This window comes from Aotus nancymaae, unplaced genomic scaffold (genome assembly GCF_030222135.1).
Source record: "Aotus nancymaae isolate 86718 unplaced genomic scaffold, 86718_ANA_hifiasm-v0.15.2.pri h1tg000019l, whole genome shotgun sequence".
Classification (NCBI taxonomy): Eukaryota; Metazoa; Chordata; class Mammalia; order Primates; family Aotidae; genus Aotus; species Aotus nancymaae.
The window spans coordinates 60,498,311-60,786,668 of NW_026988431.1; the positions used below are offsets into that span (position 1 = coordinate 60,498,311).

Here is a 288,358-nt window from a genome sequence, read left to right on the forward strand (position 1 = left end):
TAAAATAATATAAGCTATTAATTGGCTATACATTGTTCTTTGTATCACAAATTTCAGGAACATGAAGATAATGAGCGAGGCAGCTAATCAGGACCAAAATAACTTTAAACAACGGCCCCCACGCATGGGCATGTATGGTGGGAGCGTGACAAAGCCCCATACTCACATCGGTCTGGGCCTGCATACTTCACACAGCTCAGATTGCTCTGAACTATTTTTCTTTTATCAAGAGTTTATTTGAGTAAAGAACAATTCATGAATCAGGCAACACTCAAAACCGGAAGGGGCTGAAGGAGCTCTGCTGTGAGAGCGTGGGCAGAGAGCTTCGGTAGGCTGAATGTGGGAGTAAGATAAGGAAGTCTATTTGATCACAGTGGGAAGACCCTAGCTAGAGCTAGAGTGGTAGTTTCTGATTGATAATGTTTCTAGTTTTGTTTTACTGTTACATCGAGCTTCGGTTTACTTATATAGGAACTTAACCTGCTTGGAGCCCCTCCAGCCTAATGGTCTCCCAATTTAAAATTGTTTAACATGATATTAATATCTAAACCTCAATAGTACCCCCTCCTACTTGCTCAACTGTATGTAAGAGATCCATTGTTTTTTAATTATAATGAACAGAAATTTATTGGCTCACAGTTCAGGAGGCCGGAAAGTCCAAGGCCAAAGGCTGTCATCTGGCAAGGGCCTTTTTTCTGAGAGATCCAATGTTGAATAGTGTCCCTATTTCTATAAATTTGCTAGAAACTTCAGGATATTACCTGTGCCTATAAGCCAGTCATTGTCATACTTCCCATTCTGATGAGCTGGACGAGGACTCCGGAGCCTCTGCAGCAGATGGTCCCACAGAAGCATTGCTCGGAACTGAAACGACTCCTGAGTGCATGGCTATCCCCTGGCTAATGGTGGAGTGGGGACTCCGCAATGCCTAGAGTGAGCTACAGTCCTGCAGCTGTGCTGGAAAAGCTGGAGCTGAAACGTCCTTGAGGCTAGAAATGCAAACCGTTGACCTTACGAGGTGAAAAGGACAATGCCCCATCTGGGTCACCCTCAGGTGCAGCAGTACAAGGTCCCGCAGTAAGGTCGTGTGGACCTAATGTACCAGACCATTCACTCTCACAGTTCCTTTAATTAATGCGCTAAACAGCTTTTGCCAAGGGTCATACTTGCTGCTAGAAGTCTGTGTTGAGGAAAATTCTACAGCAACAGTCTTAAACCTCCCCCACTCTGAAGCCCACGCTCTAGTTCTGGGTCTACCTTGCCAGGCTGGGCTCTTGCTTTTCTTATAGGGTGCTCCTTGCTCTTATGTCCTGCACTGTTCTTTCCAAAACTCTTGTCCCTGTGAGGACTACGCCAGTCCATCAGCCATGTGACATGTGGTCTCACAGAGTTCCAAGTCTCTTCCAAGCTGTTCACCCCGGTATAAATCAGTGAATGCAAACGGCTCCACTGTAGATGGATGTTCCGTATGTCCTCTCCACAACACTACACAAGCTCTTTTCCAGACACTGCACCCCCCATCCCACCACCTGCAAAAAAAATCATCTAGCTGCACAGTTACCACAAAAGGGAGCAGGTTTCATGAGGTAGGCCGGAAAGTTGAAAACCCTCCCATGACTCCCCATTGTGTACAGCAGCATGAATGATGGCTTATGTTCACACATACAACCTCAGATTTTTGGGACACGAGAATCTAAAATCACACTGAATTACACAGAAAAAGCAAATAAATTAGCTACTTTTGTTTAACCCTGAACTTATTTGTTTGTATCAAACATTTCTCCCTAATGTGCAAACTACAATTAAAGATCACTGAATCTATTAAACATAAACATCTTTCTAAACATAAAACATCAAGTAACCAATGACAGAAACTCAGCTGGTATTACAGACCTTTTGCCTAAAAAATTCTACAACAGGATCATTTTTGTAATTTTGGAATTGAGAACAATTAGGAGGCCACTGCAATACTAGTTCACACAGGTGATGATAAAGACTTGAACAAGGCAATGGCACCGGGAATGATGAGGGAGGGAAGAATTCCAAACATCTCAGCTGTAGAATCAACAGGATTGGTAACCGATTGGCAAAAGGCATAGTTGGGATACATCCAAGGTTTCTAGCGTGAGTAACTGAGTAAACAAAAATGCAGTTGATAGAGTTTTACAGTAAAAGGATCAAGTTTTGCTGGGGAAATGGTGATTTTTAGTTGGACATCCAGTGGAAGTATCCAGAAGAAATCTGTAAATAAACATGAATGCAGTATTTTGGAATTAATCTGTAAACAGAATGCACAAATAGACAAGAGGAAGGTGAACATATAAACACAATGGCCAGGAACACGTGAGAATTGGATAAAAGGAGAGAAACCAATGAGAAATCAGAAAGAAGTTGATATACATGCCAAAGAAGAAAAATAAGTCAAGAAGAACAGTCAGAATTGTCAAATACTGAGTAAGATGCTAGCTAAAAGAAGGTATTGGGTTTAACAAAATCATTCTTACCGGATGGAGGAGGCAGAAACCAAATTGTTGTAGTCTAAACAAGGAGTGAATGACAGTGAGAAAAGGGGACACTAAATTAAAGCTCTGCTGATGAAGAAAATAGTAGGGCAGTAATTTGAGGGTGAGCCATCGTCCATAAAGGATTTTTATTCCCCACCATAGTCCTAACCTGACATTTGACATCTATCTAGTAAGGCACTCAATACCCACTGAATGCAACAATATTTTCATTTATAGACCAGGTCTCCTATAAAATGGTCCGGTGTTCTCCAAGTAAAACAGCACAATACAGACTCATCGTTATGGGTGGGTAGATGGATTGAAGGAAATAAAGACATTTCATATTCTATATTATGTTTTGGGTTAATTGGTAAGAATAATTACTTATTTCCCACCCCATCTCTGACTATACACACACCCAAATTATAGATTATAGAGGAGAAAGGAATTAAATGAATCCCAAGACCAGAACTGCATAGTCCAAAAAAAAAAAAACAACAAACTTCAGCAATCTTACTTTATTAAAAAATTAGGCATCAAGATGCTGCAGTATGTCTTACTGACACACTTAATTGCTCTTCGGTTAGATATATAATACGGGAAACCTGGAAAGATTGTAATGGTATAATAAACGCTCATAACCCAGCATTAAGTGAAAAAAGCAGCTGCTATATTGCATATGATCTCAATTTGGGAAACAGGAAAAATATAAATACATACACACACACAAAGTCGGAATAAATACTATAAGAAAATAAACTGAACAGTCACAGTGGCTCACGCCTGTAGTTCCAGTTACTCAGGAGGCAGAGACAGGTGGATCGTTTGAGCCCAGGAGTTCAAGACCAGTCTGGGCAACATAAGGAAATTCCGTCTCCACACACAAAAAAATAAAAATTAGTCAGGTGTGTTGGTGCATGCCTGTAGTCCCAGCTACTCAGGAGGCTGAGGAGGGAGATCAGTTGAGACCAGGAGTTGGATGACTCAGTGAGCCGAGATGGTGCCACTGCACTCCAGCTTGGGCAATACAGAGCGAGACTCAGTCAAAAGAAAGAAAAAAGAAAGAAAAAAAAGAGAGAGAGAGAAAGAGAGGAAAAGAAAAAGAAAAGAAAGAAAAGAAAACACATCTTTCTTTTCTGAATCTTCCCAATTTTCTTCAATTAAAAACTCTTTAAAGATCTCCATAAAGTCAGTCATGGGGATTTGTATCTAAGCACTTAACCAGCAATTTAAGCCCCTTCTCTGTGGTCTAGGTGGCTCTAAAATAACGACAAAGGCTACAGTAATTTACAGCCGCCAGACTTGACATAGACTGCAGCCTTCTTCCTTCCCACCTTCTTAGAATCTTTGTCCTATTCATCTTCCTTACACTTCCCTGGGTTCTCTGACATCTGGATTCTAACGGAAAATGGAATGGTGACTCCAGCTTGTTTAAAACGAGCTGTATTACCCCGCACACTGCGTGGGAAAAGAGAATTGGCTCAGGTCTCGGCTCCGCCATCTACCACCTGTGGAGCCTTAGATACGTCAGTTCGTATCTCCGGCCCTCCACGCTCTCGGTCTTGTCATCTTTTACGTGGAATGTCATGAAATGTACAGTACGCTGCAGGGTCTGCCTCAGGTAAAGGCTTCTAGGATTCGGTAGGTCTCAGTCGATCCCTCGAGGAAGGCCGCACCCTAAACGCACAGAATGTGACTCTGCGGGGTGGGGTCGGGGAACCTGCATTTTAGTAGCTTCTCAGGTGATTCAGATGCTCAGTCAGGTTTGAGACACCAGGACGCTTCCCAGCCCTCCTGTCCTCTGATCCACTTCTCTGCTTCCTCCTGGTCCTAACGATTCTCCAGTTTCCGCACAACACAAGCGAAGACCACGGGCGAGAGCAGGCACCGCCAACGACCGCAGGTCCAGCCCGGCGGCCGACCACCCACCGCCCCGGGCGCCAGCCGGCGGGTTACATAACGGGTCTCGAGGCGCGCTCTCGCGAGGTTTCCACCGCCCCCTCCTCGCTCCACGTCAGAGGGAATCGGGCGGAGCGGCCAACATGGCGGAACGCAGGAGACACAAGAAACGGATCCAGGTAGCAAAGCCGAGCTCTGGGGCAGGGGGCTTCAGCGCGCTGGAAAGTGGAAGGAGCGGGGAAAGCTCCCTAAAAGGGCGCGCGAAAGCAAGGGCGAGGTGGGGAGAGATTCCGCCGCGAGGCAGCTGGCGGTAGGCTGGGCTGTTGTGAGGGGCCTGAGGGGGGGCGGTGTTGGTGACGGCGGAGACAGAGACGGAGGTGGCGGTGGAGCGGCAGGGGAAGGAAGGGGGCGCCGCGCTCCGAATCCGGCTGCGGAGGCGCGGCTGCGGGCCCCGAGTTCCTGCGGTCGCGCCGTCCCGGGCCTGAGCGGGGAGGTCAGCCTCCTCTGGGGCGCAGACCCTGACCCTTCCCCAGGCACCTCCGCTCCCTTCACCCCATCTTCTGGCCTTAGCTGTCTTGAAATTAAGGCCACGGTAACTGGGGTAGCAGGAGGCGAGGACTGACCTAAAGCAGCTGGTTCTTTGTGCGCATAGACTGTACGGGAGAATGGTCTGGACTTGGTCAGCTGCCCCGGAGCCCAGGTGGCGATCTGCTTATCCAGATGTTCAGTTGCGTGGCCCATCTTTCCCCTCAATATTATTAACTTAATAGTCCATTTGAAGCTTGCCGGCTTTTTTCCAGGCGACGTGGTGTAAACCACCACGACCTCGGTGCTGCAAGGAGCTGGTGGCTCCCTGAAACCTTTCGCATGCCAGTGTGTCATCCTCGTAACCTACATAACATCCCTCCCTCATTCCACATGCATGTCATTTGTGAATTTCCTCCTTGCGATTTTCCCCCGTTCTTGTTCTTTCCCAAGAGGATTATGTAGAACATCTTGGACTCGATATTTATTAGTCGTCTCATCAGCTGATGTGCTGAGGAACCTTCAGAAGGCCTCATAAATTGATCACATGTGGTAAATTGTTACTATACTCACCATAAATTGTTATACTCATCATCGTCTTTTTGTTCCTTACCATTGCTTAGAATGATTTTTTCTGTCTTCCATTTTATCCCTTCATTTTTTTTAAGTTTATCAGTTTATTGGCCTACACTACAGGTGTTTTGAGCTATGCAAGTTAAAATTCTTCTGGAAAGTTTTTAAGTGCTATGAAAAAGACACACATGATCATCAAATTTGAAATTTTGCAATTTGGCAGAAATAAAGTAGTTCCGAACAGGGTACAGAAGGGAATTAGAAAGAGGCAGATTTCAAGTTCAGATAGATCAGACTAGGTCTTAAGATCAGTAGAAGTTTCTAATTATACTGTTCTTAATCTTTCAGGACTTAGTGTGACTCCTCTGACATGGGTATACAATATTTTATTAGATTGTATGTTGAAATTGTACTTACTGAACTCCTTAGGTTTGCACTTGACAGTACGATTTTATGCCCTTTAATACACATTGTTTTACAATTCCAGTTGCTCTTTAATATTGTTGTAAGGGTTACATAATTCACCTTTTGAATAGCTGCTCTTATTTTCGTTGTGATCTTGTATTAAACAGAGGCAGTGGAGTAATACAGTGACAGCGGCAGAGAGCCAAAACTTGAGCCAGATTGCCTGTTTGTACCCTGCCTCCACCAATTATTGGCTCAGGAACTTTGAGCAAGTTAATTTTTACCTCAATTTCTGCATCTGTAAGAAGGGATATTTACCTCAAAAAAAAAGAAAGAAAAACTCATAAGGTTGCTGTGAAAATAATAGGTGAGTCAGCTTATTTTTTAGAAGTTATTAAAAAGTGTTTGGCATGTAACCCCTCCCCTCCAGTCTACTCCTTACCCAGGATGAAGGATTTAGGTTGGATTGTTATTTTGGTTTTTGTTAGGCACTCTTTGATATGCAGAAGAAAGATTAACAGCTGTCTATTCAGGAAATAATCTATTAGGTTGAGAGTTAGGGAGAGTATAGCGATTTACTTTGTATTATTTGAGGATTGATTATTAAAAATCTACTTGGCATACTGCAAAATTAAGTGACATTTATTTTCCTGTCCTTGAAATTTTCTGCATGGCTGCGTAAAATGTTTGTGGGAGATCTTAGAGTACTACTTGTATGCAGCCTAACACATTTATGAAAATATACTAACCTAGAAAGTACCTCAGGTTTATCATTCCAGATAATCAGAAACTCTATAATACATCACTTGTGATAAAAAGATCAAATGTAATGAAAAGTTTAGAGTTTAACTTACAAAAATGATCCTGTTGTAGAATTTTTTAGGCAAAAGGTCTGTAATACCAGCTGAGTTTCTGTCATTGGTTACTTGATGTTTTATGTTTAGAAAGATGTTTATGTTTAATAGATTCAGTGATCTTTAATTGTAGTTTGCACATTAGGGAGAAATGTTTGATACAAACAAATAAGTTCAGGGTTAAACAAAAGTAGCTAATTTATTTGCTTTTTCTGTGTAATTCAGTGTGATTTTAGATTCTCGTGTCCCATCAAAGTTTCAAGTAAGAGAACTGTTGTCACATTTCTTTCTTGGACTCACATCACTGGTCACTGAAAACCAGAGGTGAGCTACCTGTACTCATGCGGTAGCTACAAATAGGTTAATGATGTGCTGCGCATGCTAGAAGCTCATTTACAGTCCTGGGATCAAGAAATGTTAGAGTTAAAAAGGATCTAGTAGGGTTTGTTTGGAACCCCTTTTCACAGATTCAGCCTTACATGAAAGCAGAGTGGCGATTCTGCAGCTTACTCATCTCACCTAACACCCTCGTTTTTCAGGTAAACTGAGGTCCAGTGAGGTTTTGTGACTTACAGGATCATCAGTCAAGACAGTAAAGCCAGATTTAGACCAGGTCTTCTCATTCCCAATTGAATACTCTTTCCATCTCACAATAGATAAAAAATAAGTTGCTCTGAAATACCTTAATCCTGACGTCTTTATATTGAATTGTACAACATAAAGACTTAGTGTGACTTCTCCCTGCTAAAGAGAATCATCCCATTCAGTATTCTGCTTATATGTAAAATATCCAGTTGAGTTTTGAGACATTTAAATGGCTAATTCTTAGAACTTCCATAACCCTCCATTAGTTATTTTTGTTGCACCCATCTGTCTTCCTGGCAAGCAATAAAACCTTGACATATCATGGGCTTATGTGCTTAATTTCAGGAAAGGGAGGAAAAGAGAAAATTTAGAACTATATAGCCAGACTATACAGGTCTGAGGTCTCACTCAGAATATTCTGAAGAGAAAGAACCCAGGAAGCCAGTCCTAAATCAGAAAACTCCCCCAGTGGCTTAATGGAGGGCTTTGCAGTTTAGCAAACCCATTGCTAAGGAAAGAGTACAGAAGGAGGGAGTTGGAGGTATTACAGAAGGGCACTGCTGTTGTCTAGATACTCCTGTAAAGCTTTATTTGTAGCACACTGTGTTACTAATGATTGAGGTCCCCTCCAGCTTTCGGGTTTTATTGTTAACCTACTATTTGCATTTTCACAAATATATATATTTTTTTGCTCAGTTCATCGTTGACAGGCCACCTAAGCTCATTTTTATTGGCTGTAGCAATTTTTAAAAGTTCCTCTCTATCATAAATTCTGTAAGATTGATGCCCATGGCATACTTACTCTTGATGTAGTATTTTTTTCTCAAAAAGGTGAAATATTAGCTAAAATAACTTAGAAGTGGCAACTTCTATTTTATTAGAGTATTTGAGTGTTGATGTATGCTAAAGTAAAAACCGTATTTGTTAAATAATTTTATAAGAGTGTTCTAACCAAACTTCCAATTTAAACAATTTTGAATTGTACGGTACAGTGCCCAGTGTATTGGTAATTGGGTGCAAAGAAAGGAAAAGCAGTCCAGCCTAAATTTATTGGCTCTTAGCATCCTTATTTTAAGAAAGTTGTGCTCATTCATTGAACTAAGAAGTTCTCTCCATTTGTTTGAAGATTGATGGGTTGGTTTCTCTTTATTAGTGGGTGCTACTATTCCCAAAAGGCCTTTACGTCGTTAGAAGTCTTCTAGAAAAGTTATAAAAAATATTCTGTTCACATCAAAAGAGAACAGAGAGGGGAGGTACTGTAGTCCAATGTGTAAACAAAAAGAAGAGGAGCAGTGAAAGTGAAAACTCCGTGCACGTTGGATGTGATGGCTTATGCTTGTAACTCCAGCTATCTGTTCATGTTCTCATGGTACCCTTTTTTTTTTTTTTTTTTTTTTTTTTTTTAAGTGACAAGGTCTCACTCTGGTGCCCAGGCTGGAATACAGTGATGGCATCATAGCTCACTATAGCCTCAAACTCCTGGGCTCAAGTGATCCTCTGGCCTCAACCTCCCAACTAGCTGGGACTACAGGTGTGCACCACCTCATCTAGCTAATTTAAAAAAATTTTTTGTAGGGGTGGAGTCTCACTTTGTTACCCAGGCTGGTCTTTAACTCCTGGTCTCAGGTGATCCACCTTGGCCTCCCAAAGTGGTGGGGATTACAGGCATGAGCCACTGAACCCTGCCTCTCATGGTACTCTTCTACAGCAATCTATCTTTCTGGCTTCAAAGCCCAAGCAATAGCACAAATTATCTTGTTGCATTAAAGGGAGTCTACAATATGGTAACTTATTATAAGTTAATAAATTGCAATACTTTAAGAAAGTGTCAGTAAACAAGTTCATCCTGTGTCTAGTTGGGAGAGATTATCCAGGTCCATGTTTTCTGGATCTCTTCCTTTCATTGCCACTTGGTAGTGCCTTTACAAAGGAAAGGATGCAGTTTTGGAAAAGTTTGGTGACCTTGAAATTAATTGTTGATTTTTAAATTTTGTGCATACATACCATATCAGATTCTCTATTGCATAATATATATAACTTCCCAATTTTTTATGTATCCTAATATTTAATCAGGGTTTACGTGTAATCCCTCTGTCAGCAGTCAGTAGATTAGTATATTTATGTCTGTGTTCAGGAATGGTATAATTGAGTAATAGTATATGTATATATGTATCATGCCTAAATTTGATATGGTCATTTCTACAATCACCTTCCTCCCAAATTCCTTTCTGCTGATAAAGTTAGAAATCTGACATCTTCACCTAGCCACTTCATTCATCCTTTATCATTGCGTTCTATCTGTTCTACATTTGAAAGCTTTCAAATATCTAAATTTTTTTCCCATTTATAGTCCGGTATCACACCACAACTTACTTGAATATTACAGCAGTCTTCCATCCATTTCACTGCCTTATGCATTTTTTTCCAATTCCTCCTACTCACAGCCACCAAAATCATGTCTAAATTATTTTTCTAATTAGCCCTATTCAAAATCTACTAGTGGTTTTTCTGCTGCTTGCAGGATAAAGTAGAAATTTCCCAGCCTACCTTGATGGCTCTGTATTCTACTTTTACACACTTAACCTCCCAATAGTTCCTAACTTGCTTCTATACTGAAGCCAAATTTGTGTCATTCTCAGCCACAATATTTATGGCTTTTCAATCAGTTTACCCAAAACTTGTTCATCTTTCAAAATTCAGCTTCCTCTTCCAATGTTCCCATCCACATTGATAATCTCACTTCTACTTTGTGTGCTTTCACTTTGTTGCCCAGGCTAGAGTGCACTGTCGTGATCTCGGTTTACTGCAGCCTCAACCTCCCAGGGCTCAGGTGGTCCTCTCGCCTCAGCCTCCTGAGCAGCTGGAACTACAGATGTACATCACCACACCCAGCTAATTTTTCTTTTTCTTTTTTTTTTTTTTTTTTTTTTTTTTGTAGAGAAGGAATTTCACCATGTTGACCAGACTGGTCTTGAACTCCTGGGCTCAAACAGTCTGCCTGCCTCAGCCTCCCAAAATACTGGGATTACAGGCATGAGCCACTCGACCCGTCCTACTTTGCGTATTTCAAGAATATTTTTTCCGCCATTCTTATTGGGAAATTATTACTGCTTTTAATAGTTATGTAACAGTATACATATCATGCCTTACAAATCTTTGCTGTTAACTGTAGCACCCAAAGGTGATAGGGTAAGCACTCTGTAAGTCTGAATGAACAGGTCATGTTTATTCTGACTTCTCCCCCACAATTTTTAATCAAGCACCTCCCAGTAACAAGTTATCAGTTAATTAGATAAACTTTAAATTGACAACAGATGTATCAGATGAGGAAAAAATTGAGCATGTATGATGTGATTATATAATAGAATTGGTTTCTTTAAACCATTTATAGTATTATTTTCAACTTGTATAGTATTTTTCAGATGTTTGGATACATAGAATATTATTTACTGATTGAGGCTCTGAGAAATGTAGTATATTTTACAAACATAATTAAATACTATTATTTAATATACCTGATACCAACATATATTAATATATTTTAGCATGGTTGCAAAAATTTTAATAAGGAATTTTTGCCTTTTATTATGTCAAAGTATATTTTGTAGTCAGGCCTCAAATAAATCATTATGAATCTTGTAACTGTTCCTGAAGTTGGAGTGTTAAATTTTGAATTTGACATTTTTTAAGATTCTACTTTTTGGCCAGACATGATGGCTCACGTCTGTAATCCCAGCACTTTGGGAGGCCAAGGCTGGTAGATTACCTGAGGTCAGGAGTTTGAGACCAGCCTGGCCAACATGGTGAAACCCTGTCTCTACAAAAAATTAGCCGGGCATGGTGGCGGGCGCCTGTAATCCCAGCTATTCGGGAGGCTAAGGCATGAGAATCACTTGAACCTGGGAGGCAGAGGTTGCAGTGAGCTGAGATTGCACCATTGCACTCCAGCCTGGGCAACAGAGCAAGATTCCATCTCAAAAAAAAAAAAATTCTACTTTTTGTGATACGTATTTTTATATATAAAAGTTTTAATTTCATAAATACTTGCTTTTTACAGTAGTCTTCTTTTGGGTTGTGTGGTTTGGGCTTTTAATTTTTATTGCCACAAATAGCCCACAGCTGGTAGTTGCAGGCTGTAGTGTACACTGTATGATCTCGCGCTGGTAATTGGGCTGCCGGAAGTAGAAGACTTGGGAAATACAAAGGAAAAAATGAAAGATGTAGCTGCCAGGAGACTCAGGCAAAACACAAGCTTTCACTTCATCTAACAGATTACTCCTTTTCGGGATAAAGTTAAAGCTGAAACCTAGGTTTGTTGGTTCTTTATTTTCTTGAAACATAACTGAATTCAGGCTTATCTGAACTTTGGGAAAATCTGACATAAAAATAGATAGGTAGATTTTTTTTTTTTTTCTGTTTTGCTTCATTAGAATTTTTTTACTTGAAACAACTGTCTTTAGCATTAATTCTTAGCATCTTAGATTCTTGGCAGATTGTTTTGTACTATTATTTGGCATTTTGTTCTTTAAAGAAACAGACCTTCCTAAAATCATTCACATTTTTATTTGTTCCTGGAAATATTGAATGTTCTGTGTATTGTGCTTCAGCATGTCATTAAAGACAGTAATTAAGTTCAGTGCATTTGTTTCAGTAGCTTACAGCAATAAGACAGCTTTTGAAGGTTTATACATAAGATGAATACAAACATAGACTGCCTTCATTTTCTTCAGTACGTGGGTAGGGAAAATAAGTACACAGGAGGAGTTGTCAAATTAAAGGAGTTCCAAATGAAAGGGTATAAAGGGAAGATGGGGAATGAGAAACAGTGAAGAAAGTAATAGAAACTTTGAGAAAAAGTATAGAAGAAAGAAAGCAGAGAAAGATTAAAACAGCCTTTCCAAAACGACTCTGTCAGTGCACTTCTGTTAATCACCTCTTCAAATGAGATAGTAATATCTCTTTCTACATTTTTTATTTTTGCCTCACCCTTACTGGAGAAGAGAAGATGTGAAAGACAGTCCCAGGAGTGTCTGGTATCTGCAACCACAAGAGGAAAGGAAAGAAAATAGATTGTCAGTGTCTCAGTAGCTCTTATGACTATTACATTGGGGCAACTATCGTTGATTAATTTGAGAACTCCTCCTGTGATCTATTGTCCATTGTTCAGGATACATACCTTTGGCTGTTATTTTAACATTTATTTTTGACACTGTTTCTACTTACATGTGGGTACACACTGTTGGCAACATCTTATCTTTTTAATTACTGGTTTGTGGCTTATAAAAAGAGACTATAGGCTAGCCGAGGCGGCTCATGCCCATAATCCCAGCACTTTGGGAGGCCAAAGCCGACAGTGAGCAGAGATGCCACCATTGTCCTCTAGCCTGGGTGACAGAGCGAGACTCCATCTCAAAAAAAAAAAAAAAAAAAAAAACTGGTACGAAATAGTTTATAGTAGAAAAAAATAACTCAAATGGCTCATAGTTGAAGCCAAGAAACAGATAAGCTTTGCCTCTACCAACTTATATTTGAAAAACATAGGTTTTTAAGTCTCCATTTATCTTTTTTTTTTTTTAAGACGGAGTTTCGCTCGTTACCCAGGCTGGAGTGCAATGGCACGATCTCGGCTCACCGCGACCTCTGCCTCCTGGGTTCAGGCAATTCTCCTGCCTCAGCCTCCTGGGTAGCTGGGATTACAGGCACACGCCACCATGCCCAGCTAATTTTTTGTATTAGTAGAGACGGGGTTTCACCATGTTGACCGGGATGGTCTCGATCTCTTGACCTCGTGATCCACCCGCCTCGGCCTCCCAAAGTGCTGGGATTGCATCCATTTATCTTTTGAATACATTACCAGGTCTGCTCCAGAGAAAGCTTGAAAGTAAGGCCTGTACTTCACTTGAAAAGATTTATAAAATAGATTTGTAAATTATTCTTCAGTGCATGAATTTCTAAAGTAGATGATTATACTAAATTAATATTCATATGTTGCAGGAAGTTGGTGAACCATCTAAAGAAGAGAAGGCTGTAGCCAAGTATCTTCGATTCAACTGTCCAACAAAATCCACCAATATGATGGGTCACCGGGTTGATTATTTTATTGGTAGGATTATATCAATAAAATCATATTAGTGTACATATCTTATAAAGTTAACCTACATTTGGGATATGTAGAAGTTTAAAAAATGCTTTCCAAATGTGATTGTTCTGGTGATGGGCGTATGGCAGTTGATTATTCTGTTCTTTCCTATTGTGATTGAAAATGTCTATAATAAGATAAAGGATTTTCTAATAACAATTGTTGGAAACTTTTTAAAATAGGATTTATTTTCAGTGTTTTAAATTACTACCTTTTGTTCAGATAGTACACATATGTGGAACTAAGAACTTTGGCTTCCTTTTTCCAAACAATGTCATTATAAGCTGATGTCATTTATAATGTATCACCAGAGCTTATAAATAGAGGTTGAGTTTGCCTTTCTCATCAATTAAAAGTGAATTGCAGCTGGGTGCTGTGGCTCACACCTATAGTCCCAACACTTTGGGAAGCCAAGGCAGGAATATTGCTTGAGGTGAAAAGTTCAAGACCAGTCTGTGCAACACGAAGAGACCCCATCTCTACATAAATTGAGATGAGTATGTTGGCATGCGCCTCTGAAGTGAGAGGGTGGCTTGAGCCCAGGAGTTAGAGGCTGTGGTTAGCTATGATCCCACCACTGTACTCCAGCCTGGGTGACAGAGCAAGAACCAGCCTCTTCGAAAAAACAAAACTAAACTAAGCTAAATTGCCAGTAAAGAAGAAAATTCCTTTATCTTGTCTTCCTTTAGTGTTATTAATGATTTTGACATTCATTACAAATTTAAAAAAATAGATATGCTAATCTCTTCAGATATAATATATTTAGCTGTTTCTTTTGACAGCAGTAGATTGCTCACAGACCTTATTTCTCAGTTTATTAACATGGAAGTTGATGAGAAGTTTCATTACTTGCAGGGAGGGGCAAACATTTTGGTTTTTATCTACATATGCTTGTGATTAGTAAGAGTGATAGTTATCTACAGATATTTAAAATTTTTGAGTATTTTCCTATTAATTCATCTTGCTTTACTTGGTATTTCTGAATGCCATTATTTCCCAACATGACTTTTGAAAGATACTTAATATGTTTCACAAGTTGAGGTTTTGGAGAACTATTAATCATGATCATGTTAGATGTAATTTTCTGTTGAGTTTGGTTTTCTTTTTTGTTGGCAGAATGTTGAAATTTCACTTTATAAAATTAAATTCCCATGTATACTAAATTTAAAATAATTGATTTCTTCTTTAGCTTCAAAAGCAGTGGATTGTCTTTTGGATTCAAAGTGGGCAAAGGCCAAGAAAGGAGAGGAAGCTTTATTTACAACCAGAGAGTCCGTGGTTGACTACTGCAACAGGTGGGTGCTGTTTATTTCTTAGTGAGGAATAACATAATAATTTTAAATTTTCTCCATAGTCCTAAAACTCCTTACATCATTACATGTAGTGATGCTACAACATAACCCAAATACAGTTTTCACATGTAACCTGTACTTCTTTGGTACCTCTGGAAATGTGTTTGGTATTAGACTATTATACTTTTAACTGTATATAATTTTTATTTATGTTCCATTACTTTTATATATTTGTCAGGCCTACTGAAGGGTCAGCAATAAAAATTATATACCAGTGCCTACAGTAGAAAAGAAAGTTCTTTCTTTTGTAGAGCAAATTGGTTGGGGAGTGTTTTTTTCAAAACTTTTGCAGGGATTCTTATTAGCTGGGTTACCGCTGTGTTTTTAGTGCCTACACTCTGAGCCACAAGCCACATACCCTTTCCTATTTGGTTTAGTGTTTGCTAATGTATTTCTTCTAAAATCAAGGCAGCTACAACATCTACCTTGTCTTTGTCTGAGAATTTCAAGATGAAATACAGCTAATTCAGTAATATACGTATTTTTTCATAATACATACTTTTTCTGTTTTGAAAAAACTTTTGATGGTGAGTGGTTTACCTAAAAGACAAAATCATCTTCCTTTTGGAAAGAAGTATGCTAGTTTTTCTTTCCTTTTTCTTTTTTTTCTTGGTTTTCTTAATATTAAGCATTTTCTTAGTATATGTTAACTAAATTTTGTTTTCATAATGCTAAAGCTTATCTTTGGGGATTTTTAGATTATTTTATGTGTAATAATATTTTATCTAATGGCACTTAAAGTATCAGCTACCTAAGAACCCTCTTAAAAACCAGTATTTCACAACCTGGTTTCTTCAACTGTCAAGTTAAAGAATTATTAAATATTTCTTAAAATTTTTGGTTGCCAAAGACTAGAGGTTACTGACAGACCTCTTAGAAAAAATAGGTTTTATTGTTGGGGCAAGGATGAGCTAACACTGGTGCAGTTGATATTTACTTCTCTTTTATAGCTATTTGTCTAGTTAGAATTAGCTCCAGGGAGCATCTATCCAGGGCAACTTGAATCTGTGCTCCTGGGGAAAAAATAAAAAGCTAATAGAATTAGCTCCAAAGTACAAACTTCCAGGCTGGGCACAGTGGCTCACGCCTGTAATCCTGGCACTTTGGGAGGCCAAGGTGGGCAGATGACTTGAGGCCAGGAGTTCAAGACCAGCCTGGCCAACGTAGCGAAACATACCTCTACTAAAAATACAAAAATTAGCCAGGCATGGTGGCATGCGCCTGTAGTTCCAGCTGCTTGGGTGGCTGAGGTGTGAGAAGAGCTTCAACCTGGGAGGCAGAGGTTGCAGTGAGCCAAGATGCACCACTGCACTCTAGCCTGGGTGATGAAGCAAGACTCTGTCTTAAAAACAAAACTAATTGAGAGGCCGAGGCAGGTGGATCATGAAGTCAGGAGTTCAAGACCAGTCTGGCTAACATAGTGAAACTCATCTCTACTAAAAATACAAACATTAGCTGAGCATGGTGGCACGTTCCTATAATCCCAGCACTCGGGAGAATGAGGGAAGACAGTTGCTTGAACCGGGACTTGGGATGTGGAGGTTTTAGTGAGCCAGGATCTCGCCACTGCACTCCAGCCTAGGCTACAGAGCAAGACTCTGTCTCCAAAAAAAAAAAAAAACAAACTTCCTTACCTGCCACAAAACAGATAGATGTTTTACATGTGGTGTAAAAATTAAGAGATGCTGCAAATGCAGAAACTGGGCATAGAACACTTAAGTACTTTGTCTAAGGCTACACGGCTAGTAAGTGGCAGATCTGGGGTTCTAAAGTTAGCAGCCTGTCTCCACGATCTGTGTTCTCAAATACTGCTGTATACTGTCTCCTCCGTCAAAATGTTAATGCAGTTAATGGAGCTATTTTTTGGGATATTAAATCTGTGAGCCCAAATTTCTGAGGAGAGCAACCAGTATGAATCCACATTTCTTGGCCTTTGAGGAGCCTTGGTACCTTGTTACTTGAAAAGCTCAGAAGACCTGAGTACAGAGAGTGTTCAAAGACACACTCAGTTTTCATTGTAGATGTTCTTCCCATAGATGTCAGATTGTTTGAGTCCTTTCTGCACTAAAATAAATGAGAGTAGCATAACTTTAAGGTCTTCAGAGCCACTTCCAGTACAACCATAGACTCTTGTTGGCCGGTCCTCATGAGTTCCTGCCCAGTAGCAGACAAAATCACAAAGGGACCCTTGTCCAGTTTCTTTTTTTGGCATCCTCTAATACTGTCAATCAGTTTGTTTCTGAAGCAGCTAAGTGGCATGAGGATGTGGTCTGTACCTTTTTATGGCCTATATCATGAATGAACTCATACATACTAGGTTAAGTCTCCACAAGGCTTTGTATCACTGACCCCCCAGTCCAGTTCCGTCGTCCTCGGTCTTGTGCACATGCCACACTCATTTTCTCTTCTGGTCTTTTCTTCTGTCATAACTTGCCACTTTCCCTAAATGGTTCTCTTCCCTCTGTCCCACCTGCCTCTCAACATCACAAATCCCTCAAGTCCTTCCCCTACCAGGTACTATTCCCCAGGCCCTCCAGCCTTCATCAGCCTTTGTATCTAAAGTTCTACTGAGTTTATCAAGTTAGCATCTCCCAGTTTGGCCTTTAATTATTTTAGAATTGCTGCATACGTGTTAGTTTTTAAAAAATCTCTTGCCAGCTAAATCTGAAAACAATGGTAAGACTGTTTTATAGTTTATTGTAATTCCATAACAGTTACCACAGTGTGAGCACTTCATAAAAACTCACCTTTGCCACATTGGTGAAAGTCCCCAACATGTCTGGGATTTAATACGTGTTTGTTAAATCTGAAAAATGATGGAGGTGAGGGGAAAAAATGCAGAAGCAATTTTTAAAACTTTTTACAAGCTGTTTTAAAAGCACTTATTCAACAGATATGCCGGGCTTCAGGAACAGCAGTGACTATGACTTGGTCTCTACATCAAAACACATATTCTGATCTTTTATGGAAGACTTATAACTAATTACAAAGCAGTGTGTTCTATAAGGAAGAGAGAGGTGGTGAAACTAAGAAGAATGACTTCACACAGAAAAATGTTTTAAGTAAATTTTGAAACCTAAATAAGTCATTACCCAACAAACGACAAGAAAGGAGATTCATTCCCAGCGAAGGGCATAGAGCACACTGACAGAGGAAAGTGTGAGTGGTTCTGCAAAAATGCCAGAGCTTTATGTTAGTACTGTGTTCTATGTCATGTGTTTAAAGCCAGGCAAATGGAGGCTCTGATATTATACACTTTTTTTTTTTTTTTTTGAGACGGAGTTTCGCTCTTGTTACCCAGGCTGGAGTGCAATGGCGCAATCTCGGCTCACCGCAACCTCCGCTTCCTGGGTTCAGGCAATTCTCCTGCCTCGGCCTCCTGAGTAGCTGGGATTACAGGCACGCGCCGCTGTCCCAGCTAATTTTTTGTATTTTTAGTAGAGACGGCGTTTCACCATGTTGACCAGGATGGTCTCGATCTCTTGACCTTGTGATCCACCCACCTCGGCCTCCCAAAGTGCTGGGATTACAGGCGTGAGCCACCGCGCCCGGCCCTATACACATTTTAAATAATGTCAGTCTCATCTTTCTACCTAACTGTGAAATTATTTTCAACACCAATTTGATTGAAAGTTAATAGTCTACTTTTCTTTCATGGGGGTGGGCAGCTGTGTAGGAAAGTTGACAGAAGCAGATGATCCTGCTGGTTCTATTCCTTTCTTTGTATCTACTCATCAGGGAAAAGGCTTTTTTTCTACTAAAGTTTCATGGTTTGTTTTAAAATTATTTCTTTATTAAGAATAATTTTTTCCATTAAAGTAAATTTGAGAAAATGGAAAATATTGCAAATGATTTAGAAGAAAATCCAAATTAGTAATACTGTTGCTTCATAGATAGCCACATTATCATGAGACTATATACTTCAAGTTTCTGTATGTGTACACATGTACTCTTAATATATGGACATGTATATGTACTGCATTATAAAATGCTGGTTTTTCAATTAACATAACGAACAGGGTGTATTTTTATTTTCATTTTGAGTGGTAATGTTTCTGATAGAAAATCGGGAAATTACATAAGTGCACAAAGCAAATTAGAATGTTATTTTCATTATAGATTTTTTTTTGTAAGACATTCTGAAGAAGAGTAAAAACTATAAGATTGTACTTCATATTCAAATATCCCACTGCTATTCTTAAATCTCCCTTTGTACTCATAAGTAGTTAATCATTAAGCTCTCATTTCAGATTTTTGTTTGTTTATATATGTATATGTATTTATAGCAGATGTGATGGTAGTATTTTGGGGGGCAGTTTGAATATTATATGCACAGTCATATTTGCATAATTTTAAACTAGGTCTTACACATAGGTAGTGTGGGCCAAATGAGCAAACCTAGAAATCAGCTTTGTGGAAGTGCTCGTAAGGTGGACCTAACTGGGCAGCAGATGGAAGCCCAGCCAGGCAGGTAAAACACAGGCGCTGCAAGGGACTGAACACAGTGACAAAAAGAAGTGGTTATCTGAGCAGGAAGAAAGTATCTAGTTAACAAGTGGTGTGATGTGCTGGAGCAGGCACCAGTGAGCTGTGAGTAGAAAGGTAGCCAGATAGGCACCAGTGGTAGCAGTGAGACCCAGCTTCTAGATTGTATTGTGGTAGTTGTACATTATCAAGGCAGGAATGAAGAAACCAATCAGGAATTCTGAAAAAGTGCCTTTTAGATGACGAAAACAAGGACAATCCAATTTCTTAAATAAGATAATAAGGTTAAAGAGAAACTGCCGAGCAAGGTTGACTTAATTTGGGGTCAGATAAAAAATGAATAAACCAAGGATCTCTCTCTCTTAAGTTTAGTCTAATAAGGAGCAAACAACTGTAACAAATTATATAGTGAGTTAGAAGATAAGTGCTGTGGATAGGATAACAGGAAACGAGAGAATGGGAAGATGGGCTTAGATTTTAAACAGTAGGTTGTGGTTGAGGGAAAACTTGATGAAGGAAGTGAGGGAGTGAAACAGAAGGACATGCTTATTTGGGGAAAGAGCATGTCTAAAGTAAAGACAGCCAATGTGTAGGCCCTAAGATGAGAATATAAAATAGAATAATAACTGCTAAAAAGAGGGAAAAACAATATATTTAGAGAGAAATTAGTGAAACTAGGAATACGTCATGTTTTGCCAAATATATTGTACATTTTTCAGTTTGATGTTGTGCAAGTCCTTTTCAGAGTCCAAAAATCTCACCTTAGTATATTTAATTATTCATTACTTAATTGAAGATATTCGATTACAGTGGCAGACTGAATTGTGCAGTACTTAGAGAAAAAATAACACCAAGAAAGCTGAAAAGACATTATTTGGATCAATCAAATCATTACTTTTGATCTGTTAATATTTCTTAAACTGTTTATTTTCTTCTTTCTTTATTATGTCAGCTCTTACATTTCACTTTATGAACATAAAGTGAAGCTGAGTCTTGATTACTCTAAATGAATCCAGAAAGAGTCTTTATATGGATAATCTCAAACCTATAATCTCTTTTATACTTAAGTTACATCATTAAAAGTGAAAATTATGTTGAATATCACTGAGTTTTGATAACTTTTATATAACTGACTATAAAGTTTTTTGATTTAGTGGTAGAGTTGACTACTTTTCCATGGGCATACTAGTTGTAATTTCTCTTGTGAGTTGCCAATATATCTCTTCCTTTGCTTATTTTTTTCAGGTCTTGATATTTTTCCTTTTTAGTCTATATCTATATGGGGAGTGTAATGCCATATCTGTTTTTCCCTAAGGCTTTTAAAGAAGCAGTTTTTTCATCGGGCACTAAAAGTAATGAAAATGAAATACGATAAAGACATAAAGAAAGAAAAAGATAAAGGAAAAGCTGAAAGTGGAAAAGAAGAAGATAAAAAGGGCAAGAAAGAAAATATAAAGGATGAGAAGACAAAAAAAGAAAAAGAGAAAAAAAAAGATGGTGAAAAGGAAGAATCCAAAAAGGTGAGTTAATCTAAAATTAAGTAAAAATTAAAAAACATTATGTGCACATGATCACGACTGGCTTATGAGCACATGAAATATTATGCAGCACCCACCTGAGATACCTATATTAGGATTATTACAAATAACATGGTTGAGAATTTTTATTTTGTGTTACAAATAGTGCAAATTTTTTGACTGTATAAATGTCCTATTTTTTGCTTGCTTGCATTATTTCTTCTATTCAAATTATGTTTTCATAGGAGGAAACTCCAGGAACTCCCAAAAAGAAGGAAACTAAGAAAAAATTCAAACTTGAGCCACATGATGATCAAGTTTTTCTGGATGGAAATGAGGTGAGAGTAAGCCTATAACTAGAAGTTCAGTTTTCTATAGCAGTTCTCAGAAATGTGTTTGATGCCTTCACTAATAAAAGGAAAAATTTTGAGAAATCTAATCATGCACTTAAATATATAAAAGCAACTCTATTTTTAAAAATCAATAGTTTCTCTGATTCAGATTTTTAAAAGTCAGAGTTGGCTGTGATGGGAAACCTGAAATAAAAGCATCTTAATACAAAATAGATGTTTATTTCTTCCTTATCAGTGAAATCTATAGGTAAGCTGTACAGACATGTCAGCTCCATGGTGTATCCAGCCTCTTCTTTTCTCCTCTGTCTGAGGCTTCTACCTAAGGTTACCTCATGGTCCAAAATGACTGCCAACCTTGTATGTGCGTCGAAAAGAGGAAAGGAGAGTGAAGAATATATCTCCTCTTTAAGGAGACCACTTTGAGGAAACTGTCCAGAAAGCTGGCAAGTTCATTTCTGCTTGAGTTCCATTGGCCAGAACGTAGTCACATGGTCAGGCATACAAGAACTAAAATCTTGGAAATGCACTTTTTAGACAGGGTGATCTCTATTTGTCCAACTAAAATGTAGGGTTTCCATTATTATCAAAGAAAAAAAGAATAAAATAGGAGATGTTTTTATTTTATAGGAGAACTACAGGTCTCTGTCTCTTACAGAATGTAAGTCAGATATATCACTTGAGGGGCTTAACATTTTCAACATTACTTGATGCTTTGCACTTATCATTTGTAATGGAAGATTTGTCTGGTGGTAGCCTTCCATAAAGACTGCTTAATTTTAGTCCCTTCATCAGTACATAAACACTAGTTATATACCGGCCTTTGAACTGTTGTGGATTTCAAGATACATCCTTTCATGCCTCACTTATACAAAAGTAACATCTATAAAGTAGTGGCTCGTAGGGGTATGTGTTTTACATTTTGGGAGAGCTTTTCAAAAACATGTGCTCTAGGCTCATCCCAAACATACTTGCATGATAATAGCTAGAGTGGGATTGTGGAGGAGGATTATATATCTATAATAAAGTGTCCTCAGATGACTCTGATGTGAACCCCTGGTTAAGAACCACTGTAATAGGAAACCGTAAGTCTTAATGTGAAGGCTCAAATGCCCTCAGTTAAACCTTGAGCATCAGCTGCGTGCCAGACACTTTTATAGGTGTCGGGAATAGCTTGATAAATAGGGTAAAATCTCTAGTACAAGCACTTAAACATGTTAGTATAGTACAGTGTGGTAAGCATTAATGGTGTGAGAGCACCAATTAGGAATAGTTAATTTAGTCAGGAAGGATAAGAAGGGTCAAAAGGACACTTGGGGTTCACCTTGAAGGACGACTGGCAGCTTGCCAGGTGTACCAGAAAGGAGTTTAGGTCTATTAGGGAAGGAAGCACCTGAGCAAAAGTATGGTGCTTGCTATCCTGAAAAACCGAGATTTTATTCTGTAGAAAGCAGCATGCACTCCAAAACTTTTAAAGTTGTGAAATATATTTTTTAAAAAACATGTTTTTTTAGAATGGAAACTGGCAGAAGTAATGTCTGTGGCTCTGATTCCCAAGGAAATGAGCAGAATAAAAAATAAGAGGTTAAAGTGGAAACCTCTGGTGTTAGAAATAGAAGAACCAAGTTGGAAAGACAAAGAGTTCTGGTCAATAGAGAAATGGAAGAGTACTGTTATTTATAGAAACTATAAAACTGAGTTTTGTGGATGAATAATCAAACAGAGTTCTGATCTGAATGAAGCAAATTTCTGTTGTGCAAAATAATAGCCTGATAAAAGTAAATTAAGCTTTCAAGTAGTGGTTCCCAGCTTATAGGCTACAGGCCCTCCATGGAGTAGTGGACAATGAAATTATTACAGTCATAGAAACTTTATGTTCGACGAAGCATGATCTTTAATAATGATTCTTTGTGTCTTATCAGGAGAGAAAAGGGTGGAGTTGAGAGATACTAGATCTGTAATAGGGCCTGGCTGGAATCTACCTTAACTGTGCTTTTATCCCAAACTGCTTCATCATTACATTAGAGACAGAAAGGTTGACAGTTGCTGGTGTTTTGGTTGAATAAATAATGATTTGCACACATGAACAATTCTTACCCCCCCACACACACCAAGACAGAGTCTTGCTCTGTCGCCCAGGCTGGAGTGCAGTGCCATGATCTCAGCTCACTGCAACCTCCACCTCCTGGGTTCAAGCAATTCTCCTGCCTCAGCCTCCTGAGTAGCTGGGATTACAGGTGTCTACTACCATGCCCAGCTAATTTTTGTTATTTTTAGTAGAGACAGTGTTTCATCATGTTGGCCAGGCAAATCTCAAACTCCTGACCTCAAGTGATCTGTCTGCCTCGGCCTCCCAAAGTGCTGGGATTACAGGCATGAGCCTCCGAGCCTGGCCAAACAAATTTTTAAATGCATGTTAAGAACAGGCCAGGCGCGGTGGCTCATGCCTGTAATCCCAGCATTTTGGGAGGCCAAGGCGAGCGGATCACGAGGTCAGGAGATCAAGACCATCCTGGCCAACATGGTGAAACCCCATCTCTACTAAAAATACAAAAATTAGCCGGGCGTGGTGGCATGTGCCTGTATTCCCAGCTATTCGGGAGGCTGAGGCAGGAGAATTGCTCGAACCCAGGAGGCAGAGGCTGCAGTAAGCCATGATCACACCACTGTACTCCAGCCGGGGCAACAGAGAAAGACTATATCTCCAAAAAAAAAAAAAAAAAAATATATATATATATATATATGTATGTATGAACATACAAATTTATTTAAGTGCTTTATAGAATTTAGTTTTCTTATAATCATTTTCTAGTGCCAGAAAAACCACTACTACTAAAAGAAAGATCTTTGGAATTTTTTTTACCTTAGAAGATACTTCCATATGTTAAGAGGTTGATGATTGCTTTAAGGGACCTAAAATACAGAATTAAGCATTACTTTCTAATGTGACATTAGAACTTTTAAGCACTGAGGCTTCTTGATTCTTCTAGGTATATGTATGGATCTATGACCCAGTTCACTTTAAAACATTTGTCATGGGATTAATTCTTGGTAAGTAATGAGATGTTAGTAGTTTTAAAGTGCAATCTAAGATTTAAAAAGCAACATGCAAATACTATAAAAGAAAGTGTTCCTAAATTTAACATAAAATAGTTGTCATTTTAAATATACTTTATTTAAAGTCAGAAGATAAATGATAAAATAAGGAAAATATTTGCAACACATTAAAACAAAGATCTTTTAAGAGATTAACAAACTGATAGAAAAATGGTCAAGGTAGTTAACAGATAAAGAAATTCAGTGACCAATCATTCTGAGTGATACTTAATCGTACTCATAATATATACAAATTAAAGCTGTAATGATTAAGAGGCTTGCAAAGCTTGACATAAAGGTCTTAGAAAAAAATCAACACTCTATAACAATTGACAGGTTATGTCCATTGTTTTAGTTTTTGTGATGGACGGTTTGTCAGTATCTTTGAAATTTTATATGTGTTAACAATGACCCAGTAATTTTAGGAAATAATTCCATGGCTGTTCCCGTACAGTTTCACAAAGTGTGTGCATTGACACATTATCTGTCTTTATCCAAATCCCTTTAGACAGTACTTGAGTATAATCTAGCAGATACCTTTCAAATTTGAAATGCTTATTATACCATTTGACCTAATAAATTCTACTTTAAGGCATTTATACTGTAATCACAGTTGCACAAATGTACCTGTGCAAGGGTATTATAGCTAGAATAGGTAAAAATAAAGTTAGAGAATATTAAGAATAGTATAAGCACATTTATTTAGTAAAAAAGTTCCTGTAGCTAGTTAATTACACGTAGGCAGTCTCTGAGAATACAGGTAAGTCTAATAGTACTTAACCTCTGGGAGGTGGAATAAGAATTAGGTGAAGACTTAATTTTCTCTATACATTTTGATTTGTTTGTTTGTGACAGGATCTTATTCCCGTCACCCAGGCTGGAATGCAATGGCACAGTCATGGCTCACTGCAGCCTCGAAATGCTGGGGTCAGGTGATCCTCCCACGTCAGCCTACTGCATAGCTGTAACTATAGGCACACTCCACCACACCCAGCTAATTTTTGTATTTTTTTTGTAGAGACGGCATTTCACCATGTTGCCCAGGCTGGTCTTGAACTCCTGGGCTTTTGTCTGATTGTCTCAAAGTGCTGGGATTACAGTTGATTTGTTTTTTTGTTTGTTTTTTTAATGATGTATATTCCAGGAGTTTTGTGGGGAAATAATTATTTAACAAATTGAAAAAAAAAAAAAGATAGTAGTTAAAAAGAGCCTGGTCAAAATGATATCATAGGATCTCATTCAAAATAACTCTTTTAGGCTGGGCTCAGTGGCTTACACCTGTAATCCTAACACTTTAGGAGTCCAAGGCAGGGAGATGGCTTGAGTCCAAGAGTTTGAAACCAGCCTGGGCAACATGGGCTAAACCTCGTCTCTACAAAAAATAAAAAAAATTAGCCAGGCTTGATGGTTCCCACACAGGTTCTGTAGTCCCCACTACTTAGAATGCTGAGGTGGGAGGATCACCTAAGTTCAGGAGGTTGAGGCTGTGGTGAGCCTAGATCATGCCACCGCACTCCAGCCTGGGTGACAGAGTGAAACCCTGTTTCAAAAAACAAACAAAAACCAAAATAACTCTTCTATAATAGAGTACTAGTGGCTTTGCTAGATATTTTGCATACAGTGTATCATTTCATCCTCACAACAACCTTTTAAAAATAGGAACAGACACTTATAAGGTAACTTAGCCTCAGAGTTAAGTAACTTGCCTAGGGTTACTTAGCTTATAAGTCATAGAGCTAGAATTTTAACCCTGGTCTTACTCTAAAGAACTAATAACCAGGCTTCTAATTTCTTGTGATTCTTTCTTGTGTCCTCACTTTACTTGTAAAAAAACTGGAGATACTTGTAAACAGTTTCCCTAAGTACCAGAAAAACATCTGTAGTGGAATCACCTGGGAATCTTTTTCAGTTTGTGGATGTCAGAGCTCCACCCAAAAAGAAGAATCTCCAGAGAGGGGTCTTGGGAATCAGTTTTTGTTAGGTTTGTTGTTCTGCTATTTCTTTTAGCTCCCTTAGTAGTCGGCATTTATCTTAATATTTTTAAAATAAGGTAGATATAGCTTGAAAATGGGAGCAGTTGATAAATTAAGAAGGCAGCAGTTTTGAATTTCTGCACAGCTTATTTTTCTAATATGTAATTTACACTAGGAAAAAAGCTAGTTTAAGAACAGTATAAAATGTTAGGTTTTATACTGTTCTCATATATAAATTGAGAAATTTATATATGAGAAATTGCTCGTAATTGACCATTTTTTACCTATAAAAATGACAATTTTATATTTTAATCTGTTTATGTTTTTCAGTTTTTCCCTCAGGGATATGTTTAGTGTAATTGCAGCCATGCCATTTACGTTTTTATTCTAAAAGTTTAACTTTGTCATTTCTTGTTCCAGTGATTGCAGTAATAGCGGCCACCCTCTTCCCCCTTTGGCCAGCAGAAATGAGAGTAGGTGTTTATTACCTCAGTGTGGGTGCAGGCTGTTTTGTAGCCAGCATTCTTCTCCTTGCTGTTGGTAAGTATTGTTATTTTAAAACTGACCTCATGGGCTGTTGGTAAGTATTATTATAAAACTGACCTCAAGAAGGTTGGTATTGAGCAGTTGGACTGGAGCTTCAGTAAAGCTTAAGAAAAATTAATGGAGATAAATCAAGAGGTATATGGTCCTACTATCTGAGTCAAATCTCAAAACTCAGGCTTGATTAGATCTGTTTTGTCTGCAGAAAAAGGATTTAATACATCTTTTTTAGATGTTTTTGAATTATTAAGATTATTTTTTATTGACAAATTGTAATTGTATACATTTATGGAGTACAGTGTGATATTTTGGTGTATGTGTACAATGTGGAATGATTAAATCAAGCTAATCACTTTTCTTGCCTATCATTTATTGTGAGACATTTGAAATTTACTTAGCTGTTTTGAAATATACCATACATTATTAAATCTTAATCTGCAAATAGGCACACTTTAAAAATTAGTTACAGCAAAGGCTTTTAATATTTTTGAAATGGTCATTTACTGAACATAGTACTTTGAGTAAAACATGTTTTAATTTTGACTTAGAACAAATGAAACATCTAAATAATCTATACATGTATTTAATAAATGGTTCTAAACAATTGATTTACCATTTGGGGGAAAATCAGTAACTTTCACCCAGGTACCAAAATACTAGATGGAATAAAGAGTTAATGTTTTAAAAATCAAGTAGGAAAACATAAGTAAATGAATTTTCCACATTTCTGGATGATTGGAGTCTTTCATAGTTTATTTGTTTAGAGGAAGGGTCTTGCTCTGTCACACAGGCTGAAGTGTAGTGGCGAGATCATAGCTCATTGCAGCGTTGAACTCTTGGGCTTAAGCAATCCTCCTGCCTCAGCCTCCCAAGTGGCTAGGACTGCTGGTGCATGCTATCATGCCTGGCTTTTTAGGGGGGTGTGAGGGAGATAGGGTATCATTCTGCCCAGGCTTCAAGCGATCCTCCAGAATTGGCCCCCAGAGTGCTGAGATTATAAGAATGTCCCCACACCTGGCCATCTTTCATAGATAAAAAGCAGTGTAGGCCAGGCATGGTGACTCACACCTATAATCCCAATACTTTGAGAGACAGAGGTGGGTGGATCACCTGAGGTCAGGAGTTCAAGACCAGCCTGGCAAACATGGTGAAACCCCATCTCTACTAAAAATACAAAAATTAGTTGGGCGTGATGGCATACGCCTGTAATTCCAGCTGCTTGAGAGGCTGAGGCAGGAGAATCACTTGAACCCGGGAGGCAAAGCTTGCAGTGAGCTGAGATCACGCCACTGCATTCCAGCCCGGGTGACAGAGTGAGACTCTGTCTCCAAAAAAAAAGCAATATAAAAATAACAAAAAAGGCTAGTAAATTTGCATCACATAAGAATAAAAGAGACCCTGTCATATCAAACAGGAAAAATTAAAAACAAGCAACAAACTGAGAGACTGGCAAAAGGTTACAATTCTCATTTACTCATACCAGTTGATAAGAGGACTGGAATATTAAATGACAAAGGATACCAACACCCTTTCATTCTTTAGGAGAGGGAATAAAAAACAAATATAAATATGTAAAAATGCTCATCACAGCCGGGCGCGGTGGCTCACGCCCTTAATCCCAGCACTTTGGGAGGCCGAGGCGGGTGGATCACGAGGTCAAGAGATCGAGACCATCCTGGTCAACATGGTGAAACTCCATCTCTACTAAAAATACAAAAAATTAGCTGGGCATGGTGGCGCGTGCCTGTAATCCCAGCTACTCGGGAGGCTGAGGCAGGAGAATTGCCTGAACCCAGGAGGCGGAGGTTGCGGTGAGCCGAGATTGCGCCATTGCACTCCAGCCTGGGTAACAAGAGCGAAACTCCGTCTTAAAAAAAAAAAAAAAAAAAAAAAGCTCATCACTAGTAATTAAACAATGAAATTAAGATAATGAGATATTTTTCCCTTCTTTAAGGAAATTTTTTTAAATGGTAATAATCAAAGGCCAGAGAGGGTTGATTGGAAGGAAATGCATCCAAATGTGAATAATGGTGACAATTATTATTTTAACTTTTTAATTTACATTTGTCTGTTTTCCTACAGTGAACATGTTACTTTATCCAGGAAAAAATCAACAAATATCTTACTTAAAATCCTAGTCCTTGAAAATTTGCCATAGAGACTGGGAAGTTGTAACTTTTCATCTTGGGAAAAATACATGAATTTTTCTCAGCTTATCTAAGGCCATCTAGTAATGTAGCATATGATTTACTTACATTAAATTTTAATTATATTGAATTATGTTAGCATATGCTATGAAGTTGTGATTATTTTCTCCAAATGGCAAATCAACTTTTTTGCCAAGACACAGGAATACTTCTTTATAAAAGAAAAAAAAAAACACCCACATTATTGACCTATATGTGTTGTTAGTGGATACAATCGGATCATCTGAACTGGGTGCATTATAAAGCATTACTCCTATGGCCCCAAGGAATTTCCCTTTGTACATCCTTCACACTGCCCATCAAGGTATCCTGGATTGGTGCCACCAAGAGCTTATCCAATATCTTTCTTCAGTCCGTCACTGTTGTGGACCTTTACTTCTCTATGATTCCTGACAGAGTGAAGCCTTCTCCACCCTCCTATCATTATTTCCTTCCTCTATCTTACTTAGTTATTTAGTTTATTTATTTATTTTGAGATGGAGTCTCACTGTTGTGGCCCAGGCTGGAGTGCAATGGTGCAATCTTGGCTCACTGCAACCTCCGCCTCCTGAATTCAAGCAATTCTTCTGCCTCAGCTTCCCCAGTAGCTGGGATTATAGGTGCCTACCACCACACTCAGCTAATTTTTGTACTTTTTTCACCTTATTTTTTTTTAATTTTTTATTATTTATTATTTTTATTTATTTATTTTTATTATTTTATTATTATTATACTTTAAGTTCTGGGGTACATGTGCAGAACGTGCATAGTTATACACGTGCCATGGTGGTTTGCTGCATCTATCATCCCGTCGTTTACATTTGGTATATCTCCTAATGCTGTCCCTCCCCTAGCCCCCTACCACCCAACAGACCCCGGTGTGTGATGTTACTCTCCCCGTGTCCATGTGTTGTCATTGTTCAGTTCCCACTTAGGAGTGAGAACATGCGGTGTTTGGTTTTCTGTTCTTGTGTTAGTTTGCTGAGAATGATGGTTTCTGGGTTCATCCATGTCCCTGCAAAGTACATGAACTCTTACTTTTTTATGGCTACATAGTATTCCATGGTGTATATGTGCCACATTTTCCTTATCCAGTCTGTCATTGATGGGCATTTGGGTTTGTTCCAAGTCTTTGCTGTTGTGAACAGTGCTGCAATAAACGTATGGTGCGTGTGTCTTTATAATCCTTTTGGTATATACCCAGTAATGGGATTGCTGGGTCAAATGTATTTCTAGTTCTAGAGCCTTGAGGAATCACCACACTGTCTTCCACAATGGTTGAACTAACTTACACTCCCACCAACAGTGTAAAAGCATTCCTGTTTCTCCACATCCTCTACAAATATTCGTTGTCTCCAGATTTTTTAATGATGGCCATTCTAACTGGCACGAGGTGGTATCTCATTGTGGTTTTGATTTGCATTTCTCTAGTGACTGGTAATAATGAGCTTTTCTTTTCATGTTTGTTGGCTGCATAAATGTCTCCTTTAGAGAAGTGTCTGTTCATATCCTTTGCCCACTTTCTGATGGGGTTGTTATTTTTGTCTTGTAAATTTGTTTAAGTTCTTTGTAGATTCTGGATATTAGCCCTTTGTCAGATATGTAGATTGCAAAATTTTTCTCCCGTTCTGTAGGTTGGCTGTTCACTCTCATGTTAGTTTCTTTTGCTGTAGAGAAGCTCTTTAGTTTAATTAGATTCCATTTGACAATTTTGGCTTTGGTTACCATTCTCTTTTTATCCATTGTTTGGAATAGTTTCAGAAGGAACGCTACTAACTCCTCTTTGTACCTCTGGTAGAATTCAGCTGTGAACTCGTCAATTTTTGTATTTTTAGTAGAGACAGGGTTTCACCATGTTGGCCAGGCTAGTTTCAAACTCCTGACCTTAGGTGATCCGTCCACCACAGTCTCCATAAGTGCTGAGATTACAGGCGTGAGCCATCATGCCCAGCCTCCTTCCTTTGGCTTAGTAACCTCTAGCAGCAGAAGAATCCCCTGCTGCTTTTGACATGGAACACAGGCAAATTTGCAGGCCAAGAAATAAAATCTAAGCCTGCTTGAATTTAGTGTCAGTGTAATACCTGTATCAAGAAGGAAAAAAACTTTGATCTGACATTAGGCATAATAAAATTGGTGCTTTTAGCCTTTCAACTCCCTGAAATTTAGAAACTCCTTGGAAATTTTTAGCAAAGTTTTAGCTCCACTGAATAGAATTATTCTACTTGCTTATTTTTAAATTAAAACAGTGTTCACAATAGTTTATGGTTATTACATGGTTTTGCTGTTTAAAATAATTTCTTCAGTAGTCCTTTTAAATAAATTTTTGTTGTAAATATGCTGTGGATTTAAATATGCGTTATGAACCAAATAGACTTTTGAATTATACTGGGAAACAAACCCAACATTTTATGTTGCTTCTCTTAGAAAATTTAATTCCAAATATACCTTCAAATAATTAGATATTTCTTATATATTATGCTTTGACTCTATCTCTCTCTCTCTCTATATATATATATATATATACTCTATATATATACTCTCTTCATATATATATATACACAGAGAGAGAGCGAGACTTCATTGTATGCATATATATATATATAGGAGACAGGGTAAAGTAAAGTATCCAAGGTAAAGTACCTGGCAGAATCGTAGCTCATTGTACCCTCAAACTCCTGGGCTCAAGCAATCCTCCCACCTCAGCCTCCTGAGTAGCTGGGACTGACTATAGGAGCATGCTGCCATGCCTAGCTAATTTATTTTTAAGAGTCAGAGTCTTGAAATATTATATATTGGTTATAATTATATTTGACATTTCTTTGAATATGCATTGTTAATGTTGCCATTTAAAATAAGACCTTTGGCAGTTTTCTAATATCTCACTTTTAGTATAGGAATGGTATTATAGTACACGTCACAGCTTCCCCAGAATTCTTCCCTTTTCACTCTCGGTAATCTAGTGCCACATAGCGAAAACTGCAAGACAGGAGCATTCTGCCATATCGTTTGTATGTGCTAAGAATTTAGACTTTACTTGTGCCATTTCTATATCGCCTTTTCTTTGGTTTAATACAAGATTTCATATTATGAACCATCTGCCTTACAATCCTGTAAAACCTATCATAGCCTCATAATTGGAGGAAAAAAAGGTACAACCTCCTTAAATTCATTATCTCTATCAGTGGATTATTCTTAAATTATAATTTTAAGCATATTTACCTTTTCTGTTTATACCACAAAAGATTCTAATGTATACAGGAGTCTTTCAGAATATTTACATTCTTGTGAAAATAAAAAGAGCTATTTTAAAAAGTCAAGACAGCTATAACTGCTTTCTTCCATTCATACAAAGCAAAATAATTGAAGATACACAGATGAGCTTTTTTCAGGTTTTCTATGAAAACAATGATAGAATTGTCTAAAAAAAAAAAAGTAAAAATCCTGTCATAATTGGTTAGTCTGTAACATTCACATAATCACCATGACCTTTTAAAAAACAGGAGAAATCACTCAGGTCTGCATAATTGGTAAATTTAGAGAAAACTAAATATTGGTGTTTGTGATAACTCATTACTACAATTTTTTTTAATTGCATTTTACGTTCTGGGGTACATGTAAAGAACATGCAGGATTGTTGCATAGGTACATACATGGCAATGTAGTTTGCTGCCTCCATCCCCATCACCTGTATCTGGCATTTCTCCCCACGTTATCCCTCCCCAAACTCCATACCCCCCCAATGTCCCTCCCCTGGTACCCCCCAACAGACCTCAGTGTGTGATGCTCCCCTCCCTGTGTCCATGTGTTCTCATTGTTCAACACCTGCCTGTGAGTGAGAACATGCGGTGCTTGATTCTGTTCCTGTGTCAGTTTGCTGAGAATGATGGTTTCCAGGTTCATCCGTGTCCCTACAGAGGACACGAACTCATTGTTTGTTATGGCTGTGTAGTATTCCATGGTGTATATGTGCCACATTTTCCCTGTCCAGTCTATCATTGATGGGCATTTGGGTTGGTTCCAAGTCATTGCTATTGTAAACGGTGCTGCAGTGAATATACGTGTACATGTGTCCTTATAATACAACGAATTTATACTCCTTTGGATATATGCCCAGTAATGGGATTGCTGGGTCAAATGGAATTTCTATTTCTAGGTACTTGAGGAATTGCCACACTGTTTTCCACAATGGTTGAACTAATTTACACTCCCACCAACAGTGTAAAAGTGTTCCTGTTTCTCCACATCCTCTCCAGCATCTACATTGTCTCCAGATTTTGTAATGATCGCCATTCTAACTGGTGTGAGATGGTATCTCAATGTAGTTTTGATTTGCATTTCTCTAATGACCAGTGATGATGAGCATTTTTTCATGTTTTTTGGCCTCATATGTCTTCTTTGGAAAAGTGTCTGTTCATATCCTTTGCCCACTTTTGAATGGATTTGTTTGTTTTCTTATAAATCTGTTTTAGTTCTTTGTAGATTTTGGATATAAGTCCTTTGTCAGATGGGTGGATTGCAAAGATTTTTTACCATTCTGTTGGTTGCCGGTTCACTCTAATGACAGTTTCTTTTGCTGTGCAGAAGCTGTGGAGTTTAATTAGATCCCATTTGTCTATTTTGGCTTTTGTTGCCAATGCTTTTGGCGTTTTAGTTATGAAGTCCTTGCCTACACCTATGTCCTGAATGGTTTTGCCTAGGTTTTCTTCTAAGGGTTTGATGGTGTTAGGTCTTATGTTTAGGTCTTTAATCCATCTGGAGTTAATTTTAGTGTAAGGTGTCAGGAAGGGGTCTAGTTTCTGCTTTCTGCACATGGCTAGCCAGTTTTCCCAACACCATTTATTAAACAGGGAATCCTTTCCCCATTGCTTGTTTTTGTCAGGTTTGTCAAAGATCAGATGGTTGTAGATGTGTGGCATTGCCTCCGAGGCCTCTGTTCTGTTCCATTGGTCTATATCTCTGTTTTGGTACCAGTACCATGCTGTTTTGATTACTGTAGCCTGGTAGTATAGTTTAAAGTCAGGTAGCGTGATGCCTCCAGCTTTGTTCTTTTTGCTTAGGATTGTCACAGCTCTGCAGGCTCTCTTTTGGTTCCATATGAAGTTTAAGGTGTTTTTTTCCAGTTCTGTGAAGAGGGTCATAGGTAGCTTGATGGGTATAGTGTTCAATCTATAAATTACTTTGGGCATTATGGCTGTTTTCACAATATTGATTCTTCCTAACCATGAGCATGGAATGTTTTTCCATCTGTCCGTGTCCTCTCTTATTTCCTTGAGCAGTGGTTTGTAGTTCTCCTTGAAGAGGTCCTTTACGTTCCTTTGTTAGTTGTATTCCTAGGTATTTTATTCTCTTGTGAATGGCAGTTCGTTCTTGATTTGGCTCTCTTTAAGTCTGTTATTGGTGTATAGGAATGCTTGTGATTTTTGCACATTGATTTTGTATCCTGAGACTTTTTTGCTTATCAGTTTCAGGAGATTTGGGGCTGAGATGATGGGGTCTTCTAGATATACAATCATGTCATCTGCAAATAGAGACAATTTGACTTCCTCCTTTCCTATTTGAATAACCTTTATTTCTTTTTCTTGCCTAAGTGCTCTGACTAGAACTTCCAATACTGTATTGAATAGGACTGGTGAGAGAGGGCGTCCGTGTCTAGTGCCGGGTTTCCAAGGGAGTGCTTCCATTTTTTGCCCATTCAGTATGATATTGGCTATGGGTTTTTCATAAATAGCTTTTATTATTTTGAGATATGTTCCGTCAATACCTAGTTTATTGAGAGTTTTTAGCATAAAGGGCTGTTGAATTTGTCGAAGGCCTTCTCTACATCTATTGAGATAGTCTTGTGATTTTTGTCTTTGGTTCTGTTTATGTGGTAACTTATGTTTACAGACTTGCATATGTTGAACCAGCCTTGCATTCCCAGGATGAAGCCTCCTTGATCGTGGTGGATAAGCTTTTTGATGTGCTGTTGTAATCGGTTTGCCAGTATTTTATTGAAGATTTTTGCATCTATGTTCATCATGGATATTGGCCTGAAGTTTTCTTTTTTTGTTGAGTCTCTGCCAGGTTTTAGTATCAGGATGATACTGGTCTCATAAAATGATTTGGGGAGGATTCCCTCTTTTTGGATTGTTTGGAATAGTTTCAGAAGGAGTGGTACCAGCTCCTCTTTGTATGTCTGGCAGAATTCGGCTGTGAACCCATCTGGACCTGGGCTTTTTTTGGTTGGTAGGCTATTAATTGCTGCCTCAACTTTAGCCCTTGTTATTGGTCTATTCAGGGTTTCAACTTCTTCCTGATTTAGGCTTGGGAGGGTGCAAGTGTCCAGGAATTTATCCATTTCTTCCAGGTTTACTGGTTTGTGTGCATAGAGTTGTTTGTAGTAATCTCTGATGGTGGTTTGTATTTCTGTGGAATCAGTGGTGATATCCCCTTTATCGTTTTTTATTGCATCTATTTGATTCTTCTCTCTTTTCTTTTTTATTAATCTGGCTAGTGGTCTGTCTATTTTGTTGATCTTTTCAAAAAACCAGCTCCTGGATTTACTGATTTTTTGAAGGTTTTTTTGTGTCTCTATCTCCTTCTGTTGTGCTCTGATCTTAGTTATTTCTTGTCTTCTGCTAGCTTTTGAGGTTTTTTGATCTTGCTTCGCTAGCTCTTTCAATTTGGACGATAGGGTGTCAATTTTAGATCTTCCCTTACTTCTTACGTGGGCATTTATTGGTATAAATTTTCCTCTAGACACTGCTTTAAATGTGTCCCAGAGATTCTGGTATGTTGTGTCTTCATTCTCATTGGTTTCGAAGAACATCTTTATTTCTGCCTTCATTTCATTGTTTATCCAGTCAACATTCCAGAGCCAGTTATTCAGTTTCCATGAAGTTGTGCGGTTCTGAGTTAGTTTCTGAATTCTGAGTTCTAATTTGATTGTACTGTGGTCTGAGAGACTGTTATGATTTCTGTTCTTTAGCATTTGCTGAGGATTGATTTACTTCCAATTATGTGGTCAATTTTAGAGTAGGTGTGATGTGGTGCTGAGAAGAATATATATTCTGTGGGTTTGGGGTGGAGAGTTCTGTAAATGTCTATCAGGTTTGCTTGGTCCAGGTCTTGAGTTCAAGTCCTGGATATCCTTGTTAATTTTCTGTCTCATTGATCTGCTAATATTGACAGTGGAGTGTTAAAGTCTCCCACTATTATTGTGTGGGAGTCTAAATCTCTGTGTAGGTCATTAAGTACTTGCTTTATATATCTGGGTGCTCCTGTATTGGATGCGTATATATTTGGGATCGTTAGCTCTTCTTGTTGCATTGATCCTTTTACCATTATATAATGCCCTTCTTTGTCTCTTTTGATCTTTGTTGGTTTAAAGTCTATTTTATCAGAGACTAGGATTGCAACTCCTGCTCTTTTTTGCTCTCTATTTGCTTGGTAAATGTTCCTCCATCCCTTTATTTTGAGCCTGTGTGTATCCTTGCATGTAAGATGGGTTTCCTGGATACAGCACACCAATGAGTTTTGACTTTTTATCCAATTTGCCAGTCTGTGTCTTTTGATTGGGGCATTTAGCCCATTTACATTTAAGGTTAATATGTTATGTGTGAATTTGATCCTGTCATTTTGATGCTAGCTGGTTGTTTTGCCCATTAGTTGATGCAGTTTCTTCATTGTGTCGACGCTCTTTACCATTTGGTACGTTTTTGGAGTGGCTGGTACTTGTTGTTCCTTTCTATGTTTAGTGCTTCTTTCAGGAGCTCTTGTAAAGCAGGCCTGGTGGTGATGAAATCTCTGAGCAATTGCTTGTTCATAAAGGACTTTATTTCTCCTTCACTTATGAAGCTTAGTTTGGCTGGATATGAAATTCTAGATTGAAAGTTCTTTTCTTTAAGGATGTTGAATATCGGCCCCCACTCTCTTCTGGCTTTTGTAGGGTTTCTGCCGAGAGATCTGCTGCGAGTCTGATAAGCGTCCTTTTGTGGGTAACCCAACCTTTCTCTCTGGCTGCCCTTAGCATTTTTTCCTTCATTTCAGCCCTGGTGAATCTGACGATTATGTGCCTTGGGGGTTGCTCTTCTTGAGGAATATCTTTGTGGTGTTTTCTGTATTTCCTGGATTTGAATGTTGGCCTGACTTGCTAGGTTGGGGAAGTTCTCCTGGATAATATCCTGAAGAGTGTTTTCCAGCTTGGATTCATTGCCTCCGTCACGTTCAGGTACACCTATCAAACGTAGATTAGGTCTTTTCACATAATCCCATATTTCTTGGAGGCTTTGTTCATTTCTTTTCAGTCTTTTTTCTCTAATCTTGCCTTCTCATTTTATTTCATTGAGTTGATCTTCAGTCTCTGATATCCTTTCTTCTGCTTGGTCGATTCGGCTATTGAAACTTGTATATGCCTCGCAAAGTTCTCGTGTTGTGTTTTTCAGCTACATGAATTCATTTGTATTCCTCTCTAAGCTGTCTATTCTCGTTAGCATTTCGTCAAACCTTTTTTCAAGGTTCTTAGTTTCTTTGCATTGGGTTAGAACATGTTCTTTTAGCTAAGAGAAGTTTCTTATTTCCTTCTGAAGCCTGTTTCTGTCAATTCATCACACTCATTCTCCATCCAGCCTTGTTCCCTTGCTGGTGAGGTGTTGTGATCCCTTGGAGGAGGAGAGGCGTTCTGGTTTGGGGTGTTTTCATCCTTTTTGCGCTGGTTTCTTCCCATCTTTGTGGATTTATCTGCCTGTGGTCTTTGTGGTTGGTGACTTTCAGATGGGGTCTCTGAGTGGACATCCTTTTTGTTACTGCTGAAGTTATTTCTTTCTCTTTCTTAGTTTTCCTTCTAACAGTCAGGCCCCCCTGCTGTAGGACTGCTGGAGTCCACTCCAGACCCTGCTTGCCTGGGGATCACCTGCAGGGGCTGCAGAACTGTAAGGGTTGCTGCCAGTTTCTTCTTCTGTTATCTTTGTCCCAGAAGGATACCCACCAGATGTCAGCCTGAGCTCTCCTTTATGAGGTGTCTCTTTGGTTATACGGGGATTGAGGAGCTGCTTGAGGAGACAGTCTGTCCCTTATAGGAACTGAAGTGCTGAGTTGTGAGATCCATTATTCTGTTCAGAGCTGCTGGGCATGTACTTTTAAATCTGCTGCAGCGGATCTGATAGCTGTCTTTTTTTCCCAGGTGCTCTGTCCTGGGAAGGTGGGGCTTTATTTATAAGTTCCTGTCATTCTGCTGCCTTTTTTTCAGAGATGCCCTGCCCAGCAAGGAGGTAGCCTGGTCACAGTCTGCCAGCAGAGGCGTTGCTGAGCTGCCGTGGGCTCTGTCCAGCTGCTGTATAAACTTCCTTCCAGTTTTGTTTATAGGGTTATAGGCAGAACTGCTTTGGTAATGGCAGTCTGCCTCTGTAACGGCGGACTGCCTCTGTAACAGCAGACTGCCTCGGTAGTGGCGGACTGCCTCGAGTAACGGCAGACCCCCTTCCCCTCCACAGAGCTGGACTGTCCCGGGTCCAGCTGTGCTTTCTGTGAAACTCTCAATCCAGACCGTTTCTGATTGCTGGTCTTTGTGGGGGTGGGACCAGCCAATCCACATCACCTGGCTCCCTGTTTCAGCCCCCTTTTTTTCAGTTGAACGGGCGACTGTCTCTCAGGCGTTTCAGTCGCCAGTTGAAATGGCGCCCAGATTTGTGTGAGTTTTTGTGTGGAGACTCACTGCGCCAGCTGAAACAGCTGTGTTGGAGACTCATGGTGCTTTTCCGCCCAGGAATCTCCTGGTCTGTAGGCAGTAAAAATTTGTTTGGAAATGCAGTGATCACTCACCCTCTGCGTTTTTGCTGGGAACTGCAATCCAGAGCTGTTCCTATTCGGCCATCTTGGATCCTCTCCCTGCATATCTCTTTTAATCAGGCTTTTCAGTGTGTCTGAGTTTGAGAACCAATAAGAGTCAATAGTGGAAGTCATTACTACAAATTTTAAAATTCAAATTCCATTTTTCTATCATAATATAGTGTTATCAAAGAATAAACCTTATGTGTTTAAGTGTTCTTGCTTTCATTAACATTGTATTTTTCCCAATGTTGAGAGGATTGGTCTTTAAAAAGTAAAAATTATGTAATTTACCTAATTAATTAAACAGAAAGATCAGGTTCAGTGGCTCACAACTGTGATCCCAGCTACTTGAGAGGCTGAGGTGAGAGGATCGCCTAAAGCCAGGAGTTCAAGACTGGCCTGGACAACATAGCAAGAACGTGTCTCTAAAAGTAGGGAGAGAGAAAGAGGCAGAGGGGAGAAAAGAGAGGGAAAGAGAAAGAGAGAGAGAGAGAGATTAGATAGATAGATGATAGATACATACCTGTAATCCTAGCACTTTGGGAATTTGAGCCCAGGAATTCAAAACCAGACTGGGCAACGTGGCAAGACCCTATCCCTACAAAAAATACAAAAATTAGCCAAGCATGGTTGGTGTGTACCTGCTACTTAGAGGCTGAGGTGGGAGGATCACTTGAGCCCAGGAGGTTGAGGCAGCAGCAGGTCATGATTGTGCCACTGCACTCCAGCCTGGGCAACAGAACAAGACGTTGTCCTCAACAAATAATTAAGACAAGAAGGATTAAAAGATGGAAACTTTCTAATACTAGGATTCTTTATCCAGGGATGATTTATCCTTTAGACAGAGTAAGCATGTGCCTTGGACCAAGATACATATAGGGGTCCACAGAAATATTTTGATTTTTATTTCTTTTAAATCAGAAGTAGTAATGTATATACATGTATGTAAGAGTAAACCTTTGCAGTATATTATTTTATTTTTTGAGATGGAGTCTCGCTTTGTCGCCCAGGCTGGAGTACAGTGGTGAGATCTCAGCTCACTGCAGCCTCTGCCTTCCAGGTTCAAGGGATTCTCCTGCCTCAGCCTCCTGAGTAGCTGGGATTACAGGCACACACCACCATGCCCAGCTAATTTTGTATTTTTTTTTTAGTAGAGATGGGGTTTCACCATGTTGGTCAGGCTGGTCTCAAACTCCTGACCTCATGATGTGCCCACCTCGGCTTCCCATAGTGCTGAGATTGCAGATGTGAGCCACCGTGCCTGGCCTATGCAGTATTTTTTTCATGTTTATACAAATGTATAGAAAATATAGTCATAAATGTGGTCATTAATATATAGAAAACATAATTTTTAGTTTTTGTGGAGGAAGTCCCTTACAAAGGCAAAATGGTTTAGGGCCTTGGAAAGTCATGATGCAGCCCTTCTTTTTCCTTCTTAAAAGCTTCCTTCCTAAGCATCTTTTTTTTTTTTTTTTTTTTTTGAGATGGAGTTTCGCTCGTTACCCAGGCTGGAGTGCAATGGCGCGATCTCGGCTCACCGCATTCAGGCAATTCTCCTGCCTCAGCCTCCTGAGTAGCTGGGATTACAGGCACGCGCCACCATGCCCAGCTAATTTTTTGTATTTTTAGTAGAGACGGGGTTTCACCATGTTGACCAGGATGGTCTCGATCTCTTGACCTCGTGATCCACCACCTCGGCCTCCCAAAGTGCTGGGATTACAGGCTTGAGCCACCGCGCCCGGCCTCCTAAGCATCTTTTATAATTTAATTTTATTATTTTCCTACACCATGATCTTATGTATACTTAAATTTCCAACTGATTGCTATGTGTATTGAAGCGTAGTATCACAAGTGCATAAATCAGAGGTGCATATCCATGAAACAACACCCAGGTGGAAAAAATAAGTAATTTTTCTCAGAGTGACATTGCATTGTATCCTCAAGTTCAGAGCAAAGTGTTCTGCCCCTAGAATACCGTGATAGCTGCTACACTAGTCAGGAAATTTTTTGTTGCTTTCAAGCATGCAGTGGTGTAATTATAGCTCACTGTAGCTCACTGCAGCCTTGAGCTCCTGGGCTTAAGTGATCCTCCCAAGTAGCTGGGATTAGCACTCCCAGTCAGGATTTAAATATTCATATTTAAAGTATATGAAATATGCAAATAATAACACTGTTTTCCCAGCTTTTCATTAACAAATATTCTCTCTGAGGCAATGTTTGAATTACTCAATCAGAGAAATGTTTCTCCCCTCAGCTCGATGCATTCTATTTCTCATCATTTGGCTCATAACTGGAGGAAGGCACCACTTTTGGTTCTTGCCAAATCTGACTGCTGATGTGGGCTTCATTGACTCCTTCAGGCCCCTGTACACACATGAATACAAAGGACCAAAAGCAGACTTAAAGAAAGATGAGAAGTCTGAAACCAAAAAGCAACAGAAGTCCGACAGTGAGGAAAAGTCAGACAGTGAGAAAAAGGAAGATGAGGAGGGGAAAGCAGGACCAGGAAATCACGGAACAGAAGGCTCGGGAGGAGAGCGGCATTCAGACACGGACAGTGACAGGAGGGAAGATGATCGGTCCCAGCACAGCAGTGGAAATGGAAATGATTTTGAAATGATAACAAAAGAGGAACTGGAACAGCAAACAGATGGAGATTGTGAAGAGGAGGAGGAAGAAGACAGTGATGGGGAAACACCTAAATCTTCACATGAAAAATCATAATCTGACTAATTTGGGGACTGAATGAATAAGTACAGGAGGTTGGATTTTCTATGTTGGCTGATTATTATATTAAACACATGGCATTTGTAGCATTCTTTAAATTCTGTTTACCGAAATGTATTCGACATTCAAGCAGTTATATTCAGTCCTTAATTTTATAGAATATTGGCACTATTATTGGTACAGTTTAAAGCCATTAATACATTTTATCCATTTGATAATTTTACAGTAAGTAGGTCTCATTCATTTTGACAGTTATCAAATATGTACTTTCCACAGTTAAATTTACATTAATGGCATTTTTGATAGTTGTACGGCTTTTTACTGTTAGACTAATCAAAAATAACTTTAAAAGGAACAAAGAAACTCCAGCATTTCAGATTATGCATAGTTATGTAGCCATTTCACAGTTTCTTTAAGATGCGTAAATTCATTGTTCTTGATAGTTAAGCTTTTATTTTTCATTATAAAATTATACCAGGAAATTTCTTAAGACTCCGAGTTAGCAGAGTTCAAAACTGTTTTTTGGAAACAAGCCAACTAGTAACAATCCAGCAACACTTCTGGTTTAGCTAAATTCTTTTTCCAATGTAGGAAATCCACACTGATTTGTACGTCTGATTCAGAGAAAGATGGTCATCTCCAACAGGGAAAGTGAACAGCACTGGTTGGCAGGTGATGGCTCTCCCTCCTCCCTCCCTCCCCAATTCATTGTCGTAACGTAAAGTGTATTCTGTACATAATTTACAAATAAAACATTTTATTTTAATTGTTACTTATTATTTAGATATTTCTCAACCCTTAAATTCGTAAAATTAAGACCATGTAAGGGTATGTTTTTAGAGAAATGGAAGTTTCAGTAACCCACGACATCTATGATCTTTCTACAGCAGCTTCAGTTTTGTGCCAACATTCCATGTATTTTGAATATGAGCAAAAACTGATCTTTATTAAATAAGAGCAGACTTAAAGTAGCTTTGTACGCCTTAATGTTTATTTTGATTTATTTTAAATCTTTACATTCAGAAATGAGATACTGTATTATCAGACCAGGAGGCATTGCTGTGAAAGATAATTTCCTATTCTAAAATACCAAATTTAAAATAAAGATAATAAAATAAAACAGAGAACTATTGGACTCTAATTGCTTTGAACTAGTTTTGCAGTTTGATTTTATGTCTTGTACATCTTAGTTACAAGTCTTTTGGAAAACTCTTGTTTACTTATGAGCGTAATCATTCCTTGGAGTTAAACTTTTATAAACTAATAATGAATATTAAATGATTTTCCTTCAGTCACAGTGAGAGCATTTGCTTTGTGGTTTAAGTAGGTAGTGTATGTAAGTCTTTAGGCTGGTTCTCATCTAAGTGTTTGAATTAAAGATGTTAATTTTTCTAATTGTGAAAAATACATTTTTTGTATCATTGACATTTTATTAAACATGGCTTGATTGCTTCTTTATAGTGGTCCCTGTAAGTGGACAGAATTATGGCTATTTGATGTCAATGCAACTGTGTCAAGGCTGCGATCACGTTGCGAGTTTCTTTTTAGCAAATGTTCATTGATTAAGTGCCTGGGTATTTTCCCCTCCCACTCGCAGAGCTCTGCTACTTTATTTCCACAGTAAGCATATAGATAATGATCGCTTCTGAGTTTCTTTATCACCAGTAACATTGATACCTATTTTGGGGTATAAAAGTGGTGTTTTTTCAGAAATGAAAATGATTTTATTCACCTTTACTTTGATAATACCCAGGCACTCAATATTTATCCTGAAATTTTTTATAATATATGTACTTTGTTCTAGTCTTAAAGACATTTGGAGCATGGCCAACAGGAAAAGTCAGCTTCTTACTGATGTGTGTGGATTCTTACAGAATGTTAGGACAAATTTTTATAAATATTTGGTGATCCCTCGGGGGAAATATCATTCTTATTATGATTAGAACGTGAATTAGAAATTTCAGCTCAGTTTCTATTTTACTATTCAAGTTGTGTACTTTAAACAAATATAAAAATCAAAGGCTGCCTCTATTACAATCCTCAGTGGACTAGATGGCTATCTTTCTTGGCTAACATTAAATATTCTTGTACCAGAGCATGGAAAATTATTTATAATTGTTAATAGAATGGTGATTTTTTTTTAAAAGAACTTCAGATTTGCTATGCAGCTGTAAGTAGAAGCACGAAGCTTTTGATCATGTAGGGTTTATTGTAGCGGGTGTCAATTGGCCTAACTAAGCAGGATTGAATTTACCAGAGGCTAAATTCAGATAGTAAGAATAATGCGTATGTGATTGTGCTTGAAGTCAATGTGTTAAACAAGGTATTTTTCCCTTTTCCCCCTTACTGGATTCTTTAACTTTCAAACCATATGTCCTAGATAGCTTTAATGAAATAATATAGATTTAGTTGAATACTATTCAGGAAGTAATAAATTTTAATATATCACATTGAAATTATGCAGTGGTGATGGATTTTGGTGTTTCCTCCCTCTTTCTGGTTTTACATCACGAGTATCAATTAGCTGCTGACAAAAAAAATCTTGTGTCTTTTGTAAATTGAATTTTTTTTAATCTTTATTAGCAACTGGAAAACAGCAAGTATGGTTGATTCTCATTTTCAAGATAGTTCTGTTCTATTAAGGCACTGCAAACACTGAATTAGCAGATACGGAACTAGGGGAAATCCAGGGCAAGGCTTCTGCAAGCCACTGGTCACACTTTCATCAAGCAGTCAGCGTGTAAGTTTCTGTTATGAAGATACCTTATTTAATGCAGTTGATTCATTAACACTGAAGTCATGACCGACAGCTGTAACTCATGCCTGAATGAAGCTTATCTAACACGTGAGCTTCGTAAGGCACATAACAGCCTTTTTGCCCTTAGGAACACTATGCTTGGGGGCCATTTTAAACAGTGAAATGAAAAAAAAACAAATGCAAAAACCATGGCATTCAAGTAAAAAGGACACATTTACAGTATGAGAGCTGGAACGTGGCCTCGTTCAAGCTCAGCAAGTTTTCTGCTGCACTGCAAAATTTAGGTTAGGCAGATTCACAGATACGGAGTCCGCGAATAACGAGGATCAACTGTACCGACTGTACTTAACTATATTTTAAAGCTGTGACATCTGTCTACCTGGTTTATGGAATAGAATTTATTGCTGAATCATGCTCCAGTATTTGAGTGACATTTTCAATATCTTATGTCTGAAAGTAATTCCTAATTGCATAGTAGATAATTTGCTTTTACTGTTTCAGCAGTGTTTTAGGTCTGTGTTTATTCACTCAGCAATACTGAGCAGTTAACCATGTACCAGAATTTTACTAGGCACAACAATGAATAAAAATACAATTCTTCCCTCTCACACCATCAAATAGCGTGTTAAGTGCAACGGCAGCAGTTTGCCACATACGCTGGATCTCTCGTTTTCCCCTCCAGCTCCACTCTGCTCTCTGCCCACAAAGCTGACCTGAATGGACCACTCCTGTGCCTCCGATGCCTCCTGGCTTCTGAGTGGGTTTGGCCAAGGAAGATGGTAGGGTGCCTATTTCTTGGCTCTTCTCCCCGGGTTGGGGGGCTGCCTCAGCACTCAGAGGTCACTTCTCCCAAACTCCTCCCCCGGCTTCCAGGTTGCCAGTCCCTGCACTCTTCCTTTCTGGCTAAGGATGATGTCAGTTCTGCTGCTACTATCCTGGAATTGCTGAAGCTACTGTGTTTCTTCTGTGGGTAGCCTATACCTATACTTCTGTATAATATCTCCTCATAACATCATAATGAAAGAACCATCTGTTTCTTATTGGAACCCAGACCAATACCAAGGAGAAATTCCTAGGGAACAAAAATTCCAATGAGGAATTTACCTCTGTCATATCCTTATCACCAAAGATTAGAAAAGATCCCATAACTTTATACAGGATGTCGTAAGAATTTTAATAACTAAGATCCTGTTCTAGTGGATGTCATGTAGATAACTACACAGGAGATGAATTTAAATTTGTCTTCTTTGGCAAGCCCTTAAACCAATAGCGAAAGCATTTAGTTGTGAATTTCTGAGTAGGTCCCAATGCATTTATTTCTTTTGTCCAACCTAGCACAGAGACCCTTTGAGACTTTAATTACATGGCTGTTCAATTCAAATGAAATGTCAGTCTGAGAGAGGACATCTTTCCTGAGGTTTATAGTTTTAGGATTGTCCAAAAGGCCTGTGATCTCTTCTTAGCCGGACAGAAAGAGGGAAAGATAAGTTAAATTTCAAGGGGGTCAGATCATCACACTTTGGACTCATGTCATTTTCAGTGATTTCCTAGATCACTTTAATTTTTTGTGTCATGTACTCCTCAGGGTAATGCTTTTTTGTTTGTTTTGAGATGGAGTTTCACTCTGTCTTCCAGGCTGAAGTACAGTGGCGAAACCTCAGCTCACTGCAACCTCCGCCTCCTGAGGGTCAAGTGATCCTTCTACCTCAGTCTTCTGAGTAGCTGAGATTACAGGTACATGCCACCACACCCGGCTAATTTTTGTGTTTTCAGTAGAGACAGGGTTTCGCCATGTTGGAAGGCTGATCTTGAACTCCTGACCTCAGGTGATCCACCCGCCTCGGCCTCCCAAAGTGCTGGGATTTCAGACGTGAGCCACCACACCCAGCCAGAATAATGTTTTTAAATGCAGAAAAGGAAATCCATGGGGTTACAAAGGAAACCAATTACACTGAAGTGTAAGCTACCAAAATATGTTAATTTGTGATGTGGTAGTTACAGGTGTACATTTAATAGCCAGATCTATGAGTGGATGTAATAACCGCTATGGTGTTGAAGTAGCATAAAACATACATTAGATCTCTGCAGCCACCGTGATGTAACATGAAAAGACCCGATTTCTGTTGACAAAGTCAGTTACCAGCTAGTCCAACTGTGGATTGTTGTCTGCACTCATCATTGAAGGAAATACTAAGTTTAAGTTTTAGGCTAGTGAAATTAAAGTTAGTTTTTCCCATCCAAGTTCATGTGTGTTCTGGATTCTATCCTTGAATCCCTTAGAGGTCTGTGAATTCTAGATTAAGAACCCTTGCCCTAGCTAATCAGATCCACCAGTGTTTCAAATAGGACTATAACATATTCAAAGGCCAATGATACTTAGCATAATTCAATTTTAACATTACTCACATTTCATGTCAAATTTCATAAGTTACATGTGTTAATGTGACGTTTTGTTTTGATAGATTATATCTTACTCCTAAATAAAAAAGTCAAGATTTTTATAGCAACTTCTATTTATTTTATGTATTTATTTTGAGATGGGGGTCTCTTCATTCTGTCACTCGTTCTGGAGTGCAGTGGCACAATCACAACTCACTGCAGCCCTGACCTCCTGGGCTCGAGCAATCCTCCCACCTCAGCCGCCCAAGTAGCTTGGAGTACAATTGCATGCTACCACACCCAGATAATTTCTATCCTTTCATAGAGATGGGGTCTCCCTATGTTGCCCATGTTGGTTTTGAACTCCTGGACTCAAGTGATCCTCTTGCCTTGGCCTCCATGTGAGCTGCCACGTCCAGCCTGAAGCATCTTTTAAATGGGAGAAGCAGAACAGGATCTTACCAACACTAAGATGATCTTCCAGTCATTTGACAAACATTTGTGGAGTGATTACTATGTGCAAAGCATTGTGCAATCACAAAACTCAAAAAGCAGATGTGGTAAGAGAGATGAGTATTCATGCAAACAGTGGCACCCGTGTTGTAGAATGTCAAGAGTATCTCTGATATGCTTATAGGATCACATAAACGAATGCCCAGCCCAGATCAGGAAGGTCAGGAAAGGCATCCAATAGAAGTATCATGAACTAGATCTTGGAGGATGAGTTGGTATTAGCCAGGTAAAGAATAGAGCAGTTCTGGGCCAGTGCAGCAAGATGTGCAAAATAAGACAACAGGGTGAGCATGGCACCTCCTGACACTGAAACTAGTCAAGGTGCATCTAGAAGAGAGATGAGCTTAGAGAGGGACACAGGTGGCAGGTCATTCCCAGAATCCCTTCCTTTAGGAAATTACTCCTTTCCCTTCTGTGGTGCTCCTCATTCCATTCCAGGGTGACTGGCCTCAAGGAAGAGCACCCAGTTCACACCAGGTCAATTGAAGTCTTATTTCCTCAGGGATCTGGAATTCTAAGGATGATGTGGACCTGAAGAAACTGATGGCTATGTTGCCTTCACATGAATGGAGCCTGTCTAGAAATAGAGCCAGCACGAAAAAAAAAAACAGAACCAAGGGATGGATCGGGGAGACAAGGCCTTAATGCCATCTCTGAATTCCTAAATCTAGCCTGTCCTAAAGCCATTCCTGGGCTTTTTAGTTGTATGAGCCAACAGATTCCTTATTTTTTCTTATTTTGAATGAGATTTCTGTCACTGGGAACTGAGAGATGACTGAGTTGCACACAATCAGTATGAACAGTGACACTAAAATACCTTTGGAGGAAATTGACTCGAAGCAGGAAAGTGACACATCCAGATTTGCATCTGAGACTCTACACTGATCACATAGAAAATGGCCTGGCAAGGGGCAAGCTTGGACATTCTCTGGATACTACCAGTATTTCTCAGATTTATATATTCTAACCACAACTCCCCTCTTGTTGTTAAAACAATTTGTTTTCTTATTACAGAAAAATCAGAAACTTAGAAGCAAAAATAACTAGAAAACTCTCAAACCTACTATCCTAGTCCATTTTGTGTGGCTATTACAGAATCAGACTGTAATGTATAAAGAAAAGAAGCTGACCGGGCACAGCGGCTCACACCTTAACCCCAGCACTTTGGGAGGCCGAGGTGGGTGGATCACCTGAGGTCAGGAGTTTGAGACCAGCCTGGCCAACATGGTGAAACCCCGTCTCTACTAAAAATAAAAAAAAAAACTAGCTGGGTGTGGTGGTATGCACTTGTAGTCCCAGCTATTCGGGAGGCTGAGGCAGGAGAATCACTTTAACCCAGGAGGCAGAGGTTGCACTGAGCTGAAATTGTGCCATTGCACTCCAGCCTGGGCAACAGAGTGAGACTCTGTCTCAAGGAGAAGAAAAAAAAAAAGCTTATTTGACTCATGAGTTCGGAGGCTGAGAAGTCACAGAGCGTGGCACTGGGATCTAGTGAGGGCTTTCGTGCTGCACCCCATGGTGGACGGCAGAAGGCAAGAGAAGGTGAGAGCCAGTGAGCAAGAGGGGGCCGAACTGGCTTTTATAACAAGCCCGCTTTCATAATAACATTAATGCATCTGTGAAGGCAGAGCCCTCATAGCCTAATCTCTTAAAGGTCCCACCTCTTAATACCATCACAATGGCAATTAAATTTCAGCATGAGTTTTGAGGCGGACATTCAAACCATAGCACCTACCTCCAGAGACAACTACTGTTAAAATTCATATATTTCCTCCTATAGCTCCTAGGTGTGTAACATGTATGTCTATGTTCACTGAGGTGAGAAGATACTAGATGGGATCATACCATGCATACTTTATACTAAGAGTATTCAGAAATTGATGATCTGGAAAAGGAACATGTTTGTGAAACCAAAGACAACATTTTTTCAGAAGAACAAATCATCGGCCAGCTTATGATTTTAAACTATATTTCTGCTCACCAACTTCAGGCTTCAGAATGTGAAGTCATCCTTAGACTAAATGTGTAGTAAATGCATGTTACGAAGTATTTCACATTCCAGTGTTCTTAATGATCAACATTCAAGGGAATTGGAAGAATTTATGATTACCTTGTCATAGCCTCAAATACATACACCTTTTACAGTTATGGCCTTTGTACTGCAAAGAAAAATATAAAGGGCAGTAACAATTAGTACGCAAGAGTAATTGGTAAATTAGCAAACTGCAAACGAGCAATGACTGCAGAAATGGTCTGTGCTTCCAGAGTCTGCACAGCTCTAAAGAGTGGCTGGATACTGTCCAAAGCACAGTGACTTGCATCTGTTCCTCCTCCCTAGCTGCACATACTCCACAAGGTTTACAAAAGGGAAACCTACTCTTTATAACTTCTTTTCTCATTGTCCTTTAATACAAGAACCATCAGAATTCTCTACTTTTCAATCGCATATGCTGTTTTCTATGTCACCTTCCATCCCACCCCCAACTTAGTCTCCTTCCAAAGGACTGATTGCAAATTTCATCACTTAAAACGCAACATATGCAGGATTCAGATGTCTCGTGCTTCCCTCTGCCTCCATGCAAAGTTTCTTATTAACAGTATTGGTGGGAGCCTGAAATGTTTGTTTTAAAGGTTCCCTCAATGCCAAGCCACAATTATACGTGGATAATGTCCCTATAGAAGGGAACCGGCTCCTGGAAAATGAGCTCGAATGTTCAGCCCCATCGCCACCTCACACACAGGTTGAGAGGGGTGTGGTGATCAGAGAGAGGAATGCCATTTAGACTCCCAGCGCAGGCCATAGACTGCTTCTCTCAGGAGGCAATGGCAGTTCGCTGCACACTCAGATGGCAAGTCATCTGAAGAATCTTAAAACTGGGAGACCTGCTTCACTATCCATTCCTTTCTTCATTCAACCAACAGTTATTCAGCCTCTACTATGTGCTGAACAATGAAAATATATAAACATGAGGAACACATAGTCCCGGCTCAGAATCCGGGGAAGGAGCCAGGAAGCCAGGGGCTGCCTGCAAATGCACACGTTGCCAGAGGAGATCCATCTTCTGCCCTAAAAGCCACAATCTCCGCCATCTGAAGCTTCCAGCCTGCTAGCGTTATGATAAGACATGAAGAGATACACACAAAGAGATATAAACGAAGTGCTGCAGAAAGAGGGAGATGGTGAAGGAGAGATTGTGGAGGCAAAAAGAGGTGAGCGATTAGAAAGCGCTCACCCAACAAGGGAGGGTTTTACAGCTGCCATCGCTCCTTAGTTCCTGCTTCCTTTATCACCAACACAAACGCTTCCCAGAACTGGGAATATTGCCCACCAGGAGTTTACAAATCCAAGTGAAAACTAACCACTAACTGATAGAATAGAAAGGGAAGGAACAGGCCGGGTTCGCTGGCTCACACCTGTAATCCCAGCACTTTGGGAGGCCGAGGTGAGCCGATCAACTGCGGTCAGGAGTTCCAGACTAGCCTGACTAACATGGTGAAACCCCGTCTCTACAAAAAATACAAAAAATTAGCCGGGCATGGTGGCGGGTGCCTGCAAGCCCAGCTATTTGGGAGGCTGAGGCAGGAGAATCACTTGGACCTGAGAGGTGGAGGTTGCAGTGAGCCAAGATCTCAGCCACTGCAATCCATCCTGGGCAATGGAGCTAGCGACTCCATCTCAGAAAAAAAAAAAGAAAGGAACAAAAGAATAACTCCTTGGGCCTCTGCTCTAGAGGCTTCCAGCACAGAGCCATAATATGTGAGGCAATATCAAATAAGCTTTTCCATTTATCACTAAAATACCTTGTGTTTAACCATAGCTAAAGTGAAACCTGCTTAAAATAAAATCCATCAGGATGCTCATTTGTTCCCCTGCCCCCACTTGCCATATTACAGAGGAAGCGACAGGGCGTTGTTCTGTGCTGCTGAGCAATTTCAGTTCCTTCCCGTTCACTGTCCGTTCTTGATACAACATGTAACTATAAGAGTTTTTAAGAACGGTCAACAAATGTGTTCTGTAAAGCTTAGTCCCTCCTGTAGCGCGATCAAGGCAGCTAGGGGTCATGCGGCGAAAGGGTGGTTTGTTTTAATGTTGCGTGCAGCCAACTTCCCGTTGCCTTTCAATGTTCTGCGCTAGTAGCGCATAATCGGATAACCAGTAACAAATGCACATGGTGCTGATTTCGTTTCATTAAAACATTTACAGAAGTTCAAAGTTAAGCATGTGAAACCCCTGATCGATTTTTGTTTTTCACTACAATCTTCATGGCATCACATGTGTGCAGCTAATTTTTAAAAAATAAAATGTAATATACCTAAAGAAAAGTGCACAAATCCTAAGTATATGGTTCAATGAATTATCACAAAGTGATACATGTAACCGTTGGTACAGGTATCTGATGGATACCCGTGTAACCATTAGACCAAGCAGCGGAGTGTCAGTGCCTAGAACCGCCCCCCACCCACCCGGACCCGGGGGCCCTCTCAGCCACCTGACTCCTCGCCTCCCCACGCCTCACCACGATGTCCACTTCTAACACCGTGGGTCCGTTTTGCCTGTGATTGAACTTCACGTAAACGGAATCATGTTACGGAGTCTTTTGTGTTTGACTTTCCACGTTGTGAGACCCATATTGTATAGAGGAGCAGTCCCTTCATGATCCTTCTACAGATTATTAATCACCTCCCAGATCGGAGAATCACCCACGGCTGATGATTATGAGGTTTCCCACGGACTGGGACTCCAGGTACACCTCGACTTTTCTTCTTCTCCGCATTCTAACACTGATGAACAGAGCCTCCGTTGTCTGCTGAGGGCATGCTCCTGGTTAGAAGAATCATTTCCAGAGAATTCTTCTAACCGTTGTAGCTTAAGCCCTACTGAGAAGGTTGCTGTTCCCTCCACTGTGAATCCGCTAGTGAAATGCCAGCACCTCGGGTGAATGCCGTGGGGAAAACAGTCCCAGTCAGGAAGCAGCTCATGTAATTCAAGGACGTGATCTGAATAAGATGGTAAGAGAGATACAAATTGCTTTGGGTATTTTAAAGTCAGAGGAAATCGCTTCATTCAAGGGATTAGAAATGGGCCTTGAGGCCGGGCGCGGTGGCTCACGCCTGTAATCCCAGCACTTTGGGAGGCTGAGGTGGGCGGATCACAAGGTCAAGAGATCGAGACCATCCTGGCCATGATGAAACCCCATCTCTACTAAAAATACAAAAATTAGCCGGGTGTGGTGGCGCGCGCCTGTGGTCCCAGGTACTCGGGAGGCTGAGGCGGAAGAATTGTTTGAACCCAGGAGGCGGAGGTTGCAGTGAGCCATGATTGCGCCACTGCACTCCAGCCTGGTGACAGAGCGAGACTCTGTCTCAAAAAAAGAAATGGGCCTTGAGGGCCAGTGGGACCGGCAGGGTCATCTGTGGACGCACGCCAGGCCACATCCTGCATAAAAACCAACAAGCAAGCCAGAAGAGACAATGGGCATTTTGTGGGAAATACGAAGTCCTGGGTGCTTAATCATAGGGAATATTGGGGGTTGAGTCTGGAAACCCAGGTAAGGGTCATATTGTGGGAGACCTTAAACGTCAAGGCGAGGAAGAAATTCACTCCAGGGGCTTCTTTCACTGGTCTGCCCTGCTGACCTCCCTTTCCAACAACTAACTTTTGTCCACCTTGCTTCTCTCTTAGGCGCCTTTCTCTCTCCCTTCGCTCCTTGTTTTTTTAAGAATTCTTATTTTCCACTTCAATTTAACCCACTGCAAGCTGGTTCCTCTACCCAACTTCTGAAATGACTCCTGCTGACATCTCTGTACATCTCAGAGTTCTTGGTTGCAAAGAACTGAACCGGCTCTGCTAGAGGAACCAGAAATGCGACTTTCTAGGGAAGGGTGCCAAATGGCTACCAAGATCGAAAGGAAGTCTGGAAAAGCAAGCTTGGAAAACAGGAAGGAATCAAGAAATATCCGGCAGCCCAGGACCAGCCACCGGCGCGGGCTACTCAGGTCTTCACCACTGTCGCATTCTCTCGCTGCACCTCTGCCTTGACCGATCTGACTGCCCCGACTCTGCATCACTCAAGAGTCAAAGTCCTCAGTGGGAACATCCTTCTGGCTAAGCTTGGATCGGGGGTCTGGCTTCTCACTCAGAAAAAAGAAATACTTACCCTCACCTCTCAGATTCTTAATGAGAAACAGAGTTCCCCAAATAGTAAAATATTTGAATGAGTACGAACCACCCAACTGCTGAGCCGAATAACCTCTTGTCAGCCTTCATCCCACTTTATCTCCTCATCACTCCTCACCGTCAACATCCAAGCCTTCACCTCTCGGCTTCTTAAAATTCTCTCTTCCAAGCTGGGTGCAGTGGATCCCGCCTGTAATCCCAACACTTTGAGAGGCTGAGGCAAGAGGACATAGTGAGACCCCCATGTCTGCCAAAAATAATTTGAAAATTAGCCTGGCATGGTGGCATACTCCTGGAGTCTCAGCTACTTTGGGAGGCTGAAGCAGAGGATAGCTTGAGCTCAGGTCAAGGCTGCAGTGAGCCATGATCCCACCACTGCACTCCAGTCTGAGTGACAAAGGGAGACCCTGTCTCTAAAGAATAAAATTCTTTCTTCCTCCAGCATCCAGGACACGACTTTTTTCCTGTCTCCGGCCACTCCTTCTCCTCTATTTGCTCCTGAAACATTGAGCCTCCAAAACTCCTCCCTTGGTCCATGCTCATTTGATGCCTTCCCTCGGTTAGTTACATTCATTTCTTTGGCTTCAAATGTGACCCTCAATCTTTTGCTCTAGCCTTGACTTTCACTATGAGTCTCAGTCCCATGGGCACCTAAATGTCAACATGTCCAAATGGAAATTTAATCTCCATCCCTACAGGGCTGCCCCCCTTTCTGACCTCAAGTCACAGCTGACCCGACTAGAAACTCAGTCATCCTGAGTCCCCACGTATGTTAGTCACTAAATTCTCTTCACTCTATCTCAGAATTATCCTTTACTTATTAAAGTATGTTGAAAAGTCTCTTGACTCTACCATTTTGCTTCCCAATTAGCTTAGACCTTTCTGATCTCAGACTGACAGTGAGTAAGAGGGACTGAGGTGGGGTGGGCGGGGGGATAACTGAGAAGATAAAGATGTAAAGGCAGGCGGTAGAGAGGGAGAGGACAGAGTTTAGGGGGATCCTAGGTTTCTGGTCCTCGCAACTAGCTACCAGTGAGACTTTAGAAGAGCGTTTAGTTTGGTAGTTCCGTTTTGAACATGTTATGTTGAAATGGGACAATGAGATGGAAATGTCCAGCAGGCCACTGATATATATAATAACGTGAAGGTGGGGAGAAGAACAGAATGCAGCCTCCAGTTTTGGAGTCATCAGATCAATCATCAGATGGTGGATAAAATCATGAAAATGGTTGATACTAACAAGAGGACCAAATAGAGAGGGAAGACTCTTGAGTCAAGGTTGGATCACGGCGACATCATCATTTCAGAGCAGACGAGCTGGAGGAGCCCATCGGGAGGCTAAAGGAAAAACTCCAAGAGATAAAAGCTAAACAGGGAAAGCAGCAACACCAGCCAATGGAGAAAGAGTCAGGGATGAAGCTCCTAACGGTAAAGTCAAGTGCAGCAGGGATTGCACTGGGCTTTGCAAATGGAGGTCAGTATAGCGTTTGCAAGAGCAGTTTCATCAGAGGCTGGGGAAGAGCCAGAGAGCAGCAAGGTCAACAGTGAATGAACAGGAAGTGTGAGCTGTGAGTGCAATCTTTCAGAATGCCCGGCTGAGAAGGGAAAGCGTAACAGCAGAAGTAATGAACTAACTAGGCGGACAGCAGGATTAAAAGAGCCCCTTTCCTCAAGGATAGGAAAGACTTGAACTTGTTCACAGCTAGACTGACAGCCTGAATGCACACAGGAAAGAGAAGCTTGGGAGAGAAACTGAGGACACATGGAAGAAATGACTGTGTTTGACTGATGGAACTGAGGCCACCTGAGAAAATCAAGAGTCCTGTGTGAGAACGCACCAGCATCTGCATTTCAGAGATCTTCAAGAGCTTCTTCCTTTTCTATTTTAAAAGTTAATGTTTTTTATTATACTCACATGATTCAAAAATAAGAAATTATAAAAGGTGAAACATTTCTTCTTACCCTCCACCTTCCCAGTTTCCCCTCTCGCTTCACCCCCTTCCAGAGTTTTTTGTTTGTTTCTTTTTTGTGGTTTTTTTGAGACGGAGTCTCACTCTGTCACCGAGGCTGGAGTGCAATGGTGCAATCTCGGCTCACTGCAACCTTTACCTCCTGGGTTCAAGTGATTCTCATGCCTCAGCCTCCCTAGTAGCTGGAATTACAGGTGCCCACCACCATGCCTGGCTAACTTTTTTATTTTTAGTAGAGAAGGGGTTTTGCCATGTTGGCCAGGCTGGTCTCAAACTCCTGACCTCAGATGATCCGCCCACCCTGGCGACCCAAAGTGCTGAGATTACAGGCATGAGCCACTGTGTCCAGCGTTTCTTTATGCACATATATTAAAGTATCAATATAGGTTCTTATTTTTACTCCCTCCCTTTCCCACTCCTCCTTTTTTAATCCAAAGACATATATTATATCCCCTTTTGGTAATTTACTTTTTGTCACTTTACGGCATGTCTTGGAGAATCTTCCCACATCGTTACATGGAGAGCTACATGCTTACGAGCATTTTTCTAATGCTGGGGTCATAAACGCCTGAAGTTTATTATATATGTCTTCTTTTTTTTTCCCCCTGAAACAGAGTCTTGCTCTGTCACCAGGCTGGAGCGCAGTGGTGCCGTCTCAGCTCGCTGCAATCTCGGTCTCCCAGGTTCAAGTGATCCTTCCGCCTCAGCCTCCCGAATAGCTGGGACTACAGACACACGCCACCACGCCCGGCTAATTTTTGTATTTTTAGTAGAGACGGGGGTTTCACCATGTTGGCCAGGATGGTCTCGATCTCTTGACCTCACGATCCTCCCACCTCGACCTCCCAAAGTGCTGGGATTACAGGCGTGAGCCACCGCGCCCGGCTGTATACGTCTTCTCATTTTACCTGCTTGAACTGAGTGCTATTTAACACCACAGTATTCAGGCATTTATGTATTTACTCATTTATTTGAGACAGGGTCTTGTTCTGTCGCCCAGACTGGCACACAGTGGCGCCGTCATGGATCACTGCAGCCTCGACCTCCCAGGCTCAAGTGAGCCCCCCACCTCAGGCACCTGAGTAGCTGGGACTACAGGCACACAACACCATGCCCAGCTAATTTTGTTTATTTTTTGTAGAGACAGGGTCTCACTGTGTTGCCCAGGCTTGAACTCCTGGCTTCAAGAGATCCTCCCACCTCAGCCTCCCAAAATGCTTAGATCATAGGGATAAGCCACCAAGCCAGGGCTGGGCAATCCATTTTTTGAGTGCAGCAGGTTTGACAATAATTGTTTGGAAATATCGACCAGTTCATGTCTTGTCTGTATTTCAGATTAGCTATAAGAATAACAAAGATGTAAACAAACATCCAGGTTAATCACTCCACGTGAGAAGGCAGGTGCTGTCACATCTCAGGACAAATGCCCTGTTTGGGGGTAGAATGGAGAAACTGGAAAGCGATCTGTGTTTGGGTTAACAGCAGGAAATCAGCGGAACTTCAAAGCTGGTAATAATCAGAAGCTTGGAAACTTGGGGGACTGTTTTCAAGATGGAACAGCAGATTCAGGTTCAGGCAACAGGAAAATGTCACTATCAGCTAAAAGCAACTGCAGAAGTACAGTGGTGCGATCATGGCTCACTGCAGCCTCAACCTCCAAGGCTCAAGCAGTCCTCCCACCTCAGCCTCCTGAGAGGCTGGAACCACAGGTGCGCACCATCACACCTGGCTAATTTATTTTTTTGAGATGGAGTCTCTGTTGTCTAAGCTGGAGTGCAGTGGCACGATCTAGGCTCACTGGAACCTCCACCTCCCGGGTTCAAGCTATTCTCCTGCCTCAGCCTCCCACGTAGCTGGAATTGCAGGCGTGCACCACCATGCCTGACTAATTTTTGTATTTTTAGTAGAGACAGGGTTTCACCATGTTGGCCAGGCTGGTTTCAAATTCCTGACCTCAGGTGATCAGCCCACCTCAGCCTCCCAAAGTGCTGGGATTACATGAGTTAGCCACCGCTCCCGGACACACCTGGCTAATTTTTAAAATTTTTTTTGTGGAGAGGATGTCTCCCTATGTTGCCCAGGTTGGTCTTAAACTCCTGGGTTCAAGCAGTCCTCCCACCTTTGCCTCACAAAGTGATAGGATTACAGGAATGAGCCACCGCGCCTGGCCACAGTTTCTTAACAGATGGAAAAATGGATCCACACACACAAAAAAAGAACATCAAAAATGGCATGAGGGCAGGCACAGTGGCTCACACCTGTAATCCCAGCACTCTGGGAGGCTGAGGTGACCTCGGAGTCTCAGAGTGTTGGGATTACAGGTGTGAGCCACCATGGTTCGGTCTCAAACCTCAGGAGTTCGAGACCAGCCTGGCCAACATGGCGAAACCCTGTCTCTACCAAAAATACAAAAAATTAGCTGGGTGTGGTGGTATGTGCCTGTAATACCAGCTACTCAGGAGGCTGAGGCAGGAGGATTGCTTGAACCAGGGAGGCAGAGGTTGCAGCGAGCTGAGATCACGCCATTGCACTCCAGCCTGGGTAACAAAACAAGACTCTATCTCAAAAAACAAACAAACAAACAAAAAAAACATGGCATCAATTTTCAACTTGCAGTAGGGCTTTCCCGGTTTTCCTTTCCAGAATCTCTTTAAGGTCAAAACGTTTTTGTAATAACGCTGATGTTGTCGCCTTTTCACTCTCACTCTCACAAGCACAGGTGGGGCTTCCCAGTGTGATGTGAGAACAGATTGAACGCAGAGGCAGACATGAGAATCTCGCTTTCTCCGTTCATCCAGATATTCAACAGACTTGTTAAAAATGTACAACAGTGCCACTCGTCTCACAAAAATGTTTCTGAAGAACAGTTATCGTTCATAGACATTATTTTAATAACATGTTAATGTGTCATCTCTTATTGTTGTTTTAAAATTCATATTATTAAAAATGTGTTTTAATATTTCTTTCTTTTCTTTTGAGACTAGGTCTCGCTCTGTTGCCCAGGCTGGAGTACAGTGCGTGATCATAGTTCACTCGGACCTCGAACTCCAGGGCTCAAGGGATTCCCCCGTCTCAACCTCCTGAGGAGTGGGGACCGCAGGTGTGTGCCACCACGCTCAGCTAATTTAATTTTTTCATAGAGACAGGGTCTTGCTATGTTACCCAGGCTGGTCTCAAACAATCCTCCCACCTCAGCTTCCCAGAGCTCTGGAATTACAGGGTGAGCCACTGTACCTGGCCTGTTTTAATTTCTAATGCAGCAAATAATCCACACCGACACGACTCTCTGGCATTCTCAATAATGTTTAATAGCAGTTAAAAGGTCCTGAGACCAAAAGGTGTGAGGGCTGCTGTTCTAGAGCGGCCGAGTATCGGAAGTTCTTTCACAGAGCTGACTGCAAATAGGGAAGATCTGATGACCGTAGAACCAGGTGGGGAAAATGCAGCTGACAGAAGGGCTTTAGAAATGGAGGCAGAGCAGGATCAGAAAATCTGAGCTGGCGATTAGTACAGAAGGGAGGAGGGACTAATCTTTGATGGTCTCTGGGGTGAGATGATTAACCTGCTCACCGTGAACTCGTGCCTGACAAACATAATTGCCCGGCAACCTCAGCTGTTGGTTGTTTGAGACACAGATATGATTGTAGATGATGGCTGCATTTAATAATAATACCACTTACACTGCATCTGGCACGTGCGGACACTGTACAAATCCCTTGTGTCATCATTATTCGTAGTTGTCTTCCGTATTCATTTCACTAATAAAGAAATTGCAAACTCATAGTAAAGAGTGTGGGGCTTTGGCTTTAGGCAGCCCGGGATGAAATGCTGCGTAATGCTGCCTTCACCTGCGGTGTGAGACCGTCACCATTTCAAGCCCGCCCTGCTGAAGGGAGCACCGGTGTCCTCGCTAAACACCTCATGACTTTGGCTCTCACAGCGTGGTTTCCTTTGCCACTTCCCACCATTCAAGCCTGATTCTCCAGCTTTTCCAGTAAGTCTTGGGGCCACTCAAAGTCTTAGAATAAATTCATGTTCTTTTTACAGCAATGAACGAGGGCTCCAATTTCTCCATGTCCTCGTGAACACTTGCTATTAACCATCTTTTTAAAATTATAGTCACGCACTGCATAATGACGTTTTGGTCAGTGGTGGAACTCACATACGATGGTGGTCCCATAAGATTATAATGGAGCTGAGAATTTCCTATGGGCTAGTGATGTCATAGCCATCGTAATGTGGTAGTGTAATGCATTACTCACGTGTTTGTGGGATGCTGGTGTAAAGAAACCTACCGTGCTCCCAGCTGTATAAAAGTGTGACACAGGCCAGGCACCGTGGCTCATGCCTGTAATCCCAGCACCTTGGGAGGTCGAGGTGGGCGGATCATCTGAGGTCAGGAGTTTGAGACTACCCTGGCCAACATGGTGAAACCCCATCTCTACTAAAACTACAAAAATTAGCCAGGAGTGGTGGTGGGCGCCTGTAATCCCAGTTACTCGGGAGACTGAGTCAGGCAGAATTGCTTGAACCCGGGAGACGGAGGTTGCAGTGAGCCGTGATAGGTCCACTGCACTCTAGCCTGGCCGACAGAGCGAGACTGCGTCTCAAAAAAATAAAAGTGTAATACATACAGTTATGTATAGTACGTAATACTTGATAATAAATTACCATGCTTCTGGTTTATGTATTTGCTATCCTATACTTAGTATCATTGTTTTACACTGTACCCTTGCTACTTACATGTATTTTTTCTAACTGTAGAACAGCCTCAGGCAGGTCCTGCGGGGGGCATTCTGGAAGAAGGCATTCTTATCACGGGAGGCGACAGCTCCATGCGTGTTTTTGCCCCTCTAAGTTTGCAGAGGTAAGGGGAGGACACGCCTTGACCCAGTGGCCCCCTGCTGCTGGGGAGACAGGGACCTCCTAGGACAGGGGCTGGGTCCTCAAGACGTGGCAGGAGTAAGGGGGTCACACTAAGCCCCCAACGGCTCCGGCACTGCGACCCCTGGGGCGTTCCTCTGCGACTCTCAGCCCAGCCCCTCCCGGCCGGCCGGGGGCGGCAGTCTCCGTGATATTTCCCGGTCCCGCCGGCAGGCGGCGCCCTCCAGCCCCTGTTTCGTCCGGCCGGACGGGGCGCGCGCGCTCAAAGGTTGCCGGGCTCCGACGTCCGCATTTCCTGGTCGGGAGCCCGCTGAGCCACAGCGGGGTCGCCGCGGGGTCCCCAGGCGGTGCTTCCCGGCCCCTCCGGGAGCGCGCGGGGCGGGGCGTGGCGGGGCCAGGTGGGCGTGCTGGGCCCTCGCCCCTCCCTCGGGCAGTCACCTGGGCAGCGGCGCTGCAGGTGCCGGGGCCTCGACCTTGCGCAGCCGGCGGCCATCGATCCTCAGGTGAGTGCGGGCGCGGGTGGAGGGCGCCCGGCGTCCCCGGCCGCTCGCGACCTGCCCGGCGGGGCGCGTCTGGGAGGGAAGGAGTTTCCCTTGCAGGAACTCGGGGGCTGGGATCCTCCCTACTAAAGATCCAGGAGTGGGGCGCGGACGCCAGAGCCTGCCCGCCTCGGGATGGGGGTTACCCCGGAGCCTTAGGAGCTGGGGTCCGTCGTGGGTTTGAGGGCAGGGGTCCGGGGAATGGGCGTGTCCCGCACCCGGACATTTGGGGGTTACCCCGGGGCCTTAGGAGCTGGGGTCCGGGGAATGGGCGTGTCCCGCACCCGGACATTTGGGGGTTACCCTGGACATTCGCCACCCTCTCTCCAGGGGAGACGGTTTTTAAACATGACACACCCAGCGAGGTTATGGAAATGAGTGTCTGCAGCCTCGCTCTTCCTGGCGCCCATAGGTGAACATCACACACACTCGCGCGCGCGTGCACTCATTGGGGCCGACTTTGCATCCCCGCGCCTGGCCTCCGGCGCGCGCGCCTGGCGCTGGGATTAAGCCCCGGGCTTTGCTGCGCTGTGTGTTTTCCGAGGTCGTGGCGTCCCGGCAGGTTCCTGGACGAGCACCCTGGCTGGCTCAAATTCCCTCTAGATTACCTGCGACCGCCCCGGGAACCCGGCAGCTGAAGCCGCTTTTCCCACCGCACAGGTGGCCTCGAGGCGGTGGCAGGGCCGGCCCCTGCAGTCCGGAGCCGAGCGCACGAACCCGGCCTCCGGAGGAAGGTTCAGCCGGGAGAAACCGCCCCGGCTTCGCGCTACACTTGCGCAAAACGATTCTGGTAAGGGGAAGCGTTGCTTAAATCCCAGAGATAACCCCCGCCGCGAAGCGTTGCCAAAGACACGCGAACGAGTGTTTAGCTCTCAGGATTGTTATCGCTTCGAGTGAAATGGTTTGGTGTGTGTGAATATAAACATGTATGTATACATTTGACAAGCTCTTAGACCGGCAGTTATTTGTGGTATCTCCAGAGTAGAGTTATTATAGCTATTTGGGAATGGTCAGCGGGGATCAGCCTGGCTGCTGTTGGAATTAGAGGGAGGAGGACCTGTGTGCAGTTTCAGAACAATGGTAATGCAAGGTGTGGACCTTGGCTGGATCCTGATTTGATGAAAGAATGTATTTTAAAACGGAGACGATGGCCGAGTGCGGTGGCTCACGCCTGTAATCCCAGCACTTTGGGAGGTCGAGGCGGGTGTTCAGGAGGTGGAGGGCAGGAGTTCGAGACCAGCCTGACCAACATGGTGAAACCCATCTGTACTAAAGATACAGAAATTAGCCGGGTGTGGTGGCAAAGGCCCGTAATCCCAGCTACTTGGGGAGGCTGAGGTAAGAGAATCGCTTGAACCCGGGAGGCAGAGGTTGCAATGAGCCGAGATCCGGCCACTGCACTCCAACCTGGGAGAGAGAGTGAGACTCCATCTCAAAATAAGTAAATGAGTAAAGGAAATTACTGATTATTTGATGGTATCAAGGATATTATAATAGTTTTGTTTAGTTACTTTTGGTAATGGTTCATGATTAAGGTTTTAAAAACCCCTACAGAGACACGGACTGAAGTTGAAATACAGCTTTGGGATTTGCTTCAGAATATTCAGTTTTAGATGCTAACAGAGAAGTGAGGGGAACAAGAGGAGGGGAGCTTGTCCGTGGATTGTTAATAGTTGAAGCAGGAGAGAACATGTGGACACAGGGAGGGGAACATCACACCCTGGGGCCTGTCAGAAACGGGGGGCAAAGGGGAGGGAGAGCATTAGCACAAATACCTAATGCATGCGGGGCTTAAAACCTCGATGACGGGTGGATGTGCAGCAAACCACCGTGGGACACGGACACCCATGTAACAAACCTGCGCGTTGTGCACTCGTATCCCAGAACTTAAAGTAAAATAAAAATAGTTGAAGCTGGATGATGGGTATGGAAGTCCTTACACTATTGTTTCAGTATTTGTGTGTGTTTGGCATTTTCCTTTAAACGGAACACCACCACCTGTGGAGGTTTGTTGATACGGTAGGTTTGGCGCTGCAGCTGAGTCTAGATGCGAGCTCTTCCGCAGACCCTCGTTCTCTGTCAGTTGGGTGTCAAGCCTGCTTCTCCAGACTCAGTCATAAAAAGTTTTTCTCTCTCTACTGGAGGTGCCGATTTATTTTGCTCAGAAGGCAGAGGATGTTTGCTGAATGTGACAGAGCTGAGCGGATCAAGTTGATGCAGGTGGAAGCTAGGTCAGCTTTTTTTGTACAAAGGGCATTAGCCAGCCTGGTGGTTGATTGCCTCCACTCGGGTGGATTGTATAAAACGTGTTAGCAGTTTTTCCTAATTACCTAAATCCTTTCCAAGTTACGCTCATCAAAAAATAGAGTTGAGAGTAGTGAGCACGTGTGTCCGTATACACGTAGAGTTTATGTACACTTCCGGAAGAGCTGACGTGGTCAGAGCAAAGCGCAGGATGAGTGCGGAGCTGCCTGCTGCTTGAGAGAGATCTTCCCACAGTTGTGTTCCCTTTTTCATCTTTACCTCGTTTGCTTCAGGGATCATGACATGTAAATATTTAGCAAAGAACTGACTCCTGAAAGTTCTGCATGGTGTTAACGCCTTTCTCAAGAACCGTGTCTGACAGAGGGTAAGGAAGGAGTAATAGCTGTATCTTCCTCAGGCTTGCTCATTTTTTCCCTCCAGATTTAGCCTATAATTTCTACTCATTCTGTCCTGCTTGATCAGTAATTTGGAAAGGCGGCGATTCTGAGAGGGAGCTATTGAAGTTAATAGAGGGAGGAAGGGGAGGTATATTCCTGAAAGGTAAATCCAAGTTTTTTAGTAGCTTCAGTATAACTGAATTTAATGCCTTTTGATTTAAATATAAAACAAGCCAAATAGATGAAAGCTGTGACGGTTAAAAGTTGCAGTGTTAGTGAACCTCCTCAGCCTTGATTCCTGTTTTAAGACCTGAATCTTAAAACATCTTTACATCCTTTAGATTCACTAATCTAAATGCTGAAGCGTGTCCTAATTTCACTGCTGTGATGGGAAAATAATGAGACAAGCAGCAGAAACCCCCTTATATCGTGGGGAAGTACGGCGGTGGATTCATTGTGGTACTGAAACGAAGTGGGACTGTTTGCTCCGTGGCTCTGTTTTCTCGGCATGAACAAAAAGTATGCAACTGTTATGTAACCGTATTTCGTACCTCAGTTTCCTCTCTGGGCCCCTAAAACAGGAGCATGGAAGGAGAAAAACTTGCCAGGCCCTTTAGTGACCAACAGTGACCTCACTGTACTCTCCTCTGTAGGAGGGTGGTAGATTCGGACTCTGGAGAGTTGATTGCTAATAGCCATTTTAAGGACTCACCACAGATGTGGCACCATTCCGCCCTGCGTCACATTGTTAAGGGTGTAAACACATTAGAAGAGCTAATCGTTCCTTTGCTGGGCTAGAAATGATAGGAAAGGGTGTTGGCAATCAATACGACGGTTATTCTTCCAGATTCGTGAGCACTTTGCTTTCATCTGCGTCACCTCATCCCATCCTGTGAGGCGGAGAGTGGGGAGCGAGGAGAATTTTGTTTTTTAATAGATGGAAGCACTGAAACATAAGGAAGTCAGCCTGGGCAACATAGTGAGACCTTGACTCCAGAAAAAATAAAAATAAATAAAAATAATTAGCTGGGTATGGTGGCACATGCCTGTAGTCTCAACTTCTCAGAGGTTGAGGTGGGAGGATCACTTGAGCCTGGGAGGTCAAGGCTGCAATGAGCCGTGATCACACCATTGTACTCCAGCCTGGGTGACAGAGCAAGATACTGCCTCAAAAAAAAAAAAAAAAAGAAAAGAAAAAGAAATCTAAAGATTGCTTTAAATCACTTCTTTAGGGAGATAGGGAAGGAAATGTATCATTTATCAAGAGTGCATTGGCCAAAAAAAAGTTCATGGGCTGGGTGTGGTGGCTCGGATCTGTAATCCCAGCACTTTGGGAGGCTGAGAGGAGGGAGGTTTGCTTGAGGCCAAGAGTTTAAGACCAGCCTGGGCAACACAGCGAGACTCCCCCATCTCTACAAAAAGAAAATACTACTAATAAAATTGGCCAGTGGGGTGGATTGGCTTGAGCGAAGCAGTTCCAGGCTGCAGGGAGCTATGATTGCACCATTGCGCTCCAGCCTGGACAACAGGGCAAGACTCTGTCTCTTAAAAAAAAAGATTTCATGGTAGTCTTCACAAACATTTTTGTTTTTGGTTTTGTTTTGTTTTGAGACAGTTTTTTGCTCTGTTGCTTAGGCTGGAGTGCAGTGGTGTGATCTCGGCTCACTGCAACCTTTGCCTCCTGGGTTCAATCGCTTCTCCTGCCTCAGCCTCCCCAGTAGCTGGGATTACAGATACCTGCTACCATGCCTGGCTAATTTTTGTATTTTTAGTACAGACGAGGTTTCACCATGTTGGCCAGGCTGGTCTCCCCCTCTTGACCTCAGGGGATCTCACCTACCCTGGCCTCCCGAAGTGCTGGGATTACAGGTGTGAGCCACCGTGCCCAGCCCACACAGGTTTTTTAATTCTGACAGATATCTCTAGGGTTGGGTATTATCAGCTCGTTTTGCAGATGGAAGTTGTAGTCTTTGCGTGAGGTCTTACAGCTAGTAAAAATAGAGCTAAGATTCAAACTCGGCTCTGTCAGATTTGACGGTCTGCGTTATTTCTGGTAATTTCACACTCTCTTTAGCAGGAAGCAGAGCAACGTGCCCGATAGTTGCGTAGTCTAGGCAGACCGTCTCCTTACCACACCCTTCTGTCCTGGTGACAGACAGGGCAGGGGTCACACCCGACCAACAGATGTTGTCGGACCAGCATAGAGTTTAAAACATTGAGTCAGCGTTGAAAATTGGGAAATTTCGAATATTCTACCCTGACGATTCCCAAAGGCAGAACCAGAGCAGCTGCCTCTGCAGGGAAGGGTGGTACATTCCCGTCCCCTCAACCCCCAGCAGTCCCTAAAGTAGTCCCAGCCCTGAGACTGCAGTGTCTTTTTTTTTTTAAGGTAAGAGGCTCAGTCTCCTGTCAGACCAATACAAGCCGCATCGTCAGTGTTCTCCCACGTGGCCTGTTTTTCTCACTTACCCGGACGGGAGAGTTGGCCACCCGCTGCAGTTTGCCAGGGATGGAGTAGGTGTGGGCAGTCCTCACGAGGGAAAAGGGGTGCCCCCAGACTCCCACCATTAGGTCTTTGTGATTAGGCAGGGGGGGCTCGTGCACCTCGGGTTTTCCAGGGTGTCCTGCAGGGATGGGGCACCAAGAAGCCCTTGAACCCCTCTCCTTTAAGCACCCTGACTCTGGGACCTGTGTGGATCCTGAGGTTGTGCGTCAGCCTTCGGTAGCTGCTCTGAGCTGGACCCCAGCCGCTCTGAGGGGTTCCTACGACTTGCGAAGGGCCCCTCTCCCCTGTCCTTCTCTGCCCACCACTCTCCGGCTGATGACAAGTTAACTCCTTCCCCCTCCCCCCACAGAAAGCTCTGCAGGGATGAAGAGCTGAGGCGCCTGCATAGTCCAGCCTTCAAGGGGTTTCTGTGAGGCAATTCCCAGGGTGGCTTAATTTCCTTGCCTTGAAACTTTCAGTTAAGGGTCATGGGACAGATGGTCTCCCTCTGTCAATAGCTGGAGTTTCATGACAGTTGAAGTTTCTCTTTAGATCTCTCTTTCCTTCCCGTGAGTTCTGCATTCTTCCCCTGTGTGTGTGCTGTGTAGGAGAATGAGAAGAGCAAACGCCACAGACGTGAGCCTTGTGGAGTGGTTTTGAGGACACGTCAGGTGCTGTTGTGGGCCTTTGTCACCCGAGTGGTCAGTCTAGGTGTGTATGTGAAGGGACAGCACGTAAACAAGGGCTCCGAGTGAAACACCTGGTTTTGGCCAAAGGAAGTGAGTTCAGAGGCCGACACGTTTATTTTTGTGAATGCCGGACTAGCTCCTTGATGGGATCCCTTCTGGAGAATTCTGGAAGTCAGGTTTGTGGGTGTGTGTTCTCTCGGGTGATGATTAACCCCTTGTCAAGGAAGAGTGAGTTGATTGATTATTAGCCAGAGCAAACAGGGTGAGGCAGGGCAGGGCAGTCTTGAGTGTAGACTCAGCTGGATCACGGGGTTTCATTTCTGGTTATTCCACCATCTGTATGACCTTGACTCTTTTTTTTTTTTTTTTTGAGACGGGGTATCGCTCTGTTGCCCAGGCTGGAGTGCAGTGGCGCAATCTCGGCTTACTGCAACCTCCGCCTCCCTGGTTCAAGCTATTTTCTCCTGCCTCAGCCTCCCAAGTAGCTGGGACTACAGGCATGCTCCACCATGCCCGGCTAATGTTTGTATTTTTAGTAGAGATGGGGTTTCACCATATTGGCCAGGCTGGTCTCAAACTCCTGACCTCGTGATCCGCCCGCCTCAGCCTCCCAAAGTGCTGGGATTACAGACGTGAGCCACCGCGCCCGGCCTTGACTCATTTTTAAAACCTCTTTGTACCTCAGTTTCCTCTGCGCAAGATAGAAGTAATAATAATACACACATCACAGGGCTGTGACAGTTCGACGGCACGTCAGGTGCTTGTGACGGTGCCTGGCATGGAGTGGGATGTCTTGTGAGTTTGCTGCTGTTGTTAGAGGCTTGCTTCCTTTACTTTCACTTTTCCTGGGGAATTTCCCCCACACGATGTTAGAAGAAAGAGCACAGGGAAGAAATGCGTCCCGGCTCTGACCTCTGTTGTTGGAGTGAGCCATGGTCTGCCCATCAGGGTTGCCACGTGGCCTCAGGGAAATGTTCCCCATGACAAATGCTAACAGGGTGTTTGATGCAGCAGCAGCTTTGGAACTGATGAGACCCGGGCCACAGCTTGTGATCTCCGGTGACTGCGGAAAGGAGTTGGAATCCCCTCGCATTCGTGTGGACACAAACTCCACCCCCTCGTGAGAGAGCAGGCTAGTGTTAGCTGGGACACAGGAGTCCCAGCCTCAGCTATGCCACCGCCTGGCAGGGGTTTAAGGCTAGGTCTCCTGGGCAGCCAGTGCCTCTTCTGTCACCTGGGGATAAGCACATCTAATAGGAACGTTTGAGGGGCTAACAGCCTTTTATGAAATCCTGACACAGACACAGCGAAGTACAGTGTCTGACCTGCCCCTTAGTAGTAAAATCACAGAACAGATACATTGAGAGGCTTTTTAACTTGGAAAAGTAAGATACATGCTGTTAACTAATGCTTTTTTTTTTTTTTTTTGAGACGGAGTCTCGCTCTTGTTACCCAGGCTGGAGTGCAATGGCTCGATCTCGGCTCACCGCAACCTCCGCCTCCTGGGTTCAGGCAATTCTCCTGCCTCAGCCTCCTGAGTAGCTGGGATTACAGGCACGCGCCACCGTGCCCAGCTAATATTTTTTTGTATTTTTAGTAGAGACGGGATTTCACCATGTTGACCAGGATGGTCTTGATCTCTTGACCTCGTGATCCACCTGCCTGGGCCTCCCAAAGTGCTGGGATTACAGGCGTGAGCCACCGCGCCCGGCAACTAATGCTTATTTAATATTTTATAGCTCTTAAAGGGGCTGTGTGTGGCTTGATCTTTAAACGAGCAATGCAGGTTTCTGTGTGTTTGTACTTGCTTCCATTCCCTCTGGGCTGCCTGTCAGGAGAGGTACAGAAGTGAACCCAGGTTCAGGCCAGAAATGAGGACACGGAATGCCTTCATTTTACTTCCTCCGAGAGGTAGCATGAGTTCTTATTCTTTATGCCCTTAAGTAATTCTGAGGAGGGAGTAAAAAGGGAGATTGATAGCTAAGGTGTTCCTGGGAAACTGAAAGCATCCATGGTGCCCAGGGAAGCCGAACAGAGGGCCAGTGATCCGCTCCAAGCAGCAGGGCAGAGGTCTCCCCTGCTGACAGCTCCTGCCCCGTCCCCTTCAGCGAGGGGAGCGGGAGGAAGAGAGGCAGTAGGCTTTGGAGTCGCCCTCCTGCCCCAGGTGCAGACCCAAAGCCTCAGAGTCCAGCCTAGCTTCACCTGACCCTTCGCCCTTCCCCTGCGCTTTCAGCCAGGTGTTGCAGTGAGAAGTCTATACCCGCCACACCCTGGCCGCCTTCCCTGCTGGGCCCAAACCTTCTCTCTCCTGCGCAAGCCCCGCAAGGTTTTCTCCTCTTTCCATGGCCTCTGCCACTTTCCGTTGCCGCCCTTGCCTCCTGATCCTGCCTGCCTTCAACTTTACTGTATTCTGGAAGGTTTAAAGGGAAAAGTCTTTTATGACCCACCATCCAAGGATCTGAAAGCATTAACTTAGGATTTGGTATATTTCCTTTTTGTTTTGTTTTTTTATAAATTTAAAAAATTTTAACATTTTATGAACAATTCATTTTATGTTAGAATTTTAACATAGTTGCTATACTTTGATTAAAATTTATCATTGTGACCATATCAAAAAGACACCAGCATGCATATGTTTATCATGGCACAATACACAATTGCAAAGATATGGAATGGACCTAAGTGCCATCAACCAGTGAGTGGGTAAAGACAATGTGATATATATACACACATACACACTGTAGAATACTTTTCTTTTGTAAAAAGAACAAAATAGTATCTTTTGCAGCAACCTGGATGAAACCGAAGGCTATTATTTTTTTCTGGGACAGGGTCTTGCTCAGTCACCTAGGCTGGAGTGCAGTGGCACAATCTTGGCTCACTGTAACCTCCGCCTCTTGGGTTCAAGTGATTCTCCCGCCTCAGCCTCCCGAGTGGCTGGGATTACAGGCACCCACCATCATGCCCGGGTAATTTTTGTGTGTTTTTAGAGACAGGGTTTCACCATGTTGGCCAGGCTGATCTCAAACTCCTGACCTCAGGTGATCCACCCGCCTCAGCCTCCCAAAGTGCTGGGATTACAGGTGTGAATCACCACGCCCGTGAAGGCTATTATTCTAAGTGAAGTAACTCAGGAATTGAAAACCAAATGCCGTATGTTCTCACTTATAAGTAAGTGGAAGCTAAGCTATGGGTACGCAAAGGCCTACAGAGTGATACAATGGACTGTGGAGACTCAGGGGGCAGGATGAGGGGTGAAAAGTGACCCGTCAGGTACCACGTACACCACCTGGATGATGAGTGCCCTAAAATCCTAGAGATGAGGGGTGAAAAGTGACCCGTCAGGTACCATGTCCACCACCTGGGTGATGAGTGCCCTAAAATCCTAGAGATGAGGGGTGAAAAGTGACCCGTCAGGTACCATGTCCACCACCTGGGTGATGAGTGCCCTAAAATCCTAGACTTTACCAATATACAGTTCATCCATGTAACCAAAACCTACTTGTATACCTAAAGATATTGAAATTTAAAAATAAAACTTTAAAATAAAAAATATCATTGTATGCCCCATGTCTTTGTAAACATTATTGTTAATGACTGCGTGCTATTTTAGTCTTTTTAGCCATTCTGTTAAAATGTTAGAGAACTAAGTCGTTGCTCCTCTTTTGATGTTTTACATCATTCCCAGTTGAAGGCACATAAACCCATTTCACATGATGTGAGATGGGTTCCTGTAAGAACAATTACTGAGTCACAGGTTTCACACATTGGAAATTTTTCCTCTTATCATAAAAGCAACAGATTTGCATTGTGGCGGATACAGGACAGTGTAAAAGGTGAACACGTACCTCTGTCCTCACCAACCAGAGACAGTCGCTGTTCGTGCCGCCGGGTTCTTTCTTATTCAGGCTTGTTTCATGTGTGGGCTATGGGCTGGCAGCATGGCATCGCCTGGGAGCTCGTTAGAAACGCAGAATCCCAGGCTCATCCCAGACATATTCAATCGGAATCTGCCTTTTAACAAGACCCATATTCAAGTTTCAGAAGTATTAGTCCTGAAGGCCACAACCTTACCAGTCACGGTAGGCTGGCATTACTTACCTCTGATCTGTGACTATACATACATTTTTCCTATTTCCCCGATATTGGGATGTACCACTGTGTCTACCACTGGTTTGCAACCCCTGTCTCCCTTAATGTCAGACTGAGGACAAGAGCAGGCTCCCCTCAGGAACACCGATTCAGGGGACGGCAGGGTCCCATCTCACCCTCCTGTGAGAAGCCCTGCTACACACAGCTTTATCTCGCTCCTGTCCTTTAACAGAATGTCGTCAGCATTGGTTACTTGGTTTTTCTGTCAAGCTGATCTTCCATGGCTGCAGGTGGTAGTCCCTCTTATGACTGTATCATAATTCATTCAACTCATTCCCTATTGTTAACATTAAGTCGTTTTGATCTTCTGGGGATGGGAGTCCTGTGCGCTATTCTAAGTATGCCGAAGCAAGCTGCTTACGCAGTCATGATTTCCTTATGATAAATTACCAGAGTGCAGGCACTGGGCCAAAAGGCAGGAACGTTTTAAACCCTCCTTAACATGCCCCAGGAGTATAGGAAGTGCCTTGACGTTGTACCCTCCCAGACACTGGGCAGTGTGGGCTGTAGACAGACTCCAAGGAGCAGGGTCATGCCTCATTCACATCACACCTCCAGGCCTGGTGAAGAGCAGCTCTGAGGGGCACTCAAAGGGGACCTGGGGCAGTGGAAAGGCAGTGCTGGAAGGATGGAAGCTGCCTGTGGTGACGGCGCTCCTTTCCTCCTGGCCTGAGCCCTGAGTCACCGTAGATGTCCCTGACCAGGCAACAGCTTTCCTCAGGCTGTGTCCACACGGTGTAGCCTGTCCTCCCAGCACCCATCTTCCTGTGGCTCAAGAGCCAGAGCCGGTTGTGGAGGCCTGAAATGACCACTTGGTCAGTCTGGAGCCGGCTGGACCTGATTGCCACCAAACTTGTTTTTGCTTCACAAGTCTGAGACTGTTCGGTTCTTTGAGATTTACTTCCACTGGCCAGCAGCCCAGGAAACTGATATGAAGTAAACTTTATTCTGAAAGGCAGACTCAGAATACCACTTTTTTTTTTTTAAGACAGAATTTCACTCTTGTTGACCAGGCTGGAGTGCCATGGTGGATTCTTGACTCACTTCATCCTCCACCTCCAAATTTTTATAAAAATACAAAAAATTAGCTAGCTGTGGTGGTGGGCGCCTATAATCCCAGCTACTCAGGAGGCTGAGGCAGGAGAAGAATTATCCTGCTAACCCCGTCTCTACTAAAAATAGAAACAATGAGCATCACACCTGGCTAATTTTTTGTATTTTTAGTAGAGACGGGGTTTCACCATGTTGGCCAGGCTGGTCTCGAACTCCTGACCTCAGGCAATCCACCCGCCTCAGCCTCTTAAAGTGCTGGGATTACAGGCGTGAGCTACCACACCCAGTTGACGATAACATTTTTTAAAATTGAAACGTCAGTGTTATATATGTGATTGAGTCACAATTGGAACTTTGATGCCTGGAATAAATTTTTCACCCTCCATAAGAATTTTTGGAGTAAATAAGTGAATTAATATACAACAAGTTTGATTGTTTCATTATTTACATATATTAAATGTATTTTTGTTTGTATCACGACATAATTAAAACACTTTAAAATGAGTATCAAATCATTCATCAGCCATTTATATTAACTATTTGACATGAACAACAGAAACACACACCTGTACCTCCTGAAAATTCGTGTATTAATTGATGCTGATTTGTCTAGTAGTATATCTTTTGGGGGGCATTTTTAAGTATTTAAACATTTGTTGAGGTACATACAGTAAAACGCACAGATCTTAAGTGTTTAGTTTTGATAAATGCATGCACCTGTGCAAACAACCGTTCCTGTCAGGACGCAGAGCATTTTCATGCTCCAGGCAGGTCTCTCACGCCCCTTTGCGATCAGTCCGGAGGCACTTGCTGTTCTGATTTCCAGCACCATCAATGAGCTTTGTCTGTTCTTCAGCTTCATATGCATGTGATATGGTATACAGCAGAAGAACAGAAGCGGCTGCTTTTGTTCAGTAGAATGCTTTTGAGATTTATACGGTGTGGTTCCATAATTCTTTATTGGTGAATAATATTACATCTTTGAATATGCCACAGTTTAGCCATTCTCCTTTGATGATCATTTGGGATCATTTGTGTTATTTCCAGTTTTGCACTATTGTGAATAAAGTTGCCATAGCTGGGCGTGGCAGCTCACGCCTGTAATAGCAGGACTTCGGGAAATCAAGGTGGGAGGATCATTGAGCCCTGGATTTTGAGACCAGCCTGGGCAACACTGCACGATTCTATCTATCTCTTAAAAAATTATTAGTCAGGTATTGTGGCAAGCACCTGTAATTCTAGCTGCCTGGGAGGCTGAGGCATGAGAATCACATGAACCAGGGAGGCAGAGTTTGCAGGAAGCCGAGATCGCGCCATTGCACTTTATTTAGCCTGGGTAACAAGGGCGAAACTCCGTCTCAAAAAAAAAAAAAAAAAAAAAGAATTTGCATCCAGAAATATATCTTAAAATTCTTAAACCTCAATAAGAGGATGGTGAGAAAAAACCCAATTTACAAATGGGGCAAAAATGTAATTAGACATTTCATCGAAGATGATATATATCAATATCTGTATGGATATAGATCGACTATCCAATACAAAAGAAGATATATAAGTAACTAATACTCACATGAAAAGGAATTCAACATCATCAGTCATTAGGGAAATGCAAATTAAAACTGCAATGAGACACCATTACACATCCTTTGGAATATCTTGAGTAAGAACGACTAACAATTTCAAATGTTGGCAAGAATGTAGAGAGCCCTCATACACTGTTAGTGGGACATTGTACAGCTGCTTTTGGAAAATGGTTTGTCAGTTTCTTAAAAAGTTAAACATAAACTTACCACATGACTCTGCAATTACACTACACATCTACGCAAGTGAAATAAAAATAAGGTCCATATTAACACTTGCAGATAGCAACATTATCTTATTCATAGCAACATTATTCGTTAACGGCCAAGACCTGGGAACAATTGAAATGTTCATCAAGTGGTGAATGGATAAATAATATGTAGAACATTCATGAAGCTGTATGCTATTCAGCAACACAAATGAACAAGCCACTGGCATGTGCTGCATGTTTCAGAAAGCATGAACCGCGCCCGGCTGGATGCAAATTCTTTATCAAATATATGGTTTGGGGCTGGGTGCAGTGGCTCACGCCTGTAATCCCAGCACTTTGGAGGCTGAGGCGGGTGGATCACCTGAGATCAGAGTTCGAGATCAGCCTGCCCAACATGGTGAAACCCCGTCTCTACGAAAAATACAAAAATTAGCTGGGCGTGATGGTGCACGCCTGTAGTCCCAGCTACTCGGGAGGATGAGGCAGGAGAATGGCTTGAACCCGGGAGGCAGAGGTTGTAGTGAGCCAGGATTGTACCACTGTACTCCAGCTTGGGCTACAGAGTGAAACTCTATCTCAAAAAATAAAAAGCAAATATATAGTTTGAAAATATTTTCCCCAAACCCATGAATTTTTCGCTAATGGTGCCTTTTAAAGAAAAAAATAAGTTTTAAATTTTGGTGAAGCCTAAGTTGTTGATTTCTTTTATGGTTTGTGTTTTTAATCTCATGTCTAATAAATACTTGCCTAACCTTATACAAGACTTCTCGTGGACATGTTTTTGTTGTTGTTTTTGAGATGGAGTCTCTGTCACCCAGGCTGGAGTGCACTGGTGCATTCTCAGCTCACCGCAACCTCCGCCTCCCAGGTTCCAGTGATTCCCCTGCCTCAGGCCCCCAGCTAGCTGGGATTACAGGCGTGCGCCACCATGCCTGGCTAATTTTTGTATTTTTAGTAGAGACGGGGTTTCACCATGTTGGGCAGGCTGATCTCGAACTCTGATCTCAGGTGATCTGCCTGCCTTGCCCTCCCAAAGTGCTGGGATTACAGGAGTGAGCCACCACGCCTGGCCGGCATGTTTTAATTACTCCTAGGTAAATATCTAGTAGTAGAAGTACTGGATCATAGGATAAGTGTATGTGGAAATGCCACACTATTTTCCAAGGGGATGGACGATCTTATACCTCAAACAGCAGTGTATGAGAGTTCTACTTGCTGTACATCTCTCCAGTATTTGGTATTGTTGGTCTTTCTGATTTTAGTCCTGATGGATGTGAAATTATATGTGATTGTCATATTAATTAGCTTTATCCCGATAACTAATTATGTTGAGTACCTTTTTGTGTGCTGTTGACCACGTGTACATATTCTTTCTGAAGTGTCTTTTCAAGTATTTTGCCCCTTTTTGTTTGAGTAGTTTGTCTTTTGCTATTCGTTTGTAGGCACTCTTTATATATGTAGTCTGGCAGTCTGGGCACAAGTCTTGTTAGATACGTGTTATAAGCATTTTCTCCCAGTTATTATCTTTTTCTTATGATGAAAAGAATAATTGTAATGAGTTTACTTTATCAAGTTTTTTTCTTTCGTATTTGGCACTTTTTGTGTTTTGCTTGAGAAGTCTTCACTCCAGGATTACAAACATACCCTCCTTTGTTTTCCTTGTAGAGTCTTACCTTTTATAGTTAGGCCTGTGATCTCTCCTGAGTTAATTTGTGTTAATGGCGTGGGGTGGGGTTAAGTCCTTTTTTCTTTCATACAGTTACCCAGTTAGTCCAGCACAATGTGTTGAGAAGACTTTCCTTTCCTCCATTGAATGGCATTGGTACTTTTTATAAATCAAGTGGACGGGTTTGAACTCTCTTCTGTCAGCCTGTTTGTTCTGAGGCTCATTGTCTGGAGTTCTGTAATTTCTAAGTCTTGTAATCAGGTAGTGTAAGTCCTCCAACTTCGTTTTTTTGTTTTTGGCTATTCTGACCTTTGTATTTTCATATACATTTTAGCATCAGCTTGTCAGTATCTTTAAAAAAGAAAAAATGCCATAAGAGTTCTAGAAGAAAGAAGAAAAAAATATATATATAAAAGAAAAAGGCCCAGTTGGATTTTGATCAGAGCTATATTGAATCAACTAGTCTGGGGAGAATTGCCATGTTAATAGTATTAATCTTCGTATCCATGAACATGGCATATCTTTATTTACTAAGGTCTTTAGTTTTTTTTTGGCAGTGTTTTGTAGCTTTTAGCATTGACATTTTGTAAATATTTATAAAAATTTATTCCTATCTTGTGTTTTTGGGTCTATTGTAAATGACATATTTTACTTAATTTTTGTATTTTGTTGCTATATTTAGCAATGTGGTTTTAAAAATTGACCTGTAATCTTACTAAATTCATTTATTAATTCCAGTAGATTTTTGGTAAGTACCTTAGGATTATCAATATACATGAATGTCATCTACAAATAGTTTTATCTTCTTCTTTCTAGTCTGTATGCCTTTCTTTTATTTTCTTGCCTTGCTGAATGGGCCAGGATACCCTAAAATGTTGAGTAGAATTGGTAAGGGCAGATATCCTTATCTTGTTTCCAATTTTAGGGGTAAAGTGGTCAGTCTTTCACATTTAAGTATAATGATAGCTGTAGATTTTTTATAGATGTTTCTTAGCAGGTTGAGGAAACCTTCAATTTCCTACATTGCTGAGAGATTTTTATCATGCATCGTTACCGAATTTTGTCCAAAGATTTTTCTGCATCTCTCAAGATGGACATACGTTTGTTTTCTGTATTGGTAATATAAATGGATTTCTTTTTCACCTATTGGCAATTTCTCCTCACCTCAAGTTAGGGAAAAGACAACAATTGCCCATTTTGGGATTTTTTTTTAAATTACTCAGCCTTAACACTTGAATATCTTGGCATTGTTCATGGAATACAGGTTCAGGAACATGCTTTAGACAATTTGAATAAGACAATCTCCATAAAATATCTTATAAGCTAAAAATGCAGAGTGTGTGTGTTTGTGTGTGTGTGTGTGTGTGTGTGTGTAGGTTATTTGGCTTGAGAGCCCTGCCTGCCCAAAAAACTTCTCTTAAACTCTCATTAGTCTCATGATTAAAAAAAAAAAAAAAGTCTCAAAAAAAATTAGTCTAGTTTAGGTACAGACTTGAGGCTGTTGAGGGGGTGAGCTACATGGTATAAGAAAGACCGTCCCCTGCAGAATGGTCCTCTGAACCACAAGTACAAAGGCCCTGAGGTCCCAGAGGTATCCAGAAAACGATGTCTTCAAAGTTGCTTTTGCAGACATTGAAGCGGGTTGTAGGGGCTAAGAGAACATCATCACTTTCTGGCAGAGTAGAAGGACTGAACTGCTCAGGTCAAATCATTGTGGTAAAATTTACCTAAAATTTATCGTCTTAACCATTTGTAAGTGCACAGATCATGGCATTAAGTACATTCACATTGTTGTGCAACTGATAACTATCTATTCATCTTCAGAACTTTTTCATCCTGTGCTGAAAACCTGTACCATTAAACAATCACTCCTCATTCTCCCCTTCTCCTAGCCCCTGGCCACTGTTTACTTTTTGTCTATGAATTTGACTACTCTAGGTACCTCATATATGTGGAATCATACGATATTTGTTATTTTCTGTCTGCTTATTCACTTAGTATAATGTCTTAGTTTATCCACCTTTAGCATGTATCAGAATTTCCTTTTTTTTTTTTTTTTTGAGATGGTGTCTTGCTCTGTCACCCAGGCTGGAGTGCAGTGGCCCTATCTCGGCTCACTGCAACCTCTGCCTCCCAAATTCAAGTGATTCTCCTGCCTCAGCATCCCTAGTAGCTGGGATTACTGGCATCTGACACCATACCCGGCTACTTTTTTTATCTTTAGTAGAGACAAGGTTTCGCCATGTTGGCCAGGCTGGCCTCAAACTCCTGACCTCTGGTGATCTGCCCACCTTGGCCTCCAAAAGTGTTGGGATTACAGATGTGAGCCACTGCACCTCTCCAGAATTTTACTTCTTTTTAAGGCTGAATAATATTCTACTGTATGGGTATAAAAAAAGTCAATCTTAGGAAATGTGTATGTTATATTTCTGAATCCTGAGAGAATGGACACAAAACAGGTAGAATGGTAGCAGAGCAAGCTGGCATAGTTCTGGGATACTGTTAGGAAAGATTTATGGGAGAACGGGACCCTGGCTGATTGCGCGGGTTACCCCTGACAGTGCGATGGTGAGAAAAGGGATCTCCCGTAGGTGGTTGGTCTGGTTCACTTTATCAGCAATGACGAATAACCCTGGTTTCAGAAAGCATGAACAGCTAAGCATGAAGCATGTCATAACCTCTCTGGTGGTTGAGTCATACGAGGAGCCACCTGCAGAAGCCAGGGATGGAGAGCAGGGTCTCAGGGACTAGTGAGCACAGATTTCTGATTGCTGCTTTCCAGATCATTGTATGCTTAAGCCCTTTATTTTCCTTAAGACATGATAATCACTGAGAACCAGGAGAACCAGGAAGCAATCTCCAGTTCAGATGTTCTTTTAAAAACTCTTTTTAGGCGGGGCGCGGTGGCTCACACCTGTAATCCCAGCATTCTCAGAGGCCAAGTTGGGCGGATCACCTGAGGTCAGGAGTTCGAGACCAGCCAGGTGTGGTGGCCCGTGCCTGTAATCCCAGATACTCGGGAGGCTGAGGCGGGAGGCTGAGGCAGGAGAATCACTTGAACCCGGGAAGCAGAGGTTGTAGTGAGCTGGGATTGCACCATTGTACTCCAGCTTGGGCAACAAGAGTGAAACTCTATCTCAAAAACAAACAAAAAAACCCCACTATTTTTAAACCTCTTCTGTAAACATGTTTGCCAAGCAGTCAGCCCATAAGTATCTGAACAACTTCTCTTCTTATAATCCTTTATTGCTCTTATTAATCCCATTCCCTTATTTATTGTTTTTTTAAAGATATATTTCTATTTATTGATACTGTTCTTAAAACTCAGTACCTGAATGACTAGTATAAGTATGCAACTCCTCTCTCCTTAATTCTGAACCTTACACCTTATTAATTATCTGTTCCCACCAAAACGATGACGAGGTGAATATATGTACAGAATTTGCAGTAAGTAAAATACAATCACATTTTAAGGGAGAGTTATGTGAAATATACATCACCAGCCCTGGGCGCAGTGGCTAACGCCTGTAATCCCAACACTTTGGGAGGTCGAGGCAGGCGGATCACCAAAGGTCAGGAGTTCCAGACCATCCTGGCCGACATGGTGAAACCCTGTCTCTACTGAAAATACAAAAATTAGCCAGGTGTGGTGGCACGCATCTATAGTCCCAGCTACTCGGAAGGCTAAGTAAGGCAGGAGAATCGCTGAAACCCAGGAGATGGAGGTTGCAGTGAGCTGAGATTGCGCCACTGCACTCCAGCCCGGCGACAGAGCGAGACTCCATCTCGAAAAGAAAAGAAAGGAAAATATACATCACCAGAATACTAACTTAGAAGGAAACATAAGGCATTGAGTAAAATTTAATGGTAGCTTTATAGAAAAATGAATCATGTCAATGTAACCTAATTTGTTTTCAAGAACATTTTAAGGATCTGGAGGAAGCAGAGGACATAATCTTAACTTTCTCATGCGGCTGACTTCATTATGAATGACGTACTCAACAGCAACCCAGCGAAACAGAGGTTAGCTCCCATGATACCACAGTTAGACGGTGGGAAGGTCACACAGAGACATTACCAAGGATATGGTTCCAGTGTGGGATAAGTCATCATTTAACCTTTTAGAGGTCAGTCTGGGACCCGTTCTGTTTAATCAGTTTTAATCCATAACTGGTGGCATATTAATGTACACATTTGTGTTCAAGAAAACTAGAAACAGAAGTCAAAATAACCTGTATTAATGGGGTACAGTATTTATGAATTGGATAAAATCAAATGAAGGCGCCGGGCGCGGTGGCTCACGCCTGTAATCCCAGCACTTTGGGAGGCCGAGGCGGGTGGATCACGAGGTCAAGAGATCGAGATCATCCCGGTCAACATGGTGAAACCCCGTCTCTACTAAAAATACAAAAAATTAGCTGGGCACGGTGGCGCGTGCCTGTAATCCCAGCTACTCGGGAGGCTGAGGCAGGAGAATTGCCTGAACCCAGGAGGCGGAGGTTGCGGTGAGCCGAGATCGCGCCATTGCACTCCAGCCTGGGTAACAAGAGCGAAACTCCGTCTCAAAAAAAAAAAAAAAAATCAAATGAAGGCTAATTAAGTTTGTAAGTAAGAGGCTCACATGGGAGAATGATTGACTTTGTGCCTTTTTTTGGCAGAAAAAGCCCATGGGCCATGGTGAATCACAAGGTGGTTGAATCATTACAATAACTGATTACAGTTGTGTATGCAGAATATCACATTTCATGCATCAGTGCTCTAGTCAACACTTGTTTGAGACTAAAAGCATATAGATGATACAGTGAAGTCATTTCATAACTGGCAATACCAAGACTTCTGACAGTTACGTTTAGCTTGAGTACGTATTATGTAGAGAGGGCCTTACAAAATGTGTACAGGAGCTTCAGGAGAGCAAGACAGTTATTTCAGTTGAGACATCTGGTGAAGATGGCACAGGAGTTCAGGCTCCAAACACCTAGCAAAGGTGGTTATGATATAAAAGAGTAACCAAATAATCCATCTAGTCGGGCTGTAGTCATTCTAGTCACCTGGAAAGTAAGCTGAACTACAAAGGGGTAAGCAGGCTCAGGCTGCAGGCCAATAGTGAACTAGGAGGCTGGGCGAGTCTCCTCTCCCCAGTGGAAGAGCTGGGACGTGTCCCCCACACTCCCGACGCGATGCAAGGAAGACACTGTCTCCCAGAGGCCTGGACGGGATGCTCCAAGCTCTTGTTCTCCTGATGTCTGGACAGGCACTCTTTGAAGTGTATGACTATATTTTTAAAAGGTTTGGCAGTAAGCTAGTCTTCCTCGTGCTTTCTCAAAAGCTTGCTGAGCCTGTGGCCCTGAGCACAGGCAGTCATAGATTTTCTCTTCCAGCGCTGCCGCTTTTCTGGGCGCCGGGAAGCATCAGGTGTGCGGTCACATTAGACGTGGGCGGGGACAGCGTGGCTTGCCTTCCTTTCTGGGCAGTTTCCTGAAACTGGGCTAATTTTTTGTAGAAATGTGAACACTGAATTTATTAAAAAATAATTTAAAATTATGGGCTGGGCGTGGTGGCTCACGCTTGTAATTCCAGCACTTTGGGAGGCTGAGGCAGGTGGATCACAAGGTCAGGAGTTCAAGACCAAACTGACCAATATGGTGGAACTCCATCTCTACTAAAAATACAAAAATTAGCCAGGCATGGTGGCCCATGCCTGTAGTTCCAGCTACTCAGAAGGCTGCGGCAGGAGAATCACTTCAACCCAGGAGGCAGAGGTTGCAGTGAGCCAAGATGATGCCACTGGACTCCAGGCTGAGGGACAGAGCGAGACTCAGTCTCAAAGAAAGAAAGAAAGAAATAATAAAAATAACACACAGAAAGCAACTTACATGTACATGTCTTGAATGAAGTGGCTGTATTTTTTGGGGGGGGATTGCTTTCATTTTTGTAGAAGAAATTGAGAGATTGAGAGGTACTCTAGTCAAAATTAGAGATTTGTAGTGGGACCAGAAATTACTTACTTAACAACCACCCCCCACCCTCCAGTTTTCCCCTTGTCCTGCTGGGTTGAAAGTTCCAGAGCTGCTGTCAAGGCCTTGTGTTTGTCAGACGCCCGTGGCTCCTGCCAGGTTGCAGCCATGAGCCGGGGAATGAGCCCACAAGCCCAGACACCCCACTCCTGCAACCTGAAATGCAGCTGTCAGCCTCAGAGAAAGGGGACCAGGCAGGGCCGAGCACCCCTGGGAATCCAGGATGAGGCCAGGGTTTTCTGCTGGACTGTCAAGGCTGGAGGGGTAGGGGGCTGCCTCGTCCCTCCGTACACAGGACTTATTCTTACTGAGTGAAACTCAGGAGTCATGACCTGGCGTCTCCTGCCACCTGGTAAATCTGAATGGAGGCAGGTATGAGAGCCTGTCCTCGCCTTGGGTTCCCCCACCCCGGGCCACATGAAGGCGCTACCTAAGAAAGCCTCCTCCCCCAGTCCCCTGCTGGCCTGAGTGGTCACCTGAAGAGGATCCGACCAGAGTGCACACGGGAGATAGTGTCTTGGCTGTAGTTTGTGGTTTAGCTTTCTATTTTAAGGAAAGAAACTCAAAATATTTGTCATCTTAAAGTTGAAACAAAAATTATTTTAAAAAATAAAATTTTATTTTAAAATAAAATAGCTAATCAATGTCGTATGCTACAATTACACCCCCTTTCTAAACAACCTGTTTATTTTCCTTTGAGTTGTCTGTCTGCTTTGTTTTCTATATACTTATCACTAATTCAACCACAGACTCTTCTACTGTGTAAATCTTTTTGGAATGTTCAAAGGTATTTGGAATTTCCACCCTCCTGGAGAAATTTCCCCCATAGCCACGTGCGCTGTTCTAATGTGGATCGTGCACTCTAGATCTGGTGCCTAGAGAATCTCCACCAGCCTCGGAGTCCTCGGATCGTCCGTGGTTTTTCTCCTCCTCCGATGCGTCCCATTTCCTGGACCGCATGTACTTCTCTCCTGGTTTTTTACTCCTCATTCTGATGACGTATGCCTTTCTTTCACTGGCTTCCTAAGCACTTCATGTGAATAAAATAGTTTTTAGCATGTGGCTTCATTTCATACCGACACTTAATTGACCATTTAGCTTGGTGTAGAATTGTATGTTGGAAATTTTATTTCATTAAATATTGAAAAGCTTTTTAAAGCAAACGAAATGCTTTATTGCTCGTGTGTTGAGAAGTGCGCCCGTTGGAGGATAACCTGGTTGGTTTCCTTACTCGGTGTGTGTAACTGTTTGAATACCGAATACATTCACATGTTTAGGAGAATGTTCATAGCAGGAAAATACATACACTGAAGTCTTCATCTCATTTATGACCCCATCTGCCAAGTTGCTACCCCTGTAACCACTTTCTTTCACTTGTTTTTTAAGAGATGGAGTCTCGCTGTATTGCCCAGACTATGCTCAACCTACTGGGTTCAAGAGACCCTGCCTCAGCCTCCTGAGTGGCTGGGATTATAGGCATGCACACATGCCCAGTGCTAACTTTTAAACTGTGCTTCCAGGGTCTCTTCATGTGTATATAGAAGATTATTGACTCCCTTCTTTTTCTCCCCTTTTAAAATGCAAATTGTAGTTCTATTCTGTGTCTTGCTTTTCCCCTTAACAATGTATCTTGGAGACATGTCCATTATCACTACATGGAGAGTTCTTCATTTTTAAAAGAGAGCTGCATAGTATCGCGCTGGTAGCTGTGCCATAATCTACTTAATGGCTCCCTATTGATGGACATTTAAGTTTAAAGTCGTTTAAGTGACAACGTAGTCTCCAGTCTTTTGTTATAAACGGTACCTCCACGAATACCCTTATAAACACTTAATTTTGCACACATGCAAGTAAATCTCTGGGATAAATCCTTAGAAGTGGAGTTTTGGCTCACGGGACATATATGTGCATTTGTAATTTTCATACCTATTGCCAGATTGCCTTTTACAGGAGTTGCGCCCGTTACATTCTTCAGCCCCACCAGTGGTTAAGAGTACCTGTTTATTCTACAGCCTCACTAGAGATACTGTATGAACAAATTGTGGGGTTTTGCCTATTGTTTATAAGGTGAACAGTGTAAAGTTCTGTTTTTCTCTTTTATACTTTTTTTTTTTTTTTTTTTTTTTTTTTTTTGAGACGGAGTCTCACTCTGTCACCAGGCTGGAGTGCAGTGGTATGATCTCAGCTCATTACAACCTCCGCCTCCTGGGTTCAAGTGATTCTCCTGCCCTAGCCTCCTGAGTAGCTGGGACTACAGGCATGTACCACCATGCCCAGGTAATTTTTGTATTTTTAGTAGAGACGAGGTTTTACCATGTTAAGAGAGTCTTGATCTCTTGACCTTGTGATCCACCCGCCTCAGCTTCCCCAAGTGCTGGGATTACAGGTGTGAGCCACTGTGCCCGGGCTCTTTTATTCTTTTTAATTAATTTTTTGAGTCAGAGTCTCCTTCTGTTGCACAGGCTGGAGTGCAGTGGTGCAGTCACAGCTCACTGCAGCCTCAACCTCCTGGGCTCAAGCAATCCTCCCACCTCAGCCTCCCAACTAGCTGGGACTATAGTCATATGCCACCATGCCCAGCTAATTTTTGTGTTTTTAGTAGAGACAGGGTTTTGCCATGTTGCCCCGGCTGGTCTTGAACTCCTGGACTCAAATGATCCTTCTGCCTCAGCCTCCCAAAGTCCTGGGATTACAGGTGTGCGCTGTGGCACGGGGCCTGTCTTTCTCTTAGGAGTGATGCTGATCCTTCTTTCATACGTCCAATAGCCCAATTACCCTCTTTTGTGAATTATCTCTCTGAATCCTTTGTTCATTTTACTATTTCCATATTGGGATTTTGATCTTTTTCTTGTTTGATTTCCAAGAGCTCTTTCTAAATTAGATGACTATTTTATGATGTTTTTCCTCCAGTTTTTCTTTTGATTTTGCCTATGCTTTTTATGCAAAGTGCTATTTTTATTTGGCTGAACTTGTCAATCCCTTAGAATTGAAGGCATCTCTGGCTTCCAGTGTTTCCAAGAAGCCTGACCCCATTCCACGCATGTAAGCACCTCTCAGGTAAAGAGCAGGAACCTTGCTCCAATACGCCCCTTCCATGTGACCGCTCCAGTCACAGTCCCTCGCTCCCCGCAAAATAATTTCACTTTTGTAGGAATCAGTCTCTTCTCTGTATTGAGAAGTTTTACCACCCAAATGCGTATCTTTAGAGACTCTAGTTTAGTCTTACCTTTTTAAAAAAAAGTTATCTGGGATGTCTTTTTTACTCCATTTTTTCCCTTCGTTTTTCTCTTGAAGATCTGGACCCCTTGACCAATAGGGTTTTCCACAGTGTGAGTCTTGCTGATTGCATGCCCATGATTCAGCTCAGTATATCCCTCAGGCCTCTGTATTTCTTGCAAACTGGCAGCCGGATTCAGAGATTTAATGAAACTCGGGTTTGCCATATAGGAGGCACAAAATGTCTGGTCGTGTCTCCTGTTGAGATGATTGATGGTAGCTACAGGTGCTAACATGTCTACGTGGGTGGTGGGATGGGGATAAGTTGTTGCAAGATGGAACTCCAAGTCTAAATTTTATTTTTCATTTATAAGTTGAAATGTCCTTTATTTATTTATTTATTTATTTATTTGAGACAGAGTCTCGCTCTGTCACTAGGCACCAGACTAGAGTACAGTGGCGCGATCTCGGCTCACTGCAACCTCCGCCTCCTGGGTTCAAGCAGTTCTCCTGCCTCAGCTTCCTGAGTAGCTGGGACTACAGGTGCTCACCACCACGCCCAGCTAATTTTTGTATTTTAGTAGAGATGGGGTTTCACCATGTTGGCCAGGATGGTCTCGATCTCTTGACCTTGTGATCCACCTGCCTCGGCCTCCCAAAGTGCTGGGATTACAGACGTGAGCCACTGTGCCCAGCCTGAAATGTCCTTTATTGTTATTTTATTTTTTGAAACAGAGTCTTGCTCTGTCACCTGGCTGGAGTGAAGTGGTACGATCTTGGCTCACTGCAACCTCCACCTTCTGGGTTCAAGCAATTCTCCTGCCTGAGCCTCCTGAGTAGCTGGGATTATAGGCGTGCACCACCGTGCCCAGCTAATTATTTTTCTTTTTTGTATTTTTAGTAGAGATTGGGTTTCGCCATGTTGGCCAGGCTGGTTTCAAACTCCTGACCTCAAGTGACCCTCTCACCTTGGCCTCCTGAAGTCCTGGGATCACAGGCGCGAGCCACCGCGCTCGGCTCGTCACTGCCTTTTCTTCGAGTTCCTCCCGCCAGGCTGCTCCTTCCGTGACTCCTGTTACTCAGATTTTGTACCTGTTGGATTCGTCCTCCATGTTTCTTAACGATTTCTCTCTTTTCATTTCACTTTTTCTAGGAAATTTCCTAAACTTTATTTTCTAACTCTCTGTTCACCTGACCACTTATGCCATCATATTTTATTTTCCAAGAGTTCTTTTTTGTTTTCCGTTGTTATTATAAATAGCTTCCTCTTCTTGTATGTGGATGTAATATTTTCTCCCTGAAAACAATGAGTTTTTAAGTAGTTTTCTTCTCTCTAGCATTGTGTCTGTTTCCTCCAAGTTGTCTTTTTTCTGCTTGTGGATTTGTTCAACTTTTATTATTATTTTTTTTTAGACAGAGTCTCAGTCGCCAGGTGCTGGGCTGGAGTGCAATGGTGCGATCTCGGCTCACTGCAGCCTCCGCCTCCCGGGTTCAAACAATTCTCCTACCTCAGCCTCCCGAGTAGCTGGGACTACAGGCGTGCGCCACCACGCCCGACTAATTTTTTGTATTTTTAGTAGAGACGGGGTGTCACCATGTTGGCCAGGATGGTCTCGATCTCTTGACCTCATGATCCACCCACCTCGGCCTCCCAAAGTGCTGGGATTACAGGCGTGAGCCACCGCGCCCGGCCCTCAACTTTTAATACTAGAAATTTTCTTTGAATGTCAGAGGATCTTTGGATGTCCACTCATATTTATAAGTAGGACAATATCTAGGCTGTTTCCTCAGGGAAGATTCAGTGTAGTATCTTTAGATATTTCTTCCTTGGCTAATGCCTAGAGAGAGACGTTTGGGTCTTTATATCTTGTAACAATAGTATTCCTGAAATCCAAGTGGAAAAAGAAGGCTGGAGAGGTCTCAACTTTCGCTGTGTGTATTTTTATGCAGTCTCCTGTTCTCAGTATGATGCCCCTCTAATCCTCAGCTCTGACCACTGTCCAAAGATTGTGTGATCTTCCCCCGAGGGGGAAGATCTGTAGTTGGAGAGGGAGTCATTTGTTGCACTGAGTCAGGGACGAGATCTGGGGATCTAACTGCGTATTTCATTTGCAAGAAATCCCCCCCCTTTGCACCTCTTTCCGAAGACACCTGGGTCAGGAACTCTTGAGCTTTTGGAGGGTCCTGAGGTAGAAATTGGGTTGTCACTGTGCTTTCTCCACTGCTGGCTTCAGGCTGTGTTCAGTGTGTATGATTTACCTGAGGATCTTCTTAAAACTGCAGGTTGGTTAGTTCCGTAGGTCTGAGCTGGAGCCCGACGGTCTATGTGAATAGAGGCCTCCTAGGTGATGCTTGGACCACACTTTGTGTAGAGGGGGCTCAGCCATTTACCATCTGTCTGTTCATTTTCCAGCCTCTGAAATTTTGTCCTTGGAGATTTCATACATTGTTTAAAAAAGTCATGAAAATTTTCAAACATACATACACATAGTTAGAATAGCCATTAACCAGTGGTCGATTCTGCCCCATCTGCACTTTAATCCACTTGACCCGGCACACGCCGCATTATGTTGAAGCAAATTCCAGGCGATCTATTTCATCTGTAATATTTTCGTATTTTTTTTTAAATAGCGACATTGGAATATAACCACATGTATTTGTTAGGGCTGCCATAAACTACCACAGACTGGGTGGTACAGAACTGAAAGGACAGTCCTGGGGCTGGAGGTGTGAGATCGAGGCGCCCAAGCGTGGTTTCTCCCGGGGCCTTTCGCAGTCTGTCGACGGCTGTCTTCTCGCCGTGCGCTCCCACGGCCTTTTCTCCACGCACCAGCATCCCTAGTTTCTCGTGTGTGTGTCCAAATCACCTCTTCACAGGACCTATCTCCAAATGCAGTCACATTCGGGGTACTGGGAGCTAGGCTTGAACATATGAATTTGGAGGCGGGGAATAGAATTCCGCCTATCACACCATAATTTCCCATTGTCTTATATATGTAGTTAGTTGTCATGAATTCAGATAAATTTTACACATTGCACTTAGTTGATATATCCTAAGTCTCTTAATTTTTTGGATTGTTGTTGGAAGAATTTATTGAAGTAACAAGTTGTGGTCCCTACAGGGTAAACCACCGTGTGGATTTTCTTTTCTTTATTTTTTTAAAGACGGAGTTTCACCATGTTGGTCGGGCCGCTCTTGTACTCCCGACCTCAGGTGATCCACCCACCTCGGCCTCCCAAAGTGCTGGGATTACAGGCGTGAGCCACCGCGCCCCGCCCCCGGAAGTGCTGGGATTACAGGCGTGAGCCACCGCGCCCCGCGACTAATTTTTTGTATTTTTAGTATAGACGGGGTGTCACCATGTTGGCCAGGATGGTCTCGATCTCTTGACCTCATGATCCACCCGCCTCAGCCTCCCAAAGTGCTGGGATTACAGGCGTGAGCCACCGCGCCCGGCCGTGGATTTTCTTTACTGCATCCTGTAGGGTCATTGAACAAGTTCTTTTGTCTTCTGTCTTTCTTGAACATCAGCAGTTGAATGTACAGGTTTAATCGGGTTCTAATCTTCTGACAAGCCCGCTGTGTAGACAGCAGCGTACTCTTCCTCCTCTACCTGTGGGGGGTAGCGTCGTTGATGATCTTTGCCCACCTCCATTCGGTACATCAGAGGTGGCAAATTGGGCAGTTTCCAAATCTGATCATTCCTTACTCGTTAGCTATAGCGCTTCCAAAAGAGCAAACTTCCCTCACTTACTGTCCTGTCACCAGGTGGTAGAGTTAGTACAGGAACGGCAGGAGAAAGGCTTCTTGGCCAGTGCTTACCCTCCTCAATATCACCATGGGGTTTTCTTATTCATTTTAGAATTCAGTAAAACATAATTCACTGTTATGTTAGTGGAGTTATGAGAAGGAGCATTTGTTTGAAAAAGGCACTATTCATTGGAAGTTATAATTTATGTAGCCAATTTCTTCCTGTTGGACTTTAATTCCAGGTTTTAACTTTTATATCTATAATACTGTGAGATGAACTTTTTTTTTTTTTTTTTTGAGACAAAGTCTCATTCTTATGCCCCAGGCTGGAGTACAATGGCGCGATCTCGGCTCATTGCAGCCTCCTGGGTTCAAGCAATTCTCCTGCCTCAGCCTTCCGAGTAGCTGGGATTACTGGCATGTGCCACCATGCCCAGCTAATTTTTTGTATTTTTAGTAGAGATGGGGCTTCTCCATGTCGACCAGGCTAGTCTTCAACTCCTGACCCTAGGTGATCCGCCCACCTCAGCCTCTCAGAGTGCTGGGATTACAGGTGTGAGCCACCACACTCATCCTGAGATGGATATTCTTTAAAAATAAGTTAAAACAGTGCTTTTCAGTGTATAGTTTGAATTTTGAAAAATGTATACACTTGGACACAAATCTAGATACCGAACATTTTCATCTTCGCAGAACATCGCCTGGTTCACCTTTGTCCCAGCCCGGCTTCCGATTTCTACCGATGGTCTCTCTGGCCACAGAGATTCGTTTTTCTGTTTTGAGTTCCATATCATTGGAACCACACAGTTGATACCCTTTATTGCTAGGCTCTTTTTGTTCGGCATGTGATACGGTTTAGATATGCGTCCCCTCCAAATCTCAAATCTCATGTTAAAATGTGCTCTCCCATGTTGGAGATGGGGCCTGTTAGGAGGTATCTGGACCATGGGGGCAGATCCCTCATGAACAGCTTGGTGCCATCCCCTGGGTGGTAAGTGAGCTCTCCCTCTGAGTCATGCAAGATCTGGTCATTTAAAAGCATGTGAGGCCTCCCTTCCCTCTGACTCCAGCTCTCGCCATGTGAGATGCCTGTTTCCCTTTTTCCTTCCACCGTGGTTGTAAACTTCCTGAGGCCTCACCAGAAGCCAAGCAGATGCCAGCACCGCGCTTCCTGTGTCGCCTGCAGAACTGTGAACCAATTAAACCTCTTTATAGGCCGGGCGCGGTGGCTCATGGCTGTAATCCCAGCACTTTGGGAGGCTGAGGCAGGTGGATCACCTGGGGTCAGGAGTTCGAGACTAGCCTGGTCAACAAAGTGAAAACCTGTCTCTAAAAAAAAAAAAAAAAAAAATTCATCGGGCATGGTGGTGCATGCCTGTAGTCCCAGGTACTCAGGAGGCTGAGGTAGGAGAATCCCACGAACCCAGAAGGCAGAGGTTGCAGAGATCACTCCACTGCACTCCAGCCTGGGCAACGGAGCAAGATTCTGTCTCACAAACAAAAAAAATTTTCTTTATAAATTACCTAGTCTTGGCTGGGTGCAATGGCTTACACCTGTAATCCCAGTACTTTGGGAGGCCAAGGTGGGTGGATCACGAGGTCAAGAGATCAAGACTCTATCCTGGCCAACATGGTGAAACCCCGTCTCTACTAAAAAATACAAAAATTAGCTGGGTATGGTGGCACGCGCCTGTAGTCCCAGCTACTTGGGAGGTTGAGGCAGGAGAATTGCTTGAACCTGGGAGGCAGAGGTTGCAGTGAGCCAGGATCGTGCCACTGTACTCCAGCCTGGCACCTGGTGACAGAGCAAGAGACTGTCTCAAAAAAAAAAAAAAAATTAGCCTCAGGTATTTCTTTATAGCAGCAGAAGAATGGCCTAACACAGCATGTTTTTGAGGCTTTTCCTTGTGTGGAGCATATGTTAATTGTTATGGCTGAGAAGTATTCCATTGTCTAGATATACTACAATTTGCTTATCCATTTTCCTGTGTATGGATATTTGGGATAGTTCCACTCTGAGGCCATTGGTGAAGAAAGCTCTTACATAATTTGTATACAAGCCTTTTTTTTGAGCCAGAGTCTCACTCTGTCACCCATGCTGGAGTGCAGTGGTGTGATCATGTCTCATTGCAACCTGCACCTTCCAGGTTCAAGCGATTCTCCTTCCTCAGCCTCCCAAGTAGCTGGGACTACAGGTGCCTGCCACCACGCCCAGCTAATTTTTGCATTTTTAGTAGAGACGGGGTTTTACCAAGTTGGCTGGGCTGGTCTCAAACTCCTGACCTTCGTGATCTACCTGCCTTGGTCTCCCAAAGTGCTGGGATTCCAGGCATGAGCCACTGCGCCCGGCCTCTGCTGACAACTGAATTTAAGACTCTTATGGCCTCCAGAATGTGAGAGATTAAATTTCTGTTGTTTTAAGTAATGTCAATCTGTTTTGTGTCATTATAAAGGAGTACCTGAGGCTGGATAATTTATAAAGAAAAGAGGTGGCCAGCCATGGTGGTTCACGCCTGTAATCCCAGCACTCTGGGAGGCCAAGGCAGGCAGATCACGAGGTCAGGAGTTTGAGACCAGCCTGACAAACATGAAACCCCATCTCTACTAAAAATACAAAAAAAATTAGCCGGGCGTGGTGGCGCACACCTGTAATCCCAGCTACTCAGGAGGCTGAGGCAGGAGAATCACTTGAACCCGGGAGACAGAGGCTGCAGTGAGCCGAGATTGCATCACAGCACTCCAGCCTGGGCAACAGAGCGAGACTCCGTCTCAAAAAAAAATTCAAAGAATATAGACAATAATAAGGAATGGTATTAGTCAGGATAGGCCAAATCCTGCTGACTTAATGCAACAGAGGTTTCTCTCTTGCTTGTACTATACACCCATTGTGACCCTCCAGGGGCTTTGCTTCCCACGGTCACTTAAGGACCCAGGTTGACAGAGGCTTCACCATCTTGTAATGTATCCTCTGGATTGCACTGCCTCCCCTACTCCTCAACCCATGATGGGAAAAAGACAACAGTGAAGCGCCACTCATCCGCAATTAAATGTTTTGGCCTGACAGCCCATTGACTGTAGGGATCAAAGAACAAAATCCTCCAGGGGCAGCAGCAGAGCAGCAGCAGGCATATGGGTAAGCGCTGTAATTCTATACTGAAGGAGAAAAGTCACCGGCCCCCTGCCCCGAGATAAGCCCTACTTGCTGTCTTCTGCCCGGCCTCACGTTTGGGTTGGTGGGAACTGCCCCTGCATCTGGCAGACCACTGATTAATTCGCGGTTGTGTTCTTCTTTGTGTTTCTTTCATGAGATTTTATCAGTGTGTAAATCAGACAGGAAAGGACAAATCAAGAATCTCTCACTAGTTCTTAATAAGGAAATTTCAGATTTCTTTTTAAAACCTTGCTTTAGACTATCTCTGGAAATACATAGAAATACTGGTTTTAGTGGTTGTATCTAGGGAGGGAAACTGGGCTAGACGGCGCTGGGCAGAGTGGGGATGCTGGAGGGTTGGGTGGGACAGGTCATTTTCACTGTCATACAGTCTGTCACTCAAGTTGTGTACCATGTAAATTACATAACCTATTTTTTTAAATAAGTACAATAAAAACATTCTGTATTTATTAATTTCCTATATCGAATATAATTGTACTGTGTAAATGAATGAATGTACAACATTACTATCAGAGTTGAGTGACATTTTATTTTTTTCCACTGAATTTGGATGCATATCAAGACCACATTTCAAATACAAACTCTTCAAAGTTCATATTTACCTTTTAGAGGGATAAAATTTCATTATCCAAATGGATAGTCAAGTCACGATCGTATGGGTATCAGTAATCAATGCAGTCAGTGTTATTTGGATGTTGCTTTTTTATGTTTTTACTTTATTTTTTGAGACAGAGTCTCACTCTGTTGCTCAGGCTGGAGTGCAGTGGTGCAATCTCGGCTCACTGCAACCTCCCCATCCCGGGTTGAAGCGATTCTCTTGCCGCAGCCTGCTGAGTAGCTGGGATTACAGGCATCTGCCACCATGCCCAGCTAATTTTTGTATTTTTAATAGAGACAGGTTTTCATCATGTTGACCAGGCTGTTCTTGAACTCCTGGCCTCAGGTGATCCACCTACCCTGGCCTCCCAAAGTGCTGCAATTACAGGCATGAGTCACCACACCTGGCCAGATGTTGCTTTTTCAGAAAGCACTTTCACTTACATACATTGGGTCTTTTTCTACATTTCTGGTTGTGAGTTAAGCCATAATTGTGGCTTACTGAAGAACATGACCTTTGAAGTCAGAATTGAGGTTGAACTTTACCTAGGGAAATGTGCCTATTAACCATAAGCCTGTTTCCTCAAGGGGAAGAATTATATGTACCTTTTATGACTGTTGTTAATTAGAAAAACAGTACGTAGAGCACCTGCTAAGGCTTATCTACCGCAGGCGCTCTCCACTCATCAGGCTCACCAAACACAACTGCAGTATGAATTCCACTTTCTACACAACAGTAAACCAGAGTGTCCATGTGAACGGTTTATCTCCCATCCCGTTTAACACACATGGTTTTCTTAAACTTTTCTAAGATTGCATGAGATTGTGCAACACAACTTGCAACACTTGAAGTTTATTTTTTATTTTTTTACTTTCCAACTCTTATGAATGTAGAGGACTTTCCAGAAGCTACATGATGTGTGATATTTCAGCTGATTAAATGTGGATGGGTAGAGTGGTGGGAGAAAGTGCAGGGAAAGGAGCAGGCCTTTGGAAAGGTCGGAAGGCTCTGCATAGCTTTGCAGGAGAATAAGCTGAAGGCAGCTGTTCTCTGACCTTGAGTTGAGACAGAGGACAAGGAGTAGGTACAAGGAAGTGTAGGGAATTTATCTTAAATAGGCTTGTTTACTTATGTTGCAAACCTCTGATCATTTAAGCGAGCCAGTGACTACTCCCTGAAAGGGGGAACAATAATGTTAATTACACCCGGATTCTGTTCGCTCCAGGCTTTCAGCATTGTCTGTACTGAACAAAACCAAGCAGTTCCAGCTGTTCGAGGCTGCTCTCTTCCGCCACTAGTGCTGGGCAGCCCCCTAGCCGCCTTACACTGCATACCTGTGTCTGAGTACTCCTCTCATCTGTCTCGGCCAGCGTCTTCAGGACAGACCCGGTAGAGATGAGAATTCAGCTGTCTGCTATTAAGCCAGATACTAAAGCAAGCTGTGAAATGTGAAACAATGCCACTCTGCTCACTAGTTTTTTTGTTTGGTAAAATATGGTAACTTTTCATTGAAAAAATGTTATTTATGTTAGTAAACATGCCACAGGGGTCAAAGGATCCTGAAGCCAAACACTCGGAGGACTGGTGCTTCATCCTGTGGGTGAAAGCTATAAAGCAAGACTTTCTTAAATAAATGTAGTATATGCACCCATCTCTCCGTCTTTGGTGTGCTTTCAATCCAAGTATCCTCTTTCTTCCTTTTGCAAGGAAGATACGAAGAATGTAAGCAGTTAGTTACTGGCCTCGCTCCCACAAAAAGTTATAGTTTTTCTAAGCAGTGATCTGGAACCAGTTTAACTGGACTCTGGCTATTAAGATAGCTCCTAATGATGTTTCGTTTTGTTTTCTGTCTTTGACATAGAGCGTACTCACATGGCATTTTGGTATAGCAAAATGAAATGCAAGGAACCAAAAATAACATAATTGAAGGCAGTAAACCCAAAACAGAAAGATCATCAGTCAAGGAAGACCTACTGGAGAGTAAGTATGCAAACTGTTTGTTAAGAATTAATTGGGTTACAAAGAGAAAAACAGAGACTGGGTCAGTGAAAAGAAATCATGGCTTGTTTCCCTGAGGCCCTGCTAATACCTCCAAACTGGGCCAGATCGTAAAGCAAGATACTTGGAAAAGGACTTTCACATTAACTTTTCAGGTTGCATATGAGTTGATTCACAAGTAGTTTAAAGAATCATGCAGGAAAAGGACCAGATCTTAGAAATCTCTTGAGTCCCTATATTTACTGTGAACACTTTTCAAGGGAAAATTCGGGTAGCTTATCAACAGATTTCTGTGTTGTCCAGGGAGTTGTTTTAAAAAACAAAATATTGGAATTTGGAACACTTATGGTGGTTTATGGCATAACCAGGGTAGAGTATATAAAACTGGTTTCATCTCAGAAAGCTCTGGTTCGTTTCCATGATTGTGGTCTTCAGGAACCATTGTAAATTGGCCAGTCTTGTTTTCCAGTTTCTTCCTTGCACCTTTTATTGCCTCAATTTGCCTATCTTCCCTGGTCTTATTTTTCTTCCAGTTTTATGATTCTCTTACATATTCCATGTTGGGCAATGTTTTCTTTCTTCTAGTCATCTTCTGAAGAGGTTCTTGGTTCATGCCTTGGTAGCTGTAGCTGATTCTCTTCCTCCTCTGTGGACCTTCTTTATCCCTTGGGAGATGAAAGGGTCCTGCTCCAGGTCCTCCCCTCCGGGTCCTCCTCTGTGGTCCTCCCCTCCGAGTCCTCCTCTGTGGTCCTCCTCCGGGTCCTCCTCTGTGGTCCTCCCCTCCGGGTCCTCCTCCGTGGTCCTCCTCTGTGGTCCTCCTCCAGATCTTCCTCTGTGGTCCTCCTCTGTGGTCCTCCTCCAGATCTTCCTCTGTGGTCCTCCTCCGGGTCCTCCTCTGTGGTCCTCCTCCGGGTCCTCCTCTGTGGTCCTCCTCCGGGGTCCTCCTCCGGGTCCTCCCCTGTGGTCCTCCTCCAGGTTCTCCCCTCCGGGTCCTCTGTGGTCCTCCTCCGGGTCTTCCTCCAAGTCCTCCTCTGTGGTCCTCCCCTCCGGGTCCTCCTCCGTGGTCCTCCCCTCCGGGTCCTCCTCCGTGGTCCTCCTCCGGGTCCTCCTGTGGTCCTCCCCTCTGGGTCCTCCTCCGGGTCCTCCTTTGTGGTCCTCCTCCGGGTCTTCCTCTGTGGTCCTCCTCCAGGTCCTCCCCCCGGGTCCTCCTCTGTGGTCCTCCTCCGTGGTCCTCCCCTCCGGGTCCTCCCCTCTGGGTCCTCCTCTGTGGTCCTCCTCCGGGTCCTCCTCCAGGTCCTCCTCTGTGGTCCGCCTCCGGGTACTCCTCTGTGATCCTCCTCCGGGTCCTCCCCTCCGGATCCTCCCCTCTGGGTCCTCCTCCGGGGTCCTCCTCCGGGTCCTCCTCTGTGGTCCTCCTCCGGGTCCTCCCCTCCGGATCCTCCTCCAGGTCCTCCCCTCTGGGTCCTCCTCTGTGGTCCTCCTCCGGGGTCCTCCTCCGGGTCCTCCTGTGGTCCTCCTCCAGGTCCCCCTCCGGATCCTCCTCTGTGGTCCTCCTCCGTGGTTCTCCCCCGTGGTCCTCCCCTCCGGATCCTCCTCCGTGGTCCTCCCCTCCGGATCCTCCTCCGTGGTCCTCCCCTCCGGATCCTCCTCCAGGTCCTCCCCTCCGGATCCTCCTCCGGGTCCTCCCCTCCGGATCCTCCTCCAGATCCTCCTCTGTAGTCCTCCTCCAGGTCCTCCCCTCCGGATCCTCCTCCAGGTCCTCCCCTCTGGGTCCTCCTCCGTGGTCCTCCCCTCTGGGTCCTCCTCCGGGTCCTCCCCCGGGTCCTCCCCCGGGTCCTCCTCCGGGTCCTCCTCCGGGTCCTCCTCTGTGGTCCTCCTCCGGGTCCTCCTCTGTAGTCCTCCCCTCCGGGTCCTCCTCTGTGGTCCTCCCCTCTGGGTCCTCCTCTGTGGTCCTCCTCCGGGTCCTCCCCCGGGTCCTCCTCTGTGGTCCTCCTCCGGGGTCCTCCTCCAGGTCCTCCTCCGTGGTCCTCCTCTGTGGTCCTCCTCCAGGTCCTCCCCTCTGGGTCCTCCTCCGGGTCCTCCTCCGTGGTCCTCCCCTCCGGGTCCTCCTCCGTGGTCCTCCCCTCCGGGTCCTCCTCTGTGGTCCTCCTCTAGGTCCTCCCCTCCGGGTCCTCCTCTGTGGTCCTCCTCTGTGGTGCTCCTCCCGGTCCTCCCCTCCGGGTCCTCCTCTGTGGTCCTCCTCTGTGGTCCTCCTCCGGGTCCTCCCCTCTGGGTCCTCCTCTGTGGTCCTCCTCCGGGTCCTCCTCTGGGTCCTCCCCTCCGGGTCCTCCTCTGGGTCCTCCTCTGTGGTCCTCCTCCGTGGTCCTCCTCTGTGGTCCTCCTCCGAGTCCTCCTCCGGGTCCTCCTCTGTGGTCCTCCTCCGAGTCCTCCTCCGGGTCCTCCTCTGTGGTCCTATTCCGGGTCCTCCTCCGGGTCCTCCTCCGTGTCCTCCTCTGTGGTCCTCCTCCGGGTCCTCCTCTGTGATCCTCCTCTGGGTCCTCCTCCGTGGTCCTCCTCCGCGTCCTCCTCCTCCCTGCTTTTCTCATCTTCCAGGTGCTCCACCTGTGAGAGTCAATGATGAAATGCAAACTTGGAAGTCATCCCTTGGATGTTGCCTACTTAGCTTTTCTTTCTGCGACAGAGTCTCGATCTGGCACCCAGGCTGGAATACAGTGGCAGGATCTTAGCTCCCCACAGTCTCAACCTCCTGGGCTTAGGTGATCCTCCCACCTCTGCCTTCCAAGTTGCTGGAACTACAGGCTCCCAATACCACACCCGACTAATTTTTGTATTTTTTTGTAGAGACTGGGTTTCACCATGTTGCCCAGGCTGGTCTTGACTCCTGAGCTCAAGTGATCTACCCACCTTCGCCTCCCAAAGTGCTGAGATTACAGGTATGAGCCACGGCCCCCAGCCTGACTTGACTTTCCTTACTTTAGGAGTTATAAAGGTTAAAATCATGTGAGACAGATGATTCTATTATTTTATCCTAAAGTTACATTTCGTAAAAATGGGTCTTTATAAATATGAATCCACACGATTTCCTCATCCTCATTTTAAACCAACATTAGTTGTTTAAGCCTTTTCTGTTTTTGGCACAAGGGAGAATTCATATGGTCTTATTCATCTCGGCTTCTTTATTCAGGCACCACCACCTCTAAGACCAGTGGCATCTGTCACGTCGGCAGCTACGTTTCTGTGCCCTTGTATATCCAATCTGGAATGGAACTTTTTTGGATAGGAACAAGTTAAACTGTAGTATGTTTGAATATAGGGGAAAAAAACTTGAGTGTGGGAAGCACTTGTTTGAGTCTTTTATATGAAAATAGATTTTGTATTTTATAATTGCCTTTACACATATACACATTTATTTAAGTAGATTCATTACTTGTATACCTTAGTAAGTTATCTTATGACAGATATATGGCCATGAGAGTAATGGTTCCATCTGTCATCAAAACCGATAGCCCTCTCTCACACTGATTTTTTTATTTTTATTTTAGGCTCAGGGGTACATGTGCAGATTTGTTATATAGGTAAACTCGTATCATGGTGATTTTTTGCACAGATTATTTTGTCACTCAGGTACTAAGTCTAGTACTCAACAGTGATCTTTTCTGCTCCTCTTCCTCCTCCCACCCACCACCCTCAAGCAGACCTCAGTGTCTGTCGTTCCCTTCTTTGTGTCCATCAGTTCTCATCATTTAGCTCCCACTTATAAGTGAAAATATGCAGTATTTGGTTTTCTGTTCCCGCCGTTAGTTTGCTAAGGATGATGGCCTCCAGCTCCATCCATGTTCCTGTGAAACACATGATTGCCTTTTTTATGGCTGCCAGTATTCCATGGTATAAATGTACTGCATTTTCTTTATCCAGTCTGTCACTGATGGGCATTTGGATTGATTCCATGTTTTTACTGTTATCACACTGATTTCTTTACCTTCAGACAAAATTAATCATCAGTGATCCGTTTTTAGGCAAATTTAATTTTTTCAGTTTTCAGACTCAGTATTCCATTTTTTTCCTTCAAATTTGAGAAATTGTATAATACTACTGTATTGATAACTTCATATGTACCTTTTAGCTTTTTTCTATGTATTTGTTATATGACACGTTGCTGCATAATTTTGTAACCTGCTTTCACTTAACGTACTGTAGAAATTTATCATGACTTTTTAAAACATGTACCAAATACACAAGGCTTAAAATTTAACAAGTGAAGATAGAGTGAAAACTATGAAAATGAAGTCTTCCTCCTGTCCTGAGAAACAATTTTTAAATGGCTGCATATCATAAAGATTACCATATCTAGGGTGAGTGACCCTAATCCAAAGATCTGAAATGTTCCAAAATCCAAAACTTTTTGAGCACTGCCATGATGCTCAAATGGAAGTGATTTTGGATTTTGGATTTTTGGATTAGGGATGCATTTAAAATCCAAAATGCTTCTGGTCCCAAGCATTTCTGATAAGGGATACTCAACCTGTGTTTTCTTTCTTTTTTTGAGGTAGGGTCTTGCTCTGTCACGCAGGCTGCAGTTCAGTGGCGCAATCACGGCTCCCTGCAGCCTTGACCTACCAGGCTCAGGCACTCCTCCCACCTCAGCCTCTCGAGTGGCTGGAACCACAGGTGTGCATCACCATGCAGCCTTGACCTACCAGGCTCAGGCAGTCCTCCCACCTCAGCCTCTCGAGTGGCTGGAACCACGGGTGTGCATCACCATGCAGCCTTGACCTACCAGGCTCAGGCAGTCCTCCCACCTCAGCTCTCGAGTGGCTGGAACCACAGGTGCGCATTACCATGCCCAGGTAGTTTTTTTCTTTTTGGCAGAGGCAGCCCCTGTGTGGCTCAGGCTGGTCTCCAACTCCTGGTCTCAAGCCATCCTCCTGCCTTGGCCTCCGAAAGTGTTGGGATTTCAGGCAAGAGCCACCACGCCCAGCCAACCTGTGGTGTTCTGAACCCATCTCCAGTTGTTGACATTTGTGGTTGGGTTTGTTGTCTTGTCATTTTTGAGTTTTGTTGTTGTTGTTGTTATTTATAAATATTGTGATTGAACAGTATTATAAGTTTGGGTCAACTCAGTTTAAGCATGTGTTTCCTGGATCTCCTTCCTTTCCTGATTTCTCCTTCTCTGACTTCTTTCATCATAATCTCGTTTTCCTGCTTTCAAATACATTTATCACTGAAGCCTCGACTCCTGTTCCTTTGCCTTTACCTACCGCTTCCTGATGTTCTCATGTCTCCAGACTCAGCCCCTATTCCTTCCCTGTATTCTCCTGTCTCTCCACATGCCATACCTGAAAGACCATATCCAGAAGATAAACCCTTTTCTTTCCTTTACCTATGCTCCCATTATTTTCAGCTGAAACTACCTGTTTTCAGAGCTTCAGGGAAAGATTTAATCTGAAGGATTCTGCAACTAAAAAGCTTTGAAATTGTGTTAAGAAGCCCCGTAAGCATAGCCTCTAAATGGACAAAAAAGGGAACTGGGGTCATGTCGTCTGGAGTCAGAGTGAGGCGGGGTTAAAAGCTTTCTGTGGTGGTTCTGCACGCTGCTACCAAGCTTCTATTTTAAGCATCAGTTCTGGCTGTGGTAGATAAAACCATTTCTCTCCCTATAAGTTGTTAAAACCTGTACTTATATATAGTAGTAAGTAATTTATATGTAACATTTTGGTTTAAAAATCTGAGTTCTAGACTATCTGGGTCTCAAAAAAATGACCAAAGTATACACATTGATTCTTCTTATGTTCCGTATTCTGTAAGTATTATGAGACATATAACTCCTATTCATATATTTAACCACTTGGGGAAATGACTGAATTAGAATTTTTAGAATAGCGGTGCCTGCTTTGTAAAGTTTCAAAATAGATTAGATTAAGGTTTTCATTTTTTTTTTTTTTTTTTGCAGGGATGGAAAATAAAGGAAGTGGTGTTTTATGTGTATTTCAGCAGGTCTTCTTGAAACTCAACTGAAAATATGACTGCTCTCTCTTCAGAGAACTGCTCCTTTCAGCACCAGTTACGTCAAACAAACCAGCCCCTAGATGTTAACTGTCTGCTATTCTTGATCATACTTGGGAAAATATTATTAAATATTCTCACGCTAGTAATGAGAAGAAAAAACACCTGTCAAAATTTTATGGAATATTTCTGCATTTCACTAGCATTCGTTGACCTTTTACTTTTGGTAAACATTTCCATTTTATTGTATTTCAGGGATTTCGTACTTTTAAGCATTAGATTTACTAAATACCACATCTGCCTATTTACTGAAATTATTTCCTTAACTTACGGCTTTTTGCATTATCCAGTTTTCCTGATAGCTTGTATAGATTATTGCCTGAAGTTCTCTAAAACAACCAAGCTTTCATTTAAGTGTCAAAAATTGTTTTATTTCTTTACAGTAATTTTAATTTGGATTTCAGTGCTTGCTTATGTTTTGGGAGACCCAGCCATCTACCAAAGCCTGAAGCCGCAGAATGCTTATTCTCATCGCTGTCCTTTCTATGTCAGCGTTCAGAGTTACTGGGTATCATTTTTCATGGTGATGATTTTATTTGTAGCTTTCATAACCTCTTGGGAAGAAGTTACTACTTTGATACAGGCGGTTAAGATAACTTCCTACATGAATGAAACTATCTTATATTTTCCTTTTTCATCCCACTCCAGTTATACTGTGGGATATAAAAAAATATTCTTATCCAAGCTCACTGTCTGTTTTCTCGGTACCTGGTTACCATTTGTACTACTTCAGGTAATCATTCTTCTGTTTAAAGCACAGATTCCAGCATATATTGAGATGAATATTCCCTGGCTGTACTTTGTCAACAGTTTTCTCATTGCTACAGTGTATTGGTTTAATTGTCACAGACTTAATTTAAGAGACATCGAGTTACCTTTGGATCCATTTGTCGACTGGAAGTGCTGCTTCATTCCACTTACAATTCCTAATTTTGAGCAAACTGAAAAACCTCTATCAATAGTGACCTGTTAATATTATGAAGTAAAAGTTACCACTATAATAAGGTCATAATTTTACAAACAGAAAGAACTCAGGACATATTAAAAAATAAACTGAACTAAAGCTTTGCCCCTTTGATACCTTTTCAGAATGTGTTTTTGGGGCTTTGATGCTATTTATTAAATAGTGTTTTATTTTAAAAACAAAAGAATTCCAAGAAGTTTTTATACTTATTAAGGGACACTATATTAATTTGTTATTAATTAACACGAAAAGTGAAATGAGTTAACATTTGGCCATACTCTTGTTTGTTTGTGTTACCCCAAAAAACTACTGAATGTAAATCTGAGATTTCACTGACCACTTTAAGGTATCAACCTAAATAAACGTTTTTATTAAATGTTCAAATGACAGCAAGAAAATAAAAACTATTCTTAAAATGATTTGGTATAAAGTTCAATGTAAGAGGAAGATTAGCTCATTTTAAATTTAGCTGATTATTTTAAAGTGTATCTCTCTTCCTAATGCAAACGTTCCTAGAAGGAGAGAGTTTTGGTTGCTCACCTTACGGAACCGGGAGTAGTGGCTAGGTCTCTTCCATGACTCAGCAGATTCATTTTCATATTATAACTTACATATCACATAGTTGCATGTCACATCATAATCGCATTGCAATGTATCACACGTAAAAGCAGACATTCCTCGGCACTACTGACAGACATTTGGGGCTGGTTAATTTTCTGTTGCCGGGCAGTTTAGCAGCATCCCTGCCCTCCGCCCACTAGAAACAATCAATCAAAAATGTCTTCAGACGTGGCCAGACCTGCCCCGGCGGATGGGCGGAGTTGCTTCATTAGAGTAAAACAATATGGCTGGCAGAATAATCGTTACTTTAGGAATTAAGCTATACAGATATTTTTATCACCATTTATAAATACTGTATTACATAAATCTAAACCTAGCTTTTCCTAAATTTGTTTTTTTTTTTTATATTTACGGAAAGATATATTTTTAACAAGACTCACAGACTAATATGTACATGTTTACATGTCATAACAATACTTACCCTTACATATCACGCAAATTCATGCAAATATATTTTTTGGTGTCATTTTTAAAATGCTCATTGTGATCCACAAAATTGAGTTCATGATCCACAAATAGTTTCTTTCCATTATTTGAAAAAATGTCCTATAACAAGTGCTATGGAACACGAATAATAGCAAAAAGATTTAGGCAATGTTTCCTGCGTGCCAGGTACTGTCTTAAGTGTTCTATATGCAGCAACTGATTTGATCCACACAGCAACTCTGACAGGTACTGTTACCATCCACTTCTTACAGATGAGGAAATTTAAACATCGAAATTAAGAAACTCACTATCATACAACTAGACATTGGGGAAGCTGGGATGCAAACCCAGAATTCTGGTCCAGAGTTCTCGCTCTTTGCCACTATATTACACTGCCTTTCATTGGTGCCACTGACTGTTCTCAAAAGAATAGGTTGTTTCTTAATTATTATTTTTCACTTGAAAATATCCAATGTCCATGAACATGTTAAGGCTTTATAGGGCTATAATGAATACATCTTTTTAATTAGCTCTACCCATCTATAAAGACAAGTTGAAATGCTGCTGGACAGTCAGTCAGGAATTCTTCGAGTAGCCGGTAATACAAACTCACCCTGAGCCATTCTAAGAACAAGCTGGATACTGGAAACAACTTGGTAAACTACCAGCAGAATCTGAGTTGTCGGTTTCCATTTTGTGTGTCCACAAAGTGGGTGTTCTGGCTGCCAGCATCTCAGGGCTTTTATAATTCCAACTTAAAGCATCTCCTAACTTCAAATATACAGTCCCAGGGAATGACTGTCCAACCTGACTTCAGTCATACGTCCACCTCTCTATGATCAGGGTCTGTTAACAGAAGACACGGCAAGGAAGAGAAATAACCACTATAATGGCTGGTACACTGTTAAAAAATACTTAGAGAAAACAAGAATAAAAATGACATTATTCTATAAAAAGCAAATGAGAGACAAAGTTTAGGATAAGTAACCCTATGTTTGAGGGAACGTCGGTGTGTTTAAACAGTTTAGAACATTTAAACCCGGCCCTCTTTCCTTCTTTGACTTTCTCCTCTAAATATATTGCCTTCTAGTTGTTGGCCAAATATGGGACTGAAATATGTTTAAATATATTGAACTTAGTAAAGACTTATACTCTGCAGATTTTAAAACCATTTCAAATCTCACTGAGCTTTTGTTTACACAGAGGATTCCCCATGTCTCATAAGCTTAAAGAAAAAAAATTATTGAATAGACCAGCCAAATGGAAGAGGCTTTTATTTGTAAAGAAATGAGCTTACAACTGGTCTACAATATATTATTGTAATATAAACAATATAAATAAATGATCCTGTAGGCCCACTAATCTTCCATCCAGACCCACATGAAGCAATGTTAACAACAATATTCTATATGAAAATGTGCAGGTAACAAAGGTGCAATTACAAGCAAGTTAAGCAGCAGAGTATAAGGTGCTTTAATTTAATAGTTAATGTTGCCATCAACAAACATTTAAATGCTCAATTTACCTCACTGAATACAGACACAACAAATATGAAAATCTAAATTCATACACATGCTACTTAATATGAAAGTGCTTTCTCTTTTTTAAAAAAATACACCAAATGGACACTTTTTACATAGATCAAATGTGCTCTTACAATGCAAAATTAACCTTCATTTTCAGGTTGTACATTTTAAAACTGTAGCTATCAACACCAATCTAGGAACTCTAATCCTAAGAGTGCTAAAAACGATTCCATTTCTTGTAAGGAGGATTCTAATACAATATCCAATGTAGAGAATACATCTATATATAATCTTAACATCTGTTTTCTGTAAAGATAAAAAATGTTTTCTTTCCCCTTGGTGATCTTTGTTCATCCTGGGTGGATCATCTTTTGAGGTTTTAATAATATGAAAGTTCTATTTAAGAACAATGGGAGGAACCAAAAGGAGGAATTTAAAAAATTGGTTAACACGTGCTTGAAGTATCCAAAACACACCAGTTTATCACAACAATTGGTCTTTATTAAAATTAACAAAATTTTAATAAAAAGACAAAAAAGTACTAATTTAATAGAGGCTTGAAATGCCTGCCACCACTGTCAGTATCCACCTATCCAACCTTTACTACAAGCATAATCCTGACTTTGAGGATAATTTTTGGAACTTATTTTGACTTTTTCCCCTATAGGAAAAACAAAGACTGGCCAATATGATGAAACCCCATCTCTACTAAAAACTACAAAAACTTAGCCAGGCGTGGTGGCGTGCACTTGTAATCTCAGCTACTCAGGAGGCTGAGGTGGGAGAATCGCTTGAACCCGGGAGGCGGAGGTTGCAGTGAGCACTCCCAACCGCCGCGCTCCAGCCTGGGTGACAGAGCGAGACTCCATCTCAAAACAAAAACTGCAAAAATGATTAACAGACTTTTTAATAGATATTTTCATTCTGTATCCTTATGGAGAATGTTAGTATCAACTGGTGTTAATAGGTAAAGCTGTGTCAACAGGAATTACAATGTGGTTCACAGCATCCCAGAGTGACAAGGAATGGACCTTAGCTCAATAAATGATTCTCCCACTCAGTATTTACCCCCAGATAGAACCAATGCGAGCCCGGAACTGTTTCATGTTTGCCAGTTCTGCGTTGTGAAGCGTGCCCTCTTACTACATGATATATGTGCTTGCTAGAATATTACTTGTTCTTACGTATCTTTAACAGGTGGATATTTGTAACAGCTTAAAATAGTTAACTTTTATTTAGTGTAATCTTTCTTAATTTAAAAACAAAATATAAATGAACATGTCTGTTCCAGTGATCTACTTTGAGATTTTTTAGTTTTAGAAAGTTGCTACACTGTCAGACGGGCGCGGTGGCTCACGCCTGTAATCCCAGCAATTTCCGGGGCTGAAGCAGGTGAACCAGTTGAGGTCAGGAGTTCAAGACCAGCCTGGCCAACATGGTGAAACCCTGTCTCTACTAAAAATACAAAAATTAGCCAGGTGTGGTGGTGGATACCTGTAATCCCAGTTACTCAGGAGGCTGAGGCAAGAGAATCACTTGAACCTGGGAGGCAGAGGTTGCAGTGAGCCGAGATTGCACCACTGCACTCCAGCCTGTGTGACAGAGCAAAAAAAAAAAAGCTGTAGTTAAAAATGTACAATATCAACACTAGCTTTTTTTTGTTCTGCCACATGCCTTGTGTAGCAACAATTCTGGAACAGATTCAAGTGTCAAAATAATGCCATGAAATATGGGCTGTCACCACAGTCTCAACATGTGAGTCCTTAATGTTAAGTCTCCTTAATTTTGTAACTTAATCAGGTACAGGGCCAACTGGTGTTTAGCATGTGAACTGTGTTATAAAAATTTGATATGATTCACTCAGACCTCTTAGATATCATCTAGCCTAACCCTTTACCCAATGCATAAAAATATTCCCTCCCAGTTCCAAGTTTATTAAGATTCCCTCGCAGTATGTTAAGTAGTAATGATTATGTCCATATTTATTTAAGCCACAATGAATTTTTTGGGGAAAATATTACTTATTACTCATTCCTCAAGTCACGTATACCACACACTACACATATAAGTGTTCAAATGTTTGCTAAATGAATATAAATACTTGAATGACAATATTCCTATGTGTTCATATATTCAGTAGCTAACCAGTAAGGAGAATTTAGGAAACTGTCCTCATTTGCTTGTTACGTATGAATTTTCTACTTTAATTCTTAGGAGAACAAAGACTCTAGGTGACCCAAGATATAGATGCTTATTAAGTATAAAATAAACCCTTAAAAAGGGAAAGAGAATGAAGTAAGAGCAACCCCATCACATGGCCTAGAATCATAGTTTTAGAGCTGGGTACCTTAAAGAGGAATTAAACCCAAATCAGCATTTGAATAGTACAGGCACCATATGGTGTATGTATCTGGAAGCTGTTGAAAACGCTGAGTAACTAACTGCTCAACACGTCACCCAGAGCTGACCCACTGAAATAAAACCCCAGTCACCAAACCTGTGTGCTGTACCCTCACTCATCATCTTAATTCATCTACTATTTACTACTGAAGTAGATTATTTACTGATTATTTAATACTACCCAAAACAAAAAATACTTTTAAGAGAAGCATTTTAAAGATTTAAACACTAGATACTTCTGGTTTGCTTGAGGCAAGACTAAAAAATTCTAAAACAGGTTGATGTTTAACTTCACTAATGATGAGATGCCTCACCACTCTCTCATAAACACCAACTTTTTCACCACCATCAGTTAAAGCTCCACAAAGCATGGATTTCACACTGATAATATTCCATGAAATGTAACTTTTAGGCCAATAAATGATGGTGACTATCAATCCTTAAGATGACTACTGGAGTATATTTAAACAGGTGCTCTAAAAGTACTTGTTACCTTACTCTTTAACGCCTTGCCATGTTAGTGTAACAGTGTTTTAAAATTATACTGGTTTTTCTCAAATTAAAATTCATTCCCTACTCTGCTTCTTTTAAACAACACGTTTTGTTTTCTTTCTATGGATTCTTACTGAACACCACCAGTATCACTGAGGACTAGTACTTGTAAAAAGCAGTAGAAAAAAATATTTTCCAAAAGTATAAAGCTAGCTAGAACCTCATTACGTTGTACCTGTTAACATTTCAGATTAAAATTGTCATCTCTAAATAAAATTAAATGTCAACAAACTATAAAAGGGAAAAAATAAAACACCTGTGGAAAACATTTCCCAAAAGTTCCCATAAACATGACACTTGGAAGGGGTCTGTGCGTGTGTCTGAGCAGAACGGAGGAGTGTGCATTAGAAAAGCTGGTCTTCAGAGCTGAAAAGGAGGGCAGGGATTCCCCTTTCACGTGTGTTTTCTAAATTGAAAGTTTAGAAAAATCCATATTCTCTGGAATGTGATAGTAATAATTATATTTGTATTAATGCTTTATGACTTTCCAAAAAAGGTTTTCTCATAGTACAATTTTAAAATGGATTAGGTTCTAAAAACTAACATGTAAAACTTTGAAAATTCTTAAAAATTTAGGAAATTCTTTTTCCAAATAAGGTAATCTAAACTGTTTTTATTTGAAGAAAGCTTATATAACTGCTGTGAACAAAACTATATAAGGACACATTTTATGAATTTCTAACAAAAGAGGACCTATCTTCCCAAAGATTTTTTTTTTTTTTTTGAGATGGAGTCTCCCTCTGTCATCCAGGCTGGAGTGCAGTGGCGTGATCTTGGCTCACTGCAACCTCCGTCATCTGGGTTCAAGCAATTCTCCTGTCTCAGCCTCCCAAGTAGCTAGGACTACAGATGCATGCCACCACACCCAGCTAAATTTTGTATTTTTAGTAGAGATGGGGTTTCACTATATTGGTCAGGCTGGTCTCAAACTCCTGACCTCAGATGATCCACCTGCCTCGGCCTCCCAAAGTGCTGTGATTACAGGTGTGAGCCACCACATGCTGCCCCAAATAATTTTTTTTAAAGATATAGAGCATAACATGTTGAAATTAAATGTTAGTAAGACTGCTATTTACTTTTCCTAATACTGTATTTGTGCTTATCTAAATTAGATCACAATCTTTGAGATGAAATAAAAATGCTCTAAGTAGATTTATAAAATACAAATATTGATGAATGTGGGTACAGAGTTCATGATCCTCACTGCTGTGCACCAAAGAAGCAGAGGTAGGCTTGTGTTTACTGAAATCCAGACTAGGAAAATGAAACCTATAGCTCTTAATTTTCCCAATTCTTAGACTGAGACACAACCTAACAAATAAAATACTACCTTAAAATGCCTCTCCATAACAAGCTACAGAGGTGATTCAACTGTGGTATCTGAAAATGGAAACTCTGTCATTCTGGCATCTCAATTATAACAACCTTTGAATTTTTGACAAATATTCTCCAACTATAATAAAAGGTTGCCACCTTTTTCAGAAATCAAAAATCACTAACTCATATATCACTGTAGCTATTAATATCCATGCTCCTAAGTATGGAGACAGTGGGTATAGAGAGTGAAAGAATGAGTCTGATTTCTTGACATACAAAAACTATAACCTACGTATTGCTCTAACTGGCATCTAACAACTAAAATGTATTATTTTGAACTGTGGATGAAAGCCGTATCTATCCTAAATAACCTCCATCTTCTTGGGTCTGGAATGCTTTGTTCCTCCCACTTGTGTCCTCCTCTATTTCCCTATACTTCCCTCTAGAAAACCTTCCTCAGGGCCCCGCTTTACATATGTGGCACACAAGAAACAGATCGAGCAAACATTTTGCACAGATGGGCCAGCTTCCACTGCCCAGAGGCTGCTCTGGAACATGACTGTCAGGCACCAGAAAGTCCTGCCCCAGCTACCTCTCTTCCTAAAGTTAGCCCCAATACAAAATCCTCTCTAAGGATTTTGAGACAAAGATCTCTCAATAAGTTTTTATGCAGTTTTCTTGGAGCTAGAGGCTTCAGAGAGGTAGTGAGATGAGGCCCTTTCATGCCATTAGCTAATGCTCAATGCCCGTAGGCTGCATGTGTTCCTGCAATTCAACCAAGGTAAGAATCTTTAAACCGCAAACTATAATCAGGCTGTTCTGGTTGAAAATATATCTTTAAAACATTTTAACATTGTGTCCAGTCAGTTTCATCCACTGGATATGGCTGTGAGGTCAGCATCATTCACATACATCTATAATAGTGTATTCTTTCAAAAACTGTTTATACGCACTTAATATAGTCATACAGCCTAAGACTACATTTCCTCCCTACCAGACTTGTGCCATCGTGTTACCAAAAGCCTGAAGACGTGCATAATGTAGAAAAGACATTTAACTGAACAAGTCCGTGGGAGACGGCACTGTAACACAGTTCAATTCAATCTAAGACGTATTTGTGAAGAGGTGTCTCATTATAATTTTATACTTGATCAATGAAGATAAGCTATGTCAAAAATTACTCAAAGGCATAGTCACAATAATACTATATGTTAAACTATGTTTCATACAGTTCTAAGAATTTTGATACACCAGGAAACAAAAATCAACAGTGGGTTACCTAATAAAAGGAAATTATTTCTAAGTAAAACATGAATATTCACTTCGAAAGTGCAGAAATGTGCTCGGTATTGAAGTGGGCTAAGCTAACGAGGATGACGGCAGCCGCCTCTGACTCCTCCCGTTCTCAGGCTTTTGCATCACCATTTCCTTCCTCCCATTCCACCCTGTCTACTCCTGGGTGACTGCTCTTAACACCCCAGCTTTTAAAAAAGTTCTGTTTAGAGCATTCAACAGCAAAATAACAGTACCATCAGGGAAATAATAATATGCTAATTAAAAAGTGACAGGTTTTGAGACAACACTCTATCTCATATTATACAGACTATTCAAAGCTGCATAGCTGTGTCTTACACATGCCTACACAAGGCTTGATGAATATTAATGTCATATAAAAAATAATTTTTACAAACCAGCTCTCTTAGTTGTTTAACTTCCCTAGGAACACAAGGCTTAAAGCAAAATTTCAAACTTAATGGTTTTTTATCCCAATGGGACAGAGTGCAACACTTTAAGGAAGTCAGAAAATGCAAACTTAGGTAGCAGAAGTAGGAAGAACCTCCATGTTCCCTTTCTGTTTGTCATTCTCTCTCCCCAGTCAAAATCCTAAAACTATTAGTAGTAATATGAAAGGATATGAAAACAATTATATTCTCCCCAACTATATACTGTGCTTTAAAAACTCAGGAGAGAGGTGGATGCTCAGTGTTGCCTATATGCCCATTAAATATAACTGAAGCTTTGAAATTAAGATGATTAAATCATCTTGGAAGAAATAGCTGTGCTGACGGGAGAACTACCAAGTGACAGCAAATAAGCCATTTTTAAATAAAAACTCACTTGAAAAAAGTAAGTGCATTCTCTGGCTATGTTCTGATGAGGACAACAAGAGATCTGGACTAAATTTAAGATTATAAGGTATTCTCCAATAGAAACCCCTCTCGTAAGCCTCTCCTGAAGACTTACAGCAGTGGTAGGCACGGGGGCTTTCAGTAAGTACAGAATGGCTGATGTTATGGGAGAGAGTAAATAAAAGGACAGCCTACGACACAGTTCGCAATTGATGCCTTAAAGGCCATAGGTAATATGGGAGGTAATCATTCCTGCTGGAGGAGTGTATCCCCAAATAATAAATGCTGTATTAATTGTGGCTAATCTATGAGAGGTTTTAATTCCAGGCAAGATTTCCATTGCGCCTCCCTCCCTCGTACTGGGGGCTGTCACTTACTAATGCTTAGCCTGTATTTGTGTTCTGAAATTGCAGGAAGAGGGGAAAAGTCAAGCATATGACAATTCTGTCATGATGATAAACTGCTAATAAATGAAAACTGATTATAGAGTACCTCGCTTTCCTTGAAACTTTAATCCAATGATTAAAAATGTGATATAAAGAAATATGTAACACAGACTACAAGCTACTGTAGGTCTGGAACATGAGCCTTATATTACACATTCTAATCCTACATGTAACTACCAGTAAACATCTTTTTTTAAAACATTACTACACAAAGAATTCCACAAAGCGTACATTCAAACAAGAGGCATCTAAAGATTAAAAAAATTACCCGCTGTATTTTTTGTATAAAAATAATCAACATTCTCTAATGTACACAAAGCCAAAAGATAAATATATCTGTGATGTCTTCAGTGACATCTTTAGTCTTCTACTAGCTGAACAGAATCTTTCTGAAAAGAGCAATGAAAATGACTGAAACTCATGGACTGTTTTTTTCCCCTACTTACTCAACTTCTGCCAAATATCTGTGTATGTTCTTTCAATTACTAAAATATCTCAATCATGGTAATAGAAGAAAAGATTAAAACAAAACATTCATCATCTGAAATAAAATTTTTGATGTCCAGGACTATAAAGCTTTCAGGGCTTCCACAATTTTGTTTTAGTGTCATAATTCTCTAGAACACTGTTCAGTAAAAGGTTTTGCTTTAAATTGCTTTCCTCAAACATGTACATACAAACTTTGATCATTCAAGAGAAATCACTTGGTAAGTGCTTTGCAGGAAGCATGCAAAGGTTTGGTAAAGGAAGTAGGAATGTGCATTCTAGCTAGTCCCAGCATGTCCAACATTAGAAAAAAATCCAAAGAGCAATCACATATCTACTAAAAACTATTTTCTTTCCAGAAAAGGCTGTACACTGCTTCATAGGTATAATCATATTATGCCTTCATCAGTGCAGAGGAGCACAGAGGTATGAAAGATAATCAGAATGAATTAGTACTTTCTGAGAGTTAAATTATTTGTATGTCAGTCCTTATTTTATAGGCCAATTTGTAGATCTTTTTTTCTTTTTCTAGCATGATTAAACTAGAAAAAATAATTCAACAGAATATTAATGTTATCTGAATAACACTTCCATCATATATGTTTGCTATGCTCCATTTTCAAACAAATATCCCTTTGGGTGAAAACAGTTTTTATCACTCCTTCTATATCAGAGTTTCTCAACCTTGGCACTACTGACATTTTTGAACCAATAATTCTTTGTAGTGGAGGTGTGCTGTCCTGTGCATTATAAAATATGTAGAAACATCTCTGGCTTCTACCTCCTAGATACCAGTAGTATCTAGAACCCTCCCCTGAATGCCCCCTCAAGCTGTGACAACCAAAATGTCTCTAGACTTGCCAGATGTCCCCTGGCGATCAAAACTGACCTCTATTGAAAACCACTGCTCTAAATGTACAAAAACTGAGAGGAAAACTTTCTCAGTCAAACCAAATTCTTGGTCAAGTTTGGAATAGAAACTATTTTCACTTCCAGATCAGTATTGTTCACACTAGAATACAATTCCTTTTTTATAGATAAAGCATATGTCTAAAAGACATGCTTTTTAAAGTGTACACTGATTTCATTGCATATGATTTTGTCACTGGACTATTAAATTATGCCATAACATACCTCTCATGACAACCTTTAGAAAACTAATAGGTTTGAAAAAATGTATAAGAAAACCAAATCAAAACAGGAGAAATGTAAATCATTAAATTGCTTTTAAAAGGATTCTTTATATTAATGATAAACATCACCTTTAAAAAAATTATCTAGTATAACACATTTCTTTGAAAAATATCATGGCCCTCTATAACAAGAAGTCTTTCAATGTTTCATGTAACCTGTAAAATTAACTTTACCAATGGTTAATTATGAAAATGCACAATGAATTATTATACCTGTAGAAGAAATGTCAGTATTTGATGCAGAGGTCCCAATGTGCTCGACTATCCACCACAATAAGTGTCATACTCTAGACCAAGTTAGGCCTTTACCTTACAAGTTTGTATGAGAAGAGTAAAACTGCTGTTTTATCAAGGCTTCATGTTCCTGTTAAGATTCCTTCAGAGAGTTGATGCGTGCACAGATCTTCAGGGCTGGGCCTAGCTTGATATTCATTGCACTCATGAGATGGTCTTCTTTTAGTAAGAGAAGGGCCTGTCCATCAATCTCCTGTGCTCTGAATTCATCTGCAATATCCTGGCAGCCTAAAATTTGACCAGAGGAAGCAAGTTAGAATTAAATATACAACAATTGGACATTACTCCTAACAGTCACAGTTATGCTCTCACTGGGTCTGAGAATCTGAAATACAGGCTGAGAAACAAATGAAATTTATTTATGGTAGTCTTGAGTTCACTCTTGAAGAATAGGGTATTTGCATTCTGAAAATAAGAATTAATTCAAAATCCATGTAAAGCAATTTGCATGGAAATTCTTGCTCTAAAATAATGTTATAAAAATAATTCATAAGAGGTAAAAATGTACAAAGTCTAGACGTAATACTTCCTTCACAAAAAGGACTATGTTGTTACCTCAAAGCATGCCAGTTTGGGTTAACTAGTTATACCTCATAAACTTATCTCTGTATAATATTTCCTTCACATATAGGTAAAGAGGAAACAGAAATATAATGTTTTGTCATTTAAATAACAATCTAGAAAGACTTTCTCGAGTGAGTACTACTTTCATTATCGTTTGTGCCTTATCCTAATTTATGACCTTCACTTGCCAAGTACATTTAAAATTTTTCATTGTTCACTCAGGATAGATCAAATCTCTCAAGATTGTATTACCAATCTATTGCAATGCTGCTGAAATCTATTACACTGCTTGACTTGTAACTTCTACTTCAAATCTTAGTATTACTGGGCTTGTCTCCATTTTTGTTAAGAAACAATTCTCATTGAAATTATGAGCCTGCTGGTGAATTTCCCGCCACATAACCAATATTTTAGCTCTCAGTCTAAACCAGGTGCTTTAGCAGGTAACAAGGCTAGTATCTACCTGAAACTCAAATGTTTTTACTGTCTACCAAATTTTCACATCCAGATTACTCAATAAAGTTACCCACGAAGGGTAAAGAAACCAACAGGAAAGGTAATGAATTAAAGTAGCTGAGACAGGAGAAAATAAAAAAATACAGCAGCTTTCTTGAGAGACAGTAAAACTGTAAGATGAATTTAAGAATACACATAAAAACTGAAAGCTTAAGTTTTTCTATTTTATTCAAATTAGCATTCTAAGGGAAAACACAAAGAAAAAGATAATGAAAATGAAAATAGTTACATTACACTTTTGGAGGCCGCAATTTTGCTAGTACTATTGTACTTTCTACCTGCAAATGTATCATCCTCTTGTATGTAAGATAATGATGTCTCTCTTATAATCCCAGCACAAAGCACAAAGCATTATAGGTACTGAATACATAGTATTTGTCAATAAGGACTGAACTGGTGAATACACAACACACAAAACTATCATCTGCTACAGAAGAGCTATCTGTAAGAGTAATACAAACATTTTTTCCTGTGTACAGCTGTGTGGCCAGTTTTTATCTTGGTCATTTCTTTTCTCATGTCCTGTTAAATGTATCATTACTGTTTCCTACATAACAACCAGCTTTTCAATTTGTTTTAATAATTTCTCACACTTAAAAGTTGACATTTCAATACCCTCTACAAAAGTTTTATGGTTTTGCTCATTTATCTTATAAAATAAACTATAGTTGAAATGGGATTACTCACCATAGAAAAGCCCCTTTTCTTTTCCCAGAGGTAGCTCTCAACAAAATTGAGGCAGACAAAACTGACTAATCTTGCATCTAGTTGTGACTTCATCCTTCTTTTTATGAAAGAACTAATGTTCTTCTCTCTTCAGTCTTACTTACAAGAACACAGGAAAGAAAAGAAGAGAGAGAAAGATAGGGTGGGACTTACTTAGATTCAGAAAACAGGAGCAATGAGAAGTAATGAGAACTGTAAGAGCTACATTTGGGAATAGAAACAAGGAGTTCTCCATGAGGAAAATACGTAGCACATTCCCGTTCCTCTGTATTGTGAGATTCCTCTTCAAATATCCTCTTGTTGGTAGACAGTAAATGTATTAGCAGAATAATAAAGAACAAGAAGTGTTTTGGGAAACAACACAGTCAAATAGGAATGCATTTTAGATCACAACTTGCTTAAGTTAACCACAAAAAAAGTGTAGTTACATCAGTATAGAAATAAAAAAATAAAGTGACTTAGAAAAAGAAAAATTGGAAGCAAGTATGCTTCCGGAAACTCATTACAGAAAAATATATTTTAAAGACAATTTTAAACGCTGAAGGTATACTGAGATAAAGTTCTAGATTTCTGACATTAACATCTATTTGGCAAAATGGCTTGGATCCCAGGGATGTGTACAAAACATCAGCTGAGCTAGCTTCACCTCACCAGAAGCAAGTGCAGTGCAGCTCTCAGTATGGGCAAGGACCTCTGCACATGGGTCCCACCTGAACTTGCAAGCATCTGGCATCACTTCTTCAGCTAAACTCAAAACAAAACACTTTGCACAAAAACTGACCACAGTAAGGTTGGTGAAAAGATATTACCTGCCACTCAATGCTACAAAAAAAAAATACTAATATTACTAATACTAATATTACACAAACCGTAAATAGTCATGTTTTAAGAAATGATTCTTACTTTATATGCCTACAGAAAAATCAAATCTACTGTGGATTCACAGATCAATAAACAAGATAAACTGATCTCTGCAAAAAGATAGTTCATTATAGGAAGGAAGGGTTAAAGAAGATAACCAGCAGTAAATTGAAAATAATAATTGTTCCTGTAGGCAACTTTTAAATGCACAAAAAACTAGAAGGCCGTAACTTTTCATTCTGATAACAGCTCGGAGATTTTGGTCTACTGCACACAAGCTCTAACATAGTCCCCAACAGGAAGTTTAACAAGATGATATACAAAGAGAAAAGAAAACTGGAGGAGTAAATATAATATGCCCTGATTAAACAGGGAAGGAAGCCTATCTCAACTGGAAAGAAACAAAATACAAGAGATTACAAAATTTACAAGCTTGTTCATTCCATGAGAAAAGCTTGGGAGTGGACTACTCAGGGAAAATAAACAGTGCTGAATGAGAGCTAAAAGAAGCTCAAAAGGAAATTTACAAACTCCAGAGAAGCAGAAAGAAATGAACATTAAGGTATTTTCTGGTATGAGATTACCTTAAACTACAGACATTATGCAGAGAAAACTTTGAGAAAGGTGATATAACTAATCACACAAATAAGCTTATTATTTGGCCTGTCAAAGCAGTGAAAACATTACCATTTCGTAAGTAAAGAAAGAGTCAAATTAAGCAGACTCTAAAACAGTAGTAAGAAATTCTAAATTATATAATAGCTGTGTCCTTTTTATGATATGTTTTCTAAATATCTGGCAACAAAATTAAGTGTCTAGATGAACTCTGTAAAACAAGCATTTTAAGTTATGAGCTATATTAAGTTTCATGTTTTTTGTTTAACTCAAATGAAGCAAGAATGAGACAAAGGAATCAGCCTTTTTTCTAATAAAGTAGCCACGTGGCAAATGGATGCTGGGGCAAATTAGCCTAAATAAAAAAAGAAGTGAAAGAAGAATCAGCAGTGTATCTGTTAATTATCTGGGCAACTACTTTCCTCAGGATGTAAACCAGCTCTCTTCTGCAAAGGAAAAGAAAAATTTCTCCCAAATGAAAACTCAGGCTCACAAACAGATCATGTGCCCCACTTGGAAGACTGAGACTACTTCTGAAGATGATAGAATCAAAGTCCAGCCCCAGGAATCAGTATAGACTCCAAAGTTAATTCTCAAGATAGCTATACTGGTCTAAAAGCTAAAATTGGTTTCATTAGATACTAAAACCACAACCAATGAAGATTCACCATCTTCTAAATACATCAAGTTTAAAACAGATTCTAAATGCACATGGTCAGCAGTTAACTCACACCTAAGTTTTCTTGGGCACATGCACATGTTTAAAAATCTTTCCATGAAGTATCTCCCATTTAAACAACTCCATCTTTCTTTAAAAGTGGTCATATTTTTGGTTTTTTTTGTTAAAAAAAAAAAGCATTTCTAAAACAAGCTATTAATAAACTAATTTAATAAAATCTCACAAAATTCTGTATATGAAGTAAAGTGGGTAACATTCTTTAAAAACTATCATTTCTAAATATATTTACTTGTATAGCATGTTTGCTCTAAGTATGCTTCTAAGACTTTAGTTGCTGTCAGACTAATTAGCAACAATAGCTAATTAATTAGCTTATTAAACTGTAAAAAGTTAGCAGACAAGTTCAAATATGACGTATTCTTCTAGAAAGCTTCTATCAAGAGAAATGATATGATTTGCAATAAAACCAAAAGGGAATAAATTTTTTTAGTCTCCTCATTTTCCATATGCATAAGGTCAAAGTGAATGACAAGATTTACTGATTTAAATATATATATAAATATATATAGTCTTAACATATATAACCAGTGTGGGTCTCGGCATGAGCAAAGGCGCAGCTGTCTTTAGTAACCAGCTCCTTAGAGAAAGTGGATATAAAAGATTACTGTCGTTTTAAGGAAAAAAGATAAAAGTTGATGGAAAGAGTATCAAAATGAGAACAGGAAAACATAAATAAGAAAGTTACCCTCAAAATTACAATGAATATAATTGAATTTCAGCTGTCTTTGAAAAATAAAATTTCAGAAAGGCTCTTGATAACTATTGAAAAGAATCAAAGAATGTACCTTCTTTTAAAAGAACTGGCTTGATTTTTCTCAAAGAAACCAAATTTTTACCATATTGTAAAAGGTCTTGATTAGCTTTCAAAAATGTTTAAAAAAAAAAAAAGGGCTCTCTTATTTCATTTTTAAAAAGGGTAAATTAGGAAATAAGGAGGACTAGAATAGAAAGATAGAAGAGCAGAAGGGAAGAAGTGTCTGATTCAATCTCTCTACTGACCTCTCGAGAGAAATCAGACTGAAGAGAAGAAAGCACCATTAATATCTTCACCGGCTGAGGTGTCACAGCAGAAGCAGGACTAGTCAGTTTTTATCGACTTGGGGGGTATGAGAAAATACCCAGTAGTGCTGAGGGAATAAGCAAGAGGAAACAGATCATATTTCAATAACAAATGCCACTTAATTTATACATACACAGTACTTCTCTAACCCTTTTGTGCAAAAGGTGTGGATGGATCTAACATTGCTGTGTGTGAATGCACGAGAAAAATATTAAGGCCAAAGTGATGAATTACATACCAGGCAAAGAATGAATGAAGGCCCAGACATCGTCGACTGTCCAAATAGATGGCTCTGTTTGTGCAACTGGTAGCAAGTCAGTGTTCTCAGGCATTTTCCGAATTCTCACATCCCGAAGCTCACGTTCTCTTTCCCGCTCACTCTGCCTGCGCAGACGAGTTGTCATAGCAGATGGCACAGAATCTTCATGAGAAGCCAAGTCTTCTTCTGCAGATGGATAAGTAATTGGAAGCTGGAAAATGTAGTACAAGCAAAATACAGCATTGCACTTTCCTTGCATTTCTGAAAAGGGTACTTTACACTGAAGCAAGGTTTGTACAGACCTGCCTAAGGATATGTTCTCTTGCTGCCCCATCAGGGCCACTTGGACGACGGCCACGATGCCCAAGACTTTGATTATCAGGCTTACGATTCCAACGACTAAGTGCAAATTTTTTAGAACAGCTAACATTGTACCTAAAGAAATTCAAGTAAGAAAAAATATTTAATGATATATGGGACAATCCATTTAGTATTTAATTGTGACTTTAAAGTGCAACTGTGACTCAGTAAGTACCATAATACATCATTAATGAATAAGACCTTATAAACTATATAATTTAATGGATTTACTTATGCTAAAGGTCAAAAAACGAGCTCTGTGTATATCATAATATACCTCTTAATATACCACTGGACTTCTATAACAAGGTATTGTATTTTTTTCTGATTACAGCATGACAATGGGAAACTTCCTGCAAAATACAGAGAATAACCAATTTTAATAGCAGCAAAAAAAAGGGGAAGTTTCCAAAAGAAAAAGAACTTTTGTAGTATCTATGTAGATGTTTATTCAAACTGATTTTTCTAAGTAATATCTTCCAAAGACACTAATTTTTAAAAGTTTAGTATACTAGGGAGAGAATCTCAGCCAGCTAATAAAAGATTTTTCAAATATTACTAAAATCAAAGAATGAAAATGTAGAAATTTTAAAGTTACACAAGGAATTCATTACTCTCACTATTCAGAAAATTTAAAAGTACATAACCCTTTAATGAAAGACTTTATTTTACCAAAATAGACTGCCTAATATTTTTGAACATAGACCTTTGTAAGACATGATGACAGCTCGAAAGAATCCTAGGCCTTTTAATAGATTCTAAAGCCCTACAACAAGGACTGGCAAACTTTTTATACGAAGGACCAGATGGTAAATATTTTAAGTTTAATGAACCATCCAAGTTTCTGTCACAACTACCCACCTCTGCCATTGCAGTGTGAAAGCAGCTACTGAAAATAGTGGGCTGGACGCAGTGGCTCACACCTGTAATCCCAGCACTTTGGGAGGCCAAGATGGATGGATTACTTGAGCTCTGGAGTTCAAGACCAGTAAATGGCAAGACCAGTTCAAGGCCAACATGGTGAAAACCCATCTCTACCAAAAATACAAGAACTAGCCAGGTGTGCTGGCACACACCTGTAGTCTCTGCTACTTGAGAAGCTGAGGCAGGAGGATGGCTTGAGCCCCGGAGGCTGAGGTTGCAGTGAGCTGTGATACGGCCACTGCACTACAGCACAGGTAACAGAGCTAGACCCTGTCTCAAAACAATAAAAATAAATTTAAAAAATTAAAAATAAATAGAAAATATTGAATGAGCATGGTTGTGCTCTAGTAAAACTTTTAGTAACAGTAAAATTTAAATTTTGCACAATTTTCATGTATCACAAAATATTATTTTGACTTTTTTCCCAACAGACTAAAAATTTCAAAATCATCCTTAGCTCATGAGCCCATACAAAAAAATCAACCACGGGAAAGACTTGGCCTGGGTGAGTCTGCCAACCTTTCCCTAGAAAGAGTGAGAAGAAATGATCTAAGAAACAAATTTCTGAAAAGCTATGCAAAGGTTAAGAAAGATAGATGCAGTTTCATTTTTACATATATGAAACTGCCTTGGTAACTTCTTATTTTCAAGAATCTGTTTCATAGAGATGGGGGTCTCACTATGTTGCCCAGGTTGGTTTCAAACTCCTGGGCTTAAGCAATCTTCCCACCTCAGCCCCTCAAAGTGCTGAAATTACAGGTGTATGCAACATCTACCCCTCAAAATTCTTTTGCTCCAAGAAAGTTGCAAGAATAAATCCCAATTAATTTTGCTACTGGTGACTATCCTAGGACCCATATGCTGACACCAAAACAAATCCTCCTCATCAACATTTTATAAAGATATCAAGAGGTGGAAATAAAAAGTACTATGAGAGGCCAGGCGTGGTGGCTCATGCCTGTAATCCCAGCACTTTAGGAGGCCAAGGCAGGCGGATCACAAGGTCAGGAGTTCAAGACCAGCCTGGTCAACATGGTGAAACCTCATCTCTACCAAAAATACAAAAATTAGCTGCACATGGTGGCGTGTGCCTGTAATCCCAGCTACTCTGGAGGCTGAGTCAGAACTGCTTGAACCGGGAGCCGGGAGGCAGACATTGCAGTGAGCCGAGATCGCGCCACTACACTCCAGCCTGGGCTACAGAGTGAGATTCTATCCCATCTCAAAAAAAAAAAAAAAAAAAGGTACTATGAGAATGAATATACTATTTTTCCCATAAAAATACAAGTATATTGATAGCTAATTCATTTTACCCTAAAACAATTCAAGAAGATCCTGCTGTGTTCATAATGTGCTCATCTGTGGGCGCTCAGTGATGTAGGTTTCTGATTTCCATTTATATGAACTTTTTTTTTTTTTGAGACGGAGTTTCCCTCTTGTTGCCCAGGCTGGAGTGCAATGGCGCGATCTCGGCTCACCGCAACCTCCGCCTCCTGGGTTCAGGTAATTCTCCTGCCTCAGCCTCCCGAGTAGCTGGGATTACAGGCACGCGCCACCATGCCCAGCTAATTTTTGGTATTTTCAGTAGAGACAGGGTTTCACCATGTTGACCAGGATGGTCTTGATCTCTTGACCTCGTGATCCACCCGCCTCGGCCTCCCAAAGTGCTGGGATTACAGGCGTGAGCCACCACGCCCGGCCCCATTTATGTGAACTTTATCCGTTAAGAATAGAAAAGGCCGGGTGTGGTGGTTCACGCCTGCAATCCCAGCACTTTGGGAGGCCGAGGTGGGCAGATCACCTGAGGTTGGGAGTTCAAGACCAGCCTAACCAACATGGAGAAACCCCATCTCTAGTAAAAAAAATACAAAATTTAGCCAGGTGTGGTGGTGGATGCCTGTAATCCCAGCTACTCAGGAGGCTGAGACAGGAGAATCACTTGAACCCGGGAGGCGGAGGTTGCGGTGAGCCGAGATTGTGTCATTACACTCCAGCCTGGGCAACAAGAGCGAAACTCCATCTCAAAAAAAAAAAGGAATAGAAAAAAGAGGCTAGCTTTATACCTGATATCTTGTCCCTAAATATTTAGCTTTCCAAGACAGCCAGGCAGACATGGAAATGCCAATGGATCTTCCCTGACCTAATCTACCCTCTCTCATCCACATTTCCCCGTTAGGTCCCCTACCTTGCTAAGGAGGTTCACCAAAAGGAATACTAATGTCACAACTCAGCAGTCATCTCTGAGAGAGACTGACGGCAGCATTAAACATCCTCAAATATTTTTAAATAGTCAAGAAGTTAAAAATATTCTGAAAGGCAGTCCTTTCTCCAAGTTTTTATTTAATCACTTAGAATCAGAGAACCATTGTTCTTTTTTTGTGGTGTATGCAAACTAGAAAATTCAAGTTAAAACTTGAGTTACATAATTTGATTACTGGTTTACCAGTAACATCAAAGCATATTTGAAAAACAGATTAACAACTGAAACAATGAACCCAGTTTTGGAGGAAAACACTTCTACTATTTAACTCTTAGCATATTTTGGAAATATCCCATACAAAATAAAATGTTCAAGTCAGAAATTCCCTAGATGTATAAAATTAAGATATTAATTTTTTTTCATGAGGTTATTTTTTATGGATGCATAATAGATGTACATAGTTTTAGGGTATGTGTGATAATGTCATACAATCTGTAATGATCAAATCAGTGTACTTGGGAAATCCACACCTTAAATATTGTCTTTTCCTCATGTTAGAACCATTCCAATTCTTCTCGTCTACCTATTTTGAAATATAGTACAAGCTATAGTCATCCTATTGAAGATCTTAAATCCTTTGAGAGAATAATCACCCTTCTGAACGGAGAACCAATTTCAAAATAGTGTGCATACACTTCAACTTCAGTGCCAAGTATCGGTATTACTAGGATTTATTATCAGAATTAGGGTGGGGTTCTTTTTAAATGTAAACCAAACTTGGGAATTATACAATTAATGAAGAGACTAAACATTTATTTTGTTATTAATACTATTTATCAGCCAGGCGTGGTGGCTCACACCTCTAATCCCCTGAGGCGGGCGGATCACCTGAGGTCAGGAGTTCGAGACCAGCCTGGCCAACATGGTGAAACCCCGTCTCTACTAAAAATAGAAAAATTAGCCAGGCGTGGTGGCAAGGTGCCTGTAATCCCAGCTACTCAGGAGGCCGAGGCAGGAGAATCTCTTGAACCCGAATGGCGGAGGTTGCAGTGAGCCGAGATTGCACTATTGCACTCCAGCCTGGGCGACAGAGTGAGACTGTATAAAAAAAAAACAAAACTATGACTATTGAAAATACTAATTCAGAAAAGACAAGTACTTTCTGACCATGTTAACAGTACGGGGAATTTATACTATGGCTGTCCCCTTAGAAACCTAAAATAAATAGGATGTGATTCAAACAAATGAAAACATTTTAAAACAACACAAAGTAAATCTAGGTATTTCAATAATGATAAAATGGCTGATAAAACACATACTGTTTTTGATACTTTAAGGACTAGTGTTGCATAACATTCTGATCATTTCCTTGGAGGGATTCTCCTAAATATATTCTTACCACCAGGAGATTACTACTTTAATATCAGATCATACTGTACAATTAAATGTTATGAATATGTAACTTTCACAAAGCAAAATCTAATAACTAAGTACAAGGTGTCTCCAGATACTGCCTGTTTGTATTATTCTTCTACATTACAATATCTAGGTTTCTTCTATAATAATACATACTAAAATATCTAGAGTTATCCTTGGTAAGCTATTCAAGGGTTTTTGGGTTTTGTTCCAATAGTTATTTATCTGTCCTTTAGGAAATTCAAGAGCACAGAAATACCTTTTGGCACATGACATCGTGCAGAATCGTTTTGACCTCAAAAATTCATTAGCATATCCCATTTTTCCACAGAATTCACACTTGAGCAACTCACTGTCCATTTCTTCTAATGTCTCTAAAAAAGAAGGAAACAAAGGAAAAAAAGGTTCCAAGAATTTAATTACGCAAGTTTTCTTTTAGTCTGTACCTTGGTTGGATACTGCTAGCAAACCAATGGATCTTTAACTTTTCAATCCACAGTCACCCTGACAAAAGCCTTCAAAAAACAACCACTGCTACTAATTCCCTCTTGCTTCTGCATAAAAATTATAAGGAATTTCTTTCTACATAAATAAGCATAACATTTTAAAAGGTTTATCTTGCTTACAATCCATCTAAAATGTACAAAAAAACTTTATAAACACTGGGAGAGAAATGAAGATCAATAATACAGGCACTACCTTCCAGGAGGAACACTTTCAAAAAGCTGAGTGTGGGATATGAATGTTGATAAACTGCACTGTGGAGACACATAGCACAGAACCCTTAATTCTGACTGGAGCGATGGCTTCAAAAAGGTGAAATTTTGATATGTCTGATTTAAAGGAGCATGTAAGATAATTAGCTCTCTCAAAGACCTGCAGTACATGATAAAATAGATAAAGATGTATGTATCAGGAGGCTGAGGCAGAAGAACTGTTTGAGCCAAAGAATTTGAGACCAGTGTGGGCAGCATAGCAAGATCCCATCTCATTCATCATACATAGATACATACATAAAATTATTTCCAAAGATGCATATATCTAATTATAAAACAGGGTGCTTAATACGATGCTCCCTATTAAGTAAGAATGTCCTTCTTCTACCCTACATATGTAACTACTCTCAGGACTACTTTCATAAGCAAAAGTTATCAATTTACTAGCAATGAGGAAGAAACAATCTCAAAATAAGTAAATTAAAAATTGCCCCTTCCCACCGCCCAGTCAGAAGATCCACCAACGCATTCCTGAGATCTGACAACATAATTCCCAGAAGTACTATTTTTATTTTGTCATGCTTATAATCTGATCTGACCTCGAAAAGCCTGTACAGGAGACAGAACTTCTCACTCAACCACCACTGACAGCCATTAGTTCCAGTCCTGAAAGACTCCATTTCTCAGGTTTATTCCAGAACAGGATATGCGAAAAGCTTTGTTTCAAAGATGTTTTGTTAATTAACATAGCAATGTATAACACCTGATAATAGGTTAGAATATGTTATGAAGGAGAAGGAAATGTTTCTGCTGGTGAGAGAGAGGAAATACCAAACAGAAATGGTTTACAATTAACCCAACAAAAATAGAGTATCAGTTTTATTTTTCATAAAGAAGTGAGGGACATTAACAGATTCAACAGTTCTTGTTCTAATGTTCAGTCAGATTTTTAATAAATTTGGTAATATTGCCAAGGTCACGTCACTCTTTCACATTTATGAATTTTAAAACTGCCAAAACAATTTTTTAAACTGTTGATTTAGTAATAAAAATGGATTCTATGGCAGAGACAGCTGGTAATTCTCCAGCATCCACTCTTTGTTTTTCTCCCATAGTAACAAAACCGTATGAACATGGCCACACAGATTAAAAACAAGTTTCTGTCCTAGGTGTGGCTAATTTGTAACCAATGGCATATGAATGTAAATGTTCACAAATTCCAGATGGTGCCCTTTCCCCCATCTCATTGGTTAGAATGTGATCATGAAGATTAGCCACCTTGGAAATAAAAGCAACATTCTACGGAGGCAGAGACGTAAGACCCTGGAGCTTGAGTGCCCAGTACTAAGGAACTACCACATGAAGCCCTCAACTGCTGACCTTTGGGGGTTATGTCAAAGAAAATTAAACTCCTATCTTCTTTAATCAAATATTATTCTGGATCTCTACTGGAGTGGCCACACCTACTTCCTAACTAATGTAGAGCCCCCATTTTCTGGCATGAGAAGTGACTTTTTGCTTCCCCCAAAGACCTGAAATCACATGAGGACAGCAGCAAAGAGACGCAATGCGATGGAAACCATGATAAGTGTGATGATATACCAAGAAAGACAATGAGCTACTTTGATGAATCACCATCTACTGGTTGGAAACTCTCATTATGGAACCAGTCTAAACAGACCCACAGTTTATCCTTTATATGCTTACCATGAGGTTTTAAGGTTGAAACTATATATACTACTAAAACCAAAGCCACTAAATAAGTGACCTCACCATTTCACACTGTAGTACTTCCTATAAACACTGACGTACATAGTAATAGGAACATGAAAATTATAAAAATACCTTGGGAAATTAAATTAGAAGTATTTAAAATGTTAGCACGTTTTATATAAATATTTCTCGCCTATGAAATATGTTATCTCTGCATCTTCCTTTTCTTACTCTGGTATCACATCCTGCTGAACTACCCCTTTACCTTGAGAACATCAGTCCTTTCCTTCCTCTTGCCACCATGACTACAGGTGTCAATCACATGCAAAACTTATACATACATCCTATAAATGGCCATCAAAGTTTCCGAAAACACTTTTATTCATATCACCTGCCTAAAAATCTTCAGTAACTATCCACCCAACAAGGTAACTTCTAACTTGCTTGTCTAATATCCAAGGTTCTCCATAAACTGACTATGCCAGTCATACCTCCCACTCCTCCTCTAATTCAGCCCTCTACTCTTCACTGTCCTCTCTCAAAGTTACCTAGCGCTTACACATTCTTCGTGCATTTACTCTTAGTGTTCTAATCTGAAATGTTGTTACTGTTTATCTTATATCTATGCATTAAATCCATGGCCCAGCTCAAACTTTATTTTTATAGGAAACCCACCAAAGTGGGAATAATCTTAGCCAGTTTTAAAGTTCTAAATTCTTACTGTTTATATAATTCAGTGAAAAGATACCACCAGTAGCTCCTTCATTACCTTTCGGTGTGGAGACTCCCTAGATCCCTAGTTCCAAACTATATTAAAAGCTCCTGGAGGGAAAGGGGATTGTATTTTACTTCTTTATGTATGTAAAGAATATATCCATATATACATATATCTCTCATGTTCTAGAATAGTCTAATATATACATGTCCATTAAATTATAAGCTGAGGATCATACTACATGTAGTAAAGTTTCCTAAGCAAATTTCCATGTTCTTCCTATTGTGTACACAGGGGTCACCATAAATAATTTTTAGCCTAGAACTTTCATTTATACACATATTGTTGATACAAGCCAATTCTTTATTACTTTTTGTATCAAGTGAGAAATGTTCTCAGATAAAATAGTATGTGTAATTAAAACACGGTATTTGGCCAGGCGTGGTGGCTCAGGTCTGTAATCTTGGCACTTTGGGAAGCCAAGGCAGGTGGATCACAAAGTCAGGAGATCGAGACCATCCTGGCCAACATGGTGAAACCCTGTCTCTACTAAAAATACAAAAATTAGCTGGGCATAGCGGTGGGTGCCTGTAATCCCAGCTACTCAGGAGGCTGAGGGAGGAGAATCACTTGAACCCAGGAGGTGGAGGTTGCAGTGAGCTGAGATTGCGCCATTGCACTCCAGCCTCAGAGACAAAGGGAGACTCCTTCTCAAAATAAAAAAAATAAATAAAATAAATAAATAAGGCAGTATTTGATAATTAAATGAAATTAAATTCACAGAAACAAAAGGCACAATACAGACCTTATTTGGATCCTCTTAATTTTGATCGTGGCTCTTCAGGTGATAGGTTCAGTTTAATGTAACAGCATTTAGAATAGTGAAGGCTCTACGGTATTGAATTAACATTTGTGTCTAAGCAATTATCCTCAGTGTATTAGTATATTTCATTATATACTTATTTGGATCCTGATTTAACTAAATAACTATAAAAGGACTTAAAAAAATTAGGGAAATATGAATATGGGTCAGGTATTATATAACACCAACGAGTTATTATTTTGTAATGTGTGATATGGCATTACAGTTATATAAGTAAATGTGTATTATTTTGAGAGATACACACTGATGCACGTACCAGCAACTATGATTTTCTTTAAAACAGGGAGGAAGGGAGGGAGGTGGGGAGGGAGGCAGGTAGGGTAGAAGGTGTCGGGGGAGGTAGGAATAGAGGGAGGGAAACGAAATGAATGATGAAGCTAATGTGGCAAAATAATGTTGAATTTGGGTGATAATGTTAGTCTGGGTGATTGAGGATTTATTATACAGTTCTTTCTAGTGAATGTTTGAAATTTTTCACGGTTAACATCCTTTCAAGTGAAAACAAATCAAACTGAACCCCAAATAAGTAGGAAAAATCAAATTTTAAACTGGTATACTCTTTGCTGTTCAAGTAACAAGTAAAATGGTGATTAATATGTTGCAGTAGTTTATAAAGAGCTAACAATGCCAGAGGTGGCATCCTTTTAAGTTAGAAAAACTGTGGGCAAAGACAGTATCTAGTTTGCTTACCAGCATGCTATTTTGCTTAATTTAGCAAAGTAAAAGCACACAGTATCGGCTCAATAAATATTTGTAAAATGAATACATTAATTTTAATGAAATATACTAATACGCTGAGGATAATTGCTTAGACACAAGCGTTGATTCTATAGAGCCTTCACTATTCTAAATGCTATTACATTAAACTGAACTCTATCACCTGAAGAGCTACGATCAAAATTAAGAGGAACTGTCTCACAAAGATGTTCCCATAGAACATGGCAATTCAGAATCTCACCCCATAAAACAGTAAAAACTTTGCTGCTTTTAAACAGCAAATTGAAAAAATAAATAAATAAATAGCAAATTGAAGGTATGAAATATCACTTTCATGTTTATTTTTGTTTGCTTTCCTTCAGTCACTTTTGTATACCACTTTGACTTCATTTATTTTATTCTTTTTTTTTTTTTTGAGATGGAGTCTTGCTCTGTCACCCAGGCTGGAGTGCAATGGTGTGATCTCAGCTCACTGCAACCTCCACCTATGGGGTTCGAGCAATCCTCCTGCCTCAACCTCCCAAGTAGCTGGGACTACAGGCGCACATCACCGTACCCAGCTAATTTTGTTTTATTTTTAGTAGACACAGGGTTTCACCATGTGGTCAGGCTGGTCTCAAACTCGTGACCTCAAGTAATCTGACTGCCTTGGCCTCCCAAAGTGTTAGGATTACAGGCGTGAGCCACTGCACCTGGCCTTATTTTATTCTTTATTAGAATGAAGTCTATAAAAAAGGAGTTTTCTTGTTGAACAAATGTCATCACCCCTTGAATGAAGAGTATATAATTAATTATAATATCCACCTGATGTCAAACATCTGAATGCAGAAAGGCTAAAACAAAACAACCCAGAAGCTCTAAAACTTTAAGCAAACACAGTAAAATACTCATTTGTGACTTAAGTCTGCTTTAAGAAAAGAAAGAAAACTGATTGTTTTGATACTAAAATTCTGAACTGCATTCTCTCACATATGATGGAACTTTTCCCACCCACACTCCTTCAGAAGTCAAACTGACACTGAACAAATCAGCACTAATCTTGCTGTTTTAGTTACGTGACCACTCGGAGTCTGATTAGCTTTCCCATTATTTTAGTCAGACGGTGCATTATATGAGAATAAAAGCTGAATACTTCCAGTAAAAATCTGTACAGAATAAAAATCTACATCCTTTTTCAAGCAGTAAAAGTCAAAGTTAAATAACCAGTATCTTAAGTGAAACTCACAAACCTTCAGCCATCATGTCTTCCATCTCTGTGTCAGAGGAATTATCTGCGTGTTTTGTATTATTCTGTAGCTCTGGTTGAACACACACTGAATTTATCACCTGATTGTCCAAAAGAGGCCGTTTTTTCACAGGTTGTTCTATTAGCAAAGACGAACGACTCACCTTTAAAAAGAAGAAATAATAAAATGAAACAATCTCTGAAAAGACATTCAGAAATAACTTGGTTTAAAAAACTCTTGAAATGAAACCAATTTGTGATAATTTACTAGTTCAACTAATCAGATCCATTTATTAGGTGCTTTATTCCTTGAGAATAGGTTAGGTGGTCTGGACATGAATAGTTTATTTCTGGTCGCCAGCAGTACAGCTGCTTCGAAGACTCTGTCAAATGAAACCTAGTGTCTGACTTTAGGCAAGTAGTTTTGGGGGAAAAGTCTTAAAATTCAGCAACTCCTTATCTTCAGAATTAATACTAATCATCCAGTAATCCTGCACTATGTATATTTTGGTAGCTCAGTCCAACACTGAAAAACAAAAGCAATAACTATCAGTATATTTAGGAGTTTTTTTTTTTTTTTTTTTTTTAACTTTTACAATCTGAAAAACAAAAATCAATGGCTCTCACTAGTGATAAGAGATAATAACAGCTATGGCTATGAAATGCCAGGTACTATACAGAATAATTTAGGCATATTTAGTTCTCTCAACAACCCTAGGAGCAAAGCATCAGCAAAATAAACATCAGAAAGTCTGAATGACCTGACAAAGGTTACACAGCCAGTATGGAGTAGACAGGGAAAAAAGACTGTCCCTCCATCCACTATATGAGAATTGCTATAGGAAATCCAAGTTTGACACACACACACACACACACACACACACACACACACACACACACACACAGGAAACTGAACACAAAGGCAACTGATTGGGTAGCTGTCTAACACAATGCAAGACTTTCACCCATGAATCTGAAAATTCAGATGACTCAAAGGCCTTCCAAAAAATTTTTCATATTTTTATATCTGCTTATCTTTGATCTATTTTCTAAGGAAAAAATGTTTATCTCCAGATATTTGCATACAAATTATGTACAGCTTAGCCTCAAGTTGTAAGACCTGCAGTGATAAAGCACCTTCATTTTGAGCTGAACATTTTACAGCATTTTAAAAATGATTGAAGGTTGAAATTTAGGAATAATGAGAAAATATATTTGCTAATTACAAACCATCAATTGGGTAACTTCAGATGATCTAAAATAATACACTTTATGGCCAGGGGCAGTCCCAGCATTCTGGGAGGCTGAGGCGGAAGATCACTTGAGGCCAGGAGTTTGAGACCAGCCTGGCCAACATGGTGAAACCCCTTCTGTACTAAAATACAAAAACTGGCCAGGTGTGGTGGTAATGCCTGTAGGTCCCAGCTACTGAGGTAGCTAAGGCGTAACAATCACTTGAACCCACAAGGCAGGGATTGTAGTGTCACTGCACTCCAGCCTGGGTGACAGAGTGAGACTCTGTCTCAAAAATATACATACATACATAAACACATACATATAAACATACATACATAAAATAAAAGAAGTAGCCGCAGTGGTAGCAGCAGCAGCAGCAGTAGTAGTACACTTCAGCTGTCATTTTAGTCCCCTTAAAAAGAAAAAATAGGCCGAGCACTATAGCTCATGCTTGTAATTCCAGCACTTTGGGAGGCTGAGGCAGGTGGATTACTTGAGCCCAGGAGTTCAAAACCAGCCTGGGCAACATAGCAAGACCTTGTCTCTACAAAAAAATACAAAAATTAGTGGGGCATGGTGGCACACGCCTATAGTCCCAGCTACTCAGGTGGCTGAGGTGGGAGAATCAATTGAGACCCGGGGTAAAGGCAACAGTGAGCCATGATCGCACCACTGCACTCTAGCCTGGGCAACAGAACAAGATCCTGTCTTAAAAAAAAAAAAAAGAAAGAAAAAATACAAAAGTTCATTTCACTGGATAAACTTCCAACTACCTTTCTCTAAAAATTATAAAAATATCCTCCGAAGCTTGGCGTTTGGTCAGTGGGGACCCACGCGGGTACAACATGCGTATCGAGAAGTGTTACTTCTGTTCCGGGCCCATCTACCCTGGGCACGGGATGATGTTCGTACGCAACCATTGCAAGGTGTTCAGATTTTGTAAATCTAAATGTCATAAAAACTTTAAAAAGAAGCGCAATCCTCGCAAACTTAGGTGGACCAAAGCATTCCAGAAAGCAGCTGGTAAAGAGCTTATAGTGGATAATTCATTTGAATTTGAAAAGCGTAGAAATGAACCTATCAGATACCAGCGAGAGCTATGGAATAAAACTATTGATGCAATGAAGAGAGTTGAAGAGATCAAACAGAAACGCCAAGCTAAATTTATAATGAACGGACTGAAGAAAAATAAAGAGCTACGGAAAGTTCAGGATATCAAAGAAGTCAAGCAAAACATCCATCTTATCCGAGCCCCTCTTGCAGGCAAAGGGAAGCATTTGGAAGAGAAAATGGTACAGCAGTTGCAAAAGGATGTGGATATGGAAGATGCTTCTTAAAAATCTCTGTAACCATTTCTTTTATGTGCATTTGAAAATGGCCTTTGGACACTTGGAACTGCTAAATTATTAGTTTATTTTTTACATAAGGTCACTTAAACGAAAAGTGATTAAAATATATCTTTTCTACATTGCCATCTATAAAACACCAGATATTACTGATGTTACATTGCATCTCAGTGTTAAATCTTCACCGACAGATGTACTTATGCAAATCATGAAAATTCTGCTTATAACTGTAGAAGTGAACTGTGGATGTAAAATGCTGATTCCATTTGGATAATGGCACAGGGCAGCCTTTGTATAGTAAGTAATGGCAAAAATTCATGGTTAGTGATGTATAAAATAAAGTATTCTTTGCAGTAAAATACTCCCTTTATTAATGTTATAGAAGAGGGGATATGACAAGGAAATAACAATTTGTTTGACAGTGTCAAATACTATTTTGATTTTAGTATTTCCTGTTTTGGTTTATTTGCATCTCAGAAGAGCATAATGATATTGTTTGATGAAGCCGAATTGTGCTGGACTGTTTTGACCTGGTTTAACCCTTCTCATAGGTAGTTTTGGACGTTGGGGATGAGAACTGAATAATCTTTGCCTGGAGTGACACTACACTCTAGAATTTCCACTTTGGAGAATACTCAGTTCCAACTTGTGATTCCTAGTAGAACAAACTTTATTTTTCTAGCCTACCAATGATTTAGAAGCAGAGGAATCTCAATGCCTTTTAAAAGTTACGTGGTTTTCTTTTAAAAAGCTCCTGTTTTTGGAAAGTAGAATTTATGGGTACAACATCTGTTCATTATTTGCACATAAAATAAAACCATTCAAAAAGTTAAAAAAAAAAAAATTATAAAAATATGTCTTGAAATTTTTTTTCATTTTTTTCCTTAGTTTATACATCTAAACTTAGCTAGCATAAAATTCTAGATATACATTTGGAAATAAAGGAAGTAGAGAGATAAAAGCTAGATTAAAATGAACAACTTTCTTGAAATAAAATTACAAGCTTTTTATTAGAAAACAGTACTATATAATTTTTAAAAGAATGTTATATAAATTATAAATGCACACAGAAATATGCTTGCTACTTACAGGAAATGGCTCCAATCCCTCCTGAATCACAAAACCTTCAATAACATGGGTTAGGATCTGTGGTTTAACAATAGCCTGTGGAGGCTTGTTCTCTATGCTGGGAATGCCACTGTGCATAGATGTACTGTTACTCCTTGTGGTGGCAGCTGGAAGTAGCAATGGAGGTGGTGGAACAGAAACATGGGAGGGATCTGATGGAGATTTAATTACTGAAGCACTGACTGATGCCACAGCAGGTAATTCCACATGCTCTAAAAAAAAAAAAAAACCCAAAAAGTTCATTTAAAAATTTTTTTAGCATTTTGCCCAAGCAATATGAGAGAGAATTCAAGAATAAACAATAACAACAATAGTTAATATCTGATACTTCCAAAAACTGATCTAAGGTAGAAGCTACTATTATTTCCACTTTATAGAAGAGGGTAACTTGCTTGAAGAGGGAACTTATTATTCAAACTTTTGTTTAACAAACTGCCGGGCGAAATGGCTCACACCTGTAATCCTAGCACTTTGGGAGGCTCAGGTCAGTTCAAGACCAGCCTGGGCCAACATGGTGAAACCCCACCTCTACTAAAAAAAAAAAAAAAAAAAAAAAAAAAAAAAAAAAAAATCAGCCTGTCCTTTAGTCCCCCTCAAATATTACAGAGGAGTAATAAGTATGAAGTAAATTATAGGAAGATTCAAAAGTCGACATTGCACTTTGACAATTCAGCCAGAGAGATGTGCTTGACGGGATCTCAGACTACATTCCTGAGGAAAACGTGGAAAGATACTCTTGTGTTCCAATACTTCAGAAATGTTTAAACTTCCTTCAAGTACTATTAGTAATGCTTATTTTGTAATTAAATCACAACCATAATGTAAGTTTACTATTCAATAAAAGTCACATTTTTTTTTTGTAACTCTAATCCTATGACAGATTACCAATAAAGCTTACATTTCTGCCTTTACATCAAAACTCCAGGAAATCTGCAGCAACATAAATTCATTTCAGTGTAAACCACAAAGATTTGATACTATAGTTAAACTTTCTTACATCTCTTGAGATACAATTTTGAATAAAAATGTAGTAATAGGCTGGGCGCGGTGGCTCACATCTATAATCCCAGCACTTTGGGAGGCCAACGCGGGCGAACACCTGAGGTCAGGCGTTTGAGACCCACCTGGCCAACATGGCGAAATCTTGTATCTACTAAAATACAAAAATTAGTACCTGTAAACCAAAAAAAAGAAAAAAAAAACTAGTGCCTGTAATCCCAGCTACTCCGGAGGCTGTGGCAGAAGAATCACTTGAACCCAGGAGGCAGAAGTTGCAGTGAGCCAAGATCATGCCACTGCACTCCAGCCTGGGCAACAGAGCCAGACTCCGTCTCCAGAAAAAAAAAAAAGGCAGCAATATAAAACTCATCTTAAATATTTTACATAAGTTTATTGACTAAATGTTTTTCTACTTTTCAGGGTTGGAAAAATTAAAAGAAAATTAAATTTCCCTTTCTGTGCTCTCTAAAGAGTTGTATTAGTAGTAAGAGAATAGGCCGGGCGCGGTGGCTCAAGCCTGTAATCCCAGCACTTTGGGAGGCCGAGGCGGGTGGATCACGAGGTCGAGAGATCGAGACCATCCTGGTCAACATGGTGAAACCCCGTCTCTATTAATACAAAAAAATTAGCTGGGCACGGTGGCGCGTGCCTGTAATCCCAGCTACTCAGGAGGCTGAGGCAGGAGAATTGCCTGAACCCAGGAGGCGGAGGTTGCGGTGAGTCGAGATCGCGCCATTGCACTCCAGCCTGGGTAACAAGAGCAAGACTCCGTCTCAAAAAAAAAATAAAAATAAAAATAAAAGTAGTAAGAGAATAAAAAGCTTGAGAGAAAAGAAGGGAAGGGATGAAGCGTGCTGAAGAAAGCAGTGGGCAAGGGTCGCCTGGACTGCAGACAGGGTCAGTGTTCCATAACAATTTGTTTCCATGCCTGTTGTAGTCGTCCTTCTTAACTAAAAATGATCATGAGGGCCATGAGATAATCAATAGAACAGAATACATACAACAAAGCCAGAACCAAGATTAGTATTATTCAGATCAGGGGTCAAAAAACTTTCCATAAATGGCCATATAGTTTCTACAATTACTCAACTTTGTGGTTAGGAAAAAGAAGCCATAAATAATATCTAAACAAATGAGTGTGTGTCTATGTTTCACAGAACTTTACTGATTGATTGAGACAGTTTCACGCTTGTTGCCCAGGCTGGAGTGCAATGGCACGATCTCTGCTCACAGCAACCTCTGCCTCCCGGGTTCAAGTGATTCTCTTGCCTCAGCCTCCCTAGTAGCTGGGATTACAGGGATGCACCACCCTGCACAGCCAATTTTTGTATTTTTAGTAGAGACGGGGTTTCTCCATGTTAGTGATGCTGGTCTCGAACTCCTGACCTCAGGTGATCTGCCTGCCTTGGCCTTCCAAAGTGCTGGGATTATAGGCATGAGCCACCACACCCAGCAGAACTTTATGGACAATAAAATTTGAATTTTACATATATTTTCATGACATGAATTATTATTCTTTTGACTGTTTTCATTCAGAAATGTAAAAGCCATCCTTAGCTTGGACCATACAAAAATAAGCAGCAAGCTGTGCATGGAAAGCACCTACAGTACCAGCTAGCTACTCAGGGGGCTGAGGCAGGAGGATTACATGAACCCAGGAGTTAGAGGCTGGCCTGGGTAACAGAGCGAGCCCCTGTCTCTTAAAAAAAAAAAAAAGAAAGAAAGAAATAAGAAAATAAGCAGCTGAAAAGATCTGAACAGTGAGCAGTGTGCCAACTTCTAATCCTAACATTCATAAATCTTAAAAACTAACATGAAATACTTTAGTAAAATATCTAGGATACACAGTAGCTTTGTAAAGAGGCACATACAGGTGATTCATTTGAACTCATAAACACAACTGAAGTGTGAATAAGAATTTGAATGGTTAAGCATAAGAACATTTTTTTAAGAGACAAGAGTGTCGCTCTGCTGTACAGGCCGAACTCAAACTCCAGGGCTCAAGTGATCCTCCTACCTCAGCCTCTCACGAAGCTGGGACTCCAGGCATGCACCAACAAGCCCAGCTAAGACTTTTCTTTAATCCATATCTCTTGTAAGAATTTAGTGAGGGTTAACTTAAGTACCATAAATATTAAAGAACACTTTTAAAAGCATTTACTCAGTCTGAATCAAAACCATTGTGAGGAATATCACATATGGCTTAGAATACTTCACGATTTTTGTAAAGTCTAAATCTTTTGAAAGAATTTTCATTTATTCTAATTTTTAAACTAGAAATAGCCTGATACATAAATGTGAAAGAGCATATGAAACATGTCTGTAAAAACCACTAAAATTAGAAGCCTGAAATGATAGGTTTTCATTTGGATGGTACAGAACAATTTATAAGCTACTGAACTTCCCTGCTATTAAAGAATTTTCCAGGCTGAGCATGGTAGCTCATACCTGTAATCCCACCACTTTGGGAAGCAGAGGCAAGAGGATCACTTGTATCCAGGAGTTTGAGACAAACCTGGGCAACAGAGTGAGACCCTATCTCTACAAAAATAAAAACTCAGCCAAGTGTGCTGGCAGGTTCCTGTAAACCTAGCTATTTGGGTCTTCTTGTGAATCACTCGAGCCCAGGAGACAGGGGCTCCAATGAACTATGATTGTGCCAGGCTATACTCCAGCCTGGATGACAGAGTGAGACCCTGTTTAAAAAAAAAATCTTAAATTCAAACCTGTATTTTGTTACAATTAACTACCATAACAAATTTGTTTAAGATCATGTCTAGTGAAAAAACAGGCTGGGTGCAGTGGTTCACACTTGTAATTCCGACACTCTGCAAGGCCAAGGCAGGAGGATCACTATAGGCCAGCAGTTCAAGACCAGTCTAAGCAACATAGTAAGACCTCGTCTCTACAAAATATTAAAACTTGGCCAGGTATAGTGTATGCACCTGTAGTCTCAGCTACAAAAAGAGGGGAAGGAGGGGAGGGAAAAGAAAATCAACTTTTCCTATTATTAACATTGATCAAATAGAAAAATTCCCACAAAGTTTGGTATTTTCTCACCTAACAAAGGATGTTCAGAAGTCAAATCTTCTCCTCTCCCCACAGTTATAGCTGCTGGAGACAAAGTGGGGGGTGGTGGGGTTCTATCCATCCGGACACATTCATCTGACTCTTCCGGCATTTCTTCTTCACATACATCTTCTACTTGATAAACCTGCAATGACAAACCACACTGCCTTAAAATGTTTCAAAAACCAAATTTAATCACGTGGTGTTAATTTCAGAAAATTAAATTCTGTGTATTAAATTTAAAAACAAAGCAAAATGACTACTCTCACAGACTGAAAGGAAAACTTCAAAATTGCTCAAATGAAGTTTTTCTTATTTCTTGATAATATCTGACTGAAAGCAAACTGTGGATCAGTATCTAGGCCAAAAATCACTACAGTTTCCAAAAAGATGATAGCCAAGTCTAGATATAGTCTTAATTTTGATAATTCAAAAATACAAATAAAATAAAGATTTGGGGAATTCAACTGTTTTTGTTAGCTTCTAATTGTCATAAATTAAAACAAATACTAACATTTTTCACAGGCACACTAAGGAAATTCCCATAATGATACATATTAGGACATGCAGGATTCTATCCCAGACTCTTTCTTATTATTACGTGATTTAAAGATTAAGTTATAAAAAGTAATATCTGAGAATCTACAAAAAACATATGCAATTATATCTCTCCTTTTCTGTTCTACTCAAGAATCTAACCAATCTTTTATAAAGTGATACGTAAACAGAAAATATCTTTCCTTGAAAAACATAGAGACACACACACACACACACACACACACACACAGCCTAAGTTATTTGACACATTATTTTTAAATTTTTTTTATATCGTTCCATACTTACGGGAGAAAATTTTTAAGTCTCTAACTTAACCACCTTGTTAGCCAACTGTAAAGATAATACTTAAGAAGGAAAATGGGGCCAGGAGCAGTGGCTCATGCCTGTAATCCAGCTCCATCATGGCTCACTGCAGCCTTGACCTCCCAGGCTCAGCCTCCCGAGTGGCTGGAACCACAAGTGTTCACCAACACAGCCAGCTAATTTAAAAATGTTTTTTTGCAGAGTTGAGGTCTCAAACTCCTGGGCTCAAGTGATCCTCTTGCCTTGGCCTCTCAAAGTGCTGGGATTACAGGTATGAGCCACTGCACCTAGCCCCATAAATGTTAACTAATAAACAAAAAAACTTTCAACATTCACAAGAAACCTTTCAGTGACATCTAATATTGTATGCAATTTAAATCAAACTATTTTAAAAGTTTGATGTTTCAAAGTATATAAAATTATATATAAAAGTGATCAGGATTTCTGAAACCAGCAAAACCTATGTGCTATAAAAGGAGCAATAAGGTTTCATCTATAAGGATAAAACAGTAAGCTATAAAGAAACAATGAGTGATAGTCAAAAATAAAAAAATCTTTCTAAGGCTCCACTAAGAATAAAACATCTTTTCTTTTGTACAACTTAAAAATGATACTGTTACTGGATGTTTTATCAAATATAATACTATACCAAATATAAAATTCAGAACTGTGATCTGAATCAGCTGCAAAGTAGGCAATATTTTTTAAAGTTATTTGCTCACAACCCTGCATCTGGAAACCAGTTTCACTAAGAGAGACTCCTTGCCTCATGCCTGAATCTCAGAAGTGAAAGCAGTCATTTGTTATTGTTTGGAGCAACAATTATACCTGCTAGATCTGTTCATGACAATAACAGCTTGTTTTAAATGATGATAATGCCCAATATAGGTAAAATAGTTCTAAAAAGTGTCTGGGGGTTAAGAAAAAAATCTTCTGGTCCCCCAGGGTAAGTGCTATCATGGTGAATACTTTAATTTGCCTTAGTGGCAGAGATGTTAATTCAGAGATAATGATACAAGTATGGTTTTATCAACCAGTTCAATTTTATCTATGTAGCGTTCCTTCAGTATAATAGATAGTACTTTTCTTCCAAAGAATGTGATCTTTGCTTAAAATGCTGAAACTCTCTTTAATCCCAAAACAGTAACATATTATTCAAACATCTGCTAGAGTATCTTAAGAAATCAAAGCTTGATCACACATAGAATTCTGATTTTTTAAAAAACAGAAGAGTTTAAAGGATGAAAAGAGCCATTAACACAAATAGCATATTTTGAAATAATCCATCAAATACTGTAAAATATTTTTCACTCATTATACTTAAAGCTAACTATATGTACCTCCAGAACTCTCATATAAAGGCAAAGTAAGTGCATGAATAAAAGAAGTACGCAAAGCAAATCTGTCACAGACATCTGGCACAATAAGCATACACAAATCTAAATGCAACAACAAAAATGTTGAAAAAAGCAAAGTGGAGGTTTTGCTCACTCACAAGATCAGTAGGAAACTGCACATCACAATTACTGTTTAGCTCTTAACTATAACTATTCTAAAAATAACAGACTGCCAAACTTACCTCAATAAAGTCCAATATTCCCATCTGTTTCCCTTTCCTAAATAAACTGAGGAATATTTATTAGTTCTAAATTATCTACCCTCAACATATTTATATCCAAATGTCAATAAAAAAACGTTAAGTATCTTTAAAAACATACTGATTTTACCTTGAAAATTTCCCCTTATCTTTCAAATGTCCACGTCTCTTAAAAAAAATCTTTCTACCTTTAAGTATTTGAAACAACCAGAAAAACACTGTGAAGAAGTGTGTTTTCATGGAAAAAAAGTAACACATTTGGTCAAAGCTAATAAAAAAAAAAAGAAATTTAATAAAAAGAGCTATATTACTCAAAGAAAGGTAAAAGATTAAAAAATATTTAGAAAGGTAACACGGAAACATCCATAGTAAGCATAATAACCGTATCAGTGATAGCAGAGAAAGTTATTAAATCATTTTTTAAACTTCCAAAACTGTTTTAAAGTAGAAGTGCAGGAAGCAACAAAATATTTTTGGCTTTAGTTTTTAAAGCATTATGCTAATACTATACACATATGTGTGTGTGTGTGTGTGTGTATGTATATATACCCACACACACACATATATGGGGGGAGAGAGAGAGAGAGAGAGAGAGAGAGAGAGAGAGAGAGAGAGAGAGACAGACAGACAGACAGACAGACAGACAGACAGACAGACAGACAGACAGACAGACAGACAGACAGACAGAGAGCACATGCACACGCAAGCGAGAGAGAGCATAACCTCTGCCTCCCGGGTTCAAGTCATTCTTGTGCCTCAGCTTTTCAAGTAGATGAGATTACAGGCATTAGCCACCATGCCCAGCTAATTTTTGTATTTTTTGTAGAGATGGTGTTTCTCCATGTTGGCCGGGCTGGTCTCGAACTCCTGACCTCAGGTGATCCACCTGTCTCGCCCTCCCAAAGTGCTGGGATTACAGGCATGAGGCACCATGCCCAGCCTTATATTTCTGTCCCAAATTTGTTCCTCCAAAGCTTCCCCTAACATAAACAATTGAAAAAATATAAGGACTATAAAGAAGTTTTTTTTTTTTTTTTTTTTTTTTAACTTATTTTTGTTTTTATTTTTAAATGGTATTTTTTTCTTTTCTATTATGCCCTGCCTGGAAACTGCCATATTTTTTACTGGTTAAAAACCAAATCACTGAACTAGGTAGTGAGAAAGTAATTTAAATTAAAAAAATTTGTAAAGGTACTGTATACTTCCTAAACATGTTTTTGTAACAATATCCATTGTAAACTCCAAAAATTGACTGAAAGAAAATATATACATGATAACTGAATGATAAACTTTTTAAAAATTTTGCTTTCCCTTTTTTTTTGAGACAGAATCTTGCTTGGTCTTCCAGGCCACAATCTCTGCTCACTGAAACCTCTGCCTCCCAGTTTCAAGCGATTCACCTGCCTCAGCCTCCCAAGTAGCTGGGATTACAGGCATGGCCACCATGCCCAGGTAATTTTTGTATTTTTTTGTGGAGACTGACAGGGTTTCGCCATGTTTGCCAGGCTGTCAAACTCCCTGAGCTCAGGTGATCTGCCCACCTCGGCCTCCCAAAGTGCTGGGATTACAGGCGTGAGCCACCACACCCAGCCAAGTTCTGTTTTTAATAAAAATTCATAGAAAATAGAATTCAATGTCTTTGTGCCTATTAAGATCAGTCAGAATGACAAGAATACAAAAATCTATACATTTGTATCATGAAAACCAAATGCTTTTGCATTAAAATAACAATGAGGATAATCCAAGTATGAAAACAAAAAACAAGTATTAATAATATAAAATACTTTGAAACTCCTTTCTGAGCATTTATTAGCTTTTAGGTGATAAAATCTCTTCAATGAAATGTAATACAAAACCTCCCTTTAGGAAAATTCCTCAGTTACAAATTATGAACTTGACCCTTCTGACTAAACAATTAGAGACCTTTATTTCAGTTTTATTTTATAAATCTTAAAATGTCTTTTAGAGAATGTTTAAAGAAAAGTATTTTTCAAGATAATTTTCTGCCGGGCGCGGTGGCTCACGCCTATAATCCCAGCACTTTGGGAGGCCAAGGCAGGTGGACCACGAGGTCAAGAGATCAAGACCATCCTGGTCAACAAGGTGAAACCCCGTCTCTACTAAAAATATAAAAAAATTAACTGGGCATGGTGGCGCGTGCCTGTAATCCCCGCTACTCGGGAGGCTGAGGCAGGGAATTGCTTGAACCCGGGAGGCGGAGGTTGCAGTAAGCCAAGATCGCGCCATTGCACTCCAGCCTGGGTAACAAGAGCAAAACTCTGTCTCAAAAAAAAAAAAAAAAAAGATAATTTTCTTTCCGGGAAACAAGTAATTGTTTTTAGAGGTTTATTGTTAAAAATCCCACTACAATCTCAATTATTCAAAACTTTTACTCCTCTAAATGGATTTTTTTCATCCTCAGTATTAAATTCATCCACCAAGATTTTTGAGCTTTTTAAGTGAGAAATATTTTAAGTATATTATTTTCCCTTAGTATAAATAAAAAACTCTAAGTTTAATAATTCTATAAGATGACCTGCAGTGAAATTTTTGGCAAAGCTGGACTCTCTCCTAGAATATTTTTTTTTTTACAAAATTTCAACTTCAAAGTATAATTTTACCAAAGAACTACATCACATAAGCATACCCCAACTTGAAACAAAATCCCCAAAGGTCCAGGACTTCAGAATGCATAAAACCAAAAGGGTTAGGCTAGATAAACCATACGTTTTGAGAACATACAAGCCAACAGAAGGGATCTATGAAGGATAATCACCTTAAGAGAAAAAACTTTGTGCAGATGACACTGGTTCAAATGCATTCCCTTGGGGAAAAAAAATCAACTCTGTAAAGATAGCAGATGGATTTGTTTAAATAGTAATAAAATTAACGAGGGACTTTAATTACCATCACAAATTATAAAGCATGCAACCAAACTAAACAAACAATGGCATTTTTTTTGTCCATACAGCATGTTTGTCAGAACACTGACATATGGAAATTTCAAGCTTTTTTAGTTCATAGGCATTTAGATCTTGCAATAAAACACAGTGTGGGAAAAAAATAGTTTTTACTTTCAGTTCAGCAAGAAAGTCAAAGAGCTTCCAAGGGCTTACCACTGGTGGATCAACAGGTGCTGGTGGTTGCACTTGTAGGTTTACCGCAACAGTCTGTGGAGGAGGAAGAGTCTGAAATGGCAACTGGACCAAAGCTTCTGCGGCTGGAAGCTCCTCTTCCGACACCAAAGCATTCTGCACCAAAACCTGGCCCTGGGACAGAATTTCAGGCTGCACTTGTAAAGACTGCATAGACTGCAAGGGCAGTGGTGGAATCTGAGCTGGAGGAGATGTCGACATCTGTGGAGGACTTGCAATTGGGATTGGAGAGGACTGCAGGGTTGAATATTGCTGGTGTGATGGAGAGACAATTTGCTGGCCTGGGGATACCAAGGCAGACTGTTGAACTGGGCCAATGTGTACAACAGGGGAAGCTGGAAGTGGAAGATGAGATGGAAGATTCAACTGTGCTGTAGGTTGCACCTGATTAGTAGTGGACTGCTGCAAATTTGGCCCTGGCTGGAGAGCTGATGACACAAGAGGGTGTGGCTGAATAAGTGCTTGTGGATGAATAATTATAGTAGGAGACTGACTTGGTGAATGAGGTGGTGGAGGAGACACCACTACAGACTGCTGTGCTGGTTGTGATTGGTTAGGAGACACTGTTAAAGGAGGGGGATGACTCTGAATTGGTGAACAATGCTGTGACTGGGCATTACTGGGAGCTGGAGGAAGGCCATGGTTCTGGAGTGGTATACAGTGCTGGGATGGGGGTGGGTCTTGAGTTGGATTCTGAAGTGTGATTGGCTGAATTTGCTGTTGCTGCTGTTGTAATATCAGCTGATGATGGGAAACTTTGGAAGGTGGTGAATGAAGAGGAATCTGCTGATGTTTTATTAGAGAATGAGGCTGAATTGGAGAATATGAAGCTGTGAGAGAAAAAAATGACAATTAGTACTGATTTCAAACATATAGAAATTTTTAAATAAATCTATAGGAAAAAGTGTTCATATCAGAAGGTCATAATTATCAGAATTCTATTACAAGTTTTCCAGACAAGAGTAATTTGAAAAAAAATTTTTTTCTTTTTTTGAGACAGTCTTGCTCTTATTACCCAGGCTGGAGTGCTGTGGCACGATCTCAACTCACTGCAACCTCCACCTCCGTGGTTCAAGTGATTCTCCTGTCTTTGTCTCTCGAGTAGTTGGGATTACAGGTGCCCGCTACCACACCTGGCTAATTTTTGTATTTTTAGTAGAGACGGGGTTTTATCATGTTAGCCAGGCTGGTCTTGAAACCTGACCTCAAGTGATCCACCCAACTCAGCCTCCCAATGTGCTGGGATAACAGGCGTAAGCCACCGTGCCCAGCCTGAAAATTTAGTGTCAAACAGGTTTTCTTTGGAAAACTATACAATTTCATAAAATGCACTGAATTGTGGTAAGCTCTAAAAGAAAACTACCTAAAATTGAATAATCTGAATCTATACATGATTTGTTCTTATTATATTTTATAGGTAATCTGAATATCTACATTAACTTTTAGCAAAGTTTATACACTTGAATTTCTTCTTTGCAGGAAAACAGGAATATCATCACAGAACAAGTATAACATATATAAAGATAATTTCAAAATCATAAAAATGCTATATTAACATTCATAAAATAAAGATCTCATCCTTTCTAGTCCACATCTAAACATGTTTCCAACTAACAGTCAAGGTAATTACTTATAAAGCTTCCCAAATGAGTTTCCATTTTTGAGCTGAGATGAAAGGAACATCATTTGTCCCAGAAGAGAAAATGTTTTGTATAATAATTTAATGTGATTAAGCAAAAGACATGTGTGACTCATGTAGCACAGTTAAATAATCACCGTAACTAACAACTGAAATTTAGGGGCCATTCTAAATCTAGAAAAACACTAGTTTTGCTTGCAGAGAATGAGATAATCAGAAACCCATGCCACCTAAATAAAGGATTTTGTTAACCCTTTTCTCTCACCAAAAAAACCCTTCAACAATTGATGTGACAGTATCAGGTTTTCTCCACGAAGAAGCCACTCTCAACAGGAATAAATATATGTAAGAAACAGCACAGTCAAGTGGTAGGGAGCTCCCCCATCACTACGCCTTTTCTGTAAACTGGTGGCACATGTTTATAGAAAGGGAGATACTGGTGAAATTCTCCCTAAGAATGGAAACTGAGTTCACAAGAAGATAAACTGAAACAATCACTTAATGTTAATATCACGTAAAAATTACACACATTTAACATAGATTTAAAGATAGGGCAATATTTTTTTGCTAATCTTGGAATATTAGGAGAAAGACTATATTATACCTTACAACTATTTTTTGTGTTCAGCCACATTTGTGACAATAATTTTATAAAAACTTCCAACAACTTTTTAAAAAAACATTTTTACATTTGGTTATTATTTAAAATTTTTAGAATCCTTTAAAGAAACTAACCTCTGATTAACAGCCAAACAAGAGGCATTTAGAAAGTTCAATAAATAGCCACTAATTACTAAAAAAAAGGGTATCAAGTCAACAAAATAATTTTCATATAATATCTAGACTAGTACTTCACCCTAAGACTGAAAATTTTATGTCAGACCTTTAAAACTGTGTTGATAGAGACTCATGTTATAGAGTATTCACAAAGGGTGAATTAAGAAAATCTTAGATTTCTATAGAGTGCCCTTCACCCAAGGGGCTCAAAGGGCTTTCACAGGTCTCTCATTCATACTTACAAAATGTCTGTGGTATAGGTGGGTATTATTATATCCCTCTTACAGATAATAGATTTTTTTTGCAAGCATACTAGCAAAGGCCCACTTTAATTCAATAAGTAAAGTTTTAATTTAAATTTACCATACTCTTAAAGTACCATGGATATTATATCTACTAGAATAGCAGTTCTGACTGGACACGATGGCTCATGCCCATAATCCCAGCACTTTGGGAGGCTGAGGCAGGAGGATCACCTGAGGTCAGGAGTTTAAGACCAGCATGGCCAACATGGTGAAACCCCTTCTCTACTAAAAATATAAAAATTAGCCAGGCATGGTAACACACACCTGTAACACAGCTACTACTCAGGTATAACATATATAAAGATAACTTCAAAATCATAAAAATGCTATATTAAAATTCACATAGCACTTGAACTCAGGAGATGGAGGTTGCAGTGAGCCAAGATGGCACCACTGCACTCCAGTCTGGGCTTAGGCATCACAGCGAGACTCCATCTCAAAAAAAATAAATAAAAAAAAAAAAGAATAACAATTATTTCTGTGCTCTGGTAAGTAATCAAGTAAAGAATCTTTTTATATCCTAGAGCTGTGACAATTCAGTAGATTAGCAATCTATCCTTTCATCTAAATTACATTTTTCTGTATCAGAAATCTTTATATTACCCCATAAGTCCAATTGATAAGCACATATATTATAGAATAATTATGAGGATATGTGAAGCAGTAACTCTGTAAAAGAAAAGCCCTAGTGCTCTGGAAAAAAGTTCTATCATGTGGGTTAATTTCTCTGATTTTACAAAATATCTTCTTATTTCACAGTGGCTTTATATTCAGAGAATTAATGGTTGACATCATCTCTCACACATATAGAACTCTATTATTTACAATAACACATATTATTTCATTCAGTAATTACAACAACCCCATGTAGTTGACAGGGTACTATGCCAATCCAACATATTACAGATGAAGAAACTCTGAGTAGTTAAGTGACTTGTCTGAAATCATCTGGCTATTAAGGACAGCATTAGGTCTAAAAGAATCTATGATCATAACTAAGTCTAGGGCCCTGTTATAGACTGAATGTTTGTGGGACAAAATTCATATGCTGAAGCTTTAATTCCCAATGTGTATTTGTAGATGGGAGGAAGTAATAAAGGTTAAATGAGGTCATAAGGGTGGTAGACATGACATGGTTTGCATCCTTTTAAGAAAAGACATCAGAGAGCTTCTGCTCCCTCCACCCTCCACACACTCAAAGGAAAGGGCATGTGAGGACATCTGCAAGCCAGGAAGTGAGCCCTCATCAGAAACTGAACACTGCTAGACCTTGATCTTGGGTTTTCCAGCCTTCAGGACTGTGAGAAAATTAATTTCTGCTCTTTAAGCCACAGTCTATGGTATTTTGTTACAGCCGCTGGAGCAGATTAATTAATACAGGACTTTCTCACTACACAATGAATTAATGTCTACAAAAAACAGTATATATTTTTTCCAATTAGACTAGTTTCACAAAAGTTCTAAAAACTGATCAAAAAACTTTAGCTCTAATACAGTCCATAATTATTTCCAGACACTTAAAGTTTGACCTTATTTTATATATTAAAAACAGAATTTACTAAGTATCAAGTAGAAACTCCACCTTCAAAAAGAAATGATAAAGAAAACCAAGTTACTTTAGCACCCTAAAAATATATATAACAATAACCATGTCCATTATAATAATTATTAGACTACACTACATTCGAATAAAAGTAGAATTTTTTTTACATTTAAAATCACCTGAAGGAGCATTTTTTAATTGAGGACAAATTATCAATTCAGAATATCTCAAAATATCTTAGCTTCAGATTAACTTCTTACCAATAAAAGCAGAAAAACTAAAAAGGTAAAAAAATATAGCTGTAGTCTTAATAGAAGATATGAATGGCTTTGAATAACTTCAGTGTAAGGCTTAAGAAACTTTTAAGTAGTTTAGGATTTTCTGTGTGGTTTTGTTTCTAAACAACAAGAGTTTGAGTAATACATGTAAGATCTGACTTTGGAATTAATTTGACCTGAGACTCTGGTGGTTTTGGCTTACTGGTTTCCTCCATACTTACATAAGATATTGATCATCAGAGGAAGGCAAACTATAAGCACATTATCACACTATTAATGAAAGATGGAAGAGTAAGTTACAATTCAGAACCAGGTACTGAGAGTTAAGAGGGACTAAAAAATCCAAAAGTAGGTCTCCTTGCTTGAACTAACCCTGAAAAAGTTCCAAGCTTTCTCTGAAAGTAACATTCTCTTTGGAGAGAAATTAACCTACCCTTCATTGTAATTTATAAAAACTGCAGTAATCACTAGAAATTGTCCCTGAGCAGTCATTCTAAGCACTGTGGGTCACTGTTGCTCCATACTGATTGTCAAAACTGGCTGGATGCTGGCTTGAGGCTGACAATACTCTTGTATAGTAGTGTAAAAACCCAGCTTTTAAGCCATACAGAGAGAGCAGAGCCTGGCACACAGCAGTTTAAAAAAAGAAAAAAAAAAAAGAATTCACATCTAACTGTACTATGAATAGATTTATTAATTTACACATTATATCAAAGCCTACTTATGTAAGATTCAGATTTAACAATTCTAAGCATAATGATATCTAATTAGTACCAATAAGAAACTGCTATAATTCCCAAAATCCAAATGGGAAAAAAAGAACTATTAATCCAACAAATATGTACTGCCCACCTAATACAGGTAAGTACATATAAGGTACAAATTAGTGCTGTCAAGATAGAAGGATGTAAAGGTGCATCTAAAAAAGGATTAAAGAGTTAATCGACATAAAGTACTAGCATAGCACCTCACACATACATAAATGCTCAATATTATTATCCTACCCTCAAGGAACGTACTGTCTAGCAGAGAAGCTAAGATCTAGTATATAAATAACTATAAAAGAAAAAGAACCAGAAGGGACCATAAAATGCTATAAAATTTCAGAGTAAGGGAAAATTTCCGACTAGGGTAATCAAACGATTCCACAATTTTGAAATTCAGTGATGTAGAGAATGCTGGCAATATTAACACAGAGGAAACATGAAAAGTGAAAATAAGTTTAAGTGGAATATTTTACACTTACACCTAAGTGTAAAAAAAAAAAGACTTTGAAAAGTAAAGCAGCATTATAAAAGGACAGAAAAAGGATGCTTCCCTGATGAGGTTGCTGGAACAAACAAAGTTTGTTTGCTTGTTTGTTTTGAAACAGAGTCTTGCTCTGTTGCCCAGGCAGGAGTGCAGTGGTGCGATCTCAGCTCACTGCAATCTCCACTTCCTAGGTTCAAGCAATTCTCATACCTCAGCCTCCCAAGTAGCTGAGACTACAGGTGCACACCACCATGTCCCACTAATTTTTGTATTTTTAGTAGAGACAGAGTTTCGCCACACTGGCCAGACTGGTCTCAAACTCCTGACCTCAAGTGATCCACCTGCCTTGGCTTCCCAAAGTGCTGGGATTACAGGCATGAGCCACTGCACCCAGTCAGTCGGATTTTTTTTTTTTTTTTAAATGAAACCATTTATTATGTGTCTAGCCCAGTGCAAAACACACACACACACACACACACACACACACACATACACACACACAAATAAGCTATAGTTATAGTGATTTAAAAAAACATGCAGATCCATTAAGAATAAGGGAGACCTAATTATAGCTGAGAAGCAGAGGAAAGGATCTAGCATGAGAAGATAAAAGATGTTGTAACAATTACGTACTAAAGAAGGTCAGGAGAGGTATAAAAAAAAGGTGGGATCACCAACAGGGGCAAATGGTGCTGAGTTTAAGAATACACGTAACTCTTTATCTTATTAAAAGTAAAGAAAGTTTAATTGGCCGGGCGCGGTGGCTCACGCCTGTAATCCAAGCACTTTGGAGGCCAAGGCGGGTGGATAACCTGAGGTCGGGAGTTCAAGACCAGCCTGACCAACATGGCGAAACCTCGACTTATAAAAAAAAAAGAAAAGGAAAAAAAAAAAATAAAGTTTAATTCTGAGAAATTCTGAGATGAATAGAAGAGACAGCAAGCTCACTCTGGACGGTCCCAACATTTTCAGTATGAAATGAGGCAAGATTATCTGGTTAAAGGCAGCACAGGTAGAATTCAAAGCTTAAGGAGAATGACAATGACTCAGCAGACTGCCTGAGATGATCCTCTCAGAGATGGAATCAAAGATAGAAAAAGGCAACAACATAAGGAAAATAATTATGCATAATCCTATGCCTCAAAGTGACAAATTTCTCCCATGATAACAACTTTAAATAAAATTGTATATTACTTTTTTTAAAAGCTTTAAAAATTATCCCACTAACGTATATTAAATAAACTACAGGCAAATCTTTCTTTGAAGCTAAAAGGTTTTATCAACATAAGGAGAGACCAGCACTTAAAGATGTTAATCAAATGTCATTTAATTTTAAAAACCTATTACATTGCTACAATTTATTTTAGCTCTTGGGCTTTTTTGTCTCTTTTCAAGCTACATATTAAGATTATTTAATTTATAAAATCCACATTTTAAAATGTTTTAAAGGTGTCACTCTTGTTCAAGTCACGAACATCCTTTGTTCTGCTCTATGAAAATGAATAATACAACTATTTTGAACAAAAGTTTTATCCTACCTGGTGCTATTAACTGATGAATACTTGATGTCCGGGTGACAGCTGTGCTTCGTGATTCCAGACTTGGGCTTTCTGCTTTCTTATTACTTTCTGGAGAAGGATCTCGTTGGCTGATTTTAGAACTGGTCACTGTTGTTTTGTTATGACAAATTGTCAATGACTGAGTTTGACTAGTGCTTTTTGGTGGGCCATTCTGTGAGCTAGATAATACACCCAACTTCTGGCTGCGTAATGTTAAATTCTGAACCTAAGAACCACATAACAGAAAATTAGGATGAAAACAGATGGTTTTAATTGATGTGGTAATCATTACCATTATGACAATACCGACGACACATTTATATTATGCTTTTCATACATAAAGCTCCAAGCACTTGAAAGAACTGATTAATCCTTAAGGAAAGGAGAGTTATTCTTCTAAGTAATCACATCTTAAATATTAAGTGACAATTTTAAAAATACATTAAGACAAAGGAAGAGGGGAGGAAGGGGAAAAAAGAAAGGGAGGAAGAAAGGGGGAGGGGAGGGGAAGGAGAAGGGAAGGATCATAAAGAACTAAATAAAAACTATATATATATAAACAGTGTGTGTATTATATATGCATGAACTATGAATATGAGAAAATTACTCTGCAACATAACTGCATTAAAAGTTACCAGTTCTAGCTATAGAGACTGTAAGGGGACATTGTAAGAAAATTAATTCATCAAATCATCTGCCACATTGTGAAAATTACGAAAAGCATTTTCAAAAAAACTATTTTAATTTAGTAAAATTTTGGAGTTGCTGTTGTTATTGAACATTCACTGTCTTTGAAAACTGCATCTCATGAACTGTAAGGAGTGTGCATGACCCTGAAATGGCTTTCTGTGGTGGCACATGCTACACTCAGGGCTATTTGAAACATACTGCCAGTCTGGATGGTGGCAAGGATTATCCCAATTACTCTCACCTGACATTTATAACATTTCCAAACAGCAAGATGCAAGACAGAAAATGCTTCTCCAAAAGTTGCTGAACTTCTTGCCTATCTAGAATGAATGTACCAAATATATGTAGGCTAGCACTGGCCCTGGGAGAGAATCTGAAACAAAAGAGATTCCAGAATGACAAAGCAAATGATGTAGTGCTGCTTTATAAAATGTTCTTCAGTTTCATGTGTTCTGTCTCTACAAGTACATCACTAGCTGATGCTCAAAAAGCTACACTGTCTCCCAGCACTTTGGGAGACCAAGGCGGGCGGATCATCTGAGGTCAAAAGTGCGAGACCCACCTAACCAACATGGTAAAACCTCGGCTCTACTAAAAATACAAAAACTAGCCAGCCATGGTGGCCTGTGCCTGTAGTTCCAGCTACTTGGAAGGCTGAGGCAGGAGAATCACTTGAATCCAGGAGAGGGAGGTTGCAGTGAGCCGAGATCATGCCACTGCACTCCAGCCTGAGAAACAGAACGAGAGTCTGTCTCCAAAAAAAAAAAGCTATACTTTCTCAGTAATTCCACACCTGTAATTCCAGGATTTTGGTAGGCCAAGGTGGGTGGACCACTTCAGGCCAGGAGTTTGAGACCAGCCTTGCCAACACGGTGAACCCATCTCTACTAAAAATACACAAATTAGCCAGGCATGGTGGCGCATGCCTGTAATTCCAGCTACTCGGGAGGCTGAGGCATAAACTGCTTGGGCCTGGGAGGTGGAGGTTGCAGTGAGCTGAGATATTGCACCATTGCCCCCCCTAACCTGCGCAACAGTGTGAGACTGTGTCTCAAAAAACAAACAAACAAACAAAAAACGCTATACTTCAGGCCAAAGTTTTCATCAATTCTATTCTAAGCTACTCAAAGAATTTTCTAAGTGAAATTTTATGGAGTATCTTCTCTGATTTTTCTCAGATATTTCATACTAATGTAAACATAAATGGACTCATAACCAGTATATTATTAAAGTTTGATACAAAAACAAAATATACCAGAGGGGCGCAGGGGCTCATGCCTATAATCCCAGCACTTTGGGAGGCCAAGGCGGGTGGATTACAAGGTCAAGAGTTCAAAACCAGTCTAGCCAATATGGTGAAACCCCATCTCTACTAAAAATACAAAAATTAGCCAGGCGTGGTGGCAGGTGCCTGTAGTCCCTGCTACTCAGGAGGCTGAAACAGGAGTATCGCTTGAACCCGGATGGTGGAGGTTGCAGTGAGCTGAGATCGTACCACTGCACTCCAGCCTGGGAAACAGAGTGAGACTCCATCTCAAAAAAAAAAACAAACAAAAAACAACTAAAATCCAGATTTCTCAAACTGCCACTCAAAGCCCTCCACAACCTAGGCCAAAACCACTTCAAGCCCCGAGTTGCTATTCCTCCAACCCACAGTTCTCGTATTCCAGCCAAACTGTTCTGCTTGTTATTCTCCAAATATACCTTCCACTACCTTCAGTGGAACTGAAGCTCTTATTCAAGCATCTCTTGCCTAAATGCCATCTTTTGTCAAAGCTCTCTTTTGAAGCCCGACCCATTCTTCAAAGCCCAGTAAAATCCCACTTGATCTACCCTAAGAAACATTCCGAAAATCCCTGGTTAGAAAAGTTTCTTCCTCTCTTCTAGAACAACTTCCCATAGAATTTGGGTTATACTGGCCTATAGCACTGACAAATATCTAACTTGCTTGAGAATTATTAAAGGTATGTGTGTCTGTGAAATACTGAGACTCGCTAGTAGACTCTCATCTCAACATTCAATGTTATACTCCCTGCAGTTCAGTGCTGCAGGTTTAACAGAAACTTCACAAGTCTGAGGTATTCTCCCAGATCTCATTTTGAAATATATATTACATGGCTAATTTTTTGGTAAGCACTTAGTTCTCTTCATGACGTTCTTAGGCTAACATTAAAATCTGTTCATGTTTACCGAAAACATCTCAACAAGTATCTAGTGTAGGCACATTAAAATCTTCCAGGAAGCGAAAGACAAAATGTAACATTTGCCACAAATGACATATGAAGCAGACTGCATAGTAATGATAACCAAACGGTGAGCAATAATCTGAAAAACTTGAGAGCATTCCTTCAAATGAGAAGAATATTCACAGTAAATGAAGATTTGACACAATGAACCCTAAAACTTGCAGCATATCCATTTCTATATAATAATATACTTTTTGTTTTTAATTTTCCTTATGTTTTCTGGAATTCTGAAAGAAAATGTGTATATACTTACACTATATTGTATATATACGTTATTTATGTAAACATACATTTTAGAATATGGCTACATCTATGATAATTCTGACTTAAATGTTGACATGGTTTAAATAAATTCCAAACATGAAAGCTACACTGCCAAAGTAGATTACAAAGTCAATTTAGCTGTTAGTGGAAAGATCACATACACAGATTTCCTTGACAAAGCCTCCCTTTTGAAAGAAAACCCATCCGTTCTAAAATGAAGAATATTAGGGCACTCTGATGCCCCACATTCATTTCATCCAAACCTTTCCTTTGATCAAGTTATGAAAACTTTCTGACTTGAAAAAGTCTACATTTCGCATGAGTTATTTTTGCTAATTTTGCATCTTACATTGTTATAGAGGGCTTCCTTGCCAAAATAATCTCACATCAATTATTTAACTGGAATCTAACAAATACTACGGCAATTATCATAGTATCCCAAAGAGTGAGGGTCACATTGCTGGCAGTAGAGCTGAGTTTCTAGCTTTTAAATCCAAAGGGTTGGTTTTTTCCCTCAATTCTAAGAGTAATTCCCCAGTAGGCTATCTGGAAAATACTCCTAGAATTGAGGAAAAAACAATCCTTTGGATTTACTGGGTCAGATTCCTTTTTTTTTTTTTTAAGACAGTCTCACTCAGCCTGGAGTGCAGTGGTGCGATCTCAGCTCACTGCAACCTCCACCTCCCGGGTTCAAGCAATTCTCCTGCCTCAGCCGCCTGAATAGCTGGGACAACAGGCATATGCCACCATATCTAGCTAATTTTTGTATTTTTAGTAGAGTTGGCCAGGTTCATCTCAAACTTCTGACCTCAAGCGGTCCAGCCACCTCGGCCTCTCAAAGTGCTGGGATTACAGGCATGAGCCACTACGCCAGCCTCTGGGTCAGATGTCTTACTCATCTCTTTTTTTCTTGAGACAGGCTTGTTCTGTCGCCCAGGCTGGAGTGCAGTGGTGTAATCTCGGCTAACTGCAACCTGTGCCTCCTGGATTCAAGCGATTATCCTGTCTCAGCCTTCTGAGCTATCTATGCTGCTTACAGATACCCACCATCACACCCAGCTAATTTTTGTATTTTTAGTAGAGATGAAGTTTCACCATGTTGGCCAGGCTAGTCTCGAACTCCTGACCTCAAGTGATACATCTGCCTTGGCCTCCCAAAGTGCTGGGATTTATAGGCGTGAGCCACAGTGCCTGGCTCATCTCTTAACACACTCTGCCTATAACATTTTTCCAAAAATCTTTTTTGTGTGGGTGTGCACGGTAGGGAGAAGGGATTGAGCATTTAGCATGGTAAATAAAAGTGATATATTCCAAATTTCTCATTGTTTACAATATGCTATAAAAATATTTAATACCAACGGGGGGTGGGGAGGTGGGGAGAGATAGCATGGGGAGAAATGCCAGATATAGGTGAAGGGGAGGAAGGCAGCAAATCACACTGCCATGTGTGCACCTATGCAACAATTTTGCATGTTCTTCACACGTACCCCAAAACCTAAAATACAACAAAAAAAAAAAAAAAGAAAAAGAAATATTTAATACTAAGGAAAAATTAGCTATTGTACTGACTTTCATAGCTTAAAGAGTATTAAAATACAACTTCAGATTTGGTATTTCACAATTACAAATAATTTTTTAACTGCAAATATGATTTTAAAACTCAACAAAGCAGAAATTTTCAAAAACTAACCTAACAGTCTTGAACTTGAGGAAAGTTATCACTAGAACGTGTAAGTAGGAGCATCACGTACCACTGCCAGCCTCACTCACTGCCATTTCAAAAGCACAGAGAAGAAAAACAACATCCATAGAGAAATTCCTAAAGGTCAAACCATTCCTGTAGCCCCTCAAAAGTCTATCCCTGAATTAAATCAGATCATCACAGAGGCTGATACCTAGAACACATCAATCTGGACCCCGAAGACCACTTTTATAAATTATTTTGACTCCACTCACATTAAAGATACCCTTATAAGATGAAGTAAGATGTCTTCTTCATGAGTACCAGCAAGACAGACTGTACCCTCAGAACATGTTCAAATCAGCTGTGTTTTCCTAAGCAGGTGGGTTTGTTAGTTTTACCTTGGAAACTATAAATTCTTTTTATTTTTTATTTATTTTTTTGAGACAGGGTCTCACTTTGTCACCCAGGCTGGAATGCAACAGCTCGATCTTGGCTCATTGCAGCCTCAACCTTCTGGGCTCAAGTGATCCTCCCACCTCAGCCCCCCAAGTAGGTGGGACTACAGGCCTACACCACCACGTCCTGCAAATTTTTGTATTTTTTTGTAGCGACGGGGTTTTGCCATGTTGACCAGGCTGGTCTTGAACTCCTGTGCGCAAGCAATCTGCCAGCCTCTGCCTCCCAAAGAGCTAAGATTACAGGTATGAGCCACCTTGCTGGCCTATAAATTCTTTAAGTGGTTGCTTTTCTCCCTTCACTATTAGTTACCTGAAAGCTAAGAACCAACTTTGTGACTCATTTTCAGACAATGCATAACAAAAATAGTAATTAGTAGCCTGTGATATCTTACTTGTGGCAGACACTATGTTAAGTACTTTATTGTTTCACTTACTCCTTATAACAACTCTGAGCCGCCAGTAACAGCTCCGACAGTAGAGACGAGTTGTTTTAAAGAAGAAATGAAACAATTCAGTAAATGAAACATTTAGTAAATGTTACCAGATACTTCTATTTCAATTTATTAACATATTTAATCCTGACAGAAACCTTATGAAATATTAGATTATAAATGTTATTTTATTTTACATAATTGAAACTGAGGTGAGAGGTTAAGGACTTAATGGTAGAGCAAGTATTTGAATCCAGAGATTCTGGCTCCAAAGTCCGTATTATAAACACCATGTTATACTACTATGAACTTGGCCAAAATCAATCTGCTGGCAAATGTTGTTGCTAAAGTCAGAATTTGAATCCAAATCTTCCTATCCCCAACTTTAAAAAAAAACAAAACTACTTACTGAGTGTCTGTAATGTTTTACACACTAAAGATACATATTACTTATCCTTTTATCCTACAAATATGAATGAATATTAGAGATGTGTGGCAACTTGTCCACATCATACAATAAATGACTGAAGTAGGAGCTTAACTTAAGGCCACAGAAAACTTCACACAGGTAAGCTGAGCAGCAACTTCACTCCTAGCTCCATGCTAGGAAATAGTTTCATTTGTGTCTTTTTTCTCACATGCTTCCAACCTACGTTTTATTCCATGCATCTTGTAAATGAATCTCAGTTGGAACAATGTCAAATATAAATGAAAAAATAAAATTTAAAATGTTGGAAGTTGATGATGGTCTAGTTCTATCAGGAGAAAACCTCCTAATAATTAGGTTTCATAAAACCAAAACAAAAGAAAAGAAGATCATTATTTCAGGCTGGCACAGTGGCTCACGCCTGTAATCCCAAAGTTTGGGAGGCCAAAATGGGCAGATCACTTGAGCTCAGGAGTTCAGGACCAGCCTGGGCAACATGGCAAAACCCTGACTCTACAAAAAAATACAAAGATTAGCCAGGTGTGGTGGCAAATACCTGTAATTCCAGCTACTCAGGAGGCTGAGGTGGGAGGATGGCTTGAGCCCAGGGAGGTCAAGGCTGCAATGAACCACCATTGAGCCACTGTACTCCAGCCTGGGCGACACAGTGAGATCCTATCTCAAAATTTAAATTAAATAATTACTTAAGATTAATTAATTGATTTATAAAGAAGATAGTTAGTTCAACAAATTCATTCACAGAGACATACAAGTTTAGAGCTAAAGAATCTTAAAGTTAACAAAGATAAAGCTCTCATTTTGTAAATACGGGGGAAAAAAAAGTCCAATAAAGTTAAGAAACTGTGAAGAATCAGCCAAGCATGGTGGCTCATGCCTGTAATCTCAGCACTTTGGGAGCCCAAGGCGGGTGGATTGCCTGAGGTCAGGAGTTCGAGATCAGCCTGACCAATACAGTAAAACCCTGTCTCTACTAAAAATACAAAAATTAGAGGGGCATGGTGGCATGCGCCTGTAGTCCCAGCTACTTGGGAGGCTGAGGTGAACTGCTTGAACCCAGGAGGCGAAGGTTGCAGTGAGCTGAGATCACACCATTGCACTCCAGCCTGGGCAAGAGAGCGACACTCTGTTTCAAAAAAAAAAAAAGAAAGAAAGAAAGAAAAAAAAAAAAGAAACTATGGAAAATCACAGGGCAAGTTAGGAGAAATCTCAATGTAACTGACCATCATCTTTATAAATTAATACATGAAAATTTGCCTTTATTTGTAAATGAAATAATACATATTTTGTCAAAAATACCAAGGAAATTATCTCATTTTTTATTTTTTACCAGAAGACGGAGAACTATTATATTAACTATAAGAGGCCAAAGATGACCCTAAAATATCCATCTCTGACAAATGCAGTCTAAAATATTTATTATGCAGAACACCAAAATACAGCAATATCATGCAAAGTAACATTCTAACTCAATTGTTTTCATTTAAAATGTATTCTAATCCATTGTCAAATTTACTGAGGTATAACTTACATACAATAAATACTACAATGAGTTTTGACGTATGTATATACCATATAATCACTACCCCAACCAAGATACAGAACATCACCTTAACCATGTAAGTTCACTCATGCCCCTTCCCAATCAATCTCCGCCTAGTTTCTACCCCAGATACCACTAATCTGATTTTTTTCACTATAGCTTTCCCTGTTCTAGGATTTCATATAATGGAATCATAGAGTATGTATTCCTTATACCAAGGTTCTTTTGCTAAACATCATCTTTTTGAGATTCATCAGTAGTTCATTCTTTTATTTCTGAGCAGTATTCCACCATAAGAATATATTAAAATTGGGGTGGGTGGGGAAAAAATAAAAGAATAAAAATAAATAAATAATATATCAAAATTTGTTTACCTACTCAGCAGTTAAAGGACATTTGGTTGTTTTCAGTTTGGGGTTATTCTGAGTACTGCTGCTATAAACATTTGTTTTCTCACATCTCTCAGGGTACACTTAAGGAGAACTGCTGAGTCACATGTTATGTGTATGTTTCCACTCTATAAGGAACTGCCAAACTGTTTTCCAAATTGTGGTTTTACCATTTTACATTCTCACCAGCAATGTATGACAGTCTGGATGCTCCACATTCTCACCGATATATAGTATTAGCAGTCTTGTTCATTTCAGCCGTTCTAGTGAATGTATGGTGATACTGTCATTTTGATTTGCATTTCTGTAATGATTAATCTCACTGTGTCACCCAGACTGGAATGCAGTAGCACTATCATAGTTCATTGCAGCCTCAATCTCCCAGGCTCAACCAATCCTCCTACCTCAGCCTCCTGAAAAGCTAGAATTATAGCCACACAGCACCAGGCCCAGATAATTTTTTTTATTTTTAGTCAAGACCAGGTCTTGCTATTTTGCCTAGGCTGGCCTTTAATGCCTAAACTCAAGCAATCCTCCTACCTGGGCCTCCAAAAAGTGCTGGGATTACAGGCATAAGCCTCTGCACTTGACCAATTTTTAAAATTTTAAATTTGTCTAATTCATTTTCAAACTTAAAATCCATCTTGACTTAGTTATTACATAAGGAATACTGTAAGCAAAATAATACATCTCACATGAGAAATAAATCTGCTTTATGAATAGAAAGTCATTAACAAAAACTCTCATTAACCTTGACCAACCAATGTCAAATAACCTAAATATCTGTGTTTAATGGTATATAATTCTACAGAACAAAAAACATTTTCTTGAAGTTCTCATCATATTTTGTTAAATTTCAATCTAAAATGCATGACAAGGAGCACTGAAACCATCAGTGGTAACTTAAACGCAGATGCAATGCTTAACTTTAACCTGAAGATGCAGATCTCAAATAACACATTATGAAGCTAGACAAGCTCACCTGAGTAGCTGCAGACTGACAGGAAGATGACGATGACGACGAGACAACAGGAATGTCAGACTGTACAGCAGCCACAGTGGTAGCGGGTGTGAAAATCAGCTGTACAGACAGAAAACCGAAAAATACCCTAAGACAAAAGAACATGTCCCACACACAATGTGCAGCAGGCAAGGGAGACTGAAATTTGTGACAGAAAGACAATGCAGTTTAGGATTATCTCCTCAGCAAAAGGTTTTACAGGACAAAAAGAAGTTTCTAATAATAGAGAAATCAAAAAAATCATAAACATTTTTAAAACAGCTCATGACTCTGATGAGTGCAAAAAAAAGCAGTACTCAAAAAAGAAAATGTATTTTGGTGATATGAAATTCTCAGACCAAATTGTATCTCAAATAAGCTATTATACTTAAATTTTTCCTAGCTCAAAACTACTGTGGCAGGATTCCTAAAATGGAAAGTTAAAGTAAACAACAGTCACTATTTTGGGACACAAATTAAATTTCAGTGAGAAACAAAAACACCAAAAAAGTCTTTTCAGTCCTCTTTATCATAAGGATAACTATGCTACATACTACACTCCAATATTTCACCCAGCTACAAAGGATCTACAGGACAAATCTAGGTGGCTCTTTCATTTTAAAACTATTTGTAAAGAAGTATTCATTCTACGGCCGGGCATGGTGGCTCACACCTGTAATCCCAGCACTTTTAAAGGCCCAGGCAGGTGGATCACTTGAGGTCAGGAGTTCGAGATCAGCCTGGCCAACACGGTGAAACCCCATCTCTACTACAAATACAAAAATTAGCTGGGCATGGTGGCTCATGCCTATAATCCCAGCTACTTGAGAGGTTGAGGGAGGAGAATCGCTTGAACCCATGAGGTGGAGGTTGCAGTGAGCTGAGATCACGCCACTGAACTCCAGCCTGGGAGACAAAGCGAGACACCATCTTAAAAAAAAAGAAAAGAAAAGAAAAGAAAAGAAATATTCATTCTAAAAGTAAATGCCACACATGTTAAAATTAAACAAGAGCCTGCAAAAAAAGCTTCACATCAAAAAACAAAAAGACATATTTAACTTTTTTACTCATCATTTTCTTTTTTCTTTTCTTTTTTTTTTTATGAGACAGTCTCACCCTGTCATTCAGGCTGGAGTGCAGTGGTGTGATCTTGGCTCACTGCAACCTCTGCCTCCCAGGTTCAAGTGATTCTCCTGCCTCAGCTTCCTGAGTAGTTGGGATTACAGGCATGCACCACAATGTCCAGCTAATTTTTGTATTATTAGTAGAGACAGGGCTTCATCACGCTGGCCAGGCTGGTTTCAAACTCCTGACCTCAAGTGATCTGCCCGCCTCAGCCTCCCAAAGTGCTGGGATTACAGGCATGAGCCACTGTGCCCTGCTCAATTTTTTTCAATACCGAAATAAATGCCATTAATTTCTAAGGCAATACAATCCACTCAGAGATTATCTAATTCAATTTAGTAAATTTGACAGTTGTTTCAAAGAATGTGTAAACACTTTAGGGTTTCAAAATTGTATCAAGGGTTATTCAGGTCCTCTTGCTATCTAAGTTAAAATATTCAACCAAACGAAGATCAAAAGAAATTAGAAAAATAAAAGACCAATTAAGTGACCTTTTAAACTTCAGTTCTTCAGTACACTAAATTTAAGTAAATTAAACCAAAAGTACAATGAGCTTTCCATATCTGTGGGTTTGTTCAAGCAATTGCAGATGGAAAAAATATTCATTAAAAAAAAAAAGGATAGCTGTATCTGTACTGAACATGTACAAACTTTTCTCTTGTCATTATTCCCTAAACAATATAGTATAACAACTATTTAAATGATGTTTACATTGTATCATTATACGTAGAGAAGATTTAAACTATATGAGAGGATATGCATAGGTTCAATGCAAATACTATGCCTTGAGCATCCCATCCTCAGATTTGGGTATTCTAGGGGACAGAGAGGGTGAGCCTTGCAACAATCCACCACAGACACCAAGGGACGACTGGCATAACTTTCCTGAAAAGGTAATTTCTAGTACCAATACCCTGAAAGGACTACACCTAAAAAGAAGATATTCCATTTAGTTTGACCCGTATGAAACTGCTAATTTTAGAGTTCAAAAGTGGTCAAATAGCAACCATTTCAAACGGTTCAACCTAATTTTAAAGCATAAATGATTGGAAACTTTCTTTGCAATTTTAGATAGAAAGCTGGAGATGTAGATATATATCAGTCTACTGGACAAAAAAGAATATAAATATATTTTAGGGACAATGCTTTTGTCTAGCTTCTTGTAAAGACATCAAATAAAATACATGTCAACCAATTTCTATATTCCTTAAAGAAGCTTAACAATTAAATGAGGAAATCAGTAAATACTCAAATACAGAATAACCAAATTACCATTACTATATTCATAAAAGATCAAAATGAACAGAAGAACATAAATAATCTTGCAGAATTTGAGATGGGAATAACCAAAGCTAAGAATCATCTGGGAAACTATCAGGAACTCCAATATAGACTTCAGAAAATCCCAGGACACAAATTCTAACGTGTTTTACCAACCAAGTTTTTTTAACATTTCTACTTCACCAAATCTAAGTTGTGAAAAATAGATAATGATTTTATAGACCACTGTAAGTGCCAAGTTGCCATTAGTTATAAAATGCATCTCAATTTCAGAGATGTTAAAATACGAAAAAAAAGTTTGTTTTCGATTAAAAAATAATCACTCGATACTGACTCTATTAGCTTCCCAATGTTGATAATTACTATTTGATACCAAAAAGACCTATTAATTAAAAGTAGAATCTTTCATGACATAAATGTACAATAGCTGAAGGCACACCCACATGCACACACACAATTAAACATTTCTTAAATATTAAAAATACCTCTTATTGTATCAAATCAAGAAACATTTTGATCTCTCAAGTCCTTAAACACTGAAAAAATGTGGTAGCTCATATCTTACCATTTGAGCTCGGAGATACATTTGAGCTTGGCTTGCCGTTAGGGTAGGGGAAGTGCTCCCTAGTAACATAGTCTGTTGGGTAATACTGCCGCTGGTAGAACTGGAAGCCTGGGAACGGCTTATTAACTGTGCAGGTGTAGGAGAGGTGGAGAGGTTGATCTAAGGAAGAAAACATATTAGGTCATAGGCTTCCATTTCTTGCTTCCATGTTACTGAATTTCACACCGAGCTGCAGTTAGGTAGTCAATGGCATAAACTGTGGCTAAGGAAACCAAAAGAGAAGGCTTTATCTTTGACAGACCCCCTCATTTCTTTGGGCAATTGTTTGCATATATGTATATGGATTGGTTAGTAATCAGGACAATTTTTAAGAATAGCTACAATGTGTTTCAATAAGATTTCTAATATCTTAAAATATCATTTCCACTACTTCCTAAAAATTAGGGCCAGTGCTCACTTCGGTAGCACATACACTAAAACTGAAACAATACAGAGAAAATTAGCATGGCTCCTGCGCAAAAATAACATGCAAATTCATGGGGAGTTCCATTAGTTTTAATAGAGGATTTTATATGTTCTCAACAGTAAGAAATGATCTATGTTTGAGGTGATGGATATGTCAATTACCCTGATTTGATCACTATACATGGTATACATGTATTCAAATATCACCCTGTATTCCATAAATATGTATAATTATTATGTGTCAATTAAAAATAAAAAATTTAGAGTTAATGTTTCTTTGTAATATCCTACATAACTTAAAACATCCTAATCAACACTTTGTCACATTCTGAGGAGTTCGTGAACAAAAATTAAAACATAGATAATTCATTCACAAATATAAAAACATACATGTAACACATTAACTAGTGTAAAGTTGTAACTTAAAAACTCTCAAGCAAAAGAAAATACAATTCCTACTTCTCAAACACATGGAAAAAATCCTGAATATTGACTACAAAATTAAATGATATCAATTCTAAATCTTCTGGGTAATAAAAAAGAAAAAAAAATTAAATTATAAACACTAAAGTTTAAAACTTCTGTTAAAGAATAAACTAGTGCATTGTTAACTTCTAGAAGGCTGGGCGTGGTGGCTCATGCCTGTAATCCCAGCACTTTGGGAGGCTGAGGTGGGCAGATCATCTGAGGTCGGCGGTTCGAGACCAGCCTGACCAACATGGAGAAACTCTGTCTCTACTAAAAAAAAAAAAAGTAAGTGGTAACTGATTGTATCTATAAAGAGATACTGGGGTGAGGTAGCTAGGGAAATACGGCAAACAAAAAGCATACTCTTTTTTTAAATCTTTTTAATTTCAGACAACATGCATGTTATCCATTTTAAAAATAAATAATATTTTTGGCTGGGCATGGTGGCTTATGCCTGTAATCCCAGTACTTTGGGAGGCTGAGGAGGGCAGATCACGAGGTCAGGAGTTTGAGACTAGCCTGACCAACATGGTGAAACCCTGTCTCTACTAAAAATACAAAAATTCGCCAAGCATGGTGGCACGTGTCTGTCATCCTAGCTACTCAGGAGGCTGAGGCGAGAGAATCACTTGAACCTGGAGGGCAGAGACTGCAATGAGCCGAGATTACACCACTGCACTCCAGCCTAGGCGACAGAGCGAGACTCCATCTCAAAAAAAAAAACAAAAAAACAAGAAATATATTTTTAAAGAGAGAATAATATAATCCAACCTCAAATCATTTTTGTGGAATAAAGCGGAGAATAAAATTAATAAATATTTTATTAGAAAAAATGCTTTACTGGACTTCTGATTCAAGCAACAAGGCAGATTGGATTAATACATCCATGTGACCAAACAATATCACTGAAATACTAGATCAATATGAAAAATTAGAATACACAGCTGAACTCCAAAGGGGAGAGAAAAGCAGGGAGAGGGAAATTCCTGGTGCAAAAAAGGAAGAAACTCAAAGCCAGAGATGTCATCTTAGCTGACACCAAGGCAGTCTATAAGGGTATATTGGGCCTACAGACCCAGAAGATCCACCTTTGTGCTTATTTCAAGGGAGGGCTACATGTGAAATCCCTATTTTGAGCCAAAATCCTGAAAAGAGCTCCCCAATATGTAAAAAGGGAGCTGGAAAAGCTCCACCCATACATTCTGAGAAACAGCAAAGCAGCCTGCATCTGCTCTGCTCCTAGTGGAGGCAGGGAAGGAGGCACCTATCAGAAAACCCCAGGATTGCACCAGATAGGGGTATAGAACCCAAATCCATACTCCCTGTATGGTTCCATAGGCCATCCCAAGACATTAACCTTTGAACTAACCCAAGACACTTGTTAACTGAATGGTGACTGGAGGAAGCTGAGTGAAGTAAATATAGGAGGACCTCTCTGTACTATTTTTGCAACTTCCTTAAGTTAAAAAAACTGTAGAGTAGGCACATGAGAGCTGGTTATCTAATTCTCTAAATTGATATATATCATGTTTTTAATTTTAATATAATATTTATTTTTTCTTTTCCTTTTTTGAGTTGGAGTTTTGCTCTTCTTGCCCAGGCTGGAGTGCAACCTCAGCCTCCCGGGTTCAAGCGATTCTCCTGCCTCAGCCTCCTGAGTGGCTGGGATTACAGGCATGCGCCACCACGTCAGGCTAATTTTGTATTTTTAGTAGAGAAGGGGTTTCTCCATGTTGATCAGGCTGGTCTCAAACTCCTGACCTCAGGTGATCCACCCACCTCAGCCTCCCAAAGTACTAGGATTACAGGCGTGAGCCACTGCGCCCAGCCTTAATATATTTAAAGGTATAATTCAATGCATAAATACCAATAATACAATACAGAATTAGTCTGTAATTTGGGTCCTACTCCTAACACACCACTTAAACTGCCTTAACAATGGTCACCAACATCTAACTGACAAACTCAGTGGATTCTTTTCAGACCATTCCCTCTTGAGTCTTTTTGACCAATGCTTCTTTCAGACCCATTTCCAAAATGTTCATGCTCTGTCCTTAACACTTTTCTTCTTCTTCTTCCTTTTTTTTCTTTTGTGAGAAAGGGTCTCCCTTTGTCACCCAGGCTGGAGTGCAGTGGGGTAATTACGGCTCACTGCAGCCCCAACTTCCTGGACTCAGATGATCCTCCCACCTCAGCCTCCTGAGTAGCTGGGACTATAGGCATGCATCACCACACCCAGTTAATCTTTGTATTTTTTGTAGAGACAGGGTTTCATCATGTTGCCCAAGCTTGTCTCAAACTCCTGGGCTCAAGTGATACCACCTCAGCCTCCCAAAGTGCTGGAATGAACAGTGTGAGCCACCACTCCAAGCCAGAGTTTTCTTCTTGAATTCCTAGATTATCCTATCTATTTCCACAGTTTCAAACAATTCAATCCTGATGACTCTCAATTCTTAACTATAAACCCTTTTTTGAAGTTCCAGATCCAAATGCCTACAAAATACATCTTTCTGGATATCTTTCATCAGCTCAAACTCAGCAAGTTCAAACAGCAAACTAATTATTTATTCCTTTTAAAACAGCTTCTCCTCAAATGGCACTGGAATTTTCTAAAATTCTTAAAGACATATTATCTGGAAGTCATCCTGACGCACACAAAATCAGTCATGTGTTTTATTTCTAATTCATCTTTTCGTCTCCTAATTTCCATTTTGATTTTTCATCACTTAGTTTGAGACTTTGGGCCCGTGTCATTTCCAGCTTGATTACTTTAACATCTGCAAACTGATACCTCTTACTAGAATCTTGTCACCTTCTACCTGCCAGATAATCTTTCCCTAATTTTATTAATATTAATTACTCATTTAAGAATCTTCTGGATAAAGTTAAACCTTTCCTGACAACTTCTCTAGCATCTTCTCCTCCCACTCCACACACATCCTTCCCACTACCCACACTAAGGCATTTGTAATGTCATGATCTCAGTCCTCTATGACACTGGCAATGATATTCCGACTAGACTGAGCATCCTTGCCACCCCTATGCCCCAGCCCATCTGCAGCTACATAGTGAACAACTCCTTCTCAAAAATCACCTGCTCTAATAAGCTTTTACAGGCATTCCCATATCCCAAAGCAGACATGACTATTCTCCCTTTTTGCCTAATTGTTACCATCCATATACTTTTAGCATATATTTCTATCTCAACCTTCTTAAATAATTTTTTTTTTTTTTTGAGACAGAGTCTAGCACTATAACTCAGGCATGATCTCGGCTCACTGTAATCTCTGCCTCCTGGGTTCAAGCAATTCTCCTGCCTCAGCCTCCCGAGTAGCTGGGACTACAGGCATGTACCACCATGCCCAGCTAATTTTTTTGTATTTTTAGTACAGACGGGGTTTCACCATATTGGCTAGGATGCTCTCGATCTCCTGACCTCGTGATCTGCCAGCCTCAGCCTCCCAAAGTGCTGGGATTACAGGCGTGAGCCACCACGCCTGGCCCTAAGTAATAATTTAAGGGTGGAGGCCATGTGTTATTCATCTTCACATATCCAGTATCTACAAAATGTCTTCATTCAGTAAGTTTATTAAGTTACTTAATATCATGTTATTTTAAGGCATATTTCATAGTTTTCATGTAATGTTTAAGCTTTGCTCCAGAGATTAAATCACCAACAGGGAAGAACTGGCCCCAAGATTTTCTGACTCAGGTATTTTGGCATTCAGCGTACTCTTTAAATATCCGAATAGCTCCTTAATTTCTCTTTGGATTTCTATTCAGGTTACTATGCAGTAATAACGCCTCAGCACCTTTTTTCAGTTGATGATTCTTTCGAAAACCAGTAAGAAAGAAACATAGTCTTAGTAAGGGTATCTGCACGTTCTTTAAAGAAAAATAAAAGTCTTCTTAAAAAAATAATTGGTTGATAACTAACAAATCTGAGAGTGCTTTTTAAGGAAGTAGAGCACAAAGTACAAATAGAATGCTTTTATTTTTCTTAAAAAAGAAAAGAGGAAGAAAACTAGCAACCTCCTGACCACCTGTATTTTACTCTAAGTTGTGACATCAAAGAACAAGTATTGTGTCTACTTTTAAGTTCCATATAACAAGTAATATTTCAAAAACAGCTATCCGCTAACAACACCCAACCCATGAAGGTCAACATCAGCAGCCACCTCTGCAAGAAGTCCATCTCCCTGGCTAGCCTGACTAAAAAATTGCCCTTCCTTTCCACAACTGATAAGGCTCTCCTTTTTCCTGTGTTGCTCTACTGACCTAAACCAGATGTCATTACCAGTTTCCATTATTTTCTGTCAGTTCCATCCCAACACTCCTAACTCTCTTTCACTGAAGAGCCTGATCAATCCTGTCACTTCTTATCTCAAGTCACACACTTCACAAAGAAACTCGCTCACTGAACCCGATGACTGCAAGCTCTCTCCCCACTGACATTAATTCTAGGAGTCACCAGAAAAAAACAAGTCTGCCAGAAAAAGCCATTTAACTCCCAACCACCTGTTAGTGTCCATCAAAAAGTGGGCAAAGGATATGAACAGACGCTTCTCAAAAGAAGACATTTATGCAGCCAACAAACATGAAAAAAAGTTCATCATAACTGGTCATTAGAGAAATGCAAATTAAAATCACATTGAGATACCATCTCATGCCACTTAGAATGGCGATCATTAAAAAATCAGGAAACAACAGATGCTGGAGAGGATGTGGAGAAATAGGAACGCATTTACACTGTTGGCAGGAATGTAAATTAGTTCAGCCACTGTGGAAAACAGTGTGGCAATTCCTCAAGGATACAGAACTGGAAATACCATTTGACCCAGCAATCGCATTACTGGGTATATACCCAAAGGATTATAAATCATTCTATTACAAAGACACATGCATACATATGCTTATTGCGGCACTGTTTACAATAGCAAAGACTTGGAACCAACCCAAATGCCCATCAATGATAGACTGGATAAAGAAAATGTGGCACATATACACCATGGAATACTATGCAACCATAAAAAAGGATGAGTTCATGTCCTTTGCAGGGGCATGGATAAAACTGGAAACCATCATTCTCAGCAAACTGACACAAGAACAGAAAACCAAACACTGCATGTTCTCACTCATAGGTGGGTGCTGAACAGTAAGAACACAGGGACACAGGGAGGGGAACATCACACACCGGGGCCTGTTAGGAGGATAGTGGGGTAAGGGAGGGATAGCAGTGGGTGGAGGGATTGGGGAGAGATAACATTAGGAGAAATGCCTAATGTAGATGACAGGGGGATGGATGCAGCAAACCACCATAGCACGTGTATACCTATGTAACAAACCTGCACGTTCTGCATATGTACCCCAGAACTTAGTATAATTTTTAAAAATAAATAAATAAATAAGATGCAATCTTGTCAGGTAGTTCTCCTGGGCTCAATCAACCTCAAACTGCCAAGCAGGTGGGACTGTAGGTGTATATCGTCACACCCAGCTATTTTTCCTACAATTTTTAATATTTTAGCCTCACTACAGAACCAATAATATAAGTAGAGGAACAATCTCTCCTACCAAGTATATAATACCCAAATAATAAGTGTCCAAGAAAAACAGCTATATGCTATTTGTTGTAGTTTTTCAACTAAAAGGTGCCAGGGAGATTCCATGATTACCACCAAGTAATTTGATCCACTGAAGATTTATACTGGCAAAAATATATATGTCGCACTAGTATGATTTAAAAGTCAAAATATTAATATTTATCCAATTAAACCTTAAACAAATTTCATATTTTCTCTATTGGGGAAAGCATTTCCTAATGTGATTTTTATGTTGCTATGTATCTTCCAGTTCATTTTTGTTCAGCCCCCACCCTGTCACAGTACTTATCAATCTTCCGTTACCAACGTTAAATAAATTTTTTTAATCAACTAGCAAGCCAGGCACGGTGGCTCACACCTGTAATCCCAGCACTTTGGGAGGCCGAGGCAGGTGGATCATGAGGTCAAGAGATCGAGACCATCCTGGTCAACATGGTGAAACCTCATCTCTACTAAAAATACAAAAAATTAGCTGGGCATGGTGGCGCGTGCCTGTGATCCCAGCTACTCGGGAGGCTGAGGCAGGAGAATTGCCTGAACCCAGGAGGCGGAGGTTGCGGTGAGCCGAGATCGCACCATTGCACTCCAGCCTGAGTAACAAGAGCGAAACTCTGTCTCAAAAAAAAAAAAAAATCAACTAGCAAAAAAAAAAAGAAGTTTCCAATTGATTACTCCCCACAGCGAAAGTCCATTTGACAGTTGCCTCTGCCATTTGACTGATCAGAATCAATTAGATATACCTTAAATAGAGAAATACTTGACATTAAAAGAATGATGTATCTGCATTCAATGGCATTAAAAGATTTTTATGTCCACTGCTGAGTAAAAAAGCAGCAAAATAACATATAGAGTATAATCCATGTAGTTACATATAAATGTCTGTGTGTATGTATGTATCACACATGTGAAAAAAGAAAGATGGCCAGGCACAGTGGCTCACACCTGTAATCCGAGCACTTTGGCAGGCTGAGACAGTGGATGGCTTGACCTCATGAGTTCAAGACCAGCCTGGTCAACATGGTGAAACCCTGTATCTACCAAAAATACAAAAAATTAGCCAGGCATTGTGACATGTGCCTGTGGTCCCAGCTACTTGGGAGGCTGAGCTGGGAGGATTGCTTGAGCCTGGGAAGCGGAGGTTGCAGTGAGCTGAGATTGCAGTACTGCACTCCAGCCTGGGCAACAGAGCGAGACCCTGTCTAAAAAAAAGAAAAAAAAAAAGTTAAGAAAATGACTGCATTGGATGTATATACAGTAACACACACCCATAACACTATATATGACTAGACTCAATATAGAAACACACACACATGCACCACTATCTGTGAGAACAGTCACCAAAATGTTAAAGGTGTTTAATGCCTTCTAGAAGTAAAATCTGGGATTACGGCCAGGCGCAGTGGCCCACGCCTGTAATCCCAGCACTTGGGAGGCTAAGGCGGGTGGATCACGAGGTCAAGAGATCGAGACCATCCTGGTCAACATGGTGAAACCCTGTCTCTACTAAAAATACAAAAAATTAGCTGAGCACAGTGGCGCGTGCCTGTAACCCCAGCTACTCAGGAGGCCGAGGCAGGAGAATTGCCTGAACTCAGGAGGTGGAGGTTGCGGTGAGCCGAGATCGCGCCATTGCACTCCCGCCTGGGTAACAAGAGCGAAACTCCGTCTCAAAAAAAAAAAAAAAAAAACTGGGATTACGTTTTTAAAAAGTTTTTACCTTTTCTATGTACGTACTAATTTTAGAATCAGAGAAAAATGCTATTTTTGTCTTGTTTAATGCTTACCTTAGAATATTAATTTGCTTTTACTATGTTAAAGCAGCTTATAAATTGTATTGCCTCATTATTCAGTGGGAACTTCTATGTGAGTATTTCAAATATTGGTAAGTATAAAATGCTATACAAAAATTTTATTTTTATTTTGTTTTTTTAAGAAAAGAGATGGGGTCTCACTGTGTTGCCCAGGCTGGTCTCCAACTTCTGGGCTCAAATGATTCTCCCATCTTGGCCTCCCAAAGTGCTAGGATTACAGGTGTGAGCCACCATACCCAGCCCCATATAGAAATTTTTTTTCTTGAGACGGACTCTTGCTCTGCTGCCCAGGCTGGAGTGCAGTGGTATAATCTTAGCTCACTGCAACCTCTGCCTCCTGAGTTCAAGTGATTCTCCTGCCTCAGCCTCCTGAGAAGCTGGGACCACAAAAATTAGCAGAGATGGGTTTTCCCCATGTTGGCCAGGCTGGTCTTGAACTTCTGACCTGAAGTGATCCACCCACCTTGGTCTCCCAAAGTGCTGAGATTATAGGCATAAGCCACCACGACCAGCCTTTTAAGTAGTAATAGCTATCCATGAAGGATTTTCTTTTTAAGAGACTGCATGTTTTTAATAAATCAAAGAAATAAAATGCCTATCTTTTTTTAAGAAAAAATTTTAGAAAAAATTACTTATTTTTGTAATACAAGCTCGTAAAAATAAAACAAACAAAAAAACCTCACAGTTTCCAAATGTTTTCATATGTTGACACCCTAGAAAGAAAAGTTGCAATGTTAGAACAATTATAATATTGGAAATAATTTTAAATGTCCATCAACAGGGATGGTTACATAAAATAAAATCCACTCACACTGCGCAAACCCTACACAGCAGCTTTAGTGAGATTTCTCTCTGTCTGCAAACATAAAAAGATCTCAAGACACACGTTAAGGGGAAAAAAATGCAGAATACCTGTGTTTACAATGTGTAAAAAAGAGTGCTAAGAGCATATGTGCACACTTCTCTATGATATACAGGTCCATAAAACATAGGATAAGATCTGAAGGCTGAGCGCAGTGACTCATGCCTGTAATCCCAGCACTTTGAGAGGACAAGTCGGGAGGATCACGAGGACAGTAGTTCAAGACCAGGCTGACCAACATGGTGAATCCCATCTCTACTAAAAATACAAAAATTAGATGGGTGTGATGGCGCGCACCTGTAATCCCAGCTACTCAAGAGGCTGAGGCAGGAGAATCACTTGAACCCGGCAGGCAGAGGTTGCAGTAAACTGAGATCACACCACTGCACTCCAGTCTGGGCAACAGAGTGAGACTCCATCTCAAAATTTAAAAAAAAAAAACAAAAACTGGAGGGTTATAGAACCAACTGAGAAGACAGAGAGACTGAAAGGAAAAGGAGGAAAGGAGGCATTAGGGACCTTAATACCTTTTTTATTTTTTCTGTAAAGCTGCTCGTGACCATACAAATATTCAGGCTACAGTTTTATTTCAGACTACTATTAGGTTTTGGAAAAGGCTTCTACACCCAACCACTTAAAATTATATATTAAAGAATCCTCAAAAACAATGAGTTTTGAAGCCTAAAAAAACAAACCTGACTTCCACCAAGAGAGCCAAATAGGAACAGCTGCGGAGCACAGTTCCCAGCGAGAGTGACACAGAAGGCGAGTGATCTCCGGATTTCCAACTGAGGCACCAGGTTCATCTCAGTGGTACTAGTTGGACAGTGGGTGTAGCCCAAAAAGGGAAAACTGAGGCAGGGCAGGGCGCTGCCTCACCCGGGAAGTGCAACGGGCCCCAGGACCCACTCCTACCCAACAGAGGCCATGGGGACTTTTCCCGCCACTCCAGCACTCCGGATCAGTTGCTGCGCTCCTCCTGTGGTCTTTGCAGCCTACAGACCAGGAGATTCCTGCTGGCCAACAAGTGCCATGAGTTTCCAGCACAAATCTGGAAGGCAGCCGGCATAGCAGGCTTCTAGCACAAATCTGAGCGGCCGTTTTGGCTGGTGCCTGGAGCGCCTACAAGGCAGAGCGGCCAGAACCCCTGAGACAAAGGGGGCTGAAGGCGAAGAGCCACTGGCTCGGCAGGTGCCACCCCTATGGAGACCGGCAAACTGAATCCCACTGGCTTCGGATTTTCACAGCCAGTACAGCAGTTTGAGCTCAACCCAGGTTGGTAGAGCTCAGCGGGAGAAAGGGCATCCGGCCATTACGGAGACAGGCTGCCATTACGGAGGCAGTTCTGACCTTACCTGTACAGAAGCTGAGCAGAGCCCACCACAGCTCAGCAACACCTCTGCAGGCAGACTGTAACTAGACTCTCTCCTTGCCGGGCAGGGCATCTCTGAAAAAAGGCAGCAGCCTGTCGGGGACTTATAAATAAAGCCCCACCTTCCCGGGACAGAGCACATGGGAAAAGGGGCGGTTTTGAGTTCAGCTGCAGCAGATTTAAACATCCCTGCCCGGCACCTCTGAAGGGAGAACAGAGCTCCCAGCACAGCCTTTGTGCTCTGATAAGGGACTCCCTGACCCCCATATATCCAAAGAGACACCTCACACAGGAGAGCTCTGGTTGACATCTGGTGGGTACTCTTCTGGGACAAAGCTACCAGAGGAAGGAACAGGCAGCAATCCTTGCTGTTCTGCAGCCCTTGCGGGTGATTCCCAGGCAAGCAAGGTCTGGAGTGGACCTCCAGCAGTCTTGCAGCAGAGAGGCCTACCTGTTAGAAAGAAAACTAAACATCAGAAAGAAATAGCTTCAACATCAACAGAAAGGACGTCCACTCAGAGACCCGATCCAAAAGTCACCAACTTCAAAGACCAAAGGTAGATAAATCCATGAAAATGGGAAGAAAGCAGCACAAAAAGGATGACATCACCAAAAACCAGAATGCCTTTCCTCCTCCAAGGATCACAACTCCTCACCAGCAAGGGAACAAAACAGTATGGAGAATGAGTTTGACGAATTGACAGAAGCAGGCTTCAGAAGATGGGTAATCACAAACTTCTCTGAACTAAAGGAACATGTTCTAACCCAATGCAAAGAAAGTAAGACCCTTGAAAAAACATTAGATGAAAGGCTAACTAGAATAACCAGCTTAGAGAAGAACATAAACAAGTTGATAGACCTGAAAAACACAGCACGAGAACTTCGTGAAGCATATACAAGTTTCAATAGCCAAATCAATCAAGCAGAAGAAAGGATATCAGAGACTGAAGATCAACTCAATGAAATAAAATGAGAAGGCAAGATTAGAGAAAAAAGAGTGAAAAGAAATGAACAAAGCCTCCAAGAAATATGGGATTATGTGAAAAGACCTAACCTACGTTTGATCAGTGTATCTGAATGTGACGGAGAGAATGTCTCCAAGCTGGAAAACACTCTTCAGGATATTATCCAGGAGAACTTCCCCAACCTAGCAAGTCAGGCCAATATTCAAATCCAGGAAATAAACAGAACATCACAAAGATATTCCTCAAGAAGAGCAACCCCGAGACACATAATTGTCAGATTCACCAGGGTTGAAATGAAGAAAAAATGCTAAGGGTAGCCAGAAAGAAAGGAGGGGTTACCCACAAAGGGAAGCCCATCAGACTCACAGCAGATTTCTCAGCAAAAATCCTACAAGCCAGAAGGGAGTGGAGGACAATATTCAACATCCTTAAAGAAAAGAACTTTCAACCCAGAATTTCCCATCCAGCCAAACTAAGCTTCATAAGTGAAGGAGAAATAAAATCTCTAACGAAAAAGCAATTGCTGAGAGATTTCATCACCCCCAGGCCTGCCTTACAAGAGCTCCTGAAGGAAGCATTAAACATGGAAAGGAACAACCAGTACCAGCCACTGTAAAAATGTACCAAACAGTAAAGACCATCGACACACTGAAGCAACTGCGTCAACTAACAGGCAAAACAACCAGCTAGCATCAAAATGGCAGAATCAAATTCACACATAACAATATTAACCTTACATGTAAATGGGTTAAATGCCCCAATCGAAAGACACAGACTGGCAAATTAGATAAAAAGTCAAAATCCATTGGTGTGCTGTATTCAGGAGACCCATCTCATGTGCAAAGACATAGACTCAAAATAAAGGGATGGAGGAACATTTACCAAGCAAATGGAGAGCAAAAAAAAGCAGGAGTTGCAATCCTAGTCTCTGATAAAACGGACTTTAAACCAACAAAAGAGACGAAGAAGGGTATCACATAATGGTAAAAGGATCAATCCAACGAGAAGAGCTAACTATCCTAAATATGTATGTACCCGATACAGGAGCAAGTTCTTAACGACCTACAGAGACACTTAGAGTCCCACACAATAATAGTGAGAGACTTTAACACTCCACTATCAATATTACACAGATCAACGAGACAGAAAATTAACAAGGATATCCAGGACTTGAACTCAGATCTGGACCAAGCGGACCTAATAGACATCTACAGAACTCTCCACGACAAATCCACAGAATATACATTCTTCTCAGCACCACATCACACTCACCCTAAAATTTACCACATAATTCGAAGTACATCACTCCTCAGCAAATGCAAATGAATGGAAATCATAACCAGTCTTTCAGACCACCGTGCAATCAAGTTAGAACTCAAGATTAAGAAACTCACTCAAAACCTACAACTACATGGAAACTGAACAACCTGCTCCTGAATGACTACTGGATAAACAATAAAATGAAGGCAGAAATAAAGATGTTCTTTGAAACCAGCAAGGATGAAGACACAATGTACCAGAATCTCTGGGACACATTTAAAGCAGTGGCTAGAGGAAAATTTATAGCAATAAATGCCCACATGAGAAGCAAGAAAAGATCTAAAATCAACACCCTATCATCAAAATTAAAAGAGCTAGAGGAGCAAGATCAAACAAATTCAAAAGCTAGCAGAAGACAAGAAATAACTAAGATCAGAGCAGAAATGAAGGAAATAGAGATACCAAAAAATCCTTCAAAAAATTAAATCCAGGAGCTGGTTTTTTTGAAAAGATCAACAAAACAGACTGCTAGCCAGACTAATCAAAAAGAAAAGAGAGAAGAATCAAATAAACACAATAAAAAATGATAAAGGGGATATCACCACCGATTCCAAAGAAATACAAACCACACTCAGAGATTACTACAAACAACTCTATGCAAATAAACCAGTAAATCTAGAAGAAATGGATAAATTCTGGGACACTTACACCCTCCCAAGACTAAACCAGGAAGAAGCTGAATCCCTGAATAGACCAATAACAAGGTCTGAAGTTGAGGCAGCAATTAATAGCCTACCAACCAAAGAAAGTCCAGGTCCAGATGGGTTCACAGCCAAATTCTACCAGACATACAAAGAGGAGCTGGTACTACTCCTTCTGAAACTATTCCAAACAATCCAAAAAGAGGGAATCCTACCTAATATGAGACCAACATCATCCTGATACCAAGACCTGACAGAGACACAACTAGGAAAGATAATTTCAGGCCAATATCCCTGATGAACATCGAAGCAAAAATCTTCAATAAAATACTGGCAAACAGAATGCAACAGCACTTCAAAAGGCTTATCCCTCATGATCAAGTAGGCTTTATCCCGGGGATACAAGGCTGGTTCAACATCCGCAAATCTACAAACGTAATCCATCACATAAGTAGAACCAAAGACAAAAACCACACGATTATCTCAGTAAATGCAGAGAAGGCCTTCAACAAAATTGAACAGCTCTTTATGCTAAAAACTCTCCATAAACTAGGTATTGATGGAACATATCTGAAAATAATAAAAGCTATTTACAACAGACCCACAGCCAATATCATACTGAATGGGCAAAAACTGGAAGCATTCCCTTTGAAAACCAGCACAAGACAAAGACGCCCTCTCTCACCACTCCCATTCAACATAGTATTGGAAGTTCTAGTCAGAGCAATCAGGCAAGAAAAGGAAATAAAGGGTATTCGATTAGGAAAAGCAGAAGTCAAATTGTCTCTATTTGCAGATAACATGACTATATATTTAGAAGACCCCATCGTCTCAGCCCAAAATCTCCTTAAGCTGATAAGCAACTTCAGCAGTCTCAGGATAAAAATTCAATGTGCAAAAATCACAAGTAATACCAACAACAGAGAGACAAATCACGAATGAACTCCCATTCACAATTGCTGCAAAGAGAATAAAATACCTAGGAATACAACTAATAAAGGATGTGAAGGACCCTCTTCAAGGAGAACTACAAACCACTGCTCAAGGAAATAAGAGAGGACCTAAACAGATAGAAAAACATTCCACACTCATGGTTAGGAAGAATCAATATCGTGAAAATGGCCATACTGCCCAAAATAATTTATAGATTCAATGCTACCCCCATCAAGCTACCATCGACCTTCTTCACAGAACTAGAAAAAGCCACCTTAAACTTCATATGGAACCAAAAAAGGGCCTGCATAGCCAAGACAATCCTAAACAAAAAGAACAAAGCTGAAGGCATCATGCTACCTGACTTCAAACTATACTACAAGGCTACAGTAATCAGAACAGCATGGTACCGGTACCAAAACAGAGATACAGACCAACGCAATAGAACAGAGGCCTTGGAAGTAATGCCACACATCTACAACCATCTGATCTTTGACAAACCTGACAAAAACAAGCAATGGAGAAAGGACTCCCTGTTTAATAAATGGTTTTGGGAAAACTGACTAGCCACGGGCAGAAAGCTGAAACTGGACCTCTTCCTTACACCTTATACAAATATTAACTCCAGATGGATAAGATTTAAACATAAGACCTAACACCATAAAAACCCTAGAAGAAAACCTAGGCAATATCATTCAGGACATAGGCATAGGCAAGGACGTCATGACTAAAACACCAAAAGCAATGGTAACAAAAGCCAAAATAGACCAATGGGATCTAATTAAACTTAAGAGCTTCTGCACAGCAAAAGAAACAATCATTAGAGTGAACCAGCAACTAAAAGAATGGGAAAAAATTTTTACAAGCTACCCATCTGACAAAGGGCTAATATCTAGAATCTACAAAGAACTAAAACAAATTTACAAGAAAAAAAAGCAAACAACCCCATCAAAAAGTGGGCAAAGGATATGAACAGGCACTTTGCAAAAGAAGACATTTATGTGGGCAACAAACATATGAAAAAATGCTCATCATCACTGGTCATTAGAGAAATGCAAATCAAAACCACACTGAGTTACTCTTTTACACCAAGTTAGAAAGGCGATCATTAAAAAGTCAGGAAACAACAGATGCTGGAGAGGATGTGGAGAAATAGGAATGCTTTTACACTGTTGGTGGGAGTGTAAATTAGTGCAACCACTGTGGAAGATAGTGTGGTGATTCCTCAAGGATCTAGAAACAGAAATTCCATTTGACCCAGCAATCCCATTACTGGGTATATATCCAAAAGATTATAAATTGTTCTGTTATAAAGACACATGCACATGTACATTCACTGTGGCACTGTTTACAATAGCAAAGAGTTGGAACTAACCCAAATGCCCATCAAGGATAGACTGGATAAAGAAAAAGTGGCACATACACACCATGGAATACTATGCTGCCATAAAAAAGGATGAGTTCATGTCCTTTGCAGGGACATGGATGAAGCTGGAAACCATCATTCTCAGCAAACTGCCACAAGAACAGAAAACCCAACACCGCATGTTCTCACTCATAAGTGGGTGTTGAACAATGAGACACAAGGACACAGGGAGGGGAACATCACACACTGGGGTCTGTTGGGGGTTGGAGGGCTAGTAGAGGGATAGCAGGGGGTGGGGAGATTGGGGAGGGATAACATTAGGAGAAATACCTAACGTAGGTGACAGGGAGATGGAGTCAGCAAACCACTATGGCACATGTATACCTATGTAACAATCCTGCAAGATCTGCACATGTACCCCGGAACTTAAATTTAAAAAAAAAAAAAAATTCCTGTAAGAGATAATAGAGGATGAGGACACTAGCAGTAGAATACCGAGAATCACTGATTATAAGCAAATAATTTTCTCTCAGGTAAATTTACATCCCCTATATAATATAAATATATCAAATTGACTCTGATATGAGGCTGATGTGATTTGAACATTGTTAGAGAAAACTGAACAGTTTTAAGGTTCTTGATCTAAAAACAATCTCATTGACCCACTGAATGTACTCTTAGGAAATTTTTAACAAGATAATAGCTAAAAATATATACAACAAAATAGTCAATGGGAAAAATTAAACCACCAGCAAGAGAAGTAGTTTTTAAAAATGGTGGAACATTGTATACCCATTAAAAATCATATTTACAACCAATAAATAAAGAAGATAATAGCCAGGCATGGCAGCTCACGCCTGTAATCCCAGCACCTTGGGAGGCTGAGGCGGGCGGATCACCTGAGGTCAGGAGTTCAAGACCTGCCCGACTAACACGAATAAATCTCATCTCTACTAAAACTGCAAAATTAGCCAGGTGTGGTGACACATGCCTGTAACCCTAGCTACTCGCAAGGCTGAGGCAAGAGAATCACTTAAACCCAGGAGTTAGAAGTTGCAATAGGCCGAGATTGCGCCATCGCCCTCCAGCCTGGACAAGACCAAAACTCCGCCTCAAAAAAAAAAAAAAAAAAGAAAAAGAAAAAAGAATGTAGTGAAGAAATAAACCATTTGCTTCTCCCTCCTACTACAACCCACTGAAACAGCAATCAATACAGTAGAAAAGGACGGACGGAACAGACAAGTCTAGACCACTGGACATTCCACAAGGTAAGCTGACCTGAGATCTTCAAACATCATGAAAGGAAAAAAACGACCGGAAGCCTTTTTATATTAGAAGGAAAAAAGAGTCTCCAACGCAGTATGTGATCCTTAATTAAATACTCAATGTATTTAATACTCGGCACAGTGAGCCGAGATCACGCCACTGCACTCCAGCCTGGGTGACAGAGACTCCATCTCAACAACAACAAAAAAATCTGATAGGCCAGGCACAGTGGCTTACACCTGTAATCCCAGCACTCTGGGAGGCCAAGGCGGGTGGATCACTTGAGCTCAGGCGTTTGAGACCAGCCTGGGCAACATGGCAAGACCCTGACACTAAAGAAAATACAAAAATTAGCCAGGTGTGGTGGCGCACAACAGTAATTTCAACTATTTGAGGGGCTAAGCAGAGAGGATCACTTGAGGCTGGGAGGCAGAGGTTGAGGCTGGGAGGCAGAAGTTGGTAGTGATCCATATTCACACCACTGCACTCCAGCCTGGACAACAAAGTGAGATCCTGTCTCGAAAAAAAAGTGAAAATAAAAGTAAAATGAAATCTGATAAATTGCATAACAGAGATCCAAAATATTTTATCCATAATAGAAAAACAGAATAGTATTTTAAAAGAATAAGAAAAGAAAATGCTCTGAGAAATTAGAAATATAGTGGCTGAACTAAAATTTCTTTTAAAAGTCAAGGAAAGACTTAAAAGAAGTCGAGGAAATGGCTCACCAAAAAAAAAAAAAAACAAAAACAAAAAAACAACAAAAAAAATGCAGTAAGTGAAAAGGTTAAAAAAAAAAAAAAAAAAAAAAAAAATCCAGAAAGATCAACATTCAGCCAGGAGCTCCAGAAAGAGAGAACAGAGAAAACAGAAAATTAATTTCTTGTGGATTTGTTTAGTTCTACATACATCATCATTAAATAACAAAATTAACTTACGAACTTACGGCAAATGGGTTTAGTTTCACATACATCATCATTAAAAACCTAGTTTCACACTGAGAGTGCCCAACAGGTGTCCTACACAATGACATCGAGATACATTCCCATGAAACTGCAAAAAAAAACTAAAGCAAACAGGCAAACCTAAAAGATTCTGGAAAGAACGAACCAGCAGTCACCCCAGAAGAATGATAATGAAACTAACATCAGCCTTTTCTTCAGCAATACTAAACTTTTGAAAAAAGTAATCTTTCCTTTCAAATTTCCTGAGAAAAATTATTTTCAATATAGAATTCATGTAAGATAATTACAAAAAAAGGAAAGGTAATTTTCAGGCCCACAAAGATTTAATTTTTCTTCCACAGAGACTTTAAAAGAAAGTTAGATATTCCTGCAAAACAAAATTCATATCATACAGTCCTTTGACCATTCACTTGTCTGTATCCTCATTATACTCTAAAATCTTTGTTCACTTTCAAACTTTGGCACCTGACACCAAGTAGGTGCTCAATAAAAAAGTACTGGCCACCAGGCTCGGTGGCTCATGCCTGTAATCCTAGCACTTTGGGAGGCCGAGGCAGGTAGATCACAAGGTCAAGAGCTCAAGGCCATCCTGGCCAACATGGTGAAACCCTGTCTCTACTAAAAATACAAAAATTAGCTGGGCATGGTGGTGCAATCCTGTAGTCCCAGTTACTCAGGAGGCTGAGGTAGGAGAATTGCTTGAACCTAGGAGGCAGAGGTTCACTTGAGTCCAGGTGTTGATGGCCAGCCTGGACAACATAGTGAAACCCTATCTCTTTAAAAAAAATTGTTCAAACAAGCAACAATGAGCATACCTGAAACAAATTAATTTTTTTATAAAAAGGTCTCCCCAAAGAAACAGAACATATAATTTTATTTATTTTTATTTTTTGAGACGGAGCCTCACTCTGCCGCATAGGCTAGAGTTTACTGATCTCAGCTCACTGCAACCTCCACCTCCAAGGTTCAAGTTATTCTCCTGCCTCAGCCTCCAGAGTAGCTGGAATTAAAGGCACCTGCCACCATGGGGACCCGGCTTATTTTTGTATTTTTAATAGAAATAGGGTTTTGCCATGTTGGCCAGGCTGATCTCAAACTCCTGACCTCAAGTGATTTGCCTGCCTCGGCCTCCAAAAGTGGTGGGATTACAGGCATGAGTCACCACACCCAGCCCCAAATAATAATTTTAGACTGGAAATAGAATAACCAAAATATATAAGTTAAACAAACTCACACAATGCATTCTTGCTTTTTACACGCAATACGTAATGAAAATCTAAGTCTCTCCGTAGACACATATACAGCACTTTTTAGTAGCTATAGTATTCCTCCTGTATGAATTAACTATCATTTATTGAACTCATCCTCAATTAATGGGCATTTGTATTATTTATAATTTTCACTATTATAAATCATGCATACGGGCATAATTATCTAGGTCATTTTTAATTATATCATTAGTGCTATATCAAAGTGTACACACAGATTTTTTGGCCTCATTTTGAAACAGGGTCTCACACTGTTGCCCAGGCTGGAGCGCAGTGGCGCAATTATAGTTCATTGCAGCCTCACACTCCTAGGTTCAAGCAATCCACCTGCCTTAGCCTCCTGAGCAACTGAGACTACAGGCACACGCCACCACACCTGGCTAATTTCTTTTTATTAGATGAGGTCTTGCTATGTTGGCCAGGTTGGTCTCAAACTGCTAGACTCAAGTGATAGCCCCACCTCAGCCTCCCAAAGCACTAGGATTACAACCATGAGCCACCATGCTCAGCAAGGCCATGTACATTTTAAAGTTTAACATGTGCTGCCAAATAACTCTTCAAAAGAGTGGCACCAATCTATATTCCCACTAATCGTGTATGAGTATACCCACTTCACATTCTTGCCAACAATAGATATTGTACAAACGTTTTCCCTTGTTTTCTAGTTTGACAGATGAAAACAGTACTTCATTGTTATTTGTACATATATTTATATTTCTTTTTTTTTTTTTTTTTTGACAGGGTTTTGCTCTATCACCCAGGCTGGAGAGCAGTGGTACGATCTCCGCTCAGGGCAGCCTTGACCTCCCGGGCTCAACCAAGCCTCCCACCTCAGCCTCTAAAGCAGCTGAAACTACAGGTGCTTGCCCTACACCCCGCTAATGTTTTGTTGCTGTATTTTGCTTGCAGAGATGGGATTTCATCCACTTGCCTTGGGCTCCCAAAGTGCTGGGATTACAGGCATGAGCCGCCACTCGCAGCCTTTTTACATACATTTCTTTATTATTTATATGGTAAATATACCTTCATGTGTTTAAAAGCCAAAAACACAGTCGTGGGGGTTGGGGGAAGGATCACTTCAGGTCAGGAGTTTGAGACCAGCCCGGCCAACATGGCAAAACCTGTTTCTGCTAAAAATACAAAAATTAGCCAGGCATGGTGGCATATGCCTGTAGTCCCAGCTGCTCGAAACGCTGAGGCAGGAGAATTGCTAGAACCCAAGAGGCAGCAGGTGCAGTAAGCTAAGATCACGCCACTGCATTCCAGCCTGGGCAACAGAGCAACACTTCATCTCAAAAAAAAAAAAAAAAATGCCAAAAATAGTCTTTCTTTTAAAAATTACCAACTAAGATCTTCTGTGAATTCTATTCATTTTACTAATATAAGAGCCTTAGGTATTTTAGAAATATTATCAGCCAGGTGTAATAGCTCATGCCTATACCACATAATCCCAGCACTCTGCGAGCTACGGTTAGGGGATCTCTTGAGCTCAGGAGTTCAAGATCAGTCTGACTGGGGAACACAGCAAGACCTCTCCTTTAGTAAAATTTTAAAAATTAGCCAGGCGTAGTGGTGTGTGCCTATAGTCCCAGCTGCTCAACTGTCTGAGACAGGAGGATCACCTGAGCCTGGGAGATCGAGGCGGTTCCACTGCACTCCAGCCTTGGCGATAGAGCAAGAGTATGTATCAATTAAAAAAAAGAAAGAAAAGAAAAAAGGCTAAAATTCTCCCCGTCTTCTCTTTTGAAAAATAACAAAATGAAAAAAAAAATTACTCATTTGACATCATGATGCAAACATATTTTCTCCCACTTTGTTGTTTTCACTTTGCTTATGCTGCTTGTTGGCAGAATTTTTAGTTGGTTTAACTTTCATTTTAGCAAGTGAAATTTAACTAAATCTTAGCCCCATTTATGTTGAAATATTAAAGACATAAACGTAAAGGCTCAGTCCCAATTAGTTTTAGAGCCAAACAATCAAAATCACCACTCCACTACTGACAATCATTTAGAATTAGTCACCTGGTTCTAATTAGAGAAAAGAAAAGAATGCAGGTACCCACTAGTTACCTATACATTCTATTAACAATAGTCTACTCTCCAAACCACATATAGATTATCTGTTATATGAAATCCTTGGGACCAGCCGTGTTTCAGTATTTTGGTTTTTTTTCAGATTTTGGAAAGATACAAACTGGTTTAGTATGCCAAATCTGAAAATCCAAAATCCAAAATGTTCCAATTAACACTCCTCCTTTGAATGTCATGTTGATGTTCAAAAATTTCAGATTTTAGAGCATTCTGGATTTTCAAATTAGGAACAAATCAATCAGTAGGTACACAGCTCCCCCAGGTTGTACGATTAGACTTTTGACTTGATTTTTTAAAATAATATTCCATTTTCCCATTGGGATCCCACTCCTGCTCTAAACCCCAAACTACTTGGCTGGTTACTTGAGCCCGTTCTTCTTCTGAAGGATGGACCCTTTCCTATGGTTTCACTGTTATCTGGAAACCTAACTCAAAATAAGCAAAACTCCAAAAAATACTAGCCGCTACCTGATGGCTCATTATCATCACTACCTAGAGACTTCTGTTACCACGGCCCACCCGCTTTTTTGATACTGACCTAAATTTATTAAGCCACCTTGAGCACTGTAATTTGTACTGCTAGTCAAATGACCTGAGCAGAAGCTCACCTAGAATAGTAAATGAACCAAATATAATGTATTAATCCTTTATTTTACTGGGAATCTGTTCTTCCTATTTACTTCTTTTCCCCCACCAGCTATTTACAGGTGTTGGCATACTTCATGGTACAAGGCTGCCTGGTTTATGAAAATTAGCATTAACAATGTCATAAGCACAATCACTAGAATTCTAACTTCTGTGAATGTCACATACATAAAGCCAAATGAAAGAAAACAGTTTAAAAGGATACCTTTTAATAACATGAAGAAAAAAAAATTCAAAACAACGTATCTATACAACTATATCCTATCATTATTCCAGTATTTCACGGGGTAAAAAATTTGCCTATATAATTTCCTTGAGTAACCCACAAAATGCTTATTACTCCTTTCCTTAACTACCATTGTATTAATGAAAGACATCTGATGTCAATGACCAAAACTACATCATTAATGCTTAGAGCTAGGTTATATTACTTGACTTTTTCATTTTCTTTAATCTAACATCTACAAGTCCTAAGTAATCTTTTTTTTTTTTTTTTGGAGACAGTCTTGCCTATTGCCCAGGCTGGAGTGCAGTGGCATGATCTCGGCTCACTGCAACATTCGCCTCCCAGGTTCAAGTGATTCTCCTGACTCGGCCTCCCGAGTAGCTGGGATTACAGGCATGCACCACCCTGCCCAGCTAATTTTTTGTATTTTTAGTAGAGATGGGGTTTCACAATGCTGGCCAGGCTGGTCTTGAACTCCTGACTTCAGGTGATCTGCCCGCCTCAGCATCCCGAAGTGCTGGGATTACAGGCATGAGACACCACACCCAGCCCATAAGTAATTTTTAAACTAATCTTGTTCATACCCCAGGACATTCCCATGCAAAAAAAAAAAAAAAAAAAAAACTTTTTAATTAAAAATGTCAAATCAGGCCAAGCGCAATAGCTCACACCTGTAATCCCAATACTTTGGGAAGTCAAGGTTGGCGGATCACCTGAGGTCGGGAGTTTGAGACCAGCCTGACCAACAGAGCAAAACCCCATCTCTACTAAAAATACAAAATTAGCCAGGCATGCCTGTAATCCCAGCTACTCGGGAGGCTGAGACAGGAGAATCACTTGAACCTGGGAGGCAGAGGTTGCACTGAGATGGCGCCACTGCACTCCAGCCTGGCGACAGAGTGAAACTCCGTCTCAAAAAAAAAGTCAGATCAACAGCCAGAAAAAAAAAAAAAAACCTATATGCTGACCACAGCATGTACTTAGCAAACTATACTGTATTGGAGCTGATTTTATGAAGTATCAAAGTATTACCATTCTGGACCAGGAAAAAGTACCTAGAAAGGACATTATTAGGTTTTCAACTAGAGGCGATTTGCCCCGCACCAGGAGACACCTTTGGTTGTCACACTAGAGGAAGGAGGAAGACCACAAGCTGCTGCTATCTAGGGGCTAGGGATGCTGCTAAACATCCTATAACGTACATAATAGCCCCCAACAACAAAGAATTATCTGGCCCATAATGTCCACAGTGATAAGGCTGGGAAACCCGAGACAAATGATGAAATGTGAATATGAACTGCATTGTATCAATGTTAAATTTCCTGAATTTAATAATTTTTCTGTGGCTTCATAAAACAATAGCCTTGTTCTTAATACACATCAGAGCATTTAGGAATAAAGGAACACGTCTCAACCTACAACTGACTCAGAAAAAAATAATATGTCTACATGTAGTGGGAAAGAATGAATCATAAAGTAATAGGGCAATATGCTGATAATTGGTTAACCTGAGTATATGCAGAAATCTTCTTTTATTATTCTTGCAGTTTAAAACTATACCAAAATTAAAAGTTAAACAAGTATTATCATGCCCATAAATTTATTTTACCTGGGAAACTTTGCACAATTTCCCAATACATATGTGCAATATAGCAAATCAGCTTTCTTTTACTCCTTTCTCAAAATAAATTACCCTATCTTGAATAGATACTTGCAAATTGAACCCAAATAACAGTAAGCTGAAAGTATATTTTCTAAAATGTGAACTGCACAAAGTTAGAAATGCTTAGATGTCTACCAAGGACATGACATACTATTGCATATTACAGTAAATTCACGGCCAATATCCCTGCACTGTATATTTTGGGCTTTCAGTACACACTGAAAACTGAAATCATTTAGAACCACATAAAATGTGAACATGATCAGTGCAAAAGGATATACAAGAAATAATACAAAAAGATTTTTTGAGACTCAGATTTTCTTAAGTTTAACATTAGTTCTGAATTTTTGAATTTTATCATTCCTATTTTTGGGCAATTATTACTTAAAACAGCATGCAACAAATTACAATAACAGCTTCATAAACAACAGTTTACTTTTGGAAGACAAGTCTTTAAATCTGTAAATCCAGGAAAAATGTAGGGAACTTACAGATGTTTGGGACATACTTGACTGTTGTGTGACACTTCCTGTAGGAGACGTAGATGGTCTTCCACTGGACAAACTTGCCTGAAATAGGAAGACTTTTATAATATGTCGGTAAAAACCTCAAGTTAAGAATTTTCTGTACCATGATAACACAAAACCACAACAATAAATGTCAAAAGGGGTATGTATGAAACAACTCATTTTACAGTCAACATGGCTTAAGCTTTGGTTAAACAGATTTTTTAAACAAGAAAAAGCTGAATGGTGAAAACAGGGGATCCAAAGACTAATTTTATTAGCTACTTTATTGTCGGTTCCACTTTATGGGTCTGTGTCATCTTGAAAGTGGAATCACTACTCCACATTATGAAGAAAAAGTTAGAGCTACAACAAGAGTCAGTGGGTTTCAGTTTCCTAACTTGTATCGTGAAAATGTTATTTAAAATTACACTACTAAGAAGAAGCAACAGCTGAGAATCTGTTGGTAACAAAAATAAACCTTTCTCAGGTGCAGTCAACTGAGATCCTCCTCTGGTGATGAGATCTAAGATTAAATCTTACACAGTTTTATTTAAATAGTACAATAATAAAAAAATATATTTTTTAAAAACAAGCATTTAATAATGAAATCCTGTTATCAGTAGGAATAATATAATTAGATTTTAGAAAGATGGATTTACACATCTTTGTATAGAAAATTTATGGAGAAATATGTATTAAATTGTTACAGTGGCCACCTCTGAAGAATGAGAAACAGTGGTAGGCAGGGAAAAGGAACAGCTTTATCTCTTATAAGCAATTTGATAGTTTGATCTTTTTAATGAGTATAAGTACATCATTTTTTAATCTTATTTTTAGAAAAAATGTAATTTATGTAAGCCTAAGTATTCACTGTTGTACCTAGAACTTTATACACCTAACCAAGCCACCAGCATAGCATTTCTCCAATTTGGGTAAAAACCACTGAGATAAAAGCTAGAAACAGAGTAACATAAAAAACATATTCCCTTTTTCTCAACTGGCAACCTATTAATATATTTCCTTCAGGAAAAATAACCACAGGCATCTGAGAATTCTGAAATAATCCCCAATGTATTTGTTTTCAGTAACTACCTACAGATAACAAACTTTGGCCTCATAAATTCTTAGTTTATTTCAGTCTCACCTGAACGGCAGCAAGGCTCTGAAGCTGGCTGCTGCTTAAATGCTGCTGCTGAAGAGCTGCAGTATGCAGCATCAAGTGCTGCTGCTGGGCTGCATACATTTGCTGAAGATACTGAGCAGCTGAGCTGGGGGGCCGATGCAATGCCTGCTGAATCACCTGCGATAGGTCAATTGAACCAATGTCAAACGATAACCTCAACCTTCATCTTAATCAGAAAATGAAAGTATAAAAAAGTGGCAGTTTAAAATTTCACTGCTTTGACACATAATATCATCAAGCTTATTAACATACTTCTTTCCTAGTTACATATGACTAGGAATCACTAACTTGTACGTATTAAAACTACCCAGTGGGACAGGCATGGTGGCTCACGCCAGTAATCCCAGCACTTTGGGAGGCTGAGGTGGGTGGATCACAAGGTCAGGCGATCCAGACAATCCTGGCTAACACGGTGAAACCCCATCTCTACTAAAAATGCAAAAAATTAGCTGGGCGTCGTGGCATGTGCCTGTAGTCCCAGCTACTGGGAGGCTGAGACAAGAGAACTGCTTGAACCCAGTAGGCGGAGGCTGCAGTGAGCTGAGATTGTGTACTTCAGCCTGAGCAGCAGAGCGAGACTGTCTCCAAAACAAAAACAAAAACCCAGTGGACGATTCACAAAAGACAGGCCAAATAAGTATGTCAAAAGATTTTCAATCTCATCAGTAGTCAAAAACTTACAAATTAAAACAAGATACTATTTTCCAACTTTCAGATGGATAAAGATTTAAAAGAATACTACTAACTGGGGAAACCAACACTCCCATACTGCTAGTAAAAATTTAAGTTGGCATAAGCTTTTTGGATAAAACTTGGTAGAATTCAGGGCTTGGGTGTGGAGAGAAATACCTTTACCATGCAGCCAGTACAGACAGTAATGAAGATCAGTGCTGTCCTATATAGGAGCCACTAGTCACATATGCCTACTAAAAATGTGGCTAGTGCAACTAAAGAAGTTAAATTTTAAATTGAACTTTAATTAATTTTAATTTTAATGTAAATAGCCACATGTAACTAGTGGCCACTATAAACTAGAAAACTACACGTTGTTGATACAGATCTATATTTACTAACAAAAAAAAAACACAGTAGCTTACAAAACAGTACATAATGTATCATTTTTACATTAAAATATTTGAAAGAGTACACAAGAAAACTTTCAAAGGGCACTGATGGGTAGCTAGATTAGAGGTGATTTTTAGCTTCTAGTTCAAACTTTTCTATAAATGTCTGAAAATCTTACAATGAGTAGGTATTTGTTATCACATAAAATTATAAAGCAGCTGGGCACGGTGGCTCATGCCTGTAATCCTAGCACTTTGGGAGGCCAAGGCAGGCAGATCACCTGAGGTCAGGAGTTCAAGACCAGCCTGGCCAACAGGATGAAACCCCATCTCTACTAAAAATACAAAAATTAGCCTGGCGTGGTGGCATGCACCTGTAATCCCAGCTACTCAGGAGGCTGAGGTGGGAGAACTGCTTGAACCCAGGAAACAGAGATTGCAGTGACCAGAGATCATGCCACTGCACTCCAGCCGAGACAACAGAGTAAGACTCTGTCTCAAAAAGTAAAAATAAAATAAAAAAAATTATAAAGTTATTTGAGAAAATTAGTAATTATTTAAAAAAAAAATTTTAATGTCAAATACCCTGTTTTGTTTCAATGTTGAATACAACTATTCTTACTTAAAAAATTCCTATGCTTCAGGTAATGGAGCTTGGGTACTAAAAAGAAAGAAAAAAATTCCTTAAAAAGTGTTAATTACTGTGAATATTAGTAAAATGTAAAATCTGACCCTGAAACTTCATAAATAAATACAGAAATGTCAAGTACTCTACTAAAATCAGAGAAAATGCCTACACTTGTCCAAATGGTCAGAATAAGTCAATCCTACACAGCCACATCCAAAAGTCATAGTGTGCTGCTCCCTGTGACTCTGAAACAGCAGAGGATCCTAATCTCAGCATCAAATCAGAGTTTTCAAAGAGCTAAGGGAGTAATAGAGCCATAATCCTCTAGCTTGAGGGTCTAAATCAGGACGTCTTGAACCATAATTCTTTTATTTAAATTTCAAGAAAGCATATTTCTGTTACTATTTACTTTCATGTGTTAATATCTCATCTCTCTAGCTACAGACTGCTATGCCTGATACAAATTTCTATCACAAAATCAATGGGAGCTTTTGACCCCTACCTGCAGGGGACTATAGGTCAGATTAAGTGATTCAGAATTATAACAATTTATCTTTTTTAGAAGGATCAATCTCTATTTGTTCTTCTAATTCCATAACAAAGTTCTAAAATCATTGGACTTGGCAGTTACATGGAAAAAACTTCTAAGATCAAACTGAAATAACAATCTATTTGATACATATTTTTGTCACGGTATAATCATTTTTTTCTGTTGTCAGCACAGTCTTTCACTACCATTCAATGCTATACTCATAGCACTGAGTAAATACAAGTTGTAGGTACAGCACATTGTTCTTATTTATTATAAATTCATATTCGCCCAAGGAGGGTGAAGAGAATTCCCAGGACTGAAAAATAAAGCTGGAAGATTAAAGAATTACTTAGGTAGTTCAATAAATATTGATTTGATTGCATTTTGGGAGAAGTAATTCTATGGTCTCCTAAGAACAAGAGTTAGTGCTATTAATGAGATGTATCTACATGTATATAGCTTTCTATTTACTTTTTATTAATCTATGCAGCTTAACTGAAAACTAGAGAACAAAATGGTATATTATTAAGCTATCACTTATCAGTCAGGTGTGGTGGCTCATCCCAGCACTTTAGGAGGCCAAGGCAGGAGGATAACTTAAAGCCAGAAAGGTCAAGACCAGCCTGGGCAACATAGCGAGATTCTCTCTACAAAATACAAAAATTAGCCAAGCATAGTGGCATGTGCCTATAGTCTCAACTACTCAGGAGGCTGAAGCAAGAGGATCACTTGAGCCCAGGGAGTCGAGACTGCAGTGAGCAGTGATCGTGCCACTGGACTCCAGCCTGGGCAACAGAGAGAGAGAGAGAGAGAGAGAGAGAGAGACTGTCAAAAACAAACTAAACAAAACAACAACAATGAAAAAAACTATCATCTATATGCTTAAAGATCTAAATCGGCCAGGCACAGTGGCTCACACCTGTAATCCAAGCACTTTGGGAGGCCAAGGCGGGTGGATCATGAGGTCAAGAGTTCAAGACCAGCCTGGCCAATATGGTGAAACCCCATCTCCACTAAAAATACAAAAATTAACTGAGCCTGGTGAAACCTGTAGTCCCAGCTGCTCGGGAGGCTGAAGCAGGAGAACTGCTTGAACCCGGAAGGCGGAGGTTGCAGTTAGCCGAGATTGCGCTACTGCACTCCAGCCTGGGTGACAAAGCGAGACTTCATCTCAAAAAAAAAAAAAAAAAAGATCTAAATCCTCTTCCCTATATCCCCTGCCTCAGAGAAAGGTAAAAAACATCAAAAGCTCTCTCTACATTCAAGTTTGAATTACTGGTGAACTGGCTGGTTCCACTCCATAGTGACTTCAGAAAACTAAACCCTAAACCATCAAACAGTTCAATAGATATTATACTGGAGTACCCACCGTACAAAAATGGAGCAGAGGTAGGACTATATTGCAAGCAGTTGTTTTCAGGGTAGATACAATTATAAGGAGTCTAGTGAATGAAACCAGGTATAATAGAAAAAATCAGAATTCACAGAGTGGTTAAGAGCACAAAGGCTGAAGTCTGCGAACTAGCTAGGTGAGTTTGGGAAAGTTATTTAGCCAATTTAAAACATTTACTTTCCCATCAGTAAAATGGAGATAATATCTACTTCACAGAGGGCTGGTAATGATTAACGGAGATAACTTATGTACCATATTTATCCATAAGTATTAACTCATCCTCATTTTAGTTTTCAGAGGCTCAACAGGATTATGTCTCATACCCAAGGCTATACAGCTCCTAAAGATAATGAAAATAAAATTCAAACAAAGCATAATAGACTGAAAGGTCCAGGCCCTTTTTATGTAATACCATATTGCCCCAACCTCCATTATCATAAATGTTAACTAAGTAAACTTTACTTTCTCAACTAAGTGACTTTTCCTAGTTCAATATTCTCTTCCCCCTCTGCCCCTAAGGGATTTAGAATGAATCCTCCTGCTTAGGGTTCTTAGGCCACCTGGGTTTAAAATCAACTTTGTAACACATCTTTACACCTGAACACATCTCCCTTAGTCTATTTTGAGTTCCAACATAAAAGAGATGAACCTACAGCCATTCTGCACATTGGGGCTCTAGACCAAGTGTCTTCGAATTGCAGCAGCACCTAGAGGCTTTCCCTTCATAATTTTCTTTACACATAATCTTACAAAGTACACGCTGACAAATATAAGCCCTCTCAATACTATCTTTTATTTTTTGAGACAGAGTCTCACTCTTTTTGCCCAGGCCAGAGTGCAGCGGCGTAATCTCAGCTCACTGCAACCTCCACCTCCAGGGTTCCAGTGATTCTCCTGCCTCAGCCTCCCAAATAGCTGGGATTACAGGCACGCACTATCATGCCTGACTAATTTTTGTGTATTTAGTAGAGACAAGGTTTCACCATGTAGGCCAGGCTGGTCTCGAACACCTGACCGCAAGTGATCTGCCAGCCCTGGCCTTCCAAAGTGCTGGGATTACAGGTGAGAGCCACCACACCTGGCCTTTTTTTTTTTTTTTCTGAGACAGGGTCTCACTCTGTCACTCAAGCTGGAGTACAGTGGTACGATTACAGCTCACTGCAGCCTCAACGTCTGGGGCTCAAGCAATCCTGCCACCTCAGTCTTCTGAATAGCTAGGACCACAGGTACACGCTACCATGCCCTGCTAATTTTTGTATTTTTTGTAGAGATGGGGTTTCACCATGTTGCCCTGGCTGGTTTCCCAACTCCTGAGCTCAAGCCATCTCCCAAAGTGTTGGGATTCTAGGCGTAAGCTACCATGCCTGGCCAATAGTATGATTATTAATTAACATTGCTGATTGTTCCTGTGGTTGAATGTGTCCCCCAGTAAGTATGTGTTGGAAACTTAATCTCCAATGCAATAGTGTTAAGAGGTGGGACCCCTAAGGGGTGATTAGGCCATGAGGACTCCGCCCACATGAATAGATTAAAGGAGATTTTAAAAGGGCTTGAGACTGCAAATTTGGTATCTTGCTCTCTAGTCTTTTACCACGGAACAAGGAAACAAGAAGGCCCTTGTGAGATGCCAGCACCTTCATATTGGACTTCCCAGCCCTAAGAAATGTGAGAAATAAGTTTCTTTTCTTTATCAATCACCCAGTCTTGGTCTTCTGTTATAGCAACACAAAATGGATTGAGACAGTTGACTCAAACATTAGTAATTCTAACTGTACGTTTGAGGATACGAAACAGTACGTAAGTCCAGCTTAAGCAAAAAGTAATATGACATCTTAAGTCTTAGACCACCCATCACTACAGCTGAAATACCTGTACAGCATGTCGGTCTGAACCACTGTAGACAGAGATCTGTGGCTGCTGCATTCGAGAGGAGGAAGTGGTGATGGTGGTGGTGGTGGTACTGCTGGTTGTGGTTGACACAGAAGATGTTCCAGGGTTTGGTTCACTATCCATAGCTGTACTATGGTCCTTAAATCTGGCAGGTCACACAAAGGGTTTGTATCGGTAAAAGCATTATCTTACGAGCTTTAAAGAATATTCATTTCAAAGAAATAATCAGCAGTAATCTAAATTGCTAGGAAAGCCCTCATAAAATACAGCCAGCACATAGTCACTATAAGCACTAACAAGAGAAAATACTTCACGTATATGGAGCAAATTTGATAGTTAATACCTACTACATTTGAATTTAAATGATTCAGAATGTGTAACTCAGATAAAGCATAGCCGAAAGCTTATCTTTGCATTACTGAAAGATTTTTTTTTAAACCAAAACAGGTGATGAGAGAATACTAAACTACCTAGGAAAATAAAAATTTAAGCAGTGTCAGAGTATTTTAAAACATTTCTTTACATTCTATTGATCACACTAATTACAAAGTAAAGTCATTCTTACCTACACATTAGAACAGAATGCCTAAGGACTCACGTTAACTAGCTTAGTTTCATTTACCATATATACCTTGCTTAAAAAATAAGTTCTTTTTGCCGGGCGCGGTGGCTCAAGCCTGTAATCCCAACACTTTGGGAGGCCGAGGTGGGTGGATCATGAGGTCAAGAGATCGAGACCATCCTGGTCAACATGGTGAAACCCCGTCTCTACTAATACAAAAAATTAGCTGGGCATGGTGGCGCGTGCCTGTAATCTCAGCTACTCAGGAGGCTGAGGCAGGAGAATTGCCTGAACCCAGGAGGCAGAGGTTGCGGTGAGCCGAGATCGCGCCATTGCACTCCAGCCTGGGTAACAAGAGCGAAACTCCGTCTCAAAAAAAAAAAAAAAAAAAAGTTATTTTTAAAAAAAGTTAAAAAGTGCCAGGTGCAGTGGCTTATGCCTGTAACCCCAGCACTTTGGGAGGCTGGGGCAGGAGGATCACCTGAAGTTAGGAGTTCAGGTCCAGCCTGGCCAACATGGTGAAACCCCCATCTCTACTAAAAATACAAAACTTAGCCGGGTGTGGTGGCAGGCACGTGTAATCCTAGCTACTTGGGAGGCTGAGGCAGGAGAATCACTTGAACCCGGGAGGTGGAGGTTGCAATAAGCTGAGATCGTGCCATTTCACTCCAGCCTGGGTGACAGACCAAGACTTCGTCTCAAAAAAAAAAAAGTTAAAAAGTTTTTTTTTTAAACTCACACTGGCTTTTCCCCTAGTCAGTCTACAATACTGTCCTTACTCCTTCTAATAACTGAGTTATACTTATAAGCAAACTGCTGCAAGAACACAGAGAAGCGGTTAACAGCAACTTCTCACTCACATCCTTACAAAATCTTTTTCACAAAGAATTACTCCAGATTTTGAAAATATAAATTATGTCACTTCCTCATGCATAGACAGTAAAGCACACTTTTATACCAGACTTTCTAATCTTTTCCCTCCAATATTATAATCTTACATTCACTTGTGGTACAAAATTCCACTAAATACAGAATCTGTATTTGAATAAATTCAAGCATTTTTTTTTTTTTTTTTTTTTTTGAGACAGAGCCTTGCTCCGTCGCGAGGCGCCAGGCTGGAGTGCAATGGCACAATCTCAGCTCACTGCAACCTCCGCCTCCCGGGTTCAAGCAATTCTCCTGCCTCAGCCTCCTGAGCAGCTGGGACTACAGGCGTGCGCCACCACGCCCAGCTAAGTTTTGTATTTTTAGTAGAGACGGGGTTTCACCATGTTGGCCAGGATGGTCTCGATCTCTTGACCTCGTGATTCGCCCGCCTCGGCCTCCCAAAGTGCTGTGATTACAGGCGTGAGCCACTGCGCCCAGCCAAATTCAAGCATTTTAAGTCAATTCCAAGGATCTCCATATTGTTAGAAACCACAACAGCACTTGTTTTTGTCGGGTCAGAAATGTATCTCGAAGGTGAAAAGCACACAAAAGATTACATTGGTTTTATCTCCCTTTTCTTATCTTCCCTTCCCTTTTCTTTTCTTCTGAGAAACTAAATCCCACCTACCCCACATTAGCAGCACTGACAAAAATGTAACAAGAACACTTTCTATTCCGTGAAAACAACAAATGACTTTGGCACTAATTGGTACACATATACCATTCCCAGAGCGTTGCTTTTTTAAGTACAAATTTTCTTTGTTCTATATTATGCATGTAAATAGTATTTATATTCTCTGAAGAACCAAATGTGAAAAAAAAAAAGAAGAAGAAAAGAAAAAACCCGTTTAATAAGAGGAAAAGTGGGGGCCTGGAGTGGTGGTTCATACCTGTCATCCCACCACCTTGGGAGGCCAAAGCAGGAGGACTGCTTGAGCTTAGGAGTTCAAGGCCAGCCTGGGCAACATAGGGAAAGCTTGTCTCTACAAATAAAAAGTTAAAAATTAGGCCTGGTGGTGCAGGCCTGTGGCCCCAGCAACCTGGGAGGCCAAAGTGAGAAAATCACTTGAGCCCAGGAGGTCCAGGCTGCTTGCAGTGAGCTACGATCGCGCCACTGCACTCCAGCCTGGCGACAGTGAGACCATGTCACAAATAAAGAAAAAGAAATTAAGACGAAAAGTGAAAGGAAAACCGTCAGGAAGAAAGCTGACTCCTCACTTGCTTTTTTGGATTAGTTAATAATGCATACATTTTTATGCTTGTTTTTTTTTTCAAACTGCCGTCCAATCATCAAATCACAGCATCATATAACTGTTCAACGTTATAAAGTATTAGCGGTAAGGTAAAGTTTTTACCAAAGTGCTGCCTGTCATAACACTACCGTATCATGTACCAGTGACATGCAAAAGCCAGCTTAGGTTCTGGTCTTTCTAAAGCGTTCATCTGCTCAATCATGCCCTCCAATCCAAACAGTATGGTAAACAGTTCTAACTACTAACCAAAAATGGTCACAGAGAATCCGAATTCTAGGCATAAGTCTAAACATCGGTGAGAGGAACTGGCCAAACCATCGCACTGCATTTCGAGGCCTGGCACAAAAGAACAATTTTGGTAACTCCACCGTCTTTAGGCATGCCAATACCTAAATACAAAATACAGCCAGCAGTTCTGGTGCACGAGAGGCCTACCCGGGCGACGGTAAGTTCTTGAGTCGCTAAGCACACCGTCACACCGACACACAAGAACGCGGCCCACGTGTGAGGCTGCAACGCTGCAGCCAGAAACTCGAGGGAAAGAGCTTCCTTTCAGGGTGTTTTCAGCCTCACCAGACCTGCAGCAGCCCCCGCCGCTCTCGGGCCCACGCTGGGCCACCTCCCGCAAGCCTCCGGCACGAGGGCAGCGAGCAGCCCCACGTCTCGGGTTCTCCCGCTGAGGAGGAGTGGGGTGGCGCCGGGGCGGGAAGGACAGGAAGGCGGAGGCGGCCTGGCAGTGCCCGCCCTGTCCTGCGCGGGGGCCCGCGGAGCCTGGGTGGCCGTAAAAAGGCTGCCCGCGGGGCCCCCTTGCAGGAATGACAGCGCTTGAGCCCACTCGCGCTCGTTCCCCGGAAAGCCCCGGCTGCCGGGGCCCCAAGGGTGACCCTGCGCGCAGGGCCGCGCAGATCCCGGACCTAACGGCGGAACGGGCGCTTCTGCCTGGAGGGTAACCGGACCCTTGGAGTTCGCCTCCGCCCCCCGACGCGGGCTGAACAGGCTCCTCCACGGAAAGACGGGTCTCGAGTCTCTCTTTCCCCACACTGCCCGCGATAGAGCCCTGAACTTTCCCCTGGGGGACGTGTCGCTGCCCCAACTCGCCCCCCCTAGTTACGACATCAGTCACCATCAAGTCACTCACTCCGCTTCCGCCATCTTCTCTCCTCCATCACTAACGTGGGCTGCGCATGCGCCCCCCCGACGGCAGGCGAAGGGCAGACGGAGGGGCGGGGTCGGCTCGGCCCGCGGCGCCCGAGGTCACGTGGGGCACTCGGCTTCCAATCGCCCACGCCCACCTCAGAAATTGCTCTCTCTGGAACACCTGATTTCAGAACGCTTTCAGTGACCAGATTTCCCCAACTTAGATACCGATGTCCCCTCTCCACCCCCTCACTTTCTCTTGTCCAGGATCTTACTCCTCTTGGGGAGGGGTCTGTAATAAAGAAATAAAAAGTTATCTTAGATTGTTCAAATTTTTAAAATATCTGTGGGCTTGGTGGCTCACGAGCTCAGGACCAGCCTGGACAACAAAGCGACACCCTGACTCTACCAAAAAAATAACAATAATAAAAATTTTGGGCCGGGCACAGTGGCTTACGCCTGTAATCCCAACACTTTAGGAGGCCGAGGCGGGGGGGGGATCACATGAGGTCAGGAGTTCGAGACCAGCCTGGCCAACACGGTGAAACCCCATCTTTACTAATAATATAAAAATTAGCTGGGCGTGGTGGCGCAAGACTGTAATCTCAGTTACTCGGGAGGCTGAGGCAGGAGAATCGCTTGAACCCGGGAGGCGGAGGTTGCAGTGAGCTGAGATCACACCACTGCTCTTCCAGCCTGGGCCACACAGCAAGACTCTGTCTCAAAACATATATATAATTTTTTTTTTTTTTTGAAGAATATCTAAAACCTACCAAAGCCCACGCAAACTGCAGAGTGGTTTCAAAGAAAATACCCACAAGGATTAGAGGCTGAGGTCTCAGAAGTAAAGGAAATTTAGTGCTGGCTGCAGGGCTTGTTGCCTGGAAGCTTTGGAGATTGAGGGTCTCAACCAGCAGTGCCTCTCTCGAGCTCAAAGATAGTGTTCAGCTGCCAGTGAATGAGTAGTTAAGGAATCACCCTGACTACCCTAGGCATAGCATTCACGTCTCCAATATGAATTTGCTGAGCATTCAGTAGGAATTGCAAAGTTGAATACCACAGGGAACAAGCAGGAATGGCCACCAGTTTGCTCGTGGGGTCTGCTAAATGCCAACAACTCAGGTGTGTGAGACAAACATAAAATTTTTATTAAAATCATAAATGTAAATATAAATATGAAATAATTAAATTCTTAACTGAGAAAAAGAAAGAAAAAAATGAAATAATAAAGATGAGTTCCTATGTTCCAAGAAATAGTGGAGTGGGTTTTATAGACATTTGCATACAATGTAAGTGTTCTGAAGGCCAGGGGCAGTGGCTCACTCTTGTAATCCCAGCACTTTGGGAAGTCGAGTTTGGAGGATTGCTTGAGCTGGGGAGTTTGAGACCAGCCTGGGCAACATGGGGAAACTCCAGCTCTACAAAAAATACAAAAATTAGCTGGATGTCATGGCGTGCACCTGTGGTCCTAGCTACTCAGTAGGCTGAGGTGGGTGGATCGCTTGAGCCCAGGAAGTCGAGACTACAGTGAGCAGTGATGGTGCCACTATACTCCTGCCTGGGCAAAAAAGCAAGGTCTTGTCTCAAAAAAAAAAAAAAAAAAAAAAAAAAGTGCTCTGAAACAGATCAATCTATTAAGTGCTTTGGAAACTTTAAAGTTCAAGGTGTATAATAAATCTTTACCAGCCTTTACAAAAAAAAAGCATACAAACCATAAACAACGTCTCTTTTTGCATTTTGTGAGATGATGGAGTCACAATAATTTCAAGAACTGAGAATGAAGTATTGATATAAATCCTTCTTAAAGTGGATTTATATCAATACTCCCGTTCTCTCTCCCTCTCTCTTCCTTTTTCTTCCTCTCCATTTTTTTTCTTTCTCTCTTTCTAAAAAAAAATAAAAAAATAAAAAATAAATATGTATCTAGTAGTCTGGGCATAAACTGAGGTGGAGAATATTCAGCCTTTGCATGAGAACGTGAGGAGGTTAGGTAAGCAGCTAAGTTAGAGGAGGTTAGATTTGGCCTTAAGCAGACCTTCTCTAACTCAGTGATTCTCAATTGAATGCTGCATTAGAGACGCCTTGGGGATTTTAAAAATACCACCACCCAGTTCCCCCAGTTCTTCTTTTCTCTCCCCACCCCGTGTTTTTAAGAAGTTTTCCAGGTCATTCTAATGTGTAATTACTATAATCCTGAGTTCATTGCCCCCACTATCTTTCAGCAGATGTAGAGGAAAACCAAGGTCTATCCAGGGTGAAATACCTTATTTAACCTTTCTGACTCAGCTTCTGAGTTTCTGAAATCTAGGGTTGTGGTTCTCAAATAAAAAAATAAATAAATAAAATAAAGTGTAATATGGGCCGGGCGCGGTGGCTCATGCCTGTAATCCCAGCACTTTGGGAGGCCGAGGCTGGCAGATCACGAGGTCAGGAGTTTGAGACCAGCCTGACCAACACAGTGAAACCCCGTCTCTATTAAAAAAAAAAAAAAAAAGTGTAATATGGTCTAATGAAAAGTATACTTAATCTTAGAAATCCTGTGTTCCAGGATGTGCCTAAGGAAGGGAAAAGAACACTTCCTGTCCATGTGAGCTTCCATTTGCCTCCTTTTCCCATCTGATAACATCTTTTTTTACCTTGTCTCCCTAATGACAGTACTATCTACTACTATTCCTAGAATTCACTGAGAAAGTCTTCTTTAAAAAGTCCCTGTAGGCCAGGCATGGAGGCTCACTCCTGTTGTCCCAGCACTTTGGCAGGCCGAGGCGGGCAGTTAACCTGAGGTCAGGAGTTTAAGACCAGCCTGGCCAACATGGTGAAACCCTGTCTCCACTAAAAATACAAGAATTAGTCAGGTGTAGCAGCACCTGCCTTTAATCCCAGCTACTTGGGAGGCTGAGGCAGAAGAATTGCCTGAACCTGGGAGATGGAGGTTGCAGTGAGATTCTGCCATTGCACTCCAGCCTGGGAAACAGAGTGAGACTCCACCTGAAAAAAAAAAAAAAAAGTCCTTGTAGATGCTTTAAAATATTACTGCTTTTTCTTTCTTTCTGACTTCCTCATATATCGTTATTAAACTTTTTTTTTAATTGAAATGGAGTCTCGCTCTGTTGCCCAGACTGGAGTGTAGTGGCATAATCTCGATTCACTGCAACCACCACCTCCTGGGTTTAAGTGATTCTCGTGCCTCAGCCTCCCGAGTAGCTGTGATTATAGGCGCTCACCACCATGCCTGGTTAATTATTTTATATTTTTAGCAGAGATGGGGTTTCGCCATGTTAGCCAGGCTGGTCTTGAACTCTTGACGTCAGGTGATCCTCTGGCCTTAGCCTCTCAAAGTGCTGGGATTACTGCTTGGGAGGTTTAAGCACAAGAATCACTTAAACCCGGGAGGTGGAGGTTTCGGTGAGCAGAGATGGCACCGCTGCGCTCCAGCCTGGGCGACAAGAACAAAACGCCATCTCAAAAAAAAATAAATAACAAAAAAAACTTTCAAGAATCAACTATACATTGATATTGCTGAAACTATTTTGTTTAGAGAAACAAAAGTGAAGAAAGCACAGTCTTAGGCGTAAACATGGAAAATGCATAAATCAAAGGTATATTTGGAATACATAGGCCAAAATTGTTCTTTTTAGTCCCCCTTTCGCTTAAACATCTAGGTCCTATATCCCTAATATTACCTCGAACAGACTGCTTTTAAAAATGAGGACATATGTTGGGTACAATCAGAAGAGTATTGTTTGTTTGTTTGTCTAGCTCTGTCACCCACACTGGAGTTCAGTGGCTGGATCTCGATTCACTAGAACCTCCACATCCCAGGTTTAAGCAATTCTCTGCCTCAGCCTCCCGAGTAGCTGGGATTACAGGTGCACGCCACCATGCCTGGCTAATTTTTGTATTTTTAATAGAGATGGAGTTTCACCATATTGGCCAGGCTGAACACCTGACCTCATGATCCACCGGCCTCGGCCTCCCAAAGTGTTGGGATTACAGGTGTGAGCCATCGCACCCAGCCAGAATAATATTGTTTTTTAGAAACATTTCAAAGCTCAATACTTACAACAGCTAACACTTGTATTGCCTTTTATAAAGTGTGAAGGATTTCCATAAAACTCATCTGTTGATCTTCACAATAACTCTGTGATACAGTTATCATGATTCCCATTTAGAATGAAAGTATAGTGAGGCTCAGGGTAATTGAGTGCCTCTGTTGGCTGCTAGCATGTACCAGAAATGGAGTCCTAATTTAAGGTCGCCATCTCCAAAGCCAAGTTTTCTTCACTACATCATTCAGCAAGCCACTATGCAAAACATTAAAGGGGACAAAGTATGATCAAAGTCTATTCTCAAGAAACTTACCGGCCAGGCACGGTGGCTCATACCTGTAATCCCAGCTACTCGGGAGGCTGAGGCAGGAGAATCCCTTGAACCCAGGAGGTGGAGGTTGCAGTGAGCCGAGATCACACAATTGCACTCCAACATGGGTGACAAAGTGAGACTCCGTCTCAAAAAAAAAAAAAAGAAACATCACTAATTGTCTGATCAAACTGAAGAAGGTGTTTTACCTCTATCATTTCTTAGGGAAAAAATGTATATAGTACTCTAGCAGGTTGAACTTTCTCAAATTTTGCAGGAACTTTTACCTTGGAAAAGTACAAAGATCCTATTTTATTTTAGAAAAACCCCTCTAGCTTTGCGAAGGATGGACCGGAGGAAAGCGTAAGTGGGAAGAGGATTAGTTGGGAAACTGTGCATTAATCCCTACAGAAATGATAAGGGTTAGGGGAATGAAAGGGAAGGTGAAATTAAACTTTTAGTTCCTTAGTTGCATAGTCACATTTCAGGTGCTCAATAGGCACATATGGCTAGTGGCTGCAATCTTGGACAGTACAGACGTGGGACATTTCCATCATCACAAATAGTTCTATTGAACAGCACTGGTCTGGTCTCTTAATCAGGGGTTACCAAACAGCAGCCCACAGACTAAATCTAGCCTGCAACTTGTTTTTTATGGCCTGCAAGCTAAGAATGGATTTTTACATTTTCTAATAATCAAAAAAGAAATCAAAAGAATCGTATGTTGTGATACCTGAAAATTACATGAAATTTATGGATTTCAGTGTCCATAAATACAGTATTATTGGAACACAGCCACACTAATGGTTTTATGTATTATCTGTGGCTGCTTTTATGCTATGACAGACACTATGATGGCCAACAAAGTGTAACATATTTACTATCTAGCCTTTTTTTTTTTTTTTTTTTTTTGAGACCAGGTATCACTCTGCTGCCCAGGCTGGAATGCAGTGGTGCGATCGCCCACTACAACCTCTGCCTCCTGGGTTCAAGCGATTCTCCTGCCTCAGCTTCCCAAGTAGCTGGGACTACAGGTATAAGCCGTCACGCCCAGCTAATTTTTTGTATTTTTTGTAGAGACAGGGTTTCACCATGTTGGCCAGGCTGGTCTCGACTCCTGACCTCAGGTGATCTGCCCACCTTGGCCTCCCAAAGTGCTGGGATTACAGGCGTAGGCCACTGCACCTGGCCCTATCTAGCCTTTTAGAGAAAAAGTTTCCGAACCACTATTCTACGTCACTGACCACCCTGCACTGGGTTCTTTCAGAGTAGTTAATAGAGCACACACACTGTTGTATGCCTGCATTGGACCACAATTGCTCTTATGGATCCAATGTGATGAGATGAAAGTCCAGCAGACCTAGATTTAAATGCTGAGCTCACTCCTTTACCAAATGAGCCACCTTGGGTAAATAATTTAATTGCTTCAAGTTGTTTTTTTTGTTTTGTTTTGTTTTGTTTTGTTTTTTTGAGATGGAGTCTCACTCTGTCACCCAGGCTGGAGTGCAGTGGCATGATCTCGGCTCACTGCAACCTCCGCCTCCTGGGTTCAAGCAATTCTCCTGTCTCAACCCCAGGAGTAGCTGGGATTACAGCTGCCTGCCAGCACGCCCGGCTAATTTTTGTATTTTTAGTAGAGATAGGTTTCACCTTGTCGGTCAGGTTGGTCTCAAACTCCTGGCCTCAGGTGATCTACCTGCCTCAGCCTCCCAAAGTGTTAGGATTATAGGTGTGAGCCATCACACCTGGCCCAAGTTTTATATTACAATGTGAAGAAAAAAGGGGATGATAATACCTCACACGATTGTTGTAAAGTCTTTTTTTCCTTTTTTTTTCTTTCACAATGTGTTAAAGTACAAACCATGATTGTTGTAAAGTCTTAAAAAGTCTAATGTAAAGTCTAAAAAGTCCCCTTTTTCTTTTTATCATTTAATTTTTTTTAGAGACAGAATCTCGCTATGTTGCCCAGGCTGGCTGGAGTGCAGTGGTTCCTCACAGGCATCAGCATAGCTCAGTGTAGCCTTGAAATCCTGAGACTCAAGTAACCTTCCTGCCTCAGCCTCCCAAATAGCTGGAACTACAAGCACTCACCACCATGCACCTTTCTCTTTTTAACTTTTTATCAAGGTCTTCTTTCATCTAGATTTGCTCAATAAATATGATTGAATATGTGTAGTACTCAATCAGCTTTAAATGCTTGTCAAGAGAAAGAAGACTTGAATATTTGGTTGAATAAGACACAATTTCAGTATAGCCTGTAAATTTGAATGACACCGTAGACTTGCTTTCTCTCTCACACTCTAAACTTAAATGCAGTGAGCTGAGTTCGTGCCACTGCACTCTACCTTGGGCGACAGACAGAGACTGTCTCAAGGGTCTCAGCAGAAACCTTACAAGCCAGAAGGGATTGGGATCCTATCTTCAGCCAATCGTCAGTCCAAAAAAAAATATTTTTTTTGAGACAGAGTCTCGCTCTGTAACCCAGGCTGGAGTGCAGTGGCATGAGCCTGGCTGATTGCAACTTCTGCCTCCCGGGTTCAAGTGATTCTCCTGCCTCAGCATCCTGTGTAGCTGGGATTATAGGCATGTGCCACCATGCCTGGCTAATTTTGTATTTTTAGTAGAGATGGGGTTTCACCATGTTGGTCAGGCTGGTCTCGAACTCCTGACCTCGTGATCCACCAGCCTTGGCCTCCCAAAGTGCTGGGATTGCAGGCGTGAGCCACTGCACCCAGACTGAATTTTTTTTTTTTTTGAGATGGAGTTTCGCTTTTGTTGCCCAGGCTGGAGTGCAATGGCACAATTTCAGCTCACTGCAACCTCTGCCTCCTGGGTTCAAGTGATTCTCCTGCCTCAGGCTCCAGTAGCTGTGATTACAGGCATGCACCACCACGCCCTGCTAATTTTGTATTTTTAGTAGAGGTGGGATTTCACCATGTTGGTCAGGCTGGTCTCAAATGCCTGACCTCAGGTGATCCATCTGCCCTGGCCTCCCAAAGTGCTGGGATTACAGGTATGAGCCACCACACCAAGCGAGATATTTTTTTCTTATTTATTTATTTATTTATTTTGCTCACCTTCAACTGTCTTGATTGAGTTATAAAAATAGTAGCAAATCAAATTTTCCTTTTGAATTTTTTTTTTTTTTGAGATGGAATCTTGCACTGTGGCCAGGACTGGAGTGCAATGGCGCAACCTCAGCTCACTGCAACCCCTGCCTCCCAGGTTCATGCAATTCTCCTGCCTCAGCCTCCCATTTAGCTGTGATTACAGGCGCACACCACCGCACCCAGCTAAGTTTTTGTATTTTTAGTAGAGATGTGACACTATGTTGGCCAGACTGGTCTCAAACTCCTGACCTCATGATCCACCCACCTCAGCCTCCCAAAGTGCTGGGATTAAAGGTGTGAGTCACTGCGCCAGGCAAGAATTTTCTTTTTAAGACAGAGTCTCACTCTGTTGCCCAGGCTGGAGTTCAATAACACGATCACGGCTCACTGCAGCCTCAACCTCCCCTGGCTCAAGTAATCCTCCTACCTCACACTCCTGAGTAACTAAGACTACAGGCACATATCACCACGCCTGGCTAATTTTTGTATTTTTTGTACAGATGGGGCTTCGCCATGTTGCCCAGGCTTGTCTCAAACTCCTGAGCTCAACCCATCTGCCCATCTTGGCCCCACAAAGTCCTAGGATTACAAGCATGAGCCACCATGCCCAACCTAGCCAAGAATTTTGTATGTAGCAAAACTAAGTTTCATAAATAAAGAAAAAATTAAATCATTTCCAGACAAACAAATATTTAGGGAATTTGTCACCACCAGACCAGCCCAACAAGAAATGCTAAAAGGAGTTCTAAATCCTGAAACAAAAGGTTGATATGCACTAGAGTAGAACCTCTTGATGGCATAAAACTCATGGGGCATATAAAACAATAACACAATAAATAAAACAAAGTATCTAGGTAACAATTAACATGATGGCTGGAACAGTACATCACATCTCAATTTTTTTTTTTTTGAGATGGAGTCTCGCTCTGTCACCAGGTTAGAGTGCGTTGGCGCAATCTTGGCTCACAGCCACCTCTGCCTCCCTTGTTCAAGCAATTCTCTACCTCAGCCTCCTGAGTAGCTGGGATTACAGGCGTCTCCCACCACACCCAGCTAATTTTTGTATTTTTAGTAGACACAGGGTTTCACCATGTTGGCCAGGATGGTCTCGATCTCTTGACCTTGTGATCTTCCCACCTCCACCTCCCAAAGTGCTGGGATTACAGGTGTGAGGTAGGATGCTCAGCCTTTTATTTTTTTATTATTTTTATTTTTATTTATTCATTTTTTTTGAGACAGAGTCTTTGTCACCCAGGCTGGAGTGCAGTGGTACAATCTCAGCTCACTGTAACCTCCACCTCCTGGGCTCAAGTGATCTTCCCACCTCAGCCTCCTGAGTAGCTGGAACTATAGATGTGCACCATCACATCCAGCTAATTTTGGGTGTGTGTTTATTTTTTTTATAGGGTTTTGCCATGTTGCCCAGACTGGTCTCAAATTCCCGGGCTCAAGCAATTTACCCACCTCAGCCTCCCAAAGTGCTAGGATTACAGGCATGAGCCACCAGCTCACCCAGCCTCAAATCTCAATATTAATGTTGAATGTAAATAGCCTAAATGATTCACTTAAAAGATACAGATTGGCAGAATGGGTTTAAAAATTGCAAACAAATATCTGCTGTCTTCAAGGGACTTATATAACACATAAAGTTTCATATAAACTCAAAATAAAAGAGTGGATAAAGGTATTCTGGGCAAATGAAAAACATACAAGCAGGAGTAGCTATTCTTCTATCAGATAAGACAGACTCAAGCAACGACAGCCAGGTGACACAGTTCACACCTGCAATCTCAGCACTTTGGGAGGCTGAGGCAGGAGGATCCCTTGAACCCAGGAGTTCAATACCAGCCTAGGCAACACAGCAAGACCCTGTCTCTACGAAAAAATTTTAAAATTAGCCTGCGGTGGTGATGCATACCCACAATCCCAGCTACTGAGGAGGCTGAAGTGGGACAATCACTTGAGCGTGGTAGATTCAGGCTGCAGTGAGCTGTGATCATGTCACTATACTCCAACCTGAGCAAGAAAGCCAGACCCTATCTCAACAAATAAATAAATAGCAACAATAGTTAAAAAAAAAAAAAGACAAATAAGGTCATTATATAATGATAAAAGTATCAATCCAACAAGAAGATATTACAGTCCTAAATATATATGTACCAAACACTGGAGCCCTAAGATTCATAAGACAGTTATACTACTAGACCTAAGAAATGAGGTAGACAACAACACAGTAATAGTGGGGACTTCAGCACTCCACTGACAGCACTAGACAGATCATCGAGACAGAAAGTCAACAAAGAAAAATACGGACTTAAAACTACACTTTAGAACAAATGGACCTAACAGATATTTATAGAACATTCTGTCAGAGAACTGCAGAATAAACATTCTTCACCTCAGCATGTGGAACATGCTAAAGACAGACTATATGATAGGCCACAAAATAAGTCTCAGTAAATTTTTAAAAATTGAAATTATATCAATTACCTTCTCAGACCGCAGTGGAATAAAACTAGAAATCAACTACAAAAGAAACCCTGAAAACTACACAAATACATGGAAGTTAAACAATCTGCTCCTGAATGATTTTGGGGTTAACAATAAAAATCAAGATGGAATTTAAAAAATTATCTGAGGGTTTCTCAGTGGCAAAGCATTCACAAGGAAAAAAAGAAAAAAGAAAAAGAAAAAAAAATTATCTGAGGTAAATGATAATAGTGATACTTGTAAGGCTGGTTGCCTCGCCGGGAGCTCACGCACACACCCCCTTCCCTTGCCGGGAGCCCGGAGAAAAGCCCTGCCAGGACCTACCCAATACCATTTTGTCCCATCCGGGCCCCACTCCCCATCATTTTGTCCCATCTGGGCCCCACTCCCAGCCTACCATTTTGTCCCATCCGGGCCCCACTCCCTGCCATTTTGTCCCATCTGGGCCCCACTCCCCATCATTTTGTCCCATCCGGGCCCCACTCCCTACCATTTTGTCCCATCCGGGCCCCACTCACCTTGGGCACAACCAATCAAACGCCTCCACTCCCTATAAAACCCCACGTCTGAGAGGAGTCCACGCGACTTCTCCGGTCCCTCCTGTCAGACCGCAGAGCCTCGTCTGGGAGCCTGAATAAATCCTTCGCGTTGGATCTTCTTGTGTTGGCCTCAGTTTCTTCCGTTTTAAGCTCGGCGAGAACAAACCTTACAATACTAAGTTACCAAAACTTCTGGGTTAAGCAAAAGCAGTGCTAAGAGGAAAGCTTACAGCACTAAATGCCTACATCAAAATGTCACACCTCAAGGAGCTGGAGAAATAAGAACAAATTAAACCCAATGCTAGCAGAAGAAAAGAAGTAATGAAGATCAGAGTAGAAATTGAAACAAAAATAAACAACGAAAAACCTCGATGAAACAAAAATCTGGTTCTTTGAAAAGATAAACAAAATGTATAAACCATTAGCTAGATTAATCGAGAAAAGAAGAGAGACGATTCAAATAAATTCAACTGGAAATGAAACTGAAGACATGACAACTAATGCCACAGAGACACAAAAGATCATTCTGGACTATAAACACCTCTGTGCACACAAACTAGAAAGTCCAGAGGAAACAGACACATTCCTGGAAACACACAAAAGATCATTCTGGACTATAAACGCCTCTGTGCACACAAACTAGAAAGTCCAGAGGAAACAGACACATTCCTGGAAACACACAAAAGATCATTCTGGACTATAAACACCTCTGTGCACACAAACTAGAAAGTCCAGAGGAAACAGACACATTCCTGGAAACACACAACAGATCATTCTGGACTATAAACACCTCTGTGCACACAAACTAGAAAGTCCAGAGGAAACAGACACATTCCTGGAAACACACAAAAGGTCATTCTGGACTATAAACACCTCTGTGCACACAAACTAGAAAGTCCAGAGGAAACAGACACATTCCTGGAAACACACAAAAGATCATTCTGGACTATAAACACCTCTGTGCACACAAACTAGAAAGTCCAGAGGAAACAGACACATTCCTGGAAACACACAAAAGATCATTCTGGACTGCTATAAACACCTTTGTGCACACAAACTAGAAAGTCTAGAGGAAACAGACACATTCCTGGAACCATACAACCGTTCTAGATTAAATCAGGAAGAAACAGAAACCCTGAACAGACCAATAACAAGCAGTGAGATTGAATCAGTAATTTTAAAATTGCCAGCCAGGTGCAGTGGCTATGCCTGTAATCCCAGCACTTTGGGAGGCCAAAGTGGGTGACACCCTAGTCAGGAGTTTGAGACCAGACTGGGCAACATGGTGAAATGCCATCTCTACCAAAAATACCAAAAAATTAGCCAGGCATAGCGGCACATACCTGTGGTGCCAGCTACTTGGGAGCCTGAGGTGAAAGAATTCCTTGAGCCTGGGAGGTGGAGGTTAAAGTGAGCCGAGATCACACCACTGCACTCCGACCTGGGTGACAGAGTGAGACCCCAGCACCCCCTCCCCAAAAAAATTGCCAACAGCAACAAAGGAGCCCAGGGCTAGATGGATTCACAGCTGAATTCTACCAGACACTCAAAGTAGAATTGGTGCCAATCCTACTGAAACTATTCCAAAAGACTGAAAAAGAGGGAAACCTACCCAACTCATTCTATGAAGCCTGTATCACTCTGATACCAAAACTAGGAAAGGACATTAAAAAAAGAAACCCTTGGCCAGGCGCAGTGGCTCACACCTGTAATCCCAGCACTTTTAGAGACCGAGGTGGGAAGATCACCTGAGGTCAGGAGTTCGAGACCAGCCTGACCAATATGGAGAAAATCCATCTCTACTAAAAATACAAAATTAGCCGGGTGTAGTCGTGCATGCCTGTAATCCCAGTTACTTGGGAGGCTGAGGCAGCAGAATTGCTTGAACCCAGCTGGTGGAGGTTGCAGTGAGCCGAGATAACCACTGTACTCCAGCCTGGGTGACAAGAGCAAAACTCCATCTCAAAAAAAAAATAAATAAATAAACCCTTAAGACCAGTATCCCTGATGATCATAGATGCAAAAATCCTGAGCAAAACACTAGCTATTTGAATCCAACATCACATCAAAACAATAAGCCATGATCAAGTGGGTTTCATCCCAGGGAGGCAGGGATAGTTTGACATATGCAAGTCAATAAATGTGACACATCACATCAATAGAATTAACAGCAAAAGCCATATGATGATTTCAATACATGCAGAAAAAGCAGTCAGTATAATCCAGTATCACTTTGTGATTAAAAACCTTCAAGAAACTAGGCATAGAAGGGACTTATCTCAAAATGATAAAAGCCATATATGACAAACCCACAGCCAGCATGATACTGAATGGGGAAAAGGAAAGCATTTCCCTTTGAGAACTGGAACAAGACAAGGATGCCCACTTTCACCACTTCTATTCAGCGTGGTACTGGAAGTCCCAACCAGGACAATCAGACAACAGAAAGAAATAAAGCGGATCCAAATTGGAAAAGGAAGTCAAACTATTGCTATTTGCTGCTGATATGATTGTATACCTAGAACACCCTTGATTTGCAGTAGAAGGAAATACGATAAAAAAAAGAACCCCCTAAAGACTCCTCCAAAAGACTCCAAGATAGGATGAACAAGTTCAGTGAAGTCTCAGGTCACGAAATCGATATAAGCAAATCAGTATACCAACAACGACCAAGTCAAGAGTCAAATCATTAACTCAACCCCTTCTACGACAGCTGCAAAAAATTAAAATACCCTGGAATATACTTAACGGAGGAGGTAGAAGATCTCTACAAGGAGAACTACAAAGCACTGCTGAAAGAAATCACAGATGACACAAATGGCTTACAGAGCCTTTGCATTTTTACTCAAAAACATCTTCCAGCTTTCCTCTGCTTCCAACTGCCTTCATACTTTAGTTATTGAATTTCTCGCAAGAGAGGCCTTTTCACTGCTCTGCCTTCATGCTTACCATTAATTCCACCTAGAAGAGTAATAAGAAGAGATTGTGGGGGCCGTGCGCAGTGACTCATGCCTGTAATCTCGGCACTTTGGGAGGCCGAGGCGGGCAGATCGCCTGAGGTCAGGAGTTTGAGGCCAGCCTGGCCAGCGTGGCTAACGTAACTTAGCCGGCCGTGGTGACGGGCGCCTGTAGTCCTCCCAGCTACTGGGGAGGCTGAGGGAGGAGAAACGCTTGAACACAGGAGGCGGAGGTTGCAGCGAGCTAGGATCACACCACTGCATTCTCCAGCCTGGGCAACAGAGCGAGACTTCGTCTGAAAAAAAAGAAAAAGAGATTGAGGGGAGAAAGAGAAGGCTCCATTCGCTGAATACGTATCGGAGCAGTGGGTGCTGCATATACAATAGACCATCTAATCTGCATAGCAATTCCGTGAAGTTAGTATACTAGCCACCCGTTATCAAAGACTTCCCTTTCGGCAGTTTCAGTTACCTACAGTCAACCACAGTCCAGAAATATTAAATGGAAAATGGCAGGAATAAGCAATTCATACATTTCCCACCATTCTGAGTAGCGTGATGAAATCTCATGCTATCCTGTTCTGACCCACTCAGGAAGTGAATCATCCCTTTGTCCAGAATGTCCACCCCGCCCACACTACCTCCCTATGAGTCATTTGCAATCTGGGTTGTCAGATTGGCTGTTGAGGTACCCGATGCCTGTGTTTCAAGTCACTCTTATTTTACTTAACAATGGTCCCAAAGCACAGTGGTAGTGATGCTGGCAACTCAGATACGCCAAAGAGAAGGCATAAAATGCTTTCCTTAAGTGAAAAGGTGGAAGTTCTTGACCTGATAAGGAAAAACACAATCCTATGCTGAGGTTGCCAAGATCTATGGTGAGAATGAATCTTCTGTCTAAAATTGTGTAGAAGGAAAAAGGAATTCACGAGTAGTATGTACGTGCTACATTCCACACTTCCAGGGACCCACTGAGGGTCGTGGAACCCCCTCAGATAAGTGGGGACTACTATAATTTTATCCTCCATTTTCCTGATGAGGATAGTCATGTGAGTGGGATTAGTAAACTGCCCACGGTCACACAGCTAGTAAGTGACAAGACTAGCAGCAAGTCCAAATATAGCCTTTTCTGCACACTCTTTCTACCCACTGTCTTCATCTGGCATTCTCATTCAGATTCTATTCATCACTATCTTATCTTAGCCTTTGTAACCTCCCTCATTTGGAATCAGCTTCTCCATAATACTCCGTCTGTATTTGTCTCATGATACCAAGTGTTTTTTTAATTGAGACATAATTCACATAACATAAAATTCATTTGCTTAAAGTGTACAACCCAGTGGTGTTTTTGTATATTCACTTCGTATGCAACTGTGGGAAGTAGAAAAGTCCCTCTTGAAAGTTGTCTTTCTTGTTAAAGAATAAATTGGAAGTGTGCTAATAACTCTTTATTAAGCCCTATCCTACGTAGCTGTTAGACATGCTTACAGGCACATAGTATATTCTATGTCCTTGTACTTTAACCGAGATATCTGTGCCGGACGTGCTCACAGGCAGGTCCCAACTCACAGCCTGTGCCCCTCACCTGTTTAGAAAAGTTTTAAGTTATTAACCAATTGGGTTTTAGTTTAAATTGTGAGGTCTGGCTCCAACCAACGGAGATCAGACACAGCAGTAGGGCAACCCCAAATGCGTAAGAGATAAATGTGTCCGCTTTGCCTTTGTTCACTGTACTCTTGTGGCAAGATGGCTAGTGAGGGTAGCCTCACCGCAGTGCAGGAAGTAAAAAAGTAAAAATTGCTTTGCTGAGAAATCCTTTGTCTCACCGCTGAATTTTCTTTGTGGCACCTAGCATCTGTTTCCAACAGCAACCATCACCATTATCTAATTCCAGAACATTTCCATCACCCCAAAAGTAACCCTATACCCATTATGTAGTGATTCTCCATTTCACCTTTCCTGGAACCCCTAGTAACTATAATTTGCTTCTGTCTCTATGCAGTTGCCTATTCTGGACATTTAATATAAATGAAATAATACATTAGATAGCCTTGTGTATCTAGCTTCTTTCACTCTGTTTAGTGTTTTTGAGGTTCAGGCACATTGTAATAGTTCAGTGCCTTCTTCCTTTTAACAGCTGAATATTATTCCATTGTGTGGATATAACACATTTTGCTTATTCTTTTATCATTTGACCGACATTTGTTTTTTTCTACTTAAATAAAATTTTTTAAATTGAGATGGAGTCTCATTCTGTCGCCCATGCTGCAGTGCAGTGGTGCAATCTCGGCTCATTGAAACCTCTACCTCCCATGTTCAAGTGATCCTCTCACGTCAGACTCCTGAGTAGCTGGAATTACAGGAGTGCGCCACCACGCCTGGCTAATTTTTGTATTTTTAGTAGAGACAGGGTTTCACCATGTTGGCCAGGCTCGTCTCGAACTCCTGACCTCAGGTGATCCACCTGCCTCAGCCTCCCAAAGTGCTGGGATTACAGGCATGAGCCACCACGTCTGATCTTTTTCTGCTTTTTAGCTATTATAAAACCTGTGCACAACATTTTGTACAGACATTTGTTAACTTTCTTGGAGATATACCTAGGAGTATATCTGGTTCCTGTGCTAACTCCATGTTTAATATCTTGAGAAACTGTCAAACTGTGTTCCAAAGCTGCTGTATGGCTTCCTATTACCACCAGTACTGTATGAGAGTTCCAATTTTTGCATATCAGCTAACATTTGCTATTGATCATCTTCCCATTCCCACCCCAGGTTTATTGAGGTATACATAATTATTGAGGTATATAGATAGTTAGATACAGATAGACATAAATGAATGTCCATCTTTTGAGTACAGCCCAACCTAACAGGTGGAAAGTAGTATCTCATTGTGATTTTATTTACATCTCTCTGATGACTAACATTTTTATTGCTCGTTTGTATGTCTTCTTTGGAGAAATATCTGTTCAAATCCTTTACCCACAATGAGAAATTATTTGTCTTTTCTATTGTTTAGTAATCAGAGATGTATACATTGTGTAGTAGTGCCTTATTAGACATACAATTGCCAACTGTTTTCTCTCATTCTGTGGGATAACTTTTCACTTTCACCATGGTGTTCTTTGAAGTACTAGCATTTTAAATTTGGAAGTCCAATTTACCTATTTTTTTCTCTTTTTATTTGTGCTTTTGGTGTTATATCTAAGAAACCATTGCCTGATTCAGGGTCGCAAAGATTTACTACTACGTTTTCTTCTAAGAGTTTTATCATTTTAACCCTTACTACTTAAATTATAAAACAAAATTATAGAACTAGGCTTCTAGTTTTAGCTCTTTAACTCTTTTCAGTTATTCTGGTACATGACCTAGGGAGGGGTCCAATTTCACTCCTTTGTAGGTGGACATAAAATTGTCCCAGCATCATCTGTTAAAAACAACAGTAAAACTATTCTTTCCCTCCATTGAATTATCTTGACTCTTATTGTGTGTTTTTTTCTCTTTCAATTTTTCTTTTTACTTTCTCTTTCTCAACATCTTTAGTATATCTCATGTTTTAAAATAAAGGTCGACACTTATTTTCCTAGCTCCACATCTAGCATGGGACTATGACGCCATAACCCTGCAATAAACGCGTTCAGTGAATGAAAAGCTGATTGGAGATTCCTAATGTCAATCAAGACATACCAAATGTCATAGACTCTGAAAGTTGCTGGGGAAGCTTTATACATGAAGTTGACATTTCAGTGAATTTTTCAAACCAGAAGTTTTCAAGGGGGTCCCAGAACTTAATCATCTTAGACTGGAATGGGTCTTGGAGATCATCAACCATCTCATTTTCCAGTGCTGAAAAGCAGTCTTTAAAAGGCTAAATAGCAGCCTATCTCATGTAAAATTGCTACAGGGTCCCAGCTGTTCTTGAAATTACATTCAGACTATTACAAGTTAACAAAGGATTCTTTCAGTTAGTTCTTGACAAAGCGTTTTTTTCAGTTCTGATAAAAGTCCTTTCCAGATGAAAGACAACTACTTTTGCTTCATACCACATTCATCTTCTGAGATAACTCTATCCGAGACTATTTTTTTTAAAATCCTCCACCCTGGGGGAACACTTCTTTCTCTTAATTTCTATAGATACTTCTTGCTCTTCCACAAACTTAGCAATTTATTTTGTATTGTTCTATTGCTTTGGATTATTATATAATCTTGAAATGCTATTTGATTTCTCACGGTTTTATGTGTGGCCATCCAAGTAGATTACTCCAACTAGACCCAGGAATAGAAATAGAATTTTACAATTTATTATATGACCTCTACAGGTTTGCATCCCATAGAAATGCAGCAGACATTTCTCGATATTATTTGTGCATTCAGACAATTCATTTCAAAAATAAGAAACTGTTACACCTAGGTTTCATTTGGTTCCCCGATCCCATAGAGAGGTAAGGCAGTTTACTCTCAGATCACTCAGGATGACGGCCTCTAGAAGAGAAACATTTTCTCATTTGGAAATTTTCTAGTGATTCACTACTTGCTTTCCTAAAGGAATGGAAAGACCAGAGGCCTAAGATATGTGTACATATCTTACATAAGATATGTTTCAGTGTTTTTTAATATTACTATTAAAAGTTTTAAAATTATATTAAAATGATTTTTTAAAAAAAGATTGGCAGGGCCAGGTATGGTGGCTCACACCTGTGATTCCAGCAGTTTGGGAGGCTGAGGCAGGCAAATCACCTGAGTTCAGGAGCTCGAGACCAGCCTGGCCAACATGATAAAACCCCAACTTTACAAAAAAATACAAAAATTAGCTGGGTATGGTGGCATGCATCTGTAACCCAAGCTACTCAGGAGGCTGAGACAAGAGAATTGCTTGAACCTGGGAGGTGGAGGTTGCAATGAGCCAAGATCGTGCCACTGCACTTCAGCCTGGGTGACTGAGAGAAACTGCCTCAAAAAAAAAAAAAAAATCGGTAGAATTCTCCCAAGAACTCAGCAAATTAAACTAACTCTTAAGGGAACTCTGAGCTGTAATTTTAAATTACTGGGTCAGAAAATAAAGACATCCCATGTTTTGCTGTCCCTCTCTCTCTCTCTCTTTTTTTTCTTTAGAGACAGGGTCTTGCTCTGTCACCCAGGCTGGAACGCAGTGGTGCCTTTGCTCCCCGCAGCTTCAACCTCCAATCCTCTAGCGATCTTCCTCTTCAGCCTCCCCAGTAGCTGGGACCACAGGTGCGCACCCACGCCTGGCTGGATGTTTCTCTTTCTATCTCAAGGTTGCTTCCGAGTTAGTTATGAGATGGAGGAAAGAAATGGAATAATCTAGCTTCCTATTGTAATAACGGAATAATCCAACCTCTTTGCTGAACATAAATAGAAACTCTGGAACAGTTTCAGTTAAACTATAAAATTAAGAGTAGACAAAAGGTAGCAGAGTGAGAAAGGATGAGTATATCATGATATGATACTCAGAACACTGCCAGGCATCTGTGGAAATACAGTGAGCCTATTAACTGATTATGATAAGAACAAATTATTGTGGGTTAAGGTGACACCCTTGTAACAATGAATCCAGCACATGCTATTAATATGTTTTTAGATTATGGAATATAAAAAAATAAATAGCAAAACTAAAGATTTTGTGAACTTACAATATTTTTCTCAATTCCCAGCAATCAGTTCCTGTTTCAAATTTATGCTATTTTTAAATTATGGTAATGAATGAAAGAACAATAGAAACATGTAAAATCACTGAATCATTTCACTTCTTTGGACTTAAGGGAATTAGCCTAGATTTTTGGCTCCTCAAACTGTACTCGATACATGAACAACACCATCACGTGAAAACTGGTTTGAAATGCAGAATCTGGGGCCCAACTCTAGACCTAAATCAGAACCGGAACTTTAACAAATCCCTACCTAAGCCAGGTGTGGTGGCTCACACCTGTAATCCCAGCACTTTTGGAGGCCAAGGCCGGAGGATCACCTTAGGTCAGGAGTTCGGGACCAACCTGGCCAGCATGGTGAAACATGTTTCTATTAAAAATACAAAAATTAGTTGGGCATGGTGGTGCATGCCTGTAATCCCAGATACTTGGGAGGCTAAGGCAGGAGAATCTCTTGAACCAGGAAGGCAGAGGTTGCAGTGAGCCAAGCTTGCACCACTGCACTCCAGCCTGGGTGACAGAGTGAGACTCCATCTCAAAAAAAAAAAAAAAATCCCCACCTTATTTGTATACACTCTGAAGTACGAGAGGACTGACATAGATAACGTAGAGTAACTTCCAGCTAGTCATCTCTACCATCCCATGATTCTGGTTGAAAGATTTCAAGTTACATAAAACGAGAGTCACTTACCTGAGAGTTGTGTTTGACTTGAGGGCATGGACCACTGGGCAGGCTGAACTAACTTTCCAGGTCACAGCTTTAAATTAACAAGGGAAGCAGAATATAAAGCCTCGCTCTGCGTGCTCGTTGTTGCTGGGTTCCCTTCTATCACAATAAAATTCGTTTTAATACTCAAGTGTACATAAACCATAGGCTAATTTAATATTTGTTGAGTTCCTATAATTTTCTATATGCCAAAAAGAACTTAAAAGGTAACATTCCTGCCTCCTAATGACAATGGGAACTTTGCTTTAAAAGTCTCAGTGTGGCCGGGGGCGGTGGCTCACGCCTGTAATCCCAGCACCTTCGGAAGCCGAGGTGGGCAGATCACCTGAGGTCAGGAGTTCAGGACCAGCCTGGCCAACATGGAGAAACCCCATCTCTACTAAAAATACAAAAATTAGCTGCGCATGGTGGCAGGCACCTGTAATCCTAGCTGCTTGAGAGGCTGAGGCAGGAGAATCGCTTGAACCTGGGAGGCTGAGGTTGCAGTGAGCCGAGATCGTGCCATTGCACTCCAGCCTGGGCAACAAGAACAAAACTCTGTCTCAAAAAAAAAAGCTCAGTGTATGGAGCCCTGGGATGATTTACTCACAGAGGGCTTCCTAATTTTTTATTCTGATCCAGAATAGGAAGCCATACCAATTCAGTAAAATATGCCCTGCCTGAGTGATCGGGTGGAAAGCACAGGGTGCGGGTGAACTAAAGCAGCTCTGTCTCTAGAGTGCTAGTCCCGTCGACATTGTATATGTGATCAGGCAGCCAGAAAACCATCACAGACTGTGAGCTCTGCTTTCCCCCGGATTTATCTGTGACCCAAAATAGTATACGGTTTAGTTTAATTCAAGGTCAGCAGAAATTCAATATGAAAGCACTTGAGTCCATTAGGAAGTAGGCAGAAGTGGTGGAGAAAATCAGCCAGTGTTCTGTGTGGGGGAAGGAGTTAGCAACTTTGCTGGGGGGAGGCGTTTACTCCAGAGGTGGTGGGAGGGAACCCGAGAATTGAAGGAGGCCATTGTGGAGGTGGGTGAGTGGGTGTAGCAGGGATACTATATTTTTTCTTTTTTCTTTTTGTTTTACCCAAGTTTCATATTGAAATGGATACTATTAAAATAGGTTTATATATATACATATATATATATATATTTTTTTTTTGGAGACAGGGTCTCATTCTCTCTCCCAGGATGAAGTGCAGTGATCGGATCTCAGCTCACTGCAACCTCTGCCTCCCTGACCTAAGCAATTCTCCCACCTCAGCCTCCTGAGGGGGACTACAGAGAGGGACTGGGAGTACAGGCGTGTCACACCACGCTTGTCTAATATTTTTCTTGTTGTTGTTTTGTTTGTTTGTTTTTGAGATGAAGTTTTGCTCTTGTTGCCCAGGCTGGAGTGCAATGGCACAATCTCGGCTCACTGCAACCTCCACCTCCCAGGTTCAAGCAATTCTCCTGCCTCAGCCTCCCGAGTAGCTGGGATTACAGGCATGTGCCACCACACCCAGCTAATTTTGTATTTTTAGTAGAGACAGGGTTTCACCATGTTGGTCAGGCTGGTCTCAAACTCCCAACCTCAGGTGATCCTCTCACCTCGGCCTCCCAAAGTGCTGGGATTATAGGCCTGAGCCACTGCACCCAGCATTTTTTTTTTTTTTTTTTGAGACATGGTTTTACTCTGTAGCCCAGGCTGGAGTACAGTGAAGCCATCTTGGCTCACTGCAATCTCTGCCCCGTGAGGTCAAGCAATTCCCATGCCTCAGTCTCCCAGGTAGCTGGGACTACCAGTGCAAGCCACCACCCCTGGGTAATGTTTCTATTTTTTGTAGAGACAGAGCTTCACCATTTTGCCCAGGCTGGTAATTTTTTGTTTGTTTGTTTGTTTGTTTTTGTTTTTTACACTTTTTTGTAGAGACAAGGTCTCACCATATTGGCCAGGCTGGTCTCAAACTCTTAAGTTCCTTCTGCCTTGGCCTCCCAAAGTGCTGGGATTACAGGTGTGAGCCACCAAACCTGGACTAGTTTTAGATTTTCAATTGAACGTGCCGTCCTCAAAAACAGGTTTGCCTTTTTAAATTGGAGGGTGGCTTACACATTACGGCTGATCGTTGTTAGTGACAGCGTACTTGGTGCAAACTCTTTCAACATGTCATTTTATTAGTCTACTTTGGGCCTTTCAGTCTAGCCAGACACAAGTGGGTTCTCAAAGAAAATGAGAAGAAGAGTTCTCAAAGGAGATGAGGTAGACTTATGTGCTGCTGCAATTTATAATTTACTGGCACATAGCTGGCAGGATTTTGCATTTTTTCTCTTTACTGGTATGTGACCACATCACATCTGGATTGTAACTTTCTTGAAAAAATGGGGAAGGTGTAGTGCTTGACACCAGTCAATTATCTTGGTAGGCAAAGCCTGAGTCCCATCCTCTCCCTCTCCTCCCCGGGCAGAGTGAGCTTCGCCACTCGATCCACCTTCTCCACCAACTACTGGTCCCTGGGCTCCATCCAGGTGCCCAGCTACGGTGCCCAGCCAGTCAGCAGTGTGGCCAGTGTCTATGCAAGGGCCGGAGACTCTGGTTCCCGCATATCTGTGTCCCACTCCACCAGCTTCTGGGGCGGCATGGGGGTTGGGGGCCTGGCTGCGGGGATGGCCAGGGGTCTGGCAGGAATGGGAGGCATCCTGAACGAGAAGGAGACTATGGAAAGCCTGAACGACCACCTAGCTCCCACCTGGACGGAGTGAGGAACCTGGAAACTGAGAACTGGAAGCTGGAGAGCAAAATCCAGGAGCAGCTGGAGAAGAAGGGACCCCAGCTCAGAGACTGGAGCCGTTACGTCAAGACCTTCGAGGACCTGAGGGCTTGGATCTTCGCTAATACTGTGGACAATGCCTGCATCATTCTGCAGATTGACAATGCCCGTCTTGCTGCTGATGACTTTAGAGTCAAGTATGAGACAGAGCTGGCCATGCCTCAGTCTGTGGTGAGTGACATTCACTGGCTCTGCAAGGTCATTGATGACACCAACGTCACTCGGCTGCAGCTGGAGACAGAGATTGAAGCTGTCAAGGAGGAGCTGCTCTTCATGAAGAAGAACCATGAGGAGGAAGTAAACGGCCTACAAGTCCAGATTGCCAGCTCTGGGTTGACCGCGGAGGTAGATGCCCCCAAGTCTCAGGACCTCGCCAAGATCATGGGAGACATCTGGGCCCAATATGACGAGCTGGCTCGGAAGAACCGAGAGGAGCTGGACAAGTACTGGTCTCAGCAGATTGAGGAGAGCACCACAGTGGTCCCCACGCAGTCCGCCGGGGTTGGAGCTGCTGAGATGACTCTCACAGAGCTGAGACATACGATCCAGTCCTTGAAGATCGACCTGGACTCCATGAGAAATACGAAGACCAGCTTGGAGAACAGCCTGAGGGAGGTGGAGGTCCCCTACGCCCTGCAAATGGAACAGCTCAACGGGATCCTGCTGCACCTGGAGTCAGAGCTGGCACAGACCCGGGCAGAGGGACAGCGCCAGGCCCGGGAGTACGAGGCCCTGCTGGACGTCAAGGTCAAGCTGGAGGCTGAGAGTGCCACCTACCGCCACCTGCTGGAAGATGACGAGGACTTCAATCTTGGTGATGCCCCGGACAGCAGCAACTCCATGCAAACCATCCAAAAGACCACCGCCCGCCAGACAGTGGATGGCAAAGTGGTGTCTGAGACCAGCGACACCAAACTTCTGAGACATTAGGCCCGCAGAAGCAGGGGACCCTTTGGGAGCAGGAGGCCAATAAAAAGTTCAGAGGTGAAAAAAAGAGTCAATTATCTTGAGGTTTCTTAGACCTCTTTAAGTGTTCAGCGGCTTTCATTAAATAAGTGTTTTACAATTCTTTTTTTTTTTAAGACAGTTTCTCTCTTGTTGCCCAGGCTGGAGTTAAATGGTGCGATCTCGGCTCATTGCAACTTCCGCCTCCCAGGTTCAAGCGATTCTCCTGCCTCAGCCTCCCGAGCAGCTGGGATTACAGGCATTCACCACCACTTCTGGCTAATTTTTTCTGTTTTTAGTAGAGATGGGGTTTCTCCATGTTGGTCAGGCTGGTCTCAAACTCCTGACCTCAGGTGATCCACCCACCTCGACCTCCCTAAGTGCTGGGATTACAGGTGTGAGCCATTGTGCCCGGCCTATAATTCTTTTTTTTAACTGTTGACTCCTCTAGTTAATGGAACCCCCATCTGTGTGGTTCGTTAAAACAAAACTCTTCTTTCACTTTTTTTTCTGTATTAACCTTGTCCTACTTTACATTTTAAGAATTAAACAATTAGGCTCACGCCTGTAATCCCAGCACTTTGGGAGGCCGAGGTGGGCGGATCACCAGGTCAGGAGATCAAGACCATCCTGGCTAACATGGTGAAACCCTGTCTCTATAAAAATAAATAAATAATTAAAATAAAGAATTAAACAATTAATCCAACCTCAGGAAATCCTTTTTAAGTAAACCATGTTTTTACCCTCATCTTATAGGTAAGGAAAATGTAGCAAATGCTATTGTTCAGTATCAACAGATACTATTGAACACCTACTATGTGCTAGGTACAGGGGACACAGAGATGAACAAATTACTGTTTCAGCTTTGTAGATGTGCCCACAAGAAAATTAAATACAGGCCGGGCGCAGTGGCTCAGGCCTGTAATCCCAGCATTTTGGGAGGCCAAGGCGGGCAGATCACCTGAGGTCAGGAGTTCCGGACCAGCCTGGCCAAAATGGTGAACCCCATCTGTACTAAAAATACAAAAATTAGCCGGGCGTGGTGATGGGCGCCTGTAATCCCAGCTACGTGGGAGGCTGAGACAGGAGAATTGCTTGAACCTGGGAGGTGGAGGTTGCGGTAAGCTGAGATTGTGCCATTGCACTCCAGCCTGGGCAACAAGAGTGAAAATCTATCTCAAAAAAAAAAGGAAAGGAAAGAGAAGAAAGTACTTTGATACTGTGCAATATACACTGTAAGTGACGGACACTGCGCAATATATGCCGTAAGTGACGGACACTGCGCAATATACGCGGTAAGTGACGGACACTGCGCAATGTGCGCCGTAAGTGACGGACACTGGGCAATGTGCACCGTAAGTGATGGACACTGCGCAATGTGCGCCGTAAGTGATTTATAAACAGATCGCAGAGCAGGAGTACAGAGGAAGAGAAAGAGTGAAGATACTGGACACCTAACAGCCTGGGTGCAAAGGTTAGTTTGTCAATAGTCTCTAGAGAAGGAAAGCAAAGTCAGGCAAGGTTGGTGGGGATTGAGTTAGGGTGGATATTTCAGGATAACCAGTGGGTCTTCTGTATATAAAGACAGGGATATGTGTCACTGGCATCAATAAATGAGGTTCCCTTTCTGTGATTGTCAGGGAACATATGACATTAATTTTTTAAATTACTTCAAATTCAAAGTAAAGGGCCAGGCATGGTGGCTCACGCGTGTAATCCCAGCACGTTGGGAAGCCGAGGCAGGTGGATCCGGAGGTGAGAAGTTCGATAGCAGCCTGGCCAACATGATGAAACCGTGTCTCTACTAAAAATGCAAAACTTAGCCGAGCATGGGGGTGCTGTGCCTGTAATCTCAGTTCCTCCTGAGGCAGAAGAATCACTTGAACCTGGGAGGCAGAGGTTGCAGGGAGTCGAGATCGTGCTGCTTCACTCCAGACTGGGTGACAAGAGCGAGACCCCATCTCGAAAATAAATAAATAAATAATTAATTAATTTGAAGTAAAGCAATTATATTTCAAAAGCAAAACATATTAAGGCTCAAATTGCTATATGTCATTATATGCAGTGTCAGTGAGATTCGGTAACTACAATGTAAAAAAGGACTCCCTTATAATGTAAACAATACACAATATTAAAAAATACTCCATATAATGAAAAAATACACAATATAAAAAAATATTCCGTATAATGTAAACAATACACAATATAAAAAAAGGACTCCCCTTTAAGGTAAACAACACACAATATAAAAAAGGACTCCCTTATGAGATAAACAACACACAATATAAAAAAGGACTCCCTTATAAGGTAAACAACACACACTATAAAAAAGGATTCCCTTAAAAGGTAAACAACACACACCATAAAAAAGGACTCCCTTATAAGGTAAACAACACCCAATATAAAAAGGACTCCCTTATAAGGTAAACAACACGCAATATAAAAAAGGACTCCCTTATAAGGTAAACAACACACACTATAAAAAAGGACTCCCTTATGAGGTAAACAACACACAATATAAAAAAGGACTACCTTATAAGGTAAACAACACACACTATAAAAAAGGACTCCCTTATGAGGTAAACAACACACAATATAAAAAAGGACTCCCTTATAAGGTAAACAACACACACTATAAAAAAGGATTCCCTTAAAAGGTAAACAACACACACTATAAAAAAGGACTCCCTTATAAGGTAAACAACACCCAATATAAAAAGGACTCCCTTATAAGGTAAACAACACGCAATATAAAAAGGACTCCCTTATAGGGTAAACAATACCAATATAAAAAGGACTCCCTTATAAGGTAAACAACACCAATATAAAAAGGACTCCCTTATAAGGTAAACAACACGCAATATAAAAAAGGACTCCCTTATAAGGTAAACAACACACACTATTAAAAAGGAATATGTTATAAGGTAAACAACACCAATATAAAAAGGACTCCCTTATAAGGTAAACATCACGGAATATAAAAAGGACTCCCTTATAAGGTAAACAACACCCAATATAAAAAGGACTCCCTTATAAGGGAAACAACACCCAATATAAAGAGGACTCCCTTATAAGGGAAACAACACCCAATATAAAAAGGACTCCCTTATAAGGTAAACAACACCAATATAAAAAGGACTCCCTTATTAGGTAAACAACACACAGTATAAAAAAGGACTCCCTTATGAGGTAAAAAACACACAATATAGGCCGGGCGCGGTGGCTCAAGCCTGTAATCCCAGCACTTTGGGAGGCCGAGGCGGGTGGATCACGAGGTCAAGAGATCGAGGCAATCTTGGTCAACATAGTGAAACCCCGTCTCTACTAATACAAAAAATTAGCTGGGCACGGTGGCGCGTGCCTGTAATCCCAGCTACTCAGGAGGCTGAGGCAGGAGAATTGCCTGAACCCAGGAGGAAGAGGTTGCGGTGAGCCGAGATCGCGCCATTGCACTCCAGCCTGGGTATCAAGAGCGAAACTCCGTCTCAAAAAAAAAAAAAAAAAAAACACACAATATAAAAAAGGACACCCTTATAAGGTAAACAACACACACTATAAAAAAGGATTCCCTTAAAAGCTAAACAACACACACTATAAAAAAGGACTCCCTTATAAGGTAAACAACACCCAATATAAAAAGGACTCCCTTATAAGGTAAACAACAGGCAATATAAAAAGGACTCCCTTATAGGGTAAACAACACCAATATAAAAAGGACTCCCTTATAGGGTAAACAACATGCAATATAAAAAGGACTCCCTTATAAGGTAAACAACATCAATATAAAAACGACTCCCTTATAAGGTAAACAACACGCAATATAAAAAAGGACTCCCTTATAAGGTAAACAACACACACTATTAAAAAGGAATATTTTATAAGGTAAACAACACCAATATAAAAAGGACTCCCTTATAAGGTAAACATCATGCAATATAAAAAGGACTCCCTTATAAGGTAAACAACACCCAATATAAAAAGAACTCCCTTATAAGGGAAACAACACCCAATATAAAAAGGACTCCCTTATGAGGGAAACAACACCCAATATAAAAAGGACTCCCTTATAAGGTAAACAACACCAATATAAAAAGGACTCCCTTATAAGGTAAACAACACGCAATATAGAAAAGGACTCCCTTATAAGGTAAACAACACCAATATAAAAAAGGCTCCCTTATAAGGCAAACAACACGCAATATAAAAAAGGACTCCCTTATAAGGGAAACAACACCCAATATAAAAAGGACTCCCTTATAAGGTAAACAACACCAATATAAAAAGGACTCCCTTATAAGGTAAACAGCACGCAATATAAAAAGACTCCCTTATAAGGTAAACAGCACCAATATAAAAGGGACTCCCTTATAAGGTAAACAACACGCAATATAAAAAGGACACCCTTATAAGGTAAAAAACACGCAATATAAAAAAGACTCCCTTATAAGGTAAACAACACCAATATAAAAAGGACTCCCTTATAAGGTAAACAACACGCAATATAAAAAAGGACTCCCTTATAAGGTAAACAGCCCCAATATAAAAAAGTCTCCCTTATAAGGTAAACAACACGCAATATAAAAAGCACTCCCTTATAAGGTAAACAGCACCAATAAAAAAAGGACTCCTTTATAAGGTAAACAGCACCAATATAAAAATGACTCCCTTATAAGGTAAACAACACGCAATATAAAAAGGACTCCCTTATAAGATTAACAACACCAATATAAAAAGGACTCCCTTATAAGGAAAACAACATGCAATATAAAAAAGGACTCCCTTATAAGGGAAACAACACGCAATATAAAAAGGACTCCCTTATAAGGGAAACAGCACCCAATATAAAAAGGACTCCCTTATAAGGTAAACAACATGCAATATAACAAGGACTCCCTTACAACGTAAACAACACGCAATATAAAAAAGGACTCCCTTATAAGGTAAACAACACGCAATATAAAAAGGACTCCCTTATAAGGTAAACAACACGCAATATAAAAAGGACTCCCTTATAAGGTAAACAACACGCAATATAAAAAGGACTCCCTTATAAGGTAAACAACACGCAATATAAAAAGGACTCCCTTATAAGGTAAACAGGACCAATATAAAAAGGACTCCCTAATAAGGTAAACAACACGCAATATAAAAAGGACTCCCTTATAAGGTAAACAACACGCAATATAAAAAGGACTCCCTTATAAGGTAAACAACATAAATAAAAAAAGGACTCCCTTATAAGGTAAACAACACGCAATATAAAAAAGGACTCACTTATAAGGTAAACAGCACCAATATTAAAACGACCCCCTTATAAGGTAAACTGCACCAATATAAAGAGGACTCCCTTATAAGGTAAACAACACGCAATATAAAAAAGGACTCCCTTATAAGGTAAACAACACGCAATATAAAAAGGACTCCCTTATAAGGTAAACAACACCAATATAAAAAGGATTCCCTTATAAGGTAAACAGCACCAATAAAAAAAGGACTCCCTTATAAGGTAAACAGCACCAATATAAAAAGGACTGCCTTATAAGGTAAACAACACGCAATATAAAAAGGAATCCCTTATAAGGTAAACAGCACGCAATATAAAAACGACTCCCTTATAAGGTAAACAGCACCAATATAAAAAGGACTCCCTTATAAGGTAAACAACACGCAATATAAAAAAGGACTCCCTTATAAGGTAAACAGCACCAATATAAAAAGGACTCCCTTATAAGGTAAACAACACGCAATATAAAAAGGACTCCCTTATATGGTAAACAACACGCAATATAAAAAGGACTCCCTTATAAGGTAAACAACACCAATATAAAAAGGACTCCCTTATAAGGTAAACAACACGCAATATAAAAAAGGACTCCCTTATAAGGTAAACAGCACCAATATAAAAAGGACTCCCTTATAAGGCAAACAACACGCAATATAACAAGGACTCCCTTATAAGGTAAACAACACGCAATATAAAAAGGACTCCCTTATAAGGGAAACACCACCAATATAAAAAGGACTCCCTTATAAGGTAAACAAGATGCAATATAAAAAGGACTCCCTTATAAGTTAAACAGCACCAATATAAAAAGGACTCCCTTATAAGGTAAACAACACGCAATATAGAAAGGACTCCCTTATAAGGTAAACAACACCCAATATATAAAGGACTCCCTTATAAGGTAAACAGCACCAATATAAAAAGGACTCCCTTATAAGGTAAACAGCACCAATATAAAAAGGACTCCCTTATAAGGTAAACAACACGCAATATAAAAAGGCCTCCCTTATAAGATAAACAGCACCAATATAAAAAGGACCCCCTTATAAGGTAAACAACATGCAATATAAAAAGGACTCCCTTATAAGGTAAAGAACACCAATATAAAAAGGACTCCCTTATAAGGTAAACAACACGCAATATAAAAAGGACTCCCTTATAAGGTAAACAGCACCAATATAAAAAGGACTCCCTTATAAGGTAAACAACACGCAATATAAAAAGGACTCCCTTAAAAAGTAAACAGCACCAATATAAAAAGGACTCCCTTATAAGGTAAACAACACGCAATATAAAAAGGACTCCCTTATAAGGTAAACAACAAGCAATATAAAAAGGACTCCCTTATAAGGTAAACAACACCAATATAAAAAGGTCTCCCTTATAAGGCAAACAACACGCAATATAAAAAGGACTCTCTTATATGGTAAACAACACGCAATATAAAAAGGACTCCCTTATAAGGTAAACAACACCCAATATAAAAAGGACTCCCTTATAAGGTAAACAACACCAATATTAAAAGGTCTCCCTTATAAGGTAAACAACACGCAATATAAAAAGGACTCCCTTATAAGGTAAACAACACGCAATATAAAAAGTACTCCCTTATAAGGTAAAAAACACCAATATAAAAAGGACTCCCTTATAGGGTAAACAACACGCAATATAAAAAAGGACTCCCTTATAAGGTAAACAAAACGCAATATAAAAAAGGACTCCCTTAAAAGGTAAACAACACGCAATATAAAAAAGGACTCCCTAATAAGGTAAACAACACGCAATATAAAAAGGACTCCCTTATAAGGGAAACAACACCCAATATAAAAAGGACTCCCTTATAAGGTAAACAACACCAATATATAAAGGACTCCCTTATAAGGTAAACAACACGCAAAATAAAAAAGGACTCCCTTATAAGGGAAACAACACGCAATATAAAAAGGACTCCCTTATAAGGGAAACAACATCCAATATAAAAAGGACTCCCTTATAAGGTAAACAACATGCAATATAAAAAGGACTCCCTTATGAGGTAAACAACACACAATATAAAAAATGACTCCCTTATTAGGTAAACAACACACACTATAAAAAAGGACTCCCTTATGAGGTAAACAACACAGAATATAAAAAAGGACACCCTTATAAGGTAAACAACACATACTATAAAAAAGGATTCCCTTAAAAGGTAAACAACACACACTATAAAAAAGGACTCCCTTATAAGGTAAACAACACCCAATATAAAAAGGACTCCCTTATAAGGTAAACAACATGCAATATAAAAAGGACTCCCTTATACGGTAAACAACACCAATATAAAAAGGACTCCCTTATAAGATAAACAACACGCAATATAAAAAGGACTCCCTTATAAGGTAAACAACACCAATATAAAAAGGACTCCCTTATAAGGGAAACAACACGCAATATAAAAAGGACTCCCTTATAAGGGAAACAACACCCAATATAAAAAGGACTCCCATATAAGGTAAACAACACGCAATATAAAAAGGTCTCCCTTATAAGGTAAACAACACGCAATATAAAAATGTCTCCCTTATAATGTAAACAACACGCAATATAAAAAAGGACTCCCTTATAAGGGAAACAACACCCAATATAAAAAGGACTCCCTTATAAGGTAAACAACATGCAATATAAAAAGGACTCCCTTATAAGGTAAACAACACCAATATAAAAAGGACTCCCTTATAAGGGAAACAACACCCAATATAAAAAGGACTCCTTTATAAGGTAAACAACACCAATATAGAAAGGACTTCCTTATAAGGTAAACAACACGCAATATAAAAAGGACTCCCTTATAAGGTAACCAACACCCAATATAAAAAGGACTCCCTTATAAGGTAAACAACACGCAATATAAAAAGGACTCCCTTAGAAGGTAAACAACACCAATATAAAAAGGACTCCCTTATAAGGTAAACAACACGCAATATAAAAAGGACTCCCTTAGAAGGGAAACAACACCCAATATAAAAAGGACTCCCTTATAAGGTAAACAACACCAATATAAAAAGGACTCCCTTATAAGGTAAACAACACGCAATATAAAAAAGGACTCCCTTATAAGGGAAACAACACCCAATATAAAAAGGACTCCCTTATAAGGTAAACAACACCAATATAAAAAGGACTCCCTTAAAAGGTAAACAACACATACTATAAAAAGGACTCCCTTATAAGGTAAACAACACGCAATGTAAAAAGGACTCCCTTATAAGGTAAACAACACCCAATATAAAAAGGACTCCCTTATAAGGTAAACAGCACCAATATAAAAAGGACTCCCTGATAAGGTAAACAACACGCAATATAAAAAGGACTCCCTTATAAGGTAAACAACACCAATATAAACAGGACTCCCTTATAAGGTAAACAACACCCAATATAAAAAAGGACTCCCTTATAAGGGAAACAATACCCAATATAAAAAGGACTCCCTTATAAGGTAAACAACACCAATATAAAAAGGACTCCCTTATAAGGTAAACAACACACACTATAAAAAAGGACTCCCTTATAAGGTAAACCACACGCAATATAAAAAGGACTCCCTTATAAGGTAAACAACACGCAATATAAAAAGGACTCTCTGGGCGGATCGATCCAAGATGGCCACTTAAGAGGAAGTCGGGATTGCAGCTCCGAGAGAAGGCGCAGAGGGTGAGTGGACGCCGCATTTCCAGACGGACTTTTACTGCCCACAGACCAGGAGATTCACAGGAGGAAAAGCCCCACGGGTCTCCAGCGCCGCTGGTTTGAGCGGAGTGGCCGCTCAGCCTACGCCCTGGAGCGGGGGGCAGTGGCTTCTTGCGCAGAGCAAGAGAGACAGAGTTCCCTCTGAGCCAGAAAGGGGAGCTGAAGCAGGGAGCCAAGCCAGGAGACCCCCGGGCAAGGGAGTGCCACGAATCTCAGAGCCGCTGCTTCGGCTGACTCAGCGGCACACAGGGCAGTGGATTTTAATTGCGCGGAGAAGCTCCCCGCATTCCCAGCGCCGCTGGTTGGACCGGAGCAGCCGCTCGGCCTGCATGGGGGGCGGGGAGCAGCGGCTCCTTGAACAAAGTGAACGAGACTGTGTCCCCTCTGGGCCAGCAAGGGGAACTGTGGCAAGGAGGCAAGTCAAGAGATTACAGGACAAAGAGGGCCCCTCTGGAAACACGGCTGAACCCGGGACGGTTCAGCTCTGTGGGGGAGGGGCGTCCTCCAACGGGAAACACCCTGCAGTTCCCGGGGCAATTTTCCATAACCAAGACAACCCGCCACTACAGAGACTCCGTCACTACAGGGGCGGGCCAGCATAGCGGAAGCAGTTCTAAATACACCCACAGGACTGCAGGGAAGCTCACACGGAAGCTGGGCGGAGCCCACAGCAGCTCAGCGAAGCCTCTGCAGGCTGAGTATGACTAGACTGCCACCTTGTGGGCAGGGAAAACGGTAGCAACACAGCTGAAAAACATAAAGTGCTAAACCCCTGGGCCAGAACACCTGGGGAGAAGAAAAGGGGGTTTATGAGTTCAGCTGCTGCAGACTCAAAATTACCAAAATCAGAAAGACAGCAACTACAAAGTCAATAGGCGGATAAATCCACAAAGATGGGAAGAAACCAGCGCAAAAAGGATGAAAACACCCAAAACCAGAACACCTCTCCCCCTACAAGGCAGCATAACTCCTCACCAGCACGGGAACAAGACTGGACGGAGAATGAGTGTGATGAAATGACAGAATCAGCTTTCAGAAAATGGATAATAAGAAACTTCTGTGAGCTAAAAGAACATGTTCTAACCCAATGCAAAGAAACTAAGAACCTTGAAAAAAGACTTGATGAAATGCTAACGAGAATGGACAACTTAGAGAGGAATATGAATGAATTGATGGAGCTGAAAAACACAACACGAGAACTTCGCGAAGCATGTACAAGTTTCAACAGCAGAACTGACCAAGCAGAAGAAAGGATATCAGAAGTTGAAGATCAACTCAATGAAATAAAACGAGAAGAGAAGATTAGAGAAAAGAAGGTAAAAAGGAATGAACAGAGTCAACAAGAAATATGGGACTACGTGAAAAGACCTAATCTACGTTTGATAGGTTTACCTGAATGTGATGAAGAGAATGCATCCAAGCTGGAAAATACTCTTCAGGATATTATCCAGGAAAACTTCCCCAACCTAGCAAGGCAGGCCAATATTCAAGTCCAGGAAATACAGAGAACACCACAAAGATATTCCTCTAGAAGGGCAACCCCAAGGCACATAATCATCAGATTCACCAGGGTTGAAATGAAGGAGAAAATACTAGGGGCAGCCAGAGAGAAAGGTCGGGTTACCCACAAAGGGAAACCCATCAGACTCACAGCAGATCTCTCAGCAGAAACCCTACAGGCCAGAAGAGAGTGGGGGCCGATATTCAACATCCTTAAAGAAAAGAACTTTCAACCCAGAATTTCATATCCAGCCAAACTAAGCTTCATAAGTGAAGGAAAAATAAAATCCTTTGTGAACAAGCAAGTACTCACAGATTTCATCACCACCAGACCAGCTTTACAAGAGCTCCTGAAGGAGACACTACACATAGAAAAAAACAACCAGCACCAGCCACTCCAAAAATGCACGAAATGGTAAAGAGCAGCAACACAATGAAGAATCTCCATCAACCAATGGGCAAAACAGCCAGCTAGCATCAAAATGACAGGACCAAACTCACACATAACAATATTAACCCTAAATGTAAATGGACTAAATGCCCCAATCAAAAGACACAGACTGGCAAATTGGATAAAAAGCCAAAACCCATCAGTGTGCTGTATCCAGGAAACCCACCTCACATGCAAGGATACACAAAGGCTCAAAATAAAGGGATGGAGGAAGATTTACCAAGCAAATGGAGAGCAAAAAAAAGCAGGAGTTGCAATTCTCATCTCTGATAAAATAGACTTTAAAGCAACAAAGATCAAAAGAGACAAAGAAGGACATTACATAATGGTAAAAGGATCAATACAACAAGAAGAGCTAACGATCCTAAATATATATGCACCTAATACAGGAGCACCCAGATACATAAGGCAAGTTCTTAAAGACTTACAAAGAGACATAGACTCCCACACATTAATACTGGGAGACTTCAACACACCGTTGTCAATATTAGACAGATCAACGAGACAGAAAATTAATAAGGATATCCAGGACTTGAACTCAGACCTGGAACAAGCAAACCTAATAGATATTTACAGAACTCTCCAGCCCAAATCCAGAGAATATACATTCTTCTCAGCACCACATCACACCTACTCTAAAATTGACCACATAATTGGAAGTAAATCACTCCTCAGCAAATGCAAAAGAACAGAAACCATAACAAACAGTCTCTCAGACCACAGTGCAATCAAGTTAGAACTCAGAATTCAGAAGCCAACCCAGAACCGCACATCCTCATGGAAATTGAACAACTTTCTCCTGAATGTTGACTGGATAAACACTGAAATGAAGGCAGAAATAAAGATGTTCTTCGAAACCAATGAGAATGAAGACACCACATACCAGAATCTCTGGGACACATTTAAAGCAGTCTCTAGAGGAAAATATATAGCAATAAGTGCCCACATGAGAAGAAAGGAGAGAACTAAAATTGACACCCTATCATCAAAATTGAAAGAGCTAGAGGAGCAAGATCAAAAAAACTCAAAACCTAGCAGAAGACAAGAAATAACTAAGATCAAAGCAGAAATGAAGGAGATAGAGACACGAAAAACCCTACAAAAAATCAATAAATCCAGGAGCTGGTTTTTTGAAAAGATCAACAAAATAGACAGACCACTAGCCAGACTAATAAAAAAGAAAAGAGAGAATAACCAAATAGATGCAATAAAAAATGATAAAGGGGATATCACCACAGATGCCATAGAAATTCAAACCATCATCAGAGATTATTACAAACAACTCTATGCACATAAATTAGAAAACCTGGAAGAAATGGATAAATTCCTGGACAGTAGTCTCCTCCCATGCCTAAACCAGGAAGAAGTCGAAACCCTGAATAGACCAATAACAAGGTCTGAAGTCGAGGCAGCAATTAAGAGCCTACCACCCAAAAAAAGCCCAGGCCCAGATGGTCTCACAGCCGAATTCTACCAGACATACAAAGAGGAACTGGTACCATTCCTTCTGAAACTATTCCAAATAATCCAAAAAGAGGGAATCCTTCCCAAATCATTTTATGAGACCAACATCATCCTAATACCAAAACCCGGCAGAGACTCAACAAGAAAAGAAAACTACAGGCCAATATCCATGATGAACATAGATGCAAAAATCTTCAATAAAATACTGGCAAGCCGATTACAACAGCACATCAAAAAGCTTATCCACCATGATCAAGTAGGATTCATCCCGGGGATGCAAGGCTGGTTCAATATACGCAAGTCTATAAATGTAATTCACCACATAAACAGAACCAAAGACAAAAACCACATGATTATCTCAATTGATGCAGAGAAGGCCTTCGACAAAATTCAACAGCCCTTTATGCTAAAAACCCTCAATAAACTAGGTATCGATGGAACGTATCTCAAAATAATAAAAGCTATTTATGACAAACCGACAGCCAATATCATACTGAACGGGCAAAAACTGGAAGCATTCCCTTTGAAATCCGGCACTAGACAAGGATGCCCTCTCTCACCACTCCTATTCAATATAGTACTGGAAGTTCTAGCCAGAGCAATCAGGCAAGAAAAAGAAATAAAGGGTATTCAATTAGGAAAGGAGGAAGTCAAATTGTCTCTATTTGCAGACGACATGATTGTATATCTAGAAGACCCTATCACCTCAGCCCAAAATCTCCTGAAACTGATAAGCAACTTCAGCAAAGTCTCAGGATACAAAATCAATGTGCAAAAATCACAAGCATTCCTATACACCAATAACAAACTTAAAGAGAGCCAAATCAAGAACGAACTGCCATTCACAATTGCTACAAAGAGAATAAAATACCTAGGAATACAACTAACAAGGAACGTAAAGGACCTCTTCAAGGAGAACTACAAATCACTGCTCAACGAAATAAGAGAGGACACAAACAGATGGAGAAACATTCCATGTTCATGGTTAGGAAGAATTAATATCGTGAAAATGGCCATACTGCCCAAAGTAATTTACAGATTCAACGCTATCCCCATCAAGCTACCAATGACCTTCCTCACAGAACTGGAAAAAATCACCTTAAACTTCATATGGAACCAAAAGAGAGCCCGCATAGCCAAGTCAATTCTAAGCAAAAAGAACAAAGCAGGAGGCATCACACTACCGGACTTCAAACTCTACTACAAGGCTACAGTAATCAAAACAGCATGGTACTGGTACCAAAACAGAGATATAGACCAATGGAACAGAACAGAGACGTCGGAGGCGACACAACATACCTACAACCACCTGATCTTTGACAAACCTGATAAAAACAAGCAATGGGGAAAGGATTCCATGTTCAATAAGTGGTGTTGGGAAAACTGGCTAGCCATATGCAGAAAGCAGAAACTGGACCCCTTCCTGACACCTTACACTAAAATTGACTCCAGATGGATTAAAGACTTAAACATAAGACGTAACACCATAAAAACACTAGAAGGAAACCTAGGCAAAACCATTCAGGACATAGGCGTAGGCAAGGACTTTATGACCAAAACACCAAAAGAATTGGCAACAAAAGCCAAAATAGACAAATGGGACCTAATCAAACTCCACAGCTTTTGCACGGCAAAAGAAACAGTCAATAGAGTGAATCGGCAACCAACAGAATGGGAAAAAATTTTTGCAGCCTACCTGTCTGACAAAGGGCTGATATCCAGAATTTACAATGAACTAAAAAAGATTTACAAGAAAAAAACAAACAAGCCCATTCAAAAATGGGCGAAGGATATGAACAGATACTTTACAAAAGAAGACATACATGAGGCCAACAAACATATGAAAAAATGCTCATCATCACTGGTCATTAGAGAAATGCAAATCAAAACTACATTGTGATACCATCTCACGCCAGTTAGAATGGCGATCATTAAAAAATCTGGAGACAACAGATGCTGGAGAGGATGTGGAGAAATAGGAACACTTTTACACTGTTGGTGGGAGTGTAAATTAGTTCAACCACTGTGGAAAACAGTGTGGCGATTCCTCAAGGACCTAGAAATAGAAATTCCATTTGACCCAGCAATCCCATTACTGGGCATATATCCAAAGGATTATAAATCGTTCTACTATAAGGACACATGCACACGAATGTTCATTGCAGCTCACTTTACAATAGCAAAGACCTGGAACCAGCCCAAATGCCCATCGATGATAGACTGGACAGGAAAAATGTGGCACATATACACCATGGAATATTATGCAGCCATTAAAAAGGAGGAGTTCACATCCTTCGTAGGGACATGGATGAACCTGGAAAACATCATTCTCAGCAAACTGACACAAGAACACAAAATCAAACACCACATGTTCTCACTCATAGGCGGGTGTTGAACAAGGAGAACACATGGACACAGGGAGGGGAGCACTATACACGGGGGTCTGTTGGGGGGAGGGGGGATAGTGGGGGGGTGGGGAGTTGGGGAGGGATAGCATGGGGAGAAATGCCAGATATAGGTGAAGGGGAGGGAGGCAGCAAATCATACTGCCAGGTGTGCACCTGTGCAACAACCTTGCATGTTCTTCACATGTACCCCAAAACCTAAAATGCAATAAAAAAAAAAAAAAAAAAAAAGGATTCCCTTATAACGTAACCAACACGCAATATAAAAAAGCAGTCCCTTATAAGGGAAACAACACTCAATATAAAAAAGGACTCCCTTATAAGGTAAACAACACACACAATAAAAAAGGACTCCCTTATAAGGTAAACAACACGCAATATAAAAAGGATTCCCTTATAAGGTAAACAACACGCAGTATAAAAAAGGACACCCTTATAAGGGAAACAACACCCAATATAAAAAGGACTCCCTTATAAAGTAAACAACACGCAATATAAAAAGGACTCCCTTATAAGGGAAACAACACGCAATATAAAAAAGGACTCCCTTATAAGGTAAACAAAACACACTATAAAAAAGGACTCCCTTATAAGGTTAATAACACCCAATATAAAAAGGAATCACATACAAGGTAAACAACACGCAATATAAAAAGGACTCCCTTATAAGGTAAACAACACACACTATAAAAAAGGACTCCCTTATAAGGTAAAGAAGGCACACTATAAAAAATGACTCCCTCATAAGGTAAGCAACACTCAATATTAAAAGTACTCCCTTATAAGGTAAACAACACACACTATAAAAAAGGACTCCCTTATAAGTTAAAAAACACGCAATATAAAAAGGACTCCCTTAAAAGGTAAACAGCACCCAATAGAAAAAGGACTCCCTTAAAAGGTAAACAGCACGAAATATAAAAAGGACTCCTTTATAAGGGAAACAACACCCAATATAAAAAGGACTCCCTTATAAGGTAAACAACACCAATATAAAAAGGACTCCCTTATAAGGTAAACAACACGCAATATAAAAAGGACTCCCTTATAAGGGAAACATCACCCAATATAAAAAGGACTCCCTTATAAGGTAAACAACACCCAATATAAAAAAGGACTCCCTTATAAGGTAAACAACACGAAATATAAAAAGGACTCCCTTATAAGGTAAACAGCACCAATATAAAAAGGACTCCTTCATAAGGTAAACAACACGCAATATAAAAAAGGACTCCTTTATAAGGGAAACAACACACACTATAAAAAAGGACTCCCTTATAAGGTAAACAACACCCAATATAAAAATGACTCCCTTATAACGTAAACAACACGCAATATAAAAAGGACTCCCTTATAAGGGAAACAACACCCAATATAAAAAACCTTGCATGTTATTCACATGTACCCCAAAACCTAAAATGCAATAAAAAAAAAAAAAAAAAAAAAAGGACTCCCTTATAAGGGAAACAACACCCAATATAAAAAGGACACAGTTATAAGGGAAACAACACCCAATATAAAAAGGACTCCCTTATAAGGGAAACAACACCCAATATAAAAAGGACTCCCTTATAAGGTAAACAACACCAATATAAAAAGGACTCCCTTATAAGGTAAACAACACGCAATATAAAAAAGGACTCCCTTATTAGGGAAACAACACCCAATATAAAAAGGACTCCCTTATAAGGTAAACAACACCAGTATAAAAAAGACAACCTTATAAGGTAAACAACACACACTATAAAAAAGGACTCCCTTATAAGGTAAACAACACGCAATATAAAAAGGACTCCCTTATAAGGTAAACAACACGCAATATAAAAAGGACTCCCTTATAAGGGAAACAACACCCAATATAAAAAGGACTCCCTTATAATGTAAAAAACACGAAATATAAAAAGGACTCCCTTATAAGGTAAACAACACGCAATATAAAAAGGACTCCCTTATAAGGTAAACAACACGCAATATAAAAAGGACTCCCTTATAAGGGAAACAACACGCAATATAAAAAGGACTCCCTTATAAGGTAAACAACACGCAATATAAAAAGGACTCCCTTATAAGGTAAACAACACGCAATATAAAAAGGACTCCCTTATAAGGTAAACAGCACCAATATAAAAAGGACTCCCTTATAAGGTAAACAACACGCAATATAAAAAAGGACTCCCTCATAAGGTAAACGGCACAAATATAAAAAGGACTCCCTTATAAGGTAAACAACATGCAATATAAAAAAGGACTCCCTTATAAGGTAAACAACACGCAATATAAAAAGAACTCCCTTATAAGGTAAACAACACCAATATAAAAAGGATTCCCTTATAAGGTAAACAACACGCAATATAAAAAGGAATCCCTTATAAGGTAAACAATACGCAATATAAAAAGGACTCCCTTATAAGGTAAACAACACGCAATATAAAAAGGACTCCCTTATAAGGTAAACAACACGCAATATAAAAAGGACTCCCTTATAAGGTAAACAACCCGCAATATAAAAAGGACTCCCGTATAAGGTAAACAACACGCAATATAAAAAGGACTCCCTTATAAGGTAAACAACACCAATATAAAAAGGACTCCCTTATAAGGTAAACAACACGCAATATAAAAAGGACTCCCTTATAAGGTAAACAGCAGCAATATAAATAGGACTCCCTTATAAGGTAAACAACACGCAATATAAAAAGGACTCCATTATAAGGCAAACAGCACGCAATATAAAAAGTACTCCCTTATAAGGTAAACAGCACCAATATAAAAAGGACTCTTTTATACGGTAAACAACACGCAATATTAAAAAGGATTCCCTTATAAGGTAAACAACACCAATATAAAAAGGACTCCCTTAGAAGGTAAACAACACGCAATATAAAAAGGACTCCCTTATAAGGTAAACAGCACCAATATAAAAAGGACTCCCTTATAAGGTAAACAGCACCAATATAAAAAGGACTCCCTTATAAGGAAAACAACACCAATATAAAAAGGACCCCCTTATAAGGTAAACAACACGCAGTATAAAAAAGGACTCCCTTATAAGGGAAACAACACCCAATATAAAAAGGACTCCCTTATAAGGTAAACAACACCCAATATAAATAGGACTCCCTTATAAGGTAAACAATACGCAATATAAAAAGGATTCCCTTATAACGTAAACGACACGCAATATAAAAAAGGACTCCCTTATAAGGGATGCAACACTCAATATAAAAAAGGACTCCCTTATAAGGTAAACAACACGCAGTATAAAAAAGGTCACCCTTATAAGGGAAACAACACCCAATATAAAAAAGGACTCCCTTATAAGGTAAACAACACGCAATATAAAAAAGGACTCCCTTATAAGGTAAACAACACGCAATATAAAAAGGACTCCCTTATAAGGGAAACAGCATCCAATATAAAATGGACTCCCTTATAAGGTAAACAACACGCAATATATAAAAGGACTCCCTCATAAGGTAAACAACACGCAAAATAAAAAAGGGCTCCCTTATAAGGTAAACAACACGCAATATAAAAAGGACTCCCTTATAAGGTAAACAACACCCAATATAAAAAGGACTCCCTTATAAGGTAAACAACACGCAGTATAAAAAAGGACACCCTTATAAGGGAAACAACACCCAATATAAAAAGGACTCCCTTATAAGGTAAACAACAGGCAATATAAAAAGGACTCCCTTATAAGTTAAACAACACGCAGTATAAAAAAGGACTCCCTTATAAGGGAAACAACACCCAATATAAAAAGGACTCCCTTATAAGGTAAACAACACCCAATATAAAAAGGACTCCCTTATAAGGTAAACAATACGCAATATAAAAAGGATTCCCATCGATCCAAGATGGCCACTTAAGAGGAAGTTGGGATTGCAGCTCCGAGAGAAGGCGCAGAGGGTGAGTGGACGCCGCATTTCCAGACGGACTTTTACTGCCCACAGACCAGGAGATTCACAGGAGGAAAAGCCCCACGGGTCTCCAGCGCCGCTGGTTTGAGCGGAGTGGCCGCTCAGCCTACGCCCTGGAGCGGGGGGCAGTGGCTTCTTGCGCAGAGCGAGAGAGACAGAGTTCCCTCTGAGCCAGAAAGGGGAGCTGAAGCAGGGAGCCAAGCCAGGAGACCCCCGGGCAAGGGAGTGCCACGAATCTCAGAGCCGCTGCTTCGGCTGACGCAGCGGCACACAGGGCAGCGGATTTTAATTGCGCGGAGAAGCTCCCCGCATTCCCAGCGCCGCTGGTTGGACCGGAGCAGCCGCTCGGCCTGCACGGGGGGCGGAGAGCAGCGGCTCCTTGAACAAAGTGAACGAGACTGTGTCCCCTCTGGGCCAGCAAGGGGAACTGTGGCAAGGAGGCAAGCCAAGAGATTACAGGACAAAGAGGGCCCCTCTAGAAACACGGCTGAACCGGGGACGGTTCAGCTCTGTGGGGGAGGGGCGTCCTCCAACGGGAAACACCCTGCAGTTCCCGGGGCAATTTTCCGTAACCAAGACAACCCGCCACTACAGAGACTCCGTCACTACAGGGGCGGGCCAGCATAGCGGAAGCAGTTCTAACTACACCCACAGGACTGCTGGGAAGCTCACACTGAAGCTGGGCGGAGCCCACAGCAGCTCAGGGAAGCCTCTGCAGGCTGAGTGTGACTAGACTGCCACCTTGTGGGCAGGGAAAACGGTAGCAACACAGCTGAAAAACATAAAGTGCTAAACCCCTGGGCCAGAACACCTGGGGAGAAGAAAAGGGGGTTTATGAGTTCAGCTGCTGCAGACTTAAAATTACCAAAATCAGAAAGACAGCAACTACAAAGTCAATAGGCGGATAAATCCACAAAGATGGGAAGAAACCAGCGCAAAAAGGATGAAAACACCCAAAACCAGAACACCTCTCCCCCTACAAGGCAGCATAACTCCTCACCAACACGGGAACAAGACTGGACGGAGAATGAGTGTGATGAAATGACAGAATCAGCTTTCAGAAAATGGATAATAAGAAACTTCTGTGAGCTAAAAGAACATGTTCTAACCCAATGCAAAGAAACTAAGAACCTTGAAAAAAGACTTGACGAAATGCTAACGAGAATGGACAACTTAGAGAGGAATATGAATGAATTGATGGAGCTGAAAAACACAACACGAGAACTTCGCGAAGCATGTACAAGTTTCAACAGCAGAATTGACCAAGCAGAAGAAAGGATATCAGAAGTTGAAGATCAACTCAATGAAATAAAACGAGAAGGGAAGATTAGAGAAAACAAGGTAAAAAGGAATGAACAGAGTCAACAAGAAATATGGGACTACGTGAAAAGACCTAATCTACGTTTGATAGGTGTACCTGAATGTGATGAAGAGAATGCATCCAAGCTGGAAAATACTCTTCAGGATATTATCCAGGAAAACTTCCCCAACCTAGCAAGGCAGGCCAAGATTCAAGTCCAAGAAATACAGAGAACACCACAAAGATATTCCTCTAGAAGAGCAACCCCAAGGCACATAATCATCAGATTCACCAGGGTTGAAATGAAGGAGAAAATACTAAGGGCAGCCAGAGAGAAAGGTCGGGTTACCCACAAAGGGAAACCCATCAGACTCACAGCAGATCTCTCAGCAGAAACCCTACAGGCCAGAAGAGAGTGGGGGCCGATATTCAACATCCTTAAAGAAAAGAACTTTCAACCCAGAATTTCATATCCAGCCAAACTAAGCTTCATAAGTGAAGGAAAAATAAAATCCTTTGTGAACAAGCAAGTACTCACAGATTTCATCACCACCAGACCAGCTTTACAAGAACTCCTGAAGGAGACACTACACATAGAAAAAAACAACCAGCACCAGCCACTCCAAAAATGCACGAAATGGTAAAGAGCAGCAACACAATGAAGAATCTCCATCAACCAATGGGCAAAACAGCCAGCTAGCATCAAAATGACAGGACCAAACTCACACATAACAATATTAACCCTAAATGTAAATGGACTAAATGCCCCAATCAAAAGACACAGACTGGCAAATTGGATAAAAAGCCAAAACCCATCAGTGTGCTGTATCCAGGAAACCCACCTCACATGCAAGGATACACAAAGGCTCAAAATAAAGGGATGGAGGAAGATTTACCAAGCAAATGGAGAGCAAAAAAAAGCAGGAGTTGCAATTCTCATCTCTGATAAAATAGACTTTAAAGCAACAAAGATCAAAAGAGACAAAGAAGGACATTACATAATGGTAAAAGGATCAATACAACAAGAAGAGCTAACGATCCTAAATATATATGCACCTAATACAGGAGCACCCAGATACATAAGGCAAGTTCTTAAAGACTTACAAAGAGACATAGACTCCCACACATTAATACTGGGAGACTTCAACACACCGTTGTCAATATTAGACAGATCAACGAGACAGAAAATTAATAAGGATATCCAGGACTTGAACTCAGACCTGGAACAAGCAAACCTAATAGATATTTACAGAACTCTCCAGCCCAAATCCAGAGAATATACATTCTTCTCAGCACCACATCACACCTACTCTAAAATTGACCACATAATTGGAAGTAAATCACTCCTCAGCAAATGCAAAAGAACAGAAACCATAACAAACAGTCTCTCAGACCACAGTGCAATCAAGTTAGAACTCAGAATTCAGAAGCCAACCCAGAACCGCACATCCTCATGGAAATTGAACAACTTTCTCCTGAATGTTGACTGGATAAACACTGAAATGAAGGCAGAAATAAAGATGTTCTTCGAAACCAATGAGAATGAAGACACCACATACCAGAATCTCTGGGACACATTTAAAGCAGTCTCTAGAGGAAAATATATAGCAATAAGTGCCCACATGAGAAGAAAGGAGAGAACTAAAATTGACACCCTATCATCAAAATTGAAAGAGCTAGAGGAGCAAGATCAAAAAAACTCAAAACCTAGCAGAAGACAAGAAATAACTAAGATCAAAGCAGAAATGAAGGAGATAGAGACACGAAAAACCCTACAAAAAATCAATAAATCCAGGAGCTGGTTTTTTGAAAAGATCAACAAAATAGACAGACCACTAGCCAGACTAATAAAAAAGAAAAGAGAGAATAACCAAATAGATGCAATAAAAAATGATAAAGGGGATATCACCACAGATGCCACAGAAATTCAAACCATCATCAGAGATTATTACAAACAACTCTATGCACATAAATTAGAAAACCTGGAAGAAATGGATAAATTCCTGGACAGTAGTCTCCTCCCATGCCTAAACCAGGAAGAAGTCGAAACCCTGAATAGACCAATAACAAGGTCTGAAGTCGAGGCAGCAATTAAGAGCCTACCACCCAAAAAAAGCCCAGGCCCAGATGGTCTCACAGCCGAATTCTACCAGACATACAAAGAGGAACTGGTACCATTCCTTCTGAAACTATTCCAAATAATCCAAAAAGAGGGAATCCTTCCCAAATCATTTTATGAGACCAACATCATCCTAATACCAAAACCCGGCAGAGACTCAACAAGAAAAGAAAACTACAGGCCAATATCCATGATGAACATAGATGCAAAAATCTTCAATAAAATACTGGCAAGCCGATTACAACAGCACATCAAAAAGCTTATCCACCATGATCAAGTAGGATTCATCCCGGGGATGCAAGGCTGGTTCAATATACGCAAGTCTATAAATGTAATTCACCACATAAACAGAACCAAAGACAAAAACCACATGATTATCTCAATTGATGCAGAGAAGGCCTTCGACAAAATTCAACAGCCCTTTATGCTAAAAACCCTCAATAAACTAGGTATCGATGGAACGTATCTCAAAATAATAAAAGCTATTTATGACAAACCGACAGCCAATATCATACTGAACGGGCAAAAACTGGAAGCATTCCCTTTGAAATCCGGCACTAGACAAGGATGCCCTCTCTCACCACTCCTATTCAATATAGTACTGGAAGTTCTAGCCAGAGCAATCAGGCAAGAAAAAGAAATAAAGGGTATTCAATTAGGAAAGGAGGAAGTCAAATTGTCTCTATTTGCAGACGACATGATTGTATATCTAGAAGACCCTATCACCTCAGCCCAAAATCTCCTGAAACTGATAAGCAACTTCAGCAAAGTCTCAGGATACAAAATCAATGTGCAAAAATCACAAGCATTCCTATACACCAATAACAAACTTAAAGAGAGCCAAATCAAGAACGAACTGCCATTCACAATTGCTACAAAGAGAATAAAATACCTAGGAATACAACTAACAAGGAACGTAAAGGACCTCTTCAAGGAGAACTACAAATCACTGCTCAACGAAATAAGAGAGGACACAAACAGATGGAGAAACATTCCATGTTCATGGTTAGGAAGAATTAATATCGTGAAAATGGCCATACTGCCCAAAGTAATTTACAGATTCAACGCTATCCCCATCAAGCTACCAATGACCTTCCTCACAGAACTGGAAAAAATCACCTTAAACTTCATATGGAACCAAAAGAGAGCCCGCATAGCCAAGTCAATTCTAAGCAAAAAGAACAAAGCAGGAGGCATCACACTACCGGACTTCAAACTCTACTACAAGGCTACAGTAATCAAAACAGCATGGTACTGGTACCAAAACAGAGATATAGACCAATGGAACAGAACAGAGACGTCGGAGGCGACACAACATACCTACAACCACCTGATCTTTGACAAACCTGATAAAAACAAGCAATGGGGAAAGGATTCCATGTTCAATAAGTGGTGTTGGGAAAACTGGCTAGCCATATGCAGAAAGCAGAAACTGGACCCCTTCCTGACACCTTACACTAAAATTGACTCCAGATGGATTAAAGACTTAAACATAAGACGTAACACCATAAAAACACTAGAAGGAAACCTAGGCAAAACCATTCAGGACATAGGCGTAGGCAAGGACTTTATGACCAAAACACCAAAAGAATTGGCAACAAAAGCCAAAATAGACAAATGGGACCTAATCAAACTCCACAGCTTTTGCACGGCAAAAGAAACAGTCAATAGAGTGAATCGGCAACCAACAGAATGGGAAAAAATTTTTGCAGCCTACCTGTCTGACAAAGGACTGATATCCAGAATTTACAATGAACTAAAAAAGATTTACAAGAAAAAAACAAACAAGCCCATTCAAAAATGGGCGAAGGATATGAACAGATACTTTACAAAAGAAGACATACATGAGGCCAACAAACATATGAAAAAATGCTCATCATCACTGGTCATTAGAGAAATGCAAATCAAAACTACATTGTGATACCATCTCACGCCAGTTAGAATGGCGATCATTAAAAAATCTGGAGACAACAGATGCTGGAGAGGATGTGGAGAAATAGGAACACTTTTACACTGTTGGTGGGAGTGTAAATTAGTTCAACCACTGTGGAAAACAGTGTGGCGATTCCTCAAGGACCTAGAAATAGAAATTCCATTTGACCCAGCAATCCCATTACTGGGCATATATCCAAAGGATTATAAATCGTTCTACTATAAGGACACATGCACACGAATGTTCATTGCAGCTCACTTTACAATAGCAAAGACCTGGAACCAGCCCAAATGCCCATCGATGATAGACTGGACAGGAAAAATGTGGCACATATACACCATGGAATATTATGCAGCCATTAAAAAGGAGGAGTTCACATCCTTCGTAGGGACATGGATGAACCTGGAAAACATCATTCTCAGCAAACTGACACAAGAACACAAAATCAAACACCACATGTTCTCACTCATAGGCGGGTGTTGAACAAGGAGAACACATGGACACAGGGAGGGGAGCACTATACACGGGGGTCTGTTGGGGGGAGGGGGGATAGTGGGGGGGGTGGGGAGTTGGGGAGGGATAGCATGGGGAGAAATGCCAGATATAGGTGAAGGGGAGGGAGGCAGCAAATCATACTGCCAGGTGTGCACCTGTGCAACAACCTTGCATGTTCTTCACATGTACCCCAAAACCTAAAATGCAATAAAAAAAAAAAAAAAAAAAAGGATTCCCTTATAACGTAACCAACACGCAATATAAAAAAGCAGTCCCTTATAAGGGAAACAACACTCAATATAAAAAAGGACTCCCTTATAAGGTAAACAACACACACAATAAAAAAGGACTCCCTTATAAGGTAAACAACACGCAATATAAAAAGGATTCCCTTATAAGGTAAACAACACGCAGTATAAAAAAGGACACCCTTATAAGGGAAACAACACCCAATATAAAAAGGACTCCCTTATAAAGTAAACAACACACAATATAAAAAGGACTCCCTTATAAGGGAAACAACACGCAATATAAAAAAGGACTCCCTTATAAGGTAAACAAAACACACTATAAAAAAGGACTCCCTTATAAGGTTAATAACACCCAATATAAAAAGGAATCACATACAAGGTAAACAACACGCAATATAAAAAGGACTCCCTTATAAGGTAAACAACACACACTATAAAAAAGGACTCCCTTATAAGGTAAAGAAGGCACACTATAAAAAATGACTCCCTCATAAGGTAAGCAACACTCAATATTAAAAGTACTCCCTTATAAGGTAAACAACACACACTATAAAAAAGGACTCCCTTATAAGTTAAAAAACACGCAATATAAAAAGGACTCCCTTAAAAGGTAAACAGCACCCAATAGAAAAAGGACTCCCTTAAAAGGTAAACAGCACGAAATATAAAAAGGACTCCTTTATAAGGGAAACAACACCCAATATAAAAAGGACTCCCTTATAAGGTAAACAACACCAATATAAAAAGGACTCCCTTATAAGGTAAACAACACGCAATATAAAAAGGACTCCCTTATAAGGGAAACATCACCCAATATAAAAAGGACTCCCTTATAAGGTAAACAACACCCAATATAAAAAAGGACTCCCTTATAAGGTAAACAACACGCAATATAAAAAGGACTCCCTTATAAGGTAAACAGCACCAATATAAAAAGGACTCCTTCATAAGGTAAACAACACGCAATATAAAAAAGGACTCCTTTATAAGGGAAACAACACACACTATAAAAAAGGACTCCCTTATAAGGTAAACAACACCCAATATAAAAATGACTCCCTTATAACGTAAACAACACGCAATATAAAAAGGACTCCCTTATAAGGGAAACAACACCCAATATAACAACCTTGCATGTTATTCACATGTACCCCAAAACCTAAAATGCAATAAAAAAAAAAAAAAAAAAAAAAAGGACTCCCTTATAAGGGAAACAACACCCAATATAAAAAGGACACAGTTATAAGGGAAACAACACCCAATATAAAAAGGACTCCCTTATAAGGGAAACAACACCCAATATAAAAAGGACTCCCTTATAAGGTAAACAACACCAATATAAAAAGGACTCCCTTATAAGGTAAACAACACGCAATATAAAAAAGGACTCCCTTATTAGGGAAACAACACCCAATATAAAAAGGACTCCCTTATAAGGTAAACAACACCAGTATAAAAAAGACAACCTTATAAGGTAAACAACACACACTATAAAAAAGGACTCCCTTATAAGGTAAACAACACGCAATATAAAAAGGACTCCCTTATAAGGTAAACAACACGCAATATAAAAAGGACTCCCTTATAAGGGAAACAACACCCAATATAAAAAGGACTCCCTTATAATGTAAAAAACACGAAATATAAAAAGGACTCCCTTATAAGGTAAACAACACGCAATATAAAAAGGACTCCCTTATAAGGTAAACAACACGCAATATAAAAAGGACTCCCTTATAAGGGAAACAACACGCAATATAAAAAGGACTCCCTTATAAGGTAAACAACACGCAATATAAAAAGGACTCCCTTATAAGGTAAACAACACGCAATATAAAAAGGACTCCCTTATAAGGTAAACAGCACCAATATAAAAAGGACTCCCTTATAAGGTAAACAACACGCAATATAAAAAAGGACTCCCTCATAAGGTAAACGGCACAAATATAAAAAGGACTCCCTTATAAGGTAAACAACACGCAATATAAAAAAGGACTCCCTTATAAGGTAAACAACACGCAATATAAAAAGAACTCCCTTATAAGGTAAACAACACCAATATAAAAAGGATTCCCTTATAAGGTAAACAACACGCAATATAAAAAGGAATCCCTTATAAGGTAAACAATACGCAATATAAAAAGGACTCCCTTATAAGGTAAACAACACGCAATATAAAAAGGACTCCCTTATAAGGTAAACAACACGCAATATAAAAAGGACTCCCTTATAAGGTAAACAACCCGCAATATAAAAAGGACTCCCGTATAAGGTAAACAACACGCAATATAAAAAGGACTCCCTTATAAGGTAAACAACACCAATATAAAAAGGACTCCCTTATAAGGTAAACAACACGCAATATAAAAAGGACTCCCTTATAAGGTAAACAGCAGCAATATAAATAGGACTCCCTTATAAGGTAAACAACACGCAATATAAAAAGGACTCCATTATAAGGCAAACAGCACGCAATATAAAAAGTACTCCCTTATAAGGTAAACAGCACCAATATAAAAAGGACTCTTTTATACGGTAAACAACACGCAATATTAAAAAGGATTCCCTTATAAGGTAAACAACACCAATATAAAAAGGACTCCCTTAGAAGGTAAACAACACGCAATATAAAAAGGACTCCCTTATAAGGTAAACAGCACCAATATAAAAAGGACTCCCTTATAAGGTAAACAGCACCAATATAAAAAGGACTCCCTTATAAGGAAAACAACACCAATATAAAAAGGACCCCCTTATAAGGTAAACAACACGCAGTATAAAAAAGGACTCCCTTATAAGGGAAACAACACCCAATATAAAAAGGACTCCCTTATAAGGTAAACAACACCCAATATAAATAGGACTCCCTTATAAGGTAAACAATATGCAATATAAAAAGGATTCCCTTATAACGTAAACGACACGCAATATAAAAAAGGACTCCCTTATAAGGGATGCAACACTCAATATAAAAAAGGACTCCCTTATAAGGTAAACAACACGCAGTATAAAAAAGGACACCCTTATAAGGGAAACAACACCCAATATAAAAAAGGACTCCCTTATAAGGTAAACAACACGCAATATAAAAAAGGACTCCCTTATAAGGTAAACAACACGCAATATAAAAAGGACTCCCTTATAAGGGAAACAGCATCCAATATAAAATGGACTCCCTTATAAGGTAAACAACACGCAATATATAAAAGGACTCCCTCATAAGGTAAACAACACGCAATATAAAAAGGATTCCCTTATAACGTAAACGACACGCAATATAAAAAAGGACTCCCTTATAAGGGATGCAACACCCAATATAAAAAAGGACTCCCTTATAAGGTAAACAACACGCAATATAAAAAAGGACTCCCTTATAAGGTAAACAACACGCAATATAAAAAGGACTCCCTTATAAGGGAAACAACATCCAATATAAAATGGACTCCCTTATAAGGTAAACAACACGCAAAATATAAAAGGACTCCCTCATAAGGTAAACAACACGCAAAATAAAAAAGGGCTCCCTTATAAGGTAAACAACACCCAATATAAAAAGGACTCCCTTATAAGGTAAACAACACCCAATATAAAAAGGACTCCCTTATAAGGTAAACAACACGCAGTATAAAAAAGGACTCCCTTATAAGGGAAACAACACCCAATATAAAAAGGACTCCCTTATAAGGTAAACAACAGGCAATATAAAAAGGACTCCCTTATAAGTTAAACAACACGCAGTATAAAAAAGAACTCCCTTATAAGGGAAACAACACCCAATATAAAAAGGACTCCCTTATAAGGTAAACAACACCCAATATAAAAAGGACTCCCTTATAAGGTAAACAAAACGCAATATAAAAAGGATTCCCTTATAACGTAAACAACACGCAGTATAAAAAAGGACACCCTTATAAGGGAAACAACACCCAATATAAAAAGGACTCCCTTAAAAGGTAAACAACAAGCAATATAAAAAGGACTCCCTTATAAGGTAAACAACAAGCAATATAAAAAGGACTCCCTTATAAGGTAAACAACACGTAGTATAAAAAAGACTCCCTTATAAGGGAAACAACACCCAATATAAAAAGGACTCCCTTATAAGGTAAACAACACGCAATATAAAAAGGACTCCCTTATAAGGTAAACAACACGCAATAGAAAAAGGACTCCCTTAAAAGGTAAACAACACGCAATATAAAAAGGACTCCCTTATAAGGTAAACAACACGCAATATAAAAAGGACTCCCTTATACCGGAAACAACACCCAATATAAAAAAGGACTCCCTTATACCGGAAACAACACGCAATATGAAAAAGGACTCCCATAAAAGGTAAACAACACGCAATTAAAAAAGGACTACCTTATAAGGTAAACAACACCCAATATGAAAAGGACTCCCTTAAAAGGTAAACAACACGCAATATAAAAAGGACTCCCTTATAAGGTAAACAACACGCAATATAAAAAGGACTCCCTTATAAGGTAAACAACAAGCAATATAAGAAGGAATCCCGTATAAGGTAAACAACACGCAATATAAAAAGGACACCCTTATAACGTAAACAACACGCAATATAAAAAAGGACTCCCTTATAAGGGAAACAACACGCAATATAAAAAAGGACTCCCTTATAAGGTAAACAACACACACTATAAAAAAGGACTTCCTTATAAGGTTAACAACACCCAATATAAAGAGGACTCACACACAAGGTAAACAACACGCAATATAAAAAGGACTCTCCCATAAGGTAAACAACACACACTATAAAAAAGGACTCCCTTATAAGGTAAACAAGACACACTATAAAAAATGACTCCCTCATAAGGTAAGCAACACCCAATATAAAAAGTACTCCCTTATAAGGTAAACAACACACACTATAAAAAAGGACTCCCTTATAAGGTAAACAACACGCAATATAAAAAGGACTCCCTTATAAGGTAAACAAGACGCAATATAAAAAGGACTCCCTTAAAAGGTAAACAGCACGCAATATAAAAAGGACTCAAGAAAAGGTAAACAGCACGCAATATAAAAAGGACTCCCTTATAAGGGAAACAACACCCAATATAAAAAGGACTCCCTTATAAGATAAACAACACCAATATAAAAAGGACTCCCTTAAAAGGTAAACAACACGCAATATAAAAAGGACTCCCTTATAAGGGAAACAACACGCAATATAAAAAGGACTCCCTTATAAGGTAAACAACACGCAATATAAAAAGTACTCCCTTATAAGGTAAACAACACGCAATATAAAAAGGACTCCCTTATAAGGTAAACAGCACCAATATAAAAAGGACTCCCTTATAAGGTAAACAACACGCAATATAAAAAAGGACTCCCTTATAAGGTAAACAGCACCAATATAAAAAGGACTCCCTTATAAGGTAAACAACACGCAATATAAAAAAGGACTCCCTTATAAGGTAAACAACACGCAATATAAAAAGGACTCCATTATAAGGTAAACAACACCAATATAAAAAGGACTCCCTTATAAGGTAAACAACACGCAATATAAAAAAGGACTCCCTTATAAGGTAAACAACACGCAATATAAAAAGGACTCCATTATAAGGTAAACAACACCAATATAAAAAGGACTCCCTTATAAGGTAAACAACACGCAATATAAAAAGGACTCCCTTATAAGGTAAACAACACGCAATATAAAAAGGACTCCCTTATAAGGTAAACAACACGCAATATAAAAAGGACTCCCTTATAAGGCAAACAACACGCAATATAAAAAGGACTCCCTTATAAGGTAAACAACACGCAATATAAAAAAGGACTCCCTTATAAGGTAAACAGCACCAATATAAAAAGGACTCCCTTATAAGGTAAACAACACGCAATATAAAAAAGGACTCCCTTATAAGGTAAACAACACGCAATATAAAAAGGACTCCATTATAAGGTAAACAACACCAATATAAAAAGGACTCCCTTATAAGGTAAACAACACGCAATATAAAAAGGACTCCCTTATAAGGTAAACAACACGCAATATAAAAAGGACTCCCTTATAAGGTAAACAACACGCAATATAAAAAGGACTCCCTTATAAGGAAAACAACACCAATATAAAAAGGACCCCCTTATAAGGTAAACAACACGCAGTATAAAAAAGGACTCCCTTATAAGGGAAACAACACCCAATATAAAAAGGACTCCCTTATAAAGTAAACACCACCCAATATAAAAAGGACTCCCTTATAAGGTAAACAATACGCAATATAAAAAGGATTCCATTATAACGTAAACAACACGCAATATAAAAAAGGACTCCCTTATAAGGGAAACAACACTCAATATAAGAAAGGACTCCCTTATAAGGTAAACAACACACACTATAAAAAAGGACTCCCTTATAAGGTAAACAACACGCAATATAAAAAGGATTCCCTTATAAGGTAAACAACACGCAGTATAAAACAGGACACCCTTATAAGGGAAACAACACCCAATATAAAAAGGACTCCCTTATAAGGTAAACAACACACAATATAAAAAGGACTCCCTTATAAGGTAAACAACACGCAATATAAAAAGGACTCCCTTATAAGGTAAACAACACGTAGTAGAAAAAAGGACTCCCTTATAAGGGAAACAACACCCAATATAAAAAGGACTCCCTTATAAGGTAAACAACACGCAATATAAAAAGGACTCCCTTATAAGGTAAACAACACGCAATATAAAAAGGACTCCCTTAAAAAGTAAACAAAACGCAATATAAAAAGGACTCCCCTATAAGGTAAAAAACACGCAATATAAAAAGGTCTCCCTTATAAGGTAAACAACACCCAATATAAAAAAGGACTCCCTTATACCGGAAACAACACGCAATATGAAAAAGGATTCCCATAAACGGAAAACAACACGCAATTAAAAAAGGACTCCCTTATAAGGTAAACAACACCCAATATAAAAAGGACTCCCTTAAAAGGTAAACAACACGCAATATAAAAAGGACTCCATTATAAGGTAAACAACACGCAATATAAAAAGGACTCCCTAATAAGGTAAACAACACGCAATATAAGAAGGATTCCCGTATAAGGTAAACAACACGCAATATAAAAAGGACACCCTTATAACGTAAACAACACGCAATATAAAAAAGGACTCCCTTATAAGGGAAACAACACCCAATAAAAAAAAGGACTCCCTTATAAGGTAAACAACACACACTATAAAAAAGGACTCCCTTATAAGGTTAACAAAACCCAATATAAAAAGGACTCACATACAAGGTAAACAACACGCAATATAAAAAGGACTCCCTTATATGGTAAACAACACACAGTATAAAAAAGGACTCCCTTATAAGGTAAACAAGGCACACTATGAAAAATGACTCCCTCATAAGGTAAGCAACACCCAATATAAAAAGTACTCCCTTATAAGGTAAACAACACACACTATAAAAAAGGACTCCCTTATACGGTAAACAACACGCAATATAAAAAGGAATCCCTTATAAGGTAAACAAGACGCAATATAAAAAGGACTCCCTTAAAAGGCAAACAGCACGCAATATAAAAAGGACTCCCTTAAAAGGTAAACAGCACGCATTATAAAAAGGACTCCCTTATAAGGGAAACAACACCCAATATAAAAAGGACTCCCTTATAAGATAAACAACACCAATATAAAAAGGACTCCCTTAAAAGGTAAACAACAGGCAAAATAGAAAGGACTCCCTTACAAGGGAAAAAACACCCAATATAAAAAGGACTCCCTTATAAGGTAAACAACACGCAATATAAAAAGGAATCCCTTATAAGGTAAAGAACACGCAATATAAAAAGGACTCCCTTATAAGGTAAACAGCACCAATATAAAAACGACTCCCTTATAAGGTAAACAACACGTAATATAAAAAAGAACTCCCTTATAAGGGAAACAACACACACTATAAAAAAGGACTCCCTTATAAGGTAAACAACACGCAATATAAAAAGGACTCCCTTATAAGGTAAACAACACGCAATATAAAAAGGACTCCCTTAAAAGGTAAACAGCACCCAATAGAAAAAGGACTCCCTTAAAAGGTAAACAGCACGCAATATAAAAAGGACTCCCTTATAAGGTAAACAACACGCAATATAAAAAGGACTCCCTTATAAGGTAAACAACACGCAATATAAAAAGGACTCCCTTATAAGGTAAACAGCACCAATATGAAAAGGACTCCCTTATAAGGGAAACAACACGCAATATAAAAAGGACTCCCTTATAAGGTAAACAGTACCAATATAAAAAGGACTCCCTTATAAGGAAAACAACACCAATATAAAAAGGACCCCCTTATAAGGTAAACAACACGCAGTATAAAAAAGGACTCCCTTATAAGGGAAACAACACCCAATATAAAAAGGACTCCCTTATAAAGTAAACACCACCCAATATAAAAAGGACTCCCTTATAAGGTAAACAATACGCAATATAAAAAGGATTCCCTTATAACGTAAACAACACGCAATATAAAAAAGGACTCCCTTATAAGGGAAACAACACTCAATATAAAAAAGGACTCCCTTATAAGGTAAACAACACACACTATAAAAAAGGACTCCCTTTTAAGGTAAACAACACGCAATATAAAAAGGATTCCCTTATAAGGTAAACAACACGCAGTATAAAAAAGGACACCCTTATAAGGGAAACAACATCCAATATAAAAAGGACTCCCTTATAAGGTAAACAACACACAATATAAAAAGGACTCCCTTATAAGGTAAACAACACGCAATATAAAAAGGACTCCCTTATAAGGTAAACAACACGTAGTATAAAAAAGGATTCCCTTATAAGGGAAACAACACCCAATATAAAAAGGACTCCCTTATAAGGTAAACAACACGCAATATAAAAAGGACTCCCTTATAAGGTAAACAACACGCAATATAAAAAGGACTCCCTTAAAAAGTAAACAAAACGCAATATAAAAAGGACTCCCCTATAAGGTAAACAACACGCAATATAAAAAGGACTCCCTTATAAGGTAAACAACACCCAATATAAAAAAGGACTCCCTTATACCGGATACAACACGCAATATGAAAAAGGATTCCCATAAACGGAAAACAACACGCAATTAAAAAAGGATTCCCTTATAAGGTAAACAACACCCAATATAAAAAGGACTCCCTTAAAAGGTAAACAACACGCAATATAAAAAGGACTCCATTATAAGGTAAACAACACGCAATATAAAAAGGACTCCCTAATAAGGTAAACAACACGCAATATAAGAAGGATTCCCGTATAAGGTAAACAACACGCAATATAAAAAGGACACCCTTATAACGTAAACAACACGCAATATAAAAAAGGACTCCCTTATAAGGGAAACAACACCCAATAAAAAAAAGGACTCCCTTATAAGGTAAACAACACACACTATAAAAAAGGACTCCCTTATAAGGTTAACAAAACCCAATATAAAAAGGACTCACATACAAGGTAAACAACACGAAATATAAAAAGGACTCCCTTATAAGGTAAACAACACACACTATAAAAAAGGACTCCCTTATAAGGTAAACAAGGCACACTATGAAAAATGACTCCCTCATAAGGTAAGCAACACCCAATATAAAAAGTACTCCCTTATAAGGTAAACAACACACACTATAAAAAAGGATTCCCTTATACGGTAAACAACACGCAATATAAAAAGGACTCCCTTATAAGGTAAACAAGACGCAATATAAAAAGGACTCCCTTAAAAGGTAAACAGCACGCAATATAAAAAGGACTCCCTTAAAAGGTAAACAGCACGCATTATAAAAAGGACTCCCTTATAAGGGAAACAACACCCAATATAAAAAGGACTCACTTATAAGATAAACAACACCAATATAAAAAGGACTCCCTTAAAAGGTAAACAACAGGCAAAATAGAAAGGACTCCCTTATAAGGGAAAAAACACCCAATATAAAAAGGACTCCCTTATGAGGTAAACAACACGCAATATAAAAAGGAATCCCTTATAAGGTAAAGAACACGCAATATAAAAAGGACTCCCTTATAAGGTAAACAGCACCAATATAAAAACGACTCCCTTATAAGGTAAACAACACGTAATATAAAAAAGGACTCCCTTATAAGGGAAACAACACACACTATAAAAAAGGACTCCCTTATAAGGTAAACAACACGCAATATAAAAAGGACTCCCTTATAAGGTAAACAACACGCAATATAAAAAGGACTCCCTTAAAAGGTAAACAGCACCCAATAGAAAAAGGACTCCCTTAAAAGGTAAACAGCACGCAATATAAAAAGGACTCCTTTATAAGGGAAACAACACCCAATATAAAAAGGACTCCCTTATAAGGTAAACAACACCAATATAAAAAGGACTCCCTTATAAGGTAAACAACACGCAATATAAAAAGGACTCCCTTATAAGGGAAACAACACGCAATATAAAAAGGACTCCCTTATAAGGTAAACAACACGCAATATAAAAAGTACTCCCTTATAAGGTAAACAACACGCAATATAAAAAGGACTCCCTTATAAGGTAAACAGCACCAATATAAAAAGGACTCCCTTATAAGGTAAACAACACGCAATATAAAAAAGGACTCCCTTATAAGGTAAACAGCACCAATATAAAAAGGACTCCCTTATAAGGTAAACAACACGCAATATAAAAAAGGACTCCCTTATAAGGTAAACAACACGCAATATAAAAAGGACTCCATTATAAGGTAAACAACACCAATATAAAAAGGACTCCCTTATAAGGTAAACAACACGCAATATAAAAAAGGACTCCCTTATAAGGTAAACAACACGCAATATAAAAAAGGACTCCCTTATAAGGTAAACAACACGCAATATAAAAAGGACTCCATTATAAGGTAAACAACACCAATATAAAAAGGACTCCCTTATAAGGTAAACAACACGCAATATAAAAAGGACTCCCTTATAAGGCAAACAACACGCAATATAAAAAGGACTCCCTTATAAGGTAAACAACACGCAATATAAAAAAGGACTCCCTTATAAGGTAAACAGCACCAATATAAAAAGGACTCCCTTATAAGGTAAACAACACGCAATATAAAAAAGGACTCCCTTATAAGGTAAACAACACGCAATATAAAAAGGACTCCATTATAAGGTAAACAACACCAATATAAAAAGGACTCCCTTATAAGGTAAACAACACGCAATATAAAAAGGACTCCCTTATAAGGTAAACAACACGCAATATAAAAAGGACTCCCTTATAAGGTAAACAACACGCAATATAAAAAGGACTCCCTTATAAGGAAAACAACACCAATATAAAAAGGACCCCCTTATAAGGTAAACAACACGCAGTATAAAAAAGGACTCCCTTATAAGGGAAACAACACCCAATATAAAAAGGACTCCCTTATAAAGTAAACACCACCCAATATAAAAAGGACTCCCTTATAAGGTAAACAATACGCAATATAAAAAGGATTCCATTATAACGTAAACAACACGCAATATAAAAAAGGACTCCCTTATAAGGGAAACAACACTCAATATAAGAAAGGACTCCCTTATAAGGTAAACAACACACACTATAAAAAAGGACTCCCTTATAAGGTAAACAACACGCAATATAAAAAGGATTCCCTTATAAGGTAAACAACACGCAGTATAAAACAGGACACCCTTATAAGGGAAACAACACCCAATATAAAAAGGACTCCCTTATAAGGTAAACAACACACAATATAAAAAGGACTCCCTTATAAGGTAAACAACACGCAATATAAAAAGGACTCCCTTATAAGGTAAACAACACGTAGTAGAAAAAAGGACTCCCTTATAAGGGAAACAACACCCAATATAAAAAGGACTCCCTTATAAGGTAAACAACACGCAATATAAAAAGGACTCCCTTATAAGGTAAACAACACGCAATATAAAAAGGACTCCCTTAAAAAGTAAACAAAACGCAATATAAAAAGGACTCCCCTATAAGGTAAAAAACACGCAATATAAAAAGGACTCCCTTATAAGGTAAACAACACCCAATATAAAAAAGGACTCCCTTATACCGGAAACAACACGCAATATGAAAAAGGATTCCCATAAACGGAAAACAACACGCAATTAAAAAAGGACTCCCTTATAAGGTAAACAACACCCAATATAAAAAGGACTCCCTTAAAAGGTAAACAACACGCAATATAAAAAGGACTCCATTATAAGGTAAACAACACGCAATATAAAAAGGACTCCCTAATAAGGTAAACAACACGCAATATAAGAAGGATTCCCGTATAAGGTAAACAACACGCAATATAAAAAGGACACCCTTATAACGTAAACAACACGCAATATAAAAAAGGACTCCCTTATAAGGGAAACAACACCCAATAAAAAAAAGGACTCCCTTATAAGGTAAACAACACACACTATAAAAAAGGACTCCCTTATAAGGTTAACAAAACCCAATATAAAAAGGACTCACATACAAGGTAAACAACACGCAATATAAAAAGGACTCCCTTATATGGTAAACAACACACAGTATAAAAAAGGACTCCCTTATAAGGTAAACAAGGCACACTATGAAAAATGACTCCCTCATAAGGTAAGCAACACCCAATATAAAAAGTACTCCCTTATAAGGTAAACAACACACACTATAAAAAAGGACTCCCTTATACGGTAAACAACACGCAATATAAAAAGGAATCCCTTATAAGGTAAACAAGACGCAATATAAAAAGGACTCCCTTAAAAGGTAAACAGCACGCAATATAAAAAGGACTCCCTTAAAAGGTAAACAGCACGCATTATAAAAAGGACTCCCTTATAAGGGAAACAACACCCAATATAAAAAGGACTCCCTTATAAGATAAACAACACCAATATAAAAAGGACTCCCTTAAAAGGTAAACAACAGGCAAAATAGAAAGGACTCCCTTACAAGGGAAAAAACACCCAATATAAAAAGGACTCCCTTATAAGGTAAACAACACGCAATATAAAAAGGAATCCCTTATAAGGTAAAGAACACGCAATATAAAAAGGACTCCCTTATAAGGTAAACAGCACCAATATAAAAACGACTCCCTTATAAGGTAAACAACACGTAATATAAAAAAGAACTCCCTTATAAGGGAAACAACACACACTATAAAAAAGGACTCCCTTATAAGGTAAACAACACGCAATATAAAAAGGACTCCCTTATAAGGTAAACAACACGCAATATAAAAAGGACTCCCTTAAAAGGTAAACAGCACCCAATAGAAAAAGGACTCCCTTAAAAGGTAAACAGCACGCAATATAAAAAGGACTCCCTTATAAGGTAAACAACACGCAATATAAAAAGGACTCCCTTATAAGGTAAACAACACGCAATATAAAAAGGACTCCCTTATAAGGTAAACAGCACCAATATGAAAAGGACTCCCTTATAAGGGAAACAACACGCAATATAAAAAGGACTCCCTTATAAGGTAAACAGTACCAATATAAAAAGGACTCCCTTATAAGGAAAACAACACCAATATAAAAAGGACCCCCTTATAAGGTAAACAACACGCAGTATAAAAAAGGACTCCCTTATAAGGGAAACAACACCCAATATAAAAAGGACTCCCTTATAAAGTAAACACCACCCAATATAAAAAGGACTCCCTTATAAGGTAAACAATACGCAATATAAAAAGGATTCCCTTATAACGTAAACAACACGCAATATAAAAAAGGACTCCCTTATAAGGGAAACAACACTCAATATAAAAAAGGACTCCCTTATAAGGTAAACAACACACACTATAAAAAAGGACTCCCTTTTAAGGTAAACAACACGCAATATAAAAAGGATTCCCTTATAAGGTAAACAACACGCAGTATAAAAAAGGACACCCTTATAAGGGAAACAACATCCAATATAAAAAGGACTCCCTTATAAGGTAAACAACACACAATATAAAAAGGACTCCCTTATAAGGTAAACAACACGCAATATAAAAAGGACTCCCTTATAAGGTAAACAACACGTAGTATAAAAAAGGATTCCCTTATAAGGGAAACAACACCCAATATAAAAAGGACTCCCTTATAAGGTAAACAACACGCAATATAAAAAGGACTCCCTTATAAGGTAAACAACACGCAATATAAAAAGGACTCCCTTAAAAAGTAAACAAAACGCAATATAAAAAGGACTCCCCTATAAGGTAAACAACACGCAATATAAAAAGGACTCCCTTATAAGGTAAACAACACCCAATATAAAAAAGGACTCCCTTATACCGGATACAACACGCAATATGAAAAAGGATTCCCATAAACGGAAAACAACACGCAATTAAAAAAGGATTCCCTTATAAGGTAAACAACACCCAATATAAAAAGGACTCCCTTAAAAGGTAAACAACACGCAATATAAAAAGGACTCCATTATAAGGTAAACAACACGCAATATAAAAAGGACTCCCTAATAAGGTAAACAACACGCAATATAAGAAGGATTCCCGTATAAGGTAAACAACACGCAATATAAAAAGGACACCCTTATAACGTAAACAACACGCAATATAAAAAAGGACTCCCTTATAAGGGAAACAACACCCAATAAAAAAAAGGACTCCCTTATAAGGTAAACAACACACACTATAAAAAAGGACTCCCTTATAAGGTTAACAAAACCCAATATAAAAAGGACTCACATACAAGGTAAACAACACGAAATATAAAAAGGACTCCCTTATAAGGTAAACAACACACACTATAAAAAAGGACTCCCTTATAAGGTAAACAAGGCACACTATGAAAAATGACTCCCTCATAAGGTAAGCAACACCCAATATAAAAAGTACTCCCTTATAAGGTAAACAACACACACTATAAAAAAGGATTCCCTTATACGGTAAACAACACGCAATATAAAAAGGACTCCCTTATAAGGTAAACAAGACGCAATATAAAAAGGACTCCCTTAAAAGGTAAACAGCACGCAATATAAAAAGGACTCCCTTAAAAGGTAAACAGCACGCATTATAAAAAGGACTCCCTTATAAGGGAAACAACACCCAATATAAAAAGGACTCACTTATAAGATAAACAACACCAATATAAAAAGGACTCCCTTAAAAGGTAAACAACAGGCAAAATAGAAAGGACTCCCTTATAAGGGAAAAAACACCCAATATAAAAAGGACTCCCTTATGAGGTAAACAACACGCAATATAAAAAGGAATCCCTTATAAGGTAAAGAACACGCAATATAAAAAGGACTCCCTTATAAGGTAAACAGCACCAATATAAAAACGACTCCCTTATAAGGTAAACAACACGTAATATAAAAAAGGACTCCCTTATAAGGGAAACAACACACACTATAAAAAAGGACTCCCTTATAAGTTAAACAACACGCAATATAAAAAGGACTCCCTTATAAGGTAAACAACACGCAATATAAAAAGGACTCCCTTAAAAGGTAAACAGCACCCAATAGAAAAAGGACTCCCTTAAAAGGTAAACAGCACGCAATATAAAAAGGACTCCTTTATAAGGGAAACAACACCCAATATAAAAAGGACTCCCTTATAAGGTAAACAACACCAATATAAAAAGGACTCCCTTATAAGGTAAACAACACGCAATATAAAAAGGACTCCCTTATAAGGGAAACAACACCCAATATAAAAAGGACCCCCTTATAAGGTAAACAACACCCAATATAAAAAAGGACACCCTTATAAGGTAAACAACATGCAATATAAAAAGGACTCCCTTATAAGGTAAACAGCACCAATATAAAAAGGTCTCCCTTATAAGGTAAACAACACGCAATATAAAAAAGGACTCCCTTATAAGGGAAACAACACACACTATAAAAAAGGACTCCCTTATAAGGTAAACAACACCCAATATAAAAAGGACTCCCTTATAAGGTAAACAACACGCAATATTAAAAGGACTCCCTTATAAGGTAAACAACACGCAATATAAAAAGGACTCCCTTATAAGGTAAACAACACCAATATAAAAAGGACTCCCTTAAAGGTAAATAACACGCAATATAAAAAGGACTCCCTTATAAGGTAAACAACACCAATATAAAAAGGACTCCCTTATAAGGTAAACAACATGCAATATAAAAAGGACTCCCTTATAAGGGAAACAACACCCAATATAAAAAGGACTCCCTTATAAGGTAAACAACACCAATATAAAAAGGACTCCTTTATAAGCTAAACAACACGCAATATAAAAAAGGACTCCCTTATAAGGTAAACAACACCAATATAAAAAGGACTCCCTTATATGGTAAACAACACGCAATATAAAAAGGACTCCCTTAAAAGGAAAACAGCACGCAATATAAAAAGGACTCCGTTAAAAGGTAAACAGCACGCAATATAAAAAGGACTCCCTAATAAGGGAAACAAAACCCAATATAAAAAGGACTCCCTTATAAGGTAAACAACACCAATATAAAAAGGACTCCCTTATAAGGTAAACAACACGCAATATAAAAAGGACTCCCTTATAGGGGAAACAACACCCAATATAAAAAGGACTCCCTTATAAGGTAAACAACACCCAATATAAAAAAGGACTCCTTTATAAGGCAAACAACACGCAATATAAATAGGACTCCCTTATAAGGTAAACAGCACCAATATAAAAAGGACTCATTATAAGGTAAACAACACGCAATATAAAAAGGACTCCCTTATAAGGTAAACAACACGCAATATAAAAAGGACTCCCTTATAAGGGAAACAACACCCAATATAAAAAGGACACCCTTATAAGGTAACCAACACCAATATAAAAAGGACTCCCTTATAAGGTAAACAACACGCAATATAAAAAGGACTCCCTTATAAAGTAAACAACACGCAATATAAAAAGGACTCCCTTATAAGGGAAACAACACCCAATATAAAAAGGACACCCTTATAAGGTAAACAACACCAATATAAAAAGGACTCCCTTATAAGGTAAACAACACGCAATATAAAAAAGGACTCCCTTATAAGGGAAACAACACCCAATATGAAAAGAACTCCCTTATAAGGTAAACAACACCAATATAAAAAGGACTCCCTTATAAGGTAAACAACACGCAATATAAAAAAGGACTCCCTTAGAAGGTAAACAACACGCAATATAAAAAGGACTCCCTTATAAGGTAAACAACATGCAATATAAAAAGGACTCCCTTATAAGGGAAACAACATCCAATATAAAAATGACTCCCTTATGAGGTAAACAACACGCAATATAAAAAGGACTCCCTTATAAGGGAAACAACACCCAATATAAAAAGGACTCCCTTATAAGGAAAACAACACCCAATATAAAAAAGGACTCCCTTATAAGGTAAACAACACGCAATATAAAAAGGACTCCCTTATAAGGGAAACAAGACCCAATATAAAAAGGACTCCCTATAAGGTAAACAACACGCAATATAAAAATGACTCCCTTATAAGGTAAATAAAACGCAATATAAAAAGGACTCCCTTATAAGGTTAACAACACCCAATATAAAAAGGTCTCCGTTATAAGGAAAACAACCCGCAATATAAAAAGGACTCCCTTATAAGTAAACAACAAGCAATATAAAAAGGACTCTCTTACAAGGGAAACAACACGCAATATAAAAAGGACTCCCTTATAAGGTAAACAACACGCAATATAAAAAGGACTCCCTTATAAGGTAAACAAAACCAATATAAAAAGGACTCCCTTATAAGGTAAACAACACGCAATATACAAAAGGACTCCCTTATAAGGTAAACAACACGCAATATAAAAAGGAATCCCTTATAAGGTTAACAACACGCAATATAAAAAAGGAATCCCGTATAAGGTAAACAACACCAATATAAAAAGGACTCCCTTATAAGGTAAACAACACGCAATATAAAAAGGACTCCCTTATAAGGTAAACAACACCAATATAAAAAGGACTCCCTTATAAGGTAAACAACACGCAATATAAAAAGGGCTCCCTTATATGGTAAACAACACCAATATAAAAAGGACTCCCTTATAAGGTAAACAACACGCAATATAAAAAGGACTCCCTTATAAGGTAAACAGCACCAATATAAAAAGGACTCCCTTATAAGGTAAACAACACGCAATATAAAAAGGACTCCCTTATAAGGTAAACAACACCCAATATAAAAAAGGACTCCCTTATACCGGAAACAACACGCAATATGAAAAATGACTCCCATAAAAGGTAAGCAACACGCAATTAAAAAAGGACTCCCTTATAAGGTAAACAACACCCAATATACAAAGGACTCCCTTAAAAGGTAAACAACACGCAATATAAAAAGGACTACCTTATAAGGTAAACAACACGCAATATAAAAAGGACTCCCTTATAATGTAAACAACACGCAATATAAGAAGGATTCCCGTATAAGGTAAACAACACGCAATATAAAAAGGACTCCCTTATAACGTAAACAACACGCAATATAAAAAAGGACTCCCTTATAAGGGAAACAACACGCAATATAAAAAAGGACTCCCTTATAAGGTAAACAACACACACTATAAAAAAGGACTCCCATATAAGGTTAACAACACCCAATATAAAAAGGACTCACATACAAGGTAAAAAACACGCAACATAAAAAGGACTCCCTCATAAGGTAAACAACACACACTAAAAAAAAGGACTCCCTTATAAGGTAAACAAGGCACACTATAAAAAATGACTCCCTCATAAGGCAAGCAACACTCAATATAAAAAGTACTCCCTTATAAGGTAAACAACACACACTATAAAAAAGGACTCCCTCATAAGGTAAACAACACGCAATATAAAAAAGACTCCCTTATAAGTTAAACAACACCAATATAAAAAGGACTGCCTTATAAGGTAAACAACACACAATATACAAAGGACTCCCTTATAAGGTAAAAAACACGCAATATAAAATGACTCCGTTATAAGGTAAACTACACCCATTATAAAAAGGACTCCCTTATAAGGTAAACAACACCCAATATAAAAAAGGACTCCCTTATAAGGTAAACAACACGCAATATAAAAAGGACTCACTTATAAGGTAAACAATACCAATTTAAAAAGAACTCCCTTATAAGGGAAACAACACCCAATATAAAAAGGACTCCCTTATAAGGTAAACAGCACGTAATATAAAAAGGACTCCCTTAAAAGGGAAGCAACACCCAATATAAAAAGGACTCCTTTATAAGGTAAACAACACCCAATATAAAAAAGGACTCCCTTATAAGGTAAACAACAGGCAATATAAAAAGGACTCCCTTATAAGGTAAAGAACACGCAATATAAAAAGGACTCTCTTATAAGGTAAACAACACGCAATATAAAAAAGGACTCCCTTATGAGGTAAACAACACGCAACATAAAAAAGGACTCCCTTATAAGGTAAACAACACACAATATAAAAAAGGACTCCCTTATAAGGTAAACAACACCCAATATAAAAAGGACTGCCTTATAAGGTAAAAAACACCAATATAAAAAGGACTCCCTTATAAGGTAAACAACACCAATATAAAAAGGACTCCCTTATAAGGTAAACAACACGGAATATAAAAAACGACTCCCTTATAAGGCAAACAACACGCAATATAAAAAAGGACTCCCTTATAAGGTAAACAACACGCACTATATAAAAGGACTCCCTTATAAGGGAAACAAAACCCAATATAAAAAGGAATCCCTTATAAGGTAAAAACACCAATATAAAAAGGACTCCCTTATAAGGTAAACAACACGCAATATAAAAAAGACTCCCTTATAACGTAAACAGCACCAATATAAAAAGGAAATCCTTATAAGGTAAACAACACCCAATATAAAAAGGACTCCCTGATAAGGTAAACAACACCAATATAAAAAGGACTCCCTTATAAGGTAAACAACATGCAATATAAAAAGGACTCCCTTATAAGGTAAACAACACCAATATATAAAGGACTCCCTTATAAGGTAAACATCACGAAATATAAAAAAGGACTCCCATATAAGGTAAACAACACGCAATATAAAAAAGGACTCCCTTATAAGGGAAACAACACCCAATATAAAAAGGACTCCCTTATAAGGGAAACAACACCCAATATAAAAAGGACTCCCTTATAAGGTAAACAACACGCAATATAAAAAGGACTCCCTTAACAGGTAAACAATACCAATTTAAAAAGGACTCCCTTATAAGGGAAACAACACCCAATATAAAAAGGACTCCCTTATAAGGTAAACAACACGCAATATAAAAAGGACTCCCTTATAAGGTAAACAGAACGCAATATAAAAAAGGACTCCCTTATAAGTTAAACAGCACGCAATATAAAAAAGGACTCCCTTATAAGGTAAACAACACGCAATATAAAAAAGGACTCCCTTATAAGGGAAACAACACCCAATATAAAAAGGACTCCCTTATAAGGTAAAAAACACCAATATAAAAAGGACTCCCTTATAAGGTAAACAACACAAATATAAAAAAGGACTCCCTTATAAGGGAAACAACACACACTATAAAAAAGGACTCCCTTATAAGGTAAACAACACCCAATATAAAAAGGACTCCCTTATAAGGTAAACAACACGCAATATAAAAAGGACTCCCTTATAAGGTAAACAACACCAATATAAAAAGGACTCACTTATAAGGTAAACAACACGCAATTTAAAAAACGACTCCCTTATAAGGTAAACAACTCGCAATATAAAAAGGACTCCCTTATAAGGTACACAACACCCAATATAAAAAGGACTCCCTTATAAGGCAACAACACGAAATATAAAAAGGACTCCCTTATAAGGTAAACAGCACCCAATATAAAAAGGACTCCCTTAAAAGGTAAACAACACCCAATATACAAAAGGACTCCCTCATAAGGTAAACAGCACGCAATATAAAAAGGACTCCCTTATAAGGGAAACAACACCCAATATAAAAAGGACTCCCTTATAAGGTAAACAACACCAATATAAAAAAGGACTCCCTTATAAGGGAAACAACACACACTATAAAAAAGGACTCCCTTATAAGGTAAGCAACACCCAATATAAAAAGGACTCCCTTATAAGGTAAACAACACGCAATATATAAAAGGACTCCCTCATAAGGTAAACAACAAGCAAAATAAAAAAGGGCTCCCTTATAAGGTAAACAACACGCAATATAAAAAAGGACACCCTTATAAAGTAAACAACACCCAATATAAAAAGGACTGCCTTATAAGGTAAACAACACCAATATAAAAAGGACTCCATTATAACGTAAACAACACCAATATAAAAAGGACTCCCTTATAAGGTAATCAACACGCAATATAAAAAAGTAGTCCCTTATAAGGTAAACAACACACAATATAAAAAAGGACTCCCTTATAAGGTAAACAACCTGCAATATAAAAAAGGACTCCCTTATAAGGTAAACAACACCCAATATAAAAAGGACTCCCTTATAAGGTAAAAAACACCAATATAAAAAAGACTCCCTTATAAGGTAAACAACATGCAATATAATAAGGACTCACTTATAAGGTAAACAGCACCAATATAAAATGTAATCCCTTATAAGGTAAACAACACGCAATATAAAAAGGACTCCCTTATAAGGTAAACAACACCAATATAAAAAGGACTCCCTTATAAGGTAAACAACATGCAATATAAAAAGGAATCCCTTATAAGGTAAACAACACCAATATAAAAAGGACTCCCTTATAAGGTAAACATCACGCAATATAAAAAAGGACTCCCATATAAGGTAAACAACACGCAATATAAAAAAGGATTCCCTTATAAGGGAAACAACACCCAATATAAAAAGGACTCCCTTATAAGGGAAACAACACCCAATATAAAAAGGACTCCCTTATAAGGTAAACAACACGCAATATAAAAAGGACTTCCTTATCAGGTAAACAATACCAATTTAAAAAGGACTCCCTTATAAGGGAAACAACACCCAATATAAAAAGGACTCCCTTATAAGGTAAACAACACGCAATATAAAAAGGACTCCCTTATAAGGGAAACAACACCCAATATAAAAAGGACTCCCTTATAAGGTAAACAACACACAATATAAAAAAGGACTCCCTTATAAGGTAAACAACACGCAATATAAAAAGGACTCCCTTATAAGGTAAACAACACCCAATATAAAAGGGACTGCCTTATAAGGTAAACAACACCAATATAAAAAGGACTCCCTTATAAGGTAAACAACACCAATATAAAACGGACTCCATTATAAGGTAAACAACACGCAATATAAAAAAGGACTCCCTTATAAGGTAAACAGCACGCAATATAAAAAAGGACTCCCTTATAAGGTAAACAACACGCAATATAAAAAAGGACTCCCTTATAAGGGAAACAACACCCAATATAAAAAGGACTCCCTTATAAGGTAAAAAACACCAATATAAAAAGGACTCCCTTATAAGGTAAACAACACCAATATAAAAAAGGACTCCCTTATAAGGGAAACAACACACACTATAAAAAAGGACTCCCTTATAAGGTAAACAACACCCAATATAAAAAGGACTCCCTTATAAGGTAAACAACACGCAATATAAAAAGGACTCCCTTATAAGGTAAACAACACCAATATAAAAAGGACTCACTTATAAGGTAAACAACACGCAATTTAAAAAACGACTCCCTTATAAGGTAAACAACTCGCAATATAAAAAGGACTCCCTTATAAGGTACACAACACCCAATATAAAAAGGACTCCCTTATAAGGCAACAACTCGAAATATAAAAAGGACTCCCTTATAAGGTAAACAGCACCCAATATAAAAAGGACTCCCTTAAAAGGTAAACAACACCCAATATACAAAAGGACTCCCTCATAAGGTAAACAGCACGCAATATAAAAAGGACTCCCTTATAAGGGAAACAACACCCAATATAAAAAGGACTCCCTTATAAGGTAAACAACACCAATATAAAAAAGGACTCCCTTATAAGGGAAACAACACACACTATAAAAAAGGACTCCCTTATAAGGTAAACAACACCCAATATAAAAAGGACTCCCTTATAAGGTAAACAACACGCAATATATAAAAGGACTCCCTCATAAGGTAAACAACAAGCAAAATAAAAAAGGGCTCCCTTATAAGGTAAACAACACGCAATATAAAAAAGGACACCCTTATAAGGGAAACAACACCCAATATAAAAACGACTCCTTTATAAGGTAAACAACACCAGTATAAAAAGGACTCCCTTATAAGGTAAACAACACGCAATATAAAAAGGACTCCCTTATAAGGTAAACAACACGCAACATAAAAAAGGACTCCCTTATAAGGTAAACAACACGCAATATAAAAAAGGACTCGCTTATAAGGTAAACAACACGCAATATAAAAAAGGACTCCCTTATAAAGTAAACAACACCCAATATAAAAAGGACTGCCTTATAAGGTAAACAACACCAATATAAAAAGGACTCCATTATAACGTAAACAACACCAATATAAAAAGGACTCCCTTATAAGGTAATCAACACGCAATATAAAAAAGGACTCCCTTATAAGGTAAACAACACACAATATAAAAAAGGACTCCCATATAAGGTAAACAACCTGCAATATAAAAAAGGACTCCCTTATAAGGTAAACAACACCCAATATAAAAAGGACTCCCTTATAAGGTAAAAAACACCAATATAAAAAAGACTCCCTTATAAGGTAAACAACATGCAATATAAAAAGGACTCACTTATAAGGTAAACAGCACCAATATAAAATGGAATCCCTTATAAGGTAAACAACACGCAATATAAAAAGGACTCCCTTATAAGGTAAACAACACCAATATAAAAAGGACTCCCTTATAAGGTAAACAACATGCAATATAAAAAGGAATCCCTTATAAGGTAAACAACACCAATATAAAAAGGACTCCCTTATAAGGTAAACAACACGCAATATAAAAAAGGACTCCCTTATAAGGTAAACAACATGCAATATAAAAAAGGATTCCCTTATAAGGGAAACAACACGCAATATAAAAAGGACTCCCTTATAAGGGAAACAACACCCAATATAAAAAGGACTCCCTTATAAGGTAAACAACACGCAATATAAAAAGGACTCCCTTATAAGGTAAACAATACCAATTTAAAAAGAACTCCCTTATAAGGGAAACAACACCCAATATAAAAAGGACTCCCTTATAAGGTAAACAACACGCAATATAAAAAGGACTCCCTGATAAGGGAAACAACACCCAATATAAAAAGGACTCCCTTATAAGGTAAACAACACGCAATATAAAAAAGACTTCCTTATAAGGTCAACGACACGCAATATAAAAAAGGACTCCCTTATAAGGTAAACAACACTCAATAAAAAAAGGACTCCCTTATAAAGTAAACAAGACACAATATAAAAAAGGACTCCCTTATAAGGTAAACAACACCCAATATAAAAAGGACTCCCTTATAAGGTAAACAACACCAATATAAAAAGGACTCCCTTATAAGGTAAACAACACGCAATATAAAAGGGACTCCCTTATAAGGTAAACAACACGCAATATAAAAAAGGACTCCCTTATAAGGTAAACAACACGCAATATAAAAAAGGACTCCCTTATAAGGTAAACAACACGCAACATAAAAAAGGACTCCCTTATAAGGTAAACAACACGCAATATAAAATAGGACTCCCTTATAAGGTAAACAACACGCAATATAAAAAAAGACTCCCTTATAAGGTAAACAACATGCAATATAAAAAAGGACTCCCTTATAAGGTAAACAACACCCAACATAAAAAGGACTCCCTTATAAGGGAAACAACACCCAATATAAAAAGGACTCCCTTATATGGTAAACAACACGCAATATAAAAAGGACTCCCTTATAAGGTAAACAACACCAATATAAAAAGGACTCCCTCATAAGGTAAACAACACGCAATATAAAAAAGGACTCCCTTATAAGTGAAACAACACGCAATATAAAAAGGACTCCCTTATAAGGGAAACAACACCCAAAATAAAAAGGACTCCCTTATAAGGTAAACAACACGCAATATAAAAATGACTCCCTTATAAGGTAAACAACACCAATTTAAAAGGGACACCCTTATAAGGGAAACAACACGCAATATAAAAAGGACTCCCTTATAAGGTAAACAACACGCAATATAAAAAGGACTCCCTTATAAGGGAAACAACACCCAATATAAAAAGACTCCCTTATAAGGCAAACAACACCCAATATAAAAAAGGACTCCCTTATAAGGTAAACAACACGCAATATAAAAAGTACTCCCTTATAAGGGAATTAACACCCAATATAAAAAGGACTCCCTTATAAGGTAAACAACACCAATATAAATAAGGACTCCCTTATAAGGTAAACAACGCGCAATATAAAAAAGGACTCCCGTATAAGGGAAACAACACGCAATATAAAAAAGGACTCCCTAATAAGGTAAACAACACTAATATAAAAGGAATCCCTTATAAGGTAAACAACATGCAATATAAAAAAGGACGCCCTTATAAGGTAAACAACACGCAATATAAAAAAGGACTCCCTTATAAGGGAAACAACACACAACATAGAAAGGACTCCCTTATAAGGTAAACAACACCCAACATAAAAAGGACTCCCTTATAAGGTAAACAACACGCAATATAAAAAAGGACTCCCTTATAAGGTAAACAACACGCAATATAAAAAGGACTCCCTTATAAGGTAAACAACACGCAATATAAAAAAGGACTCCCTTATTAGGGAAATAACACGCAATATAAAAATGACTCCCTTATAAGGTAAACAACACGCAATATAAAAAGGACTCCCTTATAAGGTAAACAACACGCAATATAAAAAGGAATCCCTTACAAGGGAAACAACACCCAATATAAAAAGGAATCCCTTATAAGGTAAAAAACACGCAATATAAAAAGGACTCCCATATAAGGGAAACAACAACCAATATAAAAAGGACTCCCTTTTAAGGTAAACAACACCAATATAAAAAAGGACTCCCTTATAAGGTAAACAACACGCAATATAAAAAAGGACTCCCTTAAAAGGTAAACAACACGCAATATAAAAAAGACTCCCTTATAAGGGAAACAACACGCAATATAAAAAGGACTCCCTTATAAGGGAAACAACACCCAATATAAAAAGGACTACCTTATAAGGGAAACAACACGCAATATAAAAAGGACTCCCTTATAAGGTAAACAATACCAATTTAAAAAGAACTCCCTTATAAGGGAAACAACACCCAATATAAAAAGGACTCCCTTATAAGGTAAACAACACGCAATATAAAAAGGACTCCCTTATAAGGGAAACAACACGCAATATAAAAAGGACTCCCGTATAAGGTAAACAACACCCAATATAAAAAAGGACTCCCTTATAAGGTAAACAACACGCAATATAAAAAGGACTCCCTTATAAGGTAAACAACACGCAATATAAAAAGGACTCCCTTATAAGGTAAACAACACGCAATATAAAAAGGACTCCCTTATAAGGTAAACAGCACCAATATAAAAAGGACTCCCTTATAAGGTAAACAACACGCAATATAAAAAGGACTCCCTTATAAGGTAAACAGCACCAATATATAAAGGACTCCCTTATAAGGTAAACAACACCAATAAAAAAAGGACTCCCTTATAAGGTAAACAACACGCAATATAAAAAAGGACTCCCTTATAAGGGAAACAACACCCAATATAAAAAGGACTCCCTTATAAGGTAAACAACACCAATACAAAACCGACTCCCTTATAAGGTAAACAACACACACTATAAAAAAGGACTCCCTTATAAGGTAAACAACACGCAGTATAAAAAGGACTCCCTTATAAGGTAAACAACACCATTATAAACAGGACTCCCTTATAAGGTAAACAACACCCAATATGAAAAAGGACTCCCTTATAAGGGAAACAACACCCAATATAAAAAGGACTCCCTTATAAGGTAAACAACACCAATATAAAAAGGACTCCCTTATAAGGTAAACAACACACACTATAAAAAAGGACACCCTTATAAGGTAAACCACACGCAATATAAAAAGGACTCCCTTATAAGGTAAACAACACGCAATATAAAAAGGACTCCCTTATAAGGGAAACAACACCCAATATAAAAAGGACTCTCTTGTAAGGTAAACAACACGCAATATAAAAAGGACTCCCTTATAAGGGAAACAACACCCAATATAAAAAGGACTCCCTTATAAGGTAAACAACACCCAATATAAAAAAGGACTCCCTTATAACGTAAAAAACATGCAATATAAAAAGGACTCCCTTATAAGGGAAACAACACCCAATATAAAAACGACTCCCTTATAAGGTAAACAACACGCAATATAAAAATGACTCCTTTATAAGTTAAACAACACGCAATGTAAAAAGGACTCCCTTATAAGGTAAACAACACCCAATATAAAAAGTACTCCCTTATAAGGGAAAGAACACGCAATATAAAAAGGACTCCCTTATAAGGTAAACAACACGCAATACAAAAAGGACTCCCTTATAAGGGAAACAACACGCAATATAAAAAGGACTCCCTTATAAGGTAAACAACAAGCAATATAAAAAGGACTCCCTTATAAGGTAAACAACATGCAATATAAAAAGGACTCCCTTATAAGGTAAACAACACCCAATATAAAAAAGGACTCCCTTATAACGGAAACAACACGCAATATGAAAAAGGACTCCCATAAAAGGGAAACAACACGCAATTAAAAAAGGACTCCCTTATAAGGTAAACAACACCCAATATAAAAAGGACTCCCTTAAAAGGTAAACAACACGCAATATAAAAATGACTCCCTTATAAGGTAAACAACACGCAATATAAAAAGGACTCCCTTATAAGGTAAACAACACGCAATATAAGAAGGATTCCCGTATAAGGTAAACAACACGCAATATAAAAAGGACACCCTTATAACGTAAACAACACGCAATATAAAAAAGGACTCCCTTATAAGGGAAACAACACGCAATATAAAAAAGGACTCCCTTATAAGTTAAACAACACACACTATAAAAACGGACTCCCTTATAAGGTTAACAACACCCAATATAAAAAGGACTCACATACAAGGTAAACAACACGCAATATAAAAAGAACTCCCTTATAAGGTAAACAACACACACTATAAAAAAGGATTCCCTTATAAGGTAAACAAGGCACACTATAAAAAATGACTCCCTCATAAGGTAAGCAACACCCAATATAAAAAGTACTCCCTTATAAGGTAAACAACACACACTATAAAAAAGGACTCCCTTATAAGGTAAACGACACGCAATATAAAAAGCCTCCCTTATAAGGTAAACAAGACGCAATATAAAAAGGACTCCCTTAAAAGGTAAACAGCACGCAATATAAAAAGGACTCCCTTAAAAGGTAAACAGCACGCAATATAAAAAGGACTCCCTTATAAGGGAAACAACACCAATATAAAAAGGACTCCCTTATAAGGTAAACAACACGCAATATAAAAAGGACTCCCTTAAAAGGGAAACAACACCAAATATAAAAAGGACTCCCTTATAAGGTAAACAACACTCAATATAAAAAAGGACTCTCTTATAAGGTAAACAACACGCAATATAAAAAGGACTCCCTTATAAGGTAAACAGCACCAATATAAAAAGGACTCTCTTATAAGGTAAACAACACGCAATATAAAAAAGGTTCCCTTATAAGGGAAACAACACACACTATAAAAAAGGACTCCCTTATAAGGTAAACAACACCCAATATAAAAAGGACTCACTTATAAGGTAAACAACACGCAATATAAAAAGGACTCCCTTATAAGGTAAACAACACGCAATATAAAAAGGACTCCATTATAAGGTAAACAACACCAATATAAAAAGGACTCCCTTATAAGGTAAACAACACGCAATATAAAAAGGACTCCCTTATAAGGTAAACAACACCAATATAAAAAGGACTCCCTTATAAGGTAAACAACACGAAATATAAAAAGGACTCCCTTATAAGGGAAACAACACCCAATATTAAAAGGATGCCCTTATAAGGTACACAACACCAATATAAAAAGGAGTCCCTTATAAGGTAAACAACACGCAATATAAAAAAGGACTCCCTTATAAGGTAAACAACACCAATATAAAAAGGACTCCCTTATAAGGTAAACAACACGCAATATAAAAAGGACACCCTTAAAGGGTAAACAGCATGCAATATAAAAAGGACTCCCTTAAAAGGTAAACAGCACGCAATATAAAAAGGTCTCCCTAATATGGGAAACAACACCCAATATAAAAAGGACTCCCTTATAAGGTAAACAACACCAATATAAAAAGGACTCACTTATAAGGTAAACAACACGCCATATAAAAAGGACTCCCTTATAAGGGAAACAACACCCAATATAAAAAGGACTCCCTTATAAGGTAAACAACACCCAATATAAAAAAGGACTCCCTGATAAGGTAAACAACACGCAATATAAAAAGGACTCCCTTATAAGGTAAACAGCACCAATATAAAAAGGACTCCCTTATAATGTAAACAACACGCAATATAAAAAGGACTCCCTTATAAGGTAAACAACAATATAAAAAGGACTCCCTTATAAGGTAAACAACACGCAATATAAAAAAGGACTCCCTTATAAGGTAAACAACACGCAATATAAAAAAGGACTCCCTTATAAGGTAAACAACACCAGTATAAAAAGGACTCCCTTATAAGGTAAACAACACCAATATAAAAAGGACTCCCTTCTAAGGTAAACAACACGCAATATAAAAAAGGACTCCCTTATAAGGTAAACAACATGCAATATAAAAAAGGACTCCCTTATAAGGTAAACAACACGCAATATAAAAAAGGACTCCCTTATAAGGTAAACAACATCCAATATAAAAAGGACTCCCTTATAAGTTAAACAACACCATTATAAAAAGGACTGCCTTATAAGGTAAACAACACGCAATATAAAAAGGACTCCCTTATAAGGTAAACAACACGCAATATAAAAAGGACTCCCTTATAAGGTAAACAACACGCAATATAAAAAAGGACTCCCTTATAAGGTAAACAACACGCAATGTAAAAAAGGACTCCCTTATAAGGGAAACAACACGCAATATAAAAAGGACTACCTTATAAGGGAAACAACACCCAATATAAAAAGGACTCCATTATAAGGTAAACAACACGCAATATAAAAAGGACTCCCTTGTAAGGTAAACAACACGCAATATAAAAAGGACTCCCTTATAAGGTAAACAACACGCAATATGAAAAGGACTCCCTTATAAGGTAAACAACACCCAATATAAAAAAGGACTCCCTTATACCGGAAACAACACGCAATATGAAAAAGGACTCCCATAAAAGGTAAACAACACCCAATTAAAAAAGGACTCCCTTATAAGGTAAACAACACCCAATATAAAAAGGACTCCCTTAAAAGGTAAACAACACGCAATATAAAAAGGACTCCCTTATAAGGTAAACAACACCCAATATAAAAAGGACTCCTTTTTAAGGTAAACAACACCAATGTAAAAAAGGATACCCTTATAAGGTAAACAACACACAATATAAAAAAGGACTCCCTTATAAGGTAAACAACACCAATATAAAAAGGACTCCCTTATAAGGTAAACAACACCCAATATAAAAAGGACTCACATACAAGGTAAACAACACGCAATAAAAAAGAACTCCCTTATAAGGTAAACAACACACACTATAAAAAAGGATTCCCTTATAAGGTAAACAAGGCACACTATAAAAAATGACTCCCTCATAAGGTAAGCAACACCCAATACAAAAAGTACTCCCTTATAAGGTAAACAACACACACTATAAAAAAGGACTCCCTTATAAGGTAAACGACACGCAATATAAAAAGACTCCCTTATAAGGTAAACAAGACGCAATATAAAAAGGACTCCCTTAAAAGGCAAACAGCACGCAATATAAAAAGGACTCCCTTAAAAGGTAAACAGCACGCAATATAAAAAGGACTCCCTTATAAGGGAAACAACACCCAATATAAAAAGTACTCCCTTATAAGATAAACAACACCAATATAAAAAGGACTCCTTTTAAAGGTAAACAATACGCAAAACAGAAAGGACTCCCTTATAAGGGAAACAACACCCAATATAAAAAGTACTCCCTTATAAGGTAAACAACACCCAAAATAAAAAAGGACTCCCTTTTAAGGTAAACAACACACAATATAAAAAGGAATCCCTTATAAGGTAAACAACACCCAATATAAAAAGGACGCACTTATAAGGTAAACAACACCAATATAAAAAGGACTCCCTTATAAGGTAAACAACACGCAATATAAAAAGGACTCCCTTATAAGGTGAAAAACACCAATATAAAAAGGACTCCCTTATAAGGTAAACAACACGCAATATAAAAAAGGACTCCCTTAAAAGGTAAACAAGACGCAATATAAAAAAGGGCTCCCTTATAAGGTAAACACCACCCAATATAAAAAGGACTCCCTTATAAGGTAAACAACACGCAATATAAAAAGGACTCCCTTATAAGGGAAACAACACCCAATATAAAAAGGACTCCCTTATAAGGTAAACAACACGCAATATAAAAAGGACTCCCTTATAAGGTAAACAACACCCAATATAAAAAGGACTCCTTTTTAAGGTAAACAACACCAATGTAAAAAAGGATACCCTTATAAGGTAAACAACATGCAATATAAAAAAGGACTCCCTTATAAGGGAAACAACACGGAATATAAAAAGGACTCCCTTATAAGGTAAACAACACCAATATAAAAAGGACTCCCTTATAAGGTAAACAACACGCAATATAAAAAAGGACTCCCTTATAAGGTAAACAACACGCAATATAAAAAAGGACTCCCTTATAAGGGAAACAACACGCAATATAAAAAGGATTCCCTTATAAGGTAAACAGCATCAATATAAAAAGGACTCCCTTATAAGGTAAACAACACACACTATAAAAAGGACTCCCTTATAAGGTAAACAACACCAATATAAAAAGGACTCCCTTATACGGTAAACAACACGCAATATAAAAAAGGACTCCCTTTTTAGGTAAACAACACACACTATAAAAAAGGACTCCCTTATAAGGTAAACAACACCCAATATAAAAAGGACTCCCTTATAAGGTAAACAACACGCAATATAAAAAGGACTCCCTTATAAGGTAAACAACACGCAATATAAAAACGACTCCCTTATAAGGTAAACAACACGCAATATAAAAAGGACTCCCTTATAAGGTAAGCAACACGCAATATAAAAAAGGACTCCCTTATAAGGTAAACAACACGCAATATAAAAAGGACTCCCTTACAAGGTAAACAACACGCAATATAAAAAGGACTCCCTTATAAGGTAAACAACACGCAATATAAAAAAGGACTCCTTTATAAGTTAAACAACACGCAATATAAAAAAGGACTCCCTTATAAGGTAAACAACACGCAATATAAAAAAGGACTCCCTTATAAGGTAAACAACACGCAATATAAAAAAGGACTCCCTTATAAGGTAAACAACACCCAATATAAAAAGGACTGCCTTATAAGGTAAACAACACCAATATAAAAAGGACTCCCTTATAAGGTAAACAACACCAATATAAAAAGGACTCCCTTATAAGGTAAACAACACGCAATATAAAAAAGGACTCCCTTATAAGGTAAACAACACGCAGTATAAAAAAGGACTCCCTTATAAGGTAAACAACATGCAATATAAAAAAGGACTCCCTTATAAGGGAAACAACACCCAATATAAAAAGGACTCCCTTATAAGGTAAAAAACACCAATATAAAAAGGACTCCCTTATAAGGTAAACAACATGCAATATAAAAAGGACTCCCTTATAAGGTAAACAACACGCAATATAAAAAGGAATCCCTTATAAGGTAAACAACACCCAATATAAAAAGGACTCCCTTATAAGGTAAACAACACCAATGTAAAAAGGACTCCCTTATAAGGTAAATAACACGCAATATAAAAAGGACTCCCTTATAAGGTAAACAACACCAATATAAAAAGGACTCCCTTATAAGGTAAACAGCACGCAATATAAAAAAGGACTCCCTTATAAGGTAAACAACATGCAACATAAAAAAGGACTCCCTTATAAGGTAAACAACACCCAATATAAAAAGGACTCCCTTATAAGGTAAACAACACGCAATATAAAAAGGACTCCCTTATAAGGGAAACAACACCCAATATAAAAAGGACTCCCTTATAAGGTAAACAACACGCAATATAAAAGGGACTCCCTTATAAGGTAAACAACACCAATATAAAAAGGACTCCCTTATAAGGTAAACAACACGCAATATAAAAAAGGACTCCCTTATAAGGTAAACAACACGCAATATAAAAAGGACTCCCTTATAAGGGAAAGAACACCCAATGTAAAAAGGACACCCTTATAAGGTAAACAACACGCAATATAAAAAGGACTCCCTTATAAGGGAAGCAACATCCAATATAAAAAGGACTCCCTTATAAGGTAAACAACACGCAATATAAAAAGGACTCCCTTATAAGGGAAACAACACCCAATATAAAAAGGACTCCCCTTTAAGGTAAACAACACCAATATGAAAAAGGACTCCCTTATAAGGTAAACAACACGCAATATAAAAAAGGACTACCTTATAAGGGAAACAACACACAATATAAAAAGGACTCCCTTATAAGGTAAACAACACCAATATAGAAAGGACTACCATATAAGGTAAACAACACCCAATATAAAAAGGACTCCCTTATAAGGTAAACAACACCAATATAAAAAAGGACTCCCTTATAAGGGAAACAACACGCAATATAAAAAGGACTCCCTTATAAGGGAAACAACACCCAATATAAAAAGGACACCCTTATAAGGTAAACAACACGTAATATAAAAAGGACTCCCTTATAAGGTAAACAACACCAATATAAAAAGGACTCCCTTATAAGGGAAAAAAAACCGAATATTAAAAGGACTCCCTTATAAGGTAAACAACACCAATATAGAAAGGACTCCCTTGTAAGGTAAACAACACCCAATATAAAAGGGACTCCCTTATAAGGTAAACAACACGCAATATAAAAAACGACTCCCTTATAAGGGAAACAACACGCAATATAAAAACGACTCCCTTATAAGGTAAACAACATGCAATATAAAAAAGGATTCCCTTATAAGGTAAACAACACGCAATATAAAAAGGACTCCCTTATAAGGTAAACAACACGCAATATAAAAAAGGACTCCCTTATAAGGGAAAAAACACGCAATATAAAAAGGACTCCCTTATAAGGTAAACAACACGCAATATAAAAAGGACTCCCTTATAAGATAAACAACACCAATATAAAAAGGACTCCTTTTTAAGGTAAAAAACACGCAATATAAAAAGGACTCCCTTATAAGGTAAACAACACCCAATATAAAAAGGACTCCCTTATAAGGTAAACAACACGAAATATAAAAAAAGACTCCCTTATAAGGTAAACAACATGCAATATAAAAAAGGACTCCCTTATAAGGTAAACAACACCCAACATAAAAAGGACTCCCTTATAAGGGAAACAACACCCAATATAAAAAGGACTCCCTTATATGGTAAACAACACGCAATATAAAAAGGACTCCCTTATAAGGTAAACAACACCAATATAAAAAGGACTCCCTCATAAGGTAAACAACACGCAATATAAAAAAGGACTCACTTATAAGTGAAACAACACGCAATATAAAAAGGACTCTCTTATAAGGGAAACAACACCCAATATAAAAAGGACTCCCTTATAAGGTAAACAACACGCAATATAAGAAGGACTCCCTTATAAGGTAAACAACACCAATTTAAAAGGGACACCCTTATAAGGGAAACAAAACCCAATATAAAAGGACTCCCTTATAAGGTAAACAACACGCAATATAAAAAGGACTCCCTTATAAGGGAAACAACACCCAATATAAAAAGACTCCCTTATAAGACAAACAACACCCAATATAAAAAAGGACTCCCTTATAAGGTAAACAACACGCAATATAAAAAGTACTCCCTTATAAGGGAAACAACACCCAATATAAAAAGGACTCCCTTATAAGGTAAACAACACCAATATAAATAAGGACTCCCTTATAAGGTAAACAACGCGCAATACAAAAAAGGTCTCCCTTATAAGGGAAACAACACGCAATATAAAAAAGGACTCCCTAATAAGGTAAACAACACTAATATAAAAGGACTCCCTTATAAGGTAAACAACTTGCAATATAAAAAAGGACGCCCTTATAAGGTAAACAACACGCAATATAAAAAAAGACTCCCTTATAAGGGAAACAACACGCAACATAGAAAGGACTCCCTTATAAGGTAAACAACACCCAACATAAAAAGGACTCCCTTATAAGGTAAACAACATGCAATATAAAAAAGGACTCCCTTATAAGGTAAACAACACGCAATATAAAAAGGACTCCCTTATAAGGTAAACAACACGCAATATAAAAAAGGACTCCCTTATTAGGGAAATAACACGCAATATAAAAATGACTCCCTTATAAGGTAAACAACACGCAATATAAAAAAGACTCCCTTATAAGGTAAACAACACGCAATATAAAAAGGACTCCCTTACAAGGGAAACAACACCCAATATAAAAAGGAATCCCTTATAAGGTAAACAACACGCAATATAAAAAGGACTCCCATATAAGGGAAACAACACCCAATATAAAAAGGACTCCCTTTTAAGGTAAAAAACACCAATATAAAAAAGGACTCCCTTATAAGGTAAAGAACACGCAATATAAAAAAGGACTACCTTATAAGGGAAACAACACCCAATATAAAAAGGACTCCCTTATAAGGTAAACAACACGCAATATAAAAACGACTCCCTTATAAGGGAAACAACACGTAATATAAAAAGGACTCCCGTATAAGGTAAACAACACCAATATAAAAAGGACTCCCTTATAAGGTAAACAACATGCAATATAAAAAGGACTCCCTTATAAGGTAAACAACACCAATATAAAAAGGACTCCCTTATAAGGTAAACAACACGCAATATAAAAAAGGACTCCCTTATAAGGTAAACAACACGCAATATAAAAAAGACTCCCTTATAAGGGAAACAACACGCAATATAAAAAGGACTCCCTTATAAGGGAAACAACACCCAATATAAAAAGGACTCCCTTATAAGGGAAACAACACGCAATATAAAAAGGACTCCCTTATAAGGTAAACAATACCAATTTAAAAAGAACTCCCTTATAAGGGAAAAAACACCCAATATAAAAAGGACTCCCTTATAAGGTAAACAACACGCAATATAAAAAGGACTCCCTTATAAGGGAAACAACACCCAATATAAAAAGGACTCCCGTATAAGGTAAACAACACCCAATATAAAAAAGGACTCCCTTATAAGGTAAACAACACGCAATATAAAAAGGACTCCCTTATAAGGTAAACAACACGCAATATAAAAAGGACTCCCTTATAAGGTAAACAACACGCAATATAAAAAGGACTCCCTTATAAGGTAAACAGCACCAATATAAAAAGGACTCCCTTATAAGGTAAACAACACGCAATATAAAAAGGACTCCCTTATAAGGTAAACAGCACCAATATATAAAGGACTCCCTTATAAGGTAAACAACACCAATATAAAAAGGACTCCCTTATAAGGTAAACAACACCCAATATAAAAAAGGACTCCCTTATAAGGGAAACAACACCCAATATAAAAAGGACTCCCTTATAAGGTAAACAACACCAATACAAAACCAACTCCCTTATAAGGTAAACAACACACACTATAAAAAAGGACTCCCTTATAAGGTAAACAACACGCAGTATAAAAAGGACTCCCTTATAAGGTAAACAACACCAATATAAACAGGACTCCCTTATAAGGTAAACAACACCCAATATGAAAAAGGACTCCCTTATAAGGGAAACAACACCCAATATAAAAAGGACTCCCTTATAAGGTAAACAAATCCAATATAAAAAGGACTCCCTTATAAGGTAAACAACACACAGTATAAAAAAGGACACCCTTATAAGGTAAACCACACGCAATATAAAAAGGACTCCCTTATAAGGTAAACAACACGCAATATAAAAAGGACTCCCTTATAAGGGAAACAACACCCAATATAAAAAGGACTCCCTTGTAAGGTAAACAACACGCAATATAAAAAGGACTCCCTTATACGGGAAACAAGACCCAATATAAAAAGGACTCCCTTATAAGGTAAACAACACCCAATATAAAAAAGGACTCCCTTATAACGTAAAAAACATGCAATATAAAAAGGACTCCCTTATAAGGGAAACAACACCCAATATAAAAACGACTCCCTTATAAGGTAAACAACACGCAATATAAAAATGAGTCCTTTATAAGGTAAACAACACGCAATGTAAAAAGGACTCCCTTATAAGGTAAACAACACCCAATATAAAAAGGACTCCCTTATAAGGTAAACAACACGCAATATAAAAAGGACTCCCTTATAAGGTAAACAACACGCAATATAAAAAGGACTCTCTTATAAGGGAAACAACACGCAATATAAAAAGGACTCCCTTATAAGGTAAACAACAAGCAATATAAAAAGGACTCCCTTATAAGGTAAACAACACGCAATATAAAAAGGACTCCCTTATAAGGTAAACAACACCCAATATAAAAAAGGACTCCCTTATACCGGAAACAACACGCAATATGAAAAAGGACTCCCATAAAAGGTAAAGAACACGCAATTAAAAAAGGACTCCCTTATAAGGTAAACAACACCCAATATAAAAAGGACTCCCTTAAAAGGTAAACAACACGCAATATAAAAATGACTCCCTTATAAGGTAAAAAACACGCAATATAAAAAGGACTCCCTTATAAGGTAAACAACACGCAATATAAGAAGGATTCCCGTATAAGGTAAACAACACGCAATATAAAAAGGACACCCTTATAACGTAAACAACACGCAATATAAAAAAGGACTCCCTTATAAGGGAAACAACACGCAATAAAAAAAAGGACTCCCTTATAAGTTAAATAACACACACTATAAAAACGGACTCCCTTATAAGGTTAACAACACCCAAAATAAAAAGGACTCACATACAAGGTAAACAACACGCAATAAAAAAGATCTCCCTTATAAGGTAAACAACACACACTATAAAAAAGGATTCCCTTATAAGGTAAACAAGGCACACTATAAAAAATGACTCCCTCATAAGGTAAGCAACACCCAATACAAAAAGTACTCCCTTATAAGGTAAACAACACACACTATAAAAAAGGACTCCCTTATAAGGTAAACGACACGCAATATAAAAAGACTCCCTTATAAGGTAAACAAGACGCAATATAAAAAGGACTCCCTTAAAAGGCAAACAGCACGCAATATAAAAAGGACTCCCTTAAAAGGTAAACAGCACGCAATATAAAAAGGACTCCCTTATAAGGGAAACAACACCCAATATAAAAAGGACTCCCTTATAAGATAAACAACACCAATATAAAAAGGACTCCTTTTAAAGGTAAACAATACGCAAAACAGAAAGGACTCCCTTATAAGGGAAACAACACCCAATATAAAAAGTACTCCCTTATAAGGTAAACAACACCCAAAATAAAAAAGGACTCCCTTTTAAGGTAAACAACACGCAATATAAAAAGGACTCCCTTATAAGGTAAACAGCAACAAAATAAAAAGGACTCCCTTATAAGGTAAACAACACGTAATATAAAAAAGGACTCCGTTATAAGGGAAACAACACACACTATAAAAAAGGACTCCCTTATAAGGTAAACAACACCCAATATAAAAAAGGACTCCCTGATAAGGTAAACAACACGCAATATAAAAAGGACTCCCTTATAAGGTAAACAACACACAATATAAAAAGGACTCCCTTATAAGGTAAACAACACCAATATAAAAAGGACTCCCTTATAAGGTAAACAACACGCAATATAAAAAGGACTCCCTTATAAGGTAAACAACACCAATATAAAAAGGACTCCCTTATAAGGTAAACAACACGCAATATAAAAAAGGACTCCCTTATAAGGTAAACAACACGCAATATAAAAAAGGACTCCCTTATAAGGGAAACAACACCCAATATAAAAAGGACTCCCTTATAAGGTAAACAACACGCAATATAAAAAGGACTCCCTTATAAGGTAAACAACACCAATATAAAAAGGACTCATTTATAAGGTAAACAACACGCAATATAAAAAAGGACTCCCTTATAAGGTAAACAACACCCAATATAAAAAGGACTCCCTTATAAGGTAAACAACAGCAATATAAAAAGGAATCCCTTATAAGGTAAACAACACGCAATATAAAAAGGACTCCCTTATAATGGAAACAACACCCAATATAAAAAGGACTCCCTTATAAGGTAAACAACACCAATATAAAAAGGACTCCCTTATAAGGTAAACAACACGCAATATAAAAAGGACTCCCTTATAAGGGAAACAACACCCAATATAAAAAGGACTCCCTTATAAGGTAAACAACACCCAATATAAAAAAGGACTCCCTTATAAGGTAAACAACACGCAATATAAAAAGGACTCCCTTATAAGGTAAACAGCACCCATATAAAAAGGACTCCCTTATAAGGTAAACAACACGCAATATAAAAAGGACTCCCTTATAAGGTAAACAACACGAAATATAAAAAGGAATCCCTTATAAGGGAAACAACACGCAATATAAAAAGGACTCCCTTATAAGGTAAACAGCACCAATATATAAAGGACTCCCTTATAAGGTAAACAACACACAATATAAAAAGACTCCCTTATAAGGTAAACAACACCAATATACAAAGGACTCCCTTATAAGGTAAAGAACACGCAATATAAAAAAGGACTCCCTTATTAGGTAAACAACAAGCAATATAAAAAATGACTCCCTTATAAGGTAAACAACACGCAATATAAAAAAGGACTCCCTTATAAGGTAAACAACACGCAATATAAAAAAGGACTCCCTTATAAGGTAAACAACACCCAATATAAAAAGGACTCCCTTATAAGGTAAACAACACGCAATATAAAAAAAGACTCCCTTATTAGGTAAACAACATGCAATATAAAAAAGGACTCCCTTATAAGGTAAACAACACGCAATATAAAAAAGGACTCCCTTATAAGGGAAAAAACACGCAATATAAAAAGGACTCCCTTATAAGGGAAACAACACCCAATATAAAAAGGACTCCCTTATAAGGTACACAACACGCAATATAAAAAGGACACCCTTATAAGGTAAACAACATCCAATATAAAAAGGACTCCCTTATAAGGTAAACAACACGCAATATAAAAAGGACTCCCTTATAAGGTAAACAGCACCAATATAAAAAGGACTCCCTTATAAGGTAAACAACACACAATATAAAAAGGACTCCCTTATAAGGTAAACAACACACAATATAAAAAGGACTCCCTTATAAGGTAAACAATACCAATATAAAAAGGACTCCCTTATAAGGTAAACAACACGCAATATAAAAAAGGACTCCCTTATAAGGTAAACAACACGCAATATAAAATAGGACTCATTTATAAGGTAAACAACACGCAATATAAAAAAGGACTCCCTTATAAGGTAAACAACATGCAATATAAAAAAGGACTCCCTTATAAGGTAAACAACACCCAATATAAAAAGGACTCCCTTATAAGGGAAACAACACCCAATATAAAAAGGACTCCCTTATATGGTAAACAACACGCAATATAAAAAGGACTCCCTTATAAGGTAAACCACACCAATATAAAAAGGACTCCCTCATAAGGTAAACAACACGCAATATAAAAAAGGACTCCCTTATAAGGGAAACATCACGCAATATAAAAAGGACTCCCTTATAAGGGAAACAACACCAATATAAAAAGGACTCCCTTATAAGGTAAACAACACGCAATATAAAAAGGACTCCCTTATAAGGTAAACAACACCAATTTAAACGGGACTCCCTTATAAGGGAAACAACACCCAATATAAAAAGGACTCCCTTATAAGGTAAACAACACGCAATATAAAAAGGACTCCCTTATAAGGTAAACAACACGCAATATAAAAAGTACTCCCTTATAAGGTAAAAAACACGCAATATAAAAAGGACTCCCTTATAAGGGAAACAACACCCAATATAAAAAGGACTCCCTTTTAAGGTAAACAACACCAATATGAAAAAGGACTCCCTTATAAGGTAAACAACACGCAATATAAAAAAGGACTACATTATAAGGGAAACAACACCCAATATAAAAAGGGCTCCCATATAAGGTAAACAACACGCAATATAAAAAATGACTCCCTTATAAGGTAAACAACACCAATATAAAAAAGGACTCCCTTATAAGGGAAACAACACGCAATATAAAAAGGACTCTCTTATAAGGGAAACAACACCCAATATAAAAAGGACTCCCTTATAAGGTAAACAACACGTAATATAAAACGGACTCCCTTATAAGGTAAACAACACCAATATAAAAACGACTCCCTTATTAGGGAAACAACACCCAATATAAAAAGGACTCCCTAACAAGGTAAACAACACCAATATAACAAAGGACTCCCTTATAAGGTAAACAACACGCAATATAAAAAGGACTCCCTTATAAGGTAAACACCACCAATATAAAAAGGAATCCCTTATAAGGGAAAAAACACCCAATATAAAAAGGACTCCCTCATAAGGTAAACAACACGCAATACAAAAAGGACTCCCTTATAAGGTAAACAACACGCAATATAAAAAGGACTCCCTTATAAGGGAAACAACACCCAATATAAAAAGGACTCCCTTATACGGTAAACAACACCAATATAAAAAAGGACTCCCTTATAAGGTAAACAACACCCAATATAAAAAGGACTCCCTTATAAGGTAAACAACACGGAATATAACAAAGGACTCCCTTATAAGGGAAACAACACGTAATATAAAAAGGACTCCCTTATAAGGTAAACAACATGCAATATAAAAAAGGACTCCCTTATAAGGTAAACAACACGCAATATAAAAAGGACTCCCTTATAAGGTAAACAACACGCAGTATAAAAAGGACTCCCTTATAAGGTAAACAACACGCAGTATAAAAAGGACTCCCTTATAAGGTAAACAACACGCAATATAAAAAGGACTCCCTTATAAGGTTAACAACACCAATATAAAAAGGACTCCCTTATAACGTATGCAACACGCAATATAAAAAGGACTCCCTTATAAGGTAAACAACACGCAATATAAAAAGAACTCCCTTATATGGTAAACAACACGCAATATAAAAAGGACTCCCCTATAAGGTAAACAGCACCAATACAAAAAGGACTCCCTTATAAGGGAGACAACACCCAATATAAAAAGGACTCCCTTATAAGGTAAACAGCACCAATATAAAAAGGACTCCCATATAAGGTAAACAACACACAATATAAAAAGGACTCCCTTATAAGGTAAACAACACGCAATATAAAAAGGACTCCCTTATAAGGTAAACAACACGCAATATAAAAAAGGACTCCCTTATAAGGTATACAACACGAAACATAAAAAAGACTCCCTTATTAGGTACACAACACCAATATAAAAAGGACTCCTTTATAAGGTAAACAACACGCAATATAAAAAGGACTCCCTTAGAAGGTAAACAACACCAATATAAAAAGGACTCCCTTATAAGGTAAACAACACGCAATATAAAAAAGGACTCCCTTAGAAGGTAAATAACATGCAATATAAAAAAGGACTCCCTTATAAGGTAAACAACACGCAATATAAAAAGGACTCCCTTATAAGGTAAACAACTCGCAATATAAAAAAGGACTCCCTTATATGGTAAACAACACGCAATATAAAAAGGACTCCCTTATAAGGGAAACAACACGCAATATAAAAAGGACTCCCTTATAAGGTAAACAGCACCAATAAAAAAAGGAATCCCTTATAAGGTAAACAACACGCAATATATAAAGGACTCCCTTATAAGGTAAACAGCACCAATATAAAAAGGACTCCCTTATAAGGTAAACAACATGCAGTATAAAAAGGCCTCCCTTATAAGGTAAACAACACGCAATATAAAAAAGGACTCCCTTATAAAGTAAACAACACGCAATATAAAAAAGGACTCGCTTATAAGGTAAACAACACGCAATATAAAAAAGGACTCCCTTATAAGGTAAACAACACCCAAAATAAAAAGGACTGCCTTATAAGGTAAACAACACCAATATAAAAAGGACTCCATTATAAGGTAAACAACTCCAATATAAAAAGGACTCCCT

The 288,358-nt window shown here is 39.6% G+C and overlaps 4 protein-coding genes, 1 non-coding gene and 1 pseudogene across 23 annotated transcripts; 5 read left to right on the forward strand and 1 right to left on the reverse strand.

Annotated features, from left to right (window-relative positions):
• The first annotated feature begins 4,476 nt into the window (after positions 1 to 4,476).
• Positions 4,477 to 43,979, forward strand: SEC62 (SEC62 homolog, preprotein translocation factor). The gene is made up of 8 exons (XM_012470977.3): positions 4,477 to 4,582; positions 13,340 to 13,448; positions 14,674 to 14,779; positions 20,637 to 20,841; positions 21,084 to 21,176; positions 24,179 to 24,239; positions 26,678 to 26,797; positions 41,048 to 43,979. The coding sequence occupies exons 1-8, from the start codon at positions 4,547 to 4,549 to the stop codon at positions 41,515 to 41,517; spliced, it is 1,200 nt and encodes a 399-aa protein (XP_012326400.1). The 5' UTR covers positions 4,477 to 4,546; the 3' UTR covers positions 41,518 to 43,979.
• Positions 43,980 to 60,630: 16,651 nt separating this feature from the next.
• GPR160 (G protein-coupled receptor 160) lies at positions 60,631 to 101,415 on the forward strand. 6 transcript variants are annotated; one of them, XM_064378912.1, is made up of 5 exons: positions 62,859 to 63,370; positions 93,833 to 93,951; positions 96,811 to 96,902; positions 98,520 to 98,796; positions 99,920 to 101,415. In XM_064378912.1, the coding sequence occupies exon 5, from the start codon at positions 99,989 to 99,991 to the stop codon at positions 101,003 to 101,005; it is 1,017 nt and encodes a 338-aa protein (XP_064234982.1). In that variant the 5' UTR covers positions 62,859 to 63,370; positions 93,833 to 93,951; positions 96,811 to 96,902; positions 98,520 to 98,796; positions 99,920 to 99,988; the 3' UTR covers positions 101,006 to 101,415. The 6 variants fall into 6 exon arrangements, with proteins under 6 accessions (XP_012326407.1, XP_012326408.1, XP_064234982.1 ...); XM_064378911.1 differs by lacking the exon at positions 98,520 to 98,796; XM_012470984.3 differs by lacking the exons at positions 62,859 to 63,370; positions 96,811 to 96,902; positions 98,520 to 98,796 and adding an exon at positions 60,631 to 60,705.
• PHC3 (polyhomeotic homolog 3) lies at positions 100,814 to 196,499 on the reverse strand. 14 transcript variants are annotated; one of them, XR_010343497.1, is made up of 18 exons: positions 196,468 to 196,497; positions 192,567 to 192,732; positions 187,042 to 187,197; positions 185,880 to 185,957; positions 161,460 to 161,618; positions 158,471 to 158,569; positions 149,318 to 149,564; positions 141,948 to 142,816; positions 141,608 to 141,655; positions 136,365 to 136,518; positions 132,267 to 132,517; positions 128,600 to 128,759; positions 122,886 to 123,000; positions 118,029 to 118,161; positions 117,706 to 117,937; positions 117,407 to 117,534; positions 114,154 to 114,287; positions 112,530 to 112,614 (listed from the first exon to the last, which is right to left on the reverse strand). XR_010343497.1 is itself a non-coding variant. In XM_064378903.1 (17 exons), exons 3-17 carry the CDS (start codon positions 192,708 to 192,710, stop codon positions 112,460 to 112,462), a joined length of 3,000 nt encoding a protein of 999 aa, XP_064234973.1. In that variant the 5' UTR covers positions 192,711 to 192,732; positions 195,576 to 195,665; positions 196,468 to 196,488; the 3' UTR covers positions 100,814 to 112,459. The 14 variants fall into 14 exon arrangements, 11 of the variants coding, with proteins under 11 accessions (XP_064234973.1, XP_064234974.1, XP_064234972.1 ...); XR_010343495.1 differs by lacking the exons at positions 114,154 to 114,287; positions 117,407 to 117,534 and adding an exon at positions 100,814 to 102,175 and having other exon boundaries at positions 102,657 to 112,614; XM_064378903.1 differs by lacking the exons at positions 114,154 to 114,287; positions 117,407 to 117,534 and adding an exon at positions 195,576 to 195,665 and having other exon boundaries at positions 100,814 to 112,614; positions 196,468 to 196,488.
• Positions 130,677 to 131,204, forward strand: LOC105729984 (probable ribosome biogenesis protein RLP24). The gene has a single exon (XM_064378523.1). It carries the CDS (start codon positions 130,677 to 130,679, stop codon positions 131,166 to 131,168), a length of 492 nt encoding a protein of 163 aa, XP_064234593.1. The 3' UTR covers positions 131,169 to 131,204.
• On the forward strand, positions 161,909 to 162,015 carry LOC135275930 (U6 spliceosomal RNA). Its single transcript, XR_010343519.1, has one exon. It is a non-coding gene; the product is annotated as a U6 spliceosomal RNA (small nuclear RNA).
• Positions 196,500 to 201,171: 4,672 nt separating the features above from the next.
• Positions 201,172 to 220,037, forward strand: LOC105729963 (keratin, type I cytoskeletal 18-like; annotated as a pseudogene).
• The last annotated feature ends 68,321 nt before the right edge of the window (positions 220,038 to 288,358 follow it).

Coding starts and splice junctions, on each gene's coding strand:
- SEC62 (XM_012470977.3), top strand. CDS start 4,547: ATGGCGGAACGCAGGAGACACAAGAAACGGATCCAG. Junction 13,449..14,673: donor CCGGGTTGATTATTTTATTG/GTAGGATTATAT, acceptor TTTCTTCTTTAG/CTTCAAAAGCAGTGGATTGT. Junction 24,240..26,677: donor TGTCATGGGATTAATTCTTG/GTAAGTAATGAG, acceptor TTCTTGTTCCAG/TGATTGCAGTAATAGCGGCC.
- GPR160 (XM_012470984.3), top strand. CDS start 99,989: ATGACTGCTCTCTCTTCAGAGAACTGCTCCTTTCAGCACCAGTTACGT.
- LOC105729984 (XM_064378523.1), top strand. CDS start 130,677: ATGCGTATCGAGAAGTGTTACTTCTGTTCCGGGCCCATCTACCCTGGG.
- PHC3 (XM_064378901.1), bottom strand. Junction 142,817..149,317: donor TCATCAGTTAATAGCACCAG/GTAGGATAAAAC, acceptor TTTCTCTCACAG/CTTCATATTCTCCAATTCAG. Junction 123,001..128,599: donor GGAAGACATGATGGCTGAAG/GTTTGTGAGTTT, acceptor CTTCTTTTTTAG/AGACATTAGAAGAAATGGAC.